Source organism: Coturnix japonica, chromosome 12 (genome assembly GCF_054131305.1).
Source record: "Coturnix japonica strain WE chromosome 12, WE-NBRP24, whole genome shotgun sequence".
In the NCBI taxonomy this organism is placed as follows: domain Eukaryota; kingdom Metazoa; phylum Chordata; class Aves; order Galliformes; family Phasianidae; genus Coturnix; species Coturnix japonica.
Window position 1 is genome coordinate 9,942,097 of NC_140674.1, and position 243,793 is coordinate 10,185,889.

The 243,793-nt window shown below is 39.1% G+C and overlaps 7 protein-coding genes across 68 annotated transcripts in view; 4 read left to right on the forward strand and 3 right to left on the reverse strand.

Moving 5' to 3' along the window:
• Positions 1–4,348, reverse strand: part of DNER (delta/notch like EGF repeat containing) — a 96,797-nt gene extending 92,449 nt beyond the window's left edge. Inside the window, exon 1 of the mRNA XM_015871494.3 lies at positions 3,995–4,348. Within this exon, the coding sequence (XP_015726980.2) occupies positions 3,995–4,225 (231 nt within the window). The 5' untranslated portion in view covers positions 4,226–4,348. The remainder of the gene's footprint in view (positions 1–3,994) is intronic.
• Positions 4,349–11,754: 7,406 nt separating this feature from the next.
• Positions 11,755–76,955, reverse strand: TRIP12 (thyroid hormone receptor interactor 12). 29 transcript variants are annotated; one of them, XM_085512917.1, is made up of 43 exons: positions 76,796–76,846; positions 73,925–73,963; positions 54,031–54,177; positions 48,435–48,560; positions 46,749–47,545; positions 41,015–41,120; positions 39,873–40,009; positions 38,761–38,844; positions 37,263–37,358; positions 36,159–36,307; positions 35,450–35,485; positions 35,270–35,365; positions 34,759–34,851; positions 34,453–34,614; positions 32,904–32,972; positions 32,616–32,781; positions 31,772–31,889; positions 31,491–31,647; positions 31,045–31,198; positions 30,305–30,533; positions 29,530–29,648; positions 28,710–28,917; positions 27,844–27,944; positions 27,533–27,707; positions 26,866–27,007; positions 25,826–26,017; positions 25,016–25,167; positions 23,798–23,970; positions 23,305–23,378; positions 22,998–23,197; positions 22,655–22,782; positions 22,219–22,370; positions 21,698–21,840; positions 20,960–21,116; positions 19,794–19,892; positions 19,135–19,249; positions 18,800–18,954; positions 18,146–18,310; positions 16,829–16,993; positions 16,036–16,149; positions 14,289–14,383; positions 14,041–14,144; positions 11,755–13,117 (listed from the first exon to the last, which is right to left on the reverse strand). In XM_085512917.1, exons 3-43 carry the CDS (start codon positions 54,126–54,128, stop codon positions 12,921–12,923), a joined length of 6,198 nt encoding a protein of 2,065 aa, XP_085369043.1. In that variant the 5' UTR covers positions 54,129–54,177; positions 73,925–73,963; positions 76,796–76,846; the 3' UTR covers positions 11,755–12,920. The 29 variants fall into 29 exon arrangements, with proteins under 29 accessions (XP_085369043.1, XP_085369059.1, XP_085369040.1 ...); XM_085512933.1 differs by lacking the exons at positions 73,925–73,963; positions 76,796–76,846 and adding an exon at positions 75,942–76,040 and having other exon boundaries at positions 46,749–46,808; positions 46,977–47,545; XM_085512914.1 differs by lacking the exon at positions 76,796–76,846 and adding an exon at positions 75,942–76,040.
• Positions 76,398–160,455, forward strand: ZBTB38 (zinc finger and BTB domain containing 38). 16 transcript variants are annotated; one of them, XR_014933188.1, is made up of 9 exons: positions 76,398–76,531; positions 77,005–77,163; positions 95,817–95,896; positions 104,082–104,203; positions 104,795–104,890; positions 111,105–111,201; positions 113,276–113,363; positions 118,711–118,803; positions 125,333–125,436. XR_014933188.1 is itself a non-coding variant. In XM_085512943.1 (8 exons), exon 8 carries the CDS (start codon positions 154,531–154,533, stop codon positions 158,110–158,112), a length of 3,582 nt encoding a protein of 1,193 aa, XP_085369069.1. In that variant the 5' UTR covers positions 113,275–113,363; positions 118,711–118,803; positions 119,780–119,852; positions 125,333–125,438; positions 138,686–138,751; positions 144,097–144,203; positions 151,721–151,896; the 3' UTR covers positions 158,113–160,455. The 16 variants fall into 16 exon arrangements, 14 of the variants coding, with proteins under 14 accessions (XP_085369069.1, XP_085369071.1, XP_085369075.1 ...); XM_085512943.1 differs by lacking the exons at positions 76,398–76,531; positions 77,005–77,163; positions 95,817–95,896; ... (1 more) ...; positions 104,795–104,890; positions 111,105–111,201 and adding exons at positions 119,780–119,852; positions 138,686–138,751; positions 144,097–144,203; positions 151,721–151,896; positions 154,531–160,455 and having other exon boundaries at positions 113,275–113,363; positions 125,333–125,438; XM_085512945.1 differs by lacking the exons at positions 76,398–76,531; positions 77,005–77,163; positions 95,817–95,896; ... (1 more) ...; positions 104,795–104,890; positions 111,105–111,201 and adding exons at positions 119,780–119,852; positions 138,686–138,751; positions 144,097–144,203; positions 154,531–160,455 and having other exon boundaries at positions 113,275–113,363; positions 125,333–125,438.
• Positions 94,474–107,286, reverse strand: SLC16A14 (solute carrier family 16 member 14). Of its 7 annotated transcripts, none has more exons than XM_085512963.1 (7): positions 107,156–107,286; positions 103,026–103,151; positions 102,702–102,774; positions 101,493–101,636; positions 98,179–99,171; positions 96,821–96,981; positions 94,474–96,077 (listed from the first exon to the last, which is right to left on the reverse strand). In XM_085512963.1, exons 3-6 carry the CDS (start codon positions 102,757–102,759, stop codon positions 96,833–96,835), a joined length of 1,344 nt encoding a protein of 447 aa, XP_085369089.1. In that variant the 5' UTR covers positions 102,760–102,774; positions 103,026–103,151; positions 107,156–107,286; the 3' UTR covers positions 94,474–96,077; positions 96,821–96,832. The 7 variants fall into 7 exon arrangements, with proteins under 7 accessions (XP_085369089.1, XP_015726939.2, XP_085369088.1 ...); XM_015871453.3 differs by having other exon boundaries at positions 102,498–102,774; XM_085512962.1 differs by lacking the exon at positions 103,026–103,151 and having other exon boundaries at positions 102,498–102,774.
• A 1,563-nt stretch (positions 160,456–162,018) lies between the features above and the next one.
• RASA2 (RAS p21 protein activator 2) lies at positions 162,019–202,167 on the forward strand. 12 transcript variants are annotated; one of them, XM_032446468.2, is made up of 25 exons: positions 162,019–162,591; positions 166,131–166,236; positions 170,344–170,447; positions 171,394–171,488; positions 176,456–176,532; positions 182,496–182,579; positions 183,817–183,889; positions 185,092–185,168; positions 186,527–186,625; positions 188,149–188,305; positions 189,445–189,593; positions 190,433–190,547; positions 190,987–191,061; positions 191,667–191,790; positions 192,495–192,601; positions 193,794–193,880; positions 193,962–194,039; positions 194,378–194,451; positions 195,366–195,472; positions 196,232–196,314; positions 196,712–196,807; positions 197,164–197,372; positions 197,537–197,640; positions 198,641–198,830; positions 199,765–202,167. In XM_032446468.2, exons 1-25 carry the CDS (start codon positions 162,258–162,260, stop codon positions 199,790–199,792), a joined length of 2,832 nt encoding a protein of 943 aa, XP_032302359.2. In that variant the 5' UTR covers positions 162,019–162,257; the 3' UTR covers positions 199,793–202,167. The 12 variants fall into 12 exon arrangements, 8 of the variants coding, with proteins under 8 accessions (XP_032302359.2, XP_032302357.2, XP_015726931.2 ...); XM_032446466.2 differs by having other exon boundaries at positions 162,019–162,097; XR_014933193.1 differs by lacking the exon at positions 196,712–196,807 and having other exon boundaries at positions 162,019–162,097; positions 191,765–191,790.
• Positions 202,168–205,761: 3,594 nt separating this feature from the next.
• On the forward strand, positions 205,762–211,041 carry RNF7 (ring finger protein 7). Of its 2 annotated transcripts, none has more exons than XM_032446471.2 (3): positions 205,762–206,246; positions 208,307–208,354; positions 209,781–211,041. In XM_032446471.2, exons 1-3 carry the CDS (start codon positions 205,980–205,982, stop codon positions 209,835–209,837), a joined length of 372 nt encoding a protein of 123 aa, XP_032302362.2. In that variant the 5' UTR covers positions 205,762–205,979; the 3' UTR covers positions 209,838–211,041. The 2 variants fall into 2 exon arrangements, with proteins under 2 accessions (XP_032302362.2, XP_015726978.1); XM_015871492.3 differs by having other exon boundaries at positions 205,762–205,948.
• Positions 211,042–213,563: 2,522 nt separating this feature from the next.
• GRK7 (G protein-coupled receptor kinase 7) lies at positions 213,564–231,491 on the forward strand. Its single transcript, XM_015871490.3, has 4 exons — positions 213,564–214,441; positions 215,188–215,625; positions 226,831–227,102; positions 230,363–231,491. Exons 1-4 carry the CDS (start codon positions 213,839–213,841, stop codon positions 230,703–230,705), a joined length of 1,656 nt encoding a protein of 551 aa, XP_015726976.2. The 5' UTR covers positions 213,564–213,838; the 3' UTR covers positions 230,706–231,491.
• Positions 231,492–243,793: the final 12,302 nt, after the last annotated feature.

Sequence of the window (243,793 nt, forward strand, 5' to 3'; positions counted from 1 at the left end):
GGGAAGGGGCATGAGGGATTCTCTAACTCAGTGGAGAATCAAACAGTCGGGCCGTTGGGGCAGTTGGCCCCTCAAGGCCCTGAATCTACAAGGAAGAAGATTCTACAACAATTCCAAGCATCTGTTCCAGCACTTGGCCTCCATCATTGCAAGAAATGTTTTTCTTCAATTTGAACAGAACTTCCCCTACTCTAATGTATGTCTGCCACTTCTCGTCCTTGTAGTGACTGCACCTCTGAACAGCTTTGCTCCACCCTTCTCTATAGCCACCCATTAAGAAGCTGAAGATGGCACTGAGCTTCCTCTTCAAGAGAAGCAAACTGAGCTCACACAGCCACTTTTCGTGCACAGTACAAGCGTCAATGTAAATATTTAACTTCATCAACTCAAAAGCACTGTGAGAGTTCAGAGTCAGTCAGCAGGAAGTGACCAGGTAGCTCAGAACTAAAGCCCAACTGCACTCAGACAAAGCAAGGCTCCAGGGCTTCCACTAACCGCACAACTTGCTAAAGACAGAAGAGAGAACAGAGTGGCCACTAGCAAAACACTTGCATCACAATAGACATATAATCTAAGAATATGCCCTTCATTAACGAGAACAGAGAAATAATAGCTTTTTAAATATGCTATAGAACTCATTGAGAAGGATTATTTAGAGACCTTTCATTAGCGATGTCAGGACTTAATAGAAAACAGGAGCACATGAAGAATTAATCAGGGTAGTGACATAAAGGTGATTTAGCAGTTAGATTAAAGGATGCCCCTTTTCACAGCACTGTCCAGTGAAACCTGAAATAACCTGGCCGACAAAATTTCATGCTATTTATTCAGAAGCATTAGACCACTGAGTCAAGAAATAATAATCCCTCTCTTACTGCTACTAAAATACTTATTTCAACACTAAACCAACAGCAGTTGCAGCAGCGGCCAGCACACTGCTCTTGGTAGTAAAAGAGTCCACAGCTCCACAGCATTCGGAGCACACAGCAAAGAACTGTGTGCTCAGATTTTTAAGCAAATAACCAAGTTTACCATGAAGTTTTTCATTTTCTGTTTAGTTTGCACCTCATGCCTCTATAATTACTATGAAAGCCACCAACACAGATCAATTTTTACACAAAACTCTTCTGACTGAGAACAATTGTATTGGGTTATACATGGGATTTAAAATAGCAGAAGAGTCATTAGACCAGCAGTTAGAAATGAGGGTTAAAGATGAATTTTAAAAGAAAACACATGTAAAAGTTTAAGGAGTGTGTCAGCACGAACCACATGACAGCCAATAAAGTTATTTCAATTTATTTAATCCAATGTTCTCAGTATAAAGCTGAGAATTGGTCAGTTCCTAATTCCTGCATAAAGGCACCCAAATTCACTGCAATTTTTGTTCACTTTCATTCAAATACGTGTGATTTCTCTGCTCAGCCCAAAGTTTAAGATCCCTCAACACACTGATTTTATTTATTCTTCACATAGACAAAGAAATACGGCACAGAGAAGTGGGGGAAAAGATCACATGCAGGAAAAGAAGCAGAGTTAAAATACAGCAAGGTCCCACAACATAGAATCATAGAATCACCACGGTTGGAAAAGACCTCTGAGATCATCCAGCCCAACCATCCCCCTGTCGCCATTAACATGAAACCAAACCATCCTTAACAAAACAATCTAGAAGTTTGTCAAACAAAGTATATTCAAGCCCTCAAAAACTTGATACATACAAACAAGCATAATGCATAGTGTGGATATACTAAGATCACTTTTGTTATATAAATAATGAGTTACCAAAACAACTATAACACAAGGTCATAGAATTGGATTAAGGCCACATTGAATACTTCAGTTGGTGATTGAGAAGCTCTATCTTAACCTTTAGAAGTATCTCATGCATGTGATGACATTATTTGTTGCCTCTCTCCCCATTCCAGCATCAGCATCATCCAGTGCATCACAGTCACAGGAAAAACTTCAATGACAAAATCTTTTGGCTGTTATCAGTCTCTCTACCTTAATAATTTCATTGCACCTGTTAGTTTGTAGGCACATTTAGAACCTTTTTCTTCCATTCTATGCCTTAATGGGAATGCCTTCTTCCCTATTGAGAAGGAGAGAGATGTTGCCTTCCCTACAAGAAGTAACACAAAAGTAAATGTCTTTTTTTCGCAGCCGAGACTCCAAAGAACTCCAGTTTCAACAAACTTAACTTACCTCCTATGATCCGGGTATTGGAGCACAGCCGTTACTGCTCCTTTTTCCCTCTGGGTATTTGCCTTCCCAAGTCCAACTGCCCAATAACAACCTCAGAAGTAACCTCTCTAAATACATCCCACTGACCCACTTGGTCTAACCCGTAGCTTTCTTCATATCACTACAGGGTTAAAAATCCTTTTATTTGTCGCTGTTGGATCAGTGAACATGACTGTTTCCATCTGAATAACAGCGAAACACGTGAATTAATGCATCCATACAATATTCATTCACGTTCAGTTTTGATAAAACGAGCAAAACCTCAGCTGTGGATAACAGCAAGGTGCTTATGTTATCTCCTTACGTACTAAGTAATAACCTGCCTGCTCTCTAGTTAATTGAGGTTACATTTCAAAACCCTATTAACATTTCAGAGTTGATGCCCACGCTTCAGCTGCTGACACAATAGCCAGAAGTGGCATCCATTTGTTTATCGGTTCCTGTAACAAGAGTCGTTGCTCAGTACTTTATAGAAAGAAACCAAACGCACAGCGCTGTGAGCCTCTCCTCATTAGTTAATAAAACCGCTGTGAAAATTTTGCCTCGCTCGGTATTGAAGAAACAATTAAAGCCGGCTCCCCAGACACAACACTTCGCAGGAGGTGGGATGCCAGCAAGCGTTCCATTTTACAAAGTCTTTAAAAGGGTCATTAATCTTTCAGTCATGGCTGTGGATGCTGGAGCCTAACAGCGGCGAGCAGGAGCAAAGGCGCAGCGCTCTCTTTCTCTTTGTAGTGACAGAAGCGCGCTAAACTCTTAGGAGGCCGACAGCTAAAATTAGCCGAAGAGAACTCTATTTAATCCACTTTAATCTCTGATTTTACAGAATCTCATTAGCGTTAATATTTTCACTTTCGTTGCTGCACGGACCCAATGGAGCCGCTCCGGGAGCGCAGCGCTGCTCCTTCTGACTTCACCTGCACGGCGAGTCCTCACGGAACGCGATCTCCCATCTACTCAACTGTACGATTTAGGTACGCGGTAACCAGGAAAAACTACGACATCACCCCCCATTCCTACTTCCTCCCCGCAGCCCCTCACCCCCTCAAAACAATAGTAATAATAATAAAGCGTATTTCCTCGCATGATCAGCTCTTACACTGGAGCGGTTCGGAGCACAGAGCGCTCCCCGCAGACACCGCTCAGGGCCCAAAGCTCGCTGTGCCCGCACCCGCTTCTCCCCAGATTTAAGATAAAGTTCTTCTGTGTTTCTGAACGCGGTACCACAACGATTCCCTCCTTAGAGCTACAGCCCAAACAACAAGATGCCTTCACGTGACGACGCGATTTTAGATTATCCTGCACTCCGCTGTGACCGCGCGTGTAGAAAGGCAGTTTGACGCCATCAGCTCCCCGTGCTCTCGGAGCGGCAGCAGCCCGAGGAGCCCCTGCACCGCGCGACCCACCGCACCGAGACGCGGCGGCGTTAGGGGCAGCTTTCGAGGACGATTCTTTCCACCGTGAAACCACCGACACCGAACCGAGGGACAGCGCCGGCTGTGCCGCAACGACCGCCCTCAGACGGTACCGCTGGGGCTCCCCCAGTTGACCCCCACGGCGGCGGGCAGCGCACCCCCGGCCGGGGCAGAGCTGTAGCCCCGATGCGCGTCCCGCGGCCGGCACGGACACGTTGTTACCCGCGGCCGGGGCGAGGCGGACCGAGGACGGAGCGGAGCCGTCCGCAGACACGCGGGGACGCCCAAGGGCAGGGGCGGGCGCGAGGACGCGGCGCGGAGGCCGCCCTTACCTGGCAGGAGGCGCCGCCGAAGCCCGGCGGGCAGACGCAGCGGTAACCGGCCGCGGACGGGAGGCGGCGGGGCGCGGCGGGGAGGCAGGTGCCGTTGTTGCGGCAAGGCCGGCTCAGACACGGGTCCGACCCGGGGGGCGCGGCCGTGGCCGGTCCGGGGAGGCAGGAGCGGCGCTGGGCCAGGGCGAGCAGCAGCAGCAGCAGCAGCGGCGGCGGGGCGGCTCGGGGCATGGCGGCCGGGGCGGGTGCAGCTCCGCTGCGGGCACCGGCGGGCAGAAAAGGAGGGGACGGATGGAGGGATGGATGGAGGCGGCGGCCGCCCGGCTGCTCCCTACCCCCCGTTCCCCGGGCAACGTGCGGGCGGGGACTGGGCGGGGAGGAGCCGGCCGCCGCGCCCGGCAGGGGGCAGCCGCCCGCCCGCAGCGCCGCCCGGACACGGAGCCGGGATGCAACGGCGCGGGGCGGGGCGCGAGGATGCGGGGCAGCGGGAGCAGAGAGCGAGAGCCAGAGCGTGCACGGCCCGGCCTGGCCCTCCTGCTGCTGCTGCTGCTGCGGCACGGGGGGGGGAGGACGGGAGAAGAGCCGCCCTGGGCTCAGCGCACACCCCTGTAAATCAAATCCTGGTGCAGAACTTCGCGTTCGCTTTTTGGTTGTTGCATCGCTCACACGTGTCATCTCGCCACTACTAGAGCTAAGTAAGGGCCGAAGGAGAGGAAGATAGCATAAAGAACGGGGAAATAAAAAGCTTTTAAAAGTGAACTTCTGTGTTTTCTTCACGAAGCAGATAACAGACAGCGTGAAGGTTGGCTGCATTTCCCGACCTTCCGGGCAGCTGCTTCGGCAGAAGTATTACAACCCGTAGCAACTAACGTTGGCGGCAGCACTGGGGCACAGCCTGTTCAAACCACTGCGAGTAATGGCTGAAGGCGCATCAGGGCCAGAAATGACGGGCAACGCCGATGGAGCCGGGAGTGCAGGAGGGGCAGACGCCGTAGTGGAGCCCCGCAAGCAGCCTGCGGTGAACTCCCGTCGCTGTTCCGTTACCTGACGAGCCGCCTTGCTGCTGGGTTACGCCGGGTACCTTCCAGCCTCACATCTGTGCCGCGCTGGCTCCCCCTGCCGGCTCCGCTCGCCTCGCTCCGAACTCACCTGGCCGCTCAGATGGAGCCGACCCAGCTCCCGTCGGTCCCAGGCGGCGGCGAGTCGGTGCTGCGTCCACCTGCAGGCACTGCGGGGATACAAAGTTAGGCAGTCCATGCATTAAGCTGCTTCTTTATATTACAGCTATCTCCTCCTTAAGGTCACCTTTTTCTAACAACGTTTATTAGGGCTCCTTGTGTTTTGGCCCAGGAAAACTGCACAAAACCTACTGCCTTGTTCAACAAGAAAATAACGTGGCTTGACATGATTTGTTGCTGATAAGTCTGCAGAAGCTGCTCCTCGTCTCCTTGCTGCCTTCTCAGTGCTCTGAAAATGGCTGCTACGTACAGCCTGGAATTCTGTGGCACTGGATTTTAAAGCAGCTGTGCTGTAATTCTGAGTCCTCCTGTTCAGCCAAAAGATGTTGGCCCTTTTGCAGTCTCCCAGGACTTCCCCCCCTCCATGCAGCCTTTCAAAGACAGTTGTTAACAGTGAGTTTTGTAGCGTTCTCTGACCAACTCATCGAGCAAATCACCAGTGCAAGCTGGGAAGGTGTTCTGCTCTCTAACCTCACCTCTTTGTCTTGGCTCAAGCTCCTCCCCTGGCTGACCTTTATAAAGGACAGGACATCTGAGCTCCTGTTCTTTGTACCCCCAAACGGTTCACTAATTTTGATGGAACTCCAGCCTATGTCTTATACATCATATGCTTAAGTAAGCGTTGGACAAAAGTGGTTTCAAGACTGACAGCTGGGCCAGATACTGAGCTGTGTTGATGTAGGATCGTGGTACATGCAGAAGAGAACAACTGGAAAATTAAACTACTAAACACATCCAACAAAGCAGGGCGTCAGCATGTCACCTGTGCTCCTCTCTTTTTTACAGAACATATAACCAATGTTTGCATTATAAATTTCATTTCCATAAATAAATATTTAACTCTACAACAGAAAATATTATGCTTAGGTAATTATCTAAATCTTCTCTAAAATGCTGTGCCTTTTTATGCATTTTAATGTTCTGATACACATAGTTTAAATAATTTTAGTCAGCCTTCCACAAACAAATTGCTAATTGAAATAGTCAGCAAGGATTCAAGCTGTCTGCTTCATTTACACTTATTAGACATAATACAATTCAAATTCTAGCATCTAAGACACTAATAAGCTAAGCTACATTACAGCTTAACTACTTATTTTGATGTAGGAGTTCTCATCCTCTGGTGGCTCGAAGGAGATTTTGCAGGGCGTTTTTTTCCCCCCTCATCTCTCAGTTCTGTTTAAATACTTAGCGAGGAACAAGGATCTCTGATTTCCCAAGGGGAAGTTGTATGCTTTAAGTGTCCCCCACAACTGATATGCTCTTTTAAAACCTCCTAGTTTAGTTAGGTTGCTCTTTATTTAAATATTAAATAAATATTAAATATTTATTTAAATTAGTTGCTATTTAGATTAGTGTTAAAGCTTTGCAAACAGTACCTGATAGGACTAGATGATCTTAGGGGTCTTTTCCAACCTTAGCGATTCCCTTGAATGACCCACAGCTCCATTTTCCAAAGCACTGAAATGCACAGAGAAGCCCACAGAGCTCAATGACTTCTCAGGTTGCACAACAAAGTGCTTCAGAATGGAACTTATTCTGGTTGATGTTTGTGTGTTTAAGGCTCCGAACGGAGACAAAGTTTTAAATGTATGTACTTTACTGCTATGAAAAGCAAACATTGCTTTATTTAAATATCAGTTGTTCAGGAGATCTGCAACCCAAAGAAAGGCATTAACACAACCAGAAACAAGAGAGCTGCCAGCCCAGGTTCACTGTGGGAGAACTTTGTATATGGTGAAGAAAAGAAAGAAAGATGCATACAGAAAGGAGACTGTTAACACAAGCGAAGCCATGGACTAAAAATGAGTTGTATGTCTGTCCTTTAATGGTGAAAAAGCAATTGTGAATGTCTTGACCAGTTAGGAAAATGAAGCTAAACAAAAATACCAATCACATAACGGCTGTACGTCCATTGAAAAAGGTATGTAGATCAAAGCAGCCCACTAAGCAAAAAACATCATCGTATTTAGAGCCATTATGAATGAAGTTGTTTTTGAGGGCATGCTGGCAGAAAGGATTGTTGTATTAAAATAAATAAAACGTCCAGAAGTGTGGTTAAAAGCGTTATTTTGGACTTAGTGGTATTGAACATCTGGACACAAGTGGTGTTAGACACAGATTGGCATTTGGGCAGGAATAGCCTTCTCCAGTGCAGAGAAATAAAGCAAGTAAATCAGTAGAATGGAGGTTGCAGTTCAATGTGCTTGTGTGCAAGATTACTAAATAAATAAATAAATAAAAAGAGCTGTGAAAGAATATGAACAGAAAACCAAAAATGGGATGGTAGTTGTAGCAAAATGAACACTGCAGTGATAACAGTGCCAACAGAAGACAAGAACCATAGCTATATGAAACTGGTAGCATTTTAGTTTATTCTACTACTAGTAATGGTGCTTCCATTCCATTCAAGTTGAAGGACTGGTTGTAACACTGTCTGTTCTGTTTAGTAATTGCTCTTGTATGTTACCCAGCCGTGTTTTCAAAAGAAGTAAATATATTATTTCACAAGATCAGCGCTGTCAGAAACTACCTGAGACAGGAACCATCTGCAAGAGCCAATTTTGTCTCGTCATGAAGCATATGTGTTCTTACTATAATAAGCTGTTGTTCTAACCATAATCAATTTTGTATTAGCAGAGATCCAACCATCTATCAATACAAAGGGAAATCTTACATGATCTTCTCAGCTCTAGCTGCTAACGCTATGTTAACTCAAAATCAGGCATCCCACCGCTGTCAAAACCAGTATCTAATACTATTGAGAGCTGCAATGTACAGTGCCCTCAGAAAAAAAATAAAAATAAAAATAAAAATGTGCATTTGAAACTCTTTTCCCACAGGATCAAAGCTAAAACTCTGTAAACCACATGATAACCTTTTGTTAGATGTATTTTGCAGGAGGATATTGCCAAAAGTTAGCCAGTAACACTACAAAGCAGGAGATAAATTATACATCACAAGATACCTGGAGCACCACCATAAGCATAAAGCATTAATGTTATATTCCACCTATCCAAATTACATCCAGGGAACAGAACTTTTCTGGTCATTCGCATTGCACATTCCTAATTTTACCTAATCTTTCAATTTTCAGGCAAGTTCAAGATGTTACTTTCTGTCAACGCCTGCGGAATCTGTTCTTTCTAGAAAATCCTGTATGTGGAATTATGGCATCTCCATAATTGCTGTGAAATCATTTTAACTACTTATTCTGGAAGGAGCTGGAGGTGACAACTACCTGCTGTGACAGAGAAACTCCGAGCCAGAACCACTCCTGGACACCAGTAAATATCACTGAGTGCTGAAGACAACTAAGATGTCAGAATAAACTTCTGGAAGTTAAACCCTTTCAGCTTCATTTTACTACTCTTACAATCACAGTTAAGACCTGTAATTATCTGTTGGAGTCTTACAAAGCTGAAAATTACAATTTGCAGCTGCAGAGACCTTAGTTATTTCCCTTCATTTTAATTGGAAAACTTAGAAATCTTCTCTCTGCATATACATTCGTTCTATTGAACATAAGTTGATAGGATTCTGATGCAGCACAAAACAGAGCGAGACTTTCTGATGAGTATCAGCTTCTTTCTGATTCTTGGTTACATGCATGCATACATTCTTAAGTTCCAAATACAGTCAGCTAACTAAAACTGCAACACGTTTTAGCAAAACAGATTTATCCAGTTGGGTCTTTAAAAGCCCAGGGATGAAGGCCGCACAAAACCTCCGGGTCTGAGGAGCAGAGGGATAATCCCTTCTCTCAATCCAGCAGCTGTTCTCCTGTTAGCGCAGCACAGGACGCTATTCCCTTTCTTTGCTGCTAGGGCACACTGCTGACCTGAATTCAACCCTTTTCAGCAGTTGCTCTCCATCTAGTCAATCCCTTTATCTCTCATTTCTGACCTACTAGAAAAAGGTGACATTGCTGGCCTTATATTGGAAGCTTGGTCTCAGAATTCAGTGTTACTAAAGCTGGAATAATTTTGTTGTTGAATAACTTCACTGCCATCCTTCGTCCATCTCTTTTTGAATAGCATTTGTGCTTTTAGCATTGCTAAATAAGGCTTGCTTCTTTGCATGCCCAAGAGATAACAAATGTGACACCCGAGTCATTAGTAATATTAGTAAATTAAGCATAATAAACTACCAAATGAGGACAAAGATTAAATACTGCTATATGAGAAATGCACTGCAGAGAATGGGGCTGTGGGAAATGCTGGCTTCATGAAGGAATTGGAATTCAATTGGAATCTTTTTCTATTTTTTTAGCCTGGAAGCACATTCCTTCTAACACCATAGCAAGAACTTGCTCTACAACTCAGTCAGCATAGCACAGAGGTTGTGCAGCTCAAGCCTTCAAGAAACTAGAAAAGAGAACAAAAAAAAAAAGCCCCAAAAATCTGGGCCTTAAAAAGGCTCCATTAGCAGTAAGACCCTTTTTCCTCTTGAAACCTTTTATTGCAGTATGTCAGCAAATCTGACTTTTCCTTTCCTGATTCAACTTGAGAAAAGCTTTTTTTTTCCTACAGGATGGGAACTGTTGTTATGTATTTGAAGACAGGTTGCTGAGAACAGGTGGGACAGGAACTCCACAGGTGACTGACATACCTACCTCCTGTCTCTGCTGGAGAACTGGCCACAAGTGACCCAGGTACTTGGAGTGTCAGCCATCACAATCAAGGCACCCACCTTTGTAGCTGAAGAAAGCTCATAACGGAGAAAGACGTGGTGGAAGGTTTCTTTTGAAGGGAGCTCCTCACCAATTACAACATCCAAGCAGTCTGCATGTGAAATTGTACCATCTGATAAGATTGATACCAGGCATGGGAATTTTAGAGATGCTCTGAGCTAATCTTGTACTATTTTATGGATTTATTTATTTATTTATAACTTACTGAATTTAGACATAGCACTAATTAAATGTTGCTTACAAAAAGAAAACACTGCTCAACATTAGCCGTCAGTGCTCGTGTGGCACTTCCCTCGTGAACTGATGACAGCAGCAATAAAATCATTCTGAAGGGTGTGAAACTCATCCAGCTCTGTAACCAATACTGTTCTCCAAAACCAGTTGAATTTTACCACTCTAAGAGAAAAGCTCAATTCTAATAAGTAAGACAGAGGTACAAAAACCAGCTAATTCCTAAACCGACGGCACATTCTTCCGAGGCTACAGTCCATAGCAGGCAGCACAGCACATCTACAGCTCATTTTAGCAAAATTCTCCCTTGGAAGATCCTGAAAAGAGGCAACATGCAACATCCTGCCCCACCCCGCTGCTGGATCTCCACTCTCAGTTATGACATCTCCACTCACAAGTAATGCAACCATGCAACCTAACTCTCTTCAATCCATTCTTATAGCCTACTACCTTTAAAGACAGACCACTCTCTGCCAGTGCACTAGAAACTGCCCTAGCAGTGGGAAGAAAGTATCACCTAAAGGGGTTTACATTTATTTTCAGGCCAGTACTGCAAATGACAGCCAAGACAACAACATCAATCACTTGCCATCAGAGGTACTATTTTTTCCTCCTTCCTTTTAAAACAGGCAACCAACAACTTATTTTCCCAGTGAAACAGGGTTACACAAGTGGCATTATATCAAATTTGATTGAAAACACCTGAAAATCAATGGAAGCCAGATTCTAGAGGGAGACAACAGGGGTAAAAAAATATCAATACACATGATATTTTAATACAAAATATTAGCTTTTTTTTTTTTTTTTTTTACACAAAAGTCAGTTTTTTTTAAAATATAGAACCTTAAAAAATGAACAAATTGCTATCCACACACTATAAACACTTCTTTGTGCTCAGTTTGATCAAGTTATCAGAACAATTTAAACACCAGTTCATAGTTTAAACACTGCCTTGAAGTTTTATGAAGACTACGCCGCACTGCTCACTACCAGTGTATGAACAGTGGGAAGCGCCTTCTTTCAGTTTTAATACCATAGAAGAAAGTGTTCAGTTATGTTCCTTGTGCAAGGATTTCACATTCTACTCACGCCCATGACGGATTTGCATTACATTTCAGTTGCGCTGGTACGAGCAACTACATGTAATTCTGTGAATGTTCACTGTAAGAATGTCCATTACATGGATTGAGATACATATTCTGAAAGTACAAGTTCTTCAGCTAGATAAAAGAAAACTCGGTATTGTTAGCTCAGGGGAAATGCTAGCCTGATTAACCAGAACTTAACAATTGCTAAGCACTGAAATTAATTTTGATTTCTCAAAGTTGAATAAAAGTAATGAACTATCGTATTTCATAGAGATGGGCTACATAGCAGGCGCATCGCAGGATGATATGTAGTCGCCCATGTTTTGAACCCAGAAACAGGAAAAATAATTTCCCTTTAAGTTGGAGGTCTTAAAAGGTCTTGTTTTAACAGCAAATCATCCCCAGGTTGCAGGCTGTTAGCCGAGTAGGTTCAGGATGATTCACTTGCATATTACAGTAATTTACACAATTGAACTTTATGCATACAGTACAAAACTATGAACAAAAAGGTGAAGCAAACTTTTTTATTTATACTCAGGTAAAAACATTAACCTGATGAAGTAAATTATTGCAGATTTGAGAAATCAGCACAGAAAACAGTTGGACAGAGCATTGCTTACAGGTGCTTTATCTGTGTCAAAAGACAAAGGCTGAACTGTTTGATCCAAGCTAGCGCTGAGGGGAGAAAAATAAACTACAAAAGTAACCCAGAACTGAGATCAAGAACAAGAAAACTGTTTACTCAAACAGGGAATTAAACAATTAATTTGTCTTTTAAAAAAACTTTACATCAATTCAAAATGCTCTGGCCTTACCACAATACACACTGGCCAGCCCAAACTGTTGGGACTTGAACTACATGAAATTCCTCCCAGCCTCTAGTAAGAGGCCTCCGCTGCCTGAATCACTGTGTAAACAGCTCTAGAGCGCCGACTGGTGAAGACTTCCACCAGTATATCCTACCACTACAGTAAACTATGCTATAAGAAAGGTTCTACCTAGTTACAAAGGCTGAATTATATTGACAATATATATTTGATTTCAGTAAAATTTAAATTATCTTAATCAGAGAAAGAGGCATGGAGCAATTAAATGCTCATGCAAACCAAAACGTAACAATTGTCGAATGTTGCACACAAAAGAACCAAGTGAATTGCACATCAGACAATACATGAGGATGGGTAAAATTAGAGGCAGGTGAGGGTACACAGAACTAGTCTACTAAACTAGATTTGTCAAATACATGGTGTATTTTAATTTCTGTACTTATGTACAAAAGTTGTCTTTGGAGGAAAAATTTCAGACTTCAGCTAGATGGATACACACAGCCCAGTATTAAACTGCACAGCGACATTTATTGTTCCAGCCTGGAAAAACATCCCTTTTTAAATTTCACACAGCAAAGCAAGTTAAAAACTTCACTCGTCAAATAAATGATAATTTAAACAAGAACTTGCTAAAGAAACCTCGTCACAACAACTTTTTAGGGCCTGAACATTTTAAGTCCATAGGGGCCTTTAATGAATATCAACCAAGTGTCTTTGTTTATAATCTGCAAGCCGTTTTTCTACAACAAGAAGGCGTAACACGTTTCCTTGAATCAGGTGATATATTTAGAAAAGAATCATGAGTTTCTCTTTTGCTGTAACAGGCAGACATTGCATTTTTCATTGTGATCAGGAAAGATGGAATGACTGCTGCCCTTCTCTTGCAGCTATCAAGAGTTTTTCACGCATTATCTCAATAGTTGAATAGTCCGGTAATTTGAGATAGTTCACACAGGTCATTACTGAGGGTAAGAAGTCATCTGGATTCTCTGTAGACTCAAATGTCTTCCGTACAATTGTCAGTGGAGGATTCAAACTTCGAAAGCCTGTTAACAAGAGAAGAGATTCAGAACGACAGTGACAGAAGCACAGATCTTACCACTGAGTTCTCAGTCTGTGCTTCTAGAAGTGTAGTATATGGCTTAACAAGTCCATTGAGTGAGCCAAAAATCCTTTCTGTAGATTAGCTTCCCAGCATTATTTGGGGAAGAAAGAAATGAGATGCCTCTATTTATCTGTTAAAAACACTACATGTTATTTCTATATGCTGTTCCTCAGATTACCAGAAGTTATGACTGTTGTATCTCATTTTCTCCAGCTAAAGCTTTTGTACTTGTAACCCTCAATCCTGTCTACACCGTCCTTCCTAAAAAACTTTTTCTTTTAAATCAACTTTTATGTAACAAATTCTTCCTTTAACTAGAAAAGGCGGAGAATTTAAGATACAGATTGTTTTTACTTGCAAAACTTTCAGACAAAAGGGTGGCAAAAGGTATCTTCTAATGATCCCTAGCCAAGAAACTGAATTCCTCAGGTGTTTTCTCCATCACTGCCTCTTTGTCTAAATTCTGAAATTCAGAGGAGGAGTAATCAAAGTTTATCATTACGCTTGTATTGTTCCCTTGCTAGGTAAAAACATTTATTTCCAGAAAGCAATACGTCATTTTGTAGTCATCACAGCTTAAAATACACATCCCTTATCAAACAAATTTGGTACTAAGAATTGTTTGCTTTAAGTAAGTCTGAATTATTCTTCATGGAAACCATGCAAGAGTTGCTCAAATGAAGTGATGAGCTGAATGCAAAATACATGACATTCTGCCTGCATCTATCCAGACAATTCAAAAACTAGAAACAGCAAACATACAAAGCTGTAAAATAAGCAATTATTTCCCCTTTACTGAAGTAATCCACTTATCCTGAAACACAGCAGTCACTCTGATTTCATGTACAGCAGAACAAAACCTACCTCCTACTGGCAGCCTGGGACTACCAGTCACAAACTGAAGAAACAGTCTCTGCTGCTCACTATCAAAGCTACTGAGAATTTCAAAGAGATACTTCACTGCACGACTAAAGGGAAAAAAAAGAAAGACAACTGTTTATAGTGAAAACAAACACATCAGGTTAATATTTATTTCAATATATATTTCAAATACATTTCATAACTCCCATTGCTTAAGTGTATATTTAGATTTAAAATTAGACAAGCATTACCTGTCATGTGTATAACCGTGATCTGGCCTGCAACATTCCATTAAGGTCTTGGCATCCCATGTGTCTGTTTTGCTGCCACATAAGAGTTGCTCCAACTGTAAAGTTTAAAGAAAATTTCCCCTTTAGAAATCAATACAGAGTTAGTAATGTCTGTTCTAACAGCTACTATGGTGGTAAAAAAAAATATTCTTCCTACTTTCTGCAATAGCTACAAAGAGGTGTTAGTCACAAACTGCTTCCCCCTCCAGTTTTTTTGAATGCAATGCTTCAAGCCCAATGACAGCCTCATTTGCTGAATCTGCCTCTGCAACACCACATGAAATGTGGCACATATTTTAGAGCAGACAGCTGCTTTCAATACGTAATTTATACTGGGGAACTGAAAACTGCCAAATCACCTCAGCATTTGATGTATTTTGCAAGTTCGCTGACATTTAGGGAATGTGAAGAACAGAATATTTACACTTCTTTAGGGCTTTTGTTTAGTTTTTTTGTTTGTTTTTAGAAAATTGCTCTCTTCTTGGAAAGAAAAAGCAGTAATAATTACTAGGTGTGTTTCTGCCAGCAGGGTTGTTGGGTTAGTTCTTGGTTTATGTCTTTTTTTTTTTTTGAGGGGGTAAAGAGTGGTGTTTGTGTTTTTGTTATTGTTTTTGTTTGTTTTACTTCCGCTTATTGCACCTGCTTCTTCTATGCGCTTGGGCAGTTGACAGGCTAAAACCAAAACAACATTTCTACAGATGTCCTTCTATGTTAAGGTCTTTATAATCTCTTAGGAAGGGTCTGTAAATAAACAGCAACAGAAATGTAGATTGCCCATGTTTGTGCTCTTCAAGATGAGACATCTTTACTCACACTACTCCTGCATCTTGCTTTTCAACTGCATTTGTAGATAAGCAATGGAACAACACAAACACTTGAACATTTTCAATCATAAAACAGGTATTAAATAATGACAGAACAAAATGCCATGTATCACAAGTACTATAAAAAAGAGAAGCTTGTGTAAGGCGTGTCACAAAAAGAGCTTACTTTGTTAGTAGCTTTACACTTGCTAGAGAAAAACAGCAGTACTTCTTCAAAGCAGTGCCAAGAGTTGTAAAGAATCACTACTAGCAGCTGCAGATCTAAGCTTGAAGAAACCCTCACAATGCAAAGCATCAAGAACAAAGATTTTACAGAAGGCTTGGCTCAAAATTTTAGAGCATGCACTTCTTCCTGAAGTCAGAGGTGCGAGTTGACAAAGACAGGCAGAGCCCTGGAAGTACAGCCTTCAAATAAATTCCCTAAAGGCAAAGTGCTACAATATTCTCTTTTCTAGTCCACACAGCCCTAGTTGTATGTCTCAATCCAGCCTGCTTGAAGACCATAAGAATTTTACAAGGAAGTTAATGTGATGGGGTAGGAAAAAAAAGGCATCAAGACCAACTATCCTGTTCTTTAAAACCACATATGTACCAGTAGTCATTAAGAGGTACTGCAATAAAAGTAATTAGTTTCCATAACAATATAGAACAAGTACATATAAACAGAAGCCTTTTTCTGAAAAAAGCTAGATATACTCAACTTACAAGACAACAGCATTTTTCATAATAGAAACAACTGAATACAAATCTCAAAGATTTAAATATGCAATTTTAAAGACTGTTCTACTACTTTTCACCAAATGTTTGTATTAAGACATAGCCAGCACATACACATATGGTGATAAGGTTATACATAAATTCTTAAAAGAATGCTTTTTACCAACCTCCTCAGGATAGAAGTACTGAAGATGACTGAGGGGGAAGACTGATTCAAACCCGTCTCTGAAGGAATCAAACTGTCTGGCAACACCTTCATTCAGTGCCCAGAATATAACCAACTGCAAAGGAACAGCAAAAGTTATTTAGGAAAATGGAAAGAAGTGCAGAATGTTCACAGCTGTACAGAAGACTAGAGCTACAGAAAAAAACTCCAGGTAAGTCTAGTCATACAGACAGTGCAGTTGAAGCAGTGTCTGAACATGAATTCATGGAGCTGCTCTACAGCACCTCCTCACTTTGCCTTAATTCAAAAGCTTGTACTGCAGCCTGTGTGCAGGTGCAGTGCAACATAGTTGCAGAGAATCTCTTTTGTGGCCTGCCACTGTAAACTAGCAAAAGTCATTTGGAGTTCAAACAGCCCTCATATCTAGAATACCCTACATATGCAATTCAGGCCAAATATAAACAACTCACCTTTTATTCTTGATTAAAAACAAAGCTGACACTCGGAACTCAAAATAGCTGGTTCATCTGATTCTGTTCAACAAGATACTCTAAAGCAAACCTAAATCTCCTTTAAGAGATTAAAACTCCAGAAGTTCACAATTCAGATTAAACCATTTACTACAATACTGCTCATCTAAAAGAGCATACCTGTAAATATCCATTATACATAAATGAGACTTTTGTAAGCCAAAATGAGAATGAACTCAAATACAGAGATAAACTGCTTGGAATTAAGGTAAGGAAGAATGTTAAAAACAAAACAACTCAGTCCCAGCTTTGCTTTCTACATACTCTGAGGTACTCCTCTAAATTGTGGATGGTGACCGGTGTATCCTTTCCCCCTTTTTTCAGCTCTATATTAGGAAATCCAGGGAGTGTAAAATCCAGCCCTAGATCCTCCACTGAGCAGCCATTCATAGTCAGAGCTTCCAATGCATACTGTAGACTTTCTTTGGTCTTAAAAACAAAATTCAAAGTGAAAACTAGTGAGAACAACTTATTAACTAAACAAAAAGTTATGATTTAAAACAGTTTCAACCATTTCTATAAGAATATTACTGTTACAGTACTCCTTGCTTTCCTCTGTATTTTTCATATGTAACAGTAAGCCAAGACAAACCAAATAAACTATCTCAATAAATCTAGCAATTCTGGAATTATTTCCACTTCTCACATATTTTTTATTCAGAAATACTGCTGCAGGAGAACAAGGTGTGTAACATGTTAAAGCCCTTGGCTGTGCTTTTTCCTTACAACAGTGAATAGCATTCATATTTGGCATGCATACTGACATTTTTCAGCTTCTATCCATCAGAATTCTCTAAGTTGCTGATAAATTAGAAGCAGTGATCAAGAAGAAAGAGTGAGACAGTGAGATGAAGAGGAATACAGGCCCACAGGTTTGCAGTAACTTTGCTAGTGACAAAGCAGATGCATTAGGAATACTAATTAGGTTATTAACACCTAAATCGATTGACATTGGATGCTAGAAAGGAGAATGTGTGCCAAAAATCTGCATCATCACTCTATACATAGTAACACTTACTGTTAAGATAACACTGCTTCTGTAAAATAACCTATAAAGTGACTCCATGTGTGAACCCACACAGCTTTTTCAGCAAGGAAAAAAATACAGTATTTTTTATGGAAGGCTGAAAGATTGATTAAACCAGCTAATGAATCCAAATCTATGTACAAAAAAATACTACTTTTCCCCGATATTAAAGCTGGGTGGCCTTTTCAAAGTGAAATAAAAGTTACCTTACACAAACTTACAGTTTTAGCCATTTCTAACCTGTTAAAATAAGTTAAAAGGATTCTATAATAAATTTCTCATGTTAGAAGCTATTATCCAGAGTAGATCATGGCTGTAGATGTTTCTGTTTGCTGCAGGGGAGTTGTGTGAGATGACCTTCAAAGGCAGTTTCTAACTCAGACAGTTCTGTGATAATTACAAGCCACTGAAACAGTAACATTAAAACTGTTCCTTTAAATAAAAGTTATCACTATTACCAGCACTACTCAGCATTATCACACACACACAGGTCTACTACAAAATCCAACTGCATGCAAAGATGTACTCTTCCTTCCCTAGAGATACTTTCCTACCTGTGTTTTGTCCTGCTCAAGTCTTTTCTTTTGTCTTACAATATCTTCAAGGTGATATATTGATTTGGCTACTACTGGATCAATACTGAACAAGTCATGTGATGTCAAAGAAGTTTCCTGGCGTAACATCCATTTATAAAAAGGAAGTCCAAGAGGAAGGTCCACCTGTCAATCAAAACATTCAGTACCAAACTGTTAGTCTTTAAAAATGTGGTACGAGAAAACCATGAAAGATGTCTATGTTTATTTATTAATTCACAGTTATCTCACATACCAAAACAGTGTTTGTACCCAAGATATTTGCCACTGAGCAAACAGAACTGACTGCTTAGAATATATGCATTAGATCATCCAGCAAATTATCAGACAGTAAAATAATGGCTCCAAAGTGACCCTGAAATAAGACTGGAAAGACTGCAACTCATGGCAGGCATTTGCTCATCCTTTTGTCACTGCCTTAAAGTTACTGTAAAGCTCTTCAATATGCACTACCCTTTTCCCATTAAAAAGCTCAACTGCATTTATCCAGCTAAACTACTAGAGCCAGAAATACTTCCTTGCAACTTCAATGCTACATTTTTCTCTCCAGCTAAAAAATAAAAGAACCTGTTTCCCACTTAAACCCTTTAGAATCACATTTTGTTTTAAACTCACCAGTCTAAAATCCATGATTGCCTTAGCCATTAGTTTTCCCAGAAAGCGGAACTTCATTTTAACTTTTGCAATGTGAGCAGGCTTGGCTGTTCTACCAAAAGGGAGTGCAAAAAGGCCTTGGAGATTATGAATATACTTGGTACCTTCTTGGCTTCCTAGAGAGGGAGAGAAGGGGAGAGAAGGTAAATAAGTTCAACATATATGCTGATAGATTCATTCTAGACAAGAAGCTACCATGATTATAGCCTGAAATACATCATAAAACAAAAGAATGAATTTGCAGGTTACAACCAGTATGAAAAAAGTTGATAATTTAAAAATAGTAAAACATTTACCTTTTGGATTGGCTAAAGTTACTTCTTCTCCCCTCCAAAGGCCTAAGTCTGCTCTCTGTAGTTCCTGAGATACAAGTGCATAGAACTCTAGTGTAGGGCCTAGGCCTGTGCCAACCTTCAGAGGAGAAAGCAGAATGCAGAGGGTAGAAAGAAAGAGGTGGGGGGAGGAAAATAAGTAAGTAAATAAGAGATCATTAGATCAGTTTGAATATCTAAATCCTTAAACTGGGAAATAAAACATGATGAGCTATAAGACTGCGCTGCAAAAAGCTCCTGGAGTATAACTACACTAACAGCATATACAAAACAATTGAAATAGTTTAGAAAGACCACATATCACAGTGGATAATAAAAATACTGGAAAGTAGTATTTACCACCTCATGATCATAAAGAAAAAAAATGCAGCTTCACTTCAAGTTAGAAAAAAATACATTATTCACAGTAAGACTGATCATGAAATCTAGCACAACAGATCAGGAAGTCTCTTCTAGAAACTAACAAGATAATCAAGTGGAGGAGGGATAATTAAGAATTTTGCAGAACAGCAATGGAAAGGATCAAGAGTCTGATTGGGTCATTCTAGGAAGGTTGTAGCTTTTTTTTTAAAATTAATCTTCATTAAAAAGGAGTTAAATTAGACTGTATTGACATTACTTACTTCATTCTCATACTGGATTTCCAACATGGCTCTTGAACTGCCTAGATCCTGCATCACAGATTCTGCCTGTTTCAACAGCTCATCTCTGTTCACAGTGCGCTACACATTAAAGAAGTTTTAAGTAGTGAAATTGTCTGCAAGCCCCAGTTCTCAAGGCAGTTATAACAGGAAAAAAAGTTGGTTACGCAAGCTTTTCCACCCCACTCTTACAGTTCCATAATTCAACAATTCTGAAATAATAAAACTATCATTTCTTCTATATCAAAACTGATAAGCAAGGAAATGTTCCATTTAAAATTAGACTATATCTTACAGTTATAAATTACAGCTACGAATCAGGCAGAAGGACTACAAGTTAGTAAAGAAGTGCTATTACACAATGATAGATACTTTTAACACTTTGTGAATAGAAAATAGGCTCAAGTTCAACAACCTAAGGAAACATTTCTATCCTGCTCTTATATATTCCCTAGTAGGGTAAGAGGCAGGTTTTAAAAAAAAACAAAAAAACAAAAAAAACCACCACACACCACTGGGATTCCTCCATGTTGGAAGCTATGGTCTGGTCTAGTTAAGCTAGATTATCACTTCTTTCCTCTGGGGTATTCAAAACCATGCAGATCTATACTATACAGCAAATCTCAGATTAAAATAACATGAGGGTGCTCTCGAGGCAGAGAGCCCATGAATCCCTCAATTTTAAGCAGTCACAGCTTAATTTCAACATACTGTTACAATATTCTCCCAGTATATAAAGATGGTGTTTCCATATATTCAGATAACATTGCCTCTACAACCTATTGCCAGAAGTATTCCTGACTTCTACCTGAAGCAAATCAGTTTACAAACAAATCTACAGAAATCTCTAACCAAACCTAAAGCTTGAATTCTTGGTGTATAGTTTCAGAAGTTGTAAAGAAAATGGTTCTAAATTAAGCAGGATGTCAAAAAGCAACAAATTACACTCTGGGCCCTTCTGCCATCTAATGGCAGATACGTAGAAGACATCTTGCTTTCTACATAGGGACTTTTAAAATGAATGAAAATAAGCCTCTTTATGCTATCAGAACTGATGTTTTAAAATAAACTTGCTCTCAATTATATTATTAACACCAACAAAACAAACAAATCACACATTCCATTTTGAACAGAATACATATACCTACTTTTTTCCTGTCCAGTCGTGGTGCCACTCTGCTATCCTGAGAATCTGATTGATTGATTTCTGGATTAGTATCCAGTAGTCTTTGCATGGCTCGATCACGATCAAAAGCAGTTACATAAAACAGCATTTGACGGGTATCAAATGGAAAGAAAAATGGGCTGCAAAGAGCATTGGATTAATTAGCTGGGATTCAACTACCATTTATGGCTAGAACAAATGCGGTATGCCTAAAGCTAATGCTTTATTAGATAGTGATAAAAGCAACCTCCCAAATGGTTTAGTGGTGATGAGCATAAACTAGTCTAGAGATTAAATACTCACATGGAATTTTTAGAAAAACCTAGGAAAAACTTAAACTCTTCCAGGGAAAAAAAAAAGTAACAACTTCTCAAATGCCATGGCTAAGGAAAGACTGTATAGCTTTCTTTTACTTGTTCAAACCTGTTTTACAGTTAGTAAATCTAATTCACATATAAAAGATCTTATGAGTGTGGCTTGAGCTCTTGGATTTAGAGAAAAAAGTTGCCCAAACTATACACCTGTATTTAGTTTAAGTTATGCAGCATCGGTGTATAGTGTAAACATTCATCCAAGAGCCACTATATAACTTGTAAGACTTCTGCTCCTGTCTTTTACTTCCCCATGGTACATTCAGAAGTATAACACATACTGTACTTGGGCTGCCTAGATAAGAGGCCTACTGAATTCAAATTAGAAATACTGTTTAAATCATTCATACCATGTTTTTCCAAGTTCTGTCAGCCAGGTTGGTATGTTTCCTGTCATAATTACCAGTGGATCTTGAAGCTGTCTGTTTGCTTTTGCTGTCAGTTTACTGTTGATAAATTCTGAAGTTGGAATAATCTCCTTGCATATTGCATTCTGTGATAATTCAAGAAGAACATATGTCTAGTTAAAGAAATGCTGGGAAAAACAAACAAGTATTTTTACAGACTTCATGCTAATAATTTCCTTATCACAGGTAAAAAAAGATTTCCCTGTCATTTTGGTCATGCAGGTCATACAGAGCAAGGAGACTGAGCAGACTTCTACTACACATTTTATTTACAGGAATAATGTTTCCATTCAATTTAAGGAAAAAATAAAGTGTGTTCAACACACTGTAGAAAAGATAAGGCTGGCCATAGGAAATATAGCTTTCACCAGACTTTTTTTTCAGCTGATCAAGGGTAGGAGACAAATTTAATAGATTTATGGCTTATATGAAGTACAAAAGATTTTAAGAAGTGCTCTACTCACATCATATAAATAATACCAGTATCGACTGATAGCATGTAAAACTCTCAAAAGAAGAATAACATCTAATGAAGGATCTTCAAATGTTATGTTTTCAGGAGGAGTAGATATGAGGTAAACTTCCAAAGGATTCAATACTGAAGGGCACACACCATCTAGCAGGAGAAAATAAATACTGTTATCAAAACTTAAGTGTTCAAAACTTATTTGGAAGAATCTTAAGTAGTTTTTGTCTCTTAAACACCACTCACTCAAACACACTTCTATTAGACAATTCCAATCACATCTTTTAGTTTTAATGTGCACGTTCACACATGCTTGCTTACTTGCTTATTTTAAAACTTTTTATGCTTTAAAAGAAGAACAGGTGTCCAACACCAACTCATCATCCCCATTCTTTCAGAAATCTCACAGAAAATTACCTCGGCACCACACTCACCATGCCACAATTCATCATGCTTTTTAGAATTCCTAGGTGAGGTTTTTGTGGGAGCAGTTTGAGCTCTTCCTCTTTTACCACCAACACAGTCTTTGTTACCATCTTCATCCTCCCGTACAGGTTTGTACCTAAAAAATGTAATTTAAGTTACTATTAAGATATTTAATCTTAAACTTGCATGGAAGGAACAAGAGTTAGTTGATTAAATTACCATGAATTTACTTCTGTGACAGTTAAAAGCAGAAAGTTAAGAAACTCATGAGTAAATGAGTTACATTCAAGTTTTATTTATGCATACATCTCTCTCAAGCTGGAGAAGTTGTCCTTCTTCTAGCAAACTTACCAAATGGTATGTGTTTTTGTCCAAATCCCAGCTCTTCCTAATGGGTTGCTTTCATCATCAGTCGATTCCCTCTCCTCCTCAGCTTGCAAACTGTACAGCTTAACTGCTTGGTACACAGTCATATTATATGGTAGCAAGTGATCCCCAATATAAAACTGCAATCTATGTCTCACATTCCCTGAATTTAAGAATTGAGCAGCCTGAACAAAGCAAAACAAAACCACACGAGTTAGGAAATCATGCTGCTAGCTTCTCTTTGAGATTTTCCCCACACCATCCTCCCTCCTTCCCCAATGGAAAAGCTTACCAAAGATTCATCTATTTCTTCATCTGATCCATCATCATCACTATCCTCATCATCTTCTCGAACTCTTCCATACCCTGACGCAAGAGCAGAAAAAGGCACTTATTTGTTTTAGGAAGAATTGTCTTTGTACTCTATGTACTGCACTCTTTAAAATAGTTCCAATATATGTATTCATATGTAAGAGTTACAAACTTTAGAACAAATTTCAGTGTCAACATTCACATTAAACTCACATTATAGTCAATTTGATAGTCAACTCAATTATATTTCTGTAATTATTCAGATAGAATTGTTCTCAAGCAGGAAAAGTTTGAATCAAAGTGGTAGGTTTATTTCCAGCCTTGCTTTACCCCCCTGTGAACGAGATAAATTACAGGTACCTCACACTTTTTTCAACAGAATTCTCACAGGTTTCCACAGACTCAGCACCATTAACAGTAGAGGCTATCCAAAGAAACAAAATACTCCCTTTGACCGTATCAGATATAAATACCTCTAACAACAAGATATCTTTCAATAGCTTGGACCAAAGCCAGAGGATCAATCTTCACAGGTCCACCCTTCCATTGCTTCACATTAGCACAGTCTGGATGTCTTTGCAGCTGGCATTTTAACTGATGCGTATTGAAGAACTTTAAAGCTTGAGATCCTCTGTTAAGAGAAAAACTCAAAATAATTTATGAAAAAAGTTGCCACAAAGAATCTATTAACAATAATTGCATTAGAAAAGGTTTATACATGCATTTAAGAATTCACTTATCCAGATGACGATTTCTCAGTCTATTATGCTAAAAACATGCTATTAACATTTAGACTAACAGATTGAGGGTTTAACAGTATAGGAACACCAGAATCTAAATTGGCCACAGTCTTATGTCCAGTGGAATCTGCATGGATTAAGAGAAAGCCCAGTGTGAGGTCTGATCACAGTATGGCCTATGCTTAGCATCACGAATGTGTGAAATTTTCAGTGGCCAAAGAATTTTAGAGCTGTGTTGATCTACAGTACAATAAGGGTAAGAATCAGGGATGGTGAACGCAAGCATTTCACTCTCGTGTATTTTAATAAGGACTTAGAAATTGAAAGCTTCTATTTTTCTGGCTAAATATAGTTCACACATTCCATTTCACCATGCAAACTATCAGTACTTAAGCTAACTATTCTTATACACAAATGTCTCATCTTGGGTGCTTCAGTTTCTAGGTACTAGTGAAAGACTAAAAGTTTCCAATGACAGAATAAACATTAAGACTAAGTTCAGTCTTACTAAGAACACAACTGGATTCTAAATTAAATCTGTATTATGAAAGAGGGCACATTTACAGTTATTTTAAATTATGGTGACAGCCAACTGTTACCACTCAATCTACTACCTTTTAGGAGAACAAAATCTCTGAATAGAGCTGAACACAGCAATACAAATCCACAGCAGTTTATCCCTTCACTAAAAATATCAGTGTTAGCAAAAATGAAATCATTCCTTCCAGTACTGGTTACAAATGCAAGAAAGACATGTGAGGTTTTAAGAGATCGCTTCCAACCTGCGCCTAACAGGAAGAAGTTTCAAGATATCTACATCTTTGCTTGACACAACCTCTCATCTTGAACAGGATCAGAATTCTCCATTACTTCTTGAAACTTTTAGTGTTGAAACAAAGTTTAGAATACAAAAGCTTCCAACAAAACCGTTACCTGAGCATTAATCCTTACCTGCTCCCTGTTCCATTTCCACTGGGGAAGTCATGCACTTTCACTGGAAACTGCTCCATCTGACTGAGGCAATTGTTCATTTTATGGACTAATGCCAACAAAGGTGCATTTTCTAATGGCTCTAATCTTCCAAGGGGTTCTTCTCCAGGAAGCTAGAATATATTCAGATGTTTTAGTCACATGCTTGAATTAATTCACCTTAAGCAACATACACCGCAAGTTGTTCACAAAAGAGATTACAACTCAGTGCTCTCACTTCAAGTGTCAGTATCAGAACAGCTAGATGACAATGCATGTGTATGAAAGACAATGTCGACAGAATGCACTTCTCACTCTTATTAGTTTAGAATTAACAGATTTGAAGCATTCATCCTTAACACAGAGCAGTAAGCTTCACTAAAACTTTTCCCCTTCCACTTTCAATTCCCTACTTCAAAGGCAAGAAGATCTAGTTTCTTGTAGTATTTAGTACTAAAGAGAGCAAAAACGATTGGGATCATTACCTGAACTCTTTCCATATTAACGTAAAGTCAGGAGCAACTTTTAAGTTGTTCACGACTCAGACAACCAGCTATCTTGAAAAATCTCCTCTCCTCCCCTCCCATAGCTGGGTGAATCTCTCTAATTACAAGGTACTCTAAAGAATTCATGACTTCTAAAGACAGAACCATGTAAAAGTTGTAATGTTATACAGCTTTGCTGTAAACAAATAATTCCATATGCACTCCCACCACCTTGGAGTCAAGGTCATTGCCAAACCTCTCAGATAAGGAAAGACAACTATAAATGCCAAAACAAAAAAAAACTTACTGGAGAGGAGAAAAATACATGAAGAAATCTTTTCAATCTGATATCTCTGCTTACAGCATCTTTCTCACTTTTAGATGTCAAATAAAGCAGCAGTTGTTTCACAAATCCACTATGCTGGATTTCAAATGAGGAGACGTCAGACTCTGAGACAATGCTACGGATTTCTACAAGGCACTCTGTTCCACCATCCACCTGAAAAATATGAAGACAGTACTTTACTACCCACGTAATAATGGCTTAAAATTCTCTTCCTACAGCACAGAACAGGTCGAGAAGGGATTTCTTTTAGTAACACAGTACAGGTAACATCCGAGCAAGTACACTAAGGATAAGCAACTTCTTTATTCAAGGAAAAACATTACAGGCAACTACATTTCCCCTTTTAAAAAGCAATGCAGGATTCAATTTCTGTTTCAAATTTATGAGTACCAAACAAAATACAAAGAGGTAAAACACTGATGTAGATTTTGCAAAGCAACCATGTGGAAGTCAAGAAAGTAAAAAATTATTTCTTAGGTCATAGCAGCTGTTCAGCTGCTTTAGAAGTTACAGGTTTAGACTATTTGTTAGGTACCACAATTGCCTGGGAAGTCAGGCTCCAAATTCTTGAGATGAAAGTAGATTTGGCCTCATCTGTGCTATTTCTTGTATTTCCTTTCAACAGAATAGCACTGCCCACCCCATGCACTTAGTCTAAGGTTTTGATTACAAACTGTGTTCTCCCCAGGTAGAAAAGCAATCCCGAACATTCAACTACAGAATTTCTGAATTTGAAAGCAAACACTGGAAGCAAAAAGAACCTGAGCATACCATCATTAAGCTAGTATTATATTATAAATAATGTGCCAGTGGTTAAACATTAATTTATAGAACAAAGAAAATACACAAAAACAAGCAAGCCACTTCAAGTTTAGAAACACTTAAAATACTGCCCACATTGTCTAAAATAGCCAGCTTTTCTTACTCCACAGCTTCCTCCTAAATACTTCCATTACTTCCAGCCCCACTCCACCCCTCCAAACACATCTGCCACCTCTAACCTGGAGGTTAAGTTGTTCAGTTGCAGTGCAAAGTCTCTGTAATACATTTAGTGCAGGATTGCTTCCATCCATGTTTTCCGAACTAAAATAACGGTCTACAAATTTATGGGCTTGCTCCTTAATCCAACCCTTAATTTTTTCTCTGTAATGAAACATAAAAAGCATTTGGCCACATTAGTATTTGCATATTTCTGCAATACAAGTAAACACAGCCAGAGTACTAGATCCCTTCTGTTTAACAGCAAAAAAGTTTCCCACTTGCTCAATTACAGTAAATACATCTTCTCTGCTGATTACTCTTTGCACCATTTATCCACGTTCTCCAATTGTTTTTACAGCATATTACACGCTATTAAGAGGTTATTCTTTTTTCTGCAGCTCATCACAGAATCCTTGAATGGTTTGGAAACAACCCTGGAAGATCATCTAGTCCATAGGAAAAGATATCTTCCACTAGAAAAGGTTGCTCAAAGCCCCATCTAGCCCAAATCTGAATGGCTTCAGCGATGATCCATCCACAGTCTTTTCACTGTTCTTTGAGGATTATTTTAACAGCACTCGTTCCCAAACACCTTTGATGTGCTACCTGCTCATATGACAACTTATCATAAGAGAGCAGCTGCAACACAAATTCAACTTCATATTACATGCATTTTGACTTGTGTACCTGTTATTGGAAATTGTATCCTTGGAAGCAGCTCTTGCAAGACCACTTACACCTGCTGTTCGCGCTGGCTCAATGTTATTACTGTTAGACTGTGTACTTAATCTTCCCCATGTTTTAGGATTTAAACTTGCTAAGAAGGAAGATTTAGGAGACTGAGTAGTTGTAGGGCTTTTTGCTGGAAAAAAAAAGAAAGAAAATTACAAGGATCTCCTAGAATCAACAGTTTACTGCAGCTATCATTAATACATTAAAGTAGCACTGTCAATAAGTTTACCTCAAAAGGAGTCTGAGTGATATTAAGAATATTTTACCTTGATTGTCTACTTTGTCATCATCTCTCGGGGGAGAATATTTTGGTCTCCTTGGCCCTCGTTTTGGCAGTCTTTTTCTCTTCAGAACATCACTCAGTCGTCTGTCCAGATTTAAAAACAAAGTTGTATGGTTCCATGAGTTCCATGACTCACCACATTCATAAGCATAAGGATACAAGGGATCTCAACCCAAAACAAGGAGGGAGCAACAGAAGAACAGATCACAGGGGAGGGAGTCTCAACTCTTAATTTAATGGGAAGGACAAAATGCTTGACTTGCTGTCACTCTTCTGCTACAGGTAATCATATACAGGAGTACTACTGAATAAAAACACGAAAATAACGTGGAGCCTTTGTAACTGTTTGGTTATTCATTAATTCAATTGAACTTCATTAAAAAAAGAAAAAACCATATCCACAAACTCTTGAACAAACAACTAAAGACAACTGACTTGCCCATCCCCCCAATAATAACTGAAGAATGACTCTTCCCTTCAGTTCCCAACAGAAAGCAGCCATGCACCACTGCAAGTATTTCTTTGAAAGAATCACTGTTCTCAGGAGTTACACGAGACTACAGCTGTCACTCTCGCCATTCTGCAGTCTCCCACCAAAAAGCATGGACTGTTTCATATCATTACATCACAAATACCAGATTTTTCCTTTATTTGCATTTTTCTTGGAAAATGCAAATACTCAATAAAATGAATTCAAGCTTCCAGATGATAACTTCAACATGGCTTCATTTTGCTTCTTTTCAAGGAAAATATCACAGCCAAATACAGCTGATACTGCAGTAGCCCACATCAGTTAAGACTTTCCCAAAGAAAAAAAATACAATTGCTCACAACACATCGTGTACTTACCCCTGTGGGCTTAGATCCAAAGAATCCTCCCGGCTGTGTTGTAAGCTGGGAGAGCCCAAATCTGCAGCTGCATTAGTGGCAGCAGTGGCTGTTCCAGTACTTATCGTTGTAGTGGTACCCAGCGTTCCTGATCCATTAGTGCATACTTTTGGTGGGCTCGTTAACAAAGCCTCAGACTCCGCTAAGTTTTTCACTTGATGCATCACTCCTTCGAAAAGGAAGAAATCTTTAGGCTTAGTTTTTTATTTGGGGCTTTGGGGGAAGAGGGTACAGAACATGTAATAAGAGGCTTCTGTCTCTTCAAACAACTTCTAGCCTCCATTATGAGGTTTCTGCAACATTTGCATAAACATATACACACACTAAATTTTATTGCAGCAGCTGCACACAGTTTTCAAAGCAGATTAATCCTTTCCAGAATAAGTTTAAATCTACACTTTTTTTTTTTTAAAGTGACAGAGACAGATGGGGCAACTAAAAAGTCCTGAGAGACTCAGGGAATTCCTGCTAAGAATTCATTAGTTCTGTCTAGTAAGACTACCCATGTAATTTCTGCAAGGCCTCTTCAAGTCTAAACGAAGTTTAATTTCTACTAAGCTTGTACAAACTTGTTTCAGATTCAAAAAGCCACATCTGTCTCTCCTTCAGAGTGTTGATCAGCTCCTCCCCAATCACACACTGATACCTTACACAGGTTTGCCTTATTACGCAAGTAAGATAATTTGTTACAATCTGGGGGAGAGGGGTTTACAAAACACTCCCCACCACCCCCAGAATAATAACTAGTAGGGAAAACAGGGGAAAAGAAAGCAAGGATTACCTTCTCTTCTGAAGTAAACACTAAAAATGTCAGGTAGCTTTTGCATTAAGATTTCTGCCATCTGCAGGGCTCCAACTACTATCTTAAGGTCTTGACTTGACAGCATGGAGGCAATATGACTACAACAGACAATTCAGAGAATTTATTAGAATCAGATTTTTTTATTATTATTGTTTTTTGCTAACAAAGCCAGTTTATCTTACATACATTGTTAATACTATTCTGGTACACAAGCAAATTTTCATAGCACTTATGTAAAAGCTATGCATGGACATAAAATTCTCTCACCTAAGTTACTTTCCCACAAGGCATAGAATAGTTTCCTTCCTTTTAAAGAAATGAGAACTCAGTACAACCTTTTTATTTTCTGATTGCAGCCTTCTGTCTGAACCCCTAACCTAACAATATATCAAGCAGGGGAACTTGCCAGTAGAATGACATAAAGACTGTTACTGTTCACATTCTATTACTTGAAAGTCATCTCAATGTCAGAAAACTCTACAGGCAACTTCTAGAGCTCAGCAAAACAATGTTAGACATAAGCAGTGCTGTAAGTAATCACAGTTTCTAACATGAAAAGCTTCAGTTAGCACCAACTGCAAAAACTAAGACTAGTAAAAATCCTGAAGAACTAGACAGCCTCAAACTTAAGAAAACGTTGTTAAAAGAAGAATTAAAAAGTACAATTTGTTTGTGGAAAAGACAAGTCAATGATTAATCAGATTTGAGTTGTAAGCATCAAATAAGTTCCATTCACAGCCTTTCATGAACTCACCTTGACACAGCATGGTTTTTCAGCACATCCTTCAGGAGTTCAGCATCAGCAAAATAAATTATTCTAAGTATTGCTCTAAGGCACTTGTGTCTAACAGCAGGTCCAGCTGAAGAACTATACACTTCATAAAGAACACCAAACAGTGTTTTGATAAAGGACTTAGCCAATTCTGGGTCTTCTTTCATTAGTTGTGCTCGAGCATCATCCTTCTTCAATTCTGAATGTCCACCTGTGAGAAGTTGTGAAATAAATTACGGCATAGTTCTCTGCATCTTTACTCTGATGAGTTAGTTGCCTGCTATTTTTTGGGAAGTTTTTTTTTTGTTGTGGTTGTTGTTTTAAAAAAAAAGAATTAGCTAAGATCTATAATTTATGTCAATTTAACAACCAGAAGTAAAACTGATGGCAAGAATGTAGCTATAAATCCTTCCAACAAATTTTAATTCATTTTTAAAAAGTTATTCCTGAGCCATAGTAGAAAGCCCACAGACTTCATCAAAAACAGCTGTACAAAACTCCTTCAGAAGACTCCACCCCATGAACCACCTCCCTCCAAATTTAAACCCTGAAAAAGTTTGTATGAATACTTTCAACTTTTGTTGTTCTAAACAAACTGAAGACAAGCTTGCAATTTCATGCTTCATAGAAACAAGAAATATATTAGCCAAGTAGACTACTGTGAAATTTAGCATAAGGTAGCCATAGCTAGAAATGCCAGGTGTATCATAAACCATACTCACTAGTGTTTGTATTGGCTAAAGGGTTTGGTTTCCGCTGAATGGCACGTGCTGTTCCAGTATCCTCATTTATTTGCTGCATAGAGTTAAAATCAATAGTATAGACACGTCCAAGTGTCGACAGGCTTATCTCATCCTCACCAACCTGATGAGCTGCCTAAAAACAAAGAATTTAAAGTTAAGGATGCTCTAGCAAATGTAAATCTATATGAAGATGGGGAAACAGAACATAGTAGGAAAAAACAATGACTGACTGAAATACAGTAAGAACAGTGATCAAGCATTCAGCAGTTGACCTGTTACCAAATACCCAAACAGTACAATATTACCCCTTGTGCAATTCTTATTTAAACAAGACTGATAATTTCAAAACCATAAAGAAAAAGCTCAATACAACAACTGCACACATGTTCAAAGATCACCAGCAAGCAAACAAGTGGAATTACTACCTCTATTATTCGACTATCAATCCTGTTATAGGGATGCCAGAGACCCCTGTCATCTCGCCATTGCCATATCGCACCATCTGTATTTTGTGCATTTCCTTTCTTTAGCATAGTATCAACAGCAAATATCCCCTCTTTTGGCAGACAAGGCATCAGTTCACTGGAAAGAACATGAAAACAATACTTTACCACAAGTTTGAGCTGAATACTCTTTGCCTTTATTATAAAAGTGTTATTGATTTTAATAGACTAATTAGACTGAAACTTAAAACTGTATAACTTACCAGATAAGAGAAGTAAGCTCATAGAGTTCTTGAGGACTTCGTGGAACAAGGTCAATTTGCTCTTGACAACTCCCATTTGATGCTCCACAAAGGAGAAAGTGAAGTGTTTCTGCAATGTCTACAGAATTATTATTGAGACCATTAATATTGGTTTGAAGACAACAGTTTGTGCTGGACACTGTACAAAAGAAATAGTCACTGCCCTAAGCAAACAGACAGAATAGAGTAGGACAAAACTCTCTTCAGACATCACGAGAAGAACATCTTCTGTCCAGCACAGGGTTTTGGTGTGCTTTTTGGTTTGTCCTACCCCCTGGCCTTTAAGAGGCATCTTGCTGGAAGGACAGGAGGGGATATCACTAAACATATGTGGCAGGGAAGAAACAATGGGAACATACAGAGCAGTTGAAGTCACAAGTAAAAATTCACAAGACAGAAAGAAAGAAATAACTGGGGACAAAACCAGCAACAGTTTTTTTTTCCCCCCTCTCCACGTTTTCCCTTAGAAAAGTGTCCTTATATCACACTTCCCTGTCTAGTAAAGATTATAAGAATTGTGATTCAACTTAATTTGAAATAAAAACAACTCATGCAGCTAATGCAGACTCAAAGGAAAAAAAAAAAAAATAAATCAGATGAGCACCTCAGTGACAACAGCTAGAGAAACGAAGGGGAAAAGATAAACAAGTACTCTGTATGACATTAACTAAGCTTAGTACCCCAGAGAAAGCATAACAAGAGAAAAAGAACAATACTTGTTTAACCAAGTACACAGAGTTCCCCACTGACCACAGCCACAAACTTAAATAGGTCCCCCAAATATATGAAAAAAGCAAGAACTCACTTTGCTTCATAAGTTGGACTGCAAGCGTTGGACAATTGGAACACATTAAGGAAAACATGCGCACCACCATGATGAACATTCCTGAGCTCAGGATAGGAGGTGTCACTACCAAGAGTTGCTGGATGTTTGTTAACAAGTCCTTCGAAGCAACCTGCTGAAGCAAGTTCTTTAGGAGAAAACAAAAATCAAACATGTTAGTCTGATACTAAAAGATAATCCCTTAGAAACAGAAGAAAGGCAGAGAGAAGCAAATAAAAATAGACCTCCATAAAGAAAACCAACCCTTACCTCCTCATGCTGGAAATTGTCTACCAGCCGTGCAAAACAGAGACAAGTGCTTTCAACAGACTTCTTGTCCTATTAAAAAAAAAGTATGCCCTTGAATTAAACAATTTTAACATACATGAAATTAAGCTGTTATTGACATATACGTAACATTTTAAACGGCCAACTAGATTACATTTAACATATATGACACATTTTAGCATACACTACAGTTCTGAATTCTAAGTATATTAACACAGTCTAAATCAGTCCCATATTATGTTTTGGATCTCTCACATTGCCTGGAAAATACCTCACACTTTCCACAGAAACACATTTCAGGACATTTACAGATTAGTAACTGGGTCTCTTTTATCCTTTTTAGATTCTGCAGAGAGGAATCAAAAGGAAGGACTACGAATTCAAAGTGACGGGAGACACAGACTAATCAGACATGAAGGGTATCGTTCTACAGAATGCATGAAGGCTGTAGCTTCAGATCACACAGCACAGCCAAGTTACCAAATCCAAACACAAGACATTAAGAAGTACTCTAAAAACCAATTCTAGCTAAGACTTCAGGTGGGAATTAGAAAGCTTCAGTAAATGAGATGAGGAGGGATAGAAAACTAGGCAACAGGTTGTATTTGTTTTTTTTCCTCGATAAAATTCAGCTTCAAAAATGACTGAAGTTGTCTTTGTGTGTACTGTAATCTTTCTTCAGTCACTGTTCCTCCTAGTACTGCTGAAATGGTGTTTCCTGTTTTAAAGCAACCTTCTAAACCCACACAGAGCCACAAAATCATTTAGTTCAGGAAAGACCTTTAAAAGCATTAAGTCCCACTATAAATCTGGCTGAGTTTAATGGTGCTGTGTGTGAAGCTACCTCAAAGATTCAAGTAGCCTTTCAGTAAGAGGCAGAATTAAGAAATCACAATAAAAAATGATTACCTGGAAGGTTCCATTTATTTTTATTATTGTTTTGTGTCTTTAACAGGGATTTGACAACCAAGCAGAACATTAAAGTTTTTTTTCATGTAATAACCACTTTAAGTGTTCATTTATTGACATAGCAGCATTACAAGACAAGCAAATCCACTATTTAGGATCCATCACTTGAAAATATTGTGCAGGAGTAGGGACTTCATTATAAGAGACCAATAAACCATCAAATCAGCAGAAGAACCACAATCTTAACTGAAAATGAAATGTTTCAGGCTTTAAAGCGGGAAGGCAATTAGTAACTCGGCTGTTTAAAAAAAGAACAGCAATATAACTTGATTTCCTCTCATTAATGGGAAACAAGTAAAGACTACAAAGCCACTGTTAGTTGTGCTCTAAGCTCAAGTACCTTATTCCTCTAATTTTACAAAACTAACAAGAGCATCATGATTCCTTACAGCATAGTTACAGAAGCCTAGAGCTTCACATGCACATCAGAACATCACAGCATGACACTACAGAAGCTTTAAATTAGTATCAGATTATCTTGCGAAGTCAAATAACACAGTAAAAACTAGGTAACTAAAGGAAGCTTTATACTACTTCCAGGTCAAAAGGAAACAGCTCTTACCTGATGGGTTAACCTTTGTGTAAGCAGTGGCAAAGAGTCTGCCACAAAGTGAAACTCATCAGGTGTTATACTCTGACAGCAATTGGCAGCAATAGCTAGTGCATTCCTCTGTGCATTTATACTGAAGAACTCCAGATACAGCAAACAGTCTGCCAACCCACCCTGTAACAAAAATAAACGTTTTCATTCTCAGTACTGCTGAAGTTATTGAAACTTTTTTCTTACTTTGTTTTCACAGAACTTGCAGATCATCAAGATGGGGGAAATGGAAATGCAGAGGTAAAAGGTGATTGCTTCTATACTTACTGCCTGCAGAATGGCTTTACTATGCCTGCGTGATAGCATCTCTAGGGCTGTCAATGCCTGCTCTGCCACATCAATGCACTGAATAACTTGCAGCTAAAATAAATCAAGAAAATTTGTAAAGCAATTACTAAATCACTCTGTATAAACAATGTTCATTAACATTTGGACAGTTAGCCTGTATTAAGACAGATACTAACACAGCTATACTGCTACATGTAACCAAGTTCAGCAATTTAAGGCTAGATCAGTTCTGCAGCTACTCTATCCAAGAATTTCAAGTATGTATAATTTCTCAGTATCTTGTCAACAACAATAAGACAAAGTTTACAGTGATTCACATTCACTTTTCACTGAGGCTATGAACAAAGAAATCTATTTTCAAAGCTTCTAATGCATTATGCATTGTCTTCTAAGCTATGAAAGAAGCAATTATATTACCAGTAATCCTCAAGTTAGGACAGGAGATAGAAAACCATCAGATTGGTTTAGTACTGTTTTGATTTCACATTACCTTCTCCAAGAAGACAGGAATTGCATCTACCACTACAGCAGATGATCTGGGAAGTGCTTCCATCATGTATGTTAAGGCTCGACAAGCATGGTTCATCTATAAAGTATATATACAGATCTGCTTTAATTTCAGATGATATCACTTATTAAAAGAAATTCTTTAATAATATAAATCACTTACGATGTCAAAGTTGTGCTCCATCTGCAGCAATGTTATCTGTTTTTAAAAAAAAATAAAGACTTAGTAAAAGAAGTATCCAGGTATCAACATAAAGTAGACAAATCTACACTGTAGCTTTTCATATACAGCCATGCACAGTTGTTCACACAATGTTAGTTGAAAAAATATCATACAGGTTAACCAAGGTTTAACTTTTGTTTGGGGGTGTGTTTTCTTCATTACACAGAAGTATCCACCAGATGCCCACATTTTTCTGGGACATAAAATCACAATCACAAGTTAACCTGTGAGACCACTGTGGAAGATGTTTAAGATCTTTCTCTACATGGTTCTCTTGGCTCACGCATGCCTCCAGGCATGCATTTTTCAGGCTTCTGCCAGAAGGGGCAGCTACCTTATTAACAACATAAGCAGCAAGGTCTGTTTTACTGACATTTACCAATTCTTATCACAGAATAAACACTCGATACAAGCAGGCTCTGTTAAAGAGCAATCTAAAGGCTTTCTAATGAAATCTCTACACTCCAGCAGGTTTTATCCTGAAGATGTAATTGATAGTGCACAGATTGTCAGATTTTCCCAATATTAGTTCTAAATGCAACCATGTGGACCAAATACCTCATAAAATTATAAATACTTGATTTAAGCAAAATATTCAGTGAAACATTTTATCCTCCAACAAACAAACAAAAAAATATTTATTTATTACCAAAGCTGGCACAACACTCTTGACTGGAAATCCTCCCAGTGTTTCTTCATTTCCCATGACCAACAGCTGGCACATCTCAATAACTGCCTGTAGTTGCTGACTTTCATCAGTGGCTTGGAGACCTTGTAAAAGCTGCTGGGCTTTAGAACCTACATAAGCGAAAAAGATTAGGAAAGAAGATATTAGAAGGTAAGTGTTCAGTGCAACTGCCATGCTATACTTCTGCCAGAGTGGAAGACCAGAGATAGTTTGCCTTCCTCTGCATTTGTAGTTTTCTCTTCCTTCCCCTGCCATGTAAAAGTGGAGGGAAAGGGAGATGTAATCTCACTCTTGGCAGTCAGTCCTTCCAGTGCAGACTGGTCACAGCACAGGGAATCCATCACACTGCTCATCATAGTCATCTCTGCCAACCTATAGCAGGTGATAGAACCCATGCTCCAAATTTATAAAGGAAAGGACTTCTTAACATGCTCCCTAAATAATATAGCACATGGAATACTGATTAGACCCTATCACCTTCTTGGAAGGGATTTTAACATGCTCATTTTGGCTCTCCTGCAAGTCAAATCACCTTGAACTATCCAGCTTACATTATCCAACATTATACAACAGAACAACAATAAGGACTCACACTCTCCTTGGGACAGTCTGACAACTAAGACACATCTACAGCTACAAACAACAAACCTCAGAACTCATACATCCTAATTGCCTTAAAGCTACCTTGAGAATTTGTTTAAAACTAGGAAAAAAACAAAACAGGGGGTTCAGAGGTCTTCTGTTAAACAGCCCATCATGCAAGATAAAAAGAAAGAAAGGGTAAAAAAAGTGAACCCTCCCTTCCCAACCTAGAAGGGAACATCAGGTAGAAAACAAAAATAATTTAAAAAGAAAAGAAATACAGCTAAAGCAAACCTGTCCTCCTTACACAAAGACAAGCTAGTTAATATTGTTTACTCCAGTCTAGCAATTAAGACATACAAATCTCCAACATGTAAAATATTAAATGATGTAGCTAATACAAATACTAGAATTTACTACCAACTGAATTCTACTAGTCTGGAAGTGGAAAGAATTAAGTCAAATTAGACAAACTTTGCTTACTAGCTCCACTTCCAATTGTCCTGTGGAAGAGCTGCGACATCCGAGGACCAAGAGGGCCAAACAGGTGAGGAGGAAGACCCCTAGCCTCTAACAGAGCTAAAAGCAAACAGAGGATAACAGCCATTGTCAAAGCTTCTACATATATTTTAAAAGCTCAAGTTCCATGAAGCTATAGTTTAAGACAACTAGAATTTTGATACTTTAGGAAAGAGGAGTTAGGATTAGATGACTGTAACTACTTCAATTTCTAAACACACACAGAAAAGATGACCTTTAGGGAACAAAGAGGTCACTTTCATATGCACCAGAGCATTAAGACTCCTTAAGAAGTCACCCACCAAGCTTCCAGAGCTACATATTTTTTACAGAGGAAATCTGGTCTACTAAATTAATATTACAAGATCAGTCACAAACTAGCAAATATACTAGGCATTAACTCCAAACATGGATTCAAGCTGTGCAAAACTGGTTAAACTTAGAATTTTCAGAGGTTCAGGATCCGAGCAATGCTATTAATCTGAAAGGAAGGATACACAGCTTTATTCGCTGATGAGCAGGGTGATCTGTTGAATATTAGTTTGGGGTTTGATTTGTTTGTTTGTTTTACATAAACACCTTCCAACAGACGTAAGTTATGCTGGATTAATTGGGAGATATTATCTTTTTACTGTAGTAGGTGTAACTGCTTTGGATCAATACAATTATGGACACAAATAGCTCAATATTCCTAACTTGTACCTGTGCTTACTGAGAGCAATAAGCAAATGAAATGCTACTGACAAGGCACTCAGTCCCATGTTAAAGGTATAGATCAACCAATATCTGTCATTTTCAAGGGAGATTATGATCACAAAACTCCTTGCAAAATAGCAACAGAAGAAAAAAAAAAACATCACCAAAACAGCTGCAGGACATGAAAACTGGAGTTCATACCTGTCTGTACTCTCAAACTATGAGAGATCTAAATCCTTCTATAACTAAAGGCATGAAATAGAATATTTTTTAAGAACAGATAAGTTTTGTTTGGTCAAAGCTTATAGTAACATGAGCATCAGAAACAAGCATGAGAAAAAAAAAAACCAACATTATCCTGAAGCGGGCAGAGTAACAGCAGGTCAAATGAAGCCTTTCAACTGGAAATTCATTGCTGCAAAAACAGTCTGATATTTTGGAAATGCTTATACACGTAATAGGAGTAAGTTAGTTCTCCATCAACGCCTTGATCCCCAAATAAATAGCAGTGTATTACACGCCACGGAAACACGCAAAGACACTCAACACCACCTCTGGATATTAGTTGCAAATTCTTGCATCTTTAGTGAGTTAAAGTTGGTGGTGTCATACTTAAGGAGAGCTACAGTAAGAAAAGGATCACATTCACAGACAAAAACAAAATAAACCATTCCTACTATATCTGTATAATACAGAACTTCGGTCAGTATGGGTCATTACAGGCTGTAAACAAAAATAAGTTATAACTTAGTTACAGATTTTATACCTTGTAGTCTTCCCATCTCAGAGTCATCTGACTCACTTTCTCCGGATGTTGTCATACCTACAGCCCCAGCAACAGAGCTAGAAGCTAGAAGAAAAGCAGATTGTGAGCTACAAAACTTCCATCACTTCCACCATCAAGGAAAGTGTCCACCATCAGAAAAATGATTCATTTAATACTGTTTAGTAAATTAGTCTGTTCCTCCTCAGATTGTTGCCACTGTTTCATTTTTAGGCCCATATCTCTATTCTTTCCCTCTTTTTCCTTTTTTTCCTGGGGCATAGACCCATGGGTCCCTCCACCCCACTGGTCACATAACCAGGCTAAACCAGCCCCTGAACTGTTGACACACTGCCACCACACTTCAGTGCAACTACTTCAATAAAAATCAATGTCAGCCTAGAGAGCTAATCCTTCCCATAAAAGAATAAGGCTACACCAACATGAAAACAAGTCAGATCAGCAAATAATCCTTCACATACATTTGTCTGTATCATTATTAACTTCATGCCTTAAGTGTTGGGCTGCATTCAGTTAATTTTGACTTTTCATACTAATGTAGCTGATTTTTAAAACACAGACATTTGCATTTTTTCTATAACTCCACATAATTGCAGGAAAGCTGTTTTGAAATCACTGCTGATTAGGACCAGGTGACAAAATTAAGTACTACTCCACAGGCTTGTAAAAATGAGAGTGTTTCTTAATCTAGTGACAACATTTGCCTGTATAGACAAGCTTGTAGTTTCAGACATTTTGCAGAATATTTTACAGAAGTTATAAAGGAACTCTTATAGGTAAACACTTGTCTTCTATAGTCTGAAGAGTCTGACATCTCTTCATTCAGCAGTTACATGCAGCATTAATGTGAATTAGTTTTCAGACTTTTTTTTTTTTAAAGACAAATCTACCCTATTAGGAATTTTGGGAGACGAAGTAGCCTAACTAAAACTTGTACCTGATAAATAAGGGATCAGATTCAGAATAAAGGTCTCTCTCACTGGAAGCTGTACCAACTTAACTATAACTTCTTAAACACATCAAGTTCCGGAAGAATTTTGCATGAGCAGGTACCAGCAGTATACCATAATGCTGCAGCTGGTGGTGGTACTTACCTGCAGCTCCCTGGGGAGCCTCATCTGTACGTGCAGCTGAAGAGTTAACTCCATCCTGGTTGTTGTCAGGATCAGCCATCTTCTCTTGTCGGCGAGCTTCAGCTGCTCCTCTTTTGCCCAGGCCAGAGCCTCGCCGACTAAAGATTCAAGGAAACAGAGGTTCCAGAACTTAAGAATTATAACAAGAGATTTCTTCAATGCAATAATTTTTTATTTTTTTTCATTTTTTTTGTATTTACATAGGTAATTACCACAAAGGTGCACAAAGACACAGATTCGCGTAAGAACCAGTCTTCATAAAACTATCCAACTTCCCCTTACTTGCCTCACCACAAACCACATCCATGATTTGTTCATGCTAAGGCATTACAGCTAGGTCTTCACATTATACACTCTAGGACAAGGGAGTCTACTAAAATAATAATTAAAATGATTAATCTTAAAGTGACTTAATTACAAATCAAGTACACATTTCGGAAGAACTCTGATAGAGTATTTACCTTTGAAGAAAGTTCTGAAAAGTACAGAACCCCGATGTTCAGGCTTCTTTAAAATGGCAGACAAAGTTGAAGGACTTAAGTCTGCCTTTTTAAATATTACTATTGTTACCATTACAAATACATATGCCTGTGATGTCAGAAGCCAAATTAAAGTGCAGAACTGACAACAGGATTAGACCTCAGGCATATCAAATACCTAGATATTTACAACATCGGTTGTTCACATGCAGCTGTTGAACAAGCTGAGCAGTACAGTATTAAAACAGACACCTGCATGGCATCATAAAGTCATTTTTATTTTTCAGAAAGCACTTATTATTCATAACACACAATAGTTTAGAACTCTACTAGTATTCAGTAACTTTTTAAACACAATCAAAGGGAAGGATTATTTAAATCTGTAATACTGAATTTGAGTATCTTTTTCCCTCAACTCCTATATTTGAGGTACTTATTGAAGGTCCAGTGATGCAGAATACTATGCATCACCCATGACACTGGTATGCAGAACATCACAGCATGCCTGAAAGGCTGCAGCTACTTCTACAGTAGCTAGAAAAGAGAGAAGGACAATTTACATCCATAAAAACAATTAAGCAGCAATCCACAGCAGAGATCACGTTTTGTTGCCTGAAGTTTTACCTGGTACTAGCACAGGATCCCGTGGTCTTTTGCCGTGTGCTCCGCCGCAAACTGGGGAGCTCAGCAGGTGGTGATTCACTGCGCTTCTTTGTGGATTTTCTTAGGCCTATGTAACAGGTAAAGAATTCAGAGTAAGTTAACCTCTAAACGCACAGTAGTTCTCAAAAAACAAAAAAGCAGGAAAGAATCTACAAAAAAAACCACACGAAGTCCAAATCAGCTTTTAGTCATCTTACACTGAACTGCTGTATCAGTAAAAGAAAGATTGAAGATATTTTACTCATTTCAGTGCTACTAAACTCCAAGTTGTTACTTGGACAGCTTTTCTAATTCAAACTACAGTTACACAAGAGCTCATAGGCCTTCCTTATAAAAAGTACCACAGTACAAAGTACGTTTCATATTTTGATGTGTTCACATTCAAAACACCGTTAAAAAAAAAAAAAAGACTTGGAGAAAACTATACCTGTTGGGAGGATCTCATCCATTTTGCTTCACTGCTTAGAATAAATCCACACACCATTTACTCAGACACAGTCACTGGCTGAATCATAATATTTGTAGCTTGATCTACTTTAGCACAACTTAAAAATAACTGTCTTAAATTCAAAGCAGATTCCCCTACCACCCTCCAGAATTCCAACACTGCCAGTGGTGAGGTCTGCAATATGTTGGGTTTTTGTTCTGTTTCTGCTGTAATTACATCACTGCAATCACTACTGCTATCCTAAGGCCTTCCTTCAGGCAAACAACCATACACATCTTCAGAGCTTAGTGAAAGGAATTGGGAGTTTTTAATTTAGGAGCATTTAAACTGTTGAAGACTGCCAACTGATACTAATTAGCTCTAGTTTATGAAGCCACCATTCCAATGGAACTTCCAACCACAGGACATCTCTAAAATAAGATACAGTAGAGCTCCATAACATCCAATGTATGAATACTATTGCTCAGACAAATAAAGCCTTAAAAAGAAATCAGATCTGTTCCCACTTCTGGTAACAAAGCAAAAATAGAACACACAACCATATATTGTTGGGTTGTTGGTTTTTGGTTGTGTCTTTTTTTTTTTAAAGCACGAACTGGCTGCTGTTAATTTTTGTAATCACCCAGAAATACTGAGTTGCAGTATCTAGGGATGAAATGGTAACAACGTCATTTTTGATAGGATATTTAAACACCAAAAGGAAAGTAATCTGCAAAGTTATTAATGAACTAGTCAACAGTCCGTCCTTGAAAATACTATACTGTTTGATCCAGGAATACATTAACTGCATAGAGCATTGAGTTCCATGTAGATTATAGATTAAGGTTAACTTGATATTCTTCTGACTTACTAACCAAAGAAACTTGGCATCCTAAGAAAGCTGCAGCACTCAGCTACCAAGCACTAACCTGAAGTAAGTCAGTCACCTGAATTTTCATGTAGCTCACACTTACAAAGTAAGCTTTTTTCTTATTTTGGATGCTCCAAAAGCAATGACACTTTCCTACACTATGGTTTCAAACCAACTATTTAAGTTGAATATGCTTCAACAGAAACAGTCGTTTACTCCAGCCCTATCCACATACATTAAGTGATTTGCCATGCTGAGAGGAAAGAAGTCTGATGTTAGAGAACAAAAAAAAGACAAAATCTGTTTGAAAAAGCTGCAGCAGAAGCCTGGGCCATACCTAAATGCATCTCCCAAGTTATGGAAGTGTGCAGAAAAAACAAGCTCTCACAGTTGGTTGTATTTTGCATTGCAAATTGCATTGCATTAAGCATAGCACTATTAGTCCACGAGATATGTCCACTGTTCTATAAGCTCATATTAGATGCAGACACCAAATAGCCTGCTTCTCCATGCAGCACTGTGGTAAAAATTAAAAAAAATGAGACCTACTTTTTACCTTATATTTGGAAAACTTAATTACCCTGTTACAACGGTTTGGAATAATATAATAAGCACATTTTAACCCCTTATTTCAACACATCACTTACTGCTTCAGATTAGTGTGCATTCAGCTTCAAGTAGTCAGACCTAAACAGTTTACTACTGTGTTTAATGGTGTGGTTCCACACACTCATGCTTTACTGTTCCCAGGCTGAGGCACAGCACACTCTTCTTGCACACTTTCACTCTGTTAACATTCTGCCAAAGCAATCAGCTGAGCAAAGCTGACAGGAGTGAGGTGAGTACAAACACCATGAAACAGTATGGCAGTGAGGATGTGGAATGGATTGTCCTTTTCCTTAAGAGGGATTAAATTTAATTGAGCAGTCTCTTAAAACTGAATTACTTTAGTAAGAAGGTGCTACAGAATGTATAGGTAGGTTGGCAGACAAGCTGCAAAATGCAAAAAGCACCCAGAACAGCTGAGTTCAATCTCTCCTACTTCTTGTGAGCACTCTATTCATCAGATATTTTCATATTATTTCCTTTCCCTAAGTCTTCTCTTCTACCTCTGACACACCTACCAGGCCCCATAAGCCCTTCCACCTCTCTATTTATTCCAAAGGGCAAAAAGGATGTGATGGAGAATTTCTTAGAGCTTGTTTTTTTCCTACTGTTTATAGCTCTCTGCCCTTAAGAGTTCATTGCTTAAGAAGGCTCAAGTCACTCTTACCACCTGCACCTTTTGAGAAATCCTACCAGTCGTCCCAGTAACATAAGCTGAAGGCCACTACTTTCTCTAGCACAGGACCAAGCCTCCTTATTTCTCACAGTTTTATCAAAATTCCCTCTTCCCCTTAACACATTGCTGGCATGCCTCGTGCCTCAGAGTTAGTCCTCTGCCTATTGGATCAGCGGGTGGAAAACAGCCCCATGCCTTCACAAGTAAACAGGGTACAAGTGACAGACAAGACTAGAGATGCACTAGGAGCATCTGACAGGAAAGCACTAGTTGTGCTGCCACTGACAGCAAGGGCTTTCAGGTGAATTAAATCCTTGTTTATCACTATTCAGCACTATTTCTTTAATAAATAGAACAATCCTTCAGAAATCCATTTCAGAGAGTAGAAGCTATGAACAGTCAGACTTGCAAAAGAGAACTAGGCCAAAGCAGTTCATATTCAGCAAGTACAAAAATTTCAGATGTGAACTTGAATTCTGAAGTAGAGCCACGGGTTTCCCTGTAGCAAGCAGATAAATTGCTTATGCTGTGACATCATCCTATTTGCATGCCAAACACCCATGGTAATGAGTCTAAGGAAGAGACCCAAAACAGGCTAAACCTGAAACAGTGTAGTCCAACAGGAATTAAATGAAGTTTTAAACAATTTAAACTTCAGATTTTAAGTGTACTTACTGGTCAGCTTTTTTTTTTTTTTTTTTAAGGCATTTTTTGTAGTATGAAAAAAACCAAGTTCTGAATGCAGCTGTACCTACTGCATTCACTTATTTCTAAACTCTGAACATGTAACTCAAGCCTGAAGTTTCATTTTCAGCTTACAAGCCTGAAATCCTTCAGTTTCCAGTTCAGAAAAATAATCAGTAGAAACCTACTTGTTAGAGCTGAAAGTTGAGACTTCAGATTGGCTCTTGCCTGCCCAGGCAATAAAGATAGGGTAAAAATAGCTGTGGCAGGGAAAGGCACCTCCTGCCACTCTAATGCTCCAGTATTCCTCCCAGTCTCAAACCAGACATCCTTAACTGTTGACTGTAGTTCCATACATCATTCTTCAACTGCAACAGCTGTACTTACACAGGCATAACTGACTTCATCTGCTAGTCATAAAGGTCTTCCCACTTACCTTAGGCCATTCTTCCTAGAACCACTTTTGAACCACCATTGTCCACTCTCCCTCATCCCACTCTTTTCAACTCTCTTTATAGGGATCTCAGTTATTTTCAACTAGTTCTGCCAACTTACCTTATTTCAAATTTCTTTAAGCACCTGTCTCAAATTGTCAATGAAGCTCCATAACAACCAAAGGGTTTTTGTTTTCTTTTATTTTTAAGCATTGTTACTGTTGATTCAAAATTTTTCTCAAATGGTTGTGAAAGAGCTTTAACGAACCTTCTGAAAAGCTACAGCTATTTAAGAATACAAAGTTAAGCATCTTCATTTATTCTAGGTCAAGTTCTTACATCTTAGTAATATTTAAATAGCTCAGTGATATTTAGTATACCACACTCCAATCAGTGGCATTCAGTGTAACAGCTATTCAATTACATTTAACACCTGCTTACTGTAGGTTACAGCAAGATACCTTACACTTCCCAGTATCATCTTTTCCCTCCTCAAACTGGGATGCCATCTAGAGAAAACTTTTTTTTTAAACATCTAATGAGTCTTACTATGCTTTACAACCCTTAACACTGCCTTTTAAAGCACCTATTTACTGTCCGTACCATATTCTATTTATGACATAAACCCAAAGTATATGTTTACCATTCACAAAAGCTGACTTTCAAGTCACAAAACAGCTAAAGCTGGTCAAGCTGGCTTTCACAGTACATTCTTGGTAGAGATAATTTACGCTGATATTCTCTCAATGTTGTTTTTCAAGCTACTCAGTGCTCCCCCCGCAGACTGCACTATCCCAGTGGGATATCCTGGCTAAAGGTTTATAAACAGTCACAGACTATCCTCTATCTCTTGTGTTCACTTATCAGAAGTAAATTCCTCTGCCTCCCTGTGGCTTTTCTCCACTATTCAATAAGTTGCCCATAAGAAAGGACAGACTTCACTAACAACTTGCTGCTTAGTCCAGATCTTGTCTAATTCTTAGTCCTATCCCTCTTACTTTAACCTAGAGAATTTTAGTTTTTCCTCAGGAATCCATCTCCCATTAAATTTTGAACCAAGCATATAAAGCATTGTTATAAGAAAGCAATGCCTTTCCCCTTCCCCAATGCTATCCCTTCCTCAACTAGGTTAGGTCATTCTAGAATCAATACTCCAGTCATGCAAGTTATCCAAAACAAGCCTGTTAGGTCAATTAAATCTGTTTTGATTATACAGGAAGCCATCCAGGTCCTCTTGTTTATTTCACATATTTCCTGCATGAGTCTTAGCTATAGACATGCCCTAGTTGGGACGGGGCTACTCATGATCATGCCTACATCAACATTCAACAATTACTAAAGCTTTGGAATCCAACTTCATAAAGCAAGTTTTAAAAAAACACTTGCTATTAAAAAAAATAAAAATCAGATCATAAACAAAGTCAGTATAATGCATTTTAAACGTTCAAGAAAACAGAACCACAAGCATATCTTGCATACTACTGAGCAAACGCTCAGCTTGGAAAAAGACTAAAATCTTCATCAGAACATACAAGTAGCACGTACTGCTCCAATTAAGAACCAGAGAGAGGATACATTAAGCTAGAAAAATTTGCAAAGTAGACTTCAGACATGAAACTACAGATTGTGTGCTTGTTTTCCAACAAGTTTAGCAAAATGGCAATGATGAACAACAGAACAAACACCACATAAGAATCTTATAATGGTAACATAGCATCCATCACAGAAATAAGCAAATATCTTGTAAATTGTTTAAAAAATTACATGCAGCATAACATTTAGGCCTGTAGAACACCAACTGTTTACTTAAAATCTTTTGCTTTAGCCAAAAGTAGTTTCAATCACAGCTTTGCTTAAGAGGCCAGTAAACACAATACCAGTTACTTCTCTTTAACAAGGTCCCAAGAAGCCTTAAAATAACCTCAGTACTTGTTTATAAGAGTTAGTTTTTAAAACATACGTGCTTATTCTTCCATAAATGCAAGTGAACAACTTACTTGCTAGCTTAGCCTGTAGTCCTGAAGGTCCAGGTTTTGAGGTCTCTGACTTAGAAGAGCCTGGTAGAGACAGTTTTGTTTTAGGGAGACTAACTTTTGGACTGAATCGAGCAGCCCAGTCAAACTTTGAAGAGCCACCTGTTTTGCTCTGTTCTTTGTCCCTGCTGCTCCTTCTTGGACTAGGGCTGGACGCAGAACGTGAACGTCTAGCCTTATTCTGGTCCTTACCCTGTTTCACTCTGGCACCCTGAGGAACAGTAGAAGAAGCAGAGGCAACAGCAGAAGAGGAAGAGGATGTAGAAGCTGAAGAAGAAGAATCAGTGATGGTGCTACACCCAGCTTTGGCTGAGGTCACCGATTTTGAAGCCAGCTTGGAGGATTTTGCTGACTTCTCTTCAGCGCCAGTTGATTCAGCTGCTGAACGACTCTTTATACAAGACGTACTCTCTGTCCTTTTCCTTTTCTGACTTCGGGAGCTACCAGCAGCTCCACCCTTTCTGGTGTGAGCCTTGCTTGTTGATGGCAATTGTGTAGACTTCTGCTGTTCTTGGTCTAAGTGTCTTCTCTTGGATTTAGTATGTGGCTTGTTACTTTCTGAGGAGGTTTCGGCGTGTTGAAGTGCTTTAGGTTTTTTAGCAGAGCTAGGAGAATTGGTCCTGCTGTAATCTGGACTAGCACTGCGTTTAACTCCTCGAGAATTGTCTTTCTTAGGCACTTGCCCCGTTTTTTGCTTTTCTGAAGTACTGACTCTTTCTGAATCTTCTTGTGGTATTAAAACAGCAGATGAACTACAGCCTCTGCAGAAATAAGCAGAGACAGCATTAGTATTAAGCCTCACATTGTTGCACAGTTTTGCAAGATAAACATTAGCAGTCAAAGTAATAACAAAAACTTCATGTGAGAAAACCTATTGAATATAAAGTTGACTGTAACAAGAAACATGCTCATTCCAGATTGATGCAAAAAAAAAAATCATTAGCATGAAAATTAAAGCTGCAAAATAATTGCATCCGATATTGCTTTTAAACAAGAAAGAGAAAGATACTAGATGACTTGAATTGATTTCACTAGGATTTCTCTAAAATTAATTAAAACTTTCAAGCTATGAAGCTGCTATCTAAATGTTTGAGAATACAGGTTCCATGAGAGAACAAGGAGTGCTCAGCAATGCATAACTAGTCATAACAGAATTCCAGCTCAAAGAAAGTGCTTAATGAAAGCCCATCTTAAGCGACTAATTTCAAGAAGCACAAAAAGAGTACAATTTTACTCTATGTGAAAGATGATCCAGTGTGTATGTAGCAGAAATCTATAAAGAACAGAAAACACACCTGAGGTGTTTACCCTAAACACAAGTATTCTTTGGATTTGAAAGTTTCAGTTACTATTGGATACCACTCAGAACTCCTTGGGCAATCTTCCCACAACGTAAAGAAGGAAGAGAGGAAAAGAACCTGCAAGTATTCCAGGACTAGTTATGCATAATTTGTATGCTCTCCATCATTGATGAAATGCTCTCAGTTGAATTAAAAGCATGAACATGAGACATACTGAAATACATCCACTGAATGTAATACCTAACACCTATTAGTCATACATTTTCTAACAACTCTGCATAATTAGATATATGGCATACAATTGTGAAGTGCAGATAACACCGATAACACAAATATGAAGTGCAATTACCTTTTAGAACAGTGTCCCTTGGACTGCTCAGAAGTAGTATTAGACTGCACTTTGGGTGTCTTTGAAATAGATTTTCTACTCTCAGGAGGGCTATGTGCCTTATGTTTTGCCTGCCCTAAATGTGACCTGTCAGCAGAAAGTCAAAACAGAAAGCTATCAGAATTCTGAGACACAGATACAAACCAGTAGGTGGATTTTTGTTGTTGTTGGGACCGTTTACAGCTATTGGATTAAGTATAACTTCCAATAGTTCCACATCAACCCCATATGTTAGGTGAGTATTTCAAGACAAATATCCAGTCCGGCTACAAATCACTACTCATCAAATTGCTTTGTAAAGCGCAATTACCAAGGCATTTTCTCATATCTGAACTCAGCTGATGAATTCAAGCTTTTCTGGTACATAAGGTTACTGAATTATCCACTTTAACATTCAGTATTCAACAGCACAGTAAAGCACAAGATTAGACAACCCATAAAAAAACCTTCTCTCAGAAAGAAACACTCAGCCTCAAGATTTCACACATTAAAGTTTATCCAGACACAAGTATTTACAAGTTTGTTTCTTTGGTCTTCATTCAAAGGCTTGGAACAGGAATGTAACCCATTCCACATGGAAGCTCAAAACTCTGCAAGTTATTTAATGGCTGCAGCTCCATCAATTCCAAAGGACTGAGTACTCTTTGACAATGCTGAAGTAAGTTAAAAAACCCACATGCTACTGATGAAGGAAGTCAGATGAGACAGGAAACCTGTGATATCAAAGACAGGAATGAGTTTCAGAGAGACTGTAAGTGTTCTCTCAAGCAGCCTTCAGCTACATGCAAAAAGTAGCTTATTGTATGAGCTTTGACAAGAGGACAAAGATCATACTATTCTACAAATGAAATATAATACTGAAGTTGCATCTTCAAACATGTTCCACATTTGTTTTCCAAAACCAATGACTATCACAATCTACAAGAGTCACAAGAGACTGCCCATAAGCATTTAGAACAGCACAGTATAAATAATTGCAGCAAGAAACATCTTGCACTTCCCTGGAAAAAATATCTTTGCCAACTGTAAAACTCAGCTGTTCATATCCTACCCATACAGAATGCTTGAACAGCACTAACATTTATGAAACCTCAAACTAGTCTCACATTAATGCTGGTAGAATATAAAACACATTAGTTGTTTCCAAAGAGTTGGCACTAGATGCTATCAGCCTAAACTATCTAGCCCTCTGAGCTGAGCTACACAAACACCCTTAAATCATATGGAGGGGATGGGGCATGGGAATAGAATTTCAAGTTCCAACCCAGGTATGATCCCAAACATCACAAAGTTGCAGCCAAATGAGTAAGTGGGGAAGGTGAGAGTTCCCCAAGCTTTCAGATCACTTTCCTGACTAAGAGTCAGCAATCTTACCAGTGCAAGGAGACCTTAACTCACTACTGACTGCTTTCCTCAATAGAAAAAAGTGTACTAAGGTTAACCAAGTGATAACCACATGATAATTTGCTTAGAGTCAAAATACTGAAGTATGAGTACTATGAGCGATTTTCTTGGTAACATCCTCTCCTTTTTTTGTTGTTTTTTTTTGTTTGTTTTTAATGAAGCATTCTCCTCAAGTTGCTTGTTTCTAAACTTTCTTCTGAAATAACTCCTTTTCTATTTTGTCTCCTGAAGAATTTCTCCTAAAGTATTCCTAACATCAGTTACACAGAGAAATGAATGCACATGAACAGCTCATATACAAAACACTCTTGGAAAGTTGAGCTAGGGGAAGTAGATCTGAAAGCATGAAGTAAACAGTATTTTCTCAGTATTTCAATCATTTTTCCTAGAATGAAAAGAAAAGCAATTTTATCTACAACAAATGTGAAATAAAGTTAAATCAATCCCATAACAACTGATTTTATCAAGGTAGACTTGGGAATGGTTCAGATAATTCTGAAGTGTTTATATTTTTCTTTTCCTCAAAGAGTAAGGCATGAAATTTAGTTTTATCCTTGAAACACTTATTATGGGAGTAATAAGTTATTACATCTTTTGCACTTGGCAGAAGTATTTTTTATGTAAGCTAATTGATCAGGGTTCATTTATTCTGAAACATATTTGAAAGATTTATTTTCCCTTTAAGTTTGTTTTAATTTAATTAGAACTGGATTCAACATAGTACTTCAAGAGCTCAAGAACACAAATAATTAGACCTTTGAAACTGAAATGTGGCAAAAGCAGTATACAAAAACATCAAATATTGAGCTCATATATTGAAGACTGTCACTAGTTCCAAGCTTGCTTCCTCCCACCTCTCAAGTCTTTTGGTTCCTACAAGCTTTACAAACATAATTCCATACCAGCATCCACTTTGTGTGGACAAAAAGCTGCAATCATACAATTCGGACTGTGAATACTGTATCATGTAGACTAGTCACATTTGCTTTATCAAAAGTATCATAAGTAGCTATTACCTCCCTTATGTAACCAGAGCAGAAAAGTAATGTTAGAAACACAAGTGGAGAATCTGAAATGAGCATTTTTTAAAATTGTTCTTAAAACCTCGTATGCTCACTTCTCATCCTGAGTTTAATCATTCACTTTGTAAAAAAGCCTGATTTGCATGGAGTACCACATTTTCATATACAACTATAACCACTGCGGCTGCAGTCACGGAAAAGTAATGTCCCGCTTATCCAATGCTTCTCCTTAACACATCAGATAAGTAGAGATGACAACATGGAGTTCATGCCACTGGAAAATAGTATTTGCAATAGTACAGTGCTGAGTATATAGGACCACTTCCATTACCCCACATCAATACAACAAAGGCATTGCTTTTAAGGGGAAGTAACAGACAGTTCTTTCAGAAGGGATCTCGCATGCCTTGCAGTAACATTTCAAAGTTGTTGCTATTGAAGTGGTGGCTCAGAAGCAGTCTGTGGCCTCACTGAAGATTTAAGACTACAGTTTGCTTAGAGACGGGATACTGTAGTTAGTCAAGTAAGAAAGTAACAACATCTGCCCTGCTGCCTTCTCCCTCCTAAGGAGGCAAGTACACTCATTAACAATATCTGCCTCCTACTCCCCCTTGGATTAACGCTGCTGAAGGAAACTTGATCATTACTGCTTCCCTATAAACCTGTGGAATTCTTCTTTAATATCAAATTCTCAAAGAGATTTTTCAGACAGATTTTCTTGCCATATAATTAGGAAAGTGCCATAATAATAATTCTAAACAGTGAGGATAACAATGAATACTTTAATCTGAGAATACTATATCATCCACAACAGCAGGTCACCCAAAGCACAGTTATTTGAATATCACTGCTGACTGAAAGCAAAGGATCTTTCAATATGAGGCAGCTTTAGTTAGGTGCATACACAGACATGAAAGGGAAGGGGAAAAAAAAAGTCTCTTTTCACACACACCTTGGTTTCTACCAGAAAAGCACATCACAGATACTAAGCTTACTGCCAATTTGGGATGCAACAACCTTTTCCATGGTCTGTAAGCCTAGCATCATTTGATCTATAAAAAAAGAACTGTAGAAGTCATGCACTCAAAGGTCACATCAGGTTATGGTGTTGAATGTGAAATCACTAGCAAAATCCAGTATAAAACAGGCCACAGGCTTCCACTATTCATTTTGATAGCAAGGGTAAAAGTTAGTAGAGTGACAAATACAGTCCAGTCTAAAACAAAATGGGCGTATGCTGTTGCTTGCAATCTAAGGCAAATTTGCCAGTATTAGGTGTCATGGAAAGACAACTTTGCATTTGTGTTTTGTATATTAAAGCAGACAGGAGTTCACAATTTCTAAAGCCTTTACTATTTAATAGTAATCACCATTACATAAGAGATGAGTAGCTGCTCATCAAGCTAAAGCAACAGAATTCTAGCAAGAGCCCTTTAAGCTGTAGGAGAGCCAGAGACAGGGAATAACATTTCAGCTTGAGAACACAAGAAGCAAATTTCTCCAACCTCCTTTTACAACAGACTTCAGTTGAGGAAGCTCCTGTGTTCACTACAGTCAGAAAACACAGGAGCAAAATTAAAGCCAGGTCTAAAGTGGCAGAAAATGCTCTTACCCCAGGGTCTCTGAGTGACCAACCAGTACACGGTCACTTAGAAGTAGACACAGCATCTGTTTCAAGATACTACAATACCCAGAATCTGTGTACCAATAACCAACAGAACTAGAACATACTACCCCAACTCATCTTACATATATGGAGGCATGAATATTTCAATTTGTGTTTGAAGACTAGCTTTTCTTCTAGTTGTCTCTGTAAATTTGAGCATCTAATTCCTACTATCTCATCCACAAATTGTTGAAGGACCCAAAAGATGTCTCACATTGTTCCTTGTACAATAGGGTTTGTTGTTTTTTTACCCAACAGCTCACCAAGAAAACACAAAATGCATTAAGAAAAAATGAATTCATTATTAAGATCACATTAACTAGTATACTTTCACCCAGGCCTTTATATGCTTTACTAACCATAAACATTTATACTTCGCTGTGAAGGCAGCAGAGATCCTGTTCTCAAGAATCTGTGTTTTCTAAACAGTAGTTAAGGAAGATATATGTGAAATGTATGACAGCAGCTGTATGAGCACTGGACAGAAGCCTTGTGTTTATCAACTGTTTTTTGGTTGTTTTTTTTTTTCCATTTGTGCAATGATTAGAAAAAGCAAGAACAGTTAACATCCTTCAAACAATGACCACACTTCCAGTTAGCCCTTATACTAGTGAGAAATCTACCACCTGTTTGAATGATAAACCTTCACAATAAGAACTTGTTAGCCAGTGACAATAACCTACAACATTTTAATACACTAGAGAACCCAAGATGAAAATGCAAGCAAACATGCACCTGTAGCATCTCCAAGGAAAAAGTACACAGACAGATGTTGTCTACCACGGTACCAACATATTTCTAAATTAGACTAGTTTTATGGTGCTTTTTTTTTTTTTTTAAACTAAAGATACATCCAAACAAGCTTTACTTGGTGAAAACTTATTTCCTTAGTTTGAATGGCAGTAATTATACAGTCAGAATCCACAGAAATATTTCAACAACCTAATCTTACACTACAAACGCTATCAGTTACAGAACTGATACTACTCAATCCACTTGCTCACTGGCATATTAAGACATGGAATATCTTTCATACTTAAGCTATTCAAAAGATACACAGAATTAATAAGCAATGCAAAGGAACAGACAATACTGATTTACTGGCATTCCTAAAAGGAACATGGGTTTTCCCACAGGTTTCACAGACCTGTGTCTTTGCCAGCCCCTACAGATATCAACAGGCAAGGAAGAAGGGAGAAGAATTTGTTACTACCAGTGATTTGTGAAATAAAGTTCAGTAACATTTTTTCCACATAGATATACTATTGTTAATCTAGCTGAGCATGCTGCATTATGATGAATTCCCCATGTTTTCAGGCCAAGCAACAACAGTATAGACAACCTTTATGAAAACATTTTGCTCAAATTTCAGTATTTGAATTTCAGATCAGGAAAGTTCATTCTTTGAAAATCACATCAACTTTGCTTTAGCACATGAAGACACCCTGAGGAGTAGCAATCATACCTTCCTCCTGCTGTGTCGTCTTGTGGCTGGGCCCCAGCAGTGTTCCTCTGTGAACGTCGCAGTGACCCCCCTGGATTGTTATTAGGCCGGTTGGACATTGGCACCTCTCTCCTGAAGGGACATACCCTTTCTAGACACTATCATTCACTGCAAGACAAGAGAAAGATTCATAAGACCTGTGGCACAAAGACTCACAGTCATGCCTCAAGAAGCAAATGTAAAATGCTGTTGTTCAAGTAAAAGCTTAGGACAAAAAGAATTTCAAATTTATTTCAAATGCACACAGGACAAGTCTCTTCTGGAAAGCATTCACACTTTTATGTAGAGCAACAAGTTTCCAGCATGCATATGTAACACAGGACACGGTCAGCTAAAATAGAGCACCTTTTTTAACACTATTCAAGAGAATCTATTATTAACATAAAGGAAAAATCTCACTAACTAGTCAAACTTAATGCCTGATAGAGAACCAACAGTGAGTATTTTAGCTCACTGCAGGAGATGACAACACAAGTTCGAAGAATTAGCAGTAGTATCCACAAGCTAACAAAAGTTACTGCTTCCTTCTCAGATTTATCCAACTCCATTTGTACAGAAGCATACACAGTAATTAAAAAAACAACCCAGCTTCAAACAAACTTCGTTATAAGAACATGCTCACAAGAAAAAAATATTTTAGAAAAAGAATTAGTGAAAAATGCATAGTTGCTTAAAAATAAAGCAACAATGGCCAACTGCTCTTCAGGAGTACAGGTATTTCAGGATTGTGTCACCTAAATCCTCAGTCAGGAGGGGATGTTTGCACACTATGCTAAATCAGAAGTTCTAAACAAAACGCACAGCAACAAGACCACAACCAGCAAATCCAGTTCCAATGTTTTGAAGATCATGTGGACCCTGTAAATAAACAAAAACACTCCACCACATTCATAAGTGAAGAAAGCCACAAGAAGGAAAACAAACCCAAGTTTAAGAACACAATAGTCTACATGCTAATTCTGTACCTATTATATCTATAAGCACGATAAGTCTGACAGCAAAAGCTTAAGACCACCTCATCTGCAGGTAAGTATGGCTCAACTCCAATTTTACTGGCTCCAGTAAAGTGTCAATATCTGCCACAGCCACTATAGGCAGGCAAATACAGTTTGCCATTTCTATTCCTCTGAAAGCATTTACAAAATTGAACAAAAGCTAGCAGAAAGTAACACAGAATCCTATTAATTTTACTGCAAGCTGTAAGAAACAAAGAAGACCGAGCTGAAGTCAATCACAGGCACTGCCAAATAGCATTGTGCACTCTCTTTATTTCTTTATAGTCAAAGAACAAATGAAAAGACATCTCTGTGCAAACACCAGCAAGGAGACAAGAAAGGAGAAAGGAGCATCTTCAATGGAGAGGTCAGCTAAGGGTTAAATAAGGTACTTAAGTCAAATTGTCAGTCATATTATAAAATGGTTGTCATAATTCTCATACCTACGGTAAGACCATGCATTCCCTAAGAATTTATTGCGCAAGGCGCAACACTTACTTCAGAGCTGTGCACCAGCCACATGCTTTCCACTCTAGGGTCAGTGCGCAGACTTTCCCATGTAACACCAGAAGATGCTGAAGTAATCCCAGCATCTGGAATCCTGACACCATCTAGGGAAGCCCTAAAGCAACATCCATCTGCCTAAGCAGTCCGTGCTTCAGACACAGGCAGCACACGGTCACACCCAAGATATTTTCAGCTGTGTCAGATAATGACATGGCAGCTGTTTTGTCCTGTAAGGCATCTGTCAAATCAAGGTAATGTCCTGAATTACACATATATTAATATCTCTCAATTTTACTGAGTTCCTTAATGTGTACTGTGCTGCCACAACTCCCAAGTTCACCTTCAAATATGATGCAGCTTCATGACTTTGCTATGACCTTTGATATCAAACCATTAATTTCCATCCCACTGAAAGCATCCGAGGCCACACAGCATCACACACCCAGCCAGCCCACCCACAGGAAAAGTGATGCTCTCAGTAGGTCACAACTGAGTTCTGCACACTAGAAGAATTGGAACAGAGATCAGAAGTTCCCAAAACTGAAATGTTCTCAGATTCACTTCTCCAACCCACCTGTAAGCCTCAATCCTAGAACTTCTTAATCCTCTCCATCCTTAGATCTTAAGCTCAAACGAGATGTACAATGCGGTGCATCACCTGAACACACACACACAGCCCTGTCATTTAAAGACATTGCCTCAGCTGCATTAAGTATCCATGTTCCATAACAGAGTTACACCTGCACATTAGATCTCTTCTTTAATTGATAGCCTTTTGGATGTGAAAATTTTAAATTCAGGTCCTCTGCTAGTATAAAGTTTATATTAACTAACATGGCTTGTTTACTGAACTATAACCCACTAATCTTATATACAATGATGCAAAAGCACTGACCTGCAGATGCTTTCCTCATAAGCACTCATTTTAGACTGAGGATGAACTCAACAGAATAGCATTTCAAACCAATTCATAACATAAACTCTGAAGACACCTAAAGCACTGCTATCTAATCATTAACTTGCATAATATTCTTCCAGAGTAATAAACCCTTCTTTATTAGTTACGTGTTGTCTTGCTTACTATAAAGAAAAGGTACACAGAAATTAATTTTGCTAACATAACTCTTATGAGCGCTATAGTTACAATCTGTATAGCCCATATGTTACTGGGGAGGTTCCAAAAGAAGATACAAAAGACACCTGACAGCTTACAGTGGAACCTGGAAAAGATGGTAGGAAATAACTGACACTTCTGTTGTTTCATTCAGATGTCTGTTTTTTTTAATCCCTAAAGACAGAGGAAGGACAACTACAAAACAAGCCCATATCAGCTTTTATTTAACACCCAAAAGTACCCACTGAAGGATGCTGAACAGTGATTCCAGCTACTGAGAGAAAATGAGAATGAGTAAACCAAAGCACTCCAACAGGCTCTGCAGCCACTAACAACATGACACAGCAAACTGGTAACACTCCCTATAAAAAGCAAACAGGTTTTTACATGTAAAGATGAGCAGAAAGGCAAAACATGAATCGTAAGTGATCCCCTGATAGGGAAAGATGACATAATCCGTTAAATAACAAAACACCATGCCAGGTGTATAAAGGCATGAAGGAAAGAGACACAAACTAGCAAAAAAAGTTTCAGCAGAAGCATTTGATAAAAAGCCATGCAAACAGACATCCAGTGACCTGCAACCTCAGACGTGAGCAGATGTACAGTTGTGTGAGGACACGTACTGCACCTCTCCAAAATGCAACCCTGGTGGGAAAACAACTCTGCCCCACTTCTCACTGCAACCACACAGCATCAGGAAAGCACTCCCCAACTACAGCTCCTGAAAACTGAAATCATGTAACATGGACTAACTTGAGAAGGAAAACAACGACATATGCACATGAACTGAAATATCAAAGGAAGACAACGAAGACATTAGACTTGCAACTTGTTCACAAACCCATTTTCACACTCACTAGTACAGATTCTTCCAAACCGCTGACAAAAAAAAAATTGCTTCCTGGAGTGATTTGCAACTGAACATTCAGTTGTTCTGTAATTATTAAAGTAGAAGTATTTCTCAATCAGTTGTGAAACACAGCAAGAGTTACAGATACTGCAGAAAACTTCTCAAGCGCCAGTGTAAGTAGACTCAAGCTATGAACTATCCACAAGTCAGTCAAGCAGTTACTCACTGTTCTACTGACTTCACAACACAGACGGCCATCAAGAGATTACAGTGTCTTTTGGCTCTTGATACATTAAGCAGACAGCTTTCCACTACGGTGGGAACCAAAAGCTCAAACTGCTACCTATTCCAACAGTACACAGTCACGTTTGAAGTCAGCAAGTTACTAAGAGCCTGAAAGGATGTAAGCACCAGATTAAGTTTCTCTGTACCAAGTCTACACACACACTTATTCACTAAACGAGATTGGGAAGACAAAATCTTAGCACAATAGAAAGGGAGAGCTTAAAATATCTTCATTCATGATCTTACAGTTCAGAATTTGGGGAACTATACAGCTAGTTGGCATCAGGAAAACTCAGTACATCAAAATGAAGATTAAGAAACTCCTGGAGCAGAAAAGAATCCTGAAATAGATGCCCAGCACTGCTTACAAGAAGAACGCCCCAGCTGTTATGCTGGACCATGTCACCCCAACAGGTTATATACACACACACAATGGCCCCAAGCCAACAAAGTAGTATCTTTAACTGTCGACTTCCATTAGTCTTCCATACTGAAGCTTGGAAAGCATAGTCTGAAGAAGTCAGACATCAAGTACTGTTTAGGGCAAACTAAATGGCAGATGGTATCACACAACCTGGAGCTGCTAAGGACAGTACAGTAATAGTGCAAAGACATTCCAAGCTGCAGCACAGCAGTAGCCCTACTCCAACCAGGTAAGACAAATTTAAAGCCTCACACTGCACAACCCTTTTGCTGAGTAAAAGGGAACAAAGTTTTAAGATATAGAAACCTAAACCGTCACCAGGTTAGAAAAAAAAACAGTGGAGTGGTTAAAAGCAAAGCTGGAACGTCAGCTGGTTCCTTGGGTCCAAACTGAAATACCAAACATGAAGCTGCTCAGAGCAATAGAAAAACATTGCTCCTGCTGACAGATAGCTGGATAACCAGGCAACGGGACAAGTGACTCTCCAAAGAACTAAAGAGCCATGAGAAACATATCAATGGAATGGATGGCCACAAATGAAAAAACACACTAAAAACTGGGCAGTAGAACATTCCTATTCATCTGAACAGCAGAAAGGAACCAAAACTCAGTATCTTGTTCTATTCTACATGTGCTTGTACAGAATACATGGTGAGCTCAGTTGTCTCAGGACTCCACTCCTTCAAAGAAATGCTGGGGGGAGAAACAACACAGTATTAAAGTGTACTGAGAAATTAAACGGTTACTATAACTTGACTGAAGTGTTTAAGAGCTGGTTAAGAGGCTGCCTAACATAAGGATTTAAAAGCTTTCATTTCCTTTAGTCCTCTCTTCTGTACCTGAAGTTGCAATCTGAGGAGACAAAATAAAGGAGCTGTATGGAACAAACAGTATGCTGTTTTAAGGGGATTCCTCTTCAGTTCTATCACTTAACTGCTCTCTCCCATTGTGACGGAGAAGGATAGAAAGCATACAAGTTGTTTCACTCTACTTTGTACTACACTTAAGTCCTGAAAAGTATACTGGTGTCATTCCAATCCTAGACCTTTATCCGTAGAAGAAGTTACAAAAAGTAAGGAATAAAACATAACATATTTGTGTTGCACAAACATGCATTCTTTATTGATATTTAATATTCTGCTTTTTTCTAAATTAGAAATCCTGTTCCTCATGCTTCTAAGAACATCAGCAAGAGTTTACAATCAAAACCATTCTCCTGGTTTATTTACAAAGCCAGAGCATGACTTCACTCAAATTAAGCTTGCTTTCTTTGCAGAACAGCTTGTTACCCTCCCATGTCACCCTCCTAGCATGTCAAAACTAGTTCAATGCAAGTTTTTCCAACACTGTATTATTTAACTTGAATTCATGAACAAAGAAAGGAAATGCTCTCAGCAGCCGACTGCCATGTAAATGTTTTTACGTTTACAACACCTGTAGCTTCTGTTTTCAGTGTCTTGCTTCTAGTTTTTCGTTCTAATTTTAAAACCAGTTAAACATTACATTCTCTCACATACTTCAGTCAACTCTGCAGCAATTCATTATTTTTTTTCTGCTTACAACTATGAAGGCTACCAAAAGCCCAGCAGCTTTTAGATCTGTGTTCAGTAGAGTACAGTCTAGACATCTGTGAGTCACCTAACAAAAGTTCAACTCCAGAAGAAGTTCAGAGATATTTAAGCCACCTCATCACAAATGAGGAATCTGTGCTTTCAATGTTTCCTCTGTACACCTACATCAGATCAAAATTTTTCTGCTAACTCAGCTGATACAGCAAGATCTTAACTCCACTCCCTTACAGGAACTTTGAACTGACTGTTACCTGTTGACAAGCTACTAAATAGAAAAGTTTGTGCTTCTCGAGTCCCAGTATGCAATTCCACAACCTGGTGCTTACACAGAAGTCATTTTGGCTTGTTAGCAGTCAATGGAGTGAAACTTTTGAAATAAATTGAACAGAAGGAGCCCTTCACAAAGTACAGATCTGTGAAATTGCCAAGATGAAGACAAACTAGCAGGCAGGTGGTCAAGACCAAGTAGACAAGCATGGCAAATGAACAGCAGAGGGGTTTACACTGTCAGTGAAGCAGCAGACAGTCAGTTGTGTGATTAGTGTCAGTTTCACTTTAGAAGCTTGATTCCAGCATTTTCATGCAAGCAAGCCAGGAAGGTACCCAAGATCATCACCCACTCTATCTCTGCCCTACCCAGCACAGAATATCTAGCGTAGCTGCAAGCTCCATTTACTTAACATGGGTTTTAATGCAGAATCTACTGCTACAACACCAAGCCTCTTCCCCAGTCAAGTCCCACAGACCAGTCACTGTCTTATACAGATGGATGGCAAACTGTAAACCAGGCACCAAGATTACAGGTCTAAGGGAAGGGCATTATGCAGATCTACCTTGAAAAGAAGGTAAAGAGGGAGGAGACTGGGTCTTCAGTTGATAATATTCACCTTCAACAGGAAGGTACTTCACACACAGAAGTGCTAAAAGTTGAGAAACCTCTTCCATCATACAGATCTTAAAGACAGATGAAAGCTAGAAGAAATCTACATTTCCAATGGGAGGAGGTAGGGGCAATACTTGCCTCTTATCTACTGATAAAATGGAGGTCAAGCTTTTGCATCTTCAAGGTAACATTTAGGAACTTTTTAGACAAATTAGGAGACTTTGGGGAGGTTTTTCATTGCTTGATAGTAGGGTGCTTTTTGTTGTTGTTTCTTTTTAAATCACTGGTATTTAGTACCTGATGTGTGTTGAAGCTTCCTTTCCAATGCCATCTCAAGCAGGCTACACTATCCTCCAAAGCTTCTCTCCACTAAATGCTACACAAAAAGATCACGGACCTGCTACATAGCAAGATTCCTACACAACATAATACAATCTAGGGAACTAGTTTAGATTTTTTCCTCAAGGACTGCAATTAAGACATCATGACTGCTGCCTCCTCAGCACTGGATCTGCGTATGGATCTTCAACTAGAAAGATACTACAGTAATGAGCAAAGAGGTTAAAAGAAGTTTAAGGATAGTGCTCAAAGCAATAGGTTTTTGCTATGTGCCACAAGTACATCTTCTCAAGCAAAGAAAAAGAGCTTTGTTCTTTAGCATTATAACTCACAGCGATGTAGTTAGTGATCTCCAAACCATTTACCAAACATACACCATTAAGACATTCACCTTGTATCAAACCATGGACCAGAGTACATAATGTACGTACAGAGAAAAAGAAAAGCTGTGTTTCAAGCTGAACAAATGGAAGTCACACCCAGAGCAACACCTGTTAGACACTGAGGATTAAACTGCCTTTAAGCTGATCCTATCAATGATAGGATCAGGAATTTACCACGCTCAGAGCTGTTCTTTCACGTAACTACACAGAAGAACATACAATATTTGCTCATACAATTGCAGTTTAAAAAGGTCACGGGGAAAAAAAAAATTGTCAAGAGCCCAAATACTGAGCTTTATACAAGAAACAACTTTATAGCACAGATACTGATGAGACTGCATACCCACCTGTAAACACACTTCAACACCGCTAACAAAAATGAGAGACAAGGCATTGAACACATGGATTAAAGCACAGAGAAAAAAAAAAAAAAACACATGTATGTACAGGGACAGAATACAGTGAGTTAAGATGCTAAACCTGAGCAAGTCTTAACATAAGAACCTGACTTTCAGCAGGATGCCAGCCTTAGTTTTAACTTTAAGCCCAACAAAACCCACCATATTTTTTCCATAAAATACAAAGAAAAGCAAGACAAATTCCTTCCCATATGTGATGAGCACCAGCTCCTTTTTCTGCTTTACCTTAACAACACTTGCAGACTATCACACATTTTCCTCACCCGAGCAACATCCTTAACTCCACAGCTATATGTTACAGTTCACTAGATTAACATCTTGATGGAAAACAAAGTGTTTTTATTCAGTTTTAACTTGGCCAGGTTTACCCAAGCCTGAATTCCTTACTGATGGTCAGAGTTGGAAGAAAGTTTTCTTATTGGCCTGGCAAGGACATGCAGCTTCAATCCGTTCAACGCTTTTTAGTTATCCTCCAGCTCTCCAGCATACTGTGAAGATTCACTGACTACCAGTAACACAGACCAAAAGAACAGTCATCCACAGGTGTGAGATACTTACAAAAGAATAAGTGGGGCTCTAAACCTTCTAGAGTTCAGGCTTGGACTAAGATGATCATTTAAGAACCAGATATTACAGCAGCTGATTTGATAAGCCTTTACTCACACAATCTGTCTGTGATCCAATCAGAATATTAGCAGTTGTCTCCTACATAGGCAACCTTTTATCCTACATTGACGCTTAAAAAGTGAAGTGACAACATACAATTACCCACAAAAACAGGTACCATATCCAGAACAGACCATATCCACAGGTGGAAGCAAAGAGTAAAGGAAGACAAGGCTTCTTTTAAATACTTTGTGTGCACACAGACTGGAGGTTTTTCTCCAAAGCTATGCCTCTGTCTAGCCAGGCTCCTTGAAAGATTTTTGCAAACAAGAAAAAAGTCCATGCTGTTAATACGACACTGAAATCAAATGCAAAATTCACCAACTCTTGTGCAAAAATGGTTGGTTTTTTCATTCTTTCTTAACAAGTCCACAAGACAGCTATACAGACTTACAACTATTCTGCACATCCTTTCCTTTGTCATTATTTATTTTAGGCTGATTAATGAAAAAGCACTAGTAGGGCAGACTCAAGGCAAACAAAAGAAGAGGACTGCCTCTTCATGATGCAAGATAGAACATCTCTTTATAACAGTTGAGTAAAAAAACCACACAGGGAACTGACTGACTTCAGGGACGGATAACAGAACAAAGCAGACCTGCTTGTGAAGGAAGAAGAAAAATACCTGTAGGCCCAGAAGTGAGAACAGTTTCTTCCTTCCTCTGCACAGTACCTCACTGTACTAAATGCAAAATGTAGTCCTTTCCTAAAGGCTGCAGCCTCTCCTTAATCTTACACCTGTTTTGCTAATGAAAGATTGTCAGTTACGCACATCCACATCCCACATAAGATTAATGAGCAATGAAGTGTTCTATCCATTACGCCGTCTCTACTGCCACTATTTCCCCAGTTCACATTTTTTAAGTAGTTATTCCTAGTACCTCCAACATGCATTTGTTACCAAAAATGCTTAGTTGAACTTTGTATCTTCCTTCTAGATTTTACTAGTACCCTTCCTTTGCACTTAAAGACTTCCCTGGTAGAAGAATCTTAGCATGCAGATACCTTGTACTGCACTTTGAAAACAGTCTAAACTGTCCACAAACGACTTCCATACAGATTCAGTAGCTTGTAAACAGTACTTACTGAAACAGCACTATTTATTAATAAAGTAGACATTCATAATTAAAGTATTTAACTTGTTAGAACAAAAATTGCATAAAGCTTCTAACCAAAAAAAAAACAGCCTGCTGCTGCAGCTTCATATATCAAGGCCAGCTTATGCCACTGCAATATACAACATTCATTCCATGAAACAGCTGCACGACAGAGCCTGAGCATCTCAAGGAAGGGAGCAGCCTTTGGTTTATGGGTTTGGTTTTGTTGGGCTTTTTATATATCACTGTATTTAAATAATAAAAACACTTTTCACCTTATAAGCAATTATTTTCTAATCAAAACAACAGTATAAATATTCTGTGCATACAACAGACATTTTGAGCCAAAAACAGTGCTATCCACCTCCCCCCCCCCTTTTTTTCCCCCTAAACTATCTTCTTAAACACCAAGCTCAATAGTGAGAACACTATTTGCACTCAAACAATAGCCTTCACACAAGACAACTTACCACTAAAAATCACAGTACAGTCTATGGAGTGAAAACACAAACGTCAGTCATTAGAGCTATCTGTTGACAAAGTAGTTTTTCAGCTTAATATCACTTTATCTTCCTAAGAATCCTACAGTATTGGTGGGAGCTGAAAGCTCAACAAGATGTTTCTTGAGAAACCTTAGGGAGTGTAGTCGCCAAAATGAACTAGAAATAGAAACTGGTTCCTCTTATCCAAAAACTAAGTGAAGGCCTTGTATGCTTGCCAGAAGATGCTCTCCAGCAGCCACATACATTTATCTAATGCTGTCACCTTGGGTATATCATTACTTCAAGCCCCTCCTCTTACCCAACACCTCAGAAGCTACTGAGACAGACTACGATTACCGGTTTCACTGTAGCAGCAACACAGAGCTTTCTCATGCTATAGTTGAGCATATCCAAGGGAGTTGAGTCAAAACAAATGATCCCACCTGTACAAGTTTATACCAACAAACTAAAACAGACACTAACTAACAGGGTCACTGATAAAACTTTGAGAACTTCCCACCACAAACATTGCTCCAGTCTACACAAGCAGGAAGGACAGATCAGTTTAGTACATATCCAGTCACAAATGAATATGCCAACCATCTTTCCAGCTCAGAGGTGGTCCACCAACCCTGCATCTCCTCAGTGACAGAGCAATCACACTAACAGGTGCAGATCTAGTTGGAAGCCATAACCTGAAATACAAGTAGCAACTAGCAACCTTGATTTGGATGCACCTTGACTTACTTTACTTAGGTACTTACATCACTTTATTCTACTGTAGGTTGAGCATCTGCTTTTAGCTGCTACACAGGTCTGGATTTGCACCTGTCACTTTCTGCTTTTAATATCACTGATGGAAAAAAAGTCAAACCCTTCTGAAGCAAGTACGGTTGGTTCTCCTGTTGTTTTTCTTTGGTCAGTTCTTTGGAGTTTGTTTTGTTTTATTGCTAATGGTTTGTTTTAAAACAGGTTGGATTATGCGTAACAATAGAGGCTTACAAGCAGCAGTTCAGCCATGTTTCACACAAGCTACCTGAGATTCAGGGGAAATACAATAGCTTGCATCTTTCCTACTTGTCATACTAAGTCATTTCAGAGCAGCACTCATGAGAAAGGGCACAGAACTCTCAGCCCTTGAATTTCTCACCTGAACTGTTAGAAGCTTACGCATACTGGGTTAACATCTTCAGAACATCTTCCTTAAGGGAAGTAAGTGTGGAGATCCCTGGAGAGCAACAGGCTTTAATGATACAGTTAGAATATTTATTTACAACAAAACAGCTGGAGTCACTGGCATACCAACCAAACATGTAAACATACTACACCATCCTGTTGCTCTCTTCCTCTTATCTTAGCTTCCAACAGTGTATTTTAGACTAAAAATAAGGCATTTAAAGAATCCTGAACCAAAAATGATCCAGAAACACATTAGGGTATCATCTCCAAACTTAAAAACAAACAAAAACCAAACCACTCTTTAAAGAGATCCCATTAACATTAACAACATTTCTAGGAATAGTCACTCTTGTGAGAAACTATTTTAGGCTTGTTCTTTCAAATACTTTTCACAGGGCCTTCCATAACACTAGTGCAATGAGATTTTATTTGTTTACTCTAGAAAAGCAGGTAGGTAGATATTCTCAATGAATCAGAATTCTGCATGTACTCTTTGATGAGGACTATTAAACCACAGCTATCCACTCCTTCCAGCTTCAAAGCTGTTTCTTAATGCAAGCAGACCACAGAAATATGTCAAACATACTGTAGTTCTTTAAGGCACATGTAGATAAGAGATACTCGCAGCTGCTACTGTGGTTGAAGGACCAATGTTGAAACAAACAAACACACTGGAAAAAACACTTTCTGCAAGTTGGGCACACTTACACATCCTGAATACTTGAAGGCAGACAATCTTAAATTTGTGATGCAATTAAGTCTTGAAAAACTAATAAGAGTAACGACAAAACACCAGCAAACACTGGAACTGAAAAATTTTTCTGAACAGAGACCAGAGCACTTACTACCATTTCCAGACTTACAGAAGAGAAGTCATGCAGTATCCCCTTTGTTGAATGCAGAACTATTTAAACAGCCGATCACCCATTAAGCAGAATCCAAATAGAAAATATCAGCATCTAAGTTCACCAGAAGGTATTGGTAATGATGAGCAGACTACTATCTGTAGAAGGTAACTGTGAAATAAGATACAAGCTTTATAATTGTTACAGCCTCTACTTGTTTCAACACAGCCACTCAGGTGATACAATTACCTAAGCTCTAGCTGCTTCCTTCAGTCTTCTTATTTCTCCCCAAACCATGAAAACTTGAAAGTTGCCTTCTTCTACTTCCTGCCTCTTCAGGAAGAGGGGACTCTTCCTGAACAACACTCAGGTCAAAAATGAACAGCAAATGACTGCAAGGAGACACTTACAAAGAAATGAAGTGCAGTAACACCACACAGCATGAAGCTCCTATACCCACATACTAAAACAGGAAGTCCTACTATGAGCCAGAACCTTGTCAGCTGAAGCATTAGTGATTACACATTTTGGTTACTCATACACTGGCACTGTGAGTATCAGGGGGCAGGCAGAGGGGAGAAGGTTCTTCAGTATATACAGCAACCAATAATCCTCCAGTACTTTTGCATAAAATATCTACCTAGAATCCATATGCCATTACAGTTGACCTTGGCTAACAGACATGAATTTGAGTTGAGAGAACTGGAAAATACTCTTACAGGACACAACTAATAAAGTCTTGATTATTTAGCCTGGCAACTTGAAGGTCATAAATGCCTTCTATAAGGGCCAAGGGTAAGACACTATGAGAAGAAAATTACTTAAAATGAGGTTACACCACTGATAGTCAGCAGGCAAAACAGAACTGCAAGGGTGCCTTTCAAGATGTAAGTGGCAAGATTCTGAAATTCAAGAAATGACATGCTGAAACAATCTTCCAAGAGGACTGAAGAATTAAAAAGCATGAAAACACTAACACATGCTCTTAACTGCCTTTAGATGTTTGTGAGTTTGAAATACCAACAGTATTGGCAGATTATGTTATGTTATTACCAAGTCTCTTACTAAGCCTATCCCTGGACAATAGTACTTCATTGTCCTCATATGCAGCCTATGAATACCAAGTTCTATTCTATCAGGCCAACCAACAGAGAGATGTGATGCTCACATCGCTCAGGACTAGGACATAAAGAGGTTACAAATGACACCACAAAGAAGTAAGCCAATGCAGTTTTTAAGTTTTCCCTGCCCTGTCCCACAGTACTGCCAATAACAAACCACATGGTGATTAAGGGAAAATAACCTGTCCCAGCACATACTGCTTGGGTGGGAGAAGACTGAAGATAACTCTCCACAAAGCAAGTTACTGCAGTATAAGCAGTGGCTTCAAGGATTTAAAAATAAAAAACCCACAAACCATACACCACTCTTTAGGACAGAGTTAGTACGTAGAGGCTGTTTATTCAGCTCGATCCTTCTCTTGCTGTGTCACTCTGTGCCCATATGGTTCAGTTTGATATCTCCCAGATGCAGGGAGGGGTGGGGCAGGAATAGTGCCAAAAGTTGATACATTCAGGAAACCAAACCAGCTACTCAATTTTTTGGCACGAGCTCCTTGTAGATCTAACAGACATGGGAGCTCCATGAAAGATTAACACAGATTTCTGCAGTTGAGTTATTAACAGCAACATTTAAGACAACTAGTCTTACAGAACTGGTTACAGAACAAAGGGACAAAGCATTCATTTAGCTGTGCTGTTCAATCCGTTAGTTAGCCTGCTCTCTAGTTTTGACTTGCTGTCTTACTGAGAGCCTTTCCAATGAGCCTGACGTGATTTTGTTGAAGGGTACCAACACAATCTGTTAGGAAGAAACCATTTCTTAGCTGAAGGGGAATAGTTTTTAGATGACAAACTGTCAGACGCATTAAACAGTTTTATGATGTATTGCAACCCACTTGGTTTACTTCTGATCAGCTCTTTAAAATATTCTGACACCAAAAACAAAAGAAAAATCAATTGCATTAGTAGTATATGCAAAATTGAACAGGGTTCCCAGCAGTTTCAAACTGTCAGGTGACACTGCAAGAACAACACAACAAGGAAGCTGATACTACAGACAAAGTAAGGCTGGTTTAGAGCAGCCAGACTACAAACAAGTGAAGGGAGCTGACAAAGCAGTTCTGGAGACACTACAGGTATTGCCATCAGAATTTACACATAATAGCTCAATCATCTCAATATGATAGAAATTCAGGCTTCACCTGAATGAAATACACAAAGTTTCAAAAGCAGATGATGCAACTACATTAAGGATCCAATCTTATTTACAGCTATAATAATAGTTCCAACAGCTTTTGCCTAAATCTGCCACAGAGAAGAAAGCTTAATGTACCAGGGGAACATACTTTAGACCATCTCTGGAAGCAATAAAGTATTGCAACTAACGGGTTCATTGTGCTGTATTTTGACAGTGACAGATTGAGCCTACTGTGATTGTCACTTGAGTGGAAACTCATAGACACTGGCACTAATTTCAACTGTGCTCTCAGGAAGCAACTTATTACTGAAGTCGGACTTATCTCAAGTTTCCAAATATGTACTTCCCAGATTCCAGCTTACTTCAATGCATCTGCCTATAACACAGCTAGACCAGAATCTTCAGTGGCATTCTGTTCCAACTCCAGTTTGGCTTCAGCAGTATTAACATCCTCTATGTATATCCATATATATATATATATATATATATATATATATATATATATATATATATATATATATATATAAGCAAGGATGGAAATGATTACTCAGATCACAATGCCCTATGACATGCATAAAAGGTATAAAGAGGCATAAAAGGTTCATCTTTCCTCCTCACAATTAATCTGATGAGAACTAGTTTTCTATTCCCTCAAGGAAGTACTAGAATTTCCAGATTAATCCATGCAATTGTATTCCTACAAACAGAGCTTCTTCCAGTTGCAGTTAAAGTCCTGATGAAAGTTTCCAGCAGGAGCCCAGTACAAAACGTGGCAGAGATCTACATATAGTCACAAGCCTGCAAATATTTGAGGTAAGCTAGAAATAGGGAGTATGCAGCACTACTGATTCTACTTTCAAAGCTGTCATACAAAAATCCAGAAGAAAGCATACTTGCCATCTTGTATTTGGCAAAAAAAATAAAGATTATATTTGTTCTTCTGCCAAACTTTCTGTAACATAATAAGGGAACAAAGCTAACATCTTTAATCCTTAACCACAATCCTATGGTATAATGCAGCCCTTCATTCTTAGTACCGCTGTTCTACTGTAGAAAGCTGACTATCTTCTGAGCACCGCAGGCAGAACACCACCATGGTGAGACATGGTAACAAGCATTCTCACTTAAACAGAAATAATGCTGTAGAACAGACTGTAGCTGATTTATAAAGTGCTGCTTCTAAGATTTGGAACCTTTGCTGAAAGTTTGCCAAAGTTACACAGCTTCCGTCACTTTCTTGAAGTGACAGTGCAAAATGGCATTTGCACCCCCAAACTTTGTAATTCAACTTCCAATCAAGTTGTATCTTAATACACACCAACGGAATTTGTGCCTGTTTCATTACCTGAAATCACTAATTTTGACTCCTGCTGCTGAGGACCTGAAAGCTATAACTGTGCAACTGTGCATTCAGGGGCTGGTCATTCAGGCTTAGCCAGACCATGAGCCCTCCACAAAGGATCAGCTCATCAAGCTACTACACTCAGAACAACCACAAAGATCAAAACAAGTAGAGTTTGCACCAGAAATCACAGTTCCCATTCATTAACTTGATTGCAACAGCATATCCTCAAAATAAAGAGGAAGAGAAAACTCACTGTGTAAGGCTGTGAGCCAAATGTAAACTTGGAACGCTTTAGTTCTCTCTAAATGCATGGCCCCATTTCACCTGCGATCAGAAGGTTCAGTTACATGGCGACACCTTCTTAAGGCCAGTGAGGGACACGGTACTGAATAAGCTAATTACATTAGAGATTTGTCAATACTAACATGAGAAAATACTTTCTAACCACATCTTCCAATAAAACTTTGTCCAAAAATAGACATCTACCACAGATTCACAACCTACAAAGGCATATGAGACAGCTGTCCTCAGTAACTCAAGGAGTTTAAGCAAGCATTCATTATGCCAGTGTCAATAGCACTTAATGCAAGTCCCTTTTTATGATCAGAGTGCGGGGTAAAGAAAAAACAGTTGTCTTTTTTCTTGAGAGAGTAGGGAGAAGCTGACTATCACACATGCTTTTGTGATTTAAGTTTTGCCATTTGTTTGGTCCACAACACATAGCTTCAAAAAATAAAAAATAAAATTACCAGTTCAAGAGATATTTCACACATTTTTCTTAATTTCCACTATTATTCATCAGTGTTTGGTCCTTCTGCTTCTACATTTCACTAACCTTGGACTAAGAGAGAAAAGACTCAGAAAAGGCTCAGAGAGCTTTTCTTGTATCCAGAAAGGATAAAACAAGCCATAACAAGCTTACAGTGAAGCAGGTTAGACAGAAGTTAAATGTGAAGAAAGATCAAGAACAAAACAGTTCATGATTTCCAAAAGCAAAGACTGTGAAAGACTAGGCCTAGTTACCTTGGAGCACAATTACGCACTAGATTACCCATGAAGGTTTAACCCAGGTCTAGTTTTCTTAATGGGTTTACCTTTATGAACTATCCCTAAGGAACAATCAAAGTAAGAAATCTCCATTGCAGTTACAGTTGTGCATTAACAATGAAGGCTATTAACCATGTTTTAAAAACACAGCAGCAGTCAGCCACAAATGTAAAGAAGGAGCACAGAAATGCCTACCTCCAACTACACAGCCTTCCTGAAGATTAACACCTCTGTCCCCAGATAATATCTGGGTCACAAAATAAACAACATTCTAGAACCTTCCAGCTTTCCCCAAGCCTAGCAAGCATTTGCCTTTCTTCACATTAAGTTTACTTATTTTGATGTCATACAATAAAATAGTGATCATCTTATTCTGAAAGAAGAATCAACAAAATCCACCTTGCTTTTCAGAGCTTAAAAAAAACACAAAAGTCTTGTTCAACAAGTTCCAGGGCCCTCTGCTTCCATTCTGACACAGCACACAGCTCCTTACAATTCCAGGTTCCAATTTCAGGAGATGACTCAGGCCATTTCTGTGGGCCAAATCTTTCCTGTTTTATCACTCATTATTTTTAAAGCGGACACCATCACAAAGCAGACAAATCCATTCAAAATACACTGAGAAATTTGATCCCCCTCCCATGACAAAGCACTGAATTACTACACAGAAACCTTCCAGTTCCCTCCTCACATCCATCTTCTGATGTGTTTGGTTTTTTCTTTCCTATCACTCAAGAAGATGTAGCGATTTTATCAGCTTGATGATCAATTAAAAGCTATTCAGACCAAAGTAGAAATAGTCAAGAGTGGTGCAGAACCAAATGACCTCCGGAGGTCATTTCTAAACTAGATTATTCTATTATTCACTATAATAAAAGGCTTGCTTTGATCAACTGAAGGCAGCTGTGACTTAATAAAAATTAAAATTAAAAAAATAACAATAATCAGATCATCCATCTCACTCATTCAATACTGAAGTCCAGAATCAGGTCACTTTGCTGAATCACACTCAACTTCTCCAGTTGTTTCTACATCACAGTCTTCTCTTAAAAAGCAGACTAACACTTTCACACACAGCCGTTTTCTACCATATTTGTCCTGTATATGTTCATGAGTCAACTAAGATTGGCAACAGTCAGTACATTACAAGACAAGCCCTGTTACAGGCAGAGCAGAATTGGTTGTGTGTGCTTGAGCCCCAGCCACCAGACAAAACTGAAGAACATCATTGCATATTTCCAGTTAGTCAACCAACTTGCTGAGAACAAGTTTATCAGATGGCAGCCTTAGGAGAACAATTGCTCCTCAGAACTAGCCCTCACAGTAAGTAACCATGGCCACTATTTCAAAGGATGCAGCACAGGAGCAAGCTGACTTGTTGTTTTTCCACAGTGACTGATATCACATGCAAATAGAAATTTCTGGTTCATAGAATGCTGAATTCATATTTTATGTGTAATTACTTTGTTTGAAGAGACTTTCTGAACCAAAAAGCTACATGCAAGCGTTTTGTGGTATACAAATGTTTGATGATCCATAAGAAGCGTGAAGATCTTTCTCAAGGAACAAACTTCTTCAAGCAAGTTGGAAAAAAAAATAAAATAGGACAGTTAATGAAACTCTGTATTCCAGTTATCAGCTTCATGTCCTAAATCAAAACCTCAGTATGAAAACACTCCATAAGAAACTGGTCTATATACTGCCATAAACTTGCTGCAATACTGCAAATAAACTAAAACATCAAAAGCAAATTTATAGTAAACTCTACTACTTCACAAAAAACATCCACTGGCCCAAAGGTAATTGCTTGTCCTGCTCCTGAGAAATTCAGATGCATCACTGCCTTCACTGTCAGTACTGAATTGGGCAGTGACAGCTTGATTAAAAGTTTCCACTACTAAGAATTTGTCAGAGTCCACAAACTGCTTAATAGGGAGTGTTACTAATTCTGCAGGTGATGAACAGGACACAGATCACCAGACCAGCCAATGGAAGATCCCAGAAACGTTCCAGGTCTCGGTTTTTGACAACAAAATAGTACACGGTGTACAACTTTGGGACTGATTATACACTGTTACAATAATTCACCTCAGTGTGACACAAAACAGACCTGTGATGAGCAGTGTTCTACAGGCTACTTACTAATTACCTAGTTAGAAAATACAGCATAGCCTAAAGAAGTAACACAGATGGTTCTGACATTCACTTACACTGCAAAGTAAGTAAAACCATGCAGGTTAATGAAACAGTAATTTTCCTGCTCAAACCTCAGCATCACCACTGGAAAAACAAAAGCAGTTTAGTCAGGTTATCTTACCACATTGTCTCATGTTAAATAACTACCTATCAGAAATACAAAGACTTACAAAAACTCAGCATGGCTTCAACTAAGAAATTAAAGTAAATTCTATAAGGTTTCAAAAAATAATAATAATAAAAAGCTGTACTGGGAATGCAGGGTCCTTGTTGCCCATAACTGGAGACTTGAAACTTCAGAATGATATTACAAAGGGCCTTAACTGCTATTATAATGTATAATGTACACATCCTGGGTTTGAAGACAAACAGTCAAAACATAATATAGAAATTAAAAAAAAAACAACAACCCTGTATGATTCCTTATCAAGGAGGAGTTTCAATCACTCATTTACTGCAAAAGATACAGGTCATTTCCCTGCTGGTTACCAGCCAGAACTTCTGCAAGACATGAAAAGACTCCATTTTCATAAGCCTCTTACTCAACACATCAGCACTCCTACTAAAGTAGATCTGCTATATTAATAAGTAGTAATGCCACACCACAGATGACCTACAATTTTTCTACTAACAGCTAAAACCTGTTTCAGATCCTACCTATGGAACCATCTGGAGCCTGGAGAACACAGACCATGAGTCAGTCACACGAGATGAACCCCACATTTGTCAGAAACACTAAGAGGAAAAAAAACTAACACCCACACACTCAGACCACCTATATTTCTATCTCAAGCACAAGAGGCACTCAACAATAAATGCTTCAGAAAGAAACTTCCACTTTTAAGATCAAACCTATAGAACTAGGCTATGTACACAACTGAATCACTCACAATACATTCCCTTTAATTACCACAAGCTGAAAATATGTAAGCTTTTAAAGAAGTACCAGAAGTGTTATTTACTCACCAGAATACTGCTTTTAAACACTTTAGTTGAGCATGACACCTGTGAAAATTGAAATACTACAATTTTCATTAATATACTTAATCCCTATGAATATTTATCAGTTAGGGTATCAAAAAGCAGAGAGGTATTGTTATTTTCCAAGCACTGCTTTGATGTTCATTACACACTTGCATATACATGTATTAAAAATAAAATAAAAAAAATACTTTGAAATCTCACAGATCTGTTTAAGCAGCAATTAAACACACACAGCTCGAATACAACCAGAAACAACCTTGGATGTGGGGAGGGAAAGAGAGAATTGTAAAGACAGCAGATAGAAGCAATCACAGCAAGGCCTGCTCGGTTTTGAAGCCTTACAAAGGAGTTATAGCCACGGTTACCATAAAAAAAAAAAAAAAAAAAAGCTTGTGAAATAAATTAAAATGTAAGTCATTAAACACCTCCTCTTCCCTGTTCTGAAGGATGTATGTCATACAGTGAGGTGGTAACTAATTAGCTCCTCTTCCTGACAGCTTTTAAAGCACCAGGAAGCTCAGTAATCAGAATACACAGTGGAAACTGTGCAAGTTACCCCCCCTTTGAGGAAAGTTTTCAACTGTGGGGATAGAAGGCCCAGATGGGTATTGAGGCTGCAACAGGGCAGGGAAATGGGAAAGAAAAAAAAAAAAGAAAGAAAAAAAAGAAAGAAAGAGAACACAATCTTCTGGAAATATATAAGAAATATTTTTAACTAAAATTAACACTAGATTGCTATCAACAATATAACAAAAGCACCCTCCAAACAAACCGCACAGGCTCTGAAAACACTCCCAAGCTGCTTGCCAGAGTTACAGAATCAATGTAGGCCAGTACCAAGCACTCGTTTCTTCCCGTGTGTAAATGCGACACAATCAGGCCTCACAGGCAGGCCTTCCCAGCACAGGCAGGACCTTTGTTCCTTACGTCGATGTTTTTCTCCCAAAGCCCTTGACATAACTTTCCATTCTTCCCCCCATTCTCTCCCGGCTCACAGCCCAGACTCTCGGGCCGCCCCCGCTCGGAGCCCCCCGGCGGCCGAAGGCCGGCGCACCACGAAGGGGGGCCGGGAACAATGCCGGGCCACAGCACAGGAAACCGGGCCTGCAGCGCCGGGACGGCCCCGGGCAGCACCGGGCCTGGAGCTCCAGGGGAGGCCGGCAGCCGCCGTCGGAGCGACCTCCGAACGCGATGCGTTATGCAAGAGAACGCTGCGGCCGGGGAACTTGTTTCGTGACCGAAAGCGACAAAAACAGCGTCTCCGATGCGCCGGCTGCGAAAATAATCCAGCGGGCTGGGCCGCAAACTCGGCCCTACATCGCCTCCATTCTCTCCCCACCTCCCTCCTCCTCCCCCCCCCAGAAAGGCACTGAAATATGGACGGCGGGCGATTATGGAGCATTTTTGCCAAGCCAGGCTGTGAGGTGGGAGGGGGAGGAAGAGGAGTTGGTATTTTCTGGTTGTTTTTTTTTTTTTCTTTTAAGATATTTGATAGCGTCAACGCAAAAAAATAAAATAAAAACAAAGAAAAACACGGAAAGAGCCATTAAGGAAAAGGGGCCAACGGGAGTGGGGGGAGGGAGAAGCGGAAGGGCACAGAGCGGTGTCAACACTGACGCTGCCCTTTTGTATCGAGGTGGCACCGGGCCGCCCCCCTCAGCCCATCCTCAAGTCGGGGTGCGTTGCCACCCCCCCCACCCGGCAACGGGGAGCAGCGGCCGGGCCCTACAGCCCCACACCGGCCCCGCGGCCCCCGCGCCCCGCACCCACCTCGAGGCCCGGCCGCCCCCGCGCACCCCAACAATGGCCCGGGCCGGAGCCCCAGCCCCATGGAGAGCGGGGCGGCCGGAGAGACACGGCAAGGCCCAACGAACGGGGGCCCGGGGAACCGGGGCACTCAACACCGGGGAGCCCTGGAACCAGGGGGCCCCAGAACGCCGAGGTCCCGCGCCCCGCCTCCCCCAGCAGCACCAGGGGGGGACGGAGGGGCCGCGGGTACCTAGTTTGTCCCGATGCGGCCTCCGCAGACGCTCCGTGCCTCCTCGCCACCCGGCAGCAGCCGCCTCTCTTCCCTTCAATTATCAGCTGAAGCCGCAGCACCGAGCGGCATCCGCCTCCGCCGCCGAACCCCTTCCAGCGGCGCGGGGGGGAGCCCGGGGGACTACTTTCTCCCAGCGCCCGGGTCCCGACGGGGCCCACGCAGCCCCCGGCCCCACCGGCGGATCCCGCCCGGGCTGCCGCCCCCCACGCAGCCCCCGCGGCGGCGGCCGTGTGCGAGTCCGGCTCCCTGAGCTCGGCGCGTTCTGCGGCCGTAGAGCCGTATCCCTCCGCCGGGGTCGTCACCCCGGGGTCCGCTTCGGGACCTCCCCTCCGGCAGGGGGCGGGAGGGGCGAGCGAGGCCCGCGGGGCAGCGGCGCTCAGCGGGGGGCTCGAACGCTGGCCGGCCGCCGTTCCAGAGCCGGCTCTGCTCCTTTAAGAGGGGGCCGGGCCGGCGGTGACCCCGCGTGATGTCCGCCTCTTCCTGGTTGCTATAGTCACCGCCTTCCAGCGTCCCAAAATGGCGCTGTGCTGCCCGCGGAGGCGTTCGAGGTGCGGCGGTGTGTCGCGGCTCTGAGTGAGGACTGTTGCCGGCTGCCTCCACACGGCGGGAGCTGCGGGCCGGGCCGGGCCGCTCGTATCGCGGCTTTGGTTTCTCTCTCCTTTCAGAGGGGCCTGGGGGCTGTTCCCAGCTGCTGCTGCTGTGAGGGCCGCGCTGAGAGAAGGGGCTTGGGGCGCCCTGAGGGAGGGAGCCGCTGCCTAAAGAGGGGCGTTATGAGGGTGGAGTAGGGGCTATGGGGGGGCTGCCTCTCCTACCTGTGGGATCCGAGGATGTGGGAAAGGGCCTGGGTGAGATCTGCAGGGCCGGCGGTGGGGAAAGTCCCCGGAGGGGCCTCGAGGAGATACGCGCTTATCTGTGACTTCGTTATCTTGAAACAAAGTGGCGTTGCAGAAGGGTATGGCAGGTTACGGAAGTAACCGGGCAAACAACAAATCTTGAAGTAATGTCCCTGTATTTCTCCTAGGGAAAGGCAAGCTGAGCTGCACCCTCAGGGCAACTGGATTTAAGAAAGAAAGTAGTCCAACACCTCATACTGGGAGAATAAAGCTAAGCTGTCTGTTGGAGAATAGGAAGACTGAAAACAGCAAAATGTTTTTCTTCCAGAGATAAGGAAACTTGTCAGGTTTGCAATCAAGATATTTAAGGGAGCGGGCGGTGGCAAACTGAAATTAAGCTGCTAGTCCAAATAACCCGTGCTTTTAGTTTTTTTATGTGCTCCCCTTGGTCTCTCTTGTGCCACATTTTTTAAATTCACCAGTGCCTGCAGGTGTTTCAGAAGGGTGGACAAAGGAGGAGGGTAATTTCAACCTCCCCCAAAACTTGTTTGAGGTAGAAGTTCCAGAGTAACTCTAGGGACCTTTTAAGTTTCAGAATGAGGAGTAGTTGTGGTGCTGCACAATGGCTGACCAATGTGTTCTGTTCCATAGCTGAAGTCCTGTAATGGTCCTCCCCCATGGACCTCATAGCATTCATATCAGTGCTGTGATAGAAGTATTCATTGATTGCTCTGGGCTATTCAACATACATTTTTTTTTCACTCAGCTGATAGGTCACTTATTATTGTTACCTACAGTTTTTCACTTCTCATTCAGGTTTACTCTGAAGCACTTCAGATATCTGTATTTTTGTTTTATTTTCACCTGCCCAATTATATCCCTAAGACAAACCAAAGTCATTTAAGGAACACTGTGCAGAAAGCTTTGTAACTGTCACTAGAAGTATATAATTTCTCTGGGGAAACTGTACAACAAACTTTCAGTGTCTAAAGGGGGACTATAAAAAAGAAGAGGACAGATTCTTTAGCAGAGTCCATTGTGGCAGGATAAGGAGAAAAGGTTTCAAGAAAAATTTATTGGGAATGGTTTATACAGTGTATACTGTAGTTTATACCAGTAGTCATGTGCAGGTGTTCCAGGTAGCAGCTGACTAACAAGTCAAACTGTACTGGAGCCAGAAATCCTCTGCTAATACAGGAAGTCTTAGGAGAAATAAGGTAAAATAATTCAGTTGAACAAAAGGCATCTGTGGGGAAGAAGCCAGTACATTGCAACAAGCTTTGTGTTCAGCCCTGTCAACAGTCTGTATATTTTGTTCAGCTTTTTCCCCTCACTCCAGGGAACTGATTTTTTTTTTCCATTATGCACCCCAGTATATGAGGGGTGATCTATAGTCAGCTTTCCTGAAGTCTGCTACTGCCTCATTATCAGTCTGCTGAGCCTAAGCAATGAAAACAGCTGGGCAAAACAGGGCAAAAAGTCCCTAGGCTGTGATGCTACAGGAGCGTGTGTCTTTGGCTGTGAGCATGTCAATTACTGTGAAAATTCAGAAAACATTTTTCAATGATGCTATTTGCAATAATGGCAAGGCGTACTACTGTATTGTTACTTGTCTTTAACTCAAATCTAGAGAAACTAGGACATGCGGATAAAGGAAAACAAGGCCGACTGCAGGCAAATTGTATAGGAAACAGACCAGAACAGAGGCTGTTTGAACTCTTTTTAACCAGTTAAATGCAGCAGTAGTTAGAAAAACATGCACACATACATCTGTGTGGATGTATTTGTGCCCCAAGTGTGCCCAGGAGGTCTTAGTGCTGACTTTACCTTCTGTGACAAAAGGCAGCTTCCATTCCAGGTAGAAATTCAATTTCAATTAACACTTCAAATTTAGGATCAGTAACCAAAAACTTTTTAAACAAGGTATTGACTACTCATTAGCAAGTGTGCATTTCCATTGAGAAGCTGGGAGGAAAGTCGCAAGACAGCTTCTGTTTAAGCTACTTGAAGATGGATGCTGAAGGAGGAGCCTTATATTTCACTGCAAAAAACTCTTCTCAAAATAGGCTGTATGGAAGTGCAGGTCTATAAATAAGTATTTGGAATACAGCTTAAATAGCTAGATTGTATAGAAAAAGATCCTTTGAACCAACAGTGAAAATATTTATTTTATTTTAGGTAGCTGTTTTAAGGCTCTAATCATAACTTCACAAATGCAGGGAAACATCTTACACATTCATTCTCCACGGGCATTTAACAATTCCACTGCAGAAATAGAAAACTGAAAATGTCTTAAGTTCACAGTGTTCCATCCAGCCACGTAACAGATCTTCACAGCATTAATGGGACCAGGTGCTTCAAAGGTAGTGAGGCTTTTTTTTTTTTTTTTTTGCTTTGCTACTTAACACAGAACAACCATTCCACTTAATCATTTCTCAAATGGCTAAAAAATGCAGTTACACAGATTAATTTACAGCTTATTTTGTGGAGAGATGTCCTTCAGCTTAATCGGTACCACTGTAAGTAGCAGTGTGTGTATGTGTACATACATGATGTATTTTTTCTTTTTTCATTTCAGTAAATATTCTCTTTTGACACTCCTGTTTTGTGTTTTCAGTTTCCACTTATGAAACCATCTACTTCCTGGTCACTGCAGTATCTTTTCTGTGTATTTCTTCCCACTTGAACATTTATTCTAAGAGGTCTTTTGAAAGCCCAGTGCAAAGGCATCAAGTCACGTTACTGACTTGATTGACATTTGATCAATTATTATTCCAATCTCTGTCTTCCCACTGTCAGTTTCCAACTCAAAACCTTTTGGTTTATTGCAGAAGTTATTCCTGAATGAATGACCTTGCCATTAGAATTTTCAATTTCATTTTTCTCCCCCCAGCAGCATTTTGAGTTTGTTATGGAGAGGTTGCTGTACACGTCAGGAAAAATGTACTACATAGATTTTATGGCCAAACCTGTTTTCTCTGTATATACGAGAAATTCTGGTAAAGTTTATGGAAACAGTGGATAGTTCTTGTTTTGTGTGTGTAGAATGTACAGAAGGGGAATTTTTTCCCAAGGCCACCATCAAGATGGCAGTTTGTTTAACATATGCTTTTCTAGCTGCCTTTCATTGTGCATATTCTTCAATCATTCTTGAAATGCCAAATTAATATTTGATGTGCCTGTTATAATTTGGCGAGGTAGGTCACAAACAATAGACGTTATCTGCTTGTACAAAGCAGGCAGTAAACCATATTGCTTCCAACACTGAGCATAAGATTACTTCAGATAACCACATAAATAACTCTTCAAAATAAAATGGCTTCTAAGTGGTCTTACAGCTACAGACTTGAAAACTATAAGAGAGGAATCCAGATGGTAGGGTAGGTATAGAAAAGGTCGGTCACTCATCTAACAAGCTTTAGAGACCAAAAAAATTATTAATCTGCTTATGGGACAGGCTGATAACTGGAAAGATGAAGCTAGTAACAAAAGAAACATAATGAGAAAATGATGGACTCAATGTGTGATTATTACTAGCATCTGTCACCATTTCACAAATGCTGCACTAATCAGAGGATTTTGTCATGTTAGTAAAATGTTTAGCAACTTACCTGTAAAGCAGTGGAATCAGATACATAAAATACTGTGTTGTTCTGTGCAGTATTCTATTCTATGTAAGATCTGCTTGTATAGTGTGATAGCTGAATTTTACTGAATATGTAACTGCAGAGTTGTATGTATGGTCAGACATCACCAGCTAGACTCTGTGACAAATATATACAGGACATGTGGATGAGCAAATAGTGTAAGTAACTAGGCAAACAATTCTGATGACTGTTCTTGTTCTTTATCCATCATTGCTTCTATTGTCTATTGTTCATTTCTACATCTGAAGTTGGTTTCTGATCAAATCAGTCCATTCTGAGCACAGTGTATTATTTTGAATACTGTAAGTAGCATAATATTTTCTTAAGGTAACAATCTTGTAATTAATTGTTTTCTGGCATTTTTAGTGGTAAGTGAAAATTCCAAACCTACAGCACTTAATCTCAAAAGCCATAAAAATCCCCTTTTCAATAAACAATGCTAATAAAGATTTTTAAAATAAAAATTTTAAAAATAGTATTGTCAATAACATTTCATATTGCTGTTGTACCTTCAGCTTGCTGGTGAGTCTTAATGCCGACACTTGATGTATAATCTATTTGATTAATGAAAGATGTCACTTGAAGTACTTAAGCCAAATGGATTGGTGGGGGAAAAAAAAGAAAGAAAGAAAGAAAAAGAACAGATGTTTGGTATAATATGAAATTAATTACAGATTAATTACTGTAATAACTATTTTTTCCCAAGATTAATTTTGATTTTTATGTAAAGATCTTTAGGAGTTGAACCTTTTGCAAAGTATTACAATTTTGTTTGCATTTCAATTCTGTAGGATGCTGTAACAGTTATTGCCTACCCAGACCAATTCTACTCTCTTCCTTGACATTTAAAACTGAAGATTTGAGTTCTTAATGAACCAAAGAAAGTGCATGAATTTCTCTTCAGGGGCACTTAAACAAAATAGTTGTGTTATGAGTTATTTGTGTAGAGGATATAATTTGCATAAAATTATCAACTTGTTGTCTTAAATTAGAGTAGTTTAAAGCACAGCTCCTTCATGTCAGAAGGAAGCCATTTTGTGTCAGCTCAGGAAGTTCTCCATTCTGTTGATAAAGCATATTTCCAAAATAACTGAACACTTCCAATGGGTTAAGGAATGATTACCTGGGGAACGTCTGTAAAACATAAAATACAACAAGAAATCTCCTTCCCATTTTCACTGTCTTTTATTCTGATATCTAGGTAAACAGTAGAGCAGCTTCAAAAATGGAACCTGTTCCTTTGGGGATGTCACAGTTTGTTGGGAAAACAGATACTGCTACAGGATGTTTTTGTCCAAAATGAAAATGGATTAGTTATGATTAGTGATGTTGTTAGCTATTGATTTAGTTATGTTGTGATGTGCTGGTTTGGATGCCTGATATTAGTATACTTCTTCCATAATGTGCCACCTCTGGCTGTACGCAGTTGTTTGATCTTATCTGTACCATTTTGGGAAAGATTTGGGAATTCTTTTGTCATGCTGCAGTATTAAAGGCTTAATGCAGCATAAGAATGCAGCTGATACAGGAAAAGTGGGACTCTGAGCAACTGAGATCCAGTTTGTGATATGTTGCTTCCCTTACAGGCGAATCAAGGATTTCCTGCAGAGGCATCATATGCAGCAGTGCAAGCATTTTTCTTCCCAAACTACTCAAATTTCTGTTGTTTTTTGTTTCTTTTTTCCCTTTCACAGATGGTAACGAATGCCAGCCCTGTGAGAAATTCATGTATGAATTTGAAATTGGTGATATGATGATTCCCTAACTGGAATTCCCACATAACAGTTATTTGTCTGTGAACCTACAGTAATTCAGTACTATCATAAAGCTTATAAAAATCTGTTTTTGAATAGTTCAGATATTGTATTTGAAGATGTGTTGGAATATTCTCATATCAGCTCAAGGTATTTTTAGTTTGTTTTCTCATCATTATTTGTTATTATTTTCTGTGTTATGGGAAGGCCTATAAGTGAACTCTTTGTGTTGTGTACCTTAGTTTTTGTCTACTTGTAACTAGTCTTTATTATGCAAACAGCAATGCCACACTGAATTGCAATGATGAAGCTACCATTTTAAGTTTCATCTGTGGCTTTCTTCAAAGGTAGTGGGCTCAGTCTAGTTGTACGTGTAAGAATGTTTTTCGGGTAAATAAAGTGTAATTTTGTCCACGTAAGGATGTGACAGTATCTTCTGCTTAAGAAAATGCTAATGTGTTGTTCACATGTGTCTGTTGTTTACACCTTCATTAGTATCAGTGATTTTTCCATCTAATTCTTCACTTGCCTTACTTTGGGTGGAGCATCCAGCATCTCTGTTGGTTCTGTTTTAGAAAACTTCAGGAATAATTCTACTTTTGCATTACTTTGTGGTCTTATCTTTGGTCTTGTTTCTTCTCTTCCTTCTTCAAATTAGGAATGTAATTATTTGTTCATTTCTGTTGCTTTTATTAACCAAGAGCTTTTTTCCTTATTTTGTTTCCTGCATACGCTGGGGCATCCATCACAAAGAACTATCAGATACATTTACTTGACTGGGCACATTGTGTGTTTTTATTTATTCTTCTTATTAAAAAAAATAAAAGCATCACTCAGTAATGTGTTTAAGGGAAGGAAGAAAGAAGAACAGTAGGCAAAGCTAGGACAGAATCAGGATTTATCTCTGTGTGTACAGGATTGCTTCTAAATATGCACCAGTGTGACTCGTTTTTGAACAAACTTGCTGAGGTTGATATAAATTGCTCTGTGGAGGCCTGTAAAGAATTACCTGACTTTTGATTGGACGTGACTAAATCAGTGTATGTTTGTCCTGGTTTTATCAGCGTTCCATATCATAACACAGTCAGTTAGGAGCAGAGACACAGGGCACTGCAGAGCTGCGCTTCTTGCTTATCTCTAGCAGTCTCACGTGAGTCCTGGCTCTCCAAGAGGAAAATACTCTGGGATGTACTGCATTTCCCAGGAGCCACCACATGATTTCCAATTCCGGGAGATGGGGGGAGAGCTGTATTTTCTGAGGGTTGAGCGATGGAGAGCCTGTCAATAGAGGCTCAGGCTGACTCTCATCCCATTTTATTTTTGGTTCATTTTGATTTATTAATTGTAATTATTCTGTGTTATCTCACGTTCCTTTTAATAAATTAGTTTCTCCTATCTCAATCACGTTTTTCCCTCTTCCTTCCCACCCCTTTCTCCCGAGGGGAGGGAGGGATGTTGTGTGATTAACTCTTCAAACGGCGACACTATTTTGGTGCTCAACATGGGGCATCACCCAGATGTCTTTTATGGGACCCCAGTGTCACCCAGATATCCACACAGGGTGACAGAAAAAGTGTCGTATGATTAACTCTTCAAACCATGACAGTGTTAAACTGAAATTAGCCTAAGTTAAACCGAAGTAAAAGTGCCTGCAGCTTTTGTATGGGCTGAACTAAATTAGGTTAAAATTGTGCAGTGGGTGTGAATGTCATTTGTTGGATGAAACCTAAATTAGAGAAATTAACTGGAGAAATGTGGTAACAAAAAGAGCATTAGAAGTCGGTGTGCAGTGAAATGATGGAAGTCTTTTGTTGAAAAGGCAAAATAGTATCATACAAGCAGAAACCCAGGACAGTCTCTGAAGCTGGAGTTCTCAATAGCATAATAGGATGATAGTGAACAATGGAGTGAAAGCAATGACAGATGGAGGCTGCAGACAAGAGAAGCTACATAGCTGGGAATTATCGAAAGAGCGAGCAGATACTTGTGATAGAAAATGCAGTGTGCATTTTTAATATACAAACACAACAACTTATCACGGCCAGTGATAATGAGAGGATAGTTGTCAGCATGTGTTAAGTTGGTGCTAAAGCAGAGCTGTGCAGTAGTTCCTGTGTAGTTTACAATCAGTCCAAAACCTGCAGGTAATAATTAATTTCATGTTGTTTTTTTGTTTTTTTTAAAAAAAAAAAAAAAAAAAAGGACTGGACAAATCCAGTGTTTGAATAAGCATAGAAAGAAACAGACTGGGTTACTAACTGAGGAAAAGGACATATTTGTCGCCACAGCTGTTTCTGGGAAACTGGAGACATGGGTGGTATTCAGGTGTGTCAGAACGCCTGTCCAATGTGATGGATTCTTCAGCACTCCTCTCACCAGATGTCATTAAAGATGTAAACTGACAATAAGGGAACTTCCAAAAACACACCGAGTGTGTATCTACTCTAAAAAGGTGTGATGGGATTTCTGGGGCCGGTGCAATAGTTGATTCTGACTTTAGAGTGAGAGAGGTCTGTGCTGAAAGTGAGCCAGCCATGTAATAGTATAGGAAAGCAGTTTCCAAAAGATAGTATGTTGTAAAATAGTCTATCCAAAAGATAGACTGGTTGCAGACAGGTACAAATGAGGAAGATAAGAAGTATTCACAGAGGGAGTGAAGAGTTTGTTGAACTAAGACTCCATCTGCAATAAAAAAGGATTGCCAGTTACACACATAGGCTCTGCTAAAGGACATGCAGATTCCCTAGAAAAGGGCTTTCAATTGTAGTGCTGCTGTACTGCAGGACTTCTGTACACAAAGCGGGGAGTCCGACTGTTCCATTATTTGGCTCTTTAGTGGAAAAGGAGAAAAAAAAATAATAATAAAGGGAGGGGGGATAGAGAAGGGAGAGAGGGAAATTAAAAGCATAGACTCTAAATTGTAACAAAGGGACCTTGAAACTGCAGTAAGAAGGAGGAAACTGAACGAAACTGCTTCGAAAAAAATCTGTCAATGTCTTAGCCATCTAGAAAGGAATGTTATGGCTCACACTTAGCCAGCATCCTTTGTTCTGTTAAATAGTGGAATAATCTCTTTGTGGTGATTTTATCTAGGTCTGCCTGTTTAATCATGTTAATAAATGGCAAGGATCATGCTCATAATTGCAGGCTCTGATCCTCAAGAGTCATTCTTTATTCTCCGTGTTAGCACTGCTTTCCTCTCAGCACATACCCCCCTCCCTTCTGCATCGTCTCTCATTGTCCTGCTCTTGTATTGTTCCCTCCGATCTTCATGCACAGGTCTGCATGAAGGAAGAAGTTAGCCAGCCTTCAAAGCACCTGTGCTGCTGTCAACATCTGTTTTTTACTTTTTTCTTTTTTTTTTTTTTTTTTTTTTTCCCTCTTGCAAATTCTGGGAAAATACTTAAGGAAAGATAATGATAAAGGAATAAACGAGATATGTAACCGAGAGGAACAGTCTGTGTCAAGGCAGCAGATTACTTGCTCAGATTAACTACTTGTGCATTCCATGAACAAAAATACCATTTTTTCTCTAAACCTTTTAATTCCCACTTCCTTCTGTGTTTTACTGCAATGTTTTTTGGATGCTCTAAATGGAAGCCTGTGGCAAACACGTGCTAGCGCACTCCTAATTCATTTGCTGAAGTGCCTTCATGTTTTTGAACAGATGAGCAAAGTAGAGGGAAACTAACAGCTTCATAGCTGATTTACGTGAGCTTTTGGAGTTGTGACATTTCTTCTCTCCATCACTCAAAATACTTTTTAGTAGCAACTCTCAGCGCTGTTTGTTTTTACACCAGGAAGGTTTTTTGTTGCTGTTTGTTTTTGCCACATGGCATTATATTTAAGATCGTACTTCACTGGAGTTGCTGCTTTGTTTTGTTTGCCAACTGAATTGTTTTTATCTTTTCTTGCTCTTAACAATAATATATTTGTCCCATCCAAAACCAAGTGGAAGAAGGGAAATGCATGGATTTGCATCACCTCTGTTACGTTACTTAACTGCTATAATCTGAAAAACATATCACCTTTGGTAAACAGACAGTGAGAAGACAGTAATGATAATACATCACTGAAACACTGTTAACAAATGCTTCCATGAGTGAAGTAGGAAATAAAAGATTTCTCAGAAGGGCCATGGAACTACATATATTTAATGGTGCATCTATTCTGAAATACTGCATTATTTGTTTGATTCCGAATTTTGATGGCATTATCACTGACTCAGAATCATACCAAGTTTTTTGTAGAGTGCTAATGTATTAATAACTGTTATGATGCTGAGAAGAATCCATGTTTCAAGTACAGGCAGTAAATGAAAAGTTTCATTCTGGTGGTCTGAGAAAAGTTGCTCTTTTTGCAGCACAGTATGTTGGCTTAGCTTTTTTGTTTTTCTTTTTTGCTAATGAGTGGTTGTGAGAAAGAAGATACTGTCCTGTGCAGTTGTGATCTTATCAATGTAGGTAACAAAAGATAACAAAACAGCAGTTTGTATGACTTCCTGTACTGTAGGAAATGCTGATATTTATTTCTTTCTTATAGCAGTTGTCAAACAAAACAGAAGTGTCATAAGCCCTATATTAAATTTTCAAAATGGACAACAACTTGTAGTTAGGAGGGAAATTGGTCTTGCTGGAAAGGTTGTTTAACTTAATCTGTTTTATCTCCATCAGTATTTTCACAGTAGTATCCATTGGGAAAACTAGAGTTAAGTAATACTGCATTCACTTAATAATTCCTTTCTAATCATTTCATACAGAATGGTTTTTTATGTGAGCATCTTACAAGGCTCACCAGTATGTCCACTAACAACTGCAGGTTGTTAAACTGTAATAGCAGAATAGCTAAGGAGTCAGGGACCTAGAGCCACAATGTTAAGAAGTCTTCTGTTATTGCAGTTTTCACTGGTAAACAAATGATGCCATCAGACACAAGCACTAGTCACTTTCTCAATAATACAGGTGAACTGTATGGTGTGTTGCTAGCAGCTTACTGCAAACTGCATTTTTTTCCTTTTTGCTTTATTTAATGTAGATAAATATTCTGAACATTATTCTGAATTTAAAGTTATTAGCAGCAACTATGGAGCATTTGGTCTATTATTAAGCTATTCATGTTTATAACTGCAAAAGCCCATACATAGGATTAAGCTTTTTCTCTCCTGTGGCTCAAGACAGTTCATCTTTTATGGCAGTGAATGATTATGACTGCCTTTCAGTTCTGTTGTTGTTATAGGCAGCTCAAGATCTCCAAAATAAGGCAGACTTAAACATCTATTGAGTTTTGTTTGGGTTTTGTTGTGTTGTTTTTAAGTCACTCTCACAAGGAAGCTGGAAATACCTGTTCTTCCTGGTGAACAATGAACTGAACTCACTATGGATTCCTCTTTTTACACCCTAAGTCAAGCTGAATACAGTGAGGTAATGATGTGTAATAGGCCACATCATCAGCCTCCTCTGGCTCTTCTCCATATTCTTAAATTTACATAGGATTCAAATAAACAGCTGAGCATTTATGTTATACCCAGGCATATTGTACAAGCATGGTCAAGCAAAAGTTTGGGTTTTTGGATAAGTGCCTTTGTGTGATCACAGTTCCCACAAAGCTCCATGCAACGTGATAGCAAAGTCTCAATTCAGAACACACTTCATCTGCTATAGAAACCAAAAAGGATCTCAAACCCCTTTAGCTGTTTGCATAGCATTTGTGTTCTGTCCTTATTCTCATGTGTTCCACAAATACATATAGAAGTAGCCTTACATGCCAATTACACCGCTAGAGATAAAAAGAGCTTTTGGAAGTACAGTTCATTGTTGCATTATCTGTGCGGTGATTTACAGAAGTTCTGGTTCCAAAGCCTTCCCAGATAGCAGGATCATCAGTGAAACAATAACAAGCAGCTTATCATCTCTTTATGCATTCAGTTCTCATATTACTGCTAGTGTATTGTCATTTTAGCAAAGTGGTAGTCTATGCTCCATGTACATTACAGAAACGTTTTAAATGTTTCAGTGTTTTTAATTTCTTCTTTGGATATTAAATTTTAAATGCAGATTGGTTGAATGTACTTTTCCCCCTATCAGAGGTAAATGTTTCATTGCAAAAGAATAAAGGCTGTGTGTGTCATTTCAAAATAGGATGAACTTAGGCAACTGAGTAGGATGTTTGTTCTTTTATTCACATAATAAGGGTTATTTTACAGTGTTCTGTGGATAAGTCTGAGTGTTAATTGGTGTTATTTTGTGTCTTTGCTAACAGAAAGATGATTTAGTAATTCTGATTACCACCTATAATGATATCCCCAAGAAACATCAAAGTGATGAATTTTAGCTGGCTATATTTGACATTCAAAAGCACATGTTAAGTTGTTACTGCATATGAGATGTCAACGGGATACATGCGTGACTGAAAAAATATAGAAGTGACTCACGTGGGCCTGCCTTGGCAGACTCTGGAATCTGAGCTTGAATTTGAAAATTAGCAATGAAAGTGAACTTGACTCTTTGGGACTTTTCAGACTGTAAGCGCTGAAGTTTGAATGGTCCTATTCATTTAAATTTTAACACAATGTTCAAATGACTATTTAAATTCTAGTGCTTTCAATTTTGAATGCTTGAGCAGCTGGATGGGTGTTTCTATGTAGACACCTAATACAATGTCTGATCAATTGTATTTCTGCCACTAAACTGAAAAATACAGGTTGTTCATTGCTTTGTTAGTTAAGAAGTTATTAAAATGGTCTAATTTCTACAATTTGTAATAGGAATTAGAAACATTTTCTTTGTAGATAAAAATGTTTTACGCTTGTCTAGATAAATTATTAGATGCTTCTTTTCCTTTAAAGCGTGTTGTAAGGCCACTCATAATGTAGCCTTGGACTGATCCCTTATGATAGCTTTGTTTAGAGAATGCAATTATAGTTACATAACTAGAACATGAATCCTAGCAATGCATTTATCTCAAGGTAGTTGGTACTCAATTATTCTTTTCTTTCCTCTTACTTCCCCAGTTGTTGGTAACTTTCAGGTCATTATTCCCTCCTGGGAATAAACTTTGTGAGTCAAAACCTGAAGAAATTAAAGAATCCCAGGAGACATTTTGGGGTCATTCACCTTTTCATAGTAAGACAAGAGAAATAATTAGAAATTTGCTGTGGCATATAATGGAATAATCTAGCAATAACAATCTGTAATAACTTTAATGATAGATATGATTGCTTTCACTAACTTGCTTTTGTATCTTAATTCATTAATGTAAATTCAAAAAGGCATAACAGTAACTCTAAATACAGAATAAATCCCAGTAACACTGATCGTTTCATTATAGAACAAATAACAGAGATATTAGCAACAAAAACAGGCCACGAAGTCATATTTTTATTGCTAATAAGTAGTGGCTTTTTACAATGTGCTGTGCAAGCACATTTATTTATATGGCTGCGTCTTGATAAACCTGAGTTGCCAATCTGTTTTACTGTAAGTAACTCCAATGAAGCATAGAATGACAAGGTTGGAAAGGACCTACAAGATCATCCAGTCCAACTGTCCTCCCATTACTATTGCTACCACAAGCTACTAAACCATATCTTGTAGCTCCTTATCCAGATGTCTCTTGAACACTGCCAGGAACAGTGCGGCAGGTGTTGGGTGAGTTGAGGAATATGAAGACAGATACAGCAAGGTAGTGGGGCATCACTAAATAAGCCTCAAAAAGTAAACTTACTCTGCTATTTCCGAAGCCTGGAAAGCAGAGATAAAAGGAACAGCTGAAAAGTCTAGTTGTAGATACATCTATAAAGCAAGATAAATACAGCTAAATATATATTTTAAATAGCCAAAACATGTCATATTCTAGAAATAAATAATTTTGGGGGAAAAAAAAGCTCAGAGGACAGAAAATACTGCTGTGGTAGCCCTCTTAGTCACTCAACAAAATAGAGGAGTATTACCAGCACTGTTACCACTGTCATTCCTAATATGCCAGATCTGCATCATTCTCACTTATGAATGAAATCAGCCAGCCAATTTTAAATGGACTGTGTAGATCATTTTTGTATTTATATACAGAACTTGAGCAAAATAACAAACCATGTAGAAATTAGATGCTTGGAAAAAACAATAAAGCAAATGAGATCCAGCAGCAAGTTATTTGTGCTTGCAGTGCAATACAGCAACAGATAAGAGATCTTGAACACTGCTGGGCAGTCTGCTCTAAAGATATGAAGCAACAGGAAGGTGATTGATTCTTCCTACACCATTTCCTTAGGAAAATTTCAAAACAATGTTCTGGGAAGCTCTTTTGTGTGTGTGTATATATATATATGTATGTATCAATGTACATATAATATGTATATATACATATATCAACATAAGCTTCATTTTTGTAACTAGTCTTAACAAATATCTTGGAAGAAATATTACTGCATCAAAATTTAATGCAATTTCTACAGACACTATGGTTTCAAATTCCATGGTTCTATTTCTCTCTCTTTTTATAGCAGATGTTAAAAAAGAAAAGAAAAAAAAAATTAGCTACAAGAGAATCATTTCACTGTAAATAAGCCACTAATTCTGCTTTGATTTATATTTCTAACTTCAATTTTGATCACTGCATCTCAGTATGGAAAAAGTCCTTTACAAGTATATATCACATTGAATTTACAGTCCTGCTTTCCTATGAACAAGTGTTTCAAAATCAAGTGGATAAGACAGATAGATGACCTAAAGAAACAATGTTGGATTCATAAGGACAGGTTCCAAGTTAGACGCTAAAGCAGAAATTATCAGCTGTATGCATACAGCATGGGGAATGGCACCTTACGTAGCAGTTCAGTAGAAAAAGTTTGGTGCTGTACCAAATGTGAATGAGTCAAAAAATGTTGTGTCACTGTGGAGGATAATGGCCTTCAATTTAATTTTATTTGTTTAACTGTACCTGTTAAGAAGCAGAAGTGGAGGGACTCTTAATGTCAGAGCCATGGTTATTTTCCCCAAAGCAGACAGCTGAAGTTTTACTGACCTCCTCCTCCGTACTGAGCATGGTGTTTATGTAAATACATTCATATGTATGAGGACAAAATGGATCTGGGAAAGTTTCAGTTCAGCTTTTCTGTTGCTTTAATGTTCCTCGGCTGAGATCAGTTGGCTTTGTGTGCAGGTTTTGGGTTGCTTTTTTGTTTGTTTTTTCCTAAACTAAAACCTGATTTTACTGCGTAGGCTGTAGTCACTGCTAACTCTGAAAAATGAATTGAAATATACTGATCATTAATCATTGATAATTAGGTATGTGTTCTTTTCTCTAGACAACATCCAGAGAAACTTTAGTTGATTTTATTAATGTTGATGTGAGAAATGTGAGATTTTGGGGGAAGAAACTGTGGGCCTTTACAAATCTGTTGTCTCATGGGACTTTTCTTAATAACAATTCAAACTGCTACAGCGTTTGGTGCCAAACTTCTGGAACATGTCCTCAATCTGTGCCGAGGTAAATACGGCTTCCTGGAATGGCTTCCTGTCCCCTTGCTATTGGACATCATTTCCTCTCTGGGACTTGAAGATATCTCCAGGCTCTCTCAAGTTTTGTGTAGATTCGAAATAGTAAAAAATATACATATATAATATACATATTGATTTAAGTCACATTTAACATAACCATTAATCTATTTAGATGAGTGACAGTACAGTAATCATTTCAGTGGGAACAAGTGAATGTGTGTGATACAAACTGGGCCTTAAGAAGGCTGCTGGAGGAACAAATGCTTATCCTACAAGCTTTTTGTTAAAGTGTAATAAACACAAGGGTCCAAATAATATCATTGTGTTATTGTAAGCCATGTGTGAGTGTTATGTGCTACTTTCAGGATTAAGTATTTGAAATGTAAAGCCTATACTTTGCATTAGGATTTGTATTACTGTCATGTCTATAAACTTCAACCACAGACCAGGATCCCCTTCTGCTAGATTCATTAACAAACAAAGTCATTGCCATTCCTAGAAAGCTTACATTTTAAGTGTTTTGGAAGACTCAAAATTATGAATAAATACAGGAGCACAAGGAAAGAGAGCTTTTTGGAGGGGGCTGCTGTTCGGTTTGTTTGTTTTTTAAAGATTTTTGTACATCTTGCAGCAAGAAGCCTGGAGCTCAAGAGTAGAAAGAGATTGCACTGAGCTTGCTTGCTTGCTTGCAACCTCTTTCCCAGTATCAGGAAAGTATGTGGAATAGTGTGAATACACTGAACTGAACAATTTGAAAAGTAAACAATAGAAGTTGTCACACTGGCTGAATGGAGCTGAGAGGAGCCTCTCAGTGCTGGATGAGGGGAACAAACAGGGGAAGAGTGGCCTGGAAGTCCTGGAAGAAAGAGGACTGATCTGTTGATGCAAAGGAAAATGAGACTGTAGGATAACTGAGACTGATAGGGGTTTTGAGAGGTTGTCAGTGTAACTTCTTGCTCAGTGTAGCAATAGGTGATTGGAAAGACAGAAAGATTATTCAGAGCTGTGATCTAGGAAGATTATTCTCATACCTCCTAAATACCTTGAAATTACATCTGCTATCCCGGTCAAAGCTAGAGAAAGGCTGCTGCAGTAACTAAGGTATGAGGGAGAAAAGGAGGTTTAGCTTATGAAATATAGGAAGATAAGCACATTAAAGAGAAAAATGACTTGATTCTTATCCCCAGGGGGGCTGTAGAAACCTAGAATGAAGCCTGTCAAGTTATGGGTTTTATAGTTACTGAAAACATATGTAATAGCAAGTCCTAAGGAGAAAGATAAAAACAGGTTTAGTCATCCTGAAGCTGATACAACAGCTAGATACTCTCAGAGAGGCTTCAGAGTGACACATTAACCTTTTAGCTTGGAGAACAGGTCATGCCTCTAGTACAGAGTACATCTCCAAATGGTATCAGGGTGAAATTACTTACAGGCTGTGTATTGCTTCAAGGCTGTGTGGCCCAATATTTCAAGAGAAGCTCTCTGGAAGATTGCTGACATTTGGAATGGAAATGGCTGTACCCGTGTGTTCCTATGGTGTCACTGCAAATGCATTACAGCTGCCTTTGTGACTGAGATCAGGTGCACACAAGAAGCACAAGGTGTTGTAAAGACAGTACAGGAGAAAATGCCAAGAGAGTAAAATAGTGCGTGTTGTAATTGTAGATGTGATGGACAGCTAGAAGTCGATAAGCTTGCTGAGTTAAAGCCTTTAATTCAATTTGGAGATAAAAAGGTTGATACTGTGACTGGGAAACAACCAGCAGAGGATGAGTGATTAAAGGAGAGGAAGAGAATGGACAGAAGGGACGTCAGGGAATGGTGTGTTAGTATTTACCTGCCATTAATGGAGCGTGAGTGGAGTAGGATTAGGTACTGTGGAAGCAGTGAACTTTTTGTTAGCTGAGCAGGATGTACAGGATAGTCTGGAACATAAGAAAATCTGAGAAGGTGTTAACTTGGATATTAACAGAGATGCTGGCACAAAGAAATAACCTCAAATGCTGTGCTCTCATCCCTTCATTCCTGCAGTACTTTTCAGAAATTGAAAGTTTGCCACGATATGATGGTTTTTAATTTAAGATCAACTTATGTGTAGGCTGGAGTGCTGCTCTAAATGGGATTATAAACTCATGTACTCAGATTTTCAAGTGGGAAAAAGTAGAACATCGAAGTTACAATAATATTTTAGCATGCAGGCGTTGATTTTATTTATCTATTTATTTTTACTTACTTATTTTTTATTACAGTTTAAGAGAGCGTGGAAGGTGGAAATGGAGAAGTTCTGGGGGGTTTCACATCACACTTGCTGTCAGACGCCCCTTGGCCGCGGGGTCCGCCGGCCGGTTCCGTTATCTTTGCTCGGGGTCCTTAGATGGCCGCAGCAGCGCTGCAGTCCGCCAGGGGGAGCCCGGGAGCAGCGCTGTGCCTTCCATCCTAGAGAGCCCTCACACTAAAAAACAAGCTTTGCTATTGTGAACTTCAGTTACTGTTGTGAGTCACAGAATGGCTTGGGTTGGAAGGGACTTTAAAGCCCGTCCAGTTGCTACTCCTCAGGTTAGGAAACTAAAGCCACACTAGTCAGTGTGAACTGAGTTAATAGTAATTCAGTATCCTCATCCCACTGTTCTTACTCAGCCCGCTTTCTCATCCCTTTGATCAACCACGTATCTGTTACAAGAAGTCTGAACAATCATTTTGCAGGAGAATTCATTTTTAAGTGTAGGAAGTGAGCCTAATTAGTAAATGAGCAGAAAGTAAAATGGGGGGTATTATTTGTTTATTCCCATTATATGGCTCATTAAAGACTTCTATAGGAAGGTATCTTGCAGATATAAATGAGCAACATACTCATTACAGTAATATACAAATAAAGTTCATTTTAACAGAAGGCAAATTTTAAGATTTTAAGAATAATGACTATATATCTTTCAAAAAATAGAAGGAAATTGAGGCAAATCATCACTATTATGTATATATTTCACCAACAAAAGAGAGCTCAGCTAAAATAAGTTAGCAATAGCATTCACACCAAGACATTAAACCTGTGGCTACAGAACTGCTGTCGGTGTAGTTTACACGAATATATTCTTCAGCAAAAAAAGCTGATTTTAAGAAATAAACTGGCTGCTCATTCATGCCACAGATTGCAATTCACTGCCACCTCAATTGTTTTAATGTGGATTTTAAAGGCCATAAATGCTATATCAAACTTGAATCTTTAAGTAGTTCGGGGTTTTCCTGAGGTTTTCACCTCCATGACTATTTTAACTGTTTCTTCAATACAACTGAATGAAGCTGATTACTTTTAGAGGATTCAGTGGCATGCATCAGTAGTAAACCAAGAACACGATTTGTCATGAAAAAGCATTTGTGAAGCAAGCAGGAAGAAGGAACAGGGGCATTTATTTCATATAGGAAAACTAACATCAGGCTCATCTGTCAAAGCTGAGATGTATTTGCTTTGTAGCATTATTCAAAACATTCTGTGTTAACGTTGTTTAAGAAAAATTATGTAAATATTTTAAATTGACTGGAGTTCTTCCATGCTTTGTGTTATCTAATTTGCCAGTGAGTAAACATCTAAAACATGACAGTCTTAGGCAGTTCATGGTGTACTTGTATACAGCAACACAACAGTTCATATCTCAACAGTTTTTATCCTGAAGTTAATTGTAACAAAACTCAGCATGCTGTAGTTCAGTTCTTTCTTACGCTGTATTTGGCCAGTTCTGCCCAGCTCTGTTTCTTTAGTACAGCTGACTTGTCCCAGCCAGACAGTGGACACAAAGGCCAAACTGTTTCTGGAAATATTTTCCAGTCTATGGTGCAATGCTTTCACTGTAACGTTTCAAACTATAATGCAGGCTTAAGAACCTATAAGAACCCGGATGTGCCATAACAACAGCATTTGCTTCCTTAAATATACTGGTTTGTTTTGTTGTTGTTGTTTTTTTTACAATAAGTGTTTATTGTCCACTTAAATAAATTATTTCTCTATCATAAAAGACCACAGACACGAGTCAGACCAATTTTAACTTTTCAAAGCATAACTAACAATTCAGAAAACATTTGTTCTCATGTCGGGTCTCTTTACCTGATACAGGTATGATCAGCAGCTCTAGGACAGCTAACACTGCTACAGCCGTTTACATTGGATGTCGTCCACAACAGAGCTGAATTCCAGTGAGTAGAACTAGAAGACTATATACACAGTTCCATATTCTGTTCTCAATTCCATCAACATAAATTGTGAGTAGCTGCTGGAGAAGTTGAATCTGAAATCAGATTTCAGTCTGTCTGAGTGCGGTAACTCATGCATGTGGAACTGGTGTAACAGATCATCAGTTTTTGCTGCTTATCATTTCTGTTGAAGAATCAAATTAATATTTTCCATCAGTTTTCTGGTTTTGCTTTTCTGTTTGTTTTCCTTCAGGTGCATTAAGTGTCAGAGCACATATAATAAAGCCCACATGTTGAAGATGGCTAATTTACCATGCGCTTGAAAATTAACAATAAAAATTAAAACTCAATCAAGTAGAGAGCTCTTCCAGAAAAACATAAGAAATTTTCTTCTGCTTTACATCACAGAATCTTGAATTTTAATATATTGAACTAATATAAGTAGTGTATTAACATTTCAGCAGTACCTGACTAGCCAGATAAGGAATACAATCATTTTCTCATTTGTACTAACTTCTCTTTTATCAGATAGGATACATAGTAAGAAGGATTATTATAAACCTTTTGCATCCTGATCAAATTATCTTGCAGGACTATTGTAAATCAGAAGTAACTGCACTGCAGTCAATGGAGTTTCACCAGAGGTTACTGGTGAAAAGTTAAGAGAATCAAAAGTAAATATTTCTAGCATCGTTCCAATTTTAAGACTGTCAGTGTGCTTTTAAGCTCTGCAATTGTCAGTACTAAAGTGAAAGATCTTAAGTTATTTTAAAAGCATATTTCTAATGATTTATTATCATTTTGGTGCACATTTTCCTTTCACATAAGTACTTAAGCACAGCTCAATGTGGTTGGTTCCTTAAGAAAAACAGCTGTTAACTGCCATGCAATAAAAACATGGAAAGAAATAAATCGTGTAGAAAAAACCTGGAATTTCTTCTATACTTGTGCGTCTTCGGTAGATTTTTCTTGTGATTGTTTCTTTCCAATATAAGGTTGCATAAATAAAAATAATATTCCCACCATGTATAGCGAGCCACATATATAAAAAGAAAAATCATATTTATGTGTGATGTCATAGATCCAACCTGCAAAGTAAGGACAAAATGGTAAATTGCTTGAGAATATATGAAAGATATTGCACCTTTATCTCATGACATTTCACTGAAAACTGTAGTTGCTTTGAAGGAAAAATAACGTGGTGATTGTAACGTCTAGAGGAGGCAAACAGATGCACTAACAAAATCTCTTGGTCATTCACCATAACCCAAAACTAACTCAAAACCTGTCACCCTCATGTGAATATTATGGAATCTTTAAACGGGATGTTAGCTGTGTGCCATTCTAGGAACATGAGCAATCTTCTATCTGAAACTGTATGTTTTTCAGACAAATTACTGTAACAGACCTGACTTTAGACAGCTTGGAATCCCAAACCAACTACTTCTTCCACTCTATTTTCTTTGCTATTACTGCTATGCCCAGTACTGCTACTGTGTCATGCAAGCTTGCTTAAATACTGTGCCTCGTGCAAGCAAAGACATTCCCAAAGTGTTCTAAAGGTTCACATACCGATAAAAGATATTTTAAAAATCTTGGTACTGCATTTAATCCCATTCCAGCCTTAACCCCTTTGCAAAAATACATGAAAACTAACTAGTTCAGAAAGGTTTCAGAACAAAATAGTGAAATTACCTCATTTCATTCTGGCTGTATTGCCATGTAATCTCAAGATCAGAAACCTTTTTCACACCACCTAGTCACATCCAATTTGCTTCATTACTAATGACCAAACACAAAGCTATGCTGAGCACAGACTGAGAGGGGCTAAGAGTATATGGTAAAATCTGATGCTTTCCAAAGGATTCTAAATGAGCTTTCTTCTAAATAATTTCATCTCACTTGATGCTAGGGATAGATAAGAGCCTTGTGTCTTTCCTGGGCTGCTGGTGGTCAAACTGGCTTTAGTTCACACCAGTGCCATTCCAGGCTGATCACCGCCATAAGTAACAAGGCTTCCTTCAGTTTCCTTCTGATTTGCTTCTCTCTTACAGACAGCCATAGTCTGACTACAGTACTGATCATCACCACCTCCATCTCTCCCCATCAGCTCCCCACTACACTTCCCAACTTCTTTGTATGAGAAAATTTATAATGAATGCTTTTTAAACCTAAGTGACTTTAGGCATAATGCTTCATGCACTTTGGCTTCTGCTGTGTAAAGCGGTCACAAGATTGTGAGCAACAAAACAAACAATTGATGGTCAAAAATTTTAGCTTTTTACCTGCAAAGGGTGGTCCAAGCAATGCAGATATTCCATTGGCACAAATGATGATGCCATAGGCATTTGCAAGGTGTTTAGTTCCAACCAAATCTTCAGTCACAACAGGCATTAGAGAAAAATAGCCACTAGAAAATCCTATTAGAGCACAAACCACAGCCAGACTAATGTATGTTTGCATTAGTGGCAAAGTAAGAATGCAGGTGACCAGAGTGAAGTTAGCCATGAGGAAGACATTCCAAGTGCTGATGCAGGGGAGATCAGAGATGATTCCAAGGATCACTTTACCAAAAATATGAACAATTGCTATAATGGACGTCAAAGGAAATATGTTGTTCTGACTAGATAAACTGTACTGCTTGACTATCTCTGGAAGATGAATAAAGGGTATGACAAAGCTGCTATAGGCAAACAAAGCCCAGATTATAAAGGCCACAAATACTCTGTTGGTGAAGAGTGATGCAGCTCCGAAGTAACTGGAGTACCAGATTCCAAAGCCCTTCCTGACTGTAACCGTCAGCTGGCTCACCGTCTTAAGAATGCGCAGTCCATACATGCTCTTTCCAATCCGAGATCTACCTCCAATTTCTATGTGCTTTATGTCATCAAGCACGTCTTCATTTTTTGTCACTTCTTTTTTTTCTGGTTCTTCACTGAGGACACCACTGGACTTTATAGTCTCTGCAGAACAAGACAGAGCTTTTGCCTGATTACCTTCACTATTGCTTCTTACAACATACTTTTCATTAATGTAGCTGGGAGAAAGTGGTCTCATAAGTGCCCCGCAGACACAAAGGTTCAGGCAGATTGCACCCTGGATGAACATGGCATTTCTCCATCCAAATTCCTTGCAGAGGTACTTCAGTAAGGCTGTCATTAAGAAAGCTCCAAACCCTGTTCCTGTGGTACTGAGTCCTTGTGCAAGTGCTCTTCTCTTCTGAAAATACTGTCCTACCATGACCACTGCTGGCAGGTAAACCATGCCGCTCCCAATGCCTGTGAAAAGAAAAATCAAAACAAACCTGAACTTCATGCCAACAAGATAAAAATCAGCAAAAAATGAATCAGGTTTATGCCTTTTACAGAAGCATAACAGCAATACCAAGAAAAAACATTCAGTTCTCATTTTACCTTTATTTTCTGTCTTGTAGTGCTTTCCAAAATCTGTGATACTCAAGCAGAAAGTGTTGAGTGTTACACAAATGCATCCGTAACAGTAATAGTTGTCTAGTTTTGCAATCCCTGCCACTTGAAGAGGACTAGAAGAATGGTGAATGCAGAAAATGTTTTCAAATTTACTGTGGTCATAATTTACAACAGCATTTTGGGCTTAAAATCTTTCCTAAAGTAGCTGCATAACACCCTACAGCTAAACCAGGAGAAGAGCTGCCTGTGAAGGGACCGAGAGGACATGTCGTGTGAGGGGACGGTGAGCAGCAGTGGTGGCAAATAAAGCGAACAGGCGGCTGAGGCCCTGGCAAGCAGGGGTCTCATGGAGCTGGAAAGAACATGTCAGGCATTCCTATGCTGTTTTTCTGCCCCACATTCCTACTGTAACAGCATCTTGTTTCTCCACCTGACATAAAAATTGGCCTCAGACTTTTTTCTGATAATGTTGTTTTCAGCTCATGTTTTAAAATCTTTAAAATCTCTGCATAATCTCTGCATTTTTTGTTCAGTATTTTTGGTATGCTCTTTCTGAAAAGCAGCAAGGGGTGAGATAACTCAGGCTCCTGTCTACCTGAATATAACACATATGTATGGAAGCAAAAACTGCCAGAAGGGCAAAACCTTGCCTATCATTATTGCTCTTTGTTCATGAATTTACAGAATTACTGAAATCTATAGTGCACCAGGATGAAGAGTTGTCATAGTGATCCTTCTGAGTTTTATTCTTTTTCCATCCAGATAGATAAAAATTTATGTACAGAAATTCCGCAGATTTCTCTGAAATCCTGTGGAGGGGTAGTTTGAGAGAAGGCATTTCAGCTACTGTTAGGATTACAAACCATTTTTTACGTTGAATTTCTGTTGTATTAGCCATGAAATTAATTATATTTCAGAGCTCCTTGACTTGCTTAGTGTTGCTCAGATCATAGAATCGTAGGAGAACTTAGTTTGGAAGGGATCTTAAAGCCCATCTAGTACCAACCCCTGCCGTGGGCTGGCTGCCTCCCACCAGCTCAGGCTGCCCAGGGCCCACCCAACCTGGCCTTGAGCACCTCCAGGGATGAAGCATCCACAGCTCTCCAGGCAGCAGTGCCAGGGCCTGCTCTTCCTTTCCTCCTTTCTTCTTAAAAATGGGAGTGAAGTTTCCTTTTTTACAGTCACCAGAGACTTTACCTGATAGCCACAATTCTTCAAACATCACGGAGAGTGTCTTGCCAACCACATGAGACAGTTCCTTGGGATCTCTGGGATGCGTGCTGTCTGGCCCCCTAGACTTGTACACACTCAGCCTCATGAGGTGGTCTCAAACTTGCTCATACAGTGTGAGGGGTTTTGCTACCCCAGACCCAACCTAGAGGTTCAGGTGCACAAAAGGCACGGGAAGCCTGACTGGCCATAAAGACTATGGCAAAGAACTTATTACTTATGCTTTGTTCTCATTCAGGGAGATCAAATCTACTCAAAGGGATTCAGAAGATTAAACACAACAATATACTTGGAAGAAAGCCATGCTTATCTATTATTTTTTTTTTCATTAAAAACATACATGTTACACCCTAATTATGGCTATAGAAACACTATGTAGTTATCATATTCTGATATTTTGCTAACGTGTAACAAATCCTGTAAAAAGATATACACTATTTCTGTGACAAAGAGAGGAGCTTGCTAGATATACAGCTCAGCAATATTTTAATCTCTTGAAAATCCATTTGCTAGAGTTTTGGTTACATTAATTCTTCTAATTAAGAATGCCTTCTAATATATTCACATGGGACAAACTGATAAAAATGCCCTCTTCACATGGTAGATTTCAATGACAACAAAAGCCATTGGGACTAATCCACTGTGTAAACAAATGAGCTTTCTGAAAAGACAAATCTATAAAGACTGTGAAGGAGAAACAGCAATAACTCTACTGGAATGAAGGATGTTGCTCACTGCCTCTGATTCTCACGATGTGCCAGATCACATGAGGGCTGAATAAACTGAAATCAAAAGTTACGTTACATTCCATAACTAAAACTTCATTTTAATGTGGAAAAATAGGCCAGGAACCAGTCTGACTTCCCTTTTCACTCACCAAGATAACATCCAAAGGAGTAAAAAATCATCTGAAAGAACTTCCAAATGTTAGTCTAGCTTACCGGCTGTCACTCCAAACGTAAGGAAGAGGTAGTGCACATCTGAGGCATAGGCACTCAATATCCAGCCCAGGGCATTCAATATCCCTCCAATTATTGCTGTTTTGCGGCACCCACACATGGTAATGAATAAACCAATGAAAGGACCTGTTAAAGAACATGAAGGAATGCTATGTTATTTATTCAAATCCCTAAACTCTTTAATGATTTTTCACACAGAAATCCTTAATAATGCTTTAAACACAGTGCTAAAACACCACGCCACTCACATAATTCAGGGTTTTTTTTTTCCTTATTATCATGGAAAAAAAAATCATCTAACCAGCCTTACTTAGCAGGTTTAGCAAATACCTTAAGACCTGAAATCAAGAATATTCCATGAAGGAATGGCTTAAACAGAGGAAGAAACTGAAGCCATTCTTCCTAACGCAAAAGCTGTGAGTGCAGACCTTTTATTAGAAATCAGCAGAAAGCAGATCTTGTGTTCTCAGTGGAATATTTTAAGCAGACCCGAACACATTTTCAGTCGTAACTTAGGGAAATAGAGGCGTGTATTTACACACATACACAAACACACACCTACAGATATTCTTTTGGCTTGCTCCAATCACTAACAGAAAACAATTTTTCTCAGTTACCACCCAAAACATAAATGAGTTCACTATCCAAATTCAACATTTTCTCATAGACAGAGTATGGAGAGGACCATAGGCTTAGCAGAAAACCTGTTTTTTGTATTCTAGTGAGACCTTGAAGTCACAAGCATCCTTTTCCTGCTTACATTGTTGCCTGGTCTAATTGTCTTCTCTATCATCTTCCCTGCTTTCCCCTATCTTCCTCTAATTTGTAATCTGTCACCTGGACAAATTAAAAGAGATAACTGAGGAGAAACTGAGCAGTACATTTACTGCTAGTAAATTGAAAACTGTAAGAAAATATTTGACGGGTGAGTAGCAAATGCATTCCAACAATCTCTGTAGTTCTGAAATAAATGATGTTAGAACCTACCTACAATAAGTGTAATGCCCATGCTAAGAGAGCTAACCCATGCTGTTAAGCCACGACTTTGATTAAACTCTTCAAGCCATTCCATGTTGAGTATTCCAAGGGCCATTTGGGACCCCATGATAAGTATGTGCACAAGGAAAGAGGAAAATACAATCATCCAAGCCCATCCTCCATCGATGTTTGGATTAGGCTTAATTGGCTTACTTCCAACTTTTGAGTCATCTCCAAAATCATATCCAATGTCCTCTCGACTGGCGTACATTTTTTCCACAGTATTCTGAAACAAAGTAAATAATTTCAAAACACATTCAAAATGACCCGATTTTGTGGCTTTGTTACAGTGAATAGCATAAATCACAACTGCATTTCACCTTTTTTCCCTTGTACTTGGATTTCGTTGTTCAAATGCAAAATACTAAGAAAATTTTCCAGTTAATGTGTATGTACGTTATTATCGTGGCTGTCTACATAAAAGTACTTATAGGTGCCAATAGGTTACATCATTTTTATCATCATATATTTACTTACTTGTATGTGGCTGAGAGCACTCACTCTTCATGGGCTGGCTCTGGTCAGAGTAAAAGATCGGGCTCTCTTTGTATTCCTTCTGCTGTCCCAGTAAGATTATGTAGCTTCGTGTTCAAGTTCACAAAGCTTGGAGTAAAGAAACAGAAATCTTGAAGAGGCGGGTAGATGAAATTACTGTACGTTTTCAGAGGAAACAAGTTTTGATATGTATTTCTTCCTTAGTAGTGACAACAGAAAGATAAAGTTATCAGGTTCCTGACTTTCAAAAAGCTTTGTTTATATGAATTACAAAGAAGGGACTGTTACTTCATGTCTGGCAAGTTTAAGACTTTGTTAAGAGTCAGTTTGACTGTTTGCTCTCAGATCCCGTAGTACTAATCTATATAATCCTACCAGAACCAGTGAACTCTTCCAAATTAATATCAGTGCCCATCAGAATCAGACTGTGTGGCAGAGTTATATGCATAGACATGTTGGATCAAGCCATAATATCTTGTTTACCTTCATTTCTTTCTTAGTCTGAATGTTACACTCAGACTACAATTCAATATTCAATACTACATTGTGTTGTAGAGTATTTGCAAGCAATTTTTTAATTGAGAAAGAGGCAGGATACAGAATCTAATCTTCCCTCCATCTGATTTATGCAACATATCGAAATGTTACATGGTTGTGGAGCACCACATAGGTTTCCATGGAGACTAGAAATAAGTGTAGTGATACAAATTGCCAGAGATGGGAATTTATTTCCCTTCTTTTCTTTTCTGGAGAAATAAAAGAGAGACATCAACTTCACAATAGTCAAACAAGATAAGAAAGTTATCAAAATTGTTTTTGAGAGCTTCATGTATTCTGTGAGCCCTCAAAAGATACATCTGTTCAGGGCCAGCTCCTCTGTACAATACACTGACAGTGAATGGAATAACTCATACCTTGTACTAATGAAAATTTGTGCTGTTAATCTTTAAGTACAGGAGTGTTTTTATAGGAGTACAGGATTATCTGCTTCTTCAGTTATTAGTTTTCCAAACTATTTTACTTTTTTCTTATTGCTAGATAAACACACAAAGAATGTCTTCAAGTACTTCATGTTAATGCACAGGAGGAATCAGAACTACTGCTGCACAAACATCACTGACAAATTGCCCACATATGTAACCTCTCCATGCTGCCTGCTGGTAAGTTCCCTTCCGAGTGCCACACACCCTTATTTGTAACAGGTAATTACATATAGCCATGGGCAGCTTAAACTTCAGGGTTCCTCCAAAAGCACTCTGATTTGCCTCATATAATTAACTGTAACTAAAAGTTGTACCTCTGTTATGAAATTCCACGCACGCAAACTCCTTGTGGACTACATCATCTCTAGCCCTAATGTGTCCAGGGAGGAGAGGAGGAAAGTATGGATGACGCAGGGAGGTATAGCAAGAACTGTGCACATTTAATACTTGCCACATGAGCAGATAATCTGGGACCAAATGATGAGTGTACCGAGTGCTACTTCACACACACCCTGATTTACTGGCTTTTTCTTTCCAAATCAGAAAGCAAAAAGAGAAGGAAGCTATTCTTATTCATCTTTCTGGAGTCCTTCACAGTGTTTCAGGCAGTACTGTATATGTAGCAAGGGGAATGGTGAGGAGTGAGGGTTGCAGACTTTACTTTGAACAGAACAGAACAGCCTGAGACAGCCTTAGTTAAAATTATATTCAATCCTTCTTCTGCGGCATGTAGGCCTCAAAGATGGCATTTTCACCCTTTCTTCCAAGGTTACTAGGAAATAGATCCCCCAGTGATGCAGTTTATCTGACTTCCTATTGAGGACACAGCCCACTCACTAGAGAGACAAAGACGAACTACATAAGGTAAGAAAGTTACTGAATAATGATGCTAATGGGAAAAAAATGAGAAATAGCAGAATGGATGAAAATTTCAAGCTGCTGAGCACAGCCTGTGTGGGATTAGTGAAAAATGTATGATAGATATCACAGTACATCTTAAATAATGAAGCACAAAATTATGTAACTCGAGTCAGACTGAGGACTCAGCATGGAACCTCACCTTTCATGCTTCTATTTCTTGTGTGCACCTGCATACTGATACTGGATACAAAAAAAAAATCTTCTTTGGACAGGAAGGAAATCTTTCATACTTTTAAAAAGTTTTAAAGCAAAAATAATTGGCATAGAGATTCAAAGGTATGACATGCATCTTTCTAGCAGCACAGAAAGTGCAAACTTCCTGACAGAATGGGCTCAGCCTGATTAGATGCAAGTTAATGCAGGCTTACAGCAACCCCCACAAAGCTTGGGAAGTTGCATATACTTTTCCTTTGAATAGGATTCTCACTTATTATTACTTTTATGCTAATGTCACAAGTTGAGAGTGAATGCACTCAAAAGCATAGAAGGCCATTTCCAACAGCTGCACAAACGGGAGCTCTGGATAAAGCGAGGATTGGATGTCTGGATTCTCTTGCTGCCACTGACTCACTGCCCATAGCCTATTACCCAGGAGAAGTGCTCTCACCTGCCCTCAGCCTTCTTCCCACACCACAGCACCGACAAGAACATGGTAGCACAGAAGGCAGAGAAGCCCAAGGGGCTCTCGGTAATTGTGAAATCCTAGAGAAACTGCAATGAAAATGATAGCAGCTGATTTATGAAGCCAGACATGCCTCCCCAGTGAGCAAGGCAGTGAAGACTCTCTTGCAGTAACAGTGTTTGCATGTAGCCCCTCACAAGGAGCTGCATTTAAAGACAGGAGAATCTGCACGATTGTTTGGGCAGCTGGAGAATGAGTTGATTTTTTTGTAAGCACACACGCTATGCAGAGCTCTTAGAAAACTGGCTCAAATGTTGGAGACCACATAAACACTGAGCTCTTCTGAAAATCTGACTCACCATCTATTTTAGAGACAAATGCAGGTGCTGTAACAAGACCAAAGTTAGCAGAGAAACGTCCAAGTTCCCTTTACTGGCACTATGGCTCCCTGGTTACAAGTTGAAGGGGATTCAGAAAAATATCTGATCTGGATACAAGAAGTCTGTGCAGTGAGAAGTATACATAGTCTTCAGTAGCCTCTTCCAGTATTTGATTGCTTCTGCCTTGAGAAGTACGGTATCAAATGGGAATTTGAATGTACTTCCAACAGACATAAATCATAAATACTTCATAAATAGTACTAAGGTTTGACTCATAGTATTCTCACTAGATACATGTATTGATTTGTCTTTTGAAGATATATGGGAAAAATGTCGCTAAAAGCAGTGTGCTTAGGGTCTGTTTAAGCAGTGTGCTTAGGGTCTGTTTGGGCGGCGTTGTTGTAACTGGAACATATGCCAAGCACTTCGGTCGTCAGTAACAGTTCAGATCAGCACCACTCGTGCAGATGAGAGGCACGCCGTGTACGCGTGCATGCCCAGAGTGAGAGAAAAACGGAAATAGGAGGACGCACAGCACACCGCTGTGGCCACAAGGCAACACGCAGCAGCGTCCCGGCTCCGGCTGGCGCCCCTGCGTGCTGCCCTGGATCCGCTCGTTGGGCTCCGAACGCCACGCGGCGATGCAGCAGCGGGCTCAGGCGGCGAGCAGCGCGGGGATCAGAAGGCTGGGGATGGGAAGGCTGGGGATGGGAAGGCTGGGGATGGGAAGGCTGGGGATGGGAAGGCTGCTCCGAGCCCGCATCTCTGCTCCGTCCGTTTTCGGAAGCTCGACGTGTCACTCCGTCCTTAAGGCGCGGGTGAGGCTGGTGCCCGCGCAGCCCCGCCCTGCAGTCGCTCCCCGGGCAGCACCTGCCGGTTCCGCTGCGCTGCGGGAGCTCGGCGCGGGGCGGTGCCGGGGGAGGGCGCGGGGCTGGACCCGCCCGCGGAGCACAAAGGATGACCGCTGGTTACCCCGCTGCGGTGGAGCTGCCCCCGGCCCCGCAGTCCGACCCCGTGCCGCTCGCACCCCCCGCTCCCCGGCCCACGTTCCTCCTCTCTGCGCTCCCGATGCCGCGCTGCTCCTGCCGGTCCCTCCCTCGGTCCTCCCCCTACGGCGCCCCCCGTTCCCTCCCGGTCCGGCGCTGCGCCCCGCTTCCAGCCGGTCCCTCCGCCTCGCCCCGCGCCCCGAGCTGTGCCGCTGCCGACCTGCGCCCGCTCCGTTCCTGCTCTCCCCTCTCTCCGGCCTGGGGTTTATTGTCCGCAGCGATGCGCGGCCGGTGCCGGGCCCTTCGCTCCCCGGGCTGCTCGGCTCGTGCGCTGTCTCGCTTCCATTCCCTGCAATTTCAAATCTCCACGCTCTTTCATTCCTGCGATACCGGCTAATTCTGGTTTGGCGGAGCAGATTTGCAGTCCTCTCACATGCACACTCTTGTGGCTGAATGAAGTTTTTCGCTGCACAGGTTATCGTTGGAGATGTATATTGGAGAGTTGAAGGATATCATCCAATAAAAGCCGTCAGTCTCAGGGTTTTAGTGGCCTTCGGGTTTCAGTGAATTGTTAACTTGAGAGAGACTTGAGTGGCTTGGGAGAAGTTGGGTGGCTAAGCAACCCTGAGAATGCAATGAGGAAGTGTCACGATATAGCACCTCATCTACACAATACGTGAGCTTCAGAATTCTTCCCTTAGAATGAAAATGGAGTTCAAAGAACCACAGAATATTGTAAGTATCTGAGGGACCCATAAGGATCGTGGAATCCAACAAGTGGCTCCACACTGGACCATCCAAAAATTAGACCATGTAACTGAGAGCACTGTGCAGATGCTTATTGAATTCCAGCAGCTCGGTGCCACGACCCTGGGGATCCTGTTCCATGCTCACCACCCTCTGGTGATGAAACTTTTCCTGCTCTCCTGTGCCTTTAAGAAACACTTTTATCTGGTTTTAGTTAAAGCATGTGGAAGATTATGTGCTATGGCTTCTGTCTTCACATAAACCTTATACTGCTTTGTGCCACAATCATGTAAAGGTAATCCTGTCCTACAATCAGCAACTAGATTTGTGTCCGAGACTTGCAGTTGGGTTCATTTCTCTCTCCTTTGTAAACAAAATGAGAATATCTCATTTTAAAAGATTATGTTATTGCATTGCAAATGCAGGTGTCATTCTGAACTGTACACATTCGCAGTGACTGTTCTGCAGTACCTTCAGCCATGTATGCGCATTCCTATCCCAGCTTTTAGCTTTGACATCAGCTTTTTAGCTGGAGCCTTGTTTCTTGAAAGGTTCCACGCTAAGGGCTTGAGGTGAATTTGCTGCTTATTGGCTACAATTGCTACCTGATGTGACACATACTTTTGATGTGTGAATCAGCTGACATGCTAACATACATTATTAAGTCTACCACAGAAACAGATTTACCGGAGTAGTGGCATGACTCATCTCTAATTATTACAAATATATTTCTTTGGCTGTTAACCCATGTTCCCTTTAGTGCTTGAGATGCCATCTGCTTGCTGAGATCCTTGTGCTAACAGATTCAGTCTGTAAGGTTTGAGCTGATAGAGAACTCACTTAGCTGTGTCATACTGCTTCAGCAGTTCTGCTCCAGAAGTCACTGCGGTTTGGGGCCAAGATCTTGGATTTATGCCACCTCTTGAAAAGATGAGTGCATATTGATCTGCTCAAATTTTAACCATTAAGTTGTACAGGTTTATCAGGGAAAATACAGATGATGTTTCATAAGAAGAAGAGGGACAGTGCTGTGGTTCCAGAAAACCAAACAAAGGCTGTTTTGAGCCAAGACGCATAAAGTGCCAAATCAAGTAAAATAAGATGTAAACAGTCTGACAGCCCCTGGTGCATTACAAATCTGAACTGTAAATATTGGTTGGATGGCAAGCATAATAATAGAATCTGGAAAGGAAGGACTTTTTACTTGACGTTTTAACTTGATGGTAATTGTATGTTGGAACATAAAGACAGAGAGGAAGAGAGGGAGGGAGAGGGAGAAAGGCAGAAGGAGGAACCAGTAACTCAGTCCTGCTCGCTGTCTGGGGAGCTGCATGGTGTATCCAAAGTGGTTCTAGGGTCCATTCAGTCCAACCTTCTACTTGAAGGAAGATTGTGACTTGTATTTCAGGTCAGCCTTGGCTTATTTGTCCTGCCCTTGACAGATTTTGACTCATTAGCACAGAAGAAAGAGATAGAAAAAATTCTGTTAATCTGCTGTCTTTGCTCTCTTCCTAACGTAGGCCATTGTATTATCACTTTATTCATCACAGAAACACTGATGGCTCATATTCAGCTCGGTGTCCACTGTGACAGCTACATCCTTCTCAGCGGGGCTGCTGCTCAGGCAGCCTGTATGGGTGCCTGATACGACTCAGTCCTACACACACACATTCTCACTCCCTGTTAAACTTCATTCAATTGCTGTTCACTCAATTTTTAAGTTTCCCAAAGTACTTTTAACTGCAGCTCCATCATTGGGTTTGAGAACTATCCTGTGCAGCTTAGTGCTGTCAGAAAATCTGATGTAGGCACATCCTGTGTCAGGATGCAAATTGCAATGAAGCTAATGAACAATACTGTCCCCACTACTGACCTAGGGCATTCTGCTTGCCACTGACCAGCAACTGAATATCACCTCACTGATTACTATCCTTTAAACCCAATGGTTCATCACATTTTCAACCTACCTAGAAGTTCATTCATCCTGGCAGTACACCTCACTCTATGCTTTAACCACTTTGCTTAATCCCCATTGCTCAAAATAGCAGCTTAGAGACTGTTCAGCCCTCTGAAAATATGTATGGATGAAAATATAAAGCACTAATTTGGATGCCCAGCATTTATCTTATACTATTGCTGCAGCGCTCATTACTCTCTTCCCTAAAGCTCTCATTAAGTACCCACCCTATTTCCCAAGAAATGTAGTAGTGCAGTGATTAATAAGGAAATAAATATTTGAGATAACAATTTGGTTGCTACAGTATCAAGACACAGAAAAGGCACCTTGCTCTTCATTTTGTTCCATTCAGTTCTATTCATCTGGTCAATTCTTGCTACACAGTTGTTGTTTTTTTAGGATATTTTATCTTCATTTCCGTAACCTTTCTGGGTTACTGAGTTTGTCTGTATTTTGAAGGGCATCGTCTTCATCCTAATGAGGAACATGAAAGAAAAAGAAAAGGAAGAGGAAAGGAAAAATGAAATAGGAAGCAATAGAAATAAAAGGGAAAAAAATGAAGAGGAAAAAGAAAATGAAAAAGAAAAAGGGAAAGAAAAAGAAGAAAGAAAAGGAAAAAAGAAAAGGAAAAGGGGGAAAAAAAGAGAAGGGAAGGGGAAGGGAAAGGAAATAGGGAAGGGAAAGAGAACAGGAAAGAAGAGGGGAAGGGAAGAAGAGAAAAACAAGCCAAAGTTAATCTTTTAATATGGCATAGTACTGCAACTTTCTTATGATACCCCAAAAACCGTGGCTTCCCTTCATTTTGATAATTCCAAACTGCCAAAGAAAACACCAAATTATGCATATTTTCTTGCCTTTTCCCACCTCCTTTCTGAAGAGAATCCCAGCTGTCTTTGGAGGATTTATACAAGGCGACATCCTAAAAGAATGTCTCAAGGAAGTATGAACTCTCTCAGCCATTTACCCACCTCCTCACACCATGGCTGCAAAGTCTTACCCCTGTGGGCAAGACTGAACTGCATTGCTAGATCTCTTGCTGGAGTTCACTCAACTCTGAGGACAGACCGTGGGAATGACATTCAGAAACAAAAGAATAGGCGACATTTTTATCATTGCTGGCATGGATATATCCATTGGACAATATCGGTTTGTCTTTTTTCTTTCTTCTGTCTGCAAGAGCTGATGTATTACAGCAGCTGCAGATTTGTGGGGGAACAGACGGGTTCCCGTCCAATTTTCTTAGATCCTTCATGGAAGCCATGTCCAAAATGCTCTGATGTGTATCTTGTGAGATATTTGGGGGGAAACTTCCTGGACTGTATTAAAAAGACAACAGGATGATGGCTATTTCAAATGGCAAGGCTGTTTCATCAGTGCTTTGCTGAGATACACATTAAAAACACCCTCAGCAGAACTGTATGTTGCTGTTCCAAAGTGAGTTGGTGCCCGGTTTTTCCTGCTACAGCTGGGGTAGAGCAGCAAGAATGAAGGAAGAAAAGGGATGGGAAGAGGACGCAAAGATGGAGAAGAAGCCCAGAAAGCTGGAAGGGAACACTGCAAATGTAAGTGTAGGCCTGGTGGCTTCTGCTTCTAAAATGAACACTAACCCAGTTCCATAGATGTATTTTGACACAGCCCCACATTAAGACTATTTAAAACATAACTTCTGAATGTCCAAGAAGATACAGAAGTACTTTGTTTACTGGAAAATAATACAGTAAATACTCTGCTGACAGAAAAAGATCTTACAGGTTAATTAACGTGTATTATGTGCATCTAATACACACATGCAGTGAAGTCCAGTGAGTGTTTGGAATTCTTCCTTGCTCTGCTGGAGTTCTTTATAGGGTTGGGTCTACATTTTTTTTTGCGCAGTGCTGTTTCAGCTTTGAAAGTTAACAATCCACTTGGCAATTTGAGCAGGAAAGATAAACTATCTTGCATATAAAAAAATCCTGTTAGTCCTAACTGCTGTTGTAACAGTAACATACTTTGCACACGCAGATATCTGGCTTTTCTGGTTTAAAACGTGAGTGCAAGGGAGTGGCTGCAGTTCATTAAACATCACAGGTATCATAATAGCAAAAAGAACACAAAGGCCTCGTGATGTGACTCACAGTTGTGGTGTGGCTGCTTCCTTCTCTGGGTCAGACCTGTGCGTGGTAAGAAATCTCTGAGCATTCTGTGAGAGCCGTACGACTGAGCCATGGGCTGTGCCTGTTGAAAGTGCACCAAATTAACTGCAAGCTCCAGTAGCACCCGGTTAGCTTCAACTAATTTATATAAATGATTGATTTCAGTGATACCAAGGATTAGTCCTTCAGGCTGATTCAAATCACAGTATTCATCTCTGTGCAGTAGCTTTCAGTATAGAAATGTAGTTCCTAAGTCAATATTTTACTTGTGTCTTGTCTAAAATGAAAAAGTTGCTCTCGCTGCAGACTGAGCATAGTGTTATAAATAAACTGCTGGGTTCATTCTGCAGTCATACAGTCACCACGGTTGCAATTTCTTTATCCTTATCCTGATAGACTCTTAGGTCAAAAGAATCTCCTGGTCTGTAAACAGTTTGAACACAGGATGTAATACAGTATTTGTGCTTGTGTTTGAGTTGTTCTGAGATAGGTTTGAGTTGTGCAATTTCTATTTTTCTTCCTATTCCCTGCAGCACCTGCCAAAACATTGCCTTTTTTTTTTCTTTAAATAAACAGTTCATAAAATCCCATAGCTTTTATGAAATTCTAACATCAGAGTTTTAATAACTTGGTGTATATAAAACTATCAATATCAATATCTTATCAACTTGGTGAATATAAAACTATCGATATCAATATCTTATCAAAAGGTTTGGGGTTTTTGTTTTTGACACAAGAACTGCAAGAACAGAAATATAGATTTATTTTATTAGTTAGAATTTCAGAAAATTACAAATAAAATCTATAATAAGGCCTGAGTTGTTTCCCTGTTGGGTTTTAGTTCTTGAGCAGTAAACAGAAACTCATAACAAAACCAGCCAGTTACTGCTCTGTTTGTAGTTTGTCCATTTCTCACTATGTAAAGAAAAATTTGCAAACTTTCAAGTCAATTAAACTTGCTGTGCTAAATTATCTCTAAGCCAATCTTCTCTAAGCCATTCTATGCATTAACACCTCCCAGAACATTTCTTCTTACCCTTTTCCCGTACCTTTCTTCAATGAGTTCCAGCCTTTGATTATAGGCTCCTATGGCAGTTCTGCAGCTACTAGCTGTGCTGTGCTCACTTTCCCAAGGAAAGTATTCCAGTATTACCATTTCTGTGATATTTACGTATCTTTTCTTAGATTTTTTAATTTATCTGTTAATGTCCTTGTCTGAAGAAATCAGCGTTGTGGAGTGAAAAGAAGGGAAAAAAGACTCAAAACGTGGTTGTCCACGCATATAAACTTATCGGTGTTCATTGTTCCGTTCCAGCGATTGCAGGAAGTAACCCACCAGCAATTAAATGCCAGATGTCAGAGCCTTACTGTTTTAGAAATTACATCGGTTTCGGTGATATGATGAATTAAATTCTCTTGTTTTTCAAATTTGACCTTATTACTTTAATGATGTTGAAATTCTTTTTTTTTTTTTCTTTTTTTTTTTTTCTTTTTCCTCCAGAATCTGCCTAGCAACAAAAGATGCTCTCTCGCCCTCTAGTGGAGGATAATAACATCGTTGCTTTTCTTTTGAATCTCTAAACCATCAGGTAATGCAATCAGAGGCTGGAACCTTTTCTCAACAAGAATATGTGATAATTTGCTTACCGTATGGCATACATGTAATATGAATACTATTGTAATGGGATATTAATGTTTTTTTCTGCAAGTGCACTGTTTTTAAAGTGATCCTAAATGACATGAATTCAATAGCTAGACACACGTTTAAATAACAAAAAAGGCCCAGCAGCTGAGATTCTAAAGAAGTCCTAATCACAGAAGTAATATACAGCATGCTTTTTTTCTGCTGATTTGTTTCAGTCTCCACATAAATAATTGTTTTAAGAACACCATAAAAATCTTCCCAGCAATCTACATGTAAGTGCAAACTGCTCATGGAAGTAGTGATTCACAGGACTAAGTCTATAACTCTATAATCTGACTGGAAATATGCATGCAGTTAACTTCACAGCATACATGCATCTCACAGGGAGAGGTGCTTTCTGCACCTGCATTGCTGCTTTGCACCAAGTGTGTCACTGTCAGCACTTTTAATTCATATTAAATTTGGTTTGTGTGTTGTTTCTGGTTCCTTGCCACATGAAAGAGTAACAAAGCTACTTAGCAGCAGCTGGGTGACAGTTCTGGGTTGCCACTGTCTCATTCAAGCAGAAGGCTCTGAAGATGTGAACTGGGGGAGCGTTGTCTCTCCCTCTGTAAGCAGACATCAGGTTCACGACCTCCTGAGGAACCTGAACATCCGTATGTCTACTGGTCTAGATGAGATGCATCCCAGTGTCCTGAGGGAACTGGCTGACGTAGTTGCCAAGCTACTCTTGAGGATATTTGAAAAGTCATAGCTGCTGTCTCTGGTGACTGGAAAAGAGGCAACATGGCACCCATTTTTAAGAAGGTTAGAAAGGATGACCCAGGGAGCTACCGACCTGTTAGCCTCTCCTCATCGCTGGGGAAGATCACAGAGCACATCTTCCTGAAAGCTATGCAAAGGCATATGGACGAGAGGGAGGTGATATGGGATAACCAACACGGCTTCACCATGGGCAAGTCCTACTCAACCAACCTTGTTGGTTTTTATGATGTCATAAACGTGTCAGTGGACAAGGGAAGAGTCACTGATGTCATCAGTCCAAACTTCAGTAAGGCCTCTGACACTGTCCCCCACAGCATCCATCTCTCCAAATTGGAAAGGTTTGGATTTGATGGGTTCAGTGGCTGGGGAACTGGTGAGATTTTATCCAGAGAGTGGTGATCAACGGCTTGGTGTCCAGGTGGAGATAGGTGACGAGTGGTGTCCCTCAGGGGTCAGCAGTGGGACCAGGGCTCTTTAACATCATCAGCAACATCAACAGTGGGATTGAGTGCACCCTCCACAAGTCTGCAGATGACACCAAGCTGTGTGGTGCAGCTTACACATTCAAGGGACAGGATGGCATCCAGAGAAACCTAGACAGGCTCGAGCAGTGGGCCCATGTGAACCCATGAGGTTCAATAAATACAAGTTTTGCACCGGGATCATGGCAACTCCCTCTACCACAGAGTCATAGAATCAAAGAATCACCAAGGTTGGAAAAGACCACTAAGATCATCCAGTTCAACTGTCCACTTATTGCCAATATTTCCCACTAAACCATGTCCCTGGTACATCTAAATGTTCCTTGAACAGCCCCATGGACGGTGACTCCACCACCTCCCTGGGCAGCCCATTCCAGCACCCAGCCACTCTCTCAGAGAGGTATTTCCTAACTTAAACCATTGATAAGTTTTGAGTCTGTATTTAATATGGAGCACAAATTTCATTTTAATACAGTCATCGTAGCTGCCAAGAAAGGAAATTATTGTTAACATTTCTCATTTTCACTTTAGGAGCACTGACACTCTTCTGTTCCAGCCACTTTTTGTTCATGAGCTGTAAAGGCTCCTCACCAAATTACGTGTTCCTAACTTGGGGTTAATTTATTTTCTCAGGTGCACTGACTTTCTTTCAGGCTCAGGCAGCACATTCCTGCTTCTGGAGATCTACTTTAAGAAGGCACAGTGTTACAGACATGTTGCTCATGTCATTTGTCACCTGACAGCACCCTGAGTTTGTATTTACGATTTATTTATTAACAGGAACGTAACAGAAATGTAACGAGAATCTAGAATTAGTATTATTGAGGTTGTCTGGAAGGAACAGCCACATGTTCACGCCCACAAGACCAGTACGGCTCCTTCAATTTGCCTCCTCTCCTTCCTCTGCTGCCCACAGCGGCTCTGCTCCCCTTGTAGCCGTGCTGAGAGAGCGAGGGCTTGTCTTGCTCCCAGCACACACAGAACTGCCCAAAGCAGATAGAGCAGACATTCAGAGCAGCGGAACGCCCGTCAGCGCTGACTGCGGCCTCCCTTCACCGCAACCGGAGCTGCTGCGCCCCGCCCTCGCGGCCGCGACATGGCGGCGGGGGAGGCCGGCGGGTCGGGCTGTGAGGGGGCAGCGCTGCGGGACGGCCGGGATGGAGCCGTGGCTTTGCGAGCACGCAGTGGAGCAGCGGGCCGTACTCCAATGGGACGCCATGGTCCCTAGCCTGAATCATTTAGTAACGAGTCCCAGGTTTTTAGTGCTTCTTTTGAGCAAAACCCCTCTGAAAATGATGCTACTTCAGAAGCGGCAAGGTATTAAATGCGATGTTTTAAATTTTCTAGGCCGTTGTTGCAAATGTCTCTGTCCTTGGAATTCTATACAGGGTTGTTGCACTGAGCAACAGCTGCTAACACTTACTGAGTAACTTCTGTAGACACAAGTGGTAGTGCTTTGCAGATCCCTGCAAACATATTGTTGCACAAACAATACCATGTACGTCACAGAGAAGGCAGCAGGCACGCTCAGAGCAGACTGCTGAGAAAACTGGAAATAATGAGCTGGTTCTCTGTTCCCATTTTGGTGACTTTTTGACCCAAAGAGCGGGCAGTGCTTGATAGGCAGGTAACATGATAATCTGGGGCCTCTGAAGGGGTTACAAGCAGTGTGCTGTAAGCCCAGGAACCTCTGGTTCTTCCCATCAGTCTTAGGAAGCTATCCGTGGTTTCAGTACTCTCTGAAATACACCTGGCAGCTGTTAGATGAACGGGTTCCTCACTGTCACCTGCTTTATGCTGGCAGTATAGAATACAGCACAGGCAGTGTGTGCATTTGACCTTTATGTTGAAATTAAATGGCCCCAATCTTGCTCCCTGCAGTTCTTCTGAGGACATGGGAAAGCTGCTGGGGTCTCAACACTGACTTCATCCTCACTTTTTAAGAAAAAAATTAAAATAAAATGTGGGTTTACCGGTACAAATTCTAAACGATGGGGTCTTCATTTTCAGCAACAGTACAGAACCAAATGTAATCTCACTGCCAACTGCATAGCTTCCCTACCACTTGTAGGATCAGAATTGAGCCCCTTGGCCTGGTTCTGCCAGAAGCTCTCAGCAGTTCAGATAACTGTTGTCACCATATCATTTGTCAGACCAGGGTTTTGCCTTACACAAGATCAGTAAGGAAATTCATCAGCTGATTGCCAAGTCGTGCTTTCTGTGGGAGAGCACAATGAAAGCAAACAGCTAATAAATCTTTCAAACATTAAATTATTTTAACTAATTTCACCCTTGGTTTCATTTGCCACTTACCGAAGTTCACTTAGAAACGAAAACAAATCTCCTACCCATCGACAGAAAATACTTTATGAAATGCTTTATTTATAGTAAATAACTGGATAAATTGGAAAGAAGCCTGGATTCATGTATATGCTAATAAATACCCAGTAAGTCCTCAGGAAAGACAGGTTTTGTTATTGTCTATCGTATAGTCTGCAGCCAGTTAAGGCATGACACTCGTCCAGTGTGTGCTCTTTGGGCCCTAATGATGCAGAATATTTTTTTCTGGATATTTTTGTTTGTTATGTTTAGAGAGCCAAGTCTGCATGTTAAGTTGCTGGCTGTTTCAGGTCTCTTGTTTTGGGGAGTTACGAGCTTTAAATTTCTGTGTAGTTCTTTCTGAACTTCAGGCTGCATTAAGATGTATCAGTTTTAATGCCTAAAAATTGAGGTGCTAATGACTTTGGGTGCTTTGTTAGCTGTAGTGTGTTCACATTTTTCACCACGTGTGTGTTTTTAGTGCAGCTAATAACTTACTTTCTTACAGTTAGCTGGAGTGGCCTGCAGCTGCTGCACCGCGATCTGTGGGTGTTCAGGCTCTGACAGCAGCCTGGCTGTGCTGTAGCCTTGAGGCTATGCGGTGTGTGCAGACGTTTTCTACCATAGTTAGCTGGCTCTGATAGCATCACATTAGTCAGAACAATGAGGAGGCCTGAAGAAAAGCTAAAATTGAAGCTTTAAGGATCTGACTCATTCAGTTTCTGGCACAAGGAGGTGCAAATTGCACTTCCTGAGTTTGCAGCACACCTAGCAAACCTCAATTGCATACCAAATACACTGCTTTGAAAAGGCCTGTTTGCTGCCTCAGTGTGTGCCCATCTTAACTCACATGTTGTTGCTTCCTATTACTAATTTTAATGTCTGTAGCGGCTGCTTGGAGGATCTTGCTGAAAGGCAGCTTCATGGTGTCACACTTCTCACCAGCACTGCAGTCTTTACTCACTGCCACTCATAGCAGGCATTTTGAAATAACAGCATCCTGACGATCAGTTGAACAAGAGCATGACAGACATAGGACCCCCATCATCTCTGCCCTTACCTTGTTGATAGGTAGGGTACTAATAATTGCACACCTAGCTCGTGTTGCATTGTTTTTTTTCTTTAAAGTAGTAACAAACTTGTTCCTGAGATATCTTTAGAACTGGAAATCTGTTCCATCAATCGAAATAATTTTATTACCCTAATTCACTGTAATGTCAAAGAGTACCCAAACCTGACCAGAGTTCTGGTGTCTGGCTGAAAGCATGATGCAGCCCCTTCCAGGCCACAAGGACAGTGTGAGAAATGTCAGCAACATGCACTGTGCTGTAGCAGTGTAAGTTAGATTCAGCTTTTGTTGTGCATACAGATAGCCACAAGATATGCTTAGTTAGAGGAACCAGCAAAAGGAAATTTTGTTTGCAAATTTCTGGTAGGTAGTGCAAAGGAGCAGCTTTCTAGGGCAACTTGGAGAAGATGGCATGCATGTCTTACACAGTGCCCTTGTGCTGTACACAAAATGTTCTGGGCCAGATATCCCTGTTAGTTGGATGCTGTCTTCTGTACTGAGTGCACAGTTGCCACTGGCAGTGAACATGAACAAAGCAGGGCAGCTGGCTTTTCAGGACTTTCATAGACATCTACTTCATTGTCAATCTATGACTTGACATTAAGTTTGTCAATAATGTATAAAGATTCTAAGGCTGATTCATGTACGTCTTCCAGGCCATTTATATTTTTCTGCCACATCCATCCTGTGTGCATTTGAAATTCTGGAAATTGATGATGAGAATCCCAGGGAGGAATTTTTCATTAAAGGTGAGTTAATTCTTCAGTTTTCTTGCTATTTGTATGTCTTTATTTCTACATCACTTGGAAGGTGTTCTTCCCTGGGGAAAAAACAAACAAACAAACAAACAGTAGCAAAGATCCAATCTCAGATATGATGCAAAGAGCTGACTAATAAGAATGGATAGTGCTGATTCCAGAGGTGTGCTTGCTCAATCACATCTTTCATCTTCCTTATCTATGTGTACCTTACTGAATGCTGTGACATTGTAAAAATCACTCAACCTCTTTCCCACTGGGTATTCTTTTCCCTATATTGTCTCACATTATTTAATATTGTGTTATGAAAGATGGTTTGTTTCTAAACATTTTTGTGCTTTTCTAAGAAAATTTTGAACAAGTTTTGAAGATTTGTCTTTGAGCTAGTGAAGCTTGAGACAGATATTCATGCCATTAAAAATACTGACAGAAAAAGAATGCTTTTTTTGTGTTCTATCTGGTAGAATAAGGATTTTTATACAATTTTCAGTCAGGAATCCAAGCAAACATATTGGAAACCCAAAGACTATTGAGATACTGATAGTTTCCTTCCCAAATACTGCTAAAAATTGGACAATGAATGTATGTGTTCTTTTCACTGGAAGTGTATCAGAGCAGCACAGTTGTGTGCAATATGCCCCAGCTACTAGCAGGGATTCTCATTAACACAGTAATCCAGAGCATTACATTTTAAGTAAGAGCATCTGAGTTTTGTTACTACTTCTATGAAATACCAAACAAGGACAGTAACTCTATGATAGTTATGAGGTTATCAGATTAATAAAAATGATTGGATCTATTTATTGCTATTATTGTTCTGATATTGTTTTAGGTTTTGTAAAGACATTGTAAAGGCCTAGAGAAGGGCCTGCATTCTAAACATGTAAAGATATGCTACGCATTTTGTTTTTTTTAAGTAACATTTATTTTAGCTTCTCTTTAGTTTCCTTTTCTCCTTCTCTTACAGTGAGCAGTATATTAAGAGAAAGACAGAGACATAAGTACGAAGTACCTCAGTTTCAACAAAGGCAAAATACAAGGTAGGGTAATTTTTCTCAATGTGCAATCAAATTACATAACATTTCTGTAATTATGAGATCAGAGCGATTGTACTGCTGAAATAGATATTACCTCTTTAAAAAAAAAAAAACAGCAACGCAAAATTAAATCATCTATTCCGAGTAAAAGCCTCTACATGAAACTTTTAAATGTACAGAGATGAATTTAAGACTACAGTTTGTGTGTCACTGTCTGAACAAAAAGAGCCATTAACCTGCAGCTTCAAAAGTATAGGAACTTACCAGTTTATTCTTCTTGGTAGTAAGAAAAAGATGAGAAATGTACTTCTACACTTTAATGGTGTGGGCTGCATTTGAAAATTACTTTTTAAATTCTTGAATGAGTTTGCTCCCCAAGATTTGATTACATACTTGTCTTTATATATTGCCCTGGTAGGTTAATAATTATCAAATCTTCCCATTACTAATTTCAGAAGTTTTTCATGCTCACAATTTAAATTCACTGTGTCCCTGTACTCTTTTTTTGTTTTTTAATTGTGAAAGTTCTCCAAATAATATTCATAAGTTTTGGAATAGATTATTTGTTCAAAACTGAGATACTTTTGAATGTGACTTATCCTAGTAAATGTTACCTTTAGTTTGGAACATTCGTTCTCATAAGTCCAGGTTAAGCTGGGACATAAAACTCGGCGTGAATTCCTGAAATTCCATCTCAGCCCAGTCCTGTTGTTCTGTCCTGTCCCGCTGCCACCATCGATAAACACTTTTGCATCAGTGAAAGACAGGCCGTTACTTTAGCAGGAAGTATGCATGTACACCTATTTATAAGTGTATTTGTATTTGAATATACATATATATACGTCAGCATATATGTATACATACACATGTCCCACAGTTGAAGAGGTTTACTTCTATTGATAGTCAGATTATAAACTCCAAATGAAATCTGAGATGCTTGTGAAGTTTAGCTTCACGTATAGTGAACACTGCTCATGCAGTGGGTTTCACTTTCTATCTAATTGTGTCTTGACAATTTGAAGGTGTTGAAAGATTGGAAAATCTGCACGTTGAAGACTTTTATTCTTGACCAGGTTCAATAGAACACACAGGAAAATACATAAACAAGGAAAGTGCTTCATTTATGGCAAAGAGCTACAGAAAATTTCCCAGCAAACCAGAAATTTTCCTAGAATAATTTATTAAGGTTTCTTAGAAAAACATAATTATGGCATTGGGTGGTATGCAATCTAGACATTACAGGATGTAAAGGAATTATAATGGTGGAGCCCATGAAGCGTTAGTTAGAGAAACTGCTAAATTAGAGTAATCTATCTCTTGGTGTCTGCTGGGATGATCCCAATATTGCTCTGGGTATTCTGTGAGTTTAATAGTCTACTGAATAAGGACAAATCAAAGGTCGCTTAAAACTTTTGACCAGCTGGATGTATTGTGCTCCGTGCACCCCAAAATGTGATTTGCCCTCTTGGCTGCCAGGACACACCGGCTTGTGTTAAGCCTACTGTCAACCAGCACCCCTCAGTCCTTGGGAATAACTGATAATTTCCTCTTAATGATCCTTCTGTTTTTGTATTCTGCCTCCTACTAGCCGCCTTACACCTGAGCACAGAGCTGAAGTTCCCATTAAGAGCCAGATAGTATTATTGAAGGCTGTGTACAGCTGCTGCTTGCAGTGGGCTTGAAGCTGTACATGAGTGTGTTGGAGGAGGAGGCTGACATGAACAGACCCTGCAGTTCCATTACAAGAGCTGTGAAAATTCATAAACTGAAATTTTACAATACGCCTGCGTATTCATCTATATGAGCACACAGATCTAAACTGCAGATAAGAAACTTAAACTACTGTTTCATTTTGCCTATACATAGGAAAGGACCAACTGATGAGCAAATGACTAAGCAAAGCATATATAGAGTTATTTATGCATATAAAGTTGACTTTCTAGTGCCCCTGATAACCACAGGAAGCAGTGGCTTAATTTTACAGTCTATTCTTCCTATTCTAGCAAGAGCAATAGAAGCTTTCTGCATACTTAGTCTATACTTTAAATGAGATCATTCCTCTATGCAGTAAATGGAAGATGGAGTGCCTGCTGTGTATATATATACGTATATATTTATTGGTTTCCCTCAATGCAAAAAGCAAGGACTTCTGCAATGTCTGTCCCCACTATATTTATAAAAATAAATTTCCTGTACTGTGTGTTTTCACCCAAACTTTTTGCAGCGCATGTAGAACATTTCACAGCATGTTTACATTATCTCCATGTTCTCAAAGATCACATGTATTGTGGAGATTACATTACCTTCTTGCACCATGCCCATTCAGTACGGAGCTGCTGACTGTGCCCCATCCCTATATTTACCGTACATATACAGAAGTATTCTGCTACTGACTAATTATGTAAAATCTAGCTACATGGTTTTATCAGCTCAGAAATTATACCTAGTACCTTTGTTTGTTATCTTACAAAGGACAGCAGTCTGTCTTTACATGTAATAAAGATTAGGCCGCTGTGTTCTCAGAAGCAGCTGTGTTAGCCAGGAAACATGTTTGTGGTATCTTATGGCTGACACTTCAGCAGCATCAAGCTATGAGCAAAATGAAAGCATGTGCACAGTTACTGTCAGACTTCTGAAAGCAGACTCTCAGGTTATCTTACTGCTTTGGGAATGCTTAAACTGTATTTGTGTGCCTAAGTTCTAGCTTAACGGATGCTCTCATAGGAAAAGCTGACACTGATTGTTTGCAGTGATGCTTCTGAAATGCTTCTTTTGGTTGGTCTTGTATTTTCAAGTATTAATTTCAGTCTTCTTCAGTCATGAGTAAATACAAGAAGCATTCAGTGAAGATGTCTGAAAATCAAGCACAAAATTAACTACAGATTATCTCAAGGACATCCATTTTGTAAGTTAAAACACTTCAGCACCTGCATTTAAATAAAAATAAGAAAACACCGGGGGAGGCACTGAAAATACCAGAAATACAAGACCCATCCCAAGACAGCTAATCATCAACAGAGGACAGATGCTTACAGCAGAATACTTTCAAAGACTTACTGCATATTTTTCCCACGTGTTATATTTTTATATTGATAAGAAAAACAGTGTCCAGTTTGCAAAATTGGCAGTTTGTCTTTAAGTTAAAAATCACACCCTGCTGACAAAAATAAATTAACATAAAAAATCATAAACATTCAGAAATACCAACTACTTGGATGTTGTAAAGCCAGCAAACATTCAGGGTAGTTTATGTCATACTCAGTGCTAGATAAATACTATAATGAATATACCTTAGTTATTTAGTAAATGCAGTACTTCTGAAAGATTCTAGAGTTATGGTTTTGGAGACCAATATATTTTAGCTATTTGGGTTATTGTATTTCAGGCTTATTTCACTCCAGCACTGGTTTTGGCTGGCATAGATGTAATTTTCATCACAGGAGTCTGTAAGGTGCTGTGCTTTGGATTTGTGACCAAAACAATGTTGGCAACAAAGAAGCATTCTAGTTAGTGCTGAACTGGGCTTACAATGTCAAAGTCTTTCCTGATTCTCACTCTGCCCTGCTGGTGAGGAACCTGGGGAATAGCCAGGACAGCTGATCCCAACTGACCAAAAAAGATGTTCTGTACTATATGATATTGTGCTCAGCAATAAAAGCTGGGGAATTAAAATGGGGGAATGGGAGGACAATATACTTTACAGGTTCTGCTGTGATGCTCTTCTAACCATGAGAACCAATACAGCAAATTTAAAGGTTTCAGTAAAATCAGATAAAAAATGTGTGCAGCCAAAGACCTCTTATTGTGAGTAGCTGTTAACTGTGCTTGTGGTTAGGGGGAGAAATAGCATCAAACTCACTGTGCAAAGTATGATATCTTTGTTTTGTTTTCTTTTACTGGACCTGGAAGCTGGCTTTACAAATCATGAGTACAGTAATTCATCAGAAGGAAAATACTCTGTATTACCACATATAGAAAATGTAGTAAAACAATCCCTTCATACAGTTGATTTCATTTTTGTTATTTCAAATGCATTGCTAATACAAAAAGTAGTCTGAAAACACTATGAAATGAAGAGTCATTCAGTATTTTCTCATGTGCCATAAAATCCTCTGCTGTTCCACGTCTGTGACTGGTGCCGTCTGTTACACAGTACAAGCACTTGAAGGAGAACTCCACATTTTGTAGTTTAGAAGATCTTTGGGGTACAGGGTGCAAGTGGGAAGAGAACTGTGCCTTTGATGGTACTTGACCAGTGTCTTGATTGTGCAGTCCTTTGCAATATTCAGTGATTACTCAGTGAAACACTACGTCATCACTAGTGCCTGTGTTATTACAAAGCCTAAAGCTGTCTGTTACTAAGGGAAGGCATACAAGAAAGACCAGAAGACATAATAAAAAAAGAACCTTCTTACCTAAATGTACCGGAAACCTTTGCTAGGATTGTTGGAATTTGTTTTAATTTGTTTGCTGGGATTGTTTTAATTTTAGTTTGTTCAGTCATCACTTAATTATGCTTTTTCTGCAGAAAAGGAAAACATGCTGGCCACTTAAACAGCTCAAATAAAAGGGTCATAAAAACTATCATTATTCTTGGACTACAAATGAGTTTCAATCTTCTACTACTTTTTTATAATAATAGTTGTTGGAAGATATCCTGATAATACTGTTTTAAATTTATCAGCCTTTTTTTTGTTCTGTTGTTTCATAATGCTTCAGTTTTGTGGTTCACAGTCTGCAAAACAAAGATCTGCAAACCAGTAGGCAAAGGCTTAATTCATTTACTGACCACATCACAATAATGACAGAGCAACTGTTCATTTTACTGTTAGGTGGCTGATCCCAGGTGTCAAACTCTTGCTCTTCCACCTCAAAAAATAAACTCATGCCAGCACTGAAAAACAAGCAAGAAAGCCTCAGATACTGCTGCACAAAGTGTTACCGTGATATTGGCTGGAACTTGAGGGAAGCTGAACTGGTTAACAGCTTTCAGATTCTTGTTACTATGACTGTGCATTTATTTAACTCACTATGAACCAAGATCAGGTGGAGGACTGAGTATGAGAAGGCATGTGAAAATGCTGTAGATCTGTCAAAAGGGAACTAAAATAGAGTTTTATTTTAAAATAAATGAAAGCTTTATTTCACTGGCTTGTAGGAAAAGTGATGGTTATAGAGAATAGAGGAGAATGTAGCTGCAGGCAACTGTACTTAGATGGGTAAATAAAATGAGCTGGGATCCAGCTTTTCCAAATGTAAAGTCAACTTGCAGTGGTATCAGAATTGCTTTCAGTGTTTGTAAAAATATACATTATTTGGTGTTTGAGAAAGGACCATTTCATTTAGAACAAGGAAGTTTTATGAAGGTTTTAGTGAACTGCAATCATTTTGTGATCGTGTCAGTTTTATAGCTGAATTCTAAAATCCTTCAAAATGAACAGTGAAAATTGTTATTTATTTATTTGTTTGTACAAATTCTTCAGGTGCAGATATACTGGCTTGTTGTATCAAGTGATTCCAACTGCTGAGAAATTACTGTGATGCTCTGTTTAACCGGTTTAAAGAATGGTGTCTTCAACATCACAAAAGGTAAGGGAACATTGCTAAGGAAGTCTAGGCTATAATGTATGCTAGCCTGCACAGGTAAGCATGGGTAATGATGACAGCTTTGTTTTGGCATATGCTAAGAAATTACTAACAATTCAATAGTCTGGATGTTTTTTCTGCCAATGGACAGAGTCAGCAGGAAGGACACAGACAGCAAGTTAAAGAAGTGAGTCTCCTTACATTTGAAGTATTAAATAGTGCATGAAATGATACACCAAGAATAAAACAAAAGAGGCAGCGCACCTAACCATTACTACATAAGATTAACTACAGTGATTAATAAAGATGCATCACCAATTGCCCTAACCTCTACCTTCATCCAGATCTGCAGTTGCTGGGATCCCCAGTTGCAGTGATGATTTGTGGAACTTTTCCTGACAACTGGGAGATCCTCCACTGTCTTAGAAATAAGAGCTAATCAAACATCCGTGGCTCTTGGCCTTGTGGCAGACCGATTCATTCAAATGAGAAATGAGATTTTTCAGCAGCATGTGTTTTTTTGTTATTTGTTGGTAGAAGAAGGGGGAGTTTGCAGAACATCAGATGGATCCTATTGTTACCTACAAATGGATGGCAATGGAAAAGTGGTAAAACAAATAATAAAAGAAGTGAGAAAGCTAGCGCATGTACTTACCCAGATGTGGAAAGTTTGGGAACTGGATGTGTCTTCATGGCTGCCAGGGGGCCATGGGTTAAGCATGCACTTTGCTTTCTTCTTTGCACAGCCACTGTTTTTATTTTTGTTTGATGTTTAATTCCCTGTTTTATGCAACTAATTAGACATGTTTTAAAAGGAATGTAAATCATAGCCATGACTAACGGGTAGAAGTTAACTGAGGCACAAAAAAAGAGACCTTTTTGTCTCATGCCTATGTCTAAGATTATATTTAACAGGATATACTGTGAAGACTGTGCTTTATCTAGGCTGAAGGACCGATAGAGGTAGTAAAGCCTGAAAAAAAGGCCTTGTTGCAAGGCCATGACACCAGACATCTGACCTTGTTGAGAAATATGTGGTTAAAGCCCACATATTTCCATTCCACATAAAGACAGAAAGAAAAACTCCTTTGGTTCTTCCTAGAGCCCTAGCCAGGCCTTGGATGGAATCAGATGTTTCTGCACTTGAAATTATGTAACCTTGTTTATTCAACTGTATAAAAGGTGGACCCCCTTGCAGGGACTTTGGAGTCCTCACCTCAAATGAATGCACTGTGTTAGGACCTCCCAGCTGTAAGGAAAGGTTCTACAAGTCTGTGCTGCAACTGGGGCTCCACAGCAACTGCAGATCTGGGTGGTGAAGTATCAGGGCAGGTGGTGATGCATCTTTCTTTGTCACTGTAGTTAATCTTATGTAGTAATGGTTAAGGTGCATTGACTTCTTTTGTTTTATTCTTGGTGCATAATTTTACTTATTATTTTATTGCTTTAAATGTAAGTAAAGATAAACTCATTACTTTAACTAGGTGTCTGTGTACTTTGTAATGACCCGATCCACTGGCAGAAGAACATCCTCTGGTTGAAAGCACACACTAAGACATTTGTAAGTGCTTGTTTGTTCACAGCTATGCATGCATAAGCCACATGCACAACTCTTAACGTTTGTAAATGCACTCTAAATTAACTCCTGTGTAGTATTTGGCAGTATTTTTCACTGCACTTTTTCGTATTTATAGTCTTATTAAGCCCTGTGCAAAGTAGTCTTTCCACCACCACAAGACCCTCAGCTGTGTTATCTGTATTTGTGTTGGCTGATTATATACATCAGAAATTGAATTACCAGTTTTTAAATAATTAAAATACTAAAGGAAATCAAATCTGGGGCCCACTTGGCTTTTAACATGTAATCTTTTCGGGTATGCTTGCTTTTAACTTTTATGTACACTTCTGAAAAATAAAAATTATGTGAAAAATAATATTTTTTAGAAATAAAAGCTACTGTTCTTCTTAGAAAAGGATTCCATAATCCTATGGAATTCTATGAAGAGAAAAAAAAATTGCACTGCACTTCAGGATAAAATTTCAGTAACTACTGAATTACTGTGTGATTTGCTACATAGCTAAATGCTTAATTTGTGACATTTAAATTTGAAAGCATTGGCCTTGTGTATGTGATCTTGCATTTGCACATCTAACAAACAGCTGAAGGATGAAAACTGCTTATTTAGCAGTGAGTTTATGTGAACCAATGAAGTTCTCCGCTGAAATTTAAATTACAAAAAATTGAGGAAGTAAAACGTAACCACTTGCCAATTTCTTCTGTGATCAGGCAGATGTCTTCTGTCTGGGACTTGCACTGGTTTAATATTGTAAGCAGAGCACAATTTGCATAGAGTTGAAACCTAAAGCCAGCTGATAATTTCCACTTTGCCATTTGGAATGAGCCCCGAGTTTAAGTTATGATGAGGAAAAAGAGGAAAAAAATTGCCTGACCGTACAGCATAAACAGAGAGAATGGTAGCTGAGGCCACAGCCTGAGGTTTGTATGCATGCAGACATCACTGCTGCTTTTCTTATGTTATTCTGTTATGCAGTGTTGCAAGAGGAGAGAAGGGGAGTGCTGCTGTAGAGAGGTGGGGAAAGTCCAAACTGATGAAGTGTTCTCTGCAGGCTGGGGGAGCGCAGTGTGTCACAGTCCATCCTGAGTGTCGTGTAACTGCTGAAGATTTGCAGTTCACCATCACTGCAAACAAAGCACCAGATTTAGAAAAACCGCAATCTGAAACTTGAGCAGTGGTGCAAACTGCCATCTCTACAGAATTTTGTCAACAAGAGTTGAGTGATTGAAGGGTTATTTCTTCTGAGTGTCTTGTTCACATGTGTGTGCTTCCTTTGGCAAGGAGCCTCATTCATCCTAGATTCCAGGAAGCAGTTCTCAGTTTTCCCTTCCTATGGCTCCCACTTTGGGCTTATAACTGTAGGAGCAGACAGTCATATGTTCAGTCACTGGTGAAAATTAATGGTGGCTGTTATTTGTGTAGGAGTTCTAGTATTTTTTAAAGAAGTTTACAACTGAATTTCAGCTGACAAACCTTTAGGCTGTAGCTCATTTTTCATAATTCAGTCATTAAGTAATAATAAGCTAATGTAACCATGGACTTTTTCAACCAGTTCTGCTCAGCGTGTTGTATTTAACAAGATTCTAAGCATTGCAGAAGAATCTAATCCTTTTTTTTCCAATAGAGCTCCTCCTAATGAAAGTAGGTGGTAATGCCAATGGGAATTTTTGCCAGTAGGCAAATCCTAGTGAGGGATGTAACTAATTTCTGACTTTTCCCCCGTATCCCATATGCGAGTTCTAAAATTGCTAATTTTGCTTTGTTGTGTTTTTACACTTCTAGCTCTTTTCTTGCTGTTCTTCCTCTGCATTTGTCCACACAGGGCTCCATTTAGTAGCTGCAGAGAAGCTCAAAGACTGTAGGCAGCCATCTTGCTTTTGTACAGTGAGTAGCCACAGGCTCAAAATGTCTGAAAACTGCATGCTGTGTAGAAAAAGAGACACATAAACTGACTGATCTTGTTCTGATCCTTTCCCTTTGGTGGAGCATGATAGTTACTGCTGGTTATGGTGTGGTTGTATTTTGTTATTGGGGACGATGTCTTCTGACAGTTTCTTCAGAGAGTTTCAGAATGATGACTGTTGGGTATATCTTCAAGCTTGCCTTTACTACAGATGTTCTATTATTCTGCAGACTTTTCAGCACAAGTTCTAAGGAGCTCTCTCTGACAAGACTGTTTTGCACACATGTGAAAATAGGCTGTCGGATTTTACACATACTGATTAAAAACAGTCCATGAATCTAAATAGGACTCAGAATAGACAGCAGTTTAATAGACCAGTAAATCTGGCCTGTTCTGTTCCATGGAGGTGACATCTTCCAGCAATAACTATAATCATGGGATTCGTTTTCCAAATTTTAAAACATTGCAAAAACATGTTCTTATATGTATATCTTAATTTTTAGTGTTCCTCCTCTGAAGTAAAGCAGGCATAGTTGATACCATGAGTATTTTCTCTGAATGTCTTTATATCAAGTGGCAATAAGTTTTGGGGATACGTGTATTTTTCTGTATTCATAAGCACATTGAGTACTATGGTCTCTTCTTAGGCCTAGAGCTTCAGTTGAACTCATAGTAGGGCCGTACTGACTTAGCTGAGTTTGCCGTGAGTTAGCAGACTGAAATTTATTTTATGAAAGAAAACGTATTTTAAACTGACTAAAGAAGAGTTGAGCTTGTGTGATTACTTTCCAAAGCAGATTTACACTCAGTGTTAGATGCTTCTAGCACAACAGTCAAGCACAATGCTGGCAAAAGATTTTGTGAATATGTTTTGCTTGGATTGTTCTACTTTGTTGGTGTGGTTTGGAACGCCAAGACTATTGTCTAAAACAACTTGACTGCTAATATGAATTTCATTGCTAAGTTATTACACCAATTATAGAAAGAAAAAGGAAGTTCTAATAATAATTTTAGAAACCCACATCATTTTCTTTTCTCTTTTTTTCTTCTTTGTGCCACCTTTATTCTCTTTATTTTAATGTTTCTTCTTCAGAATACTCTCTTTGAGACAGTGAATGTTCTCTAGTATGATTGGGCAAATGTAAGTACACCCACGGCTGCGCCTGTGGATCATCTAGCAGAGCTACATAGCTAAGAAAACTGATTCAGTAATGTCATGACTGGGCACATATCTGAATGAGAAACATTCAGAAGGCAACCGCTGAAATCTTTGATCCATTAAAGAAATCTGCAAGGAAAAATCACTACAGACTGTTCTTGTAGCGGGAAAGATAGAGACTGTCAAAAGGGGAGAGTAAGCCATACTCTTGATCATTCAAATGTTCTTTACTGAGCTCGATTTAGGTACACAAAGGAAGCTTGCATTGGAGCTGAGTACTCTGATTCTGCTTCATGACTCTGCTATTCAGCTCTTACGTTATGCAAATGTAAGTTTTACTAAATGAGGAAGGCAGTAAAATTTTTATAGAACTGAAAAAGCCAGAACTGCCCAGCAAATAAGAGGTATATTTAGTATAGGCAAGAAGCCCTTAAGAAGATCCATGAAGACTGAAAATGGCAATGACAATTTTATTCAGTATGTTGTAGGAATAAGAGCATTTTAAAAATTACTCATTATGCATTTTTTGATATTTGTGAGAGAACATTTGCCTTCTTCTGCCATTAATTTTGAAGGATCCATGAGGAACTTAATTAAAATAACTTTAGCACTAGCAAGATATATTGCATAAAGATTGCAGGATTTTAGAAACTTCTGAAATTACAGAATTTATCAACTACTAGGGACATATTTGGAACAGTGAAAGGACAGCTTAAGAGACAGCAGAGCTGAGAAGGCACATGAAACAAGCTGCCAGTGTGAGGAGGAAGTGATGAATGGTATCAAGGGCAGAAGAAAGATTAAGGATTATTTTTGTCTGGAATAGTCTCTGATGCTTTGCAAAGAAGAAGCTGTTGTACATCTTGTGGGCTATACTAAATCAGATTAAGATAGATTAAGATTAATGAGTGACCAATTAAGCATTTTACAGGAATTCACTGAGGAAAGGCAGGCCAAACTCTTATTATTTAAAACTGCTGAACAAAAAACCACAACAAAAAATCCAAACCATATATGATAGAGATTGGAATGGTACTTGAAGAGAGACACTTCTGTTATCTCAACTGTTATGCCTTTTTTTCCATATCACTTTCAGTGTTTTAGGCAAAAGTAGATGCAGTTATTCCATCCTTTTCTTTTAAGTCATAAACAGGGTTAATAATGAAGATGATCGATCCAGTTCTAATGGCCATTATGTAAAATATTCTCCACTTTTAGATTTGCATATGAGTAAATCAGTGTAACCAGTAATAAATACCCGGTGATTATGAATGATACTGCAAAGGTCCAGTGAGGATTTAAACATATAGAGTAAAAACAATTAGCTCTTGTTAGTCCACAGCAACTTCATTTCCTTGTCTGATAAGCGCTTCCTTATTGGAATTACAATATGATTTTAAAAGCCTTTTATAATTTTTCTGTCTGATGTCTCATTTTCATTTGTCTGATAACAGTTCTTCTTGGTTGGGATTAGAAAGTTGAGCACAAAGCTCTGGGTTCTGTTCCTGAGTGAATCAGGAGCTCTGTCTTTTTCTTTTCCATCCATAATATTATCATAATAATGTTAATCTAGTGCAGGCTGTAGTTAAGCACGGTTAATGTCTGTGATGATCTCTAAGACAGTTAAATAAAAAATGCTGTGAAGAAGTATTATTATTGTTAATACAGCCTTTTATACAACTGCACTCTAAAAAATGCCCTCCTCACCCTAGTGCCGAGTTGCTCACTAGCTTTATTCCTAAAATTTAATCGAAATTCTTTGGGATACAGCTCTCTCTTAGAGTGTGTCCATTCCTTTTCCCGACTGACTATTACTTTCAAAGACACATTTTCAGTTCTGAAGCATGGCAGAGTGTGTGAAGATAAATGATATAACTTCGAAATGATCTAGGACGGAACACTTTTTAAAACAGAGCCTCATCTACAGTGATCTCAGTTCAGGCTGAACTAGTTTAGACATCAACAACCCGCAATTTGTAGAACAGCGTTCTTAAGATCAAGTACCTCTCCTGTTGGGAGTACAGTTAGTTCTTAACTGTAGCAGTGATGGCAGTGTAAGCGAGTGGCTGTAGACAAATCTCAAGCTACACCATGGCAGGAAATGATCAGCCTGGAATTCATTGTTAACACTGGGGTTTTGGTTTCACATCCCAGGTAATTAATGGGAAGGCCTGTTGCTGATTCTAGAATCTCCAAAACACATTGAAAAGTCAAATGTTTAGCGAAGAGATATTGCTATATTTCTGTGCAGGGCACAAGGTGGGACATCTTCACAAATCAAGAGCCCCAAGTCTTCTTCTATTAATATGAGAAAATTTTGAATACACGCCCATCTAATACATCAGTTGCCTACTACATATTCATAGGATTATACCAGTACAAGGTTTGTGTCCTTATTTCAAGGATGCTGCTCTTATTATAGAAGTCTCATGGTCAGGAACAATATTTGTCATAAATAAGCAGCACACCTGGAAGTTATAAGCAGAACTATAACTTTGAGCAAGCTCCTTAATTAGGCAAAAATGGCAAATAATTAGTTCTGAGACATCAGACTGATATAACAACTCCCTTCTAATTCGTCAGGAGCAGATGAAGAAGGAGCAAGCCACAGAAGTGGGGATAAAGGGTTTGAACAGATCTACTAGTGACAGTGAGCAGCCCAAACTTAGCAGTGTAATGAGTAGCTGAGCTTGAGAAAGTAAGCTTTAAATTGATTTTCTTTGTTGCTTTGGTTCTACGTATATTTTTACTTCCTGGAGTTGTGAGACGGTCATCTATAAACATCCATACATAGGGGATGTGAGATTTCTCTGTCCTACTCTTTGACACTTGATTTTATCAAATGCTAAGCACTGTTTTTGGAATTTCCAAATCATTCTTTCTTCAGCTGATCAAAACCAGCCAATCAGCCCCTGCTCAGACTTCATGGGGAAAAAACAAACAGCCCAATTGTTTCTGCCCTAGCCTACAGTCCAGCAGACATAAGAATGACTTAGATAAAACGTCTGTATCTGTACCCAGGATTTTGTGTGACTGGTGAAAAAGAAGCATCTTTCAACATCAAATTTTTTGAGTTCATTAGCTCTCCAAAAGAAAGCGCAAATTAGAGGAGTAAAAAGGGGTGATGTGAACACTCGCTGTGCTCAAGAGAAGCACAGGAAAGCTGTTCTTAGGGCTGTCAAGCAATTCACACTGTTTAATACAGAGAAAAACAAACTTAATATGAACAGATTAGAAAAGCAACATCCAAATTTGTTAATCAGGTAAATTGTCAGGAGTGGTACAAGACAGAAATATGAAACCTTTGGCATTGTGTCTGGCAGCAGTTCAGAAAGCAAATAGGATCTTAGTGGGTATAATTAGAGGGAGAGACCAGGCTCATCAATAGAGGTAGTTAAAACTGTTCAGAGAAAAAGTAAGACAAAGCCACTTGTTATTGCAAACCATTCTGAGAGCTGGATTACACAGTATACAAAAATACAACCTGTAAAGGTGAGTGTAAATATCTGTATAGTCACTGCCGCAGATTCTTTGTTTTTTTAGTTTTAAATAAAACGCTCGCCTTCAGTCACACAGTGAATCCCGGGTGTTCTAATTCTTAATGATGATTTTATAGTTTATAGAGTACTACATTGCAAGCGGCTGTTAGAAGTGCTTCTGAAGAAGTATATGAAGCACCGCTATATATTTAATAGACAACTTGTTTGTGATACTTCAGTTTAGGTAAATCCATGTTTTTTTCATAATGCATATAGATTTGTAACACACTGATAAAATGCAATAGATCAGAATATACTTAATAATACTCAGATATTTGCTATTTTTGTATTTCTCTTTCTTTCTCTCTTTCTCTCTTTCTTTTTTTTTAAGAGCAGTTGCCTTCTAACACTGCTCTGCACTTAATTCAGCAGTGCTGAAAAACATGCCCACCTTAGCAGGAGGTAGCAGGAGTCTGAATTGACTTCTGCCTGGGTCACATAGCTGCAATTTCCAATGGCTTTTTTATGTGGCCAATAATGGCAATTAAAATGGAGGTCTGTAAAGCATGTAAGGGAGTAACTAAGAACAACTGATTATTATTATTATTATTATTATTATTATTATTATTATTATTATTATTATTATTATTATTATTATTATTATTATTTGTCCCAACAAGTAAAGGAAGAACTTGTCTAGCAATATAGAGACACAGAAGTAATTGTGTCAGTCTGGGTGAACTGTCAGCACTCAAATGATTCAGTCAGCATTTAGTTTTGAGGCAGTTTTTGCTACATGCTTACACAGATTGCTTGCCTTTGGTTCTATAAAGGCATACTTCAGGTTCCATAATCAGCCCTTCCATTCTCACCCTTGTTTCCTGCAGTTCAACAGCAATTAGCGGAGGTTTCAGTAATTAGGGCAATATCTTCTAAGCCGTGTATCAAGCAGTAGCTTTTTGGAGGGGAAGGCATTTCCAGCAGGAAAGAATGTGGGTGCTTTTCTAAGTGTGTTAGGTCAGAGAATTTACTTCAGGATCCAAGGGGTATTTTTCAAATTAATTTCAAACTGAGTATTCATCAGCTGGGAGTTTTTTTCTTGTTTGTTTGTTTCAGTGGTACTAGTAGAATGAAGAGACAAATGTAATTGACACTGCTAAATTAAGGGGCTGAAATAGCCATTCCAAGAGCAGGTTTATTGAAAGGCTGTGGACAGTACCGGTATGCACTTTTGGAAACTCCCACCCTGCATTCCCAGCTGTGCTTCATGTCCCGTTGTCACATCTTTGCAGGGATGGTATCACAGAGCAGTTGACTACAGTTTCTTGAGATGGGATTAATTCTATCCTTTGTTTTCTGTGTTGCTCATTTATTTGACAGACAGATTAAAATAAAAAGTGCCTGTGCATGTGGCTGTTCATTCATTTCGATATTGAGCATAAATCTCAAATCCAGCTGTCCTCTATAGCTAGAGGGACAATTTACACTTTTGGTCCAGCATAGGTCCTTGTTGAACAAAAGCAGAATTAAGCTGATCCATTTAAAACTGTGTTATTTATTTAATTTTTTTCCCCCTCAAAGTCTTCTAGTCTTCTTCCAGATACTTATTTCTACAAGGTTTGTTCTTGGCAGAGTTCTCAGTCTGCCAGATTGGCCTCTTGCATTTGCACAGGATGACACGGTGTGTTGGTACTGGCAGACTAAAATCAGTTCAGTTTCCTGGAGTTTTGCTTCTGCTCCCCAGATAATCTATCTGGGGGATTAAGACCTTTCATCTGAGAAACTCTAAACCACAAATTGGAGACTGTAATACAAAGTGACACTGGGACCCCTAATTCCTCACCAATTTAGGCAAGCTGTCACATATAAGGAGAGATTAGATGTTGTTGCCCTAGAGTGGTGATAAATAGAGGAAGCATATTTACATGTAGGAAGCTTTACAGTGGAAATGGGCCTGTGATATCCAGTGAGGATACTTGAAATAGCCTCTTTAAGCTGATCGAATAAAGAACTGACACAAGCTCATGGCATGGGCTGACATGCTCCTGGCTCAGCAGAGGCAGGGAATTCTGAAGTCAAGAATCAGGAAAACCAGTGCCTCATTTTGGGACTATTCACTTTGGTCACAAATCAGGCTGGATCTTAAATCCAAGCTTCTGACTGAGAAAAAATACAGTGTGAATACATGTCCACCTTGAAAACCTGGGCCTACAGTGTGCAACATGGAAGTGCAGTGTTTTAGATTGACTTACCAAGTTATGCAGGGTGCGGCTGTAGAAGGGTCTAGAATCTGTTTTCTGAACTGAAATTATGTTTAATCTGAAGCAAAATTCTTGCAAGTCGAAGCCTGGAAGGTTATTACTAAGAACTAGAAATAGCCCATTGAAGTAAGAGGTGTGCATAAAGATTTGGACAAGCTCATTCCTCTGTTCAGTGTGAGATGTTTATTCCTTTGCTGTGTTCGCTACTGGCAAGCTTTTGCTACTCCCTGAATCACAACCCAAAACGCCTCGCTGTGTCTCTGGTGGAACAGTGTTTTTCTGAGAGAATGAGTATGCTTACCGCAAGCATGGAGGAGCAGAAATATGTATTGAGATGCTGCTCAAATCTGTCCTTTGCAGCAAATCATTACCTTTAAGCAAACCTAGCACTTGGTTCCCATGTTGTAATATGGTAAACTTAACATACTGCTAAGAAGATCTGAATTTTTCCTTCCGCAGGTTTCTAGGGAGCTCTCCCATGGTTTCAAACAGAACGTGACAGGCCCAATGATATATAGTGGAGAAAGAGATTAACATTAACAAAAATCCTCAAAATTAATCTGTGCATAATAATCTCTTAAATTTAAAGTTTCTATTACACTGGAACGTGTATAATCAGACATCTATTAATTTTAAAAGCTCCAAACAAAAATATCCAAATACACGATGGCAAAAATCCTGACTAATTTTGAAATCATGTATCGGAATAGCAGTTGTTTTGGTCGGTCTGCTCTCCCTTTCTGCTGGCTGGGTTCCCTTTCTGTGTGACAGATGTGCTATTTATGGAAGGGGATTCTGAATATTTTAAAGCACTGACTGCTCGGATCATCTCCTTCCCAGCCTGTAAAATGAAAAGGAACAAAATGCCAAATAATTTCCCAGAGAAGAATCTCCAAACATCTACCTATAAAATCACTGAAAAAGAGGGGGAAAAAATTGCCTGTTTTTTACAAGAAGCTGTTTCAAATCCAATACGTTCATACCGTGATCTTTTGTTGTTGCTTTGCAACCTTTCCTTATTTAATGCAATGCTTGATAGCAGCTTTCACTGTTGAAAAACAGGCGCTGTTTTAGAAAAAATTCATCATAGAATACTTAGATTCCTAAGAAACCTTGAAAATCTGGTGCCTCGCTTTCCTAGTTGTATTGGCAGGTCTAATGAAAAAATAGTGCTTCTGTGTACATATTCGGCCTCTCAAGTATCTATTTATTCCAGTGCTGAGCAGAAAACATTTATATTCACTTATATATACATTCAAAAGTAGTCACCTAAGAAATATTTCAGTGATGTATTTTCAGAGCAAAGTGTCATGTTCACTGTTCTGGCAGTGTATTGGATATTGGCTGGCGGTGTTTGGGCTGCAGGGAAGGAAGCTGTGAGAAGGCACTGAAGGTGGAGAGTGGGGGGTAATTTGCGCTATTAACAGATCTTATGGTTTGTTTTACCTTAAACGATGCTTTACTCCTCTGGGAAAATAATTCAGGTCAGAATAAACTGTGGCACGATGCTCTCATTCTCCCTTTGGAGATACAGCGACAGTGCAAATAAAAACGGTTTTATTTATTAGGGATATTAAAAAATTCTGATAAGCAGTCTTCAATTTTTCTTATTGCTATTTGCTCTGCATTTTTTTCCATACATGTATGAAATATTCTGTTGTGTTTGGAATTATTCCAGGAAATCAGCCTTTTTTTAAAAAAAAAACACTTGCAATCTATACAAATCTCATTCCCACAATTACAGTCTCTGCAGAGGATGACAGCAATTAAACATATGCAGCAGAACAACGCGCGTGTGCCATTAATCTCAGAAGGCAATGGAAAGATGTGAAGAATGAGACCAGATTTTTAAAATCATTTTTATTTTTGCAGCTGCAGTCCAATATTTCAGAATTATTTTTCCTTAAAGACAACGAGAGCACTTTAGTAGCTGTACTGACCTCCATGATGTCAGAATGTCATTGTGCAACCGTAGCTAAGAAAAGCCTCTGAGGGAAAAAAAAAACAAAGGAGCTTTGCATCTCCCAATAACATGAGATGTGCGCACACTGTGTGTAGCATCTTGGAATTCGGATTGCGGTAGTAAGTTGCTGCTTTCAGTTTGATTAGACAATCATTGTTTCGTTTTCCTTGCTTTGACAGCGAGTGTGCTTGTATGCTGCTTAAGTCTTCTTAGTGCTATCTAGGTCAGTATACTTATGCTTTTTTTTTTAGGTCTGACAGATAATGTTTGAAGGAAATTAGCACCAATTTTCTTTTTTTTTTTTTTGGTTATATGGGAGGGTAGAACAATATTTCTATAATTGATCCGAACTGTGTACCACAGCACCTACCATTTCTGCATTGCAGATATTTTTAGCTCTCACACTGCTTGTGGTTAACAGGGTGTAGCGTAGACACAGACAGCTGATCTTGCAGGCAGACCCTGTGCTCGTGTGGTTTGTCAATACTGCTCAGGATTTTGATGGACTGCAAAAGAGAAAAAAGCAGAAAGGAAAAAAGAGTGTTTTATTTTAATGAACATTGCATCTTTAGTTATGATATTTTTTTATCGCAGTCTTTTTACTTTTTAATTCTGAAACCTGAAAGCTAGGAAAGCACAGCTTCCGGGATTTAGTATGTGCAATACGACATCTTTCTGCATCGAGAGGACGCCACCGTAGTCAATCCAGCCTTTCTCCAATAAGCAAGAAGATCGTTTTGTTTTCCTCGGCAGGCGGACTCAGCCACTGCACAGGCAGATTTTGATAAGAGTTTGAATTGCCTACTACTGTATCACTGTAGAATTTGGAGTTTGCTAACAGTGTTAGTGACTGGAGCTCATCTTGCATCACCAGTTGATGACAATTTTCTTTGTTCCCTCCCACCCAGTTGAACCAAGACTCTGTAGCTGATACGCAATGTCACTTACAACATTAATCAGATACTGCATTTAAGGTGAGCTGTCCCTTGCCTCCTCCCTTACCAGAGCTGTGCTGCAGTATGTATCTTACTCCTGCGAGCCTAAAATGGCAGGCAGGATTAACGTTGCTTGTGCTGTGTGCATGCTGTGTATTGAATTCATTATACCGTGCCTAGTATCTCAAATGTGAGTATGTTAAATGGTCTGTGTGCCATATCATGCAGTAGTGAAGACTGGCTTGTGCTTCATTACAGGCTTAGATATTTGAGCATCACCTTAAGAATTCTTTTTCTTTTGCAATGTGGTGAGCTGTTAGCTTGTCATCACGTTCAAACTACATTATTAGCCCGTGGAAAGGGGGAAAAAAAAAAGAAAACAGAAAGAAAAAAAAAAGAAGCAAACCGTGCTTCCAGATGGTGTCACCCTTTTTCTTCTTGCGTTTACTGTAGTTTAAATAATGTATATTGTATTGTTAATTAATGTGAATATCGAATTAAAGCACTTGAAACTTACATATTTATTATGCAGGTAGGAGGCACGTCGAATCTATTTTTAACTCTTACGCAGTCCACGTTGTGCAATGGGCTTTGGTTGTCGAGTTTATATTTTCAGCTGTGATATCAATAGGCTGATTTTCAGTAAATGTGACAAGTGGCCTTTGCAGTGGTCAGCTTCCAGCTCTGAACACTCCGAGGAGGAGAAAAAAAAACAACAACAACCTTGCGTTGCAGTTTCGGAAACCCTTGGATGAGGACATTTTTTTTTTCCCCCCACTCCTGCTTTCCCTATTGATAAAGTCAGTTCTCCTGACCACGCTCTATTCAAGCTGCTTCCCATCTGGTTTTTTTGACAACTGCTTCTAAAAAAAAAAAAATTATCAAGAAGACCAAGAATAGAATTTCTCTCCATCGCTTTTGATAGGAATGGCTGGGTGCACTGCCCTGCTGCCACTGCACTAAGTGATACACGCAGGTAGGTTGAGATTTGCATGTTTTACTGATTTCTTCGGCAACGTTGCAAGAACATGAAATGGGCTTTGGAATGTGGCTTTTGGATGTTGTTTTTTTTTTAAGTACTAAATTGTTAATGAAAACAACAGTGTCAAACTGTTGGCTTCGGATATTGGCATGACGATTGTTTTTATCTGCTTTTAAAAAAATCTATTGTGAAAGTGGAGCAATCGTGCCTGTTAAAAGAATCCTATGTACTAAGGGCGTGGCAACGCTTCTGCAACAAAAGAATTTTTGAAAACCCCATTGATTCAATCCTGTTTTAAAGCTGATTGTAACCATCACTCAGCATGCACTGAAAAGGCACAAATAAAAATGGAGGTAGATAAGAAAAATGAAAAACATTCCAATTGCTGCAAGCGGTTTTCTGCGTTTTGTGCGAAATATTAAATAGCGATTAATGTGCCCAATGCTTATTTTTGCAGTGTTGGCTACAGACACAAACCTGCAGTATTCCTTTTTATTTTAAGGTAGAAGGACTTTATACAGTATAGAGAGATTGATATCGATGGCCCTGTCAGCTCACACTGTGTGTCGGCTCACTGAAGTGTGTTTTACTTCACAGAAAAAAAAAGGTTCTGAAAGAAAAGCTGAACAGCCTTAGGTGCAAAAACCTGACGTTGAGCATTAAGAATAAAATCAATTCTGAGTACTGCACTACTTTCACCAACTTCTGTAATATATTTGTTTCAGATTAATACTGGGCCAGAACCAGTTTCCTTGGCAACCAAACCCTTCTAAAAGATGCAATAGTGGAGATGTAAAATGTTATTCTCTTTCGTAGCAATACCACAATGCAAATGGTAATTTCACAGTTAAGTTTCTTTGCAGTCCTAAGTGGGAATCTGATCTTGTTCTGTTTCCACACGGCTATCATTTATTAAACGATGCCGTGTTTATGAAGCTGTACAAAGAAAAAGCCATTTTATTCCTGCTTTGCAGTGGTTGTTTCCAGAAACGTACCCTAGTTTCCTTTTCTGGTGTCTTGCATGTAGGTCAAAGTTTGCACTGTGTGCATATGAAGTGATAGTTTCATTATTACCAATAGAAAAATATCACTGAAACATTGATTAGCAGAGAAACGTAGAGAAACAGAGGAGTGTTTAAACCTCCTTCCACCTTTGCCGAGTTCAGCTATGGGAATGCTAATAAATCTTCCTTTCAATAGTGGGCACGTTCTGATGGTCCATGAAAGATCTGCTTATCCATACTGGAAAAGAACTTGGGTAGGATTGTAAGCAAGATTTTATAAAATGAGCTCACTTGTAGTCTATGGTGATTTGCAAACCTCACAGATGTTGCAAAAATTAAGTGTTGTAACTCCTTGCTCTATTTTTAGCCGATATTTTAACAATATCAGTGAACTCAAATCTTATGTGTACCACAATAACAGATGTTACCAAGCGTCTCCACTGTACTTACAATGTAGTGCATCTCCTTGTGGATCCCCTTTGTACGTGACTTGAGAAATTCTCACTGCTGCAGCGAGACTTTTGCAGCAGGGAAGCCATTTTCCTTTCATGTCCTTGACTTTAAAATGACTAAGAGTATTTTGCTTTGGGTGAGGACCCAGCACTGAAAATTAATACAGAGGAGGTATCAAGAAGTACAGCCAGTTACATTAATAATAGCCCTGGCATTTTCAGTGCTATCAAACAAATTCTCATTTATTTCTAAATATAACACTTCAGCACATTACAAAGATGCAGAGTAAGACTGTTCACGAATATGACTGTTGCCATCTACCTTGGCTGGTGCTTAATAATGATGATAAAACCCATTTGATTCAGAATTATGAGACAAGTTTGGTGCAGTGCAATATTTTCCAGTTCCACCTAAAGAAACTGAACTGAAAACGTAATAGACAGCATTTCCCCAGTGATGTATTAAAGGCGGCTTTAATTTGTTATTTATTTATTTTTCTCCAGTAGTTTGCTTCTATTGATTTTTTTTTAGTCTGAAACATGATACAGAGTGCGCCATTACATGTAGGTACCAAAACTGCATTTCCTTGTTTATATTGTGTGTGGTTATTTTTAAAGGAAGTTGCTGAGCTAATGCTTTGCAGAAGCAATCTATTTATTGCCATCGATATTTATCTTCAGGGAAGAGGGGGTACTTTGAGTTAAACTGTTTTCACTCTGTCTTTGTGTTCAAATATATCCACTCAAAGCATTTAAAGAAAGCATAGCTCTGTTACATGAGCATGCTTCACCATGCTTGTTCTAAATCTATTTGCAGATTTACTCTTTTGTTAGGGGGTGCAAGTCCTCTCATAATTAATATGACCGGACTCGAGTGCTTTCATGATTCTGGAAAAACTCAGTGGCAGCCTATGAGCAGAAATTCCTTCTAGCTAAAGAAACTGAATTATTTATTAAGGAGGATTCTAGTAATTAACAAGCTGTTTTCATTTTGACTGTTTTACATGGTTTGCTGTATACATTTTAATGGCAGTTGGGTCCATCTAATACAGTGTCAGAACATTACAGCCAGAGCCGCAATACAAAATGTTGTGTAAATCCCATCCATTTTATTTGCTTTGGCTAAAGGGGCAACCAGGGCAGATAGAAACAGGTGCGGTTTTTCACACCTCTTGCACAGCTTCTCAGATGCTATTGTGGGAGAGCATGGGGGTTCTGTCCAGTTTTATCTTGGAAGCCTTTTGATAATTATGCTTCATCCATGCAAAATCCATTTCTGCCTAACGGAAAATCTACACAAAACCTGAGAAAAAAATGCAATGAAAAATGATTAAATCAGACATTATTTTGCTTGATTTTTACCAGCATTTATGATTAGGGTTATTTCTGGCTCTGAACTTCATTTTGATTTGAAACTGCAGGTCTCACAGTGTGGTACTGTGTGTCGACATAATATTTGTCAGACTATTGTGCAGAGGCTGTGGTAGTAAAGAACAGGTAACAACCCTCTGGGGGCACCTAGTCTCTCTGTTATATTTTATCAGGGGAATTGTTTCATCATGTTTTAAAAGGGCTTTATTATGTATAGTATTACATTTGAATTCTAGTGTTATCATATTTGGAAATACTTCAGCTTTGATAAAGTCCCTTTACCACTGGATTCCTCCGGTGTGATGCTTAATTTTCCCATTCAGCTTAACATCTGACAGTCGTTTGTGTATATAGATGTGCTTATGACTTCATTGATGTTTGAGATAATAATGTTAGTCTCCTTCATTCTGGCCTTTGTTACATGCATACATGACCGTTAGAATATTTACTGAAATCAAGTTACACTAAAAAACATACTTAGCTAAAATAGAAATGCTCATATTTTTGCATTTTAAAGCCAAAGTGATGGATCCTGTAGTTCCTGTATACTGTTATTTACAAAGATAGGATAGCACGTTTGCAGATGGAAGATGCATCTGTGCCTACTTCCTGCAACAAAGATGTCCACCAGCTCAGTCATAGTGCCTTATTTGAAAGCTTTTGTGGTTGCTGTATGGAAGAATTTGATTTTGCTTAGTATATTTGGAATTCAGCCATGTTCTAAATATTTTTAAACTGCTATATGAAAACGTTATTAGAGTGTTTGATGTACAATGACATAAAATCTGGAGGTTTCACAATGGTGAGTCATTTAAGCAGAGTTACAGGAAGCGCAATCCAGAGAGCAAGAGTTGTCCAGAAAAGTCTGATGAGGATATCTGTGACAAGAGGCCAAAAACAAAACAGGAAAAAACAGTGGCAGAAGGGAAAGAAGAGAAACAAAAGGCCTGAAAGGCTGCAAAAAATGTGTGGAGGCTTTCGAGATAAAGAATAACTTGTTGGTTTTGGCGATTTCGGTGGAGTCGAGGGAGCTGCCCAGTAATCGCCATTTTTGCTTCCCACACCATGATTTGTGTTCTAAATTGGCAAGATAGATAATCCTAAGAACACGGATTTTCCACTGACCTTACTCTGTGAAACTCGGGAATAGACTGACTTAGAAAGTTTTGAAGCCTTCATTATTTGCTGTGTTATCAGGTGGGAACAAAAATAGCTGAGATGGGGGAAGGGAAGTAGAGCCAGGCTTGGTTTTAGTTTAATTTTTTCAGTGATCCCAATAAAATAATTGGTTTTAATCCATCCTTAGATTTCTTTTTAGGATATATTGTGAAATACAGTGTCCAGTTTACACTACACAGGTTAAAGCACAATGAAATAACGCAGGCAGAAGCCACATTCATAAGTGTTCGGTTAACAGTACTGCTTTATTGCTGGTATGTTGCAAGGCTCCCAGATGTAGGTTTACAGTCCCACAGCATTCCAAGAAAAATTTAGATGATACAACTAACAGATGTATCTGGAACCTGGTACTTGTCTACTAATTGAGTCATTAAATTTGGATTTTCCACTTTGCAGGCTGACTGACAGCCACGGAGTTCTCAAAATGGCTGAGACGATCTCGCTGAACATGCCTGTCGATACCACTTCTAAAAGACTCTAACTGAGGAACAGCCTGATTTTAGGTGGGTAAGTTTATGGGGTGAACACGACAAGCTGAAATCTCTTTAAACACACAGTGAAATACAACTGAAATATTTAACCCTTTGAAACCACGGCACGACATGACCTTGGCTAAATAGCTACCTTTTAAAGAATCATTTAAAAGACTGCTCTTGCTACATAGATCAGTTTTGTTGGATTTGTTCAGCTCCTGCTGGGCTTCTGCTGCTATAGAGGTTGGAGAATTAAATCAAACAGAATAAATGTTTGAAAAAAGCTGTTACAGGTTGTTAAAGCCTCCAATGACTTGTACAAACCAAACATATTGGCAGGTAAGCAAACCTCCTGAGCCTGCCATAATGTTAAATCTGGCAATGGATCCCAGTCGCCAGTGTTCATTACTAATTGGCGCCGTATGGAGAAGGCAGAGGAACTCTCAGAATGCTAACACCAGTTTCTAATACAGTTGTTGTATGTAATTCAACCAAAAACTGCGAATGTCTGCCTCAATACGTGACTGTAATCGGGGTAGTGAAAAAGCTACTGAATGGTGAGTTGTGCACGGCTCTTTACAAACTGAAGTGCAATACTGTGATAAATATTACAAAACAAGAGTTCTTCATTTGATGTGAAATCTACAAATAGTAGAACTTTACTTGCATTTTACTGTGAATGTACAATAATAAACACCTTGGTTCAATTAAATCTGGCAGCTAGGCTTTAGATCTGAGGTATGTAGGTATTAAGTGAAATAATCATGGAAACTGATTAGTTCATTAGTTTTGAACGTGGTCTTTTGCATCACAGAGTATAATTTACTTGACAGCAATTTTTGTTGATTTCTGTGGCATTTTTTGCCCAAACCTCAGTGGGAAGCAGTTTGTTGGATAATAGGATGGCTTAGCTCAGAAGGGGCCCCAAAGATCACCCTGCGATACTTCAAAAGGGACATAATAATTAAGGCTAATAGGTGACATGCAGAACAGGGACCCGATTTAAAAACAAACAAACAGCAACAACAACAAAACCCCCTGGAATTCCTGCAATGTGTCAAAATGTTTTCTGTAGTTTACTTTTAATAGACAGCGTTGTAAGACACAGAAAATGGTCACAGATTTTCAGAGACTGTAAGATGGCAGCGGTAGTTTAAATTAATCAACAAAGCATCTAAATTAGATAAATGCAAGTTAGCTGGACTTAAAGAGGCAACGTGCTTTAAAATCTGAGTTGTACCTATTGGTAAATTGCTACAGAATACTTGCTCAGTATATTTTAGGTAGAATACTGGGCCATAACCTGTTTCCTTGGCAACCACATACGAATGAAAGGTACATTAGCAAATCTGCAGATGTGTGCCAGTGAATGCTTATTAAGCAGCCCGATGCATTTACATATCATGCGCTAATAATAATGCATGCGTCTTCAACATCACCATAGAAAAAGATTTCTGCACATGGCCCAGTGTGTATTCTTAATACTCAAAGGTTTTAACCCCCAAACCTTGTGTTTTCTGTGGCAATTTCCTTGTGATTTTGAATTGACAATAAACTGGACTTGAAGTTGACACATTGGGCTTGCTCTGCAAGTTGAAATCTTCCTCCAAGACTGTGAATACTTAAAGAACTTCTTTATGACAACAAAATATGGAAATTAAGATTTACATTATCTTTCATAAATGTGCAGCCATTGCAAATTTGAATCTTGCACCAGCATACAGATGTAAGTATGGTTTTTCAGTTCAACATCGGAACTAAAGCCACTTAAAAGAAAACAAGACTGGTGTTGCTTGTGGCTCTCTCATTCTAATATATCTACACAAAGAGGTATGACCAAGTGCTGTCTTCTAACAGTCAGTGACAGGGAGGAGGAAAAAGGGGAAAATATCAGAATGCCAGTTGTTCACAGACCTCCAGAATAAGATTTAGATGTAGTATTTAGGCAGCACTTTGGGTGCAGTTGTTTACAGTGTGCTGTTTTATGTTGCGTTACATATTTACATTTTTAAGATTCATATACTTACGATCAGTTTACTCACTTCAGCAAGTTCACACACATGCTATTTTTGGCCTTTATTCTCAAGTTATTCATTTGTATTTAAAATGAAAAGTGTGTACAGTCCTTTGGGTTATCTGTGCTACCCCAACACGATGCATCCTGCAGAAGTCAGTCTAAAATGCCAACCATTAAACAGATAGTAAAAATTGGGGAGTCTGCAAGTGTTTGAGCTTACATTCAGCTACAGTGGTCAACACAGAAGTTGGTTATATGACCGGTATAATTTCCATTTGACTTTTTTTTTTTTTGAGTATGAAATAAGAGAGGTGGTTTCACACTTGGCAGTGCTCAGGAGTCATGAGACCACAAGGGAGATGCAAGTTGACATGTTTTTGTAGTTGTTTTTTTGTTGTTTTTCTTACAGTACCCCATCTGATCTGAGCTCACTGTCAGGCAGTGAGTTTTACTTGGGTAACTGATGTTAGTGGCTGAGCATGCAACACAAACCAGAGCTACAGACATCAAGGTTTTCTTCCTGCTGCCAGCTGCTGCCCGCTTACTGCTGCAGTCCTCCATTGCCTGCACGGAGGATTTAGGCTGGAAACATACAGAACAGAAGAAGAGGAGGGCTTGGGTTAGTACAGAATGGAGTTTAAGAATGTTTAAGAGCACACAGCCAAAGTTATTGTGTGTGTCATAAAAATTGCCAAAATTAATTGCCACATTAAGTGGTGATTCAGAGTAATAACTATCACACATTGCTTTTGGTATGATAAATTTTAGCAGTATAGAAGTAAAATAAATACATAAATAAAACATTTTTAAGGAATACTGGTGGCCAGTGGTGGCCAGTAAACAGCAGGCCACTACATCAGCTGTTAGCAGAGGAAAGCATTTCGCTCTGCTTTCAGTCCAGCAAGATTTGCTACGTCAGCTGTAAGAAAGAGCAAAAAGTGCTGTATCTGTATCTGCCTGGTCCCCAGCACACCTGACTGAGATTAATAGCGGCCCCTGAGCATGCAATTTGCCTGCTGCTCTTGTCGATGTAGATTTAGATACTTAAAGGTTGCTTCCTCTGAAAACTGGAAAAATGAGATGCTACTTGGACTACTTTGACCTTCTGATAACTGAACGAGCAACAGAAAACAACACAATAATTGTCCAAAATGAAATTACAGGTTTAATTTGATAATTCGGTTGACAACAGTAAACAATAGAAAAATAGAAAACACTGTCTGTAAATGTAGTCTCAGGACTGCAGCTGATCTGTGCTAGCCACGGACTGTGCTGTGTCTCAGGAGTGTGGGAGGACAGAAAGTGGCTTGTCAGCAGCAGAGAAAAAAAAATAACACTTAAATGGAAATCATGTTGAGAATGTTCAGAGACAGCAAGAAGTAAGGCCTGCTGATTGTTAGTAGCAGTATGACATAAGCTTTTCTATTTTTTGCTAAAGAATAATTAGGATTTATTTGGTATCACAGTTGCTTCATTTTCTTATTTATTCTGCTGGAGAGACGATCTTAAATTTTTACGTTCAAAAATTGTTTGTATGTGTTTAGAGTTAATGAGACATAGAATAAGCCATGCCTAAAATGAATTGTCAAAAGCCAGTACACCTTAGAGATATATCTGATTCTTTGGTAAACATGCACAGCTCACACAGCTTGAGAATCAAGTGATTTCTGCCAGTCTTCCCTGTTCCAGCCAGACTTGGAGAAGCTGGCAGCTGTCACAGGGCTCAGTAACTGCTCCTTCCCCTGCTTCTCCCTTCACTCAGTGGTCCAGGAGAGAAAGAATGTTATGCAAAGCAATACCTTTCCTTTCTTATTTGACAGAAAGGGGAGTGGAACCACTCTGGGCTGGTCTGCTCCGAGGGGTGAAGAGCTTTGTTTCTGAACTCAGCAGCATGGCTGGTTGCTTTGACCTCAGCTGCGAGAGCAAAGGAAAAGGCAGTCCATCCAAACATTCCTCTCTTGGATAGTCTGGTCTGCTCAAGGCATGGAGAAGGAAACCAATGGAGTCTAGGCCAAAACCTGCCACTTAAAGGCAGTTTTCTAGAGCTGGTAATGCTACGTGAGTTGCTGTTGCTGCCATTAAGACATGAAGCTGAGGAGTATTGACCAGATATTGGAACGCCTTCCTTTTTTTACTAGGCAGCATAAGCTCTTTTTCCTTACTCCTAAGGAAAAAATACCATGTGCCATGATTTGCAGAAGTGAGATTGTCAGACGTGAGCAAAGCGTACATAGAGTCTCACTTCAGAAACCCGGGGACTGTTTAATTCATTTTAAAGTTCACTGACAATTTTCTTTATACCTTGCAATAACATCACATAAGAAGTAATCAATTTTCTTTGTGTACAAGTGGTTTTATAATAGTGAAAAGGTAAAATCTGGGGTGTAGCCAAGTTGACTTGTAAGGAATTTCTTGCTTTGAAAGAGTACACCCATAAGAAGCTGATGGGATTGTAAATTTGAGTAGCTCAAACCTACATAAGGAAATTAGTACCTTCAATTACAGCACTGGTCAGAGAAAAAGTGATTCTTTTTGCAGTGGATTAGCTAGAGTTGCCCTAGGAAAACATAAAAATAATAATAAAGACAGCCAATTTTCTTCAACTCTATTACATTGTATATAGACATTAAACTGCCAGGGCATTAAACAGCCAAATATTAATAAGTTAATGTCTTTAAATTGGGGTATGTGCTGCATGAGTTATTAATGTCTTTGATTTTCAAGACAATAGGAAAAAAAAAAACAAAAACACAACAAAATTAATTAAGAGGTAGTGGGAATTGAAAACCTAATCTTAAATTTGTTTCATATAATCTAAAGAGATACCCGTGTTTATCACTGCTCAGTAATGCATGTTTTTTTACTTCTTTTATGGGCTTATAACAGGTTTAATTTAATCCACATTATTGTGTTCTTACTGACAAAATGTTTGTCACAAATACTTTTGTGGCACTTCTTTCATCCACCCTCATTAGTACATACTAATATTTATATATATGCCTAAAACGATACTGAAGAACACTGCATAAGCAATACACAAAGTCCAGGACCCCATTAAAGGTAACCTGGATGTGATATGGCAGCCTGCCCCTCAGTTGTGTTCCAGATGTTCTGCACCTGACTCAAGGCCCAGCTTTTTCCTCAGCTTCGTGATTCCAAGGATGTGAGGAAGGGGCAGAGAGACAGAATAGATGTGGGGAGCCGTACTGAATCTATGGGAGGATCTGGCTACATCAAATCCAACTAATTCCCTTGTTTAGGCAAACATTTGTGGGTGCTCCTGAAGCACTAGCAGCATTGCAGTACTTGTTTCCTGAGGTGATAAATAATTGAAGCAATACACACAGTGGGGCAAACAACTGCTTGAAAGAAGTGTCTTCATGAATCCCTGTGAATTTCCGCAGTCAGATAAGGAAGAGAAGGTGACTGCAGATTTACTTAGGGATCCAAACAGAGTTTATTTCAGGGATGATTGTTTGAAGGAAATACCTCCTCTCTCCTTTCTGGTGTGGATTTGCAGTTCAGTGCTGAGCTGCTTTTCTCCACACACCTTTCTTTATACCAGAAAAGCTCTGAAGGACAGCAAACAAAATCCTTGGTGAGGTCCAAGGGGACACGAAGACGTGGACAAAACCGCACTAATGGCTACAGAGCAAAGGGCCGGACATTAGGGAATCGTTCTCAATTCACAGCAGTCGCACATAAACAAATCGCCGACACGTTCAATGTCACAGACAGACGCGTTAGCGAAGCGCGGGGCATTTGCAGCGGAACAAACGCGAGACGCAGCGCGGCAGCCGAATCCATCCCGTATTTCACAAGCCACGGGCAAATCCCATTACCGGGATTAGCGCCGCAAAATGGCGGCGGCGCCCTCCCGCCTCGCGCCGGCGGGTCCCGCGCTGCAGGCCGCGCGCCGCTAGAGCCGGCACCTGTCAGTGCAACGCGGCGGGACGCGCCGCCACCGCTCCGAGCCGCCCCCTGCCCTGGAAGACCCCGCAGGCGTGGTTCATAGCCGCCATGTAGCTCAAAACAGTGAGTTGTTGTGCATTCTGCCGTGACGTTGCTGCTTAATCGTCTGTCGGTGCTAGCAGAAAACATGCTCTGAGTTAACGTGAGTCGCTGCTTTAGCTCGAGATGCAGTTTAGTCCGAGCGCAGTTAGTGCTCATAAATAGGAAGCGTCTTCGAGCTGTCTGCAGCCGAAGGGCTGCCAGACGTTTGACGTTCCACGGGGCTGTTTCAATACAGACAAGTGTCCTGCCGTGCAGCTGCCCTTTGGGAGCAGGTACCGTGTGTACCGTGTGTACCTGGTGGGGGCCGGCCGGGCCGTGCTCTGCGCTGGGGCCGCCGCAGCCTTGAGCTGCTTTAACCCGGAGCAGGCCCGGGGCTTGTGCTGAGCGCGGCCAGCAGCTCCACCGTGTGGGCAGCGCCGAGCCCCGCGGGCACTACGAGGCTGGCGGCTCGTTCCGGGCCGTCCTGCCGTCCTGCCGCGGGGACGGGGCTCCCCTCGGCTCTTACAGCGACGGCCATAACTGCTGTAGAAGCGCAAGGCTTTTCCGAGCGCTCGTGAGGCTCTAAGGCTGTTTTCGTTCTGGGGAGAAGCTGTCGCAACACGTCTGGACTCGGAATTGAGGGAATGCGTTAGGGATGTAATAACGACGAAGAGTTACGAGGCCTTCGGAGCGGTTCCGGTGGCTGCGGAGTCCTGCCCGCGCTCGCAGTGCTCGTACCCGAAGGTGCTGCCCCTCCTGCTGTCCGAATTCCGAGGCAGAGGAAAGAGTCAGGATGAAAACCTGAGTTGAAGTCCGGAGCGCTTACGAGGCTGTAACGTACAGGAGGAGGAAGTGTGACAGGGTAGGCCAGGGCGCAAGAATCAGGAGACTGAAATAGAAGCGTTATCGATGTGCTTATTGAAGTCATGGGTCGCCATTCAGACCGTAGCACTAAGCTGCAAGCCATTGCAAGCTATTAAGTATAATTAGACGTCATTAAGATTTCAGTGCATGCTCGAGGCTGTTGGGAGAGCGAGGGGAGCCCAGTGTGGGTGGCCTTGTGCCTTCTGCCCAGAGGGACCAGGGAAGCGAGACCTCAGAAACAGCTACAGCCATAAAAGCGATGGTTTGACATCAAGTACTGAGCTAATATTTCCGTGTAAGCAGGGATCAGGATCGCAGAGCTGGGGGGCTGGCTGTGCTTGTTTGCTTTTTGTTCTGTTTGCTCGGTTTTGATGCCTAGCCCTGTTTCCACTGTAGAGCAAAACGCTGCCCTAAGACAGTTAGATGCTGATGAATGGTCATCACTGCTTGGGAGGGCAGGCTGGAAACAAAACGGAGGTTGTCTTCAAAGTATGTTATTAGGGTGGAATGGAGCTGAGTGTAACGCTGTTATGGCATGTTGCCATAGGGTGAGTGCCAGAAGGCAGTAACATCTTCAGAATCCCAGTAATGATGTTTGGGATTAAAAACCAGATAAATGCAAAAGCTGTTATTGCAGATTATCAAGCATCTTGCTGTTTTTTATTTTCCGTAGGTACAGGCAACTGGTCCGACTGTTACTCTGTTGATGCTACCAGCTGGTCTGTCAAGTTTCGGGCCTGAACGGGAGTAACAGAGTCTGTCGCCGTGTGTCTTGGAGTGCACTTTCCTGACAATAGATTTCAGAAGTTCAGCGGGAATTAAAAGTAGTAATCCTGGATTGCAACTTTGGTAGTAAACATTTTCCTAATCGTTATGGATGGTGTTTGTAGGCTTGAAAGATTTCTTGTGATCTCTTTGTTCACTCCAAAGTGATATTGATATAAAAATCATCAGTAGGTTCTTTCTGCAGTGCCCATATGGAGCTGGTTGATGTAGTCCTTGCAGGATGTAGTATCATCTGCGAGGCATAGCTAGCCTCATAGCTAGCCACGTTTCTATTTGGATACACCCATCTCTGATCTGTCTGTTAACTTTTAGTACTCTTTTAGTACAGCTGTCCTGAGATAGTATTCTCTTGATGTCAGAAAAGGTAACGTTATCTTTCAGTAAACCCACTCACCTAGAGACAGAGGGATCAGTCTTTCCCAGTGAATTCTGTATTTCTTGGTCACAGAAGCACTTCCTCAGAAGCTGAAATGCTGTTCCTGTTTTTGCTGTAGTAACTTCAAATGGAATGTAAAGTATTCCTAAAATATTCCATCTGTGCGTTGTGCTAGGTAGGGCATTCTGGTTTTACAGCGTCTCACGTGTATGTTTGACAAATGGAAGAAGCAAGACAGGTAAAAGGAAGTAGAGAATTAAATGGACTATTTGGGGATTGCTTAGTTTGAAATAGAACAAAAAACCACTGGCTCTAAAACAGTACTTGCTCCACGGTTTCCTGTATAACTTTTCAATGACAATTGTACCAGATGGTTTAGCTCACAGCAAAAAAAAAAAAAATTACCCGTCCAAAAAGCAAGTGATGGTTCCTGCTGTCTTAATAACAGGAATCTGGTTTGGTGTTTCACTGGGCATGCTTTGATATCCATGATTCAGAGACAACAAAAGCTGGCAATCTGTTGACATGCAAGTAGAAAACGAAAATATTCACTTCTCTTTTTAGGAGGATAAATTTTGAAATATCTAGTACAGTAAAACTTGTACAATGTTACCATGGTGTTTTTCATAGACCTTGCAGATACATGCCTTGTAGTTTAAAAAAAAAAAAAAAAAAAGTCATATATATTCAGCAAATAGTGAGATGGTACGACTGAGCTAAAAGCAGCTGTCTCCTATACAGAAATGCAAAAGCTCAGGCGAGATCTTACAGGATAATTCTCCAGGAGGTAGAGCTGGCATCATTTCCTATGCTCGGGAAATAACTATCAATAGCTCCTGTTGTGAAATGTTTTTGATGTCTGGCAGTTGGTTTCTAGTACTCTATCACATGAGCAAGTTAGATGCCATCTCTAACGTTCACAATGAGAAAAAAGAATCAATTATGCAATAGTGGCTGCTGGCTTGAAATGAAGTGTTATTGTAGTATTCTTTCTGTCGTAGACTTCATATGCTAGAAACTATCTACAATTACTTGGGAGTTTCAGAAAGGAAATAACTACTCAGTTCCCATGAGCTTTATGTTATCATGCCAAATGAATAAACATTTCTTAGGTCAAATAAGTGTATGAGAAACCATGATGTGATTTAAAGGAACAAGCCAGTGCATTTCCATTTACAGCTAGGTTGAGTGACCAGGTAATCAAAATAATACCTGTCTACATTTCTATCCATTACAGCAGTGAAGTGATTTCAAACTGTTAAAACTGTCTTTAGAGATTTGGCTGTTCATAGGGGCAGTCCTTTCCTGCTGGAAACACTGGCTATGTTGTAAGGTACAAATATTACTTCAGAGCTTCATCCTAGAAGTGCAGAATTATATCTTGTACAACTACATTGTGTTGTATGTGTTTTTAGTGGTTTTCTTTTGCGTGATTCTACATGCAGTGAAATATGTGATGGATTTCTGATAACTATCCAAAATGTAACCGGGTCAGCTAGAGTGAGAATATATGGCCCCTATATGAGTCTTGTTCTCAAAGGATTCCTTCTGAATAGCTTGAGTGGGGGAGCCAGTGCATTCTCAGTAGGCACTGATGTTTTCTGTTTATGAAAACTTACCCTGCAACTGGAACTTTATTTCATAGGATCTCAAATCTCTGTTTTAAATATCTTCTTAACAAGATGATCAAATGCAGTTGTGTTGTAAAGTCATTCTTTGACAAACAGCCTCAGAAAACAAAGCAGTTGTATCCACAGGATCAGGGCAAGTCAGCCTTCCCCATAAGGACTGCCAAATAACTCAACCACGTGCTGGGGGAGTTTCCTCAAGGGTTCAGTGAGTCATTTAGCGTGAATCTGGGCAGATACAGCCTCTGGCACAAATGAAAGCAGCAGCTGTAGTTGCCAGTGAAAGGCACAGGGTGGGTAAGCCATGCAGTGCAGGGAAGATCACCTGCCTCTTGCTAAGGAGCTACAGGTGTCCCTGCATCCTTGATCAGTGCATAGGTATCTGTTGAGGTGGTAGCACAGCTGGAATAAAATGGGGAATGTGCAACAAATGGATGGGATGATGCATCCACGATTGTAGTATCAGTCAGCTGGGAGAAAATAATTTCTACCTGGAGATCGCTCTATATAAATCATCCTGATGTCCTGAGAAGCCAGGTTACCTTTGGTATCATTGGCAGTAGAGAATCTAAGTAACTCCAACATGAAATCTATGTCAAAAGTTAGTACGTTTAAAAAAGAAACTGTAAGAGAAATACAGAACTACAAATTGGATATGTAATTGAAATGAATCCTTTTTCTTTTTCGTTGTAGATGACAGTCATGTCCCATTCAAAGGATCTCAAGGACGACTTCCATAGTGACACTGTACTCTCTATTTTAAATGAGCAGCGCATTAGGGGTATTTTATGTGATGTCACCATAATTGTGGAAGACACCAAATTTAAAGCCCACAGTAATGTGCTAGCAGCTTCAAGTCTTTACTTTAAAAACATATTTTGGAGTCGTACTATCTGTATTTCGGGTCATGTACTGGAATTAGATGATCTCAAAGCTGAAGTGTTTACAGAAATACTGAACTACATCTACAGCTCCACAGTGGTTGTTAAGAGGCAGGAGACTGTAACAGACCTCGCAGCTGCAGGGAAAAAGCTGGGAATATCATTTCTTGAAGATCTTACAGATGTTAATTTTTCAAGCTCCCCCTGCCCTTATGCATACTGCGTTAGTGAGAAGGGGTCTGTCAAAGAGGAAAAACATGAAAAGAGACACGAAGACTCTGCAGTGACAAATGGACCACGAATTACAAATGCATTCTCAATTTTCGAAACAGAAAATAGTTTGTTTTCTCCACTTGATTTGAGGGCAAACTTTAAAAAGGTATCCGAGACAGCACAAACCACCAACGTCAGCCTTGACAGAAGCAACACTTGCAAAGATGCAGAGCCAGGCAGTACATTGGCAGAGCACTCCTACGCCGTTTCTTCAGGGGGAGATACTTTTCAAGGAACGCCTCGCATTGAACAGGAAAGCAGCTCTTCATACAGTGCAGGTGAAGACCACTATGAAAATCTCCGAGCTACACCACTCATTCAGCCAGTAAAACAAGCATGTAGTACTACTCCTAAAGCAGCCTTCAAGTCCCAGGGTACTGGTTCGGCTGTAGCAAAAGTACCAGCCTCTGCGGTAGCCAATGCAGAAGCCCAGCCTGAAACAGCTAATGATCAGAGAATTATTTCCATTCCAAAGCCTCAGAATAAAGCAGGAGATCTCCATTTGTCCAGAGAAGAAGAAAACACATCTGCTAATATCTCTGGATCTGTGACAACTGTTGTTACACCTGCTTACAGCTGTAACTGCTGTGCAAAATCATTCAGTGACAGGGCGTTACTCAGTACTCATCTTCAACTCCATTCAGAGCATCAAGAAACTTTCATATGCAAATACTGCAGCAAACAATTTGCAAATCTAAATATACTGGAAAGTCATGAACAAGTCTGTGTGAGATCAAGTAGCTTATCTGTTCACAGTGGGAATGAACAAAATTTTTCAGATAATTATACTGCTACGGATGGAAGGAATGAGAGTTCATATGCAAACACGGAGCCTCTGTTGTCTGAAAACAGCATAACTGATTATTCTAATGCAAACTGTGCTTTACCAGAAACGGATCACTTGGTTAAAGTTGTTGACGGGCAGATATTATACACTTGCATAGTTTGCAAACGTAGTTATGTAACACTGTCGAGCCTTCGAAGACATGCAAATGTGCATTCATGGAGAAGAACGTACCCGTGTCACTACTGCAACAAGGTATTTGCATTAGCTGAGTATCGCACAAGACACGAGATCTGGCACACTGGAGAAAGGCGGTATCAGTGCATTTTCTGCCTAGAGACTTTCATGACTTACTATATACTAAAAAATCATCAGAAATCTTTCCATGCAATTGACCATCGTCTCTCAGTAAGTAAGAAGACTGCCAATGGAGGCTTAAAACCAAGTGTGTACCCGTACAAACTTTACCGACTTCTGCCCATGAAGTGCAGGCGACTACCATATAAGTCCTACCGAAATTCTACGTATGAAAACGTTCAAACAAGTAGCCAAGTTAACGAAACTGCTTCTAGTAACTGCTTCATTCAGAGTTCAATTAGTTCTGAGCTACCGCCACTGAATTTTCAAAGTAATATATTAACAAACAACAGAACTCTTGTATTGGACACTTCTTCATGTAATGATACAGCATCTTCCACTAATCCTCCGAACTCTTCCTCCTGGGGAGTAGGAATCTTAAATTCTGATCTGCAAAGAGACTTATTCACAGCTGACAAAAGAGTTCCCACTGCTGCAAAAGACTCTGGTTCTCACGAGTATGATTCCTCAGTCGTGTCTTTAACTAATGTGAAAGAAAATTCAACCTCTGTAATCAGTTACAGCAGTTCTGCACCCTCTGTTATAATGCACAGTAGCAGAGTTTCATCAGTAATAATGCACAGTAAAACAATCACTTCTGTAGAAAACAGTAAGACAGAATCGTCTAATAGTGTACCTAGTCAACCTGCAAGTGAAGATTGTAAGTATGGGTCAGATAACTATGGAAAATGTATTACAAAATCAAAACCTATTAAGGAGAAAAAGAAAGCAGTGCTGTGCAACAAAGCAGAAGCAGCTGAGGATATGGAGCACATCCAAGGATCTGGAGGTTCATCTAGCAAAACCACTAATACTTCTGAAGAGTCGAGTAAAACTGAGACTTACATTGCAAAGCCTGCCTTACCTGGAACATCTACTGACAGCAATGTTGCTCCTCTTTGTCAAATAACAGTAAAAATCGGTAATGAGGCTATTGTTAAAAGGCATATATTAGGATCTAAGCTATTCTGTAAAAGGGGACGAAAATCTAAGCACGAGTCCAAACAGGACAATCTAAATGAGGAGTCAGAAATGGAGATAAAAGAGAAAAGCCCGTCTAGGCTCTATAGCTCAGAATGCTTGGAGATGACAGAAATGTGTGATGATGTAAGTGATCAGGACTCCAGTGATAAGCCCTGGAGACCGTATTACAATTACAAACCCAAAAAGAAGTCTAAACAGCTAAGAAAAATGAAGAAGACCAAGTGGAGGAAAAAGCACGGAAATAGGAACACCATTATGGAAAGTCACAGTACGTGCAGTCGAGAGTATGTGCTCAGGAGCACTCCTGAAGACAAGGCAGTTAGTCAAGAGGAGAACACAGAAATGCCCAGTCTTCATTGTGAGCTCTGTGAAGGAGATCAAAACTCCACTACAGAAACTCAAGAACATGTACATTGGCACGTATCTACTTCAAAGCCTTACATTTGTGAATTATGCCAAAAACAATTTCAAAGTCCATCCACATTAAAAATGCATATGAGGTGTCACACAGGGGAAAAGCCCTTCACCTGCAAAACGTGCGGTAAATGTTTTTCAGTCCCTGGAAATTTACAGAAACATGAACGTATTCACCTGGGCATCAAAGACTTTGTCTGTCAGTACTGTAATAAGGCATTCACTTTAAATGAAACACTCAAAATACATGAAAGAATTCATACTGGAGAAAAACGCTACCACTGTCAGTTCTGCTTGCAGAGTTTCCTCTATCTTTCTACCAAAAGGAACCATGAGCAAAGACATATACGTGAGCATAATGGAAAAGGATATGCTTGTTTTCAGTGCCCCAAAATCTGCAAGACAGCAGCTGCTCTGGGAATGCACCAGAAGAAACATCTATTCAAAAGTACAGGTCCACAGGACAGAAAAGAGCAGTTCTGCAATGAAAGCGCTCAGCTGTTGGAAAATCAGCATTTCCTTGGCTCAGAAGGAAGTGAAGGGAAAACCATACAAAATGTAACTCCAGAAGTTGTACTCTGAGTGACAGTTGTGCAAAGAGAAGAAAAATACAAAACTGTATGTTGGAGAAAATGTAGATGCATCGAATGGGGAAAATTCTCCACACAGATAATTTACAAAGGTCTTCATTTAAACATATATCAATATATGCAAACAAAGGAAAAATAACGCTGAAATGAAAAATTTATTATTTGCAATAAAACAAGCTTAATTTGAAAGACCCCAAATAGTTTTGGCAGAACAGACTTCTAGCATACGTGTGGAGAGAAAGAAGGAAAATGCAAGACCAACCAAACTCCTTCTACTTAAAGCTAGAAGAAACTAGCCACTGAACTGTTCTACAGTGCTGTTGTTCAGTCAGAATCATTCTGGACAAAATAAATATGTAAGTTCAAATCATATACTATAGAAGGAATTTTTGCTGCAGAAATCATATGTTGCTTTTTTTTTTTTTTTTAACAAAAGTTAATGTGTTTATAAGCAAATCGTGATTTAGTGTATTCTACAGTGAAGGTGGGCACTGTTTCATCAGTTCGGGTCTGCTGAAGTACAGTTCAGTTTTGGAGTATTTTTCTGTAACTCAACATTTACAAAACATACACAAAAGTATAAACCTTTTTTCCTTTCTGTTCTCAGTTTTGTAGTTACCGTATTAAGCATTAAGTCTGAGTGCTTGTGCAGAAAGTATGCCAGATTAGAGGCGTCACTGGAACGTTTCATGAAGATTCAGTGCAAATCGTAGTAGCCAGTCTTCCAAATGGCAGAAGTTCTGAATGACTGAACTGTAAAGTTGTTCAGGTCATCTGTTGAAAGAAAATTGTTCTCATTAAGTAGTGTTGTTTGAAGAACTCTATAATACAAACGTCCACCTCCTGGTGAGTCTGAAACTGCTGTATTTTAGAAATATCTTTCTTCTCAGTAGAAGAGTAGATAAGAGAGTCTTCCTCCACATCCTGGTGTAATGCCTGGGCTACAAATGACAGTGCAGCTCCCAGTGAATGCTTTGATTTTCGGGAGGAAGAGCTAAAAAATCAGATTTTTGCTTCCATGTACATCCCTGAGGCAGTTTCCATAGATAACAGGGATAGGGCCAATTTGTGGGATTCCTTGTCATCCCTGTGCCTTAAATGCAATATCAGTACTTTGTACGTCCCAGTGTCTCACCCCAGGCAAGCTTCATCTCAGTGTCCCTTGGCCAAGCACGGTAGGCCCGGAGCAGAGAAGCAGCAGCATCGTGTTGCTGGAAGAAGCCACGCTGGCCTTTCTGCTTCCCTTCTCCTGCCACACCACAATGTTCCGGTGGGCCTTCTGACTGAGCAGTTTGCATTCACCAGGAATCAGAGGGTGAGCTTCTGAAAGAAGACATCACTGCAATTAATAGTACAGTTAGTCACAAAATAGTGTTAATTTAAACCAAAACAAAGAGGTTTAAAAAGTTGAAGAGGTTAAATGTCTACAAGTTGCATATTATATCATAGGGCTCTGTTGTACTCGATCTGCACTTCCAATTTGTTATGTACATTCATTGTTACAAAGTGTTAAAAGTGTTTTAAGTCTGGACAAAGGTCAGTGAACCTCAACTTAATTCTATGTGCAAATATGGTACACAATTTGTTTACTTGGTTTTCCTGAATATTCTAAAGGAAATTATAGCTTGGGTATGATAAAATTACAATTGAAATTATAGTACAGTATTGATTGAAGTAATAATGTAGTCCGCTTATTTATCCTGTCATTGATGAACGCTGTGAACCCTTTGAGAAATGTTTGGTTTCATAGCAGTTTTGGTTCCATTTTCAATTAGGATAATAGCAGAATAAACACAGGAAAGTATGATGATGTTTCAAAGAAAGTACACGAGGATATTTTCTAAGTGGACTTGTATGATGATGATAATTATAGACCAAAGCAAATAAGGTAGAATATTTATACATATAAAGATAATTTTACAGATATTTTATATAACTGTATAGTTCATAAGAAAAATATTGATAGCTTGTGTTAGGTTTGGGGGGGGTTTGTATATTTTGATAAAAACACAATGACTTTGTAACTCTGTATATTATCTACAGTTTATAGCAAAGGAGTTTTAAGATGGCAATGTCATGTTTATAGTTCAGTTGTGGCACTTTTACTACAAGTAACACGTTGAAGTAATGAGTTAAGTATTAATGACCAAATTAGAATTAAAATAAGTGTAAGAGAAAGTAAATACTGTATGTTGTCAAAGACTGTAATTTGCTGCATCTGTATTTTTGTTTAGAAGAAAATATTAAATGCAGATGTTAAGGATTGATAAAGAGTCTAATTTTATTTTTAGAGTTATTATAACTGTTTTTGCTTGATTAAAATAACCTCTTCCTATTTTTCTGTAAGTCTCTCCATTTTTTAAGTTCATACTTAATCTGTACAGTCCAGAGATACGAATCTTCTACCATATGTTTCATTATAAGATTAAGCAACAGTTGCCAAATGCTCCCTCTGTTAAAGTCAGAGCAGTGAATTGAGAACACGCCAGAACTCAAGGGAAGTGCCAGTGTCTGCTGCATCCTGCAGTAATGGGTGAACAGAATCTACCTGTTGGGTACCTTAAAGGAGTGGAAGACAGGTAAACTGCGGTTAATGCTTTGCAGCATCTTAAACGTGTTTTCATGATGACCTACAACTTTAAAAATCTTACTTAAAAATCAAATTCTGATGGTATAGATTGTGTGTGTATCTTATGCTCTGCACTTCCAAGGATTTGGAACTACTGCCAATACATGTAGTGTCTTCACTGCATAGAGAATATGAAGATACGAACCCCCTTCAGCTGGGTGTCACTCTTCTGTAACTTGCATTTAGATTAAATTTAAAGCTCAATTATTTAGAGCATCTGGGGCTGGTCCTCAGTAGAGATGTATACCTAAACAAAGGGAATCAGAAGTTGGCTACATATATTTATTTTCTGACCTATTTAAAAAACTAATTAGAAGTTACTTCAAAGAAAGGTGATGTTAAGTTAAACGGTGAACTCCAGCTGTCATGTAACCCTCAAGAGTGTTGTGGCAGAACTGAAGTCACATATCTGTGTCAGAACTGTTGCGACACAGCTCACCATGTTGACCATACCTCGTCCTTCCCTGCTGAAGAGGTTTCTGTCCCAAAGCTCTCAGCTCTGAGCCTGGGTTCAGCACCCACAGGGCAGACAACCGTAGGTGATCAGATCCCTCAGTTTGTGCTATTGAGGAAGCCGTCACTTCGAGCAGGTAAAAATCAGCTCATACAAACCCGTGTCTTTGTGTGAGTTAGCGATGTGCGTGCACACAAACCCCCACATCGCAGCGTGCTGAAGCTGCTCCTTGTCCCCTGAGCTGCTCCTGCCGCCTTTGTCTCTTTTCCTTTAACCTGGTGCGGAGTATGGGAGCGAAGAGGGAATTTCACAGCTGCTGGAAAACCGGCAGCACTGGGGCTGGCTTTTGTTTGACAGCCCAATTACAGGCTCCGTGCCATGTCATAGCGGTGCGATGGGCTGTTACACAGAGCTGACCGGGCAGAGCCCAGCTGGGCCCATCGGTGTTGGGGTCGGTGCTACCGCACATGGAACGCGGAGCAGCGCTCTGTGCCGGCAGCAGGACGCGCTGTGAGCGCGGCAATGCGGGCGTCCAACGTGCTTCAGCCTACAGCTTCTGTCTCCTGCGGACGCCGCACGCAGGACAAAGCCGAGCTGGGCCCGGCGGGACAAAGCCGGAGCGACCCCGTGAAGTGCCAGCACAGCTCGAACCGAACCGGGCCGAACCCGGCACAGCGGGGCGGCACCGCCCCACGAGGGCTGCCGGGACACGGGCCGAGTGCGCACGCGCCACAGCGCCGCTCCGTGGCGGCCCCCGAGGGCGGAGTGAGGCGGGACGGGCCGGTCCTTCGTGCATCGCTCCTCCCCCGTCCCGCAGTGCGCAGGCGGCGGCGATGGCGGCCCAGGACGGCGGCGACGAGGTGCGGGTGCTGCAGAGCCTGCGGGGCAAGATTTGTAAGTGCGGGCGGAGCGGGACGAGCCGGGATGTGTGACGGCCCGGCGGGAGGGTGCCGAGCCGAGCTATCGCCGAGCGATCGCCGCCGCTTCTCCGTCCTTGCGGCGGGGCGGCATCGCCTCACGGCGGCGCGGGGAGCCCCGGGGCGGGGGCGGCGCGATGGCGGCGGGAGCGCGGTGTGTGTGTGTCTGTGTGTGTGTGTGCGTGTGTGTGTGTGCGTGTGCGGGCGGGGCGCCGCGCTGTGCTGTGTTGTGTGTATGCTGTGCTGAGCTGTGCCGTGCCGTGCTGTGTTGTGCTGTGTGTGCCGTGCCGTGTTGTGCCGTGCTGCGCCGTGCTGTGTCGTGCTGTGTCCGGCACGTGCCGGGGGCTCCGGGAGCGCACTCCGCCCGGGCCGTATCGCCGCCCTCCCAGCCCCGCACGGCGCTGTTTGTCAAGCGGCGGTTGCGAAATGATCCGCGTTCAGGAAGTCGGCGGTGGAACGGAGTTCTGAACGGTCAGCGGAGCTTCAGCGCCTTTGTGCCGTGTGTGAGTGTGTGTGAGAGGCTTTATTTTGGTGGTTAGGAAGTGCTGACTAAAAATACCCCGCGTTCCGTACCATGGGAAGCGGAGCTGAGCACGCGGCGGGAGGGGACGGCGCTGCGGCTGCGGAGCGCAGAGCAACAGGATGTGAAGCGCTTCCTGCCGCACGGCACGAGCCCCGCTCAGCTCCTCGCTCACGCGGCCCAGAACGGAGCGAAGAGACGCGGGGCGGGTTCGGCCGGGGCGGGGATCGGGGGCTGCCCGGTGTCTGCGGCCCGGAGCGTGTTTAAAGCCCGCGCCGTGCGGAGCGGGTTTGCCGTCATTAATTGGGCTCGTTCATCGCGGCCGGAGGGGCAGAGCCCGGTGGCAGCAGGTGGCACGGAACTACCGCGGGCTGCTGCTGGAGCCAGGTCAGAGCTGACAATTGACGCGTTTAATGATGCTGCGCTGCTGCTTGACTTCTATCCTGGAGTCGCAGAACGGCTCGGTTTGGAGTTGCTGATCTCATGGCTTGTGCAGGGCTCCCAGCTGCTGGATCCGGCACCATTTGGGGCTGCACAGGCACATCCAGTCTGGCCTCGGGCACCTCCAGTGATGGGGCATCCGACCCCTCTCTGTGCAGCAGTGCCAGGCCTGGCTGCCGCCCGCAGGGTGTTTGTCAGCAGCTGAAAGCAGCAATTCGGGGAGTCTGTGTTCTGTGGTACTGAACTGAGCACCAATATTGCCTGAGGTATTAGAAGGTGAACCCCTGGGTTTCTCAAAACACTTGAAGCTGCTTTTATTGATCTACATAAGTGTGCTGGATGGTTCCCCCGGTTACAAAGTAACTCTGAATGTTGCTGCATTCTGCAACCTGGTAAAGTGATGGCAAGCGGAAGGTGGTGCTCCTTCCTTCGTGTGGTGGGGCACTGTGAGCAGCTCAGGTGTGTCCCATCTCCTTCGTGTCTGGTGCTTGATCCCCGTTAGCGCTGTGTTACAGTCACACTGTGTATCTGTTGAACTTGAATTGATGTGCAGTGAGTTGCTCTTACAACTAATGTGTAATGTGAAAGTGGTATGAGAAGTTCAAGCTTATTGAATACTGTGTTGCTAAATTGATGTTGCTTTAACACTGAGTTTTTATTAGAATCACAGCTTTTTCAATTTGCTTAGGCTTGAGTTGATGTTGCTTTGAAGCAGGGCTTTACAACATAGTTGCACACAGAACCCAAACAGTGCTCTGTACATACTTTAAAATCTGAACCAAACTACATAGTTGACAGAAGTTTTTCTTTACTATCATTTTTTTGCTGTTTACCCCAAGGACGATGTTGAGTGTCAGCAGAGACAGTTGAAAAGACAGTCAGCTGGTCAGTCATAGTTATGGATTTACCTTTTCAAAATAGAAGGGTCGGTGTTTATTATTAGTGATGCGTTTTGTACTTGTGCTGCTGGGTTGGGCTATGAAGTATGGTGTGCAAATAGCTGTCCTATGGTTTATAGTGTTGTTACATCTTAGATGTTTTAAAACAGGGTGGAGGACTTTCAGGGTATTAACCCAAGTTCTAAGATGCTGATAACGGAGTGTGCTCATTGTGGTCGCTAATTACAAACCCCAGCAGCAGACCCCCTGCAGATAGTGGCCTCTCGTCCATTTCCTTTTGTTTTTCATAAGTGTTAACAAGTTTTCTGCTTGAAGGTCATCTTCCATCTCATACTTGTGTAATTTTTTCCTCACTGTCTCACTGGTCGCTTTCTGTTTAGCTCCATTTTGAAATCTAAAGGCATTCAAAACCAGTTCTGTACATATCCCTCGGTCTGTCAGCATTAAGGGTGATGTTTAAAAATAATACCTGTGCTTCCTCCTTTCCCACACCCAAGTTGCTGACGAGCTCCCTGGTGCTTCGGAGAGCAGAGCTTTACCTGGGGGAGTTCCTGCAGTGTGCACAGGGTGTCCGTGCCTTCCCAGTGCATGTATCCCTGGCTTCCAAAGCGCAGCAGTGGCTCAGCCTGCTCTGTTCAAGCATCCCGCTCTGCTCAGTGCTGTGGGGACTCTTCAAATACCAGACTGAATTGGTTGAATTTAAAGGCCACCACTGATGTATGATTAGGACAAAAGGTGTATGTTTGGTGGCCCTGCTAGGCAGGGGGGTTGGAACTACATGATCCTTGAGGTCCCTTCCAACCCGGGTAATTCTGTGATTCTGTGATTAGGCAAAAAGAGAAAACAAAGCTCTTCTGCTTTAATATCTTAACAGCATAAACAGTGAAGCTTATTTTCCAACATGCTTCACATCTGTGATTTTTCCAACAGGAACACGCTTGTGACAAATCTGTCTTTCAGGCTGCAGACTTTGTAGGTGGAGGTGGTGTGATTTTTAGACGTGATACATAGTGAAAATCAGCAATTCATGTAGCTGTGGCCACGTTACTCTTCAGTACCTTATCTGAAGTTCAGATAATTTTGATGCAGTGTTTTCTGTGGGAGGCATCACCAGTAGGAGTGGAAGTGAATAGGACTGTCAGAGCTGCTGGCTGCAGCCGAGTCCTGAATACAGTTTTGGTTGCCTGTGTTAAAGATCAGAATTATAATGGTGTAAGACAGAGAAGAACTGCACAGCAATTAAGAGCTCCTCTCTGTAGGAGTGAGGATCAAAAAAGCCTCATGCCTGTCATCAGGATATAAGGTGACAGGGACCCATTCCTGTCTTCAAAGAAGAATGCACCAGAGGGGACATAACTGCTTAAGCTGATGGGCAGTATTGCCATAAAGATGGGGAGGTGTCTACAGTGTTGGGATTCTGGACAAGTAGTTGGAATATGGGGAAGTATTCTTAGCTGTACCCACTTAGAAGTAACTATTTCAGGAAGGGGCTGCCTGGTGCCCAGCAGAGGTTGGTGCAGTGGCCTGTGCTCAGCATCCAAGAACTCTCAGTTCTTCCCATCTCATTGGAAACTTTTTCATGTTCTTACATGTGTTGCATTTAGTCAATCTATTTTTTTCTCCCCTTTCCCTACTAAACTAGACATTAGGGGGGAAAAAACCACCAGTTCTTGTAGCTGAATGTTTGGAAATGCATCAATCAGCAATAGCTGTTCATTATGAAAAATGAAGTAGATTTGACGGGTTGGGTCTTATTAATCAGCTTCCTGCACGGAAGATGTTTAAGGAGATACTGCTGAGCAAACAGTAGCTCAGACATTGTCTGTCTTTGTGTTGGGAGGTAATGCTGGGTTGCCCCAGGCTGGGACTTCTCAGCCTCAGTGCCCTCAGGCCTGGAGGGAGGTGCAGGTGCTGCAGGCGGCAGTGCTGGTGAGGCAGCGTGCTGTCATCTTCCTGGCAGCTCTCTCCATATCACACAGAATATAAACAACTCTCTGGGTGCATAAGGGAGCAAATATGGAAATGCATGTTGGGTGAAAGGACAGACTTTGGATGTCCCTTAGAACAGAACTTTTGTGTGTTTATCATCTTGTTTTTTCCCCTCATTACTTACAGTTGTTTGGTTTTGTTTTTTTTTTTTTTGCTTACAGATGATGCCAAACATTTGGTACCCAACAAGATGAGAGACTTTTTCTGTACCATAAATTTGGACCAAGAAGAAGTTTTTCGTACGCAGGTAGTTGAAAAATCTTTAAGGTAAGCTTTGTTTTTTTACATGGAAATTGTAACCTAGACAGTCTGAGTCCTGAACAAAAGCAAGACTTGTATCAGTGTGCACGTGGCTTTGCTCCTGCCTCTTTGACATGAGAACTGACTTGTGGTGACTTCTCAGAAGCGTTACAGCAGTGTGCAAATCGTAAGAGTAGTGGAAAAAAGACAAAATGGAGGCTTATGGGTACCACAGTGCTTTTAAAATGAAACATGCTGAAACAGATTCTGCTGTTACTCTGTTCCATTCCATTGGGCAGCGTAACGTTCTTTTCCTTGCCAGGTTATTTTCAAGGGAAAGAAATCTGCTCCATCTCATCTCTCCGTGTCATTTCCTACTCCTGACATGTAGTCACTGTGCAGTGGTGGAATTCTGCTCTTAGCGTCTGTCTTGTAAAACCTGTTTGCAGAATGGAGGAACTTGAACTTTTCCATGTATAAGGGTTTTGTTTGCTGTGGGATGTTCCCCTGGGTAGGCCTCATTCCCTCCTGCAAGCTTTGTTGCAAGAACTGCAACCTGTACTCTCGCAGAACAACTTGCTGTGCCTCTCTGGGCAATACTTAGCTAGAGGTTCTCTTAATTTTTATGTATTTCATAAAATTGTATTCCCTTTAAAGAGAGGGGAATATGTTCACTTTAAAGAGGTGTCGTGCTGATGCACTTGAATCATGTGAAAAAGAACAAACAACTGCGTAGTGAAACATTAGTAAAAGGAATCACCTTGGATTTTTAACAGTATTGAAAAGTACCTGACACTTGAGAATGGTGCCACTGGTATCTCACAGAGGGAAGAAGAAAAATCTGTATAATGTGACAGTTTTGGGGGTGTCTCAATCGACACTCCAAATGGACAGATTTCAGGTGACATTAAATTTATATTCCCAACTCTAGAATGTTTTATTAACCAAAAGTCAGTGTTCTGAAGCACTCTTCACCTGTAGGTGCCTTTTAGCCTCTCCTGGCTATGTAGGCAACTGCCTTTGCTTCTCTGAATGACATCTGTATGAAGTTAAATCCACAACATGAATAGGGTTTTGTACAAACTGATGAAATACAGGAAGGTAAAGCATCTGCTGGTAGCAGCAGCCAGAGCTGGATGCTTAATGTTGTATTCCTAGGATGTGTGCACTTCTGAAGGCAGACACTTGTTCTGGAAGCTTAATTATACCATCCTGTTGCTTATTACTGTATTAATCTAGAGTACCTTCGTAACCTAGGGCTACTGGAAGGGAAGTGACAGTTCTGTATTGTGTTAGCTTCAAAACTGCACATTGCTTTCCAGTAAGCTTTAATATGGTATTTCTTTCTTTTTTAAAATTACTTACTGACTTATTTGCACAAGTAATTCATGGTCTGTTTTTGTCACTATATTCTAGTCTGCAAACTTGAACTGAATCTAATCCAAATTATATTCTGCAGGTCTGTGGTAGTTATACATCTGTGGAAGTAGTTATCATTAGAATTGAAATGGTCTTTGGTTCCAGTGATTGAGAACCAGGGACAAAATGCATTTTTTAAGTGTGCAAATATTTTTGGGTTTCCACCAGCAGTGGTGATGTTTTGAAGTACAGTTGTGAAGCAAATGAGTTTTCAGAGAGAGCTGAAATATGAATTAATAGGAAGGAGATGGTGGCTAATGACTCAGTAATGGTTCCTGACACTGCGAGGGATTTCTGTGGATTTTGAAGAAGTTACATTTTTTTTCCCTGGAAACATTAAAGAAGTTTGAATCTCCACAAATTTCCGTGGTCAGATATGAGGAAATGGGGGGAGGCAGCAGTGTGTTGTTTTTTTGGTTATGGTTTTAAAATGAATTGTTTTGTTTTCCAAATTGAGCTGTGTGCCAGTGCAGGGTCAGAGAAGGAACTGAATTCTAGTTGTATTTATCAAACAACAGGTCTTGTGCCTCATGCTTTGCTAAAGAGTATCCAGCCACTGATTCATAACGCATTGGTGATAATCTGGGTAAGGAGAAATGTGTTAACACAATGCATGATTGGAACAACACAGTGCTTGCTGTTAATGTTTGTCAGTGACTGATTTCTTTTTTCTATTTTTTTGCTGTGTTGGTGAATTTCATTCTCCGTAGCCTTAGGATATGGCTGCTATACAGGCTGCTGGAAAGCTCTACTGATAGTCTCCATCCCACAGCAGAAAATCGTTATCTGATTGTAGTTATAAGAATTGTGTAGATCTGGTAAAAATAAGGAGTCAGCACTTAGTGATGCGTGGTGGTTGTTTGCCATCTTCTGCTCCCGACTGAAGCTGAGTTAGTGGCAGAATTTCCCTCAACGCCAGTACCAGCTTCTTCATCCGCTGTTCACACTTTCCACTGTAATAACTTTGTTTTAACTGCAGCTATTACTGTGTAGCTAGTCAGGGAGCCATGTTGTGAACCTGACCTAAGTTAGAAATAAGCCCTCATTTCATCTTCTAATGAGTTATTGTGTCAATACAGTTAGAATAGGCAGTTAAAGCAATAAGGAAATTGGGGCTGCTTAAGCCTGCACTGCTGCTAAAGGTAATGCTCAGAGATCTGTAGCTTCAGTAGTGCTGCTGACAAGAACATGGTTCCCTAAGTGAGTTGAATTTGTTGGTATGAAATGAGAGGAAAAGCGAGGAGCTGAAAAACTAGGAGAAAGTTTTTCAACTGTGAATCTTTGTTACATATCAGTATAATGTGAGGTGTAGTAATGATTCATATACTTTGGAGCCTGTTGTGAAAATGCTGTGTTGGAACTAAATGAACATTTTAACTTCTGAACTGCTTTGTAATGAATTCCTGGGGCTAAAACCATTGATTCTGAGAATAGATTGGAATAATTTGGAATGCTGGATTTTGCACATGGGATTTTTGGCACTGGTCAGCAGTTGTTTTATTTAATGAAGTGTTGGAACTTGAGATTTGGTGACTTTATTTATTTTGAGGGGGGGGAAGAGTGGGTATGATATCCTATTTGACTATCAGCGGGTGGTTCCAAAGGTAACATGTTTGTGCTACTTGAATAAACGGGTATTTTAACTGTACGACATCAGCCAGGTACTTTACTAGGAAACAACAACAGAAACTTAATTGCTGGGTGTGATCCAGTTGTCATTGTGATGGTTTTCTGTAGAGAGGAAGTGGAGGCTAAAATCCATTTCACAGAAGCTGAACATCTGTGCTGATAATACGGCACTGTAAATGACAGTGTATGAAGTCTGTAGGAATCTGGTCATTCTGAAATAGGAGACGTTGTGATTGTATTTTATTTCCGGAGCTCACAAATTGCAGTGGCACAAACAGCATTGTGGTTCTGTTCAGTCTGCTGGAATGTAAACGTCTCAGTGCTGGCTGTGGCTGGGTGCATAAGTTTTCCCTCTGTTTAATGGGTGTATGCATCCCTTGAGTGGGAGGGTACCAAATACTCTCTGTATGAAATGGCTCTGCAATACAGAGGAACTCAGATTTTCTTTTTTCTTACACAGAAAGCTTTTCAAATACTCGTTTTCGTTATTTGTTACAGCATGGATGGCTGTGAATATTCTATTAGATTTAATTAGGTGGACAAGTACGGTGATCGTTTCATCATATGGGAATAAGTGTGGGTTTGAGATGAGCGTTTCTATCTTTCAGTTGCACTGTTCTCTTCTGCTTATGGCTTCTTTTTACAGGTCTGAATCTTTGAGCATCGGGCACGGCAGAAGTTAGAGCAAAACATGCTGGCAGTTAGTGAATTGGTTCCTGAGTTGTGTTTTACTGTGATTTAACTGTGTATGGAATAGAAAAATGTATTTTTTCTATTTCCAGAAATAATTTGTTTAAGGATGATGGGTTGGGAGCCAACTAGAATGACTTCAAGACAGGAAAATGTAATTGAAATTACAGGAAAGATGGCACTTTCTGTATGCTCTAATTTCTGTCTATTTCTTGAACACTTGCCAATTGTTTTTGTGCAGTGTGATTGTATGTTCTGTCATGAAATGACTGTAGGTGGCTTGGATGACAGATCAGCATTGTGGTCATCACAAAAATCAATAAAAACGTAGCATTTCAACGTCCGCAGTATGAATCACACCAAGTGTCTCCCTTAATGTTCTGTTTTTCTTTTCAGCCCCTATTTTGGGGAGGAGTTTCTCTTTGAGATTCCAAGAACATTCCAGTGGTTGTCCTTCTACATTTATGATAAAAGTGTTCTACAGAAAGACTTGCGCATAGGTAAGTTCTGGGTACTCTCTGCATTTTGTGTAACATTCAGTTTTCAGTAACTGGTTTTATGGGTATAGTTATTAAACTAATGAATTTTCAAAAACGTGGCAGGTAGTGCTCCTAAATATTTATTTAAAGTTTGAAAAATGGGATTTGTTTTCTTGCTTTATTATACTTTCAATTGTATTATTTAAATGGTGCATTTATTTTTCTAGGCTAATGGAACATCTTGTATAATACATTTTGAAATATTTTTTTTCTCCAATTCTGTTCCAGTGCAATAAAATATTGATGCTTGATGCCACTACTTTTATAGATCTAAAGAGTTACTTGATTTTGTAGTTGTGGAATAATTCTTAAACCTATAAATAGACTTCTTTTCTCTGCCAGTGCAACATGTAAATCTAGTACTTAGAAGTTGCACAAAACATTCATGACTGAAAAATGACAGGAGGGGGATTAATTTCACTATCTAATGGCTTTATCACAGCTGTTAGTTGCATATAAAATTGCTGTAAAGCTCTAAGTGTCTGCTGTGGATGTGGACTTCATGTTACTTGAACTGAGGAAGGAAATAATTTGTACCAGGATACCAGATAATTTGGTATAATAACAGCCTTCCAAATAGCAGGCAGAAGAGCAGAAGGCCTCTATCTTCAAATTGCTATTTAAATATTCTTCAGCACCGTTAGTCTTCTCTCAGATCTTTGCTGTTATTTTTAGCCACAAGTGTGTTCTTGTACTTAACCTTGTTATTAGTGGTATCCAAGATAATTCATCAGAAGTAGCTTAATTGGCTTTGTATGAACACTTACTGCTTTACTTCTACTTCATGTTCTTTGTTTCTATGAGCTTTTCACATAGCATCATTGTCTTAAAAAAAAAAAAAAAAGAAGTTTTTAAGCACAGATCAGCCCTATTGAGGTACATGTGCTTTTATCTCCCTCTGCTATAGGAAAGGTGGCAATCAAAAAAGAAGACTTATGCAAATACACAGGGAAAGAGAACTGGTTTACGCTTCAGCCTGTTGATTCTAACTCAGAGGTTCAGGTAACCGTTAAATTGCACACTTAAACTTTTTCAAATTACAATTACATGTGTTTATATTTAGACTGTTTTGTTGAGCTGTGACAGACAGTTCAACATCTGTGTAATTCTTGTGAGTCAGTTTGTTTCTGCTCAATTAAAGAGTAACACAGTCAGTTTTTCTAAACAGTGTTGCTCCTTGTGATGCTTCTCAAAGCTTGTAGTAGATCTGAAGCAGCTGTTTGCGAAATGTCTAACAGTATTTTGATGCCAAAAAAACTCTGATGCAAGGGAAGCTATGTAATAATTCAGACAGCTGAATGATTTAGGATACTGCTGAGTAGTTTTTTCATCTGAAATGTTGATTGTGTAATGTGAAATGGCAGTGTCTCCAAATTGAGAATTACTTGTGCTGTACTCATACATTTATTTCATTCTCAAATACTTTCCACATGCAGCATTAAATAAGCTGTGCCTTGGAGTTCTACTTCCTCTGTGCTTCACATCCTTTGGGTGGGATTGTTATAAGAACATTTATAGTGCCATGTCTCCAGAGCTGTAGCTATTGCTGTCTGTTCTTCGCCTATTCTGAAGTAAATGCAGCCATGTTCTTGGGACTCCGTTAGCCCTGTTGCTGGATACCCAATTTAGTAAATTTTAACTTCAGATATTCCCAAGTCTTGGCTTCCTTTCTGGAATTAACCAGAACTGAACTTGCTGGTTCCTACAAAGTAACAATAAAATGGTGGTGGAGGAGATGTGGAGGTTTAGGGATTGGTCACTTCCTAAAACCAGCATGCTTTGTAGTAAACTTAAGATTTCTAGGATCACAATCCGCTCCTAATGCAGAAGGTCTACACCATCTGTGTCTTTTTCTGTTCTGGTTCCACAACTCCGTACTGGTAACTGTTAATCAGAAGTGGAGGTGATTAAAAGTAGAGCAGAGTAAAAATACTGTATCCTTGAGTTCATACAAGATTTTGGTTTTGCTGTGTATGAAATAATTCCAAGATCGTTTTATCTTACATGCTTGCACAAGCTTTTTCAATTCCTTTGCTTTCTTTTCCTTCTCAAAATAGAGATTACACAAATAACACTGGTAAGTGAGTTGATGTTACTATCAGCTGCCTTACTTTTTTTTAATCACTCTTATCTAGATGATTTTTGTTTGGTATGCTGTGCTGCTTTTGCTGATGCATGGAACTATGCCACTCAAGCTGCCTTGCTGAATAACCTGAATTAAGTAGTGTGGTCCAGATGCTTTAAACTGGTGGATAAACATCTTTGTACTGTCGTAACTGATGATGTGGTAGCTATAATTGCATCAGGTGTATTACACTGATGTAAAAACTTGATAGAACAGATCTTGCATCCCTCTTTAAAACAAAGTCAATCTCAGGTGAGAAATTGTCCTTTTACCCTTTTGTGTATGTTTTTAAAGGCGGGTGTGGGTTGTGTGTCCCTTCTCATGGCCATTGAAAGATGTATTAAAAAAATTACTAGATGTGGATTTTTAGCCAGCGTCTGTTCTGTGCTGTGTTCTTAGCTGTTTTTTTTTGTTTGTTTTTGTTTTTGTCTCGCTGCTGGTAACAATGGTATAAATGGATATTATCTTCCTTAAAAATTTCTGCTGTTCATTAGCTCTCAAAAAGTACACATAAATGAAAGAAAGCTAAGCAAATAAAGCAGTATTTGAAGAGCTGAGCAGAACAGTACATATTTAACTGCAATTGGTACAAGCTTCTCAGCAAAAAAGAAACCCTTCAAATTTTCTGAAATTCCTATAGCCTCAGGTTGCTGGTGAGGCGATTCTTGGGATTATTTGCCTTTCCTTTTTTTAAATCTTTATACAGCTGGCTTGAAATAAGATCATAGTGTTAAACAAGACCTTGTTCTGTTCTGTTACTTGTAACATGAGAGAAAAATCTTGGAAGATTTGGTCTACACTTGCTAAAATGTGTAGGGGCAAGAAGTTTTACACACTTCTAAGGCTTCTGAAGGTAAAGTTAATGTTTACCGATCTTGTAACATTGATAGGCTGTGTAGGTTTTATGATTGTAGTAGTGTACTTTCAGTACATTCCCCTGGTTTTCCTGAAGAATGCATAGGTTTGTTTGAAAAAGTGGAGACTGAGGTTCAGATTGACATCTGCAAACTTTAAAAAGAGGAAAGATCTGGGTAGAATGAACCATGCAGGGTTGGCTGTGTTCGTTCTGTGGGCCGGTACATAGTGCTGGGATCTTGGTGGTGAAGGCACTAAGATGTGATGTATTTCAGAAACGTGGTGTAAGTTGCTTTAATTGAGAATGAGAGAGATAGAGGTATGTATAGAGATTTATGCACCGATCTTACAGTTATATAATTTGTGGAGTACTCTGGAGTTCCAGTTTTCCTTCACTTATTCCCGCAAGTCCAGTAGTTTGTGATGTTTTTTTCCCTCATCAGGTTGAGGGAAATGAAAAGTGAGGACAGAGTTCAAGAGAAATACTGCAGTTTCTGATACTGGGAGAGGAACCAAAGCATAACTGTTAGTCTTTCTAACTCTGTTTAACCCATGTAATCAGGTAGCACCCAATTGTTGGCTACTTCTGAGACAAATGAGTGTGAATATCGTTCTTTTAAATTGAAAGGAGAGAATATGTTAGGAAGGAAACATACACTGCTGGCAGTTCTCTGGTGGTAAACTTGCAGCAAAATGTGAAATGTGGGCATAGTATCTAAGTGCGTATTGGCATATACGAAGTACATTTGCCAGTCCAGTTTTCACAGAAGAGCTTTAGAAAACTTGAATTTAGTATTGATACTTGTTATCTTTTGTAATGTGGAATTAATTGAAGTATTGGAATTGTGAGGAGGAAAAGTCTCAAAATAGGGTATTAAAATGCAGTAATAATTCTAAACGCAAAACCACGCTACTGAATTGCTTCAGAGGTTCTGAAATTTGGGCTAGAGGTTTGGACACACTGTTTCTGGCCTCTCTGTTCTTATGCCTAACAGCTCCATCTTCTTCTAGTCAGTATCGGGAAAGATAATTGTTAATCCATTGGTAAAATTATAACGGTGCCTATCTGCTTTTGAATGTTCCTGAGATCTGCAGGTGGAAAGTGCTTTCCTATAAATCATGCTCATTTATTGTATGGGATGGCTGATTTCTCTTCACTGTGTGCATTATGTCAAAAGCTCTGATACAGATCTGCAGATCAGCAGCTTTAGGAAACTATCGTGCTGTTCTCAACAGATAACATGAGTGTTCTTCAGATGCTCCCTGCTTGTCAGAGGAGTGATCACTTAGCTCTGGTAAAATGGCTGTACTTGTCACAGTGCTGAGTTTGATTCACTCGAGCTCTAAATACTGTTCTTAGGAGCAGTAAACTGTTGTACTGCTCCATGCAGAACTCTTTTATTTATTTGGGGCTTTTTTGTTGATTTTTTTTTTTTTTCTTTTTCCTAAGAGCAAAAAAGATGTTTAAGCCATTCATAAGGTCTGCTTACTAAAAAGTACTTAGGCCAGCTATTTCCATAAATACTAGCTGTCTTGTCCTTTTGCTTCTCATTCAGTAAGTTTGCCTTATAAGGCTGTTGGCATGCTTCTCAGTATCCTGTTTTTATTAGGTAAATCTATTTTTGTAGTTGAGTTTCTCTGCTTGACAAATATTTTCTTAATGTACCTGTGTTCCAGTGCATGTAGTAACAGTTTGCAAAACACTTGGCAGGCATCCCAAATGTTTCCTTAAAAAAGAAACCTTACTTCTCCTCCCGTGTGATGTACAGAGAGAGAAATGCAGCCTTTGCTGCAGGGGATTGGCAATAATGATGTTTCAGTTTCATGACAAGACATCCATACATCAGAGGTGCCTGCACTGTCAGCTAAGGGTTTTCTTTCCATTTTGGTGCCATTGGAACAGAACTGTAGTTGAAGTTATAGCTTCAACCCTTTGAAAAACTATGGAATAACCTTCTGGGTCCCTGCTCTGACTCTTGCCAAATTCACTGTATTGCTGAATGAGAACCATAACCACTGCAGATGGTTTTCGGATGTTTCATTTAGTAAATGGACAAATCCCAAATATGCTGAGGAGAACGTGGTACTGATTAAAGACTGTGCTGCTGTCTTGTTACACTAGATGTGAAAGCCAGCACAAGCAGCCAGTGAAATGAGTAGCATTGTTGTTCAGGCTGCGGATGTTGGGAGCAAGGTTCTTCTGCCAAATTTTGGTCATCCAAAGAAAGGTGCATGTTATGACTGACTTGGAGCTCTTGAGGCATTTTATTGAGAGCATACAGTAGGCTCGCCCTTGCTGAGTTCCTGAGTTAATCCATGACGTGCCATTGCTTATGGTGTCTTCATTTTTTCTGTTTTTGTTTTTGAAGTACATTTTAGTAATTGCCAAATATCACCCCACCATCTCCAAAAAATGAAAGGAGGGGAATAGCTTTTAGATACTCCTTGCCTTTCCTCTACTGTTCTATCAGTATATTGGGATTTTTCATGATATAATTGAATGCTGCAATGGAATGAGATTCCTAACTGATAATCTGACTGGACTGGATTTCACAATTGGACTTTAAAGGTTACTGGGTATGTCTACTATTCACATTCTCTAAATACACCTAAATGCTTGAGATTCTAAGGTTGCTTTAGAACTTTCACCTGAAATTCTCTTAAATTCGCTCTTACTTTGTTCAAGGGTTAATCCCATGCTTGGGACAAAAGGGTTGAGAGGGACTTTTGCTCTTGTTACTTCCTTCTGCTGGAAGAATTGCTTTGTTTGAGATCTGTGGAGATTTGACTCAGTTCTGCAGTTGAGGGTGGTAATGCTTCTATTAATCAGCATATCCAGGATACTTGCACGATTTGTGCTTTGGATATTACTCCACTGTATCCACTTAACAAACCTTAAATGGCTTCTAACTATAAAGTATATCATTTTTCTAGTTTGTACTTCTTAAAGAAAAGTTCTTAAAACTATTTGTGTTTCTGTCTTTTTCAGGGGAAGGTTCACCTTGAATTAAAACTGAATGAACTGATTACAGATAATGGATCTGTGTGCCAGCAACTAGTAGTACAGTAAGAAAATACATTAATCCTTAAATACACAGTTGTCTGTTACAGCATGATGTGATCTGCCCCTTTAAATACTGAATGTCTGCACATTCTGGTACCAATAATGTTTGTTTTTCTCCATGTGGCTTTTCTTGGAGCCTACTGTACTGGAGGTGATAGGTATGATCTTAGGGAGCACCTGCAAAAGTTCTTCACAGCTGCTTCTCTCTGTAGCTCCCAATGTACTCGCTTCTATTAAGACTCAAACTTCTCACTAGCAAACTTAATTTTCACTCCAATATGTAAAGAGCTTCATATAAATAATAGGGTTTTGGTGTATGTGATCTCAAAATGGTAGAAGTTATTGTATGAATTTTATCAATACTAAATAAAAAGTGGGGAATTACGCCTGTTAGGAAATGCTGAATACTCTGCAGTTTGCTGTTACTCCTAGAGCTGTGTTTTATAATTTATTTAAATTTCTAATTTAGACTTTTGGAGTCTGAATATACAGTTTACAGACTTAAGACAGAAGGCTCAAATCACACATGGTGGTCACTCAGTTTTTTTGCTATTAAGCAATATGTTTAATGGTAGATATCAGTAAGTTAATGCAAATGCAGCTATGCAAAATCTAGTGTATTGATATTCATATTAAAAGTATGATATGGATTTATGGAAGAAATTAGTCTTTTCATTTTGGAAGAAGTGCAGCAGGCTTCAATGTTGCTTGCTTCTGGGAAGCTGTTAAGTCCAGTGGAAACAGTGGATTGCAGATACTCTGAGTTTGCCAGCATTTTCTTGTGACTATATTCTCAGTATGAGTGGGGCTTAGGAGGACAAGCTAGAATTTCAATTGAAAAATGCAGTTTTGTATTTTGTTTTAGTTCTTCAGAGATAAACGAGACTTGTCTGCACTTATCTTAACAGGTTTTGGGATAGGCCATGTGAGGAAAGGGAACAAGCAGAAGGTTATAAATAAACAAAATATAAACTATTAAAATAAAGACTCAAAAGACAGCCTGATTCTTTCCAGTGAGATTTGGTAACTGATCTGGTAACTCAGAGTAAGGTTTGCTTTTTTGAAAGTTCCCTGTCTGAGAATTCAGTGTTAAATAATGTTTGTATTGCGAAACTGTGACGAGGGAGGAAACTGTGTGTGGTATTCTGTTTGTCTCAGCTTCATACTCAGATCAGTTCCAGCGGGCAGGGGAAACCATTGCACTGCCTGTTTTGCAATGGAGTTTTCATTATGAAGCTGAATTCAGTTGGAGCAAGGCTTAAAGAATTAACCTCTTGCTCTTCGGTTGCTTAGTTGATCATGAAAAGGAAAGCTAATTCTGTGACAGAACTAAGGCAGATAAATTGGTAATGTTTTGTAGGCTATTATAGGCTGATAATTCAGATAAGATATGAAAACTTGTGGTACATCAATGTGTATTTATAACTTCAAGATAATTTTTCATGTCTTTCTGCTTGTGTGGTGGGTGGCAGCTCGTATCACTGGTTATCTTGCTGCTCCTGTTTTTGAATGCCTCTTTCAGCATCAATTAGAACAGCCTTAAATTTGCACTAATGCCAAAAGCTGGCTGGATTTTTATCACTGATTTATTCCCAACCTAACTTTCCTTTAGATGTCCCATTTGTTAGTTAATTTCCGCATATCTGTGCACTCTAAGTTAAATTGCTTTTAAGTTTTAAATATTTTGACTTTTTGATATAGTGAAGAAAGGTTGCTTTAGAAAGTTGCTGTTGCAGATTGCAGTTTTGAGTAGGAAGTGCGTTACTCACGATACCCTCTGTTAGGATCTCTTTATGATGGGGATAAATGACAAAAAAGGAAGCCAGATTACTGTCATGGTTGCTCTGCTCACCCACTTGTTGACATGTGGGAGAAGACTGCGTAAAACACTACAGAATTACGTCAGTGTTTTTGTTTCCATTCTAGATGAGAAGATCAAGAGTTCCTTAAACCAAAAAAGCTTATCTTTTTGTCAGACAAACCGAGAGTCTTGAGATGATTGTACATGAATGTATCTGTATGTGTGAGAGTATGAGAAATAAATCCCTTATGGGATGTAAGTCTACAGGGATGGATTTGAGGATGTTCTTGAGATCCTTTTAGTTTTAAGTGTGAGGAACATAGAGAAAACACATGTGAAATTCTTTAGTAGAACATTTCAACCTTTAAAAAGAGTGTTTTATAAAATTCAGAGGAGAGCTAGTTATGTTTTGTCAGTCACCAGACCCTGAGAAGTTGGTGTATTGCACTCCTTTAACAAAGCTGAAAAATAGCAAATAATGGAGCTTTAGTTAGGTAAAAAAAGCCCCAAACATGTGTATTTCTGTCCCTACCTTTTTTGGTCTGATCAAATCTTGAACAAGTACTGGCTAAAGAGAAAAAAAAAAAAATAGTGGGAAGGGTAATTCTTAAGGTGTGGGCTATACGGTGTGCCTTTTAGAACTGTGTTTTGCTTACTAAGGGACCATTAATTTGGATGTTTAGTAGCATAGGAGGCTTTTAAACATTCACTGTTACATTTTCTTATAAAATAAGAGAACTCTCAGTACCTGCGCTGACTTCTGTGCATAGGTAGGTTCTTGTGCATTTCCACTATGTATTATTCCCTGAGAGTCTAGTTCTGTGAAGATGGAAAATAATTAAGCTCGTGTTAAGCTTTCTTTAAGGTCATGTTAAGCCCACAGACAAGAAGTGATAAAGGGCTGTGGTTCTGATTATTATCTAGGGCTCCAGTAGTAACTGTTCTGTGGCTGACCCCAAGTGATTGGATTGGAGCTGACTAGGAGTTGAATTGCCTTCCTTTCGTAGACATGCTTGTGGAAGTGCTTTTGCTGGTTTTCTGAATCATTTACATGAAGTTTGCTTTAGACGCTGAATGTGTCTCCAGTAGGAAGCAGTTTTTACAGGTTAAGTGTAGTGCCAAGAGCTGCTGAAGTTGTTAACCTCTTACAGCTAATACAGGATGGAGGAAAACTTGATTGTGTACAGCATGTACGATACAGCTTTGTCCTTACCCTTAAACCCCCCCCCAAAAAAAAACCACAAAAAAACCCAAAAAACCAATGGCCCTTAAAACAGCAAGTTTGCTGCTTTTGCTCAAATAGACACAAAGCAGTCTTGTATAAGATACACAAGTGTCTAACTTGGTATTATTTGACCTCAGGGAAAGAAAATACATAAATACTGTGTCCAGTTTTCTGAGAGTAGGAGCTCCAGAAGCCAACTGGGGCTTCCAGGTTGTGGAATTAATCTAGAAACAAGATATTTCAATTCATGTTTCTCTGGATGAAGTGAAATTATGGATTGAAATTGTATCAGTTAAGTTCTTACCCCTCTGTTGAAATAAAGGCAATGAGTTAATCTGATGAAAGGCTGCGTTAAGGACTAATTATAGTGGGCTAATCTCTGAACTTAGGTATTTTTGTATTAATTGGAAACTTACTGTTAAAGTTCATGCAAATACACCCACATAATGCTTCTGAATTAAAAGTTTGTTTTGTCTCTGTCTCTAGTTGTTTCCTTTTTGTGTGAATGAGGAGGGGAAAAAGATAATGCAGTAGATTAGCTGCTGACTCAATGAACACTTTTTCAAAACCACAGTGGTGTGTATAGTAGCACGTGTCAGAAATACGTGTTTGCATCTCCCCTTTCTGTGAGTCTGTGGGGAAAGAAAAAAACCAAACAGCCAAGTTTGTGTGGCCGTGGTTTGCATATTTGCTCCTGCTGCAATGCATGGGTTTTTCTTGCCAAATTAGGCTTTTGAGTAGTGGTGTTTGCCTTTTGTATGTTTAGCCTGGCTTTAAATTTAAGCTTTAATTTAAATCATGCTTACCCTGCTCATATAACTGAAAGGCAGAAGTAGTTTATCATGGCTGTATTGCAATTTCTGGCATTTTACATTTATAAATTGATTATACACATTATCTTAAATTGAAGTGTCAGTTTATTACTCCGGCTCAGCTGGGACTTAGGCAGGAGGAGGAAAGGGAAAGTTTGAACTGCATGACTACGCAGGGAGACTGACTGCAATGTGAAATGAGCTTAAAGGGACAATTCTGGATGCTGAACCTGGTTGTGGGGTTGTGTAGTTGTCAGGAGAATGTTTTCCTGCTATCTGGAAATCCAGGTGCAGGTCATACAGCAATCGGGAAAGGAATTAGGAACTTCATACAATGTGAAATCCGCTTTCTGTAGCTGCGTGTCTGTTTGCTACAGAAATCCAGAGTTTGAACACCAGGCTGCACAAGGAGAAATTTTGTTGAAATGGTTGAACTCTCTGCTCTGACTTGATCCACCTGTTGTGTGTTTCCTCTGAGGGTCAGATGAGGTTGACTTACCGTTCGGCACTTGCACTAAACAAACACAGTGTGCTTAGTGTTACAAAATGCCTAATAGTTGGAGAGATCAAGTCCTATCTGTCTCCATCTGCTACTTCAAACTACTGAAGTTTAGTTTAATTTTGTCACCACGCTTCTATGTCATGTATGTGTTGGAGGAGGAATCAATTAATGCTTATGAAACAACTAGATGTTTCAAGAACCCCTTTAAATGGTGGGCTTGGAATCACTGTAGGGTTCATTGTGATTCAAAAATTATTGAAATGCTGAGGGCCGGCTGCGTGCTTGTGAACTGGAGGAAAAATAACAAATGATTGTGTGGTGGCTCAGCACTGGATGTTCCCTGAAGTGACTGAGACAAAGGGACTTTTTGGAGGAAAATAACCACTGGTTTATAATAGTGCGTGGTCCGAGAGGGTGGAGATTTGAGGCAGCACAGGAGTGTTAGTTTCTGTTTCTTCCCAGCTTGTGTTTCAGCTTAGAATTCTTGTTGGTCTTCTGGCATTGTTTTTCTGCGCACAGGAGACATTTACTTAATAGCATTGAATTACTGCAGCTGCCTTAAACTTGGCGCTTTTGGTTGTGTTACAAACTACTGTGTAACCCAGAACTCCACATTAGAGTATTCAGTATATGTATTCTGTTACTTACACAGATTTTGAGCAGAAAAGTTTATTTTCTTTGTGAATGATATAGATCTTGAATTGTCCTCAAATGGGCTAATAATGCAACCAAAACTTACTTGCTTCAGTATAGTTCAATTGCAGCCATTTGTTACTTAAGAGATTATTTTAAAAAATACAGATCAAGCAGGAATGTAACATTCAGACCTTGTCTGTCTTAATTGCTTAAGAAATTTTGTAACCTGCTGAATGTTTCTGGACTTGTAAATACCAAAATGTGCGTGGCTGCATTGTTTTGCTAGAAAGGTTTTGCTCCAAGCGTGCAAACTGCCTTGGTTTACTTCTGTTGTTTCAGCTGATTATAGTTAATGCTCATACTTGGGCAGCATCTGAAGGTATATACCACACTGGCTTGCAGGCACTGCTCTGCTGCTAATCATGTTGCTTCTGTGGTGATGCAAAAAGGTTGCAAATCTGATCCAGAAAACATATTTTGATAACCATCCTGTCCTTTCGTGTCAGGAGTGATGGACAGTGCACCTTTTTACCTCCTTGTAACTGAGTTATAAGCATTAATGGAAGAAAATAGCTCTTTTAAAAGGGCAGTTTACCCTTGATTGTATGCTGTTGTGAAAAGTGCTTGGAAATTCTGCAAGTATAATTTCAAAGGTAAACTGTTTTTCCTCCTGTGGCTGGATAGTATGGATGAATCCAAGTTGTGCTCCAACTATCACTCTATTAGCTTTGGATGTTGGTTTTAAATAATAATTTAAGACATGACTGCATTTCTGAACTTACTCAACTCAGAACCTAATTAAGCGGAAACAAAACACTGAAATCTATTTTAATGCCTTAGAAATGTAGTTTTTGCCATCATGGTTGAGGCCATTTTTTGGTATATGCTGTAAAGTAGGGCAGAAATTGAAAAATGTTTTTTTAAAAGAATTTCTTGCATTATGTATATATTTTTAACCCAATCTCTTTCTGATTGCCTTTTTGTTTTAGCATAAAGGAGTGCCATGGGTTGCCTCTTATAAACGGACAGAACTGTGATCCTTATGCAACTGTCTCTCTTGTGGGTCCCTCCAGGTAAAGTTTCATTATAATAAGAAATTAATCTAAAATGGTGTGATCTTAAACTGAAAAAAAAGTAACAGGTTTTAAGCAAAAAGTGTTGAATTCACCCATTCTTCATGGCACAGGGGAGTTATCGCTGGGAGCACAGTAACAAACCTCTAATGTTAAGCTTGTGTGTGTTAAATACTTTTGAAGAAGTGCCCCAGAGTAAGATCTAAGTGAAAGAATGGGATGATGGGATGTTTTTTCCTTCTTGATAAAGGATGTAAGAAAATATTGTTTTTTGGTTTTTTTTTATGTCTAATTTGTTAAGGGAAGTAGTGAGATTCAATCATTATACTTAAGAATGCTGCTGACTGGTAAAGAAAGTATATTGGCAATTGCTTCTTCTATGAGTTCTGTGGTACAGACTGAATTTACGCAATATTTATCCCGTTGGTATGGGAGTATATGTGCAAATCTGACAGAACTTGGAAAGTTATTTTCCAGTGTCATGCATGTGACTCATATACTGTGAGCAGAGAGTATATATATGGGCAGTGCCTCCTAAAAATGGCTGACTGACTGGCTAGGAGACAATTTCTACTCTTTGTTCTGTTTTTCTGCACCCACATTTTTTATTTGTTCCTTTTATGTTCCAATATTGTACTGTCATAGTCTGTTGCTACCTAAATAAGACTTCATTCTTTTACAAGCATGTAAAATAAAAAAAATCTGTTTTACTTACATAAACCAAGAGAGAGTGGGGAATATATGTTTTATTTGTCCTGACACTGTTTAGCCATCCAGCATTAACAGAGATTTCTTGCAATGAAAACATTCAGTGGCTTGGTGTAAGCCTCTATCTGTAAAGAACCTGACAGAACTCAGCAGTTGAGCAAGACCAGGAAAACTATGTTCACAACATGCAGGCAGTGGTAAAGAAATTGTATTCAAATTTAAGTTTGAAATGCTTCAGGAATTGTTGGCATATTGTACTCGATTCATGCAAGGTGTAGTTGTGCCATGGGACAATTACTTGGGCCGAACAGGTACATGGCTAACTGTAAGTGCTTGAACTTAACATCCCAGGTTATGTGGTAAAGATAAATTTAAATTAAGAATCTCTTCATTAACCAAAGTGATCTCTAAAATGATAATAAAAAACACCCTGCTTAAACACATAGGCTTTTCTTGACAACGGAATATCTTTATAATTCTGTGCTTAAGTTGTTTCTGGTTTAAAAAAAAATTTACCACGTTGGAACAGGAATGACCAAAAGAAGACGAAAGTGAAGAAGAAAACAAGCAATCCGCAGTTTAATGAAACGTTTTATTTTGAGGTAACTTTTTGTGTGGTATTCTGTTTGTCTGTTTTGTGCAATGCTTCAAATGTTTTGAAGGAAGCTGTACTGAAGCAGAAAGCTCTGTTCAAGTAAATGAAGGAGCCTTTAGTAGCCCCTCAGGTTAAATGACATAATTACATTGCTTGAGACTGCCAGCCAGTAGCGTTCTCCTTATAAGCACCTGTGAGGGTATCTTACTCTCCTTAGTAACTTTATGTAGCGTTTGCTGCCATCAGAGTTCTGTTAGAACTTAAACCTGTCCTGTGGGATTCAACTTGGGCTCAATGCTCTTGAAGATGTTTAAAGAATGAAAACAAACAATAAATGTCTTATTAAAAAAAATAAGGTAATATAGTGATATACAAAAAAGGGCATATTTCTTGATTAGATTAAAAGAACAAGTTAGTTTATTTAGAATTTGTTTTCACTCTCACTTGAGTTGCCCTTCAGAAGCTAACTTTAAGTTTTTATCTGTAATGAAATACTACATTTGCATATTAAGGGTCTAGTACTATTCATTTGACTGTTGAAAGTAGTTGAACTTGTGCCTCAAGTGTAGTATAATTTACTTGTTTATGTAGATACTAATCCTAATAAATTGTTCCCTGCTTATGCGCAGAGAAACAGGTATTGTTTGTGTTTTGCTTGAACTGCATAAGATATTGAACATCATTTCTGTAGAAGTAAGAAACTTGGATAAAACTACAATCAAGAAGCACCCCTATAGCATTGTCTTATGATTTCTTGGTGTTAAAGTGAGAATGCAATCCATCAGTCCAGAAATGAGAAGAGAACAAAAATAAGCAGATGGTATAACAAGGGCAAGAAAAGTGGGTTTATTTGTTTCCTTAAATGTTTCAGTTCACTTCAGTGCTCTCATCTGGCTCATAATGAAGCCAGTGAGATTCTTGCCATTTTAATGTTCTGCTTCCTCCTTGTTTTTTCCTGATACATCAATACTATAGTTCCCCCTGGATCTCAGCTAGCCTTCATCAAACTCCAGTGTGAACTTTTTGCTCCATTAGTTTCCTTTCTGTTCAAAACCAACTTGTTTGGTGAACTGAATATATATATATATATATATATATATATATATATATATATATATATATATATATATTTAAAGGGATTAATAATTATATAGCACTGTTAGACTTAAGGTTTGCTATTTGATGTTAATAGGAAGATTTTACTTGCAGGTAACAAGGTCCAGCAGTTACACCAAAAAGTCCCAGTTTCAAGTGGAAGAAGAAGATATCCAGAAACTGGAAGTCAGGTGAGTTTAGTAGGTTATTACTACAATAAAATATCGTAATTTGAGATAATAAAAGTTATTCTATTGTAGAGTAGTTCTAGAGAATTTGCACAAAAAATCCTTCAGACATAGAAATTTACCTATGCAATTTGTAGTGTGCTGATTACTGAAGGCAAGGGAGTTTGGATTATCATTCAGGGCTTTGTCTGAGTTTTCTTATGTTGTGAAAGTGTATCTGGTGGCCTCAAATTCTTTCCTGTGTCTGTGGGTAAAGGGGTACAAAGAGGACTTCCTGTTGATACGTACTGGTTTGGGCAGAATACTGATTACGGAACTTGTACTGGATGATAAAAGCAGATCTGATATTCGCTTATGCTTTCAAATGCAGTATTTTCAGAAGAAGAGAGAAAAGCTTCTTAAGAACTTCTCAAGGCTTTCACATTACTTCTGAGAGAAATGTTTGTTTCACTTTCTCATTGCAAATGTTAAGAATAGTTCAAAGTATACTCTTTTTCTGCTTCTTTACCCTAGAGGAAGTCAGTCTGTATCTTCTTGATGTAGTTAGAGCAGTCGAATGCCCCAGTGCTCAACTTCTTTATCATACTCCTGCATGTACATGCACTAGATTTGCTGAATGATAAAGTCTTCAAAGCTAGCCTAAGTTTCCTAAAAGGCATCAGAAGAATTTAGTGGTTAGTTTTAATAGCCATTGTAGAACTAAGTTTGTGCATTCTTAACTATTAGCTTTGAGAATATCTTGATTAGTATTGTGTATATCATTATATATGCAAACATTTAGAAAAGTAGTCATGCCCCAACAAATCTAGTATTAATTTTTTTGTTCTTCTTAACATCTGCTGTCTGTCAGAAATGTCAGCGAGGTAAGAAGCTATAGAAAAAATAAAAATAAAAACAATTAAACAACCCAGTGTGCATGTCTGGAATCTGTGATTCCTTTTTAAGATTGCAAACATACATGCTGCTCTTTGGAAAAACACGCGCATGTGTCGGTGTGGCATTGCAGTGTGCCCAGTTGTAGCTATTAGATAGGGATGTGTGAATCTATCAGTTAAAATGTTCATTTGAATTATTTGAGAAGAATCAGTTTTGGGGGTGGAGGCTGTGCAGAAAATACGTGTTACCTATAGCACTATTTTTATTATTATTATTTTACTGATGGGAGGTTTGCAAGTCTAACTTTCACTATTTGTTCATTGTTTATGGATTAATAAGCCACTTGTTTGATTCCTCTTGCTTTAATTAGAATGGAGTGAGGTTTCTAACATTTCCTGCCTGTGTGCATGTGGATTAGTGCTGTTAATTGAAGATTCTTATTTCTCTGGAGAGGAAAAACAAATAAGTCCTGCTGTTATTTTCAGGGTAGACCTATGGAACAATGGAAATTTGGTACAAGATATCTTCCTAGGAGAAATTAAAGTTCCTGTGAAGGTGTTAAGAAATGATTCCTTTCAAGCATGGTGAGAAATAACGGCTCAGAAGTTAATTTTGTTCTATGCTGCGTATCTGCCCTTGCAAAGGATGTTTTATTCTAATTTATCATTGGAGTACGTTGTCCTGCTTGAACTACAGTGGTCTAGCTCATCTGAATGAGCTTAGACTTTTGTACATGGAAGGTACAAAGTGTAAAATCTTTCTGAAGTGTTTTCTTGCTGAATATATTAATCTTACCAGAGGGTTCATGGACAACTTCCTTTTTGCCAGTCTGTCTACTCCTGCTAGATATTTAATGTATTTGAGTGGGAAATACAGAGGGTGAAGAGAAGGAAGGCTGAGCATGGCTGTCTGTTAGTTTGCTGAATTTTAGCGATCTGTATATAATTTTCAAGTTAACTGGGAATCCTGGAACTTCTCAGAACTACATCACTAGTAATTAAATTCGTGTTAGCCTTTCAGAATGACTGAAAAGTCAGACAGCATCCAAATCTTAGGTTTTAATCTTAGCATTTGAATATGATCCGAAATGTAATAAATGTCTGTGTCAGTATTTCTCTGTACACTAAGTAAAAAATTGAGCTTCAGACTCCTTTGCCCAGCACTCCGAGCTGATCAAAAACCATATGACCATATTAACATGACATACCTCACTTGAAAACATGCCAAGAGAGAAGTTACATTAGCATGGACGTACTACCACGTAGTGTGTTTGTATAGCTTTCTGAATCAGACATGGCTCATGCACATGTGACTCAAAGTGTAAATGGCCTTCTGTTTGCTAATCGACTTTGTACACGTACTTTGCATGTGAAGATCCTCCTATTCCAATTATGACCTGCTTATAAATATTCTGTGATTTAAAAACTGTTGCTTTTTCTGTTTTTTAATGCTAATTTACATTAAGTGTTCTGAAATGCAATGGGACTACAGGATATATCAGCAGTATCACTGGTACTTTGGAAAAATAAGCCTGATCCATGCTGTCAAGTAGAGACATTCCTTGTAAATTAGTTGTGCATTGCATTAGTGTGCCTTCAGGGCAATGCATCTGATTATTAGGGGAAAAAAAGGCCAGTCCCATGATTGTTTAAGTACTAATATAAGTCATTATAAAACATTTGAAGCCAGCCAAATGTTGAATTTATACTATGGTGCCATAAGCTGTTTAAGAAAACTTTTGTGGGACTGCACCTCCTGTTGGAATGAAATTGAACTACAGCAGGAGTCAGAGAAGAATTGATTTAAATGTATCTGAAATAGAAAAAGAGCACGTTATCCTAATTGGGGTACAGAAAATCTATAATGTTTCTTGGGAAGACACAAGAAAAGTAGTACATGTTCTATTATGTGCTGAAGATGCGTGAAATACTGCTCCTTTTTTACTCTTGTCTCAGGTTTTCTTATTGTGAATTTTATTGCCAATTGTCAGGCTGGGTTCTTATATTGCTGAAATAGTACTATGTGACATTTTGCTTTATTCTAAAATACTGAGATTTAAATTTCATCAGTTTCACTGACTTCATAATTACCCTATTTTTTTTTTCAGGTACTTACTTCAACCAAGAGAAAATGGTAACAAGTCTTCTAAAACGGATGATTTGGGATCACTTAGATTAAATATTTGTTACACTGAAGACTGTGTACTTCCATCTGAATACTACGCTTCTCTAAGAAACTTGCTGCTAAAATCATCGGATGTTCAGGTAATTCTGCTGGAAAATTACTTTTCAAATGAAGACTTGAAATGGATTATGCACTTCTGTATGAGACCACGTGTGTGGAAATATGCAAAGCTAAAGAGTTTCTTTATTTCTGTGCAGTGCTATTGTCAAAACTCACTGAGCAACTTGGAGAACGCTTTGTGTTCCAAAATGCCAAAATACAAAGATAATTGTAAAAGAACCAGCAAAGACAGTGAAGGGACCAGTGCTGTGTGACTAGAAGTGATAAAATAGTTCTTACTTACTGATTGCTCTTCTCAACATTGTCTTTTCCCACTGGCTGTTTTCAGCCTCTGCATTTGGAGATTTTCCATGGACATGGACTCATTATTGGTGATGGAGGTGTGGATAATCACCCCTGCTAAAAATGGTCTCCATTAGAACATGTTTCTAATTCCACCTTTTCTGATTTGCTTCCATCTGGCCCAATATGTTAATAAGCATAGCTGTTTTTTTCACTTGGACATGCTGACAAAGCGACAAGTACAGCAGATAGCAAAGCACTATGAGCCAGGAATTAAATTACAGTTAGTAGACTTTATATTCCTCTCTTATGTCATTTGTTCATTTCAATATTGATGAAGTATTAGCAGAGGAAAAGGAAGGTGATTGGAAGCAGACCGATAAAAATTTTTGCTAGCCAACACAAAAACTGATTCACTGGAATTCAGGAAGAGTTAGATACAGCTCATTGGCAGATAGTGGCTTTTTGACTTAAATACTTTATTTGTTTTGCATTATAATTCACAGCTTTATAATGGGGACAATGTTTTATGAGTGTGGCATCTGTAATATATAGCTATGGTATGGAAAGTCTTGTAAAGATATATGACATTATGGTTGTGCGGCTGCTTAGTGCCTCTTTCTTGTCTCTGTGACAAAGCCGTGTTCTTACCCTCTTGGGTGGATAGAAAGGGTGAATTTCATTCTCAAATGTTAAGTATGGAGTTGATAATAAGCAGTTTTGATTTAAATATTTCAAGGAAATGGAAACTTTCTGTTAGGAAGCCTCATTTGTGGTCTCGCTAGATTTGACTCAATCTGTACTCTACCACGTGTAAGTTGAGCACTTAAATGCTTTACTCATGTTTTGGTTTTTTTTTTATTCTGCTTTTCCATAGCCAATTTCTGCATCTGCTGCCTATATACTATGTGAAGTTTGTCGAGACAAGTACGATGCTGTTCTGCCTCTTGTACGCTTGCTACTACACCACCATAAGCTAGTTCCATTTGTTGCTGCAGTGGCAGAACTAGATCTGAAGGACACTCAGTATGTATTCCATGTTAAGTTATTTCATGTCTTATAAAATCATTCTTATTTCCACAGGACTTCGTGATACAGCATTGATAAGTGACCGTGACAAATCTAATTATCTCATGTAAAACCTTTAAGGTGTGCTCTGCGGTTAGGAAATAAGTGGAGTAGTGGCTTCTGAGGCACTGAGATATGTCCTGTCTAGGCACAGGGGATTTTATCACTATGAACAGCATGGTTCATTTCAAAGTCAACTTCGTAAGGTTTAAGATAAAACAGTTCAACTGTGTTGAAAGAGGTGACTCCTGGAAAGTAATTTTTACGCTGCATTTTGGTACGCATATTCCTGTGTTATATTTTTAACTAAAACAGAGATCATACTAAATTCATTAAATTAGAAAGGTTTATTTTGCACAATTGTAATGATCAGCTGTGACACAATCTTAAATGAAGTGTATTTTGATTGAACTTGTTAGTGTAGCTTTAAGATTCTGAACCAGGAGCACCAGGGGAATAGTAGCGTGTCAATCAGGTACAAGTCTTCATTATTTGGGGAATTTCCTCCAGTTGTTTTTTTCTCACGTTCAACACTGAATTATATCTTCCTTGGACTAAAATTTCTTAGGCTTTTCCTTGCACTTTCTATTTTGTTCCTGCTTTTGCTAGCAGCTATAGTATTATTTATTCTCTTTCTGTTCACTGGGTGCCACTATGATGGACCTAAGATTCCTAGGATCTGAAATTCCTGACTAAAATATATGATAAAATGTTTTTTAAAACTTAATAGCAGGATAAAATATTACACATTGTGGTACCTGAGTTCATTTTTCCCCAAATCAATCGTTTTCTTACAGAGAAGCAAATACAATCTTCAGAGGGAACTCATTGGCAACTCGCTGTGTAGATGAAATGATGAAAATAGTGGGAAAACACTACCTAAAGGTTACTTTGAAACCAGTTATTGATGAGGTAGGTTACTGTACTGAACCCATTTGCTTGACTCATTAGTTTGCTGGTGTATTTGGACACTTTGGGCATTTTTATAGTTTGCAGTGTGACAGTAGTTACTCAGGTAAAGGAAATCTAGAGGAAAATTTAATTGAGCAATAGTTGGTTATGAATTACTGGTTAGGAGTTGCCTTTTTTGGCTGTGTTCTGGGTGCTTGGCAGTAGTCAGTGGCAGTTGCTCCAGCTTCTTAACATTTGCAGAATTACCCATGTGATGCTTAATACAATTGATCCGTGTAAAAAGGCAGATAGAAAAATTAGGATGATTCTTCCATAAGTTTTTGTTCAGAACCATTTAGAATTCTACCCCTAATTGTAGGACAGAATCTAGTTTTAAAAAGGTGTATTTCCATGCATTATTTCTGAAAAACGGAACTCTTAACAGTGTTGTTTATTTCAGATATGTGAGTCCCCCAAACCCTGTGAAATAGATCCCATCAAATTAAGAGAAGGTGATAATGTAGAAACTAATATGGTGAGTTTCTTAATCTGTTTTTGCTAATATAAGGTATCTCAAAGTCAAATTTAAAAAAATAATAATTAAATAGCAGCTCTTTGTGTCTGAAAATGAATAACGTAAGGCAATTTGCAAATGGACCAGTGAGGAAAGGCTAGAGGATTACCTGCTTTGTCATCAATTTATTGGGTGTTTTGATTACTAATGTTCCATACATTCAGTTGCTGATATAGCTAATTAGTACTCATCTAATACTTTTCATCTAGCCCTTGCTTGATGCTTGCCTGTTACTACAGGATAATGTGAAAAGCAGCAGTATCTGCCACAAACTAACATTTGCTGGAGATGTGTGGGAGTTATTCTACTTATGCTGTTTTATGTTGTCAAATCACGAAAATGTCTTGATCCATAGTTCTATTCTGCCAGACGCTGCTTATGTGTTTTAATGTGTCGTTACAAAAAAATCCCATATTAATACAAAAAAGGTTTTAAAATGTATGTGGTAATAAAATCGAATAATTGAATAGTCAAGCGATGTTTGGAAAAAGAATTGTAAGAGTTGTGTGTTCATTGAAAAGCCATAGCTGATGGTCCAAAAAATAACATTTTCTCCATAATTACAGGAAAATCTGCGCTATTATGTAGACAAAGTATTCCGTGAAATTGTGCGGTCAAGTATAAGTTGCCCTACCCTAATGTGTGATGTTTTTTATTCTTTGAGGCATCTGGCTGCTAAAAGATTTCCAAGTAAGTGTTCTTTTTAAAAATAATCATAAATTTGGAAATGATCTTCAGAGTGAAATGCTTTTTTTCCTTCAGTTCTCTTACATGCACTGCTAAAATTTCTGCTTTCTCCCAAAAGTCTTCTGAATTTCTTCCCTTACCAATCAGGTATTTGGTTTTTGGGTCAGACTGTATGCTATAGTAAAACTTTGTGGACAGTCAGCTACAATTGTGTTCTCTGGTACTGTGCATATTTTTTGATAAGCTGCAGCAAGGGAGTGAAAAAGCCAACAAAAGCATGAGATACTTATGCTTTTTTTTCCAGTAATGCAGGAAGTGATTTAATTGAAAGCTACAATTCAGAGCGCTGATCTGCTTATGGGTCCAGTTAAAGTATTTTCTGTTGCAGTTAGACATGTATACAACCTTATCTAATCAACGCAGAGTATATGTAAATGCTTGAGACGATCTCATTGTTCCTAACTGTGGAGCTGATGAGCCAGTTCTATGAGAACAGAGCTTCAAAGGGAAATAAATCCACCATTATTAATAGAATGCTTTTTCCCATGATCACATTTCTCATTTCATGTGCCTCATTGATTTTTCTATTCTACTTTAAGATTTGAATGTCTTCTCTGACGTTATCTTCTTAATGAGTTTTATGTTGACTGTCTCATTATTTCCTATTGAGCTTAGTGCATGTTACATTTCATGGTTTTTCTCTGCAGATGACCCTCATGTACAGTATTCTGCAGTGAGCAGCTTTGTGTTCCTTCGTTTCTTTGCTGTAGCCGTAGTCTCACCTCATACTTTTCATTTACGACCTCACCATCCAGTAAGTTTTGTGAAGCTTTGTTCTGTTTTATTCATAACCGTCAAATCTGTTTATCTGGCAAGGCAGAAGTTACTTTTCACTGAGCCTGTTGCTGGGCCAGTAAGGTCACTATCTGTCAGTAGGTTGATGTTTTCAGTTTTATGCCTCACCAAAGCAACTAGGATGTTCACAGTTCTATAAGCAGCAAATTTCTCATTGTTCATAAGGCATTCTCAGATGATGTAGAAGTGCTGCTTCATTGGAACAGCAAGATCACTGAGGGTTTTTTAAGGTATATAGCCAAATTACATTAGTTCCTCCCATAGTGAATATTAACAGATCTCATTTGTACTTGCAAAGAGCATTTTCATTTCTTGCTTTAATCAGAGGTTTTGAAGTGTCTGTAATCAATCTGTATGTTTATTTAGGACTCCAGTTGTTGCAGAGTTGTCAAACTTAAAATTTTCACATTGTCAATTAGACAGCAAAAAAATCAAAGATGGCAATATGGAATAAGTGAATACCATTTTATTTTCATATACAAAATATGTATGGAGGCTTATATTTCAGAGGTTATTTTATTAGGTTATTGCATTAATTCATGTCAGTCTACTTAATGTCAAACTAATTAGATGTTATTCCATTTGTTTGAGTAAAAAGAGCTGATGGGAATTTGTTACTTATGTTATGCAGTTCAAGGGCAACAGCAAGGCCCTTTGCTGTGGCTGCTTTTATAATCCTGAAAATTCAAGCAGAGGTTCTAAGTGAGGCAAAGGCCATCCATTGTTTTAAGTTCACTTTGTATTATTAAAGTATATACAGTCTGTTCAGCAATAATTTATTGACTTGGTTTTGAGTAGTTTAGAAATGTGTGGTAATATTTGGGGGATTTGAGGGGTCTGAGATGTTCCATACCGAAAAATATTTTTGTGTGCACTTATATTAAATTCTAGTGGCAGTGAATAATGTTAAACTGTGCAGTGGGTTGAGAAATGTGTCAGTTTAATCACAAATCATTTCAAAACAATCGCATTTTAGTTTTAGAGGAGCATAGTAAATGCATTCCTTTTCTTTGGGAGAAGAGAAGTAATGAAGGTGTCAGATGTACTATGTCATACAGTGTATTAGTTGGTGTTGCATTTTCATTTTTAAATCAATTTTATCTGGAGTTGTTTGAAAGAAAGTGTAACTTATTTTTGTTTCTTTATTTTAGGATGCACAGACGTCCAGAACGTTGACTCTCATATCAAAAGCCATCCAGACTTTGGGAAGTTGGGGAAGTTTGACCAAAAGCAAACTTGTAAGGCTACAGCATTTCCTTCTCCCTTAATGGACTTCATTCTGTGAAAGCTTATTCATGTCCTTATACCTTTTCTTTTAGTCAAGTTTCAAGGAGACATTTATGTGCGAGTTTTTTAAAACATTTCAAGAGGAGAAATTCACTGAATCTGTCAAAAAGGTACCTTTCAATTATGTATGTTTTCTTATAGTTAATGTGTTTCAGCAGACTTATTAAAGGTTTGTTGATATTCAAGTTTCTTTCTTTTTAAAGTGCATTTCAGATGTTAAAAAAAAAAAAAAGCATGGCAGTAGAATACACATAGCAGTTGTATTTTATGGATGTCTCTTCTTACATTTCTCTTAAGTCCCTGTATATCTAAGTCTAATGTATCTTCAGCTAATCTGTTGAAGTAATTGCTTTGTACTGGAAGAAGCTGTGTTTATGTATTTTTGAAGTAACTTTTGGTTACTCTGTGTCTCTGCCTGGTATCAATCTCCTGTGTGTTTTTCCTTAAGTTCCTAGATGATGTTTCCTCTACTGAAAGTAAAGAACCAAGTGGTCTGAGTGAGCCCGTACATCTAAAAGAAGGGTAAAGAAAAATGAATAGAAAAAGACCTGACTTGACGGTTTTCTTTTACGCCAACATTTAAATTAATAATTCTCTGAAATGTCTGATGTACTGTAGTACTTACAACTTTAATTTATCTTAATTCTTTCTTACTCTGGAGCTGCTGATGGAAGCAGATTCTACAGACTTTTCAGTCTACTTGTAACACTTGTGGAGGAAAAATTAGAAGCAACTTTAAAATCTTTTTAAGTCTGTCTGCATTTTTGTTACAGTTTGGTTTGTGCTGTGATGATTTATTCAGAAAATGAAAAAGTGGTTTAAAATAAGGTGACACATAATTACCTTGTGTGATGCCTAAACCCAGCCAGCTAGATATTCTTCCTTCATGGCAGGGTATCAAGATTACCTTGTAATTGGAATATTTAACTGTAGATTATAAAATGCTTTTATAAATGTTGTGGTGAAAATCATTAATTCTAAGAAATGAGCAAGCTGAGAAATTCAATTTATGAGGACAGAGAACTTTATGTTCACCCCTGAGAAGCAGATACATATTAAGTGCAGATTTTATTGTGGGGGGAAAAAAAGCACCAGAATTTTACACAATAAAAATATACTTATTAAAATAATACATAAAAATGGTCATGTAGTTGAATGCATCTTAGTCACTTCTTGAAAATTTGGAGTTAGGAATCTGAGTAAGCGAGTGTTGGTCCCCATATTTGCTCCTGTTTTTCTCACTCTTAGCCTGTAAATAGAACCCTCTTTACACAATCAGTGTACTGGGAGGTAATCTTGACCCATTTACAACAAATAGAACTGTAATGACAGTGAAATCGACTGTGTTGTATGATGAGTAATGTTGTGCTCCCACGTGGTTTTGAAAGCTCTCTGGAAGATTAAAGTTGCATTTTCATTTGATTCTTTTGTTACAGAGAAATGTACAAAAGAGCTCAGGGAAGGACTCGGATTGGTAAAAAGAATTTCAAGAAGCGGTGGTTCTGTCTGACAAGTAGAGAATTCACCTACCACAAACAGCAAGGTTCAATGTTTTACAGTTACTTTTATTTTTCAGTGTTTTCTGTTTGTATCTGAACATGACTACTTAAAATTCATGCTTTTTCATACCAGACTTGATATATTTGTTACCTTTTGCTGTGTTTGCTACGTTCTCCTGAACTGAGTCGCAGAGTCATGTTTGTCCTGTAGAAAACCTTTACACCACAGATTGCTGGACTCAACTGTGCAGAGTTGAGATTTGAAGACCAAAATAGCTGGCAGTTGGAGAGGTCCAAGGTCTAGAACCTTCCAAGGTCTGCACTGTAGTAGTGAGATTCTTAGCCCTGGAAGAGAGCTAGAGACCATCCAGGCTGGAAGTACTGTCAGCTCTCAGGCCTTAATTACAGCCACCCATGATCCTGGGAATTTCCAGTTCAGTACAGCAGTATTTATTCCTGTTCTTGCAGTAGGGAATTTGTTAAACATGAATGCTGGTAACTGGTAAAATGTGAGGTTATATATGAGGTTTGTTAATCTTTTGTTTTGTGAGTTCCCTGCTTTATGGATGCATAATAACTTAAGCAGATGCATTCATGATAAATGGCAGGTACATTTTCTAAGCCTCTTCGTGTCCTGCTGGGACTAAACGAGTTCTAAGTTCTTGAAGCTTTAGAGGATAGTCAATAATTTATATACTTTTTCTCAATAATAAAAAGGATGTTTTGAGAACTTAATAGAATCATGGCGCTGAGTTTACAAAATATTTGTTTCACACTCGTTATTTATTTACAAAATTTTACAGACAAGGAACCAATTTTCACTATTCCTGTCAAAAACATTCTAGCAGTGGAGAAGCTTGATGAGAGCTCCTTCAACAAGAAAAATGTAAGTTAGAAGATGATTTCTCTCCAGTCCTTGATGTGTTCTTAAAATAACAGGTTCTAGTTAGCTCAATAAACTCCAAAATATCTTTGTTGTACTGGGGGGGGGGAGAAAGAAGGTTACATTCAGTCCTTTGCAAGAGTCTTTTGACTCTTCTGAGTACAGAACTTAGCCTGGGGATTCAGATTTCTGTGCCAGCTTTTCTGAATGGTTTTATGACTTGCTCCCCTTTCTGAGTACCTAAAATGCAGGTTAGAACTACCGTGACCTTATAACAGCACTTATGTGTAAGGTAGTAATAGTATGTATTGCATTATTTGCTGATGTAATAAAATGTGATGTTACTTAACTTGTACTTATTCTCTTTGTTGAGAAATTATATAATAATCATCTGATATAGTTGTTCCTGCAGCCTCATTCTGGACCTGTAGCACATTCTGTCCTTACATCAATCCAAAATTCTGAGGCAGTGATGAAGTACAGCTGTTACTTAGGGGTGAGCATGACTAAAGGAGAGACCTCTGGGAATCTCCTATTATTCTTAGGATATATAGTACAAAATCTGAGGTCACATCTAAAGAGACTTGAATGAGGAGGGCATTTTTATTATTTAAGACTGTTTTGGATGAAGAAGTTGAACACAGCTGGTTTTGTGTTGGGTTCTTATGTTAGGATTCTATAGTAAAATGTGAGAGGTAAAAAGTCCTTTTCCCTCTCTCTTATCTCACTTTCAGTCTTTATTTTGCTTTGAATTGCATGAGGTTTGAAACTTATTTTGGACGTATTCAAAATAGATCATTAATTGGGCTTTATTTACTGAGCAAAATTGCATTTATTGCATTACTTCTACAGATGTTTCAAGTACTACATGGAGAAAAGCCACTCTATATCCAAGCAAATAATTGTGTAGAAGCTAGTGAGTGGATAGAAGCTCTCTGTCGAGTAACAAGATGCAACCAGAAGAGACTTAGCTTTTACCACCCTTCGGCTTTTTTGAATGGCAACTGGCTTTGCTGCAAGGCTACAGTAGAGAACACAGTGGGCTGTGCTCGTTGCACTGCGTAAGTTGCGTCTCAGATGAGAATGTGTATGTTTAGTAAGTCCGATCACAGGTGACTCACTGTACAATTTGAGAATCTGTAGGCAAGGCTTCCTGTCTGCTTTAGCAAGTTACTAAGAACATGTAGTTCTTGGATTACTTATTTTCTGTTTGTTCACCTTTTAGAGATGTTCCTGCTGATACTCAAATTGAGATTGATGGAGACAGAGAGACGGAAAGAATTTACACGCTTTTCACCATCAACATGTCTAAACTTCAGAAGCTGGAAGGTACTCAAGTACAAATTCAGAAGAATTATACTGTATTTTTCAACTCTAATTCTTTAGGTCTCTAACATCTACTTGATGTCTTACCTATTTACTTAACAATAACAGACTGGAGACAGAATATATGTAGGTAATGCCTCCAATGTATTTCCATTAAAAATACATCAGATATAGAGAGTGTGGTAACAACATTTGATTGAGCAAATTCTCAGTGACAAAACACTATTTTTCATCGTAGCCACTACTGAAATTAACAACCCACCACCTTGCTGTACTGACATGCACTGTTTGATCTCCATAACTGTCCAGCAAGTGCTACTGAATGTCCACAGGTGCAATTTTTTCTGCCTGGAGGAGAATTCAGTGGCACACCTTTGTTTTCATGCACAGTTCCATGTCAGATGCCATTTTGTCATACTTCTCTTCTACAATCTGTCACGTGGCAACAAAAAGTGATGGGATATTGGTGGGAAGGTCGAACTTCTATTGCCATACCAGCAATACTGTCATGGGCCAGTATTATAACATAGGAAGCATTATTTTCAGAGCAGTTCTTGTACTGAGTCTTTAGTACTCTAGTAACAGACATTGTTCAGTCATTTCTTAGCAGTAGACATCAGGTGAGCACATTATTCGATCTGAGACTGTGTATGAAAAATTCTGAAACAGTCTTAACAAAGATGGCAAGTCTAGTTGTTTGCTTTTCTGCCCCTGTTCTTGTTTTCCTGGTTATGGAATGAATTATATGCAGTGTAGCTGAGTTAAAAGAAAGCATTGATTTTGGTTAGGAGGGAGCTGGCTAATCAGGATGCAGAACTAGTGGAGAATAAGCAACAGAACCACAAATACATCTAGCTGATACTTTTTCTGTCTCAGTCTGCTATATGCATACACTAGAGTAAGATCACTTTTCAGAATTTCAGAATCCTTGTTTACATGGTAGGAGTTAAATGTGCTGCTTGATAACCAAAATCTAATTGGGAGTTTGTGATTATTTTTGTAGAGGCTTGTGGAAGCATCGCTGTCTATCAGGGTCCACGGAAAGAACCAGATGACTATTCTAACTTCACAATTGAAGATTCTGTGGCAACTTTTCATACCCTTAAACAGATAATAGATACAGTAGAAAAGCTGAATGAATCACATGAGAAATACCTAAAGAAGAGATCATCCAGTGCTGAATATGGTAGTGAGTAAGTATTTTAAATAATTTTGATGTACAAATATGTACTAACAAAAATTTAAGATGATAAAGTTCAGGTAGCAATAACTGAACCAAAACTAGATTTTTGACAACCCAGAGACATGGAGGAAAATAAGGGATGTAATTTCCTTTATTTGTAGTAGTGCAGCTCTTTACCAGTTGATAGATGATAGCTTGTGCCAGAAGAATATCTTGTTTCATCTGTTTGTGTCAAGATTCCCTTAAGCAACAAATCTGTAGTTTTCTTGCAATTTCAGGCTTGTGTGCACGTCACGTATTAACCTGAACTGCCTGCTAACCTTCTGATGTTCCTTAGTATTTTAAGTTGTCTTAGGAAGTTTCAGTTAAGGAATTAAATTGTCTGACTACCTTCTAGTGCTTTTCTTTTTAAACTTTTTTAATCAAGCATCAGTTAAAGTTAAATGATCAGGTTCTTATTATTATACTGAAAGCACGCATTTATTGCATACTTTGTGTTTTAAATTCTCTTGTCGTGCTCAATGATAAATGTTTTTTAAAATAGAATTTTTAAAAAAAATATATATATCTTTTCAAGCTCATTGCTCCAGAGCTGATTGTTTCGATTCTCCTCAATCCAAGCTTTTGTCCACATAACAGCACTGGTCAAATCCTGTGTTTTCTTTGTTGCATCAGTAATGTTTAAATTTTCAGAAGAAAGAACACTACAAGAGTATTTGATATTGGGCTCAGGTTGTTCTGAAGAAGTGACAATTGATTTGTGAGTTCCACGTGCAAGTACATAAGGCTTTATGCAAATCACAAACATCCAGAAATTACACAAAAAATTGTTTTTCTTAATGAGTAAAAAGTACATGAAATAATTAAAAAGCAAAGGGTAACCATTACAAATATTTACATGTGATGTTTTTCTTTTTTTTTTCTTTTTTTTTTTTTTTTCCCAGAAAAAATCCAATCGGGAAGGTTTCCTAACCAAAACCAGCTATGGCACACTTGGATGAAAAACAAACTGGAAGCATTCTCAAGTTTTTTGTTGTTTTGTTTCATTTTGTAGTTCATTATGTGCATTTTCACAAAGTATTTAAAAATGAACATACATGCTAGTTGTGTTGACAATCTATTTAATATTTAATAGAAAGCTAGCTACTTGGAAATCTGGTCTTTAAAGCTGAAGAACTTGAAGTTCCAGGTTCTGAAAGTAACAAATATGAGTAAATCTAAGAGTTGTTTGCTGTTTTATTGGAAAGAATTTTCTAAACAAATAAGCTTTTTAATGGAAGAAAATCAACATGATGTTTGTTGGTTGTATTGCATCTCTTAATGCATGTATTGCAAACTTGTATGAGTTTACAATGAATGCCTGCCCTGCTGATAAAAATCTTTAAATAGAAATCCCGAGATACTCTGTCATAGAAAAGATCTGAATTTTCACAGTCAACTCATTTGACATTCTTTTTTTTCCTATATTAGGTGTTGTCAGAACTTGGTTTAACTACACCTGAAGTCTTACAGAATCATGCAGTATGTTGCAAATAATCTGGACAGCAGATGCAAGAATTTAGGTTTTGTTGTTTAAGTACTAAAGAAGAAGAAATCAGGGAACTTTTATTATGCCTCCTGTTTACATTTGAAGTGAGTGGTATATGGAGAGACACGAGACCACTATCAATTTCCTCTAGGGTACTTCTTTAAGGTACTTTTTTCTTTATCTGAAAACAGATGCAGGGTAGCAGCATTCTTCATAAATAAGTTTGCCTACAGATTTAAAAGCAAACTCAAATGTGAACTGGTTACGGTTAAGTACCGATCAATTGACATCATCCTGTTCATGATCTTTTGATTTAAAAAAAAAAAAAAGTAATAGCTAGGTTCAGTTCACCATTTGACTACAAATCTAATAAATAATCTCTATTATATAATCACTCAAAGCACTTTAGATATCTGGACTATCCCAGATTATTTTTAGATACTTTGTAGTATCTGCTTGTTATGATCAGTTCAATGATCAACATTGTTTTTCTTTAAACAATGCTTCAGTGAATATTTTTATATCCTTAGCTATATGAATTCTTATTTGCCAATTAACACAATTTTTAAACTGCCATTCTTGACTCTAGTAAGATTAATTTTTGCTCATTTCATCTGAGATGTTAGGTTTCTGCTGAAAGAACGTATATGTATATAACCTGGAAGAAGCAAAGATGGCAACTTTGCTTCATCAGTATTAAATATAATGGTACTCCTTGGAATACTATTTTTAATAATAACTATATGTGGTACTTTTTATTTTTGAGCATTTGCTGTGGGATCTTCTGTTGTTTATTTGTTGGTGTGTTTTGTTTTACAATCATGATTTTGGCCAAATTAGTTAGAAATGTGACCTACAAATAGAGTAGAAATCCACAATGCTTGAAAACTCTAAGCTGGTTCAGTTACTATGCGTATGTAACACTGTTATAGGGGAGCTTTCTGTAATAGAAGCACACTGGCAAGACAAGATTGAAGTTTTTTTTTTAATGAATGTAACTTGTTAAAATAACTATTTGTTTTAAAACCGTACAAACCACGATAGAATGTCTGGGAATCAGTGCTAGTGTCTGCGATGCCACAATATTCAGTCACCTCCACCGTTCTTGCCTTTACTTAAATAATTTTGATGTATTTTAAGGGATTTTCATTTGCCAAACGGTTCAAATTGGAGTGGTGGGAATCATATGAATGCCAAGAAATGTGTTTTGCCAAGGTAAATTGGGTCTGTGTAACTGCCATCAAAAAGTTGCCATTAATCGCAAATTAAGTGCTTTTCTGTGTCGAGGTTAGTTTGTGCTGTACATTGATTAACACTGTGGCAAAGCGTGTCTTCCTTGGGGCCATTTTTTTTAAGATTTCATAATCCAGATTATGGAAAAACACTTGGAACTGGTTTGTTGTTGTTGTTGTTGTTTTTTTAAAGAAAAGTTAAATAATAATAAAGAAAATGCACTTTTTTCTTTGATGGTACTGGAATATTTAGGAAAAAGAACAAAGGCCATTGAATATTTGTGACCAGTAGGATTTAATTTCTCATTTTTATAATGCTTAAAAACACAGTAGATGTTCTAGAATTTAATTAGGTACGAGTAGGATGATTAATAATAAAAGTTGCCTTCATTTTGATTAGTCTAGAAACATGATGTTATTCAGTAATCAGTTCTGTTTGGATTGTAAATTATCATTAGTTTTAATTTGTGTTATGCTGATGTACTGTTGAATGTATTTTTATTTAAATTTTATTTTCTTATCAAGACATTAAAATGTTTTGTAACATCGCTTGAGAATAACTCATAAATAAATTCCAACAAACTTGAGGTTTGCTGTGCGCTTACTGTGAGGCTTCTGAAAATGTTGACTTGAAGACCGACTACATAGGAGTTTCCATACAGGAGTTGGTTATAACAAAATCAATATCTAAATACCCCCAAAACCCTACAGCTTTAATTTGAGGGATCTTGTCTGGTCATCTACAGCATCACTTCAGTTTAACTTAGCGTTATAGCTGGAGAGAGAAATGCTTCTCAGTGGTATAACACTGTATGTAAGAAGCTTCAGTAACTTCACAGCTCTAAAATGTTTACAACGTCTAGTCTGATGTGTTAAAGGATATCTATTATATTCTGGTGTTAGATAACAAATTGTCTTCATTTATTTATTGCCTATCTAGTATGCCAGTGCTATATACACATCAGAACTATCTGAAGTAGATTGCATATGGAAAAAAGATATATGTATATCTTATATCTATATCTACCTATCTATCTATATATATATATATGTTGTCACATACTGTTCTTCCTTTGTTTTAGGTGTTTTTGGAAGATAACTTTGTAGTAATATGTTTTACTGTCTTGATGTTTTACTTCCTTGTACAGAGAGCTGACCTGCTGTCACTTGTTGGTGATATGGAAATTCTTAGGCGTTAAAGTACAAACTGTCAAGATGTTTTGGAATAGGTTTTTATTAATTCTCATATAAGCTGTATTAAAGCCCAGTCTTCATGTCACTGCAATCATTTGCAGAGATTCAGAAAGCAGAAGCTTAAGACAAAGAAAATGTACTGAGTTTCTTCCAAACAAATTGTTAAAGATTCTGTGGCAATTTTATTAGTACTTTGTTCTATTTACAGCTGATGTGAGCGTGATGTGACATTAATTTATGCTTATTTGTACGTAAGTTTTTTGCATTTACTTATGATAGACTCATTCATCAACAAGCTTTCATCAGATGGCCAGTAGTCTGCAGGCTGTAGAACTAGAAAAAGGGAAACTCCCCTTCAAAAATCAGGGTATCTACAATCATACTCAGATCTGATGTTTATGATACAGTTTTATCCTTAGACTTATGAAGTATTTTACAAAGGAAGGGTAATTAGGTATATTTCAACCTCTTCTTCTCATGTGGGTGACAGCAAGGTTCTATACATTATATAGAAATGCAATTAAAGAGTGCCTTTTTGTAACTTCATATGAAGATAACCTGCTTTTCAGTTCAGAATGTAGTTTTGTTCCAAACAGCCAACCTCAGTTAAAATAAGTATAATTTTGTCTTCACAGTTAATTTGTTAAAAAGTTAATGAATTGAATATGAGCTGAGCTTTGAAGCTCACACTATATGGAAGGAATAGCAATAACTGAGCTTTACTACAGAATAAAGTAACTAGCAAACAAGATTTTAGTGTAGTATCTGTTGGAATTTGAGTTATCTGGAACCTTTGTGTTGTTGGCCTTGAGACTCAGATTCAGCTGTGGTGGATGAGTTTGAGTGTTGTATGAAGAATGGATACATCTCAAGGATTTAGACCTAATGGAGCAGTTCAGTGAAGCCAGGAGCTGTACAGCCAGGATTTCCAGAGATGTTCCCTCGCAAAGTCAGTAACTATTTCTGTAGAAACTTCTTAAGTATTTCCCTTCTGAATAGTAGGTACTGATCCATTTCATTGAATATGAGTAACGTGAAGTACTAAATCTGAATTTCTGGTACTTGTTAATCTTTAAAATCTTACACAGACTTGTGTAAAATTCATGCTTAATCACACGAACACTGCTTGTATTCTTTTCTTTGGCAGATAAATTAATTTGACACAGTACTTAAGACTTCTGATATACGTTATTCTATTGACAGAGAAAACAGCAAGTGTACCAATACAGTTCAGCCTGCGAACAGTTGGCCAAGATACACACGTGCTTACATAACTGTTCTTTGCATTATCATAAAACTGATATTTCCATAACAATTCTGTTATTAGTAAAAATAACCTCAGATTCTGTGTTTTAGAATAAGTGAGCTGCGGGGGGAAAAAAACCTGGAAAATGTTGTATGAGGAAAGAAGAGAGGAAAAATAACACAAATCAGGTCATTTTCAAATGCTTCTGTTCCCAAAAGTCATAAAACCTTTGAAAGACATAATTGTATTTTCTTCCAAAATCTGCAGTAATTACGGTTTTAAAATGGAGTACTTTTGACTTAGGGACAATCAGAACCTAGAATAAATAATGCTTGATGAATGATGCTGTATCTTACTATAAAATTCTTGCAGGAATGTAATTGATTATAAGCTGCATTATATAAAATGAGTCCAAATTTATATACCTGCTGTTATGTACCACAATATATATATCATAGTTGCCAAACTAGTTGGTTTCTCACCATTTCATAGCTTGTGCAGCTATAATTCTGTCAGCAATCGTTCAGTGAGCAATGAGTTCAAACTGCTCCATTAAACAAGCAATTGAGAACATTTTTGAGAACATGTGAACCAATGCAGTCATTCCTGACCCTATGTGAAATAATTACGTTTTGTTTGTGGATGAAAATGGGGCCCCTTTCGTACGCAATACCTTCATAATGTTGTGTAACTAAATGGAACAGATGAATTCAAGAGTGTCAAGACAGTATTTCTTCAAAACTTCCTGGAATCTTTGGTTGTTAAAATAATCTATTTGCTAGATAGGAACCTGGTTGTCTTTCTATGAACCAGAATATGCACAGGTACCTGTATCACAATTGCTCTACAACTTGCACTGCCAAAGACAAGTGCGTGTTCCTTATTTGTAACAGCAGACAAGGCAAAGCGAGCTCGGTACAAGATGGGAAGTTACCTCCTTTCTACTTCAAAAAAACCTACTTTTTGAAATCCTTTTTCACCCTGCTGCTGGAAGCAGTGTGTCACCTCAGCAATTCCTTGTACAAAAGGGCATCTCGATCTTTCACAGCGAACTCAGAGCTGTGTTTCAATTCAACTGTTAGACTCAGCAGCAAAGCGGAGTGATGGCCTCTTGTGTCAAGTATGAAGAAGAAAGGCAGTATTTTCCTTTTTGTTTTAAATTATTTTCAGAGGCACTTAACATTTTATGTAGGAGAAATAAAATGTGCTTTGGTTTCAAACATTTTTAATCTCGGAATATATGTTTAACATATAAACACCTTTGCAAAAAGGTATAAAAATTCAATGTATTATTAAGGTAGAATTATGCAAATAAGAGAAGAAAATGTATAAGAAAAAAGCATGTTGAACTTTCTGGGTTAGACCTGTTCTTACTAATTTGTGTTCAGAAGCGCCACGATTCTTTTATCGATCTATATATACATGATGAGACACAGGTATGTGGAAGTTTGAGTAGGAAGTAGCTGCTTTAAGATCTTTTGTTTCCTCTGTTGATCTGCTTTTTAATGGCATTGTTAAGAGATGCATCCGTCTTACCTAAAGGCTCGATAAGCATAGAAGGAGGTTTTAAAGATAAATATTGATTGCTTCAGTTCTATTCATGTCTTCACTCCCCAACCCAGATCCTCGTGCACACCAAGCACTGATGCAGGTCAGCCTGGTGTCTCCCTGTGTGTGTTCCCGCTGCGCTCCGCCAGGTGGCGCTGCAGTCCCGCCGCCACGCGCCGCGCCGCGTCCCCGCCCCTCCGCCATGGCCGATGTGGAGGACGGGGACGAGCCGGGCGCCCCCCACTCGCACCCGGGCTCCTCGGCCTCTAAGGCGGGCGGCCCCGACAAGATGTTCTCGCTGAAGAAGTGGAACGCGGTGGCCATGTGGAGCTGGGACGTGGAGTGCGACACCTGCGCCATTTGCCGGGTGCAGGTCATGGGTAAGCGCCAGCGGGCAGGGCCCGGCCCGCCATGGCCGCCGTTCCGCCGCGGGGCTGGTTGTGCCCGCCCGCTCTGCCGGCACTGCCCGGCACTGCCCGGCACTGTGTTGGGCCGCGCGGGGTCCGGCCCAGGGTGGCCGTGCTCCTCCGTCACCACAACGTGCCCGCCCGGTACCGAGGCCGTGCCCGTTCACATCAGGCGCCCTTCTCGCTGAGGGCCGCGCCGCACGCTCCTCTCGCCGAGGCCTGTCCCGCCCGCCGGGCCGCCGCTGTTCAGCTCAGATCAATGTACAGAAAGGTCTGTTGGAGAAATGGGGACTTGGATCACCTGATCTTAAGGCAGTTTTGGAAAGCAGCCTAGGCAGTGACCGACGTCAGCATCTTGTGATGTGTTTGGCCTGCATGGCATTTACCCGGGGCGTTTGAAAAGTCTTTAAGTTCTGTTATACCTGCATCTGTTTTGTTGCTGCTGTGTGAGGCACAGCTGCAGTGGAAGCCCCCAGCAGGGCCCGTGCACACAGACCTGCACAGCTGCTCTGCTTCGGGCTCCACAGAACAGGCAGAACGTGCATTGCAGTCACCTGCTGTGTTTGTACAGTGAGCACAGACTGTGGGAATAGGAAATCATCCCAACTTTCTGTGATAAGCAGTCATTGCAAGAGCACGTTTGTCTTCTGTGGATATTTGATTTAAAAAAAACAAACAACCATCATCTACAATTTTTTGTTCTTGGGCCAAAGGGCTGCTTTTCATCTGAAAGTAAGAGAAAATTCTGGTAATATTTCTGGGAGCAAACTGAGTGCCAGAATGTGAAACTTGATCGTTACTGACTCGGGTTCAGCAGTTCTGCACTGACCCTGCCAGACTCAGCCTGGCTCCTGCAGAGCCGCTGCAGCACAGCCCCCTTTGGCTGCAGGCAGTGCCAGACCTACGCTGGCTCTATATGTTTGAAGTCAGCGTGTTTGATTGTGGAAGGGAGGGAACTATTAGCCAGCATCAATTTACTGCTGGTTTAACTCCTTGAACTGATGTGAGTGTGCTAAGTTTTGTCAAGCTGACACCCTTAGAATTGTAGCATGGGATTGGGGACAGTTTATGTTGCTGCTGTGGTTTGTGTCCTGTCTCTTTGAAGTGTGGAGCTGGGGCTGAGATAGATACTTGTAAGAGATACTTGTAAGGCAGCCTTATAAGTGGCTGCCAATCCCCCCCATCTGGCTGCCCAGCATGTTGGGTGACTCCAGATCAGATTGCTTCCATGTAGCATGGAATAGCACCTGAATATTTGCTGTGTGGCCCCTAGTACTGTGGAAGTTACAACTATGGGAACAGGCATCAGGAAGCTTTGTTTGCAGCCTTACTTTCAGCTAACTGAGGAGGGAGCAGCTGCTTCAGAGATTCTGTGATCTTCATTCTGTACTGGCTGAGAAAATGAGGACAGAGCAGGTGAATCTAAAATAGAACTACTGGCAATATCTGGCAGAAATATTCAAATTAAAATTCCTGTAGCCTGCTGTGTTTTTGTCTTCCAGGGAAATGTGATCCAGCTGGTGACCTGCAGGTCACATCCAACCTGCGGGGCACTTGTTAACTGTTTGTGTTGTGCGTAGTGTGTGCCTGCGTGTCTGAGGCAGTTTGTATCAGTGCAGAGGAGAAACAAAGCCGTTCTTCTGCTCTGTATGTGTGACACTGTACTGAGCCTGGAAGCTGTGACTTCTCTGATTGCTGTGTCTGTCATCCAGCCCTGTAGCCATGGGCTGGAGCTTGGGAAATACATAAATACTTTTAATTGGGTATTTTTGACCAGTGTTTAAAAAAGGTTTGTATGTAACTCCAAAAATTACATTCAGGTTTCTATTAAGTAAATGTACTGTATAAAAGAATGGTAGCAGGAGGTGGGGGGTTGTGAGAGATGTAGAGGCCAAAGAAATGAAAATTGCGAATGATTTCCTTAAAAGGAGCTGCTGACATCTGAAAAACAAGGCCCTGTAATTAGGGTTTGGCTGCGTGCTTGCTCTGCTCTTAATGTGCCTGAGTGCCTTGGCACGGACTTGCTGGTGGTTGTATCTGCAAAATGGAGAAGCTTTTTTTCAGCAGAAGTTGAGAAAATAGAAGCAATGAAACTCGTTGTGAAGCTTAGGGTCCTTCTGATCTCTTTCAGATAGGAATGTTACCATCTCATTCACTGTTTGAAATCTGGGGGGAGTTGTTATTTAATGTTCAAAGGCTGAAGTGAGCAACAAAATCAGAGATTTTTACCTTTTATAATTGTTTTTAAAGTTAAATGTTTTTCTCTGCCAAGCCTATTCTTAAGATGGAATCTTGAGCATCAGATTGAGTCTTGTTCTTGTTTACTTTTAGATGCCTGCCTTAGATGTCAAGCTGAAAACAAACAAGAAGATTGTGTTGGTATGTAGTGATTTCATTTGCTTGTTTTTAAGTTGAAGCTTCTCTCAGCAGGGGGCATTTCCCTGTTTGAAGGGAATACTGATTTTATTAATGCTCGGAATCAAACTGCTGTTTTGTTGTACAGTGTGTCATCTCTTTACATTAATAACACTTTACGGTTTATTTTTTGAGCACTACTCAATTAGCGTTGGTGCCAGGCACGCTGTGTAGAACAGGACGTGTTCACATTTGTGGTGTCCGCACACAGCCATGAGGTTTGAGTTCTCATCCCCACTGCAGTTCAGCAGAGGACAACGCACGCCTTTGAAGTGGACGAAGGGATGGATGGCTCCTTTTCCCTTCCAGGCTGTGCCAGAGGGTGCCATGGTTTTACCCCTAGAAGAATTCTGTTCTCAAATAACTGTTTGTCTGTGTTAAAAGTGATATTTTTCCCAGTGTTGATTCAGACCCAACTTTTATTTTTTCAGTTTCCATTTGAAAAAACATAATCACTTGAGTTTGCAGTAATGCTGTTTAATCATGAACATCCTTTACACTGCTTGCCAACATATGCAAAAGCAAATTGTATCTCAGTTCCGATATATTTAGATCAGAAACAGTGAAAATTGTCTCATATTGTTTGCTTTAAACCTTTAAGTCAACTCTTAAGCTGGTAGTAAAACCTTCCACGCCCTTGTTGGTTCTACTTTGAAGTGTATTGTCTCAAAGTTAATTCACTGTTGTTTCTGATGATTGTTTTAACCAGAACAGGAATTTCCTGCTTCTGACGACTCGCTAAGAGTCCTGTTGAAAATAGAGAAAAAACAACACATACATTACAGCACTCCTTTGGTTGGTACTCTTATATTTCATTAAGGAAAATGTGAGCTAATAAGGGAAAAAAACAGAGCAGCTGATATTTGTGAGTACATGGGCAGTATGTAACCGTTTTATTGTGTTGAAGAGTTGTAGCCCATGAAACTGCTGGTTTATTTTGCCAGTAGAGCTGTTTTGAGGCTACATAGAGTGTCACATGCTCTTCCTTGATCTCACCCAGTTTAAATGCAGCATTTCAGATGAGAATTTAGTGATATTCTCCTGTCTGATGGGAAGTCAGTATCAGTAGCGCACCAGTGATGTTTTTGAACGTGACAGTCAAAACAAAGAACTTACCCAGGGCAGAGCTGATGCTCACAGATTTGTTTCAGACACTCGGTGCAGGAAGGTGAGAATACACGTGTGAGAGGATGTGTGACAGAGCTGAGAAGTACTGTCAGCATGACCGCAGTCATCCAGACACAGTGGATAAGTCAGTGATGACACATTTTGTCCTTTTAAAGGTTTTCTAAGTTTGTAGTAATCTTAAACATCTGAGAGCTTGGACCTTGCTGTGGGCATTGATCGGACATCTGAGCATGACTAGAACGTGTTCTTTCTTCTCTTTCAGTGGTTTGGGGAGAATGCAATCATTCCTTCCACAATTGCTGCATGTCGTTGTGGGTGAAACAGAATAATCGTTGTCCCCTCTGCCAGCAGGACTGGGTAGTCCAGAGAATAGGCAAATAAAAACACCGGACGTTTTCTGTTGGACTTGCTGGAGTTGTGTGTATCTTATGCCATACACTCATATGGAAGAGTGGAATGTCTCGATCATGGCATGGTGTATCCGATTTATCTGCTGTATGGAACAGTGTGGTTTTGCTGTGTGCTCTTTGCAGTACTGCGAGGCAGTGATGAGTCTTATTGCAGGTGTTTCTACAACTGAATAAAGAGGCATTGCATTAATAAATGTGTCTGTTACAATTTGAGTGTTAACTGTATCGAGAGCACAGAAATGTGGTGGTGCAGATTATACACCAAATACAGTTCATTTAATGTTTCTGCTTGGAGCAATGAATTAATTTGAAAAGGAGACCTTTCCATTAAATCTGATGTGCTGTATAATTTAGTGTCTGATGTTGTTTTGGGTTTGGATAAATACATTGTTTTTTAATAATGCTGTATACTAAAAAACAATTCAGATTTTTAGCAAGTATTTTGGTTTTTAATCTAAAATGAGTGGTATGTGAACAACACTGTCATTCTCATGTAGGTTTTCTTTATGGCTGAAGAAAATTTGTTTCATCTTTGAAGTCTTGCTGTGTAATGTTCTACACGTTTTCTGCGATCATAGTTCACTAAAATTTAACCACATCTCTGATTTTATGTTTCTTTTAAAGTTCATGGACACAAGTACTTTTAATCCAGAAATATTTGGTACAGAGACACACATTGGATATCAGTTTACGAGTGGTGTAAACCATGTTGTTGGTTTGCTGTCTACTATGGGAAAACAAAAACAACCATTTTAATGTCCCAAGGAAAGCAGGTATCAATTAAATCTAGGAAAATAATGTTAAATTGTGCTTTCATCAGAACTCGTTTGATAGAAAATTCTTCACTGTTATTTTATTGGGTTATGTGTTTGGTTTGGGATGTAAGAGAATGCATTGTTTCACTGCTGTGGAAATGCTCAATGTATCATCTTTTTAATAGGGTCAGACCCGTGATTTTTCCCACACGTCTTTAGGTGCTTTGCCCTAAATATCGGAAGTAATTACTATTAATCTGAACATGTTTTGTTGTTTTTTTAAATATATGTATGTAACAGAGAGATTGAAGTTCGGACTTAATAAAATGGTTAATAAACTTGGGTGGAATTGAAGCAAGATTATATGCATATTCTTTTTTTTTTACTTAAATGTTATTAATTAATCTCAATTTAAGATGAATTCATTTCTCAGATGTATCTCTATTTAGTTCTCTTTAAACATACTTAAACAGAATTATCTCCATTGTATAAAGTAGTTCCAATGGCAGTCTTTGATTTTTGTCATCACACTGCCATGCAGAGTTTATTGGGGTTTTGTTTAATGGTTGTAATCTTGTATTTAAAATGTTCTGTATGTTTTAAATAGGGCTTTTGTGTCCCTGTCAGCGAATTGCACTCGTTGTTAGCATCCCAGGAGATGTCTGTCATTTAAATGGCAGTAGTAATGAGGTGCCTATGGCATTTGGCTTGTTGTGGAGTATTTTGTCTTCATCTTTTCAATTTCTATTTCATCTTCTCAGATACGAAAATAATTTACTACTTATTTTTCTCTGCTGGGTTCCATCCCCTAAAATGTCTTTACTTTTATCTGATCCCACCAGAGAACTTCCTCCTTCATTTTACTGGGGTTTATGGGACTGTATGGGCAGCAGCAGAGTAATTGTCACTGCTCTTTCTGTTCACGTCTCTTACGTGTCACTAATAGCTGAGAATCATAACTGCAGAAGAATCTCCTGAATGTCGTTCTCTGTTTAATAAAAGCTGGGTAGATTTGGATAATTTCAGCAAATCTAGCGGGATTCTTCTCAGAATTGACTGGAATTACAGATCTGTGTGCACAGATGATACTGTTTCACTTAGGTATTTGTTTTAAGTGCCCTTGTTTTGCAGAAGAACTGTATGTTAGAGTGCATGTTCTACAGAGATCAAAGAAGGTTCTAAACAATAGAGCAGAATTATTTTTGAAGCTGTAAATGCGCCTTTCTTGTGCACATAGCATAAACATTGCATGTTTCCTTGATTTGCTTCATTGTGATCAATTGCTGGTGTAGGCTGAAGTTCGGCCCGCTTACCAGCCAGTCATGCTGCTTCTCTATGTTTGGGCAGTGGTGGTGTTTTGCTAAAAGACCCTGCTGAATTTTCAGACCTGAAATAAAGGTGGGTTGTTTTTGTTTTTTCCACCTTTCTTTTTGGTTCCCAGATTGTTACAGACATGTGTTGCTGTGGACACCTTTTTCAGGAGAATCACTCACTGAATTTGATGTTATTTCCTCTAATTTATTTTTTTCCAGCCTTCCTTGCCATGCGAGTTGTATCATTCAGCCCTTTATGTAACCTGCACCTGCCCCATCCATGCATTCAGCTGTCAGAATTAGACATGCTACGCAAGCAAGGGTGTCAAATACACTGCTGTGGAGTACCCAGCTTTCTCATACACATAGCTTGCAATGGATGACTGTTTTGATCACAGATAGAAATGCCCTCACATCTGTAATGCTGTTTTGTGGAGAGTAAGCATGAGTTACATGTCAAATGGATTCAGTGCAGACAGGATTAAGTAGATAAAAGCAAATTTATACTTGCACTACTACATGATAGTAGAATGACTGAAAGCAGCCAAGAAAGGCTTTTTGTAATGATTTTGAGAACTGCTTGTTGTAACTTGAAGTTAAGTATCTGTGATTCAGTCCTTCAGCTTGCTCCAATTACAAAAGAAGGAAAAAAAAAAGAAGAAAAGGAAACTCTCCTTGAGTAGTTTCTCCTCAGTCCTCCTGGAAAATCATGGAACTGCTTCACCTGTTCCCATGATGCTTATGTCTAAAAACTGTTTTCAGAGGCCGAATCACAAGACACTGCAGCAGAAGAGGGCCTAACAGATGCCATACAGGAATTTTTTCTTACGGATAAAGATAGGGCACAGACTTCCTGGTAGGTAGCCCTGGGAATGTAGTCAAGTGGATTTTGGCTTCACTTGGTTATAATCCGCTTTGTGCCTTTGTTGATGCTGCCTCAGCCATGCACTACTGCCACCTTGTCTCCTTGTCATCCAGGCACTTGTTGTCATAAGACGAGCTCAGCAGGAAAGTAAATAGAGGCCACAGTATCATCTGGAATGCCTTGGCAAGATTTGGCCTGTCATTTCAAGTATGTTTTTTCTTTTTCTGTGGATAGGAAATGAGCTCACAACTCCATGCTGCTTCATATGTAGGGATCATTATTTTTAGAGCAGCAGCAGATCTGAGCCTCTGCATGTAATCCGCTTTCTATTCCTTCAGATGGAGTGGCATGAGACATCAAGGTCTGCAGGAATATCTGTGGAGCTCAGAGTTGTTGCTGTTGAGTGTAACTTGAGTCTGGAAGTGGGGCACCTCAGAGCTCTGAGTGACAATTAGAAGCTCAGAGTCTGATAGCATTTGGTGTGGCAAGAGCAAGGGTCGCAAGAGGCTTCTCTTAACTGTGGCTGGTGTGCCACTGGGCTTGGACTGTACTGTTTGTGTTAGAAACAGCAGTAATTGCTTGTTTTCTGCAGCCAGCATCTATGTACAGAGGAGATCATGGTACATATAAAGGTTATCAGGGTCCATTCTGAGAAATTGCAGCTGAACTGAGTCTCTTTAGTGCTGCCAGTGAGGAGGTTTGTGTAGGGTGTCATCCTTCAGCTATAGATAGCAAACTCAAGCTCCTTACAGAGAAACCTCTTACCAGTCACTTTCCACAAATGGTGCGTGTACCTAAAGGTACTTAGTGAAAATCCTTGAGAGGTATTTAATGCAAAAGCAGTTAGTCTCTCTGGTGCATTTGAGAAACGCACACACATCGCTAGCAGGAAGGAGTGCAGGGCAGCTGCAGCTCAGCTCTTGGGCCAGTTACTGATTTTGTCTAGCCAGGCTCTGCCACCCCAAGAGCTTGCCAAGATGTGTGACATGGGGGGGCTCGACAACCTGATTGCCAACACGGCCTACCTGCAGGCCAGGAAGAGTGGAGAGGGAGACACCAAGGAGATGCAGAAGAGACGCAAGAGCCTCTCACTGCCCAAGATTGATCAATGTGGAGAGGTTAGGCAGTCCATTACTGCTGACTATGAGAGCATCTGTGAACAGCAGCCCATTGGCAAGAGATTCTTCAGAGACTTCTTAGAGACAGTTCCAGAATATTTGGTGGCTAGGGATTTCTTGGATGAGGTGTCAAACTGGGAGTTGGCAGAGGACAACATCAAGAGCAGTACCATGGAGAACATTATCACCAACTTTCTTAAGACAGGCTCCAAAAATTATTTGTCTTTCATGAGCTCTGACTTAGTCAGCAAATGCCAGGCAGCCGCTCAGAAAGACTATGAGAATGTTGTACAGCTGGCTAGAGAGGAAACCAAACTCTTCCTTCAAGGCAAGCCCTTCCAGGACTTCCAGACTAGCCCCTTCTATGACAAATTCCTCCAATGGAAAGTTTTTGAGAAGCAGCCAGTAACTGATAAATACTTCTATGAGTTCCGAGTGCTGGGCAAAGGTGGCTTTGGAGAGGTAAGAGCTGTACCTTTACAAAAGTGGGTCATCTCTCCCCTGTTGAGATCAGCAGGTGGGTTTGAATGTTGAACTTGGTAATGAATTTAAACACATTCTGAAGTTTTGCAGAACTTTAGCCTCCAGGTTGTTAATTTCTCAGAAATTCACTTTGTATCTCCTCTCATATTGACTCCAGAAGCCTGTTATTGAAGAACTGCCCTAAAAATTTTGTGTTCTGCATGTGTACTAGTAAAGATACAGGCTTCTATACAAAAGCTGGCGTGACTGTCTGTACAGTTAATTGTTAGTTTTTTCCTTGGCACTATTTTGGCCTGTGCTAATTCATATACTTCCAGATAATTCTTACATACAGTTTAAGGAATAGCACAGGTCAAGTTCTGTTTCCAAAAAACAATATGAATAAGATTATAATTTTTTTTCTGAGAAGGAAGAGATGAAAACTGTATTTGCTGCTTATTATGATGATCAGGGAATGGATCCTTCTTTATTTTAATGAATCATACAGTTCTATTGTCGGAGTCCTCAGGATCTTCCCACAGTTGTATACTAGTTCAGAATAGAACAGACTGTATCCTTGCTTTTTCGTTGCTTTTTCTGCTATTATGCTCAGCCATGCAAGGTACCATCAGTGTCTGCTGCTGGGCATCTGTGATTCCTCAGTTCCTGCCTATTACTGCTCTTGATATTCTAACCAGTATGTGTAACGCTGCTTCTTTACTTTCCCATCTGCATCTCACTTCTAGGTTTGTGCCATTCAGGTGAAAAATACTGGCAAGATGTATGCCTGCAAAAAACTAGATAAGAAAAGGTTGAAAAAGAAAAGTGGAGAGAAGATGGCACTACTGGAGAAAGAAATCCTGGAGAAGGTCAACAGCCCTTTCATAGTCACGTTAGCTTATGCCTATGAGAGCAAAACTCATCTGTGTCTTGTCATGAGCCTCATGAATGGAGGTGATCTGAAATATCACATCTACAATGTAGGACAAAGGGGTTTAGAATTGAACAGGGTCATTTATTACTCAGCTCAGATCACCTGTGGGATTCTGCATCTTCATTCCATCAAGATCATTTACCGGGACATGAAACCGGAAAACGTCCTCCTGGATGATAACGGAAACTGCAGACTGTCTGATCTTGGATTGGCAGTGCAAGTCAAAGAGGGAAAATCCATCACTCAGAGGGTGAGTAGGAATTCATTGAACATGGGCAGTGGGAAAGGAAGCTGTTCTATTTCTAATGCGTTGAGTCCAAGACTTAATTCCCCAGGATTTGTTGCTTGCTAAAGACCTTACGTGGTCATTTCATTCTAAGAGACAGGTGGTAAGAAGATTTGGTTAATTATGTCTCTGGACGCTATATGTAGTAAAGCAACTTCTCTTACACAAAAACAGAAGAATCAGGTTCCGTCTGTTGTTTCTTTTAAGATCAGCACTTGAACCATTTGTTTTAGAGATGCTAACACAGCTTAAGTAATAGTGCATGGTCTGGGATTTAACGAAGGACTTGTTTGCTTAGTGCAAATCAGTTAGAGAGATGAATCCCATTCTCGGTTTTTGTTCCTAAAGGATTCTGAGATCTCAGATTTCTCCTGAGTGGTGGTACTGATGGCGTTGTGGGTGTTTGTGGTGCTGCACAATAAGCAATTATGAATCCTCCCCCTAGAAATTCATTCCTGAAAAAATCAGCAGACTCAATGGGAGTTTGAAAATGTGCGTGCCTGTGTGTATGTGTAGGAAGACAGAGGGAGATAACAAACTGGGTTTTACTGAGTGTATTTCTGTGCAGCACCTCAGCTGTGCCTGTGGTCATCCCAGTCCCAATTTGTAACAGTATCACGAGGTTTACAAAGAAAAGATGTAATCCTGAAATGTAAAAATTGTTTTTATCCTGAAGTGTCCTGAACTTAAAGATGTATATAATGAGCCAAGTACAGTAGGAATGTGAAGAAATGGAAGCAACGTTATGAACTGCAGTAATTATACTTCCCACGTCTTTAAAATGCTGTAAAAATTGAGTAGCATGGAGAGGGCTTGCTGGTAAAATTTTCCATCGTGTGTAAGGTACACACATCCTTTTGTGTTATCACTTCATACAGCAATTTGTACTTGGAAGGACAGGTTTTCTTTTGACAATTAAAAAATGTTATGATTATTTTTAGTTCTTGCTAACAGATAATACAGATGAATGTTTTAAATGGGAGATTTTAAAACGAGGCTGCATAGTTTTAGATATGAAAATGCAGTTTCAGTGATAGCAAGGACAGATTTTCAAGTAGAAATTATGTGCAGTGGTAACGTTTTGTTTGTGAAGATGGCCTTTTGATCAGAGCCCAGAGTGTTCTTGATCCTGAACCTTAGTATGCTTTGCGAATTACAGTTGCATACATTTGTTACGATGAAAATCTGTTTTTGTCCAGGGGCAGTGTTTACTACTTGGAAATGTGTGGGCTTTGGTAAAGGAAGAAAAAAAATGTTTTCAGAAATACATGACCTCTTGTACTTATTACAGTACAATCTCACAAGCAGCAATGGGCGAGATAGTTGTGTCTCATTGCCTTCCATGACAGAATTATGAAAGTCAGGTTGTTCTGTTGGTGGTCACTGGTTTTAGTAGCAGCGTTCACCATTACATGGGCACTAAATCAGAGTATGAACTGCAGCAGATATACTCTGTGACTGCAGCGTGTCAGAAGGAATTTCAGCTTTGTTTCTGTTGAGAACATGAAATATGAGAGAGATTATAATGATTTTTTTTTCCCTCATTTTGTGTTGTAATTAGGAGGAAGTTAAAGTTACTGCTGCAAAATATGAGCTGGTCATTAGTAATATTTATAGCAGCATTGAACACAGGAAGCTCTAAAAACACTTTTACAAGATTTGGTGTATGTAAGAAAGTAAGAATGGTGCTGTTAAATTAATTTGGTTACTAATTGCAGTTACATTCTGGCCTAACATGGGGGCAGTTCTTATCTCCTAGGAAGCTTTTGAGTAGTTCTTTAAAAGCCTTATGAAAATCTATTTGTATAGACACCTTTGGTTCCGAGGCAAATTTATTAATATAATCAATTGCACCGTTTTATGGACACAGCTTTATAAAGGCAGATAAGCTAAAGCAGAATATCTGCCTGTTCCTCCCAGGCAAATGTGTGTTGTGCCCCAGGTACTGACTGCAGTGCCAAACACCAGAAGGCAGATTCCATATTCTGGGTGACAGTTTGTAGATAAGCAAAGTAAAATGGAAGACTTCATATCTTCTGTATATCATCAGGAGCTAAGTAAATGTTCATTTGATTTAGTTTTCTTCTTGATTACTCTAAAAATGGGCTAATGACCTATATTCTTTCTATAGTGCCTTCAGTATTTGTTTTAATAAAATTCTTTAAATGATGCATTAGCCAGGTGCACTTAGTTGAGTAAAAACCTTGTGTGCAATCTTTATAATCTGTTTGAAGATATAAATGAGAAAACAGTTTCAGTAACTGTATTTTCCTGTATCTTCCTTCCTGAATAGTCTGCTCTTCTACAAATTGAGTTTGGAAAAAATAAAAGTCAGATCATTTAAATACTTTTCTAAATCAAATCAGCAAAAAGGGGAGATTTTGTCCATACATTTTTGTGTACTTGAAGTCAGCTGGGGTTTTATGAAGATATGAGCACCTCTGCTCTATTGAGTCAAGTGTACTTGCCCGCAATTGACTAGATTTTCAAGGCGGCATTGCAGAGTGCCCTGAAATGCATTGATGATTGTCTGGTTTTAAATCAGATCACTTCTTCAGCGGTGTGCATTCAAAGTGGACACCTGATCCAAGACACCTGCTTGATAAACATTCAGCTCCATGTGACCAACTGTACCTCAGCTGTTAAGAAAATACCTCTTAATAATTCATAAATAGTGAAACTCAGTAGCAGTTTTCTGCTGTCTTTGCCTTTTTTCATAGTTATTTGCTACATATTATGAAGTAAAAGGATGTGAATAATTTCATTGATCCTTATGCAGGATTGAGTAGTATGTAATACATGAACTTACTTGAGCATTTTCTTTATTCCATTCAAGATTTTACAAAATACAATATTTCCATGTATTCTGAAAATCCAGTGTACTTCTCATTAGTGTGGAAGCCATTAAAAGATAAATTAGCTTCACCTTCAAATCATAAAAATTCCTACCATCTCGTGTACAATACATACCGTCCATGTATGAGATGGAGGATCCATAAATCCCCTTTGTAAATCTTGTTAGGTGATTAGATTAGCATGGGGCACCAGTGATAGGCTTGTTAATGAGTTCCTGTTTTAGACATTTTCAAGTTTTCCGTGGCAATTTCAGTGAAACTGTAATGTTTCTGCATTGTTTATCAGCCAAAGATTATATTCTTAGCACATGGGAAGGTTCCATGAATTTTAGGTCAAGTCTTCTAATAGTTTAACGTGTGATTATGCTACAGAAAAACTACTTTGTAGGTTATTATTTAAAGCTTAACTTAATTGAAGTAGCTGCTCCGGTATCCTTTATGTATTGTCACAAAACATACTCCATTTGGGAGATACCTATACAAACTGTCTGTAACTATAGTACATTAAATTACCCTACTTTAAGAAGCAGAAGTTTTTAAAGAGTTTATTGGATACCCAGCCCTAGGTTTTCCCCTCTCCTCTCAGGTATGTGCACATACCTAAGCTCTCTATATAGAAATGTGTATATGCTCACTTAGTCAGGCAGAGCTGTTACTGACAGCCCTGGAATCATAAACTATTTGTCAGAGTTGATAAAATTATTCAGGCCATTAGGAAATATCAACATGACTTTCCATACAAGTGCCTGCAACATCTGTTCTGACGTGTTGATGATATCATGTATAAAGCTGGATTGTGAGATAAAATTACTCCCTTTTTATATGTTGATATTCTTTTTCTTAAGTTGAAATAGGCTACAAAGAGAAACTGAGAGCCTTCAAAGTTGGCTTTTACCTAAGCAAGGTGTTTTTGTCTAGCTTTGTACTTATTTGACTACCATATGTGGGTTGTCAGTGCAAATGCACTTATTGAGGTTTTGTTGAATCTGGTCTGAGAAACTGTAATGTTCATAGGGTGGATATCACAATGATTTTTTTTCATTATGAGCAAAAGAGTTTCTTTAAGAGCTTGCTAAATGCTTATGGCTGATTTGGAACTAATTCTTTTTGCATAAGATGGCAGTGAGGAGTCTCCATGTCTTATACCAAGTTTCTCTTTTGAACAGTGTGACTGAGCGTGCTTTTTCTGGAGGTCTGTTCAAGTTTTTCTCATTATACATCTTGTAATTCATGTGTGTTGGAGTCAAATGCTCCTGCCCTTATCCAAAGGATTAGCAGTATTTGATTTCCTGAGAATGTGAGAAAAGAGCAAGCATTTTCTTCTAATACCTTCATGTGTGCTGCATGTAAGTTAAGAAGTTCTGTGGAGAAGGTGTGTGTGAGCCAGGGAGGCTGAATACAGGAAAAGAATATCAGCATAAAATAAAACAAGATAAAAATATTTCTATAATATTCATAAAAATGCACTCGTATCAGCAGAGGTTTTGGGCTCCTTGGTCTTCCTGTGCTATGTTTTATATATTTGAAGGACATGATAATATTTTTATAGTAAAAACATGTTTTGGTTAAATTCTTACTCAAAATGTCCTTTTGCCCTCCTGTATGTTTGTTTATTGTAAGATTCTATTTCTTAGGAAAACAAAAGGAAATCTATTTAGATGTTCCTGAAACTCGCAGCTTCATTTCAGGGCAGTTGAGAAATGGAGAGAAGGGTTCAGAGCTGGAAGATGAAAAATAACGAAGCGTTTTTGCAGCTGCCCTCTGATCATGGTCACATTTACGTCCTTATTAGATAAAGTTCCATAAAAAAATTCTTCCTTCGAGCTTTCAAAAAATGGCAGCTCTTCATTTGTTTGGAATTAACAACCGTTGCTGTGATCTTACAGTTTCAGAACCACCACATACCTGATGTAATTTGATGTATCACAAGTGCGACTGATTATATTTAACTGGAGGGACTTTGCTCTTAAGAATTTTGATAATCACAGTTATGAAGTGCATTACCATGATGAATACTGCTGCTTTTTTTTTCTCCTGAAACACACACTTTACAGAATGGAATCTTACTGCTGTGGCTGCCATCGGCACTTGAGAATGAAGGGAACAAAAATGATTTTGTGAGAACTTTCTGCATCCTGCAGTTTTGGAGGAGGCAGAAAGTACATTGGAGTGACAAGAATGCAAGAATGCAGTGTTTCCCAAGCTATCAGGTATATCCCAACAGGAAAGTTTTCCTGTACCAGGTGTGCCACCTGCCTGACATAGCTTCTCTTTCTTTTTGTGACACAGCATCCAGGCACTTTGCATGACTTTGATCGTCTTTCTTCATTGGTTTCATCTCATGGTTAATAAATACTGCAGTATGTTCCATGAAAAAGCAAGGGACAAGATTCCTTGTGAAGTTTCTAAAGCTGGTAGAAAGCTTAAACTGTTGGAAGATGAGAATGCTGTGTAAGTGCTAAGTACTACTGTTTAATTTTAGCCAGTGCTTTCCAGAATGATCTCTTTGATTAAATCATCTAATGGTGATTTATTTTAGTCAGTAATGTGCGTTCTGTTGGGTAAGAAATGCAGCGTTTGGCTGATGATGTTTATCTTTCAGCTGTTCCTTTGACAGCTCTGACCACGAGCAGTGTAGCAGGAGCTGTAACGTAGGTTGCAGGGATGTCGTGCTTCTGCTCATAGTGGGCCATGTGCACAATTGCACGTACTGCGAGTAGTGTTCCAGTTAATAAACATGGAATGACATGACTCTGTTCTTGCACTGACTTGGCTGTATGGGCCAAATCTTCCTGGACTCATCTGTAGAGGTGGTTGAAGTCCTGTGGATGTCAGTGGCAGCAGCCATGCAGGGGTTGCTGTCATTTGTGTTTCTTAACGTGGAGGCTGTGCTAGCTGGGGTGCTGCTACCTGTGCCTTGCAGTGCTGTTCTTCCGTGGTGCAGGTGCCGAGCATAACGTTTCTCTTTGATGTCCTCTCTTTGAGAAAGCCACCTACACCTTGTGCTGCATGAACGTTAATTAGAAAGAGCTTCATAAAATATACACGGAGCTAAGTGGATGGAATGTTTCTCATTTTATTATTTTTTATATAATATTCAATAATCATTTTAAAAATAAAAGCATACCTATCTCTGAAATGCAGCAATTTTTGCACATTATAGATGGGAAATATTCACAAGAAATTGAAAGAGAAACAGAACATTAGAAGGAAAACTGTGTCACAGGAATAGTACAGAACCCTAGTACTGGTTGTATACTAATTGTGTAGTTAGGGGGGCAGTACCAAATGTTTTGCCTGTCCCATATGCTCAATCCCTATAATGTCTGACTACTTCACTATCTGTAAAAGCGTGTGTTTTCTGGCAGTTCACAAGATAGGTACGTTAGGGTTTGGCAGTGGGATCTGAGGCAAAGATCATGATGTACCTGTGGTCACACAGGGAGCCACTGGGGAGATGCTCTTGAGTCCAGAGATCCAGTTGGTGTCAGTGAGCAGCTGTCCTTCTCAAGCCGTTATCCCTTTCATTTTCGTTTTCATCAGCTGAACTGAAGAATACGCTGTCATTGCATCTACTTTCTCCTGCTGTGTTTGAGCACAGGAAAGCCTATCACAAGGCTTTCTCTTTCACTTGTGCGACTTATGGTGATGACATCAATGGTCACTGTCATACAAGCTCAAATTAATGAGAAATGGCCGTGGACTTTTTGTACAAATTCAGTTAGCGACTTTGATCCCAGAGAGAAATTTTGTTTCCTTTTTTCCTACTACATAGCAGAAATTGGGTTTTGTCCCATTTTGGTTTTAACTGTATGGATTTTGTTAAGACAGACAAGATTTCCCAGCTAAAATTATGTCCCTCTGAGAAAATAAAAGAAAAACCTTCAAAGTTGAATTTAATGTGAGCCTTTGGGATTCACAGCCATCGTTATTCTTTTCCTGGTACTCTGAACAGAGTGCTTTGTGTTCTTCTGAACCAGCAGCCCATCGGTTTGTCTGAAAGTCAATGGAGTCTTTCCCATTGCTAAGCATTAACAGTATGTTGAGGTCTTTGCTCAGCGAGACTTTTCAGAGGTGCAGTTCGTGCTAATTAGATCAGATTTAATGTTCTTATAGAAGTTAGTTGCCTAGACATTTGGTCAGCTGGCTCGTGTGACAAGAAAGCATGGAGGAACTCTGTGCCTAATTCTCCTCACAGTGACTCTGGGGGGAGAAAGGAACATTGCAAAGTGAATGGCAGAAGAATATCAGTTGTTCTCTGCATCTCAGGCCCATTAAGTTATGTGAAGAGAAGAGTTTTCTGTGGTGAGTCGCTTCGTTCCTGCAGGGTGTGTTCAGGCAGTGCTGAAGGAGCAGAGGAACAGCTGGAGGAGAGAACAAAGCTGTCAGGCACCCCTTGGAGGAAGGATGGACTGAGCCCCAGGAAACAGCTGATAGAGCTAAACTCAGCTTGTTTTTTTTCCTCTGTTCAACAGTTCTTGTGCCATGGCAAACAAAGAACAGTCATTCTGATTTGCTATACTGTTTGCTTTGTGATATCAATTGAGTTTGTTTTGCAGAGATCTGTGGGAAAAGCTAGAGGGATCTAAATCCCATTTCTCCCCATTTGCCTGTTTCCGTGATAATGAAAACTCTAGACAGCGCTCTTTCTTTCTTCGCTGTATTTTTAAGAAGCTGGGATAACGATGTTGTTCAGAATACTTTTCCTTCTTGGGACAGTAAGCTGAATGGGATGTAGGGGCAGAAGCTGCGCTGTGCACCACGTTCTGCTGGCAGCCCAAGTACCCTCAGCTGTCCTGGGAACCCAGTGCACTTAGTGCTTCTCAGGATCTCATCTTGTGTTGTTCATAGACTATAATTATGTGGCCTTTAAAAAATTTATACAGAATCACATTTCACTAAAGAAACAAGGTATCGTTTCAGATGACTCATTTCAGCTGCATGCTGAAAGCAATAATTCCACCTAATGTAATGTCTGTGCTGATGTATCTAAGGACAACACTTGGTCATTACGTTTTAAATGATTATTGAAAACTTGCCTTTTGGGTTGTTTTCAAGGCAGGAGAATTGAGGGAAGTGGATCGTTTAATCCTTGTCAAAAACAAGTATGTTAAAATGTATTTAACAGAAGAATAATATTTTTTGTATTTCAGACAGTGTATGCGAATAAAGCATTCTGCTTATCATAACAAAAGATAGTGTTAGATGGAGAGTAAGCAAAAAATGGCCAGTGTTGCATTGACTGAACTTGGAAAAGCTGTGTGTGTTTGCAGTGGCATATGATTCCACCTTCTATGGGATGTTATCAAATGCTTTAGCTCCTAGTGAGGGTTGTACAGTTTTACAGCACCATTCACTAGGCTGACAATGTGCTCCTTACATACCTGCCTAAATAAACCTTTCCTGAGTCATTGAGGCTGTCCTTCGTGCTGCCACAGGATCTCTTTTCCTTGTAATATAAGAGTTTTGACATGTTCCTAGTAATGATACTGCAGGGATGTGAGGTTGTAGCTTCCTTCCAGTGCCTTATACTCCTTAAAGATACAAGTAAGTCTTCATTTAGAAGGTTTCTTTTCTTTCAGCTCCAGGGGTTGAAAAAGTTCTGTGTTCCTTGTTCTGCATTTAAATACTTAAGGTTTTATCAACCTTCTTCCAAATGAAATAATTTGTCAAAGCTCTGCATTTTGAGCTTGAGGTGAAGGACTAAAATTTAAGCTTTTTTTTCTTCCTTTTTTTTCCTTTCATATTACTTATATATATAATGTATATAAGTTGAGATACGTAGTTCTTCCCACTTAAAAATCACTGTTCAGTACCTGTGAAATGTATCTGTTTCCAGTGGGTTTTCTTTAGGTTTTCTTTCTTTCTTTCTTTTTGTTTTTGTTTGTTTGTTTTGTTGGGTTTTTTTGTTTTGTTTGTTTGTTTGTTTGTTTAGGGGTCATCAGATTATATTAGATTGCTATTTCTCAGCCTATTCCTTTGCTAGCAATCCTAGAACTAGCAATAATCTTCAGGGTGGAGAGAGATTTATTTTAAATTTAGGTTCAAGCTGTGCTAAATGTTCATCAGAAAAACAGCTCACCTGGAATAGCTGGGCATACCAGAGGAACAACATGTATTTCATGCTTTCTCTCAGATGGAGTTGGATCAGTTCTGTAACAGCTCAGAAGATTTCAGTGATACCAAATTTAGAATGTTGTAAATTCAGTTTTTATTCACACTCTTAACCCATCCACCATCTCAAAGGAAAGCTTTTGTTGATACATCTCTGTTTTCTATTAAGATGTTCTCATGTGGTATTTTAGTCTGTGATCACATCAAATCACAGTGTTCTTTATAGTGTGACTTACTGAAGGCTATATGTGGAAGACGCATATGGAAGAGAGCAATCTTGGCACCTTTTTCTTCTGAAAAGCCAACTGGGAAAGAAAGGAAGAGACCGTCTGGGAGGTAGCTCTGCTGAGACACCTTGTTGGCCGCAGATACTGTGATCTATCAGTTGTTCAAGGCATTAGTGCCCTAAAACCAGTTCATCTCAGGAAAGCTAAGAACATTTATTGCTTCCCAGAACAAGAAGCAAAAATATTCCAGAAGCGTAATCAGTGTCTGTGTTCCCTAATGCACTATGAGCTGTCTCTGTCCTTCTGTACCAACATTTCCCAACTCTTCTCAGCCCTTCCACTCCCTTCCAGCTTTCTTGATCCTTGGCCAGATGGGCCGGAGTTCTGCAGGCCATATTGGAGCGCTTCTTCTTTCTGTGTGGCAAAGTAATTGCACATAAAAATTGAATGTTGTCAGGATATCTCTCAGTATTAACTTAGATGAATCCAATGCAAACAGTATAAATTATGTGAGGAATGATTTGGGCTGCTGTAATGGCTCCATTGAACTTCTGTGGTTTTACTGAGGGAGATAACAGTTCACTTTTAACCCTTCCTTTTGCTTTCAACCTCACTGATATTTTTGTTTTTTCTCATTTCACTTCTATGCGTCGATCAAATTAAGGACTTTGCTTTATATCTCTAAAAAAACTAACTTCCTGCAGACATTACTTACTGTAGCAAATATGCCATCATATGAACTGGCATGAGCTGAGTGAGACATGACTCGTAAACTGAAATTCATCTTTTGGGCTATTATTCTTTTTGCAAACATATTTTGCTCGGATGAACTATAGTTTTAGTTACACTTTTTTCACTCTATTTTGCTTCAGAGTGAATCTTTGTCACTGACTGTTCTGGTGGTAGTAATGGTGACCATCTTGAATACACCCAGGGGGATTTTACACAAGCGTTGTATTTTCATTTCAAATGGTGATAAAGTTCAAATGACATAGTTATCAGTCTTAGCTGAATCTGGTAAATACATGAAATAGGGTCTAGAATTAGATGTGGTAGTGTCAGTTGAGAAAATGCTTTGACTGAAATTTCATATCCTGAGTGATGTAACAGTGCATCAGAAACTGTATAGAGAAGTTCACCTCCCCATCCATCCAGGTAGAACTGCTTACCAGAGGGGCAGCAAGAGCTGTTTTGAATATTGTGGACTCTGTCCCCCAGCTGGGGATGTGCCAGGCATATAACTGGTAGAAAGCAGACGAATTCCCCTCTCAAAGAGTGGTCACCACTTCTTTTGGAGGCTTGATTAGTCCTTTCCTTTATTCAGAGAGCTTTTCCCAGTCAAGCACTATGAACTAGTTTTTCACCTAAATGTAAGTAATGTACTAATTACAATTATCTTTGATTTACTTTCATACAATGGTTTTAAGAGTTTTTCTTGGCCCTTGATGGTCATAGTTCCTTGCAGAAGACAGCAGGGAATGTGACTGATAACTTCCCACCACAGCTCGGCTGCCAGCTCCAGGAGAATGTTCTCATGGCAACAGTCCTCTTGTTGGAGCTGAGTTGTAACCACTGAACAGGGAGGGGGCAGAAGATTGCCTGATTTTTTTTTGTCCTTTTTCAGTCTTTTCAAAATGATTACTAGTTGTGTTTGCAAGACAAAGCCAGCAGTGTTCTTCAGCAGGAAAAATGTTAAGATGAAAGAAGTCAGATAAAGATTAATTTTAAAAGAAACCCCTTTATGCAAAAATTGTGTAGACGTTTCACCTTTGAAGAATGCATTTAAAAGATTTTCTGTGGGCTAAGATGTTTAAGGACAGAAATAGTCCATGTGCTAAAACACAGTTGTTCCTCAGTTTACAGATACAAAACCAACTTATCATTTGTATTACTAATATTTTTTAAACTATATTTAATTCTTTGTATGTCATTACTCACATTGTGTAATAAATCTGTCTGTATGTTTGCTGTAGGCTGGGACAAATGGTTATATGGCTCCAGAAATCCTGAAGGAAGAAAGTTACAGCTATCCTGTGGACTGGTTTGCTATGGGATGTAGCATCTATGAGATGATTGCTGGGCGAACACCATTCAAGAATTTCAAAGAAAAGGTTGATAAGGATGAGGTTAAACGAAGAACTCTGGAAGATGAGGTGAAATTTGAACATGCCAACTTTACAGAGGAAACAAAAGATATTTGCCGACTGTTTTTGGCTAAGAAACCAGAGAATCGTTTAGGAAGCAGGTATGCCTTATTTCTCACATTCAGAAAAAAAGCTGTACTAATGCCACAAATAATAATAGTAATAACATTTTACATAAGATTAGCTTAGACCTACCCTTTCTACAGAGTATTGAGTTTTCTTGTTCATTTCCATGAAGAGAGGTGGAAGTTTTTGAAGATAAAATGGAAATAAAGAATGTTGTTGCAATACTGTAATTGTCCATCTCCACCCCAGACTGCTCACAGGAGTTCTTCTATTGGTATTTTATGGGATCAGACTCTGCAGCTCTGGGAGATGGGAGTTGCCCATTTCTCTTGCATCTCCTTTCCTAAAAGCAGACGGTATTTAAGTAGACACGTGAATCTGTGCTAATGTAGACTGAATGCAGGGTTTCTGGCTTTATCACTTACAGGAATTATGTGGGCAGAAATCCAGATCTGCAGTACAGATTTTCTGCCTTGCAGATGCCTAACTTACAGGGCTGCGTCATTGCCTTCTTACTGAAGAGACTATTCTCTTTACTCAATTGCTTTAAAAAAGTCTTGTAGAGGTTCCTGGTTTTTCTGACTCATTCCAGGAACAAATGAGAGAAGAATATTGGGCACACATTTGTGTGAAACAGTGGATTTGGGGACTTCATTGGTGGCACTGAGTTGATGAATAGCGATGGATTTGTCCCTGACTTAGCAATTTGGTCAAGTCTGATTCAACAAGTCTGAAGCAAAAGCAGCAACAAATTATTCACTTAAGTAAACGCATTTCCTTAGCCAAACTACAGTTATTCTGCCTGGTTGCTGTTGCATTAATTCTGAGCAGTATCAGAAATGTACAGGGATAAAAAATTGCACTGCCTATTACAATACAGTTACTGAGATGTGTTGTAAAAGTGTTCATATATACCATGTCTGGTCATGACAGAATAAAAGCATTTATGTATGTCTTAAATAGGGAGATACTATTCAGGACAGCTCATCCTTATGTAAAGATTAGCACTGTAATTCTAATAAGGACAATAAGACCTTGGGTTATCTACATAAGTGCCTGTTGCATAAGTTAAAGCTGCTCAAGGACAGCTTTAATTTGTACACCTGACCTTTTGAAATACCTCACTTTTTTATTGAAGACTTAATGCCATTGGTTAACTGAGGAAATAAAGTAACCAGTTTTAGGGGATTGACATCCCTGTAGCCCACGTTTTCCTGCATGTACAGTGATTTTCTTTTTTTGTGGAGGAATACAAAACTGACAGAGTTTAGATGAGCTCATTTGTTCTTTTTTCTAAGTTACATAAACATGCAGTTCACAGAGGAAGAGCTCAAATTCATCTGCAGCTAGTTGGAAGATGCCTCAGTTGGTTCCAGTAGATGGCGTTCCTGTAGCTTTATGTTTTTAAACTTTTTACGTTTCTAGTGGTGACAGAAAATACATCAGGAAGAAAAACACCACAGTAATCCATACTGGAGCCTTCCCCAGCATTTACTGCTTTTTGGTTTATGTCACAGAAACAAGGAGCAAAATAAAGTGAAATTTTTGTGAGTACGTCTTTGTCTAATAGGATTGGTGGCACTATTAGCTCTCTAGTGTCACAGGGCACTAATTAATCTGAGCAGCAGCTCTAATGCCCTACAGGCTAACAGCAAATGTAAATAAATCACATCAAGCTCGAGAGCTGTACAAGTACATGGCATTATCACTAGCTAGTTAATCTAGAAGATGATTTTACAAGATTATGCATATGCAGAGTCTTAATCTACATTTTAATAATTATCTTCATATAGCTCGTTTGGGTTGAAAATGTTGTTATTTCATTGGGCAGGATACCAGGATGGCAGCATCTATCATTCTTCAGGCTGTATCTTATCACTGTGGTCATGGTGGAGTACTGCTCTTAGTGGTTGGCGGTGACTTTCTCAGACAAACCAGGCAGCAGAAGCACAGAAATATGGTTTTCTAAGGGAGCTGAAAAAGGCAGCTGGCGTTTTCATCTCAGCTGTGCCTCGTTACAACCAAGGCAGGCCAGAAGCATGGCAGGGAGGCTTATTAGGAAATGGCAGTAGAGGCAAGCCAGAGAAGCTGTTCTGTAAACATATTGTAAGGTCTTAAAGATTTTCTGTGGTTGTGCAGATCTGCTACTTTTGTATGGTGCTTCTTTACATCTACAGTGATAAAAAGACTAAGATTTGCATGAGCACTTAAACATTTTTTGCTAAGTATTTTGGTAAGAAAATGGAGAAAGACAATAGGAACAATAGCAATGACCATTTGCTGAAATTCAGAAAAAAGTACATTCATTTACGTTATCATTTTCAAGAGCCACGAATAAAAAACAACTACTACAAAACAACAACATAGCCATGAAAAAAGTGTAGCGATCTCCCCTGCTTCTCTTTTCACAGTAATTCTAAATACAAACTTTGTATGGCCTGGTGCTAGAGTTACATTATGGGCAATGTGCAAATCTAACGCTGTGGTCATGGATCATGCTTTAATGACCGTACATTTGAGGCTCAGATTATTCTTAGACTCATAGCAAGCTTGTAGGATATGCTACAGTGAAAGAATTCACTGTTTCTGTTACATCAAATGTCATCCCTGAGTTACTCTTTTTAAAGTGTACCTAAATATATTGTATTTACAGTGTCTGGATTTTATTCCTGGTTCTAAAGATACTTTTAAAAAACTGTTTTTGACAGAAGTGCACATACTCTTGCTGATGCCATAATTTATGAGTCCTTTTGCTCTTGTACTTGTAAGAGTAGTTCAGTTAACTGACTTGCTAGAGCTACTTAACTGGGCTTTGCAGAATTTTTTTAATGTAAATGCATAGTTGCTTTAAATTAACAGAACAAATGCCATTTGTCAGTTTCCTCCTCAGACTGTTTTACATCCGTCGGTCCCTAGATGTATTAAACCAGACTACCCCAGTCTGGAATTTACTAGATATTCTTATCCTTTTAAGTCAACCACTTGACTTTTTGTTGTTGAGCAGTCAGTCCAATACTTACTATCTCCACCCTACAATCTCTTCAGTTCTGGTGTATCTTTGGCTATGTGTATCTCAGTGTACTGCCAGAAGCAGCGCTGCTGCTCTTGTGTGGTACCTTGCCCAGACTAATTTACCTTGAGAGGTAAGAAATTAATAATGGGATCGGTCTGTTTTTGGCTGCTTAGCTGTGCTTACACTGTTCAATGCAACACTGAATATGCTTGAGCTGTGTGTGACTGTATCTGCTGGAGAGCAAAATACTGCAGTAATTAACAATCTTTTGCTTTGTTGCAGAAATGAAGATGACGACCCAAGAAAGCACAGCTTCTTCAAAACAATAAATTTTCACAGGCTAGAGGCAAACCTCATTGACCCTCCATTTGTGCCAGACCCATCAGTTGTCTATGCCAAAGATGTTGCAGACATTGCTGATTTCTCTGAAATACGAGGGATTGAGTTTGATGACAAAGACAAGAAGTTCTTCAAAAAATTTGCGACGGGTGCTGTCCCTATACCTTGGCAGGAAGAAATCATTGAAACTGGACTGTTTGAAGAACTGAATGATCCTAACAGGGTAGATTCTGGTGGATATGCAAATGGAGGTGAAGCTAAGTCAGGAGTTTGTTTGTTGTTGTAAATATCAGATTGTTACTGAAAAGATTAGAAACAACCTCAGAAACTTTCCGTATTCTGACACTGCTTCAGAAATGCAGCACATCTGATTAAGAAGAACTAATCGGTGTAATATGGCATTGACAGGAAATGTAGATGACAAACTGTACCAACCATATTATTTTCCTTTGTCCTAGCAAAGGAGATAATTATTTTGTTTTACTGGAGACTTAATCAAGAAGAAGGGCCATATTTCTCTAAGGATCTTAGAATGATAGAAATCCTGAAATACAAAAAGCAATCATAGAGTGAAGAGGCATCTCCTTTGGATGACTCTCCACTGACTCTACCATTTTGACTACAATAATTTATTGTCTTTCTGTCTATTTTCTTCTTATTTCTACTAATCTTTCCTCTTTGTTCTACAGTTTTCAGGACTTTTTAATTTTCAGGTAATGATAGATAATGGAGCTCAAATACTATGTCAAATCTGGATGCTTATTGGTTTACCAGTCAGTCTTGTTTTCCTAATTTCTGTTAGATTTTTGGTTGGTTTGATTGTCATTCAATGTAAAAGAAGGCTTTAAGGGTGGCTACAGAATGGGACCTGCAGGACCAAATTCTTTTAAAGCTGTTTTTAACAGAATGAAGAGAAGAATGCACCAATTTAATTGTATAAAGCATTTATTAAGCATGTTATGTATTTATAGCTGAATATCCATTCTTTTTGACAATCAATTTCAATCTTTTATCAGGTCTCCTGGTAATATTTCTGTATTTTGCTGATAAATTAAACTACAACTAGACTAAAGCAATTTGTAACTGGCTCTTTACAAGAAATATATTTTCATATAATACAGATATTAATTCAGTCACAAATATAGAATATATATATGCAAGTTGATACCTTCATCTTCAGCCATTCATTGATTCTTATGCAAATTTTGAGGCATTTTTTATTTTTAATTTTATGTCACTCTACATAGAATTGATAGAAAGCATTGAAATGAATACTTGCTAATGTTGAAGTCTATTACTTGTGAGTCACATCTGATTGTTTTCTCCAGTAAGAAGTTAATAGGTGGTAGTTTTTTTTCTAACAACTTCTAAATTTGATTATGTATGTTGTTTACTGTCATCTGTCTAGCTATAGTTTCCATTGACTAAGGTGAAAATAGAAACTGTTTGAGTCACAGAGGTTGCTAATACTTCTTTCTACTTTTCATAGAGCAAACGTCCTCCTCAGTTCAGCTGTTTATTTTGTGTAGACTCTGAGCCTGTTCAGAAAGAGCAGTAATAATAGATAAGCTGTCTTCTATAATTATTTGTGTTGTGCAAACATAGCTTTATTGATTATTAATAATCTAATACCTCATTCCAAATGGTGCAATAATAAAAAAAATTCTTTAGTATTAAATATTTTAAGTGCTTTAGTCACAGCTAAATAATGTGTTGGAAATACGTTGTGTTGTTCTTCATTTTCTGTAGAGAGGATTAAGCTGAAAAATAATTGTTCTTTTCTTTCCTTTTAAATTTGCATTTCCACCGTTTTGTGTTTTTCAAATGAAAGAAAGAAAAAAATCATGACAAAGGGTGTTATTTAGCAGTAGTGGATAATTCTGTTCAGAGATTGTTGTGAATCTGTAATTGTCTGCCTTTGGAAGGGAGACTTTCTGCCAAATGGTGTAAAAGGATATAAACTGAATTCTGACGTGGGGTTTTAATTGGGAAGGATGATCCTGAAAGGTTGTGATAATCGGAGGTTGAGAGGAAAGATGGCTGTGTGGATCTGTCAGGGTGATATTAAGCTAAAATATTTCTTAGTTCAAGAAACTCAGGCAGAAATGTTCATTACGTATACATTTCAACAACAGCAGTGCTATTACAGCTGGGAGAGGCCTAATGGTGCAAGTGGCATAAAGCATCAAGCTTTTGTCCTGAACTGCATTACATCTCACAGCCGTACAGATGCCACTTTGCAGCTTCTCTAAGGCCATAAACCAGCACTCTGATTTGGCCATAGTTTTTTCTAGCACATAAGTGACTTTTTTCAATATACAGATGTTCCCATACGGAGGGAAGTTACGTATAGAACCAGAATTTAATGTGATGTTAGTCATAAATCCCCTGTGATGCCAGATGTTGCAAGACTGTGGTTTTCAAAATATATTGCAACACTGAGGTTTGTGAATTCAGGATATCATCTGTGCATAACATTTTGTTACCTAATTTTTGAACAGTTGCAGTGTCAATAAATCCCAGCAACATCTTTATCAGTGAGATGCTATAATGTTAAGTGTTCCATGAATCTCTGGAAGAAGCACATAAGTAGTTTGATAATGCACCATTTGGCATTGTATTGCAGAACAGAAAATGAGTTATTTTGTCATTATTGGTTTCCATTTTCTGCAGTTCTCTGTTTCAGTACATGGACAATTTGTATTTGCACTGTGAAGAAGTAGAACAGAACAAATGTTATAAATGTATTTCTATTAGCATTTTCAATGTATCTTTTAAAAATGAATTTCAGTTTCTTTTAAGGACCCATTGAAATGCATGATTCTTTGCTTCTTTCTGTTACTGTAAATTTCTTTGTTACACTTTCAGGAACACAGTTACTTTTAACATCTTGTTTCACCTTAACAAACCAAAGGCAGCAGTCCTGAAAGGTTTACACCTACGACCAACTGTCTTAGTGAAGCCAGTGAAACTACTTGTGTGAGTAAATTTAAATGTTTGTGCAGTTGTGCGAGATCAGGACCTAAGTCAGAAGATCTGACCAAGTCATTTTATAATAGAAGGGTAGATAGTTTACAATAGAAAATGGGGAATGAAGTTGTGGGAGGAGAATAATCTTGAGGTTGCGAGATACTTCTGGCAAAAGTAAATTATGTAATTTGAAATTGCTTTTTTCTTCAGGCTGTCTTTCTCCTCCTTTGCCAGCTTTATGGCACCATACTTGTCTGCCTCTTTTCCAGGCATATAAAATGCATTTCAAGTGTTAATCTAATCTGAAAAACTAAATTGTGAACTCTATTGGATTAAATGCCATCCCTCAGAGGCTACTGAGTACCCTGGTCACTCTGTAGTGACTTTTGTTATGGTGCTTTATAAGACAAATGGTGCTGTCTTTCCTGCCCTGTTTTACATACTACTGCTATTAGAAGTACTTGATAATTTTAGTTGAAGTAGGCTGAAATGGGAGGTTCATAATAGCTTGAAGTCTACTCTTATGAGAACATCATGTACATTACCCTGGCCAATGCTGACGAAAGGCCACTAACAAATAGAGAATGTAAAAGGAAACACTTTCCACTGTATCTCAAGTCTAAACTTTCTTTGCTGCCCTCCCAGGTATCAGTACCACCACCAGTCTCACTGAGCCCAAAGAGACAAAATAAGTTTTAGTATTAACCTGATTAAGTCATTGTTCACTGAAGGGCAATGAAACTGGTGAAGGGTCTAGAGCACAAGTCTTACAGGAGGTGGCTGAAGGAACTGGTTTTGTTCAGTCTGGAGAAAAGGCTCAGGGGAGACTTTGCTGCTCTCTGTATAACACCCTGAAAGGAGGTTGCAGCAAGGTAGCCTTCTCCCAGGCAACAGCAGTAGCACAAGAGGTACTGGCCTTCACTTGTGCTAGTGGAAGTTTGGGTTGGATATTAGGAAAAAATATATTCTGAGAGAGAGTTGTGAGGCACTGGCACGGGCTGCTCAGGGAGGTGGTGGAGTCACTGTCCCTGCAGTTGCTCAAGAACCATGGAGATGTGGCACTGAGGGGCATGGTGGGGGCTGGTTGATGGTTGGACTTGTTGATCTTAGTGGTCTTTTCCAACCATAATGATTCTGTGGTTCTGTTCTATGAAGATTATTAGTGGCAGTAAAGCTTTGTGTACTCTGGCTCTGTACTTTTGGCTGTATTGTCACAAAGACTCAGCTAGTCAATAAAAGCTGCTTGTGTTGCAGCAAGTAGTTTACCTTTCTATTGCACTGTAAATGGACTTAGTGAGTGGAACCTGTGTGTAATTTCCAGGCTGTCTAGTAGCATCTGGTCAGGCAACTTTACATAAAGTCTGTCAGTGTTATTTTGTAGAAATAAAATGCTTCTGGTCTCGTCTTGAGAACATTGTTGCTTTCTTAACTTCTGGTATTATATGTAGCACTTTTCTCATCTGAATATCTAAGTCTGTGACTAAGATAAGGATGTTAATCTCATTTCCATAAATATGTATATTAATTTTATTCTAGCTTAGTTATTTATAATCTTTTTGTCATCTGATTTTTAATATCTAAAGATTTAAATTCCTCTACTAAGTATCAGTTGTAAAATTTTATTTTAATTATATATGGTGTCTTTTTCTCTAAAATGGGATTTGGATTAAGAGTGAAGATCTCAGCAGCTATAGCTCGTAGCACAGCAGAACTGCTGGAGCTCTACTGCTTCAGTTTGTTCGTGTGAAGCTTTTTGTTTTGCTAAAAGAAAGCCCTATTTTTCTTCACTTGACAAGCCATCAATTCTGAAATAAAAATATAAAAAAAATAACCGGCATTTTATGTTAGAAGACACATAACTTGTTATGGTTAAAGGTCATCCATGATCATTTCATTTTAGAGAGCACATTTTGAATGTTGCATTTTGATAGCCTCAGGGAGCTTCATTAGACACATTAAAGAATGCATGGCGAGAAATTGAAAGCAAATTCAATTAACCATCAAGTTATTATTTTTTTTATAATTAGTCATTGTGTTATTACAGCAAGTGATTTCAAACCTCACTGGTGTCTCACTTAAAAAATAGGCAGCCTTACAGTTGCTTTGGGAAATTTCAGTTTTTTTGTTCCCTGAAAAAGCATCTGGACACATTAGGGCTATTCCTTTCCCTCTGACATCTTTGGAGTAGCTAAAGTGGTTAATTCCTCCCTTTGCTGTTGCTCATGTGCTTGCACAATTGGTTCTAGTAGTTGTTCTAGCCTGTTTGTGGTCTTTGTGTATGCTTCTCAATGCCTGAGCTTTGTTAGCAGGCCAACTCCTTTCAAGTGTTTTGGTTTCTGATTCATGTACATTAACAGGGTGCTATTACAACATTTGGTACAATGGCTTATGAGGAATGAGAATTTTCATTTTTCTTCTCCACACAAATGTTGCTTCAAGCTAAACATAACTAATTAATTTTGACATGTTTTATCAGAGCTGTTCTTTGCCAGGCCTAAATGTTGGCCTATATGATTCATTCAAGTTGTTCTGACAGTTATATTGTACAGAATGGAAAGATACAGCATGGCTGAACTCACACTGTATATGTATCCTAATGATGGGAGTTCCTCATGGTGAATGTTCTGGTGATTCATGTTTTTATACAGAATGCCAAAGGGATGACTATGGATGTATCAGTTGTCATAACTTGCAGTTCACTAAACAATAGTGGAGTAACTGTTTAAAAAAGCAGCTATTGTACAGGAACATTTAGCTAGGTTTGCTTTGCAAGACTTCATGCAAGCATGGCAATAGGATGTGCTAGACATGTCTCGTGACTTTTGAATTGCTGGGGTTAAAGTTCCATTGCAAGTAAGAACAGATTTGATGAGTGGTCCTGTCAGCGCATGTTCACACAGAAACCCGTGCTGTTCTGACTGGATGTTCACACATGCTGTTCTGACTGGATACCTTTTGAACAATTATGAAAGCCAGTTATGAAAGCTTTCCTGTAACCTTCATAGAGCTACAATAAACCAAATTGTTTCAGTCTCCTGGACTTCTCAAGAGAAGGCAAAGCAGAGTGTAGTAGTCATAGTGGTTGTTTCTGAGGGCTTATCCTGCTTCTGATGCCATCAGGGTGCAGGCAGATGTAATATGCAAGGATATGAAGGTGGAGGAAAATAAGATGGGAAAAAAATGCCTGCTGCATTTGGTCAGTTCAGTCAAGCTGTTAGGAATGCTTGTCCGTATCCAATGGTCATGGAGCTGTAACTTGCTGTTTCTGTGATTAGAATAAAAACAGAGAGACAATGTGCTACAATACCAAATGAGGAGGCCCTAAAGCATTCCAGTTTGTGTACTTATTAGTATGAAGGAATTAAATTTATGATAAGTATGGGTAATTTTTGTCTTGATCAGTAACAATTACATGGCATTCATCAAGAACAAACCATTATCAGTTTAGCTGGTTCCACTCTCATAAACTGGAGACATATGCCTGATTTGTAAACAAGTCCAAAAGAATTTTGCTTCTGTTCCCAGGGCATAATACCAACGAGATAATGGGGAAAACAAGAGGAAGCTCTCAGCTGAGCTTATGCAGAAATACATTGACAGAACAGTTATATGGTGACTGCCATGTGGGTCTGTTTGCTTGTATACTCGTTATGAACTATGAAGCTGGTTTGAAAGTAGCCTTTAGGCAGAGAAGTTTATACTGACTCATACAGGAGAGTTTTCTTTTAGTTGTTTTGAAGGTATCTGTTTTATCCCTCCTCTAGACTAATTTCTGTACTATCCCCCAGTAACACTGGTATGTTAGTGCATTTTTGGGGACAGATAAGAGTATTTTTTACCACAAAACAATGTTGAATTTGCTTTAAAGGAGTAAAAAAGAGACACGTTGAAAATTTAACAAGGGATCAATGATTGACTCTTAGGACTGTTATCCATCCTAATGTTAAGTGAAGTTTGAGAAGATCGATGTAGGTAGCCTTTTACCTAGAATAACTGCAAAGATTTTAATCAGGATGTTTGATGAACATGAGACGCCAGGCAAGACATTAACTTTTGATTCCCCATGCTAGCATACTGAAAGTGAAAAATGATGGTGCTGAAGTCTGAAACCCAGCATCAACCTAATAAGCTATCAGAGCATGCTTGCAAAAAGAACTGTAGCTGAAGGATTAGCATTTTAAAGTACAAACTCTGAGAAGCCATGGAAAATTTGTGTAATGATTAGGTGTTTTTACATCTAATGATACTTAGATCTGATTTTATTTAAGAAACAGAACAGCAATTTTATTTCTCATTTTTAATTTAATAATTCTGTGTTCTTAAGTCCTGATGAAAAAATAATGGAACTTAAATGTGGGCAGCTGTTTTCCATAGCAGTATTGTACAACTGTATCTTCATATGATGTGGAAGAATAAATTAGAGAATGTGCTTTGTACTACGTGCTGTTTGTATGCTGCTCAGATAATGTGATAATGATCCACTTTCTGACTCAGCCTAAAAACCAGCAGCTCATCATGCTTTTCCCTTATGAGTATAATGAGGATTTCTGTTAAATCAAGCAGTAGATAAGTATTTGAATACCAGCTTTTCTGAAGTGCTTCCAGATGATTTTTCTCATTTTTGCAGCTCTGTGGTGGACGCATTTTTGCTTTTTCCCCCTCTTTGTGTGTCAGCTCTGAGTCAAAACATTTGACCAAAAACAAAGTGTCAGGACTCTTAATTCATGAACCAGTGCTAATCCACAATCTGTTGCCCATAAGAACTAAAAATGATAAGTGCTCTTACCTTTAGTCTTCAGACTCCTGTTACACCCAGTCTAGGTGGGGAAATGGATAAAGGAATGGATAATCTCTTCACAGTTTTCCATATACTTTGTATAGAGAATAGTGGGTCAAGTGTTTAAAACAAAGAAAGGAAGGAAACTTTGATTTCTTGCCAAACCTCCCAGTTGCTTACCAGGCTGGTTTGTTTTGCTGCCAACAAGCAGTTTCCTCACCTTAAGCAGCTCCTTTTCATCTCTGAAATGAACAGCAGTGAGAGAAGCAGAATGGCACCACTGTAGGAACTTGCTCTAATTGGCATAAGGACTGATTCCCTTCTGAATTTAAATAGGGGCCAGCAGACAGGCAGCACTGCAGGTGAGGGCTATTCTCAGACCATATTTACCGTTGTTTGCTTTTTTCCTTCAAGTATGTTTAAGTTTGTTTTGCGAATGTTTATCTCCTGCCACACAGAAGTTATTTAAGTGCTTTTGCAGTTATTTTTGAGGGGAGGAATTGTAATTACTGAGTTCTATGTCTCCTCTGTCCCTGGATCTCAGGTGGCTCCTCTGTGGCCCTTGTTTTTACTGAATGGACCCTGAGAGAATTTGCTATTCATGGTCCCAAGGAACAGTTGTTGCTCCAGACCATAAGCTGTCTTTCCAGATTGACCACGATCTTGACATGATGTGGAAAATAAATATTTTAAAATGAATTTAAGGCAGGATATGTGGGGCTTTAAATCTTCATTTGAATCAAGAATGGCAGTAAAGGCATTAATTGTGTTTTGTTCCTGCAATCTTCCGGTAAGGAAAAGAAATAGACTCGTTCTGTAAAAGCTGTTATTTTAAGTGAACAATGAATTTTGTTTGACAATAGCAAGAGAGGAAATACTGTTTGAATCTTTTAACAAGCTTGCAAATGCAGTCACATTGTAGTCCAGGAGAACAACCCTTTTTGTTTTTTTTCCCTTCTATATATCTGCAGTTAATGGTTGTACCAGCAGAAGTGGTAGCTAATGAAGAAACAGTATTCAGACTTTGACATACATCTTGAAGTCACGCAGATGATATGAAAGTAGACAGACCATCGAGAGCAAAGCAGTGCACTTCCATCAGTAACAAAAGCCATTCAGGTAGCCTACCGCCATAGAGCTACAATTAAGCCATCAGACTGAACCTTGCCCACTAAGTTAACTGCAGTGAATGCTATGTATTCACCCCTTGGAAGGATGGTTCCCCTCTGAAGTTCTTAGTTGCTCAGCATATGATTTAAAGATTACTGTTAAACCCTTTGTACAGTTTTCTGCTTCTTGTGAAAATATAAATAGTTTTATCAGCTCAGAGGGCTTTTATTTCGTATAAAGAAGGAAGGCAATAGAGAGAAAGATGGAGGGGGAGGGAGACTAGAACAGCCTGAGAGCGCAGTGTTTGTGCTTGGTAGAACTCAGTAAAAAAATCTTTTTATTGCATGAGTCTTTGTGGTCACAGATGCTTATCTGTGTAATTCTAAGTGATGCCCTCAGATTTTTTTAAGGCTATTCTGCTGCTTCAAGTTCAGACAGCAATGTTTTTGTTGTCTGTGTGCTCAATGTCAACAACTCTTAGAGCAGGAAGAAGTTCTGTGAAAGAGGAGGTTTGAAAAAACATTTTAATCTGTATACTAAGAAGTGTGTTCAGGACTGCATATACTTTTGAGGATAAAAGTGCCTCTTTTCGTATCTGAGCAACAGCCATGAGCTGAAGTATTTTTCACATTTCCTTAGAAAAATGAGCATTATGAAAGGAGGATTTTAAAATTAATATGAACCTTAATTAGCTAATTGTCTCTAAAAACTGATTTATTATGTATGATTACTGTAGAATGTATTCTTATTATGTATGTCCCAAAAGAAGTGAAAATCATGTGTCTAGGAAACAGCAGAGCATGTGTGTCAGGACAAGGTTTTATCTTTGTTGTCATTACAAAAACAAAGTTAGAATACAAGATATTCTGGACTTTTTGGTTTGTTTTTTTTTTTTTTTTTTTTCTTTTTCCCAGAGTTTACAGTCCTAGCCTTAAAAACAGGGAAAGTTTCTGTACAATTAAAGGACAATGGAGATCATGTTTGATGGTTCAGAAGATAACTGCTGGTCAGGAATGTATCTCCTGGGTTTAGATAAGTGCCTCTGACTGATCTTTTCCTGCTATTAAGCTGTTGAAGAACTCAAATAATAAAGGATGTACTAAAATAGTAAAACAAACAAAAATAATAGTAGCCAAAGAATTATGGTTAAATTAATTAGGAGTTATGGATTCCTGACAAGAGAAGATTTATAATAATATATTTTATGTATCATTTTTAGCTGACTGTTCTATATACCTATGAATATATATAATTGTTATATGGTAGATCATATATATATTAGCTGACAGACCCCTGAGTCATCAGAATCTCCAAAGCAGACCTACTCTGCCTTATTGTACAGTGAGTGTGCTGGAAGAAACCAAAAGCTTCTCATCTTTAAAGTCAGGTTCTATTTGATGCAAACTATAAAGCAAGAACATGAGAGATCTCTACAGGGGAGAAAGCTGAGGCTCATCAACATAGTCTGATTGAAAGGTTTGCAAAAGAACCCTCCTGCTCTGTGTATCTTACTGGGTGAATCCCTCTACTCGATTTTGCCTTCCACTGAAGCAAGTTTCAGCAGTTTCCTAATTTGTATGTAATTTAGTGCTCCACTTCGAGTTCCTATAGAAACACCCATATATCTAGCTCAGGATCTGAGCCTTTTCTCTGCTGTAAGCTATCCCTTTTGTTTGTTTCAGCTTTCCTGCCTGCTGCTCCCTGCTTGCTGTGCCTCTCTGCATGCTCTCCCACCCACTGCGGAAGAGCTGCTTCTCCAGAAAGGTCACTGCTTCTCCCTGCAGCTTCCTTGTGCTCAGAAGGCTGCAGCCTGAATGAGGGTAAAGGTAGCCTGCCTCCCTGCTCCCCACTCCCTTTGGGTGGGATTGCATGTGTAGCATCTGTGTGTAAGGCTGAAACAAGTAAACGCAGTCCTTGTCCTATTGTAATTATCATTAGCCCTGGTGTTATTTTTGCACCAGTATTTTAATCTCAGGATAAGAAATCTGTCCACAATGTAATGAAAATGTAAAGATGATGATAAAAATGAATGAATACTCACAATTTTGTAAATAAATACCATGCAGGAGATGAAAAATATATCATTGTTTTTGCAGCAAGATAAAAACATCTGTGAAGTTCATGGCTGAGAGCTGCTGTGAAAATAAGTTCTGTGTCTTCATTCTACAAAAATGGCACTAATGGCAAAACCTGAGTCATGACTGACTTCCCCTAAATCTCGGGTTTCTTAAGTCTGTGTTAAAGAACACAACTTAGGAACAATTATTGACTGTTCCCTTTGCAGCATGAAGACAGTTCATCCTCTGAGTTTTCAGTTTGTGGCTTATTTGTCTTCTGATTTACTTTGAGGATGTTACATGTAGATCAGCACATTTAGATAAGGTGGACCTCTCAGTCATTTTAGTTCTCAAGGATTAAGTGAACAAGTTTAATTTAATGGAAAAATTTGAAACTAAGTCTTCTAAGAATGGGTTAAAATCAGAATATCTGTATACGAGATAAAGATTGTATATAGTTGGTTTTCACTGTGGGTATTGAGGTTATGGCTTAGGATACTAAAAAAGATCTGATCTTTGAGATCAGGTTTAACAATTTAAAATTAACAAAGGAGAGGTGACTGCATAGGTATACTTGTATTTCATATGATAGATATTATTTCCCGGTGTGATATTTATTTGAACACACAGCTGATGGATTTGAAAAATCCTCTGTACAGCATTCATGGTGTTAAGAACATGAATTCATTGCCTGTTGTCCTCCAAAACAAACTATGCAAATACCATTTCCTCTTCAGTGACAGCAGTGTTTTAAATAGGGTTAACGCTGATTTTTTTTCAGCTGTAGTTCCACAACAGGGCAGCAGCAGTGATCCCTCTCTACTATTGGTCTTAGTAACCTTTTTCTATGTGCCAAATCTCAGTAGTCCAGCTTGACATGAGGAACAAGGGTAATAGCTTTACAGCAGCCTTAAAACTATAGCTGTGTTTGGTGCAGTAATCAGCTGTGCTCAGTATAAGTACTAAGAACACAGCAGTAGTCTTTATAGCACATACAACATGGAGTTCCTTCATCAGGTCCATACATTGTCCTCCACACAGAGTAAAACTGCCCTGAGATTTCTGCCAGAAGTCAGAACCAAGATGGCTGTAAGTACTTTGCTTTATTTGTACTATGGCATTGTTAAAAAAATTCAATTTCTGTGTTCTCAAGTTTGATAAAAATAGATCATATATATATAATCAATGTGTCTTAAACTCGGTGTTATAATATGCGATTATGTTTGCACAAATCTGTGCAGATAAGTTTTTATTTTAAGTTATCTTCTGTTAGCAAAGATTTTAGCGTATAAATAAAAAATGAAGGTTGATGGCATTACAAGAACCAAGTACCCTTTACAATTACAGCTGGAGAAAGTGGCAAGAGAAATGGATGGAGAATATTTCTCTTCAATTTCAATACAGGTTTTAAAGATTTTTATGTTCCCATAGGCTCTGTGGCTGTAACAGACTGCATTTTGACAGGCTTTTCTTTCACATTTTCAGTGGACTAAACCCTGCTCCTCCTACTCAAAAACTATTCCTGTATGGGTGGTATCCCAGGAGGTGGCACAGGAGAACAAAATGAGGAGCATTCACAGCAATTATATGAGCTCTTCAGTGTGGATTTTTGTTTTAATCTTTAACAGAAATCTGGAATAGAAAGAAAAATTATCTGAGCTGCTGTGTACTTAAAAATCTGTATTTTACTGTCATCTGGTAGAAAATACTGTTGTCCTTACAGTGGAGATCAGCAGAATCCATGGTTTGGATTTGTTTTTCTTTTGAAGGAGTTGGAGGCAAAATGAACGTTTTTAGACTGTTCTGGAGGCCTGTTGTGTGTGCGTGTTCCAAGCTGAGAGAAACTGGAAAATACCATTGAAAAATAAGTTAGAAACTTAATCGTTGGTACAGTTGGGAAAATCTGGTAGCTCTTACTGGGAATTAGCTTTACAGGAGCCTGCAGAATTGAAAGAAATTGGTATGAAGAGCTCATGTAGCTTTGATCCTCTTTCATCTTATTCCTGTAGTATTTGTAAAACTATATTACAGATGACAAAGTGTATCTTCTGCTCCTTCAGAACTGCAGGTCGTTAACATATTTGTAATTGAGTATTTTGCTTTTTATAGTTTTGTTTAAAATTATTTAATATTTGCTGTAGGACTACCATGATCTTAGAAAACAGTAAGAAGTCAGTCCGCAAATGGAGCAATGGTGGAATTGCCACACATTCAGACTGGTAAAAAAAACAATCAGGGAAATTTCTGACTGCCATTTTTCATTGTCAGAAGTTCTCTTTTTTCCAACTTCCTCTTACATAAACATAAAAATGCACAGATTGACTCTGGCATAAAAGTTGCCATTATCTCAGACTGTGGGTCTTGTGACTTTGTGTGGGCATTCCATGGCTGTACGTACTATAGGCCCTGTGCTCCAATCCATCAAAAACTGATGGGTACAGGACACCACTGAAAAAATGC

Bases quoted from the DNA above. Each gene is read 5' to 3' on its own strand.
- TRIP12 (XM_085512917.1), bottom strand. From the start codon at position 54,128: ATGTCCAACCGGCCTAATAACAATCCAGGGGGGTCACTGCGACGTTCA. The intron at 37,359-38,760 runs GTATAAAATCTG...GTTTGCTTTTAG, and splicing joins TGAGATGGGAAGACTACAAG to CTCTGTTAGAGGCTAGGGGT. The intron at 28,918-29,529 runs GTAATCCTTGCT...TCCTTTTCGAAG, and splicing joins TGTTTACTTCAGAAGAGAAG to GAGTGATGCATCAAGTGAAA.
- SLC16A14 (XM_085512962.1), bottom strand. From the start codon at position 102,759: ATGTACGCCAGTCGAGAGGACATTGGATATGATTTTGGAGATGACTCA. The intron at 101,637-102,497 runs GTAGGTTCTAAC...GTTCTTTAACAG, and splicing joins GGGCATTACACTTATTGTAG to GTCCTTTCATTGGTTTATTC. The intron at 99,172-101,492 runs GTAAGCTAGACT...TTCTTTTCACAG, and splicing joins TACGTTTGGAGTGACAGCCG to GCATTGGGAGCGGCATGGTT.
- ZBTB38 (XM_085512943.1), top strand. From the start codon at position 154,531: ATGACAGTCATGTCCCATTCAAAGGATCTCAAGGACGACTTCCATAGT.
- RASA2 (XM_032446468.2), top strand. From the start codon at position 162,258: ATGGCGGCGGGAGCGCGGTGTGTGTGTGTCTGTGTGTGTGTGTGCGTG. The intron at 162,592-166,130 runs GTCAGCGGAGCT...TTTTGCTTACAG, and splicing joins GTGGAACGGAGTTCTGAACG to ATGATGCCAAACATTTGGTA. The intron at 196,808-197,163 runs GTGAGCATGACT...TTACTTCTACAG, and splicing joins AGTACAGCTGTTACTTAGGG to ATGTTTCAAGTACTACATGG.
- RNF7 (XM_032446471.2), top strand. From the start codon at position 205,980: ATGGCCGCCGTTCCGCCGCGGGGCTGGTTGTGCCCGCCCGCTCTGCCG. The intron at 206,247-208,306 runs GTCTGTTGGAGA...GTTTACTTTTAG, and splicing joins TCAGATCAATGTACAGAAAG to ATGCCTGCCTTAGATGTCAA. The intron at 208,355-209,780 runs GTATGTAGTGAT...CTTCTCTTTCAG, and splicing joins CAAACAAGAAGATTGTGTTG to TGGTTTGGGGAGAATGCAAT.
- GRK7 (XM_015871490.3), top strand. From the start codon at position 213,839: ATGTGTGACATGGGGGGGCTCGACAACCTGATTGCCAACACGGCCTAC. The intron at 215,626-226,830 runs GTGAGTAGGAAT...TGTTTGCTGTAG, and splicing joins GAAAATCCATCACTCAGAGG to GCTGGGACAAATGGTTATAT. The intron at 227,103-230,362 runs GTATGCCTTATT...GCTTTGTTGCAG, and splicing joins GAGAATCGTTTAGGAAGCAG to AAATGAAGATGACGACCCAA.